The sequence below is a fragment of the Anolis sagrei genome, chromosome 4, assembly GCF_037176765.1.
Source record: "Anolis sagrei isolate rAnoSag1 chromosome 4, rAnoSag1.mat, whole genome shotgun sequence".
In the NCBI taxonomy this organism is placed as follows: Eukaryota; Metazoa; Chordata; class Lepidosauria; order Squamata; family Dactyloidae; genus Anolis; species Anolis sagrei.
This window is the reverse complement of record NC_090024.1, coordinates 130,480,316-130,765,447: the sequence shown is the minus strand read 5'-3', so window position 1 is coordinate 130,765,447 and position 285,132 is coordinate 130,480,316. Positions and strand designations below refer to the sequence as shown.

The following is a 285,132-nucleotide window of genomic DNA, read 5'->3' as shown; positions in this document are numbered from 1 at the left end:
AAAGACCCAGCAGAACGGACTTAAAACCCCACCAAAAGAAACTATATATACAAGGGGTATTTTTTTAAGCAAGATCCGTTGGAACATAAGTACACAACAAAAGTTTATTTCAAAAAAGTACATTTATTTTCAGAAAGTACATACTTCACTCTATTTTTCAACATAGTTGCCAAATTTGTTCAAACACTTATCATACCTCTGAACCAATTTTAAAATACCCTCTTCATAAAAACTTGCCGCCACCAAAAGCCACCAAAACGTCTGTAATCAAAGAAGGGCGACCGGAGCGTTCCTCATCATGGACGTTGTCACGGCCATCTTTGAATTGTCGTACCTACTTACGCACTTTGCTTTCACTCATAACAGTATCACCGTACACTTCACAAATCTGTCGATGAATTTCTGCAGCAGGCAGGTTCCTTGCTAACAAAAACAATGCGGAGGGTGAGTTGATAGTCTTAAACATTTTTAAAGCACAGAACAGAACCGTACAGGTGGGCTACAGAGCAGAAACTGAGCACAGTTGTTCCCGAGGCATGCCGGTACACGACGCACATGCGCGCGAACTACTACTGTCTACAACAAAACGGGCCTTACTTAAAAAATACCCCTCGTACATATACACATACACTCATATACATATACACATGCACGCATATATACATACACACACACACAAATATACACATATAAACATGCACACATACATATTTACATATACATATGCACATAGACATATATATACACAAGCGCACACATACACAATATACATATACACATATAAACACAGAAATACACAAATATATACACACATGCACACACATATACATCTATCCATATATATCTATATATATGCAAACACACATATACACATATACACAAATATATGCACACACACAAACACATATATACATGCACACAAAACATATACACAGACTGGGCCACAGCAACGCATGGCAGGGGACGGCTAATAATAATAATAATAATAATAATCTTTATATCCTTCCACCATGTCCCCAAAGGGGACTCGGGGCAGCGAACATGAGGCCAAGCCCAAAAATAATAGAACAAAGTTAGATACAAAACAACAGAAAAATTACATCACAACAAAATACATAAAGTAATGATATAAACAGTGCAAAATAACGTAATAAAAATAAAACACAAAGGGTGTGCCAGATGCATAAGAAAGAATGTTAAAACCCTGGGTGAGATAGGAATAGAAAAAGTGTATCTGTGAGGGAGGAGCCCAAGAAACATAAGCACTGTTTCCATGACTACTGTCCCCATCTGCACTGGCTACTGAATGCAGCTTCAAACTGGTCTTGAAGAAAGTTGTTTTGCTTTGCAGAAGAAATCCTGGAAGTACTTTGAGCCAACTGGTAATAATTATTATTTATTTATTTATAACCTGCCCTATCTTCCAGAGGGGACTCGGCAGTTTCCACCGAAAGTAACAAAATGGCAAACATTCAGTGCCAAAAACAAACAAACAAATCAAAACAGTGGATAAAACAATCTCTATATAAAGTTATAAATCTAACCTAAAATTAAACTTAAATACAGTAGTCTTGCTTATCCAACCTTTGCTTATCCGACATTCTGCCTTATCCGACGCCCCCCTTTTCCTCCCGCATTTCCCCTTCCATTAAAGGAGTGCTCCCCAACACTCTCTTCCATTCTCAAAAAAGAGGAAGAGAAGGGAGGAAAGCGGGAAAAGAGGTAGGACTGGAAGTAGAAGTGTCCTTCCTCCTTCTTTCTGATTTCCATGCTCCTCTTCTGCATCTGGGTACTCCTGCTGGGCCACTCTAACAATAATAAATAATAAACTTTATTTATATCCCGCCACCATCTCCCCAAAGGAGACTCAGGGCGGCTTACATGAGACCGAGACCGGAAATACATTACAGCATAATACATAATAAAACCAAAACAACGGGAATACAATGAAACCAAGCAAAGTAAAACAAACAAAATAATGCAATGAGAAATCAATCACAATTAGTGGGCCACATGTACAACATAAAATGATAACAACTCTGAATGAGAAAATGAAAAAGAAATGTTTGTAAGGGAGAAAACTCGTAGGATACAGAGTAGTGAAGACAGGCTTTCACACAAACGGAAGGAAATACAGTAAGAGGACAGCATTGTGGGAGGAACGACAGAACGAGCTACATGGTCACTCACCGAAAGTGCAACAGAAAAGCCAGGTTTTGAGATCCTTCTTGAAGGCTACTAAGGTAGGGGCTTACCTAATCTCACCAGGCAGTGAGTTCCAGAGTCTGGGAGCCACCGCCTTAACCTTTTGAGACCCTGTTGTTAGTATTCTAGGTGTCTAGTGCCGCTTCAGATGGATAACAGTAGGAGACTCCTTATTATCCAACATTTTTGTTTATCCGACGTTCTGCCAGCCCATTTATGTTGGACAAGCAATACTCTGCTGTAAACATAACATAACACATCACTCCCATTTACCACATGATAAACTCTTTAAAATTAGACTAAAAGGGGATTACACCAACCACACAGTACTAGTTTCACATGCTTTTCTGTGAGTTTGTTGTCTGGCTGCCACAGTTTGAAACTGCATTAAATAGTCAGTGTAGATCAGGCATGGGCAAACATAATGGGAATGCAAAGTGTGAAATTTCGATGTCAAACCTGACGGTTTGGAATGAAAGGGACGGCTCTTTTTTGTGCTCCTACACTCTCTAGTTCACTCTATGCCCTCTTTCTCCTCTCTATGAGGGGGTCCAATTTGCTCCCAAAGAATTCTGGGAAACGTAGTTCAGGACATGGCATTTGGAATTCCCAGCTAAAGAGGTCCTTGCTTCCCTAAACTACAACCTTACATCTGGAGAAATTTTCCAGTTTTAGGAGTCTTCAGCCTCTTTTCAAACACAGAGAGGCACTGAGCTCATCACATGACTTAAACTACTTCTGGTTGTCATGCAAAGCACTTTGTGATTGAAAAGAGGAAGGCGTCCTGAAAGGAGGGAACTCCAGCAATCAACTTCATCACATTGAGAAAGTTTCCTGTGCTGTTTCATTACCCAACTGTCATCAGTCTCTTGTATCCTCTGGAGTTTGATGCAAAACGATAGGATCCCATGGAAAGAAGTGCTTTTAAACTGATGCCAGTCTCCTTTAATCTAAGGGGCTTCGGGCAGGGCAAGGGATCTCTTGGTTTTTGGATATTGTTTCTCCTCATTAAAAACAAAAAGTAATACTGACCTTGTGATGAATGTAAGATGAATGTATTACCAGCTCTCAAGTTTCCACATGTGGGCTGATGGGGAGGTAGAACTCAAAATGGGACTGCTGACAATAGAAGAGGGCAATTCTCTACTCTTGAAGGGATGGTCACCCATGCTTTCTCCTCTGAATGTAATGAGGTTATGCATTTCCTAGAATTCTGCATGAGCAAATTAGCCAAAAGACAAAAGCCTTTATTCTATAATGCTAATGTGATCTCAGTTAGTTGAAGTGCTATCCTAGTTAAGCGCTGGGATTGTTTTGTTTTACTGCTAATATTCATTTTTCTCTCTCTTCATCTTTTTGATCCATCTACACCAGGCATGGGCAAACTTTGGCCCTCTAGGTATTTTGGACTCCAACTCCCACAATTGTGGGAGTTGAAGTCCGAAACACTTGGAGGGCTGAAGTTCGCCCATTCTTGACTTAGGTGATACCAATACATTGAAGTTTATTTTATGGATTTTATGGATAATTTACATTTTATTCCTGTGAATGATTGTGTAGGCAGGGCCTTATGTTGGAATATCATAATGTTGTTAAGATGGCCCTGGGGAAAAGGACAGAAAAGAGGTGGAAAAATAGCATATTTCCAGCAAGGACTAGATGCAAATCCATGCATATGCAATCACAATCAAAATGGAAAAAAAAGTTTGATATTTTGAGGCAGTTGTATTGTTTTTTATGTGAGATAAAAGGGTAGAGTCTTGGTGAGGGGTCCATTGGTGACTGTAGAGGCCTGTTCTTGATCTACATGTACATTTTGCAATAGAGGACATCGATTTCCAGGTAGAAGGTGGTCCCAACAAGGGTTGTAGATGGTCCATGTTTCACAGGCATAGAGTTGGAAGAACAATAGCTTTATAAACAAGCATCTTGCTAGCCCTACAAATTACTACCATTACTGAGGCCACTTTTTTAAAAAATTAGTAGTGCAGCAAATCACCTTTATCCTGGCTACAATCTTTTCAGCTGCTATCTTGAAGTGGCTGATAAAAAAAACATTAAAAGAATGTCGGCAACCAAGTGTCAACTTCTGAACTAAAGAGTTGCTTAGCTGATCTTCCAAGTTCAGAGGTTAAAGGACCATGTTCTGCCTGTGCAAAGTGGAGCAGGCACTACAGGGTTCTGAAATCATTTGCAAACTGTTTTGGTTCCTTGCACAATCCCAGTCAATGGCTGCACGGAATATTTTTATGCTTGAAGGTGAGAACAAGGTATGAGCCATCCCTTTCTCTAGAAGCCAGGAACTCTCTCCTCTAATAAAATGCGTCATTTCTGGCCTTGAAAGCAACAAGCTAAGGAAAAGAGCTAATGGAGAAAGTATCCACCAATTTAAAGAACAAAAGGCACAAAGGAAGTGTAAGATATGGATGGCATTCATGATGCAAATTCACCTTTTGCGCTTTTGACCAATTATGCTAGAAAATAATCCAGAAATTCCTCAAAGGCCATCTTGGCATTATTTTACCTATAAAAGTAATTGTAACTGCGTCATTAATTGTTCCAGCATTCCTGGCACCCACTGGCCCGTGACTTTCTTCCCCATTCTTTTTTCTTCTTTGTATTTTATTTAATTTTTTGAAAATAAACCTTTTCTCCTGAGATCAAAAACAGCTGACCATTACCTGTTTGGATTCAAAAGCTGCACCTTTGAGAGGCTGATGTGACAAAGATGATCTCTTTTGCCCCATTTAGGACCAATACTTGTTGCACCATTCAGACAGTTGCTAGAATCATATTAGTGATGATACTCACCGGTTTGTTCTAAGATGTTCCATAAGGAAGACCCAGCAGCTCTCCTTTGGGTGCTTATAATCAAAACCAACAAAATACTTTCTTACCGTATATACTCGAGTATAAGCCGACCTAAATATAAGCTGAGGCACCTAATTTTACCACAAATACATGGAAAAACTTATTGACTCAAGTATAAGCCAAGGGTGGGAAATGCAGCTGCTACTAGTAAATTTCAAAATAAAAATAAATACCAATAAAATTACATTAATTGAGGCATCAATAGGTTAAATTGATTTTTGAATAATTTAAGATAATTTAAGTAATTTAAGATAAGACTGTCCAACTCTGATTAAATAATTATTCTAATCTTCTTTGGTGTAAATATGCTTACATATCCTTCCAATAATAATAGAGTATAATAATAATAATAATAATAATAATAATGAAATCCAGCATATATACCTCGTTTGCTGTGCCATACTGCGCTTTTGTGTCCGTATAATAATAGAATAAAATAATGGAAATGTAATAATATTAATAACTGAGTAAAATAATAAATGCAGTAACAATAACAATAAAGTAAAATAATAAATGTAATAATAATAAAGAATAAAATAATAATACTAATAATAAATAGAGTAAAATAATAAATGTAATAAAAGTAATAACAGAGTAAAATAATGCAAATGTAATAATAATAATAATAATAATAATAATAATAGGAAAATCATAAATAAGCTTGACTTGAGTATAAGCTGAGGGGAATTTTTTCAGCCTAAAAAAGGGGCTGAAAAACTAGGCTTATATTTGAGTATATTGCTTTCTACATTTTTGCCTGTCGTTGACTGAAGAAAGCAATGTTACATATGAACTGCATTCTACAGAACAGTAATGGATGTAATCCTAACCTTGACTCTAATGCTGACTCTTATACTAACTCTAGTAATCTCAACATTATCTTACCATCTGCTATTCATTTGTAAGGGCTCTAGATTTCTTCTCTTTTGGTTTGAAAACAAAACTATCACACTGTGTAAATCTAATTCATGCCTGGTTCTTTGTTGCGATGTAAGCTTTCAGTCTTCAGGAAAGTTTTACTGGCTCAATTTGCAAGCATACACTTAATGACTTCAAAGTACTGGATCGCACCCATTTTATCTATAGCTTTCAGATCCCTGTGTGGGCAGAGTTTGGAGAACCAGATGTGGAAGTTCTGAAACAATTTTCAGTTGATATGGAACAAAACATCAAAATACAAATATTTTCGATATATCTTATTCTATAGAACCCAGTTAACAAACCCTAGTTGTAACCCAAACTCTATCCTGGCCTTAACCTAATCCTAACCCCAGTTCTAATCCTAATCTAAGCCCCAAACCCAACCCTGTCCCTAAATTGACCCCTAACCCTAAACCCAACCCTACACTTACCCCTAAACTCAACCCAAATTGATATGCAATGGATAATATTTGATATCCTAGATTTTGCTAACGATAAATCAAGATTTCTGTCTCTATCCCAAGTGTTGCTGGCCTGAGACAGTTGAGACATTAAGGTTCTAAGATTCCTCACTTTGGGTTAAAATTGAAGACAGCCAGTCTGCATTTCATTCATATCACTCTACTGTCATTACCTGATTTCCTAAAATGTATGTTTGGTGCCTGAAGTGAGCATATTCATCATGTTAGTTGTACTTACAATGATTTTTGTACTAATCCGCTGAATCCACATATGAAAACAGAAACTCTTTGCCACACTGTTTGAGCATAACAGGATATGTTTGATGCGGCATTTCCTATTAATAGGTGTCAAACCTATGTCAGAAACCACAGGGCTCCCTTCTATTCTGCTGCAAAGTCCTTGACGTAATTGTTCTGGGTGTGAGACATTTTTTCTACAACATGATACTTTAGGCATAAATTATTTAGCTCAATTCGTCATAGTGGCAGCAGATGAATCTACTGTGGTAAATCTGTCTTTTATAAGCAAAGAGACAGGTGCTTGGTATCTTGCTTGTCTGGAAGTGGGTTGGACCTGAATTTGTATTTCTTGCTTACTCTATCAAATGAGAGCTGTTAAGTTAAAGGGTCTCCTCACCATCGGACTAGAGCAGGCCTGCACAACTCATGACTCTCCAGATGTTTGGGACTCCAACTCCCAGAAGCCCTAGCCCACTGGTCCAATGGTCAGGAATTCTGGGAGCTGGCATCCAAAATATCTGGTGGGCCACAGGTTGTGCAGGCCTGCTCTAGAATATTGTGTCACGTGCCTTGCCGTGTGCCAACTATGTTCTTACCAGGGACTTGAGAGCCCTGCTAACTAAAACACAAAGATGTAGGAAATGCATTGCAGCAGTGCCTTTTCATGTAGACATGCTGTGTGGTCCCCTCTGCTTCCATACCTTGGAGCTTCCTATCAAGAGCAAACAGCCATGGTATGCAATTAATTTTTTAAAATTTGACAATATACGCTGTATGTCAAGGAGAGTGCACTCCATATTGGAGATCCTGCTCGTGCCTCCATGCCAGCAATGTATTGCTAAAAAGCAATTTGCTCAGGTGACAAGTGTGTGTATGAAATTTTGTCTTCAAGCCTGGTTTACAAGGCATTATAAGGCAGCATGATGAAGCAACTAAGAAAACAAAGGTTGTTGATACCAGATCAGAGTTTTTAGTCCACAGCGCTCTTCAGCGTGCTCATTTTCTCCTTGGAATGAGATATAATTTGTAAAACAAAGGGCAATAGGTGCATGACAACACATTAACGCTAAAGTTATGCAATTTTATACATCAAAAGATGCCACATCAGAAAGCACGTTAGGAGTTTTCAGTCATAGTGGTATTTCCCCTATGAAAAAAGCATTAAATGGTTGAACTGAGATTAGATTATATTCACCACACCACCACCAAAGTTTACATATTAATAAACCAACAAGCTTGAATGTTTAATGCACATAACCTTCCAAGTTCAGAGATTTTTACCAGGGTTAAGGCCAGAATTCAGCTCTCAAAGTTATTTCAAGGGCCCTTTTATACTGCCATATAAAATTTAGATTATCTGATTTGAACTGTATTATATGGCAGTGCAGGCTCATATAATCCAGTTCAAAGCAGATAATGTGGATTATCTGCTTTGATAATCTAGATTGTATGGCAGTGTATAAGGTTCCTAAATCTGTTCTGGATTGCAAGAGAAGGCACTCTTGATTTCTGTGAAGAAAGCACAAATTTTCCACATCGATCCCTATATTCTAGTTCATATAACAGGGCAACAATTCTTCATGGTTTTGCAGCATTTCAAAATAGAGTTCTGCGACTGAAGATTGACCAAGAAGCTTGTCTTCTGAGAAAACCAAACCTATATTTTCCGCTCCCAAGCGAGAGCACAGCAAGAGAAATGTCATGTTGTGGTCACAAAGTGGCCGATCTCTGATACTTTTCAAAGAAATGACATACATTACTTTAAACAAGCACGATTTTGGTTACTGCCAATTGGAGTGTGCAGAACCTCATGGGCCATAATTTAAGTAGTCCTCAGTTAATATGTCAGCCTCACAAAGGTATTCTTTAGATAGACCACATCAATCTTTCTTCTTCAATTTCAGAATATACACATTGAATCTTTATCAATGGCTTCGGTTCTCATAGACATGTTTTACTGGAAATCTTTCATCATTTTAAGCTCGTGTAAGTTTTTACTCTGGAGAAAGTATTACAGATACCATCACAAATTGGGTGTGATAAGACACCCATATAATATTAATTTGACCTTACTTTCACTTTTAACCCCACAGTTCCAGTCATTTACTAGAGCCTTCCCAATTCCAAATCGTCTTCCGACTTTCACAAGCAGTTACCATCTTAAAACACACAAACACACAACACATGAACACACAAAGATATTCTTTTACACAGGCACACTTTCGCATTTGTGTATTGAATTTAGGAAGGTCTGAAATGATAATTTAAAAAGACCGAATAGTTTTTTGTAGGGGTGTGAGAAATGGCATAGAATCCATTCTTTTTTTCATTCTGCTTTAGTTTCGAATTTCAGGTGCCCCTCCCCTTGCTCTGTTTTTGGGAAGATTCTTCCCAAAACGGAAACATAACTTGGCGTTCTGAATTACGAATCCAAACCGCCTCCTCCTAATCTCCTGGAATCTTCCCGAAAACAGAATGGGATAACACGGGGACACACACAAAAACAAAACAGATTCACACACACCTCGTTTTTGTGTGCACAATATATCCATATTAACAAAAACTGTAATGCACAGTATTATCTATCCCTATTCCTAAATCTATTGAACTTGCATGTGTAATTAAGTAAAGACTTAAAAACTCCATTCCAGGGAGACTTGCTGTTGAACCACTTTCCTTTAAAAGCTTTTTTAAATTCCCCTTTTTAATTGGTATGTTTTCAGCTTAATTGCTATTGATGCTCCTTCACAAAAGTGAAGTTTTTCTGTAGTTGGGCGTGGTGTTATCAGCAAAGGCAGTACGGGTATTCATTGTAAAATCTTTGGGAACCTGCTTTTATTATCTCAGTAAATTATAAACGGATGGCTGCCACAGAAGCAACACATGTGATGTATAACTTTCCAAGGTCAGCTGTCTTGCATAGTACTCATGTCCTTCATGTTTCTCACATTGATAAATATTTGTTTTTCTAAATCATATATAAGCCAAAGAAAGTTTTTGATTCTTCAGAATTGACCAGCAGGACATCAGAGACATTAACATGCAAGCTGTCCTGCCGGGAGAGGTTGAACAGGGCACCTAGGTAGCTACTTTTGCCCCACATGCGTGTTGCTAAACAGTAGTTCATCTTTCTGTCTTCCATCAACAGTTGTGTGCCAGGATAAGATGGGTTTCTCTTAAACACGACATGGTAAAGAGGCTTGGTGGTGCAGGTTTGGCCCCGGAAGAACACTTTGGAGTACACAAAGTAAACACCAGCTTCAGCAATCATTAGCCCTCTGTTTTCATAGCGGACTCCAGAGATAAAGGCATGCCCATAGGTTCTTTCCCACTCCAGTGGAAGGGAATCCTGGTTAGCTTTGCCTAGAAACATTAAATGACATTGTTAAAAAAAAAAATAGCAAAAAGGAGAACATTTCACCCAGTTGCAAGATGCCCTGAACTTTCCAGTTTAGTTACTGATATCTAATCCACAACAACCATCAAATTGTTGTCAATTGTAAGCCGCCTTGAGTCCCCCCACCTCCTCAGGGGCATTGAGAAAGTTTGAAATAAATCAAATGTTTGAAATAAATCAATAAATAAACCAGAGCTTGGAAAAATAATTCAAAGAGACTATAACCCCTAGAATCCCACAGCCACCAGCCATTCTGGTGGCAATTCTGGGAATTATAGGACATATACTTAATTCCAAATTCTGATCAGCCTTCAAATTGCTCTTTGAAAAATCTACGTTTGGATAGTCAGTGTGGGTCAAGCTAAAGTTTTGTTAGATCTTCTAATCTCTGGAGTGGGTGTCAAATCTACAAGACACACATGGATTCTGGTCCATATGCAAATCCACGCATCTTCTCACTTTTCCTGGTGTGCGTGGAGAGTAATAATTGCCAAACAGACTTTGTGAATGGCATGAGAAATAGCAGCCCCATGTTCTCTATCCTGAATAAATGGGAGCTTGCAGTAGTCTCCTCATTCAGCACAATAGTGAGAATCACAAAATCAAGGAGGAGACCAGAAGGGCCCTCTCCAACCATTTAAAACAGTGGTTCTCAACCTGAAGTCCCCGGATGTTTTTGGCCTACAACTCTGAGAAATCCCAGCCAGTTTACCAGCTGTTAGGATTTCTGGGAGTTGAAGGCCAAAAACATCTGGGGACCCCAGGTTGAGAACCACTGATTTAAAACATCAGTCTAGCCAGCAGTTTTGTCTGCAGAATTATTATTTTTCTACCCACCTGTTAAGTGTGCTCTGCTCTTGAATTTCAGGTCTGCTGTTCCATTCGAAACTATATTGCAGTAGAGAGGAAAGAAAGTAATTTAAGACTGTATTGTGTGATACTAGCTGCTATAGTTCAGGGTGATAAACGAAACGGAAAACGAAATGTGAATCATATTTGTTCTTCACAGATGCAGTCCAGCCTTTTGGTGTTAAGAAAAACTTTATCTGAGGCAAAAGATAAATTAATTGGCAAGACTAATCAGAGGAAACAGATATGAATATAACATTATAGCTAAACAGTACTAACCCTCTAAGTTATGTGTTGGGTGCCTTCAATCCTTCCCAGCCGTATTATATATTATATATAGTATGCAGCCTATGAAGTAGAGCAGTGAAATCTGTATCTTTAAAGTGACGCAGGAGAATCTTTACAATGTGTTTTTCTAATCACTGGTTCCCAACCTTTGGACATCCAGATGTTTTGGACTTCAGCGCTACAATTCCTAAGAGCTGATACGCTAGCTGGGACTTCTGGGAGTTAAAGTCCAAAACACCTGGAGGTTCAAAGGTTGGGAACTACTGTTAGATGCTGGAAGAGATCCCAGATAACACTGTTTTCAGAAGTAACTGCTTCCTTACCCTTTGTCTTTGCTCTCCCAATATCATTTCTGTGGCTGGGTGTCCCCCTGCATCCATTTAATGGCCAGGAGAAGATGCAGGTAACTAGGAAATGTGTTCCTGAAGCTGGATCTAGTGTATGCATCCATGTACAGCAGTGATTCCCAACCTTTGGGCCTCCAGGTGTTTTGGACTTCAACTCCCAGAAATCCCAGCCAACTTATCAGCTCTTAGGAACTGTGGCAGCTGAAATCCAAAACACTTGGAGGCCCAAAGGTTGGGAATCACTGATATACAGGAACACAACTGGGCTTTGCAAGGTCAATTATGATTTTTCCAGTGAGAATTCTAATGCTTAAATAATTAAAGACTGCTAAAGCACTAACTTTAACTTCTGAATGATAATTAACCGTTTGGATAAGCCCTGAGAAATGGCATAACTTGCGAAATACAGGTGCTACGAAGAGGATTCCAGCCACCGTGTTCCTCACAACCACCCTTGAATTACCACGGAACACATGCCGCAAATTTTGGGCAATTGCCTACTCATGTTAACATCAGCTGGTGGTGGATGCTGTTCACATCCACCAACTTACATGTTTTACAAGTGAACATAGAGAAAACAACATATTGAATAGCAGATTTGATGAAATCAGGAAGCAACCCTGTTATACACAAAAGCAATCTACCAAATATAGTGCAGATGTCCTTACAGATGGCATTTAACCCAGTTTAGCTGGTTGGAACATGAAACATTTCTTTCTTGTGATGTACCTCTCTGAAAACTAGTAGTCTGTCCTGTCCATGAGGAGACTATTTAGTTGTTTCCAATTTAAAAATTAAAATACATATAAAAACCATTATGTGCCATACAGCAAAACTCAAGACAAAAAATATGTGATCAAGCATTTCCTTTCACACAATGGGCTGTAGCCAGATACTGAAAATGGTACAAGATTTCTTTTTGCAGAATGAAGACCAACATGCCCGGGAAATATACTTAGTACTCTGGGCAAAATCATGTGGTGCGAATACATGGGACGGAGCTCAGGCACATTGTCACCATCATAGGATCTTTTTTGAACTGCTGTCATCTCTCACAGTCCAGAACAAGAAGGTCTTACCTTTTACCCTTTTGGGAGACTGAAGCACCTCTCCAGAGATGGGAAGCTGCCAAGGCAAGAGACAGACATTCAGATGGGGTAACAAAAACACCCCCATGCCACTTTAAATTAGAAGCATGGTGCTCACAAGATTCAAATCCAGGCAGACCTCAGTAATACTGGATGCCAGCCTTTACTTCTCCAAGGAAGCATTCCAGGCACTACTTCCTGGCTTCCTTTGCTTTTACTAAATAGATAAGTTACCTCTTTCAGTGTTTTTAGTTCCTGTTGCAGGTGGGAGATTTGAAATATTGCCAGCCCAACTCCACTGAGGGCCAGAAGAGTCATTAGAAACATTACCAGAAGACAGAGGCATGTACCATCTCTGGTGTTCTGCCTATGCCTTTTCTTCTCTGGCACAGGGGCCGAAGGGAAAATGTCCTGGCGAGGCAGGATCCCATTGAGGAACAGTCCCGGTGGGGCATATTCCGAACTAGAAACTGCACTGCTGCTTGTCCAGAAAACCTGAGGATACATGCATTGCTGGTCCTGTTGCATGGCAGGAAGACTTTTAAATTAGAGGGGCTTGTTTCTGGATGCTACTCTCTCCTGGTGGGATAAGCTCAGATGCTGCATCAGAGAATGCCCGTCTTCCTGTGCTGCACCCCACACAGCACCTGCACCCACTGCACTGAAAAGCCTTTGGCTTGACACAAAAAACCTCAGAGTTTCCACCCACTGCTCTGATGCAAAATGATTGAGCTGTACTTGCAGAGAGCAAGTACTGTGAGTAAGCTCCACAACTAGCGTGCAAAACATACCCAAGTAAGTTGCACACATGTGGAGACCCATGCCGTAAAGCTATGAATGCATTGGGGAAGACCCTAAAATTAAGATCTAAGACTCTCTCTCTTCCCACTCAAGAAAAACAAGAATGTGCCTATCTGTCTACAGAATATGATAGTGTCAGAATGTGCCCTAGTAGTTTGATCTTGCTGCTATCCTCGTATTGAATCTTGCTTTCATTTTCTTCTGTTTTATGAACTAATTCTTTCTCAATCGTTGCATATCTCATAGGGGTGTGCATGGCTTAAAAAAAACCTGCTTTGTTTGTCTTAACTAAATTTGTGTGACCTGTTTTGATTCTAAAGTGTTTCCGAAAAAGTTGTAAGTGGTCCATGTTGAATCAATTAGAGTTTTGTTAGTTTTTCGTTACGTTATTTGCCCATTCACGCCATCTAGGACATTAATGAGGCTCCTCCCTTCCTCAGTTTTAGGGTTATTGGGATGAAACTTGCTACAATTGTGTTGTGACTCAGCTGGAATCACAGAGTGATGGTATCAATGATTCTGGGGATGATGAGATTCAGATTCACAGTCAGATGCAAAGCAAGGATGTTCCTGTGTTAGACGAGGAAGACCAGGGAGCAGGAGTTCAGTTGTTTCCCGCAGCAAGGATTGACGCTGGGGAAAGTGAAATTACTGAGAGTGAGAACCAGGTGCCTGATGAAGAAAGGGAGGATGCAAGAAGGGAAGATAGTTTTAGCCAGCTAACGAGGGATTTGACCTTGATGGGGCCAGTGGTTTAGATCAAGCGGATCGCTTGGAATTGAAAGTGCAAAGGAGTGTCAGGATTGCCGGGAGACGAGAGAGAGAGGCCCGAGGCCATAGGAATGCCTTCATGTTGGACAAGAGTATTAAACAGCCTGTTTGAGTGTACCTCAGTGTCAGAGCAACTTCCCGCTTCAACCAAGAGACTTTGGTTTTATCTTGCAGCTTCTCGTGCTCATGTTTCAGGACTTTGTCATGTTCTCGTGGGACTTTGCCTTGCCTATGCCTTCATGGATCTTGTTTGCGTATGTTGCCTTGGATTGATCTTTTGAAATATACTTTTGCTTTTTGAACTTTTTATCTTTTATAAAGACTACTGCTGGTGTGTTCTTTGGTGTCACAAGCAGGTGATTCTACTCTGAGGTGCGACAAATTGTAGCACACATTTACCACTCTAAGCCCCCCAAGTTTCAGAATGTTTTGCTGATTCACTGATTTTAAGGATATTTTTCAAGTTTTTATAAACAACATTTTATTTTTAAAAACTACAAGACCAATCCCTTCAGATTTTTCTACAATGGCACAACATAACCAGGGAAGACTTCCCCCCAAGTTTCAGAAAGATGCACATATCCACTGTTTTTAGGGATTTTTTTTAAAAAAATTGCCCAATAAAAATAACACAAAAAGAGGTACCCTATGGAATTTTCCCTTAGTGACAGAAGAGGAGCAGGGCATCATTCCTGCCATCTTTCAAAAGATCCACTCATCCAGTGATTTTAAATATTTTTTATAAAAGCTTTACAAATAAAAACCAATTAAATAAAATAATAGAACGATAAAAAAGGAAAATTCCCAAAATGAATTCTAGATGGACCCCCCCCCCCCCCCAAACACACACACACACGCGTGCGTAAAGAATATGAACCTAAAAGAATCCTAAGCCTGGCTGTGTCAATCTTAAAAGCAATGTCTTGCAACAAAAGCCTTCCTGAACATTCAAATTAAGGTATTTGTTTGCTGTTGCCTACCTGCCGGCTACCCTCTCTTCTACTTCACATTCACAATGGTGACCAAGCCCTCGTGGTTGCTGTATTTCTTGGGATTTGCTTGCATTGGCTGACTCACTGGGACTTACAAGAGTCACACATTTCTTACAAAACTCGACATTTTCACTCATTTGTATGGGACGGCAACACTATGCTGACTTCATAAGGCAGGTCATAAGTACGGATTTAATGAAACTCTTACAGCTTACACCACACGTCCAGGTTTTTGCACAGCCCTAATATTTAGTTACTGGACTCTGCCCTCCCATAATAATTGTGAAGAGTGTGATCAGCTTAAAGTAGTGGTTCTCAACCAGTGGATCTCCAGATGTTTTGGCCTTCTACTCCCAGAAATCCTAACAGCTGGTAAACTGGTTGGGATTTCTGGGAGTTGTAGGCCAAAACACCTGGGGACCCACAGATTGAGAACCACTGGCCTAAAGTCTTTAAAGCCTGTCAGGAATTTGAAACCTGGTCTCCAAGTGCCAGCACAACACTCGAGCCATAACACTATTGGGGTCCCTGAAACGGAGTGGTGGTGTTTTAAAATCTGTTGAGTTTTTAGGGTTCCTGCCTTTTTATTCTTCTGCATGAACTCTGGGTGAACCTTGCAGTGAAATCCTCCTTCCCCAGGAAACCCACAAGACTGCTTGCATTTTGGTTCCTGCTCCATCACAGGGGGTTATACAAGGATAATGGTGGTGCATCTTGTAGTGCCAATGCTCTCCTTAAGGAACCTGCCTAGTCACCTAGCCCCTTCCAGTTGGAATAATTGAGACCTCAAAATTACACGATATAATCACCCTTTACTCATCTAATCATTTACTAAAGATAGAAATAGCTTTAAGAGTTGAAGGTGGTTGTGGGGGAAACAAGTTTACCATGATGTAGTAAAGGTAAAGGTTTATTTTTGACATTAAGTCCATCTCTGGGGAGGGGGGTGCTCATCTCCATTTCTAAGCCGAAGAGCCGACATTGTCCATAGACGCCTCCTAGGCCATGTGGCCGGCATGATCACATGAAGCGCCATTATCTTCCTGCCAAAGCAGTACCTATTGATCTACTCACAGTTGCATGTTTTCAAACTGCTAGATAGGCAAAAGCTGGGACTAACAACCGGAGCTCACACTGTCCCACAGCTTCAAACCACTGTGCCTTATAGCCAGCAAGTTCTGCAGCTTAGCAGTTTGACCCGCTGCACCACCATGGCCCCATTTATTATGAGGTCCAAACCACTAATAAATCTATCACTATTTGATTGAGGTGGGTTTGTCAATGAGATTAGCATTTACTAAGCCTGTTCTAGCTGAGGTAGAAGGAGGATAAGCAGAAACTTCCAAACCATTTCCCTCTAATTAAAATCAGTATCTCTCAGACCTAATGTGACACTAATACATCTTCAAAATAAGACAAAATTACACCCACCAGTGAACATGTCATCAACACCTAGTTGGTGTCCCCTGATCTGGAAACAGTGAGCTTCTTCTGCCTACAAGTTTGTGGTCTCGCTGTTATGCTTCAAGAGTTCCTCAAGTTAGAGCATTTGTGCTGATTAAATTATTCCATACCATTCTGATCTGTATCTTCTGTCTACAGCCAAAATGCATTTGTATTGTATAACAAACAGGGAAAATCTTTCTCAGTAGATTAAAAAAAAGTCAGGAAATTTGGGTTGGTAATGACAGCTCCCCATTCCTTCCTCTCTGCCTACTCACCATGTCTCCTTTGGGTCCTCCTGTCTCACCGATTTGTTTCTTGTGTCCTTCACAGCAGCTTCCCTGTTGTCTCATTCCGTCTCAAACCTATGCAGGCCAACATCCTTCCATTTCTCTCTATTGAAGGAAGGAATAGCCTGAGTGCTACTCATGGAAATACAGGCCAAGGATGTTCACAACCCATATATAATGTTAACAAGGTTAACTAAGTTGAAGGAATTAATTGCATATTCAGACTAAGTAAAACCATTTGACCACTCGTACGTATGCATTAATTTCTTCCATTATTGGAGATAAAAGGTCACCCCATCTCCATTATTTATTTATATTTATATTTAAGTTAAACATGAGCCAACAATGTGTTTTGCAATGGCAAAAAGCCAATGGGATTTTGGCCTGCATCAATAGGAGTATAGTGTCTAGATCCAGGGAGTCATACTACCCCTCTATTCTGCCTTGGTCAGACCACACCTGGAAAACTGTGTCCAATTCTGGGCACCACAATTGAAGGGAGATGTTGACAAGCTGGAAGGTGTCCAGAGGAGGGCAACTAAAAGTAATAGGGAGGAGGGAGTAAGCTTGTTTTCTGGAGACTAGGACACGGAACAATGGCTTCAAACTACAAGAAAGGAGATTCCATCTGAATATTAGGAAGAACTTCCTGACTGTGAGAGTTGTTCAGCAGTGGAACTCTCTGCCCTCCACCGTGTGGTGGAGGCTCCTTCTTTGGAGGTTTTTAAACAGAGGCTGGATGGCCATCTGTCGGGGTGCTTTGAATGTGATTTTCCTGCTTCTTTACAGGGGGTTGGACTGGATGGCCCACAAGGTCTCTTCCAACTCTATGATTCTCTATCCTGCCTTTCTCCCCAGGAGTCTTAACACAATTTACAATATGGATTAAAACAGATTAAGGCAAATTATGGGAGCAGTGACTTTGAAACACATTGAAAGCAATTAAAACATAATGGATATAGGAGGAAAAAAACATACAGCACTCCTTTTGCAGCAATGAAATAGGAGAGGTAGAAAGTTCAATAAACTGAGAGCCACCAGCAAGAAGGCCCTCTCATATTTTCTCTTTGTGAAAGGGTAGGATCTCAAAGCTTTGGCAGGTTAATATGGGGGGGGGGGGGGGTGCCATCTATAGAGTAATGAAAATAATACAAAGCAGTCATTAAATATGTTTAGCAAAACATTTAATCAAGAAGAATCAGATATGACATCTTTCCAGAGATTTAAGTGGTGGGCCAGTGGTACTAGTTCTGGGTGTCTAATTCATGTATTCTACGGTGGGAAGCTATTTTTCAGCGAAGGAATCCAAATTTTGTTTTACGGGCTGGTGTGAAGCTTGTGAATAGTCTGATAATGTTTCCTCTAGTAAAGCACCCAATACCCTGAACCACCAGTCATCTAGCGACTGTTTTCCAATTTATTTATTTTGCCATTTCTACCCAGGTGGCTGCAGTCAGAAAGCGTATCAGTATTTCTGTTGCAAGATTTAATTCCTACCCAGAAATATTGATAATAGAAGGGCAAGGCAAAATATAGGGGCTGACCAAGGGCAAGATGGATGGATGGCATCCTTGAAGTGACTAGCTTGACCTTGAAGGAGCTGGGGGTGTTGATGGCTGACAGAGAGCTCTGGCATGGGCTGGTTCATGAGATGACGAAGAGTCGGAAGCGACTGAACAAATGAACAACAAAGCAATAATAGAAATTATTTTCATCCACCATGCTTCCACCTTCATACAGGAAAACCCCATATGGATGTAAGTGCCTTGTGTGTCAGACATTTAGCAGATGATTCTGTGATCCTTTCTATCTGGATCAGTGCAAGATGCCATTTGCAGATTACATTTAGAAAACTCTCTTATGATTTTAAGGAAGAAATTACAATATTTTCTGCCATGCAAAGACTGGGGTTTCCACATTCAGATCCAGTTCCCAGCAACTCTTGTGGGAAAGCAATTATCCATAGGGACTCTTCAGCCATGCATATAGTTTGGTTGAGGTAGCTTTGGCCTATTATTGTGTTTGGGAGACATAAGTGTAAAAATATTATTAATGAACATGATCTGGTAAGATGGGAGATGATGAAATCTGGATACAGTTGGGTTGGATAGTAGAAAGTTTGGTGAGAAGTTCCTCTTTTGTTGTAGGTTTACTTTTAGAAAATGTTTCTTGTGCCATGTATAGCTCATTGTCCCTCCAGTATTTACATTGGGAGAATTTGTCCTCATTTATAAAGTATAACTGATCGAATGGGAGAAGGTTCTGGCGCCATCAGATACTTCCATGTTTTCCAGGTGAGAGGAGATATATGGAGAAAAGGGGGTTCGATTTTACTAATTGCCTTGGAAGTAATCTTGGAAAACTGTAAGTTTCTGTGATTGTTTTCGTCTTAGGTTTCTAAACAAGCCTATTCTTTAGTGTTGTCTCTTATTAAATGTATTATCTGCAATAGTTAAAAAGCAGCAAAATAAAGTTCAAAATTTTGGGAATGGCTGTACAACAAGATATAGACCGCCTTATAACTCCCTCCGCAGTCTGTGTCATATTTTATAATAGAAGATAATTGTAGAAGATGTGGCACACTAGAATGGATAAGTGAAGCAAATTTACACGTAGGATGGCTGAAACCAATAGTTGAGTCACAATTATCTACTGGAAAAGCTGACTTCAGAATTGCTTGCAGAAAACAAAACGCATAATGCCTGTTAAAGACAAGTATTCAGATTTATTTGGAAATTCACAGTTTCTACTGGCACTATGAATTTGTAGTTCTTTACAAATTCTAGTGCCACAATGTTGCAGAATCCACACAAATATTATATCCATTCTGGTTTCCATTCTGGTTTAGGCCCCCTTTTCAATCCATGTTCTTTAAAAACAAACAAACCAGCATGCTTTTGACTAGCTAGCTGTGCATTGCTGTAAAAAGGTACTCAAACTAAACGTGAAAGTTGCAAAAGACTTTAAATAAGTCACATTATGACATTCAGGAAAGTCATCGGAAAAAAACAAAGACGGGGTACTAAAAGTGCTCAATAAGTTAACTCATACAATGTAACCTCGAAACAACTAAAAAGGACCTCCTATCACATTCATTCGGATGTACTCATGTTCATGTAGCTATGCATTAACTCATATAAACACATACACTCTCACACACATCGCACAAGTGTTATTCAAAACAAAAGCAAACATTATGGACAAAATGTAGAACGGAATATAGATTGTGTCAGCCATTAAATTAACAGATGGATTTCTACATGGTGAATGTTTTAGAGAACTGGGCAATTTATATGTGCAATTTTGCAGCACAGATTAGCATATGCAATCATATTGCTGATTATATATGTTAATCTAGTCAATTTGGCACAAGGCAAGCTTGTCAGTGCCACAACCCAAAGGGGAATCAATATGACAGTAGGTACTACAGCAGATGTATGTAATAATGGTCACAAAATCAGCTTGCAAAACAAAGATCTAAAACGGGTCGATAATGTAGCCCTCCAGATACTGCAACTCCCATCAGCTGTATCATAGCCAATGGTGAGGGATTACGAGATCTGTAACCAACAACAGAGCCATAAATTGCTCACTCCTGATGTAAAGGAAGAGTCAATCTAACAATATTTCCACAGTGTCCAAGTTATTACTCAATTTCATTGAAGGCTGATGCATCGTTCCACAGCATGGTAGTGCTGTAATTTCAGAAGAGTTAAAAAGTACAAATAAAACTGTTCCTTTCCAACAGTATTATAAATAGACAAAAGGCACATAAATATGGGAAGGTGCTAGAAACAGGACCACAGCAAAATGGAAAACAGTTACGCCTCAATCCTGTTCCACCAAAGTTAGGTTTCTCAGACTTCAACAACTGTAAAACCCGGTCTATAAAATGAGTCCCTGCCCCACAATCCTCACTCATTCCAAAATTGTCCATACAGAAAGTCAGCTCTGAAAACGCTGAAGCTTATTAACCAAAGGTGGTTATTGACACAATCCTATCTAGTTTTTAAAAGAATCCCCGTAATCTCTAGATGCTTCCCAATAAACCAAATGATTTCCGTGTCACCAGATTTGTCATACAAATAAAAAAACTCCTATTGTGAAGATTTACATTAGTTTTAAAGATGCCCAGAAACAGTTGTGACACCCAGTGTTCCCACAGTTAAATCCTTGTTTCCTTTGATGATATCATGCAGGCTTGGCAAGGATCCGGTCTTAGTCTGTATTAAAGTTTTTATAAGTTTCGCCTGTTCTGGAGCTTTAGATCGTCTTCGTTTGATGGCCCTCTTCTCCGTTTTTGCCTTTTGCACCTGTCCATTGCACAAACCCGTGCATGCTGAAATGCCACAGAAGTAGGACTCTTCCGACTGGGATGAGGTTTCAGAGCTTCCTTCTGATGGGGGACCTTTGTATGAAGAGTGATATACATCGCCAATATTGGAGAAGTCTCTCTGATTTGTAAAAGGTTTCCTGCTTTTGATTTCTCCATTGGGTACCTGATGCACTGGCTCAGCTACAGGCTTGACCGTTTCGATTTTTTCACTTTTGTATTTACAGCGTTTTTTCTAAAAAAAGAGGGAGAAAAGATGTAAGTTAGGGTGCTTCCAAGGTCATCCCGTCCTGATCACCTTGTACAAATTACCTTTAAAAACTCAGAAATGAGCTGGATCACTTTTCTCTATTTTAAGACATACACACGTAGCCCAAGCAAGCTTAGGTATAAAAAACAACCTACGAGTGTCTTTGGTACACTTTCTATAAAACAACATACCTTTTTTTCTGGGGAAAACTTCAACGGCTCTACAATATAGAAGTCATCTGGGCCCACTGAAAGAAAGAAACAGAATGAATACACACATGATAGATTACACTATGCAATATGATTTGTGTTTCTGGGTCATAAATGTCATTTTCTAATTGGTTCTATCATAAAAACATGGACAAAGTTTACTAAACTGCAAAACTTTTTATGGGACATCCTGCAGCACATTTTGCTGTAGTTTTTCTATAATGATCTCATAGAGTCTCAACCAATTCAACATAGTTTGTGGCAGCCACAAAAATGAGTATAACAACTACTTTCAAAATAAGTACCGCACAATTAAACAGGAAAGAACTTTCAAACCAGGAATAAAAGATTACACCATAGTATAGGACTCTGAACAAATGTGCTATTTTGCTTTAAATTTTACATAAATAAGGGCCTTTCGAATTCTCTGCCATAGGGATCCTCGCCTTCCCAAACTATATTTCCCAGAATTCTGTCCTTTTTCAGTCTCTTTCCCAGCAAACTCTGCTTTTTCCCAGCTGCTTTCCTCTCCTAATGGTGAGAGGCCATTAATTTAAAAAGGAAATACAGCCTTTTTGGCTTTGCTTTCTTGCGCTGAAAATGAAACTGACTTTGGGAGGCTTCCGAGATTTATAAAATTCAAACAAAAAAGTATTTGGTAAGTTTTGATTTTTTTAGTTTTTGGCACGGGCCACACCCACGTGTCAGATATCACAGCATAAGTATAAATTTAACAAATTTGACATGACTTATGACAACTAATGAAAAAATTGCACACTCCTAATGGCCAGACTTTCCAAGGTAGCATGATTTGGACAACAGACCAGGAACAGAACAGCCTTTCCCCATTCATTCATTCACCTATTTTCACCAGAAGCTATTGCTATAAACAGTTGTATTTGATTCTGAAATCTGATGCTGAGAAAACCCCAAGCAGGATAGGGGAAAGATTTGTCCCTTTGTAGCAAACAGAGTTCCAATAAATTGTTGAATCTGGAAGGAGGACTGACTGATGCTTCTAGTATGTAAATATTGTGCTGGGCTGGGAGGAAATCCCTAAATGAAAGTTCTATTGGTTAATATGAGAGAAGTTCAATGAGATAGCTGTTGTGGGTTTAAAAAAATATTTTTGTCAAAACTTTAAAAAAATCCCCAAAATCAGTAGATGTATGCATATTTCTGAAATTTGGGGGGAATTATTCACTGCTATCTTGTGTCATTGCATAGAAAATTCAAGAAGATAGGACTTGAAGGTTTTTTTAAATTGTTTCTAAAAACTTGAAAATTTCCCAAAAATCTGTAGATAAGTAAAACATTCTGAAACTAGATGGGCTAAGAGTGGTCAACATGCTCTACCATTGTAGCAAGTTTCATCCCAATAGCTGTAAAAATGAGGGCAGAAGAAGCCCCTAAAGTTTCCCCTACTTGTGCAATTACTATAACAAAAAAAGTAATGAGATTTCGTTACACTTGTTATAGTAACTAAATTTTCACTAACAACACTTTAGAAACATTTTAGAAACTAAACGCCGGGACCCTCTAATTTTGTAATGAGTTTTGAAACATTTTTTAATCAATCTCACAGCACTACTGACCATGTAGCACAGTGGTTCTCAACCTGTGGGTCCTCAGATGTTTTGGCCTTCAACTTCCATAAATCCTAACAGCTGGTAAACTGGCTGGGATTTCTGGGAGTTGTAGGCCAAAACACCTGGGGACCCACAGGTTGAAAACCACTGGTGTAGTGGATGCATTTAATAGCTCAGACTTTCCCTAAGTCAATTCAGAACCAGATACAACTTTATGCTACTCTGTACCCAAAGACAGCACATATTAAATCCTCTAGAAAAAAGTAACCGAATTACCTTCTTTGTTGTTAAGTTGAAAAGACTGAGATCTAGTGAGTGGGAATGAAGTTCGTCTTTTCAAATTCATATCATCATAGGAAGAAACACACCTATGCATGAAAAAAAAGTTTCATTTCAAATGGATGACAATTTATAAAGAAATAGATATTCTCCTAATTATCATTCCCTAGGAATCCTATGCCTTAAAACAAACACCAAGCCTTCCATACAGGAAAAATTCTCAAAAATCTGTAATTATTATGTTTTGAGTTTCCAACACCATCAGGTGCCTAGTGCCAAAGTATTTTACTACTGGCCGAAACTTAAGTCGTGTATTTATGTAAGTTCATGAAAATAGTATAAATTTTATGCCAAATGGACCAGGTAAGTTGATGTATCAGTGACAAATTGACTTATTTCATAATGGCATTATATTCACAGGCCTTTTATGTGAATGTCCCTTCCCAATGTCAACTCTCCCCCCTCCCCCTCCCCCCCCCCCCAAACACACACACACACACACACAATGTGTCCTCAAGAATGCATGATATAAATGCATGGGATAAATGTGTGAATTTCATAAAAGCGAGAAATCAATTATGTCTTAGCTAAAACCAAGAGAGAAGTTCTTAAATTGCTCGTGGATCAGTTCTCAAGAAGCGGCTGTAAATCAGGAAGTTTCCTTAAATTTGGAAAAATTTAAGGAAAGAACATAAATTACAAAGTAACAATTAAGACTAGAAAATAAAATTACCTTTTTGGACTGGGATAGTAATTACTTTTGGGAATGTTAGAGAAGCAATTATTGTTGAATTCTGGTTTGTTTTTCCAACGCTGCAGAAAAAGCATCAAACCCAGGATGGCGCAGAGTATCAAAGAAATCACAAGATAGCTTTGACGATCCGAAACCTAAAAACATACAAGGGATATTTATACTGAAATATGAAATTATGCAAACATGTGACTGAGTAGTTGCAACATGACACACAATCCTCACCACAGCGTTAATGAAAGAGTAAGCAAACAAATATATTATTTCAATGTACAACACTCAATTCAAATGAATTATTAGGGTAGCTTACAACAAAATATCAAACATCCCATAATACAAGAACAATTCAGCTGCCAAGCCAGAGATAGGAATTTCTTTCTTGAAAGGACAGCATTTGGCCCCTGAAGTGCAAGGCGTCAAAGAGAACTTTAAATACTTTATCATTCCTCAAAAATATTATGATCAAGAAATCAATTAGGCTGTCACGGTTGAATGACAAAGTACAAACAGATTCCGAAATAATCAGCAGTATCATGTAGTATTTTTAACAGAAGACTTAAGTTAGTTTTGAAGGTTAGAAACGTGAAAGCATTTCCAAAACTATCACTTTTGTTCAGAAAAAATACTACCAAATCTGTTTTCTATGGTCTTAAACATAGTTTACATACAGTTCAAATTTTTACCTCTCTTTTCAGTTCGGTCACAGATGCGGACAGATTTGAGACTAGTTGTGTCATGTTGGCCAGCTGTGCTTGTAGAAGCTGGATGGCCTCCGTCTGCTTCAAATCCTTGATACAGTAAAGAAAAACAAAACAAAAAAAAAACCTTTCTCATTCATAGTGAAACTTGTAAGATGTATTTTCTTTTTCGTGAGAGTGTGTGATTTGCTCAAGGTCACTCCGTGTGGTTCAGTGATCTGGACCCAGGTCTCCAGAATCATAGTCAAATACTCAAACCATTGCAACATGCTGGTTCTTCCATTTCTTGTACACGTCCCTTTCAAATCTTAGCTCAATTGAAAATTCCTTAAACATGCATTCTGGTTTCTTTAGACACTTCCAATTTTTTTTCCTCGCTGGAACAGTTTGAAACTTTGCCTCCATATCTTGCTTTTCAGAAACTCCCTTCCTTTCTGTTTTAATATTCCTGACTATGGGAACATACTCATTTTCCCCTAAGTTTACTGAACTTGTAAGGAATGAATGTCTGTATGCATGTAGAAGAGCAGAAGAAACAGGCCTGAACAATATGGAGTCCCCGCAAAGCATTATGTGGGACGGCCTTGGCAGCTGAAGCGAGGACACAGCAAGGCATAACTGGAGGACAATGGACAATAAGATGTGCGACCGAGCATGTAAGGAGAACATGATCATACAGGAGGTACCCCATAAATCATGAGGCCTGGAGTCTTAATGTCCCGAACTTTGGACAGAACAAAGATTTGGGAGGACTTGAAGGAGAACGGGACAACTTGACTCTTGAAATGAAGAAAAATGGATTTTGGCCTATAAATGTAGGGGGCTTCTGACAATCTGCACATCTCCTGATCCGCGGCACCGGGAACGTCCATTCCTCTTCGGAAAGACTGATCACCTTCACCGGAAGAGGCCTGTGTGTGTGAGTATGAATGAGTGTGTGCGTGCAAGAGAGCTCTCCTTGATGTGATTATATGATGATTGTATTTCAATAAATGTTACATGAATAGTGGCAAAACCAAATTTGGTCTCCAAAGTGTCTCATTGATCTAAGCTACCTTACTATTCCTTATACACTCTGCACAAAAAGAACAGGAACCTCTTTGGGTTCATAACAAACTCAGCTTTCTTGAAGTCTAGAATGCATAATTTTCCCTTTCTGCTGTATAACAAACCCTAGAACAGTTGTTCTCAACTTGTGGGTCCTCAGGTGTTTGGGTCTACAACTCCCAGAAATCCCAGCCAGTTTACCAACTGTTAGGATTTCTGGGAGTTGAAGGCCAAAACATTTGGGGACCCACAGGTTGAGAACCACTGCTGTAAAAGAACATGGTCATTCTCACCAAAGGAATCCCCCGTTTAACAGACTGGATAAACTAAGATGCAATCTAATATCTTTTGAATAAGAAGAAGTCTGTTAAGTGGGAAGAGGAAAGCAGTAACCATTACAACAATGGTTCTCAACCTTTGGATCCCCAGGTGTTTTGGCCTTCAGCTCCCAGAAATCCTAACAGCTGGTGAACTGGCTGGAATTTCTGGGAGTTGTAAGCCAACAACATCTGGGGACCCCAGGTTGAGAACCACTGCATTACAATTATATAGCAGAAACTCCCTTAAAAGCAAAATAGAATCCCAAGAAAATTATTACATTTACAACACAAATATAACGGAAAAGAAATAATGGCAAACCAAGTTACACACATAATCAGGGTAGACAACTGTTATCATTTAAGACTGAAACACCCTAATTCCTCATTACTGATTGTGGCTGAGGCTGCTGGGAGTTCTAGGACCAGCATAATTTTGGCTACACAGCTTGATTCCCAGTAAATGTACCTGTTTTTCTGCAATGCGTGAAGTATTCTGGAGTTTTATTATAGTTTTATTAAAAGTCTTCTGCATTTCTTCCATTTGCTTTCGATATCTACAAAACAATATAGACAAATTCTTAAGAGAACATCAACTTTTCATCTTCACCCATCTCCTTTTCCCACCCCACTGCAATGTGCCAAAAAGGACAAGAAAGGTCAGAAATCTGGTCTTTTTAATGCTACCCTGAGAAAAAAAGGACGTTTTCCCGAGGCATGATCTCATTTATTTTTCTGACCGTCATTATTGTCATTATTGTTTACTTTATTTGTATCTTGTCTTTCCCCCCATGAGGACTCAGCAATCCCAAACTTTGGTAATATTTTTAAAAGTGTAATACAAACATTAAAAAACAAGAAATAAAGCAGTGTGCATTAAGGTAAAATACACTTAAAAGAAAACGATTAAAATACATTTTAAACATACAACCTCCCCAAGATGGTGCTTCCTAATTCTTCCCCAAATGCCTGCTGGCAGAGGAAGGTCTTGACCTTCTTGCAGTCTTGATCTCTCTCGTGTTGCTGTCCTGAATATTGCACTGTGAAATAACATCCAAGTACATACAAACCCTTTCCTGCTGAAGTAAGGCTGAGCTTCCGCATCGTCATATTTCTCTAAGAACTTCTTCAGTGTACAAACTCAGGTTCTACAACACTGAACATATTCTGCTGAAGTTTTTATAGACTTCCATTTATGGACACTCCTGCTTCTTTGATCCTCTCTGCACATACTAATGATTCATTATTTTCATTAGCACTTTTCAGAATCTATAATAGAACCTGCACTTTTGTGGATGTTAGGGGTGCAAGATCACACATATTTTTACCTGAGAAAACACCTCCCTTAGGATCTCCAAATCCTCTAGGGAAAGTATGGGCAAACTTTGGCCCTCCAGGTGTTTTGGACTTCAGCTCCCAGAAATCCCAACCATCTTATGGTCTGTTAGGAATTGTAGGAGCCCAAAACAACTGGAGGGCCAAGTGCCTGCATTAGAGCAACTCTATGGTCAACTTCCACAAAAAAGGATCGGCATTTTTATACCTGTCTAACCTATTATTCATCTCCTTTCAACTCCATGCCAGGGGTAAGAAGATATTTATCTCCACCCTTAGCAGATCTTGCATTATGGCCCAGATCTTGCATTATGACTTGCTATGAGCCTTTGGAGGTTCCACCACCTGCAAACATTTTCAATCTTGTACAATATACAGCTCGACCCCCACTTTTGCAGGTTCTAGTGGAAACACCCTGGAGGAATGTCCTAGAGACTCAGAGAAAGAACGTATTATCAAATCTGCAAATTTGGAGGACCAACTATGCAGTCCACACACGTTCAGTCTCGCACAGATAATTTTCTCACATTGAAAGTGAATCTGAAAATAACGATAGCATACCTTTGACTGAGTTCTTCTAAGTAACGACTGCTGAGAGACATATTTACTTCCAGGGCTTTAATACGGTTGTTCAGTCTCATAAAAACTGACTCTTTTTGGTTTGATCCATGAATAAGATTTCCGTTCCCGTAAACCGAGTCTGTGGAATTCTGCAGTTCCGCGTAAAAGTCTGTAGCAGTTCGTGGCAAACCAGAAACGGGAATCGAAAGGAAAGTCTCCTCCACTGCCTGCTCATCATCTCTAATTTCCAAAGAAGGCGACTCTACAAGAGGCACCTCTTGTTTTTCCATTTCAGAAGAACTATCTTTTGTTTCCACATTGTAGTTTTCTGTGGCAATTGTACATTCCGGACGTGGAACGGTCTCAGTTAATTTTGAAATAATTTCAGCAGAGGTTTTTTCTTCTATGCTCATTTCTTGAAATTCAGTTGCAGTAGTGGTTGCAGATGGCTTTTCTGTAACAGACCCTACAACTCCATCTTCTTTGGCAGGGATCTCCTCTGGGGAAGGCATCTCTGAGCTTTCAGATGCAATTTTGTGTTCTCCAGGTTCTGAGGACACCTCTGTGGTAGAAAGTGACTTGACCCCTGTTGCAACATCCAAGAGAACGGACTGAGATACAGTCTGTGGATGACTTGGCTCCAGTTCAAAAGTACCCTCAGTCTGATTAATAATGCCCTTATCCAGCAAACTGCTTGAGACATCGGTAACAATTTCAGACGGCTCTGCATTTAAGGTGTCTAGTTTATCCGGGGCATACTCATGTATCAAAATATCCAGTGATTTGGTTGGAACTAGCTGGTCTTGCCAAGTAGCAGCATAATCATGTTTGCCCCAAGTGCTGTCAATTTTGCTGTGGCGGCGACGAAGCATTGCTATTGCTGAACACCACTTGTATACATATTCTGAAAAGCTAGAAATACAACAAACGGTCACCAGATCATAGCAATACATCTGTGTTTCAGATTCAAACCATGGTATTTCTTCTTCTTGTTCATCACTTGGCATCAGTGTCACTGTTGATGGACTTGTTTCCTCTTCATCTTCATGGACGAGCTGAACAATTGGGCTCTCTCTTGTTCTATCCAAGACTAATAGGTCCTTTTCCGTCTGTGGTATTTCTGAAGTATCAGGTCTATAAGTATAAATAGAGTTTGAAAATCAGATAGCAAGATGTGGCACACATTCTTTTAAAAAGGCTGTACGAATGATCACTGATGTCAAGGTATCTTAAGTTTTGGTCATTGAAAATCATTTGTATACTTGATGCCTTTTGTTTACAATTTCTATTGTAAAGGTGTTCATTACTGCTCTGCAAAAAGGGTTGACTAGGCAAACCCAGAATTATATAATAATAATAATAATAATAATAATTATTATTATTATTATTATTATTATTATTATTACTACTTATAGACTGCTCTATCTCCCTGAGGGTGGTTTCCAACATATATGACAAACATTCAATGTCCATGAAAAAACATGTAAACGAAATACATCAAAATAGAATACATGAAACAATATAAAACAGGCTAAATTTTTAAACGTAACGTCTTTCATGTCCACAGTAAGAGAAACAAAATAAGATGGGGATTACAACATCTCTAATTTTTAGAATTGTAATGTTGGGCCCTGCAGGGAAGACATAGCTGGAATTAATGAACTATATCTGGGATGGAAATAGGGATGGGTGATAAAGCTAGGAAGACAAGATGAGGGGGAAAATGGGATTTCTGTGTTTTACTGTCTAATCTTGATAGCATTTTTTCTATGTTTAAACATTTATTGGAAACTTCTAAGTCCAGCAATCCACTTACTCTAGCGAAGGAATTACGGTTGGCTGTGGCAATTCGGGTGTCATCATGGAAGTGGCAGTTGCATTTTCAGAGATGCTCTTATTTCCTATCAAAATACACATACATTTAATGATGCCGAGTTCATATAACAGGATTATATTTGGTCACAAAAGGATAATACCTGGAATTAATAGCCTATAAAGCACCTCATTATATTTTTAAAACCCTCTATTTAATGATAATGTTTTAATGTATTATTCTAACCTACTCTCAGAGGCCCTGGAAATTAACAAGAGAAAGGAAGAGAGTCCTCAGCTAGCAAACTTAGTCCTAAATCTGAAAGCTAAATCCTTCATTCCAAATGTAACATAATAAATATGTCTCAGCCCAAAACACCACAAACTACTGACTATCTCCAGTAAAACAGAAAATATGGAACGAAGACAAGACAGCTGTCCAGATCTTGTATACACATAATAAAAGTGAAAATATGTATGTGTGTATGTGGCATTTACACAGACATGCTCCTGCCTTCACAAACAGCTAGAGGAAGGGACTCCAAAGGCCCTCCCTCCAATTACATTGCAAGTTATAATGAGTTCCATGAACATGTACAGGAGCCCTGCCAATGTCCTCCACAAACACAATATTGCCACCACCGAAGGGAAGGCTTTCATACAAGGACATTTTCATACTAGATTTTCTGTTTTTCCTCCACCACAGACATCCCAGTGTTTCTAATTCTCTCAATTGGTGTGGAATTTGCAATGCCAACAACTCCTCCCCAAACTTCTCTAGTATGTTCAGTTGCTGATCAATTCCTCTGTTTGCTGTGTGCCATAGAAAAGAATAGGAAAGGGTTAAGGGAGAGGCAGTGGGTGCCTCTCCCTTAACCCTTTCCTATTCTTTTCTATGGCACACAAATAACCCAGGTAATGCCAGGTACCCAAGCTAGTCTGAAATAAATGTTGGTCTTAACTGTGATATGTTTGTTTGCAGCAGAAAAGGAATGAACATCCTCTAACTGGGTTGCTCTTCCCATGCACTCTCACAGGCAGAAAAAAGAAAGACATTCTGGTGTCCCCACCAGGGGAAGCAACTCCTATTTAAAATCCAACAGAATTGCAATCCTTTCAGCCTAAAAAACAAAATTCTATTTGTATATTTCAGGCTTAACAACTACATCCCAAGGGAAGCTCATCTCACTCTCTTCTCTAATGATTTTCCATAGGAAGTTGAAAACATGCCTTTTAAAGAAAACTTTTAAATGGTAAATTACTATCTTTTTCACCTGGTTTTAATCACTATGGCTAAGTTATTATGTGGCTGTTTGTTTTTATTGCCTTTTAAAAGAAAACTGGTTGCTTTCATAAAACAAAACAAAAATAGTCTCAAATTAACAAGTTACTTGACTTAGGCTAATAGTTTAAGTAAGTGAATATATATTTAAAACGATATTTTTACAGCACTTATTATACAGATAAGAAAGCTCAACATGAATTGTAACCCTCAAATCTAAATAAAAATCATTTACTCCCCAAATGTCATTAATTTACCTTGCTCAACAGAATCTTCTCCTGTTTTCGCTCCAAGGATATTAGCAGCAATATTTACCATATTTAAAATGGCATCTGAAAACATCAGAGAATACACATTGAATTTTTTGCAGACATTCCCAAAGTTGTTATTACACATGTATTCCTGGTTCACTCTTTTGTAAGTAGCTTCCCAGTTTCCCAGCCGTAAGTAGAGCAGACATCAAGCAGGAATACAAACCCAAATAAGGATTTTGATACAGAATGTGATCAAGATACAATTCCAATTATTCTATAAGCAGTATAACCCCCCCCCCCCCAATTCATGAGTTTCTCTTTCATGGATTTGATTATTGGCCAGTCTGCAGTTGTTGCATAACTATGAGGGTTGAATGAAAAGTAATGCCTCCACCTTCATAACTCCTCAACAGATGGCAGTACTGGTATGCGGCAGATACTGGCTTGTTCAGTAGACTCTCCTCTACAGTTCCATTTTGGCGGGAAGCCTTAGCATTGAACGGTTGTGTTGTTAAAGTGTGAAGGTTGGAACCTTGCGCAGACGGTCGGACAATGCAACTTAAGCAACATGCAGTCATTGAATTCTTGACAGCAGAAGGTGTCACCTCTGGGATGACACCTTCTGCTGTCAAGAATTCAATGACTATCATGAGAACTATATCTGGGATGCATTTACATTTCACTCCTTTCCAGTGTACATGGTGTAAGAAGGTGAAAGGCAGTTTAAGCCTACAGCAACTTACTTGTGGCAGAACCAAGAAGATTTTTTGAAGATTTTTCTTCCCCCACAGAAGGATAATCCAGAGGATAATCTGTTTGAAATTTAAGGGAAAAAACATTCTTACAAATCTTAAATTGAATAGGAAAGTTGGTGAAGAATCAAAATCTTTTATTGTATTCTGTAAATGTCTCCTCTATGAAAACATGAAAAAGACAAAACAAAGCTATACAGAAACACTTAAATCAGGCTAGAAGTTGAAGGAGATGTATGGAAAGCAACTAGGTTACAGCTCTGATAGGGGAAGGTTGGGACATTTCTTTCTTTACTCTAGTATTGCCCCAGTAGAAGTTATGCCTCCAAAACACCAGTGTCACTGTCAAACCCTGGATTTGTCTCATTTCCCACATTACCCAGATACAATACAATAAATCATCCCCTAACCCTTGAATTCTTTAGGTTTCACCGTACCCGTTAAGTTACAAGACCTGTACGGAAAAAAAATTGTAATAGCTATGACTTTGGCCTTTGTGCTATGATAAGAAATACCAGAGAGAACCGCTTCTCCCAAGCAACTTGAAAACAGGACTATAATAAAGGAGCCTCGGGTTCCAAAAGTAATATTCTAAGTCCCTTCCCCAAATGTATGTTTTTAGTGGGGTTTCTTCTTGTGGTAGAAGGAAAAATATACAGGAAATATTCTTCAAAGCCAATCTTTAAAGTATCCCTATATGGCACAGCTCAAAGACACTGTAATATTTGGCAAATATTATCACTGCTTCCAAAGCTTTGTAACATTTGAGTAATATTTAGTGTAATTTAGTATAATTTGAAACAACATGTCAGTCTACCTGCATTTTTAGAATTAGTATCGTAGGCATCCTGGTTATAGTTTTACATTTGCTTAAAATAATGATTCTGAAAAAGAAAACTAATGCCCAAGACTGGGAATTAAAATACATGATTTCCAAGTCAAGGAAAGCTACACCCTCTACGTCAGTGGTTCTCAACCTGTGGGTCCCCAGATGTTTTGGCCTTCAACTCCCAGAAATCCTAACAGCTGGTTGACTGGCTGAGTTTTCTGAGAGTTGTAGGCCAAAACACCTGGGAACCCACAGATTGAGAACCACTAGTGGAAGAATTTCACTCATTTTCTACTCATCTTACAGAAAACTTTATAGGGCAATGTAGCTTTGTATTCTGACTGTTAGAAGTCTTAGTCCATCCTGTCTTAGACTAACATTTTGCCAGATATGGTACATTTTCCAGGTTTAAGGGCTGCAAACATTTTGTTTATCTGAACACCACATAAAAATAAAGACCCAGATTGCTTAATTTGATTAAAAAACATATTAATAGCGTAATATCTATGAGCTTTTTTTCATGTCAGGAGCAACTTGAGAAACTTCTTGTATGGGTGAACTGGCCATCTGCAAGAACGTTGCCCAGGGGACACCCTGAAGTTTTACCATCCTGTGGGAGGTTTCTCTCATGTCCCCACATGAGAAGCTGGAGCTGACAGACGTGAGCTGACCCCGCTCCCCGGATTCAAACCGCTGACCTTTTGGTCAGTAGTCCTGCCAGCACAAAGGTTTAATCCATTGTGCCACCAGAGGCTCCACCTATGAGCTGAACTACAACATCCAGAAAGATTCATACATACATACATACAGTTTTCTAATCTAGCACCATTTCTGACCTCACCTTTTCCCCTCATTTTTCTTTATTTCTTTTTTCTGGTCAACATCTACAATAACAGTGTATTGTTTAGCCACTTCACCTCCCCTGTACTCAGCACTCGATTTTAAATAAAAATAAATGAATCCCATCAAGGAATTTATAGCTTTTTTGCTGAGAATAATTGAGGACAATTTGTGAGATAATGACTTGCTTACCATAATCTTCATCAAAGAGTTCCTGTCGTTCGGACTGGTACTGTGAGTCTGCTATTTCCTCATACTCTTCAACCATGCTGGTTCCAAATACCCTGTGAACCACATTTTCATTAAATTTAATGAAGATATAAGAAATCAAAGCTATTTCCATATCTTCTTAGAATGCCTATCCAACTAGTATTTTGCACAAAATTAAGAAATGTGCCTTTCCATTCCTTACTATTTCAAGATATCCATGTGCTTGACTAGTTTACAATCTTCCATATTGCCCTTTCAAAGGAATAGTTTTCTCTATAGAGCCTCTTAGATTCTCTAGTTCAGGGGTTCTCAAACTTTTTCAGTCGCAGAGCCCTTTTTGAAGCAAAAGTTTATTGTGGCATTCCAAGAAATGTTCATATATTATATTATATATTACTAGAAGTCCCCTGCCACGCGTTGCTGTGACCCAGTCTGTGTATATGTGTTTGGTGTGTATATATATGTGTGTTCGCATATATATGTGTGGTTTTGTGCATGCATTGTAATGTAATTTTTTTTTTGCTTTTTAAGTCCCTTCTGCTGTGTTTTTCAGTGTTTTTATGAGTGATGGTCACTCATTGGCCTGATAGGTGTCTTGTGTCCAAATTTGATGTCATTCCGCCCAGTGGTTTTTGAGTTATATTAATCCCACAAATGAACATTACATTTTTATTTATATAGATGTTAAATATAATGTATATAGACCAGGAATGGGCAAACTTTTTGCCGCATTGTGTTTTAAAATTTGACAGATGGGCCAGGACAGTGGCAGATGGAGAGTGTTTGTGTGAACTTATTGAAAAAAACATGAACAAATTCATATGCATACTGCACATACCTTGTTTGTAGTGCAAAAAAAGTTTAAAAAGAAAGGAAAAGAAAAAATACAATATTTAAAATGTGCAATCATTTTGAGCAACATAAACTTAACAGTATTTCAGGGGAGGACGAGGAGGGAACCAGGCAGCCCCTCAATATGCTTCACGGAGTCCCAAGTGTTCCATGGAGCACACTTTGAGAACCACTGCTCTAGTTGTTTGCAAATATTGAAAAAACAATATCTTTCAGGCTAGACAGAATCCTAATTGTTTCAATGGCTGCCAAAACCACCAGCCTCAAATCCAGAGCAGAATTAATAATGTTGGCCCATCTTATCCTGCAAAGTTATATATTTTGGTACAAAGTTTTACTCCAAGACACTGCAGAAGCCTCCCTTCCAGCATCTGAAGTTTCCCTTCCCTTTAGAAGCGAAGACCTCCATCTAATGACAGACCATTCCTCTCAATCTCAGCAAGGGCATCCCATCCCCATCCTCCCAATGTAAATCTCTTGAGATGGGGGGACAGGGGGACCAACACCATCAGGGATCTTAGCTAGGGTAAATAATTATCACTAATTATTTTAAATGTGTCCCCCTTTCCCCTCCAAATAACAACATACTCAGCTGAACAGAGAACGCTTAGTAGCTCAAGTACAAGTAAAATGACAAGGAGGATCCCAATCCAACTATACAAAAGGAGAAAATTACCTTATAAGGCTTAAAGGACAAAAGTGTTCTGATCCAAAATGTGATACCAACTCCACCTAAGTAAAACAAAACAAAAAATAACAACACTTAAGAACAGAAACCATAAGAATGTATCAGTGGACAGTAGAAAAGAAAGACTAAATTCATATTAGCCATATTATAATCTTGCCAGATTTTATTCTTGCATGCAATCATGTTGTGAGCCACAGTGTGTATCCATGCCCTAGACATTCAACATTATGAAGACGTTGCTAACCTTTAAGTACTTGATGAACATCTGAAGCAGAGAAAAGAAGAAAAAAAAGAAAGAAAGAAATGTCAGTAGGCTGTATGCATGCCACAGGCAACAATAACCTATTTACAGAAGCAAAAAACAGGAATTCTACCAATTCCTCTTCCTGCCCTCTCCAGCCCCTCCAAAACAAAGCTACAAGAGATTATTTTACAGGAAAGGTAAGATTAATATATTAAGGACTAGAACATGCCCAGTCAAATTATACTAGCTTCTAATTGTTATATGGCCAGAGTTTCTGCCATGCTTTTAATTAGAGAGCAGTAAGAAAAAACCTATCTCACAGGGAAGACAGTGACATTCAAGAGCTTAGTTGTTGAATTGCTTGTATTTCACATGCCTATCAATTTTTAATTTCATCTACACACCACAGTACAAAGGGAAATATTTTGAGCGATAATTGTAAAAGAATTTAACAAAATTGAAGTGTTTAAGAATACTCATAAACATTTTAAAATTTGTTTTATTGTCATGATGCTTTACAAACATTATCTTTCCCTGGGTATAGAATCATAGAGTTGGAAGAGACCCCATAGGCCATCCAGTCCAACCCCCTGCAAAGAAGCAGGAGAATTGCGTTTATAATATCTCCACTCTCTAAATTGCACACTTGCTGGACTGCTTGCAATACTGTCATTGCAGGTTCTTTTTGCATGCATGTGCACATTGTTTATTTGCATTTTCACTTGTCACTCTTCTATCATGGCTTTTTGGAAGTTGCCGCAAGCCTCCAATAATTCTGATCTCAGATTTCTTATTACGTATACAAAATTCCTAACAATTGTGAACTCCTAGTTGCCAAATTGCAATTTCCTCAATATTTTAAATTATTCTCTGAATTCCCAGCAATATTTTTCTTTTTGCATATACATTTTTTCTTTTACTACATCATCATACTGTATCTCTCTTTATACACAACACATGGAATCTAATCATACATCCTGAAAAAACCCATAAAAGCTAGCTGATGAACAGCAAGGCAAAGGACCTGCCTATAGGTATAGCCCAGTGGTTCTCAACCTGGGGTCCCCAGGTGTTTTTGGCCTACAACTCCCAGAAATCATAGCCAGTTTACTAGCTGTTAGGATTTCTGGGAGTTGAAGGCCCCCAGGTTGAGAACCACTGGTATAGCCGAACACTTGTTGTAGGTGGACTGAGGTGAAGGCAAAAGAAAGGGTTTGGCTGTTTAAATAAAATTAAATAAAAAACCTACATTCACTGATTCATTGTTGTAGCCAACTTAAAGTCACTAAATATTAAATGAAAGGATTGGTTTGAAGATTAAGGGGCAAGGTCTATGTTAGTATCTCAAGGACAGAGTAGCCTGGTAGAAATAAGCTGTCACCAGTGATTGTGGGCAGTGATGTTGCTCACAATTTGCTCTCCCATCCCTCCGGGAGACACTGACATTCCTCTTGCATTCTATTCAATTCAACTTATTTTTACCACCTGGATCCAGTCACAACTGCCCTCAGTTATCCTGGGAAATCTCTAACTGCACAACAGCAGTTGGAATTTTGCCCACATTTTAGTACTCTTCCTTTCTAACCCCCGTTCACATGAAAATCTCTAGGATCCTATTATCATCTGGAAATCTTGTCCTTCTCAATTGACATTGTGTATATGCAACAAACGAGGTGGTTTATAGGTTTTGGTATTAGATACTGGTTTTGCTACAACATTTTCAGGTGACAAATTAAATTAATCCACAAATTAAAATAGGGGTTGGAATGTACCTAAAATTGTATACAGATCAACCTATTGCCAATGTAGGAAACTTGCTGTGGCTACACCATCCATAACAGGTGGCCAACCAACCATCAAGTATATTTGTGACATGTGAAGTAACCACCCTGAGTCCCCTTGAGGGCAGTCTATACATAAAGTATTATTATTCTTTCACTGACACAAAAACACAGTATGTCACAGCAAATAAGATCTATATGCTGGATTTCATATCAAAAAATCACAAGTCGAACACTTCCCTTGCGTCTAGGACTGTGTGATGTATTTTCGAATGATGCATGCAGATCCAAGTAAGGGTGCCTTTTGCAGTTGACAGACTGTGGATTTTGTCAATGTTTATTGTTTCCAAATGCCGGCTGAGATCTTTTGGCACAACACCCAGTGTGCCAATGACCACTGGGACCACCTGTACTGGTTTATGCCAGAGCCTTTGTATTATTATTATTATTATTATTATTATTATTATCATCATCATCATCATCATCTCAGGAAGTTGTGTAACAACATGGTAGGCTTTCAAATCAATCTCCCCAAGCAATGGATACTTGCTATACAGTTCAGTATATTTACATAGAAATCTTTACAATATATTCCTCTTCAAAATGAAGTGTTGGCAGTGCCGAGATATACAAAGCTGACATAAAGAAATAAATAAAAAGTCTCTCATGTATGTGTGTGTGTGTGTGTAAGAGATAATGCTGGGGCTGAAATTAATATAAATATATTAAAAACTAAACCTTACCACTTAAAATAATCACACCTAGCTTTTAGCCTGTTAGACCTTCTTTCATTTTTAAATGTGTGGGCAATATCAGAAGATTCAGGGGAGAGTTTCAGTTAAGACCTGCTAATGGTTGTAACTGGCAAAAAACAAAACAAAACACAGAATCATGGATTTGGAAGGGCCATCCGCCTTCTGCCATGCAGAAACACACAAACAAAGCACTCCCGACAGATAACTATCCAGCCTCTGCTCAAAAACCTCCAGAGAAGCAGACTCCCACCAAGCTCCGAGGCAGCATATTCCACTGCTGAACAGCTCTTACCATCTTTCCTTCTTTTCTTTAAAAAGTTGACATAGTCAGAAATTCATTTCAGATTATAACTGCATAGCCCCACTGCAAAGTGACAAGCTTTGCATTAGAGGAAATTGCTTTAGAGAATGACATTAATCTTTTTTTACTTGGGAAGAGTATGGAAATACTAACAAAAAACGGATAGGGAGTCAGTATGCAGCTCAGACTTATTTTAAAGGGACAATGGATTAAAACACGTAAAAGTAACAGAATTGAAGTTGCCCAATTATTCTAATAGTGATAAACACTATTTTAACTATTTTAAAACATGAAAAAACAGGACTGAACACAAGAAATGGAATTATAATCTCAGTGAATAAATTAAGGCCACTTAGTGCAAGTGTCTCATAAGTGTTTTTAATGGCACATAATTAGGATTGTAGTTGGAAAAGAGCAGAGAATAGATGACAATGCCAAAGAGAAGTAAGAAAACAGGGCAGTATTTCAATTGTTCTCTTTAGCAACCACAAAAAACCAAGGAAACAGCAGGAACTGTTCTTTTGCCAATAGCATAAGGTGTGAGGACTGAAAGGAGTCAATGGTACCGGCAACAACTGTCAATAGCTTCACGAGTATTTCGTAGAAATACTTGTGAAAATGCATAAAACTTACTAAGACAGAGAGTCCAGGCAGGCAAGTGTGAGGATTTGGCTTATGATAATCCACTTTAAATTATTAATCAGAGACAGATACTTGCAATCACTGTAGATAAGTTACCTTTACATATTTGGCATACATCTGCTCATCCAGAGGAAAACTCTGGACATTCCTCTCATCTCTAGCATGAAACGTGCCTAGCTTGATCCACTTATTTGTTGGATACCTGAAACAGAACAAACACAATTAGTATCTGAACTAATCCTACTTCAGTTTTAAGTAGTTCTTTTTCAATGAAAGCATACCAATTAGTAGAACTATTAAAAGTACCAGTTATTTGTACTTTAAAAGTAGTGCTCACACATATAAAGCATTGTCATTGAAATGGCTGCATTCTAAATCACCTGGCATAGTGGTTGTCAGAGTGGTCCAGAATTTCTATATTTATTTATTTATTGTATTTGTATACCGCCTTTCTCAGCCCGTAGGCAACTCAAGGCAATTAACAGGGCAAAATTCAATGCTTACAATGTCATAAATACAATTAAAAACATAACATATAATAAAAACTAAACAAATCAATAAAATATAAATTCATAGACCTCACTACCTCTGAGGATGCTTGCCATAGATGCAGGTGAAACGTCAGGAGAAAATGCCTCTAGAACATGGCCATATAGCCCGAAAAAACCTACAACAACCCAGTGATTCTGGCCATGAAAGCCTTCGACAATATATTAAATTCATAGTGTCTCCTTGTTGAAAATGTTGTCCGGACTCATTGTCTAGTCATTCCATTTTCCTATGTCAGTTACTCTGCATTTGCAAACGCTTGTTCAAAAAGCCACGTCTTGATTTTTTTCTGGAATGTTAAAAAGGAGGTGGGTGATCTAATATCTATAGGGAGGGTGTTCCACAGCCAAGGGGCCACCACCAAGAAGGCCCTGTCTCTCATCTCCGCCAAACGTACTTATGACAAAGGCGGTAACGAGAGCAGGGCCTCCCCAGACGATCTTAAGGTCTTACATGGTTCATAAGGGAGATGCATTCGGACATGTAAGTTGAGCCAGAACCGTTTAGGGCTGCTATTGCTATGTGCTATTGCTGAACACATGATAAACCAAGCTAGGCACAGCATATTATTTGAGAACACAGAAATTCTGGACCACTCTGACAACTACTATGTCAAACTATACAGAGAACCCATTGAAATCCAAAAGCATATAGACAATTTCAACAGAAAGGAAGAAACCATACAATTGAACAAAATTTGGCTACCAATATTTAAAAACACAAGAAACGAAACAATAACTAATGAACACTACCCAGACACAGGAGGTCTCCAGGCAGTAAGTGCTAGTGAACACCACCCAGACAAAGGATGTCTATGCAGCAAACAATTCAAAAGGGCATTGAGATCAGCCTATTTCCATGCACATGCGAATGGGTGGATCCTACTCAACACATAAAAATCTAGCTTGCCAATTGCACCCTTTACACTTGTTTAACAAACAATGGTTATTTCCTCCTACCCTGGACATCCCACAGGTATATCAATTCTACTTGCTTGACTACTATCAGATCCCCTGAAGATACCAGCCACAAATGCAGGCAAAACATCAAGAGAAAATGCTGCTAGAACATGGCCACACAGCCCAGAAACCACACCACACCCCATTGATTCCAGCCGTGAAAGCCTTCAACAATACATCTTTCTAATTCATATTAGTATTATGAGTCATACCTGTCACTGATAGATACCAGGAAGTCCTTGGGAGTAGATGAAAATAACTCATGATTTGCGATATCCAGCTGCCTTACTTGAATTGGTTCACAAAGTTCAACAACAAACCTTTAAAACAAAAATAAATAACATGAATAGTGCTCTGATTTAGGTATTCTTGTACAGCAAGGGACTGGATGTCCATTGTGGTCTCTTCCAACTCTATTATTTTATGTATCATTACTAAGAAACAGCATAATCAGTGACTAATATGAAGCTCATCCAGGATATAAGAATTTCAATGTCTTTCCCTGTTTTGATGAATAATGAAGATGTCTAAGCAGGCTTTAAGGAACATGTAACTCTCCAAATGTTGTTGGACAGAAACTCCCAACATTTCTCACTATTAGATATATTGGTTAGGGCTAAGGGAAGGTGCAGGGAAACAAGGCTAGAGAATTGAATGTTTACAAAAATGGTGAAGTTTTTTGTGTATGTGCCAGCTGTGGTTCTCACTGCTCCATATTGACTGGGGGTAACCTTGGTTTCCCCCACTGCTACAGAAACAATACTTACCAGATTTTTGTACTGCATGGATTAAGCATATAAAGGTCCATATTCTCCATTAATATTGCTGACGTACTCTGTGAAGAATAAAAAAAAATAAAGACTATAGTTTCCTATTCTATTCAATAACTAATTATGCTTTAAAATGTGCAAAAGAAAAACAAGCAATTTTTTGCATTCGTTTTCAGTACTTGCACACATGGTTTCAGTATATCGGTATTAAAGAAACAGAAGGCAGTTTAACATGGGCAGCAAGGTTGCGATGTTTGCTTTTAAAACAAAAACAGTTTCAAAAGATATATTTATTATTATTATTTACAGTATTTATATACCACCTTTTGTTTGCTTTGTTCTGTTAGAAATGTAATATAATTGACTGGTTGCCCTGACACGACAAATAAATAAACCCCTGGGGGGGACTCAAAGCGGTTTACACATAAATAATGGCAAAATTCAATGCCTTACATTGGGCATCGATACGATACCAATACAAACAATTAAAATAGTAAAACCACAATTAAACATAAATCAAACTATACATCAACAAGCATTAAAACAATAAAACAGTCTCGTCAGTCGAATCGCCATTCCAGTCAATGTCCCTCTAAAATGGTACATACATCTACTGTCCGAAGGCCTGGTCCCAGAACTAAAGATTTCTGAGCTGATAATTTGATTTGAGCACCAAAAATGAATGAAGTTCACTGCCTTTTCACAAATGCTCTTAAGGCTACCCAATGTTTTCTTCACTCCAGCATTATAGTGTTAAACAACTGCCAATCTTCCTCATCATTCAGAGATCCAACAATCGATCCAGGATTATTTTCTACCTGCCTACATTGTAGAAGGTCAGAGCAAATATCTTCAACACTACAGTTTTACTGGTAATGTTATACACATCTAAAACATGGGCAACAACAAAGGTAGAGGAGGAAAAACTGGTTGTGACTCAGAGAACAATGGAAAGAAGGATGTGTGACGTAACAATAAGAGATAAAGCCAGCAATAAAGAGCTGCGTCAAAGAACCACGGTACGTGACGTGGTCAATGAAATCTATGAGGCAAAAAGAAGAAGGGCAGGACATATAGTACGAACAGAAGACAACCGATGGGCGTGTCAACTAACAAACTGAATATCAAGAGACCATAAATGGCCCTTGGGCAAACCTCATATGTGATGGGACAAACCAATGGCTAAGTTATTTGACTAGAAATTGAAAACAAAAACACAGGATCATATATTTTGGCAAATGGTAGATTTGCGTGAAGCCCAAAGGAGTGGATTAACAACAAATAGGACAGGATAGGATAGGATAGGACAGGACATTGTAAAAAAAAACCTGAGCTTGAAATTTGCAGTACATGTTCATGTACTGTATAAGTCAACATCATGTATAAATCAAAAGCAGGCTCTGAGGCTACAATTAAGGATTTTGATATGACCCCTGGATAAGTTGAGGGTCAATCCTCAGAGAAGGGAAAGTGTCAGCACCTTCACAAGGACCAGCCTTAGCTGGCTGCTGGAACTACTAATTTCCTTCCACGTATTCAAAACAGCCAGAAATATCCCCTGAGTTGGAGAAAATACATGGGATCGGCCACTTTTTTATGTTCTTAGGACAGACTAAACTCTTGCCTTTTGCCATTTTACTCAGAGATAGTTCCTTTTCCGATAAGAGTTAAAATATAGTGCAAAGAATGACTTGTAGATAAGTCAACCTTTTTTGGATAATGTTTTGACTAACATTTCTAGACTTATATATGGCTATATACACAACATCGCACAAATCTTATATCGCAATAAATACGGATCACAGGAAGAAAAATATCACAGCTTTATAAATCCCTGCTTTATGAATCCTTGGGAATTATATCATTGGTTTGTTAATTATATTAGTCCTCCGAACACAAGAGTAATTTTTCCAAATTTGCAATATCAGCTATTTACAAAAAAAAACTTTCCAAAGAGATACATGAAATTCTCTATTTGATATCCAGCTACACAACAGTGCTATAACATAATCACAAATTTCACAAAATTACTAAAAAAAATGGTGCATTTCAGGAAAAGTCTGCCTGAAGGGCAATTTCACAAAGCCAAGAAAAAATGAACACATGGGTTGTATGCAACACCCACAATTCCAACTTATCACTGTCAACATCAATGGTGCTGCCACTTTCATAAAACTGGTTTGTGCCACAACTTATTTAGTCTTCCCTTCAGTATTTCCTTTCCTCCCAAAAGGAATTAGAATCTGTCGTTTATTTAAAATTTGAAAAAGAGTTTCTGTTGAAATTAACTTCATGCCAAATATCCATACTTGGACAGTTGTTAATACCACAATCCATGTGTTCAAACACCCCAACTGTTTTTATTGTACATATTAGTACACGATTTATTTATTTACTATATTTATATACCGCCCCTTTCAGCACAGAGGCGACTCAGAGCAGTTCACAAATTGGCAACAATTCGATGCCTCAACAGTTATAACAAGATCTATATTTATTATGTGGTCTTTGGATTTGTGGTTCTGAATCTATTTCCTGATGTTCCTAAATTTATTACCAAAGGGCCATATAAAGTAAAGTGTCTCAAGACTAAACTAATTTAGAAAGCCAATATTTGCTTAATAGAAATGTTCATGAACATTTAGAACAAGGGAAAGTAAAATTCAATTTATATCATGTCCTTGTATGAAGAAAAAGATAAGTTAACATTTTTTGGTATCGCTTTGCCAACATATACTTCAATTAAAAATTTGTAATTTCCACTTTGGGGGGGGGGTGAAAACAAAACTCTGGGGTATCTTAAAGATGAATAGTTTTATTCTGGCAAAATCCTGTGGGCAAGAGCTGTTTCAGATGGTCCTTACAAGTTTTTTTTTATGGTTTGCATCGTGTGATTTGTTATGTCTTATATTTTGTACTTCTCACTGACTGGTGCTGTTGCTTTCTTGCTTTCAATTTTTTTCCCCTTCAAGGGAGTACTTGATCTCAGAATTACCACACACTCTACAGAAGCTAACAGCAGTTGGAGATCTTTTGCAGTATCTTGAAGAGTCTGCTCCTCTGTAAACAAATCTTGCTAAGAAAGTCCTATGATTGCCTCATCTTAGGTTTGCCATAAGTGGAAAACAATCTGAAAAGACACAAGTATAGTTACCTTTGCTTCTGGATTAGCTGCTAGTATCTTAGCACCACACTCAACTGAAGCATAATTATTCCTATTTTTTTGGACCTTTTTGGTGGGATGCTGACCTCCATTGGAAGATGGGTGCATGGACTGACCTGCATACAAGACAAAGAATACAAGGTAAAAGTTCCTCCTTGTTTTCTTCCCCAAATTTCATATTACACTTTTTTGTAAATTGGGAAGACAACCATCTGTTTTCAACGAAGTGGAGAAAGTTTACAAAAGGAAATAGGAAATCTCTTAACAAGTATTACAGAAAAGCATCCTAGTATTAGCCAAAGGCCCATGATGATCCAAGAATGCAGAACCAAGGTGGTTCTTCTACTACCTTAAACTACACATGGGATGAAAGTTTAGCAGTTCCTTAGTATTATCAATGGTGGAGCCCCCGGTGGCACAGTGGGCTAAACCCCACTGATCTGTTGGACTGAAGACCAACAGGTCACAGGTTCGAATCCGGAGGAGAGTGCAGATGAGTTCCCTCTATCAGCTCCAGCTCCTCATGCAGGGACATGAGAGAAGCCTCCCACAAGGATAGTAACACATCAAAAACATCCGGGCGTCCCCTGGGCAATGCCCTTGCAGACAGTCAATTCTCTCACACCAGAAGCGACTTGCAGTTTCTCAAGTCGCTCCTGACACGACAAAAAAAAGTACTATCAATATTCATTGGTGCTTTACAGCAGTGTGTTCTGAAACTGTGATCCTTCAAGTGTTTTGGACTTCAGTTCCCAGAAATCTCAGCCAGCTTACCAGCTGTTCGGAATTGTGGGATCCAAAGTCCAAAACGTGTGGAGGAGCACAGTTTGAGAAACTCTGCTTTACAGCATACTAAAAGTAACTACACTGATGAGTTTATAGTTGAAAAATGCTACACAAGGGGGAAAATAGGTGAGAAGTCAAATTCAGATAAGCTGAGGAATATTATATCAATTTGGTTACATATACCTACAGGCATAAAGCATAAATATACATAGTTGAGGAAGTGAGATAGAATGTAACAGGATCCAGAAAGATGCAAATCATGACCCTTGTTCTAAATTTTCAAAGGGCTGCATAAGTTAATACACATGTTTTCAGATCTTTACAGTGATGTTAGTGTTTATATCTAAAAATAATAAGTATGCTAATCAAACGTCAGTTTGCCAGGGTTTAAAACACTCTTTTGTTATAAGTTCCATAACAAAGAGTCTTGCATTAATATATTTAGTGTGCCATGAAGTCTTTGTCTTTATTCACACTTCTTCTGTGAATATAATTCAACTTAGTAATTTAGGGTGAGGATGATGAGACCATAAGGGAGATTCAATCCAAATCCTGCTATGAAAGAACTTATGGTCAGAGCACTACCAACAGATGGCTTCAGCTTAAAACCTCCAGAAGAGAATCCACCATACTCTGAATCAGCATATTCCACTCGCAAACACCTCTTACCATCAGGAAATTATTCCTAATTATTCCTCTCTTTTCCTGCAATTTGAATCTATTGCTCTATGCCCTAGTCTCTACTTTAGCAGAAAACAAGTCTGCTCCCTCCTCAATACAACATCCTAGCTATCATGTCTCCTCTTTCAGCTTTCCTTTCTCCCTAAGCTGGTCTTCATAGGACACTGTTTCCAAACCTTGTATCATTTTGCTCATCATCCATTTTTTACCATTTCAGTCACACGTTCCACCTTATAAATATCCTTCTTGAACTGTAGTATCCAGAACTGGATTCGGTATTCTATACGAGACCTGACCAAAGCATTACAGAGTGAGACTATGACTTCCCTCAATATAGACACTATTCTCCTACTGATGCAGTCTAGAATCGCACTGACTTTTTTAGCTGCCTCATCACACTGTTGACTCGCGTTCAGCTTATGTTTTACCAAGACACCTAGAACCCTTTCACATGTACTGTTTTCAAGCCTGGCGTCTCCCATCATTTTTATTGCCTGAGTGTAGGACCATACATTTTTCCCTGCTGAAATTCATTTTGTTACTTTTGGCCCAGGTCTCCAATATGTTAAGATCATTTTGGATTCTGATCTTGTCCTCTGGGGTACAGCTATCCCTCCCAATTTGTTGTCATCTGTAAACTTGGTAAGCATGCCTTCTATTCCATCATTTCAGTAATTGATAAAGATGTTGAACACCTTTGGGCCCTGGATAGAATTCTGTGGCACCCCACTGATCACTTCTCTCCATGAGAACCCTTTGGGTTTGGCCAGTCAATGCACTCCCACCTATTAGTAACATTGTCTGGACCACATTTTATTAACTTCTTTGTGAGAATATCATGGGAAACCTCATTAAAGGCCATACTGAAATAAAGATATGTTATATTCATAGCATTCCATTCATCTACACAGGCTGTAACTCTATAAACAAAAAGACATAAGATTCATTTGATGACCTGCTCCAGAATACTTACTTCATTTATTTATTTATTTATTTATTTGCCATATTTATATACCGCCCCTCTCAACCCGGAGGTGACTCGAGGCGGTTTACAGTCGGTAGTCAATGCCCCCAAACAACATACAGTTAAAAACATTACATATAATATAAATCATATAAAAGCAATAAAACAATAAAAACCATAAAACACAAGTCCTCAGCATCTCATCACGAATATCATTTTTCCATTGCATTGTCCAATTGTTCTGTGGATCTCAATTAGTCTGTTACACTGCGCCTGCAAAAGTCTGCTAAAACAGCCAGGTTTTGACTCTCTTTCAAAATGTTAGGAGGGAGGGGCTGATCTAATATCCTTAGGGAAGGCATTCCATAGCCAAGGGGCCACCATTGAGAAGGCCCTGTCTCTCGTTCTTGTCAATCGCATCTGCGAAGAGGGCGGGACCGAGAGCAGGGCCTCACCAGACGATCTTAAGCGCCTAGATGGTTCATAGGGAAAGATGCATTCGGACAGGTAATCGTTTAGGGCTTTAAAGGCTAAAGCCAGCACTTTGAATTGTGCCCAGTGGCAAACTGGCAACCAGTGGAGCTGGCGCAACAGAGGAGTTGTGGGCTCCCTGAGCGCTGCTGTTAACAATCTGGCTGTTGCCCATTGGACCATTTGAAGCTTCCAAACAGTCTTCAAAGGCAGCCCCACGTACAGTGCATTGCAGTAGTCTATATGGGATGTAACCCGAGGGTGGACTACCATGGCCAAGTCAGACTTCCCAAGGTACGGGCGCAGCTGGTGCACAAGTTTTAACACAAGTTTTAACTGTGCAAATGCTCGCCTTCTCACCGCCGAAACCTGGGGTTCCAGGCTCAGCGATGAGTCCAGGATCACACCCAAGCTGCGAACCTGCGTCTTCCAGGTATTGATGTCAAGATGACTGCGCTGTAATATCTTGGGTCCTCTTTTTTTCCCTTTTTGTCCTACTTCCTCTATGCAGATGTACCTCCCTCCTCAGACCAGAGTTTCAGATAGATGACCTGAACCTATTCACACCAGAACAATAGAACCCTAATGAGCAAGCAAGATCGCCTCCACCCAACACACACAAACAAACAGCCTTCCCTGCCCTGCAAAAGGTCACAACCTAAGCTCAACAAACTCACCAAACTGACTATGACTGGAGAGGTCTGCCCCTAGAAACACAAGCTCACTTTATGCCATTTCTTCCTCCACACCCACACAAACACCCATTTGTCTCACCTGTTCATCTTGCCCTGTGCACCAGGCTCCTGTACACTGAACTCCTGTATGATAAGCTCCCAGAACCTGTACTGTAACTGTATATTTTGGATCCTATTAAATTCTATCCCACTCCCACAATTGTAAAAATGTGCTTTATACCAGAGGCCATATGTCCATTCGGTGCTGCATCCAAAGAAATGGGTTTATATCCATGAAAGTTCACATGAAAATAAAAACTAGTTATGGCTAGCCTATCATACCCATGGAGTCTGCATCCATGGAGTCAACTATCCATGCTGGGAAATATTTTTTAAAACTTTCAAAAAGCAAGCCTTGATTTTGCCATTTTAAATAAGTGACACCATTTTATTATTTATTTATTTACCTTACTTATATACCGCTGTTCTCAGCCCGAAGGCGACTCACAGCGGTTCACAACAAATACGAACAGCAAAAATTCAGTGCTACAGTATAGAAACAGTTTACAACCTAACACATTACACAATTAATAAACAGTTACTACAATACCCATTCACTGTCGTCTCGTCATCAAAAACATGTTCCAGATTCGTCATCCATTGTTCCATTCCAGTGTTCATTAACCAATCTTTGCACTAATTATTCGAATTTATCATGCCATTGTAAGTTATTATAATGGAAGCAAGTAAAGCTGGACACTGGACTAATCTTCCAAAGGAAGCTATGGTTGCTTGAATTTCAAAACCATTCACAATACCTTCAGTTTGCTTCCTGAAGGAAATCTGTATTCTACATTTTAAGCGAAGGCCAGACTCAGCTCTTCTGATTTAGGATCAAATTTATGCTGTAAATAAAACTCCTTTATATAGAAACTTACAGAATCCTTCATAAAGTCAGAAAGCATAGCCATTTATTAATACTGGATTTTCAAGGGAGAATTCTGTTAAAGGTTTAACTGAAAAAAAATAAACTCACTCTTTTCTTTTTCCACTTCCATAACCTGCTTCTTCCATTCATCAAATGTGGGGATATCTCCTGGGTCCTTTGGAGCTATTACAGAAGTTGGATCGATTTCTCCCATTTTTCTCTGCACAAGCCAACAAAATTATATCAGATTTTTAGCTATTAAGAAGGTTGAGATTATAAACTGACAATACAGAAAAATATATAAGGCTTATCATGAAATAAACAATGAAAGAGAAGTACAGCATAATACCAATACTGGCAGGTTGAGAGGTCTGTTGAATTGCAGAATTTTATGAAAAAGCCAGAAGCACAGCTTACATTTGAAAACAGTTATTGTTGTTGTTAGAGACAAGAAATTCAATATCTTCCCAGATGCAGACATAGTCTTGCATTAGTGAGAATGACACTACTTAATGTACTAAGTACATAATGTACTACGACGGGGACCAACTTGACACAATTACAGATATCAAAATTGAATGATGTAGTAAATGAGAAACAAACATTTATACTATTTGTAGTATTTGACTTTTCTGTTAGGTTTCTAAAGGTCAAGTCATATTCTCTATTACCTTAGATACTTTCCTAATTGTTCTACTGTCTGTTGGAAAATAGCTGGTAATAAAAGGGTGGCCTTTTCCAGATACAGATGCTTAAGCAAGTTCAGATCATTTTACTCCAACAGGAATTTTGAAATAGGGTTTAGGATAATATTTTACTTGCCAGTTTGCTGATTTGATGATATTTTATTGCTATATCTAAGTTTTTATTGTTTTAATCTCCTTGCATTATTTATTGTTAGATACTTTTTCACAAAAATGTAGAAAACAAATGCAAAATACTGTATAAATAAAATCAACAGCTACAGTCAGTGTTATCACATATGAAATTTAGCATCATTTCCTAGTAGCTGAAAGAGCTATAAAAAGGGACAATATTAGGCATCTATCTGTAGATGCAATGGACAACTTGTAGGTCTCCAGAGACTGCTGGACTATAACACCCATCAGCATGACCAAAGGAGTTGCAATCCAAGAGCAGCTAGAGAGACCCAACTTGCTCGGCCTTGACCTAAATCCAAGCTGTAAGAACACATTACTAGAAAGAAAGAGCTGGGAAGCTACCAAGTATCTTTAAAACATCATAGGTTTGTCATCTATTGCGAAATACAAAATTTTCTCTTACACAGTTCACATTAATTAGGGTATTTTGAGTTATACCACATACCTCCCCTCTTAGGTTACCCGAAGTATTAAGTGCTGATTTCGGATCTGTCTTTTGCTCAGGTGCAGCAACTTGAGGGTCAAATTCTGATTTAGTCGTCTTTCCCTTTCTGTGTGAAGAGATATTTTCTATGTGTTGACCTACAAGGCTAAAAAACTGTCAACATTAGAAACTCATCAAGAAATACTTTTAAATTTCAGGTTGCGAGTGGTCACATCTACATAAATAAAAGTCAAAATGTAAGTATATACGTTTATATGTATGGTTAATCCACAAAGGTTCCTACATGGTTTCATGGATCTGGACTGAACTTGGTACATATACCCTTCATGATCCAACAAAAAATGTGGATGGGATTTGGGGAGACGGGTATAAAATGATGGGAGTTGAAGTACAGCCATATCCAGAGAGCCATGTGAATATCGCCAACAATGGATCTGGACCAAATCTGGCACATATACCCGTATCAACCTAAAGTGGCAAGGTTTGGGATGACAAAAATGATTAGAGTTGTACTCCACCCATATCTAGAGAGTTGCATCAAAGCCACTGACAATGGATCTGGACCAAATGTGGCATGCATACTTTTCCTGGCCTGCTTAAAATACTGGTGTAATTTGGGGTGGGGAGCTGATAGAGGATAATGGAAATTGTAGTGCACTCACATCTGGAGTCACGTCATGGCCACCTTCAATAAATCTGAACCAAACTTGGCACACATACCCATCTGGACTACTTTAAAATACTGGCAGGGTTTGGGGAGGGATGACAGAAGATGATGGGAATTGCAGTCCACCCACATCTAGGGAGTCGCATCATGGTTCTGGGTCTAGTGTCATGGTTTACTCCAGATGATGGATCTGAACCAAACGTAGCACACATACCTTTTATGATCCAACTTAAACTACTGATGGATTTGGGGAGGAGGAATGATAGAGATGGTGGATGTTGTAATTCACCCACATCTGGAGAGCTGTATAATGGCCACCTGCAATAGATCTGAACCAAACTTGGTACACACACTCCTCAGGATCCAACTTAAAATATTGGCGAAGTTAAGGGAGCATGATAGAGGATAATGGGAACTGAAATCCAGCCACATCTGGAGAGCTCTGTGTGTCTCACCCACAACCAAAGGCATTCTCCTCTTAACCAATCAGACAGTTGACCCTACTTTCTAGCCTACAACTCCCAACATCATTACCTTACTACACAGCTTAGGGATGATGGGAGTTGCACCTCAACAAAAAGGTGGACCCATCTGACTAGTAAGGAGCAGACACTTGAGTTCCACCCACCCAGATCTAAGGCTAATGGAAGTTTGTCACCAGACAAAACTAGGGCTGATGGGAATTGCACCCTGCCAGACCTGGGGATAAAGGGAATTATAGCTACCCAGATCTGGACCCAATTCGAGTTACAACCAAATATTTATTATTAGTAGTAGTAGTAGTAGCAGTAGTAGTAGAAGAAGAAGAAGTAAAGAGTATCTTGCGTTTTAGCTTTTTAATATACCTCTGTATTTTAGCTTTTGGCCTAGATTTTAATGATTGTAATGTATTATGCTAAGACCAAAGAAGGACTATTCTAATAAATAGCATTACCAAGTACCTAACCCAGGCAACACTGAGTTCATAAGCTAATGGAGACCCATAATGGGGAGCCCAAAGCAGCAAAATAATGACAACACTAAGCTTATTCCAAAACTCACCTGTCTGGTGAAGGAACAAGAGGGGAAGCTTCACTCTGGGAATCAGTTTCAAGTATCCCACCAAGATTGCAGTCAGGTTCTGACTGTTCAGTTTCAGCAGGAGTGATTACAGGAATGTCAAAACTGGAATTTTCTATCACACTGAAGGGGAAAAAAAGATGAACATAGGCTTTATATCACTGGATTTCTCAGTACCCCGTTAGTCAAAGAACTGCACCAAACAGCAAACTAGAATGAGGTTAGAACTTTGCAAAGAAGTCTTCCAACTAACTGTAAAGATTTAAGTACTTTATAATGGTCACATTTCATGGCTTTTACCTAATAATTCTGAGCATGGACAAATTAAAGATAAACAAAATCATAAAATGGAAAGACTTACCTGGACTGAGAAACTGATGAGCTCTCTGAGGTAGGTATACTGAAAGTACTTTCAGAAACACCTGCTATAGTAAAAGATGTTTCACTCAAATCAACTGAAGGTGATTCTTCTTCTGTCTGTAATTTCCCCATATCCAAAACCTTAAAAAATTGAAAACTGTAGAATTATTTCTGGCACTGGAAGATTTTGCATAAGGCACGGCAATGCATAATTAAGTCTACAACTATTTCATAAAACAATTTTAGAAAATGGGATTAAGAAAAACACTTGCTAACAAAATCTCATTAGCTAGACCAGTGGTTCTCAACCTGTGGGTCCCCAGATGTTTTGGCCTTCAACTCCCAGAAATCCTAACAGCTGGTAAACCGCCTGGGATTTCTGGGAGTTGTAGGCCAAAACACCTGGGGACCCACAGGCTGAGAACCACTGAGCTAGACCATAAATGTTAGTTAGTTCAATATTACTTGTCTTTTAATTTGAAAATAATAATATGAACAATCTGCTGTATTTATATTAATAATGATTTAGCAAATAAAATATCTGGCATAAGAGACTTTTTAGACGTCATTGGAACAGAAGTCAAAAATGAGATGTCCATCAACTCTGTGAGTGGGATTGCACTGGATCCCTTTCAATTCAATACTATGGATGTGGACAAGTTGCTGGGGCAAGTAAAGAGGGCAACCTGCTTTCTTGATCCCTGTACCACTTGGCTGATCGTCCAGAAAGAAGATGCAATTTGATCTCAAATACAGCAAATTTCGTACCTCTCAGGCAGGTTCCAGATGATGCTGCTTGGGGATAGCTGCTCCTCAAAAAAGGAGCTGTCACATGGCATCCCACAAGGTGCTATTCTATCCCCAATGCTTTTTAACATTCACATGAAACCACTGAGAGAGATCATCAGGAGAAATAGGGCGGGGTGCTATCAGTATGTTGATGACACCCAAATTTATTTTTCCATACCTTCCAAAAACAGTGTTAGCCATGGATTATGTGTCTCCTTTGAATGAATGTCTGAAGAAAATAATGGGCTAGATGAGGAAAAACAAATTGAAATGGAAGTGTGTCAACCAGTTCTGGATGGGGTTACACTCCCCATGAAAGACTGTGTTTGCTGCTTGAGAGTGCTTCTGGATCCATCTCTCTAAATTTCAGCCAGGTAGATGCAATGATCAGGAATGCTTACTATCAGCTTTGGTTGATACGCCAGTTATGCTCCTTCCTACAATCCAGGGACCTAAAGATGGTAGTGCATGTGCTGGTAACGTCAATGTTGGACTTCTACAATGCAAACTAAAGTATTTTTAAAAAATAAAAGCTTATTGACAACACTTGCCTCCGTTTGCTTTGTGTAGTCATCAGAGTATTCCTCGGGATAATTATTTATGATTGTATTAATGGGCTCTAAAGACAGTGTTCCAACAGATCTGTCGGTCTCCTCCTAGTTGAAAAACACAAAAATATATTTAAATAGTGTCTCTACTTAGAAACCCCACCTTTGAAATAGTACATTTAGAAATCCAACAAGTTCACATTCCAATTTAATGAAGTAGATGGGTTCCTGGGTTAATGTTTTAAAATAAAATTTACTACCAGAGGCAGAAACAGTATCAATAGAATAGGAATAGGCTCCTACACTAGAAAAAAAAAGAAGAGCAGTTCAAAATGTTTCAATATTTTGTTTAATGAAAATTAACAAAATGAGCTTGTGAAATGAAACAACCAGGTGTTGTGAATCTTCTAAAGGCCAAAATTGATCCAGGCATGATTTTGTGTTCTTTTATCAGCCTCTATTCTTTTTTATGCTTTTGGTTGTGAAATTCATAGGCTGTTCTAATGTTACTGCCATACAGGAACACACAATCAAAGCACTCCCAATAGATGGCCATCCAGCCTCAGCTGAAAAATCTCCAGAGAAGGTGACTCCACTACACTCCAAAGCAACATGTTCCACTGTCAACAGCTCTGTCAGAAAGTTTTTCTGAATGTTTAGGTGAAATCTTTTTTCCTGCCTCTGAATCCATTTCTCTCTGTCCTAGTTTCTAGAGCAGCAGAAAACAAGCTTTTCCTCTTCTCAATATGACATCCTTTCAAATATATAAACCTTCAATCTTCTCTTCTCCAAGTCGAATATGCTCAATAATGGATGTTCAGTAAGGATTTCTGGAGGCAGCTACTGTTTACTTTGGAAGACTAGAGTAGAATCTCACTCTTTTCCAGTGAAGCTTAGTTAATTGCGCTGTTTACTGCAGCCACAATGCTGCAACTGAACACTGAAAGTCTTATGTCTCCAGCCCTCCGTCACAACCCTCCCAATGCAAATGCTACTAAAAATATCCAACTGAGCAGATGTAACAAAAAGGGAGAACTGGGCAAGTCTAAAAAGGTATTGTAAAAAGCTTTGTTATCAGAGTGACTTGGCCTATATAAAATTATATTTCAATTTCAAACTTACAAACAAGTTAAGTGAACATTGTGTGTGTGTGAGAGAGAGAGAGATAAAATGCTCTGTGCGTAATGAGTACCTTAAAAACAAAAGAATCAATGAACGAAATCACACCAAATTTGGCAACAAAACGTCTCACAACACTAGGAGTGACCATCACTCAAAACATTATGATTTTGTCATTTGGGAGTTGTAGCTCCTGGTATTCATAGTTCACCTATAATCAAAGGGCATTCTGAACTCCACCAATGATGGAATTGAACCAAACTTGGCACACAGGACTCCCCTGACCAACAGAAAACACTAGAAAGGTTCGGTGGGCATTGACCTTGAGTTTTGGAGTTGTAGTTCACCTACATCTAGAGAGCACCGTGGACTCAAACAATGATGGATCTGGATCAAACTTGGCACGAATATTCCATATGCCCAAATATGAACACAGATGGAGTTTGGGGAAAATAGACCTTGACATTTGGGAGTTGTAGTTACTGGGATTTATAGTTCACCTACAATCAAGGAACATTCTGAACCCCACCAACGACAGAATTGGGGCAAACTTCCCACACAGAACCCCCATGACTTCCCAGGTTGAGAAATGCTGCCTTAAGGCCATCCAGTCCAACTGCCTTCACTAGGGCAAGAAAACATAATCAAAGCCCTCCGGACAAAGGGCCATCCAGCCATTCACACACACACATATATGTATATGACAGATGCAGTATCACAGATTTCAAAGGGACCTCTAAAGAAGGACAATTATATGTTGCATGTTCCAAAGCAGGCAAACCAGACAATTTCCACATCAACACTGACAAAGAAACAGCAAGAAATACTGTTTCCCCACAAGCATAAAGACATTACATATATTAGAAACCAATACTTTCTCATTACTTTATTTTCCAGATCACCAGACTGGGCCACAGCAACGTGTGGCAGGGGACCACTAGATATAGATATATATAGATATATATATATAGATATATATATATAGCCTCTATTAAAATTACAAATGTATATATACATTTGCTCAATTCAGTAGAGTCTTGCTTATCCAACAAACGGCCCGGCAGAACATTGCGAAAATGTTGGATAATAAGGAGGGATTAAGGAAAAGCCTATTAAACGTTGAATTACATTATGATTACGTTATGATTTTACAGATTAAGCACCAAAACATCATGTTTTACAACAAATCAACATAAAAAACAGTTCAATACATGGTAATGTTATGTAGTAATTACTGTATTTACGAATTTAGCACCAAAACAGCCACGGGTTCTTTCTTTCTCCCACCCTGGACTGTGTTGGATAATACAGAATGCTGGATAAGAGAAGGTTGGATAAGCGACTCTACTGTATTGACAATTAATATAATACTCTTGTATTTTTAATAACCTAAACATTTGCACAGCTTTTTCATTTCGGCAATTTTCAGGGAGACTGAAAGACAGGAGTGATTGGGGAGTTTATTGTCTGTTGTTTATATTTCAATAATAATTTTAGCACCTTTAACTTTAAATATAGCCTTGAATATACACCAGTGTTTAGAAAACAATCTGAGTCAATTATTTATTTACATAATGTCCTGGGTTAGGACTATAGAGCTGCCCCCAATTCTACAAGAAAGCCAAGCCACGGGTCTTTATGTACTTACCTTTTCCTGGATGTTCTCATCCATGTTTGCCAAGGGAGAGTTCTCATTTTGTGAAAACAAAATTGCAGATGAAGGACCTTCTTTACAAGTGACATGCCAGCTGGGAAAAAATATAAGAGCCACACTTAATACAAATTGACTAAAAGATATATTTACATCTCATACATTTTTTTTGACACAGCATATCATCAAAAGTAGATGTCTTAATTATCTAATCCATTCCTACTGTACAATTCCATGTTAGAAGCCAAAAGGTGAGTAGTTAAGACATGCAGTGTTTATAAACTATCTTAAATTACTTCAAGTATTCCGGGACAGATAAACTGTATCCTTGGGTATTACAGAACTTGCCGTCTCAAAATTTCATGGTTTTTTAGAAATACTGGAGAACACGAGAAGGAATACAGGAGTAATAATAATCATTATCGTCATCATCATCATCTTTATTTATACCCCCCCTCCCCCCAATCTCTCATAGGGACTCAGGGCAACTTACAAAATAGCACACAAAGATGCCATATATAAAATACATAATACATAAAATACATCAACATGAAAACAACAATACATTACATAAACCAGGTATATAAATTGGATAAAAAAACCTCTATTAAAATAGAATCAGATAAAAGATCCATGTAAATAATAAAGCAGTCCAACTGAATGCACAGAATTTAGATATAAAGTGCTAAGTTATTGGCAATCTGTTCTGGTTACTGTCTAAACATTATCAAGAGATGAGATTAGAGACAAGGAAATATTTAAAAAGAAGAAGAAGAAGAGGACAGCTGGAAAAGAAGAATCTTCAATACTGGGGGAGGGGCACTTAAATAGATTATAAAATAGTGACCCTGTAAGCAAAATAACACAGTACTTTAACAGCACAAAAGTGAACAAACGCTGTTCAATCTGTCAAAGCATTCCCTCTCCATTATTGCTTCCTGTTGCAAATAACAAACTGTTTTCTAACAGTAACAATGCTTCACATTGTATCTTCCTAAATTTTATTTATAATCTTGAATTTACCTTCATACTATGGGCAGTTCCAGAGTTATGAACAGCCAAATGACTCATAGTTACGAACAAGCATGAGGCAACAGGAAGTGTGAGAAACTACCTCTAGGAAGTGAAATCCACCCCTGAAAGAGTTATCATGGGGAAAAGGTGTATCCACTGAAGCTTTATCACCAACCCTTGTTTCCACCATAAGCCACATTTTTCAAAATCCAATTCTCACAGGGACAGAAAGTGAAGTGAAATCTTCTGAACAAGGGCACTGACAGAGAAACAAATGCCACAGGGGTGTAAACCCTTCCCTATGCTATACAAAGCTAAAGAATATATAATTTTGGCTGGGGTTACACTTTAAAAAGTTAACTGTTTTTACTTACATAAAAATTCAACTTAAGAACTAATAATAACAATTATTATTATTATTATTATTATTATTATTATTATTATTATTTATACCCCACCACCATCTCCCCAACAAGGTATCGGGGCGGCTACCATGAGGCCAAGCCCAAACAATTACAAAAAATCAAAATAAAATACATACAGCAATTAATAACATCAAATGAAATATAAACAAAACAATACAAAATAAAAAATGAAATAAGAAAACAAAAATGAACACAGAAGGCTAGGCCAAGTTACAGAGAGTAGAATAAAATGTAAAATATAAAAATCCTGGGTGAGATGGATGAATAAACTAGTGGGGGTTTTCAGATGAGACAAACCTACAGCACCTATTTTGTTTATAACTTGGGTATTGACTGTACTCATATTTTCCTGGGATTATTCTGAATCCTCATTAATGAAAAAAAAGTCAGAGCCATTTGTAAATGTAACAGTTTGAGGTAATTAGCCAAAGTTTAATATAAACATGAAAACTTGCAGAGGCTTCCACTTGCACAAAGGGGGTAAAAAATAGCTAGTCCTACTCAAAAGAGAAGGGCTGGCAGAACATAGACCCTCTTTCATCTATCAGAGGTAAAACGACAAAAGAAATTGGGGAGAGAGAGCTGACTCAACTGGAACACTGTTCGGCACTGAATGTATGTATCACGTGAATCTGGCCTGCCCAAGAAGCAGCCGATATGCAGCCTTTATAACTGAGGCATTATGTTCTGGGTAGATATTCCCAAATTGTATCTCACACAGTTTCAGGAACACAGAAGAAAACAGAAAGATATATAAAGAGCAGAGTTGTCTTAAGCAGAATTCTGTTTAAAATACTTTGTATTTAAACATAATGCATGAAAAAAATTATATTTATGTATAAGTCAACCTCTTGTATAGATCAAGGACAGCTTTAGAGGCCAAAATTATAGATTTTGTTAGGGCCAGTAGATATATTGACTATAAAAACTATGGACATGTAGCCAAGAAAACTCATTTTTAAAAAATACATAGAGGAAGAGCTAAAAAGGAGAGGATCCGTTTACCCGAGGCATCCAATCCAGTGGTGGGAGTAAATTGCATTGCTGAACCTTAACTTTCTATACCAGTGGTCCTCAACCTGGGGTCCCCAGATGTTTTTGGCCTACAACTCCCAGAAATCCCAGCCAGTTTACCAACTGTTAGGATTTCTGGGAGTTGAAGGCCAAAAACATCTGGGGATCCCAGGTTGAGAACCACTGGTCTATACACTAATGCAGGTCCAGACAGGGAAAGGACTATACATGAAATAAAAGAATGAGAGTGTGCATGAAAAGAAGGGGACGGCACTTTGCAGGCCCGGGCCCAAAGAGGGAAAAGGGACAATAAAAACCCTATGTGGCCCAAGGATCCCATCAGTTTCACCACATTGAACAATTCATCCCTGTTGATTAGCATCAAATCCAAGATAGCCGATTCCATTGTTGCCTCCTCCTTATTGTCTTTTTATATCTCTACTAGCTGTGGCCTGCCACGCGTTGCTGTGGCCTATAGTAAAACTTATCAAAGTTGAGGTAGATATCTGGACTATTATGAAAGAGAGGTCCCTACCTATTCCTTCCCCCTTTTCCTCCCCCTTTCTCTCCTTTCTTCCTTCTCTACCTCTTTCTTTCTTTCTTTCCTTCTTTCACTACTTGGTTTCATCCTTCTCTCTTTCCTTCATTCCTTCCCCCTTTCTTCCTTTGCCTTTCTTCCCTCCCTGTTTGCTTCCTTCTTTCTCTTTTTATTTCCTTTTATTTCACCACCATCATAACAATAACAATAATGCAATGCATTGCCTCTGGGACCTGACACCTCTCCCATTCCCCCTAAAAGGGTCTCAGAGGAACAATAGCATAATAATAATAATAATAATAATAATAATAATAATAATAGAAATAACAACCTTTACCCGCCACGTGTTGCTGTGGCCAATCTTCCCTCTTTCTCTCCTTCTTTCCCTCCCTCCCTTCTTCCCATCTTTCCTTCTCCTCTTCTTTCTCTATCTCTTTCCTTCCTTCCCCCTTTTTCTTTCTCTTCTGCTGTCTCTCTTTTCTTTCCTTCCATCTTTCCTTTTCTTTCCTTTTCTTCTTCCTCTAATTTTCCTTCCTTCCCCCTTTTTCTTTACCTCCCTTTCTCTTTCTTCCTTCTTTCCTTCCTTCCTGTCTTTCCTAGATTATGACAGGGCGGGAAGGGGCGGGGTGGGGTTTGGAGGTGGCCTGAAGTAAAAGGAGGTAAGATTGGGGCAGGGGAATGATGGAGCGTGGGGTTGCGTGTGTGTGTGCGGCAGCGGGGGGAGTGATGGAGCGTGGGGTTGCGTGTGTGTGTGCGGCGGCGGGGGGAGTGGGGTTGCGTTTGTGTGCGGCGGTGGGGGGAGTGACGGAGCGTGGGGTTGCGTGTGTGTGTGCGGCAGGGGGTGTGTGTGTGCGGGAAGTGGCGCGGCGGGGCTTGGAGTGGGCATGGTTTCCGCAGAGGGAACGTTGGCTGGAAGGCCATGTGCGCGCGCCAGGGAACTTGCGGCTGGGCGCCAATGCGCATGCTCAGTTATTTTGCCGTTTTGTGAGTGTGTTGTTGTGTTGTTTTTCATTTTGAGTAGATATGTTTGTACCTTGTGGGTTGTATTATGGGCACGGGGATTTTAGTTAAGTTTCGTTGGGGGATTTTTGAGTTTGGTTGTTTTGCCGTTTTGTGAGTGTGTTGTTTTTCATTTTGAGTAGATATGTTTGTACCTTGTGGGTTGTGTTATGGGCATGGGAATTTTGGTTAAGTTTCGTTGGGGTTTTTTTGAGTTTTGTTTCCTCGTTGGATGCCCCTAACAAATTTATATATATAGATTTAAGTCTATGTATGCAAGCATCCATCTCAAAGCTGTTGCAAGGTGAAGTGGCTTTCTGTGATGTCACTGGGAAAGAAAGGTGACATGTGTATAAAGGGAAGGAATGAAAGAGCCACAAAGAGAACCACGTTGCTATGTAGACATTGTGAAGTAGACCCTCTCAGAACTGGAGATGTAAAATGAGAAGGGAGGGAGGGAGGAAAGAAATGAATGAAAGAAAGAAAGAAAGGAAAGAAGGAAGGAAAGCGATGAGGGGAAGAAAGAAAAAGTGATGAAAGTGAGGTCAGAATCTCTCCAACACCTGGCATCACCATGTATATACATTAGTCACAAAACTGAGGAATTTGTTGGACTCTACACTCTTGGTAGAGAGCAATTTGTATCAGATATCAGGTGTTTGAAGTCTCCTATTACTATTGTTACCACTTTGAATATTTTATAATTTTGTTTTACATAATTCAAATCTTCGGTCTGATGGGGGGCCTAAAACAGATGTCCATAATAAGGTAATTGTTGTTTTGTAGCCCTCTGTGATGTCACTAGATTGGTTATTGCTAGGGGAATTAGCCCTCTGTTATATCACTGGGAAAGAAAGGTGATGTGTATGAGGTAAAGAGAGGCACAAAGGAAAGGGGGAAGAAAGAAAAAGGAAGGAAGGGATGGGAAAGGCATGAGGGAAAGAGAAATAAGGAAAGCGCGGGGGGGGGGGGCAGACATCCAATATCCAGCCAATGTCAGATATATACGGTAGTATTTTGTGCATGAAACAAAGTTTTGTACAATAAACTAACAGACAGGAAAGTGTCACAATTTCAAACACCTGTGTGCATAATTTCAGACTGTAGAGTATTTTGGAATTCTGGATAAGGGATGCTCAAAATGAACCCGTATTTACAAATACACACTACATTGAAGGATGGTGGGAGAAGCGGCTAGTTAAACATTCGGCTCCCACTGAGTTTATCTCAAGGGGTTGCTGCTCAATCACAATCTGAAATTTGACAGGGAAAAGGGTAAAGGAGGACTACCACAAATCTCCTGTAAAAGGCACCTGTCAGAGGAGGGGGAAGTCCAAATGCCAAAGCTTTGCTGAGCTTCTATGGGCTCAGCAAAGCTTTGGCTGCCCGATCCATGCCACAATCAAGCTAGAATGATCCAGGGGAGGTAGTAGCCTGGGGTGTGTTGATCAAAAATAGAAGGGCAATAGAAATGTAAAGAAAGAAGAAAATTTTGAAAAACCGCTCATACATCTTTCATCTGTTGTGTAACATAGCACTAAAGTCACAGTGATTGCTTTATTTTTCAAATGAATACACAAAATGCAAGATATAACCAATGAGTGGCCAAGTGTACTGACAAGCCTTAACAAGCAAGTGCTGGCAGGCAAGTCTGCCATACATTTTCAGCAAGTCCAACATGCATCAGCAGAAATATGTGCATGTAATGACTTGTTCACAATACAATACTATAAATGTGCATCATGTATGAAATCTAATTTAGATTGCTTTTGAATTGTTTGACAAGCAGCTAACAATACTGCAAATGCAATACATATTTTAAAAAATTAAGTCGTGTTGTTGACAAAAATAGAGCTGAACATTAATACATGGATAGCGGTGCACCAGGTTCATCCTTCTCATTAGAGATGATTTTTAACATTAAATAATAATGATTATGGTGATATCCTTTATTATCTTAATGTTTTGTGTGTAACGCAAACATTGTTATGGTTCAATATATTGTCAAAGGCTTTCATGACCAGAATCACTGGGTTGTTGTAGGTTTTTTCGGGCTATATGGCCATGTTCTAGAGGCATTTTCTCCTGACATTTTGCCTGCATCTATGGCAAGCATCTTCTGAGGATGCTTGCCACAGATGCAGGCGAAACGTCAGGAGAGAATGCCTCTAGAACATGGCCATATAGCCCAAAAAAATCTACAACAATCCATTGTTATGGTTGATTTAAAGAAATAAGTTTTATAATTTCAAGCTTCAAGATGTCTTATTCACAACAATCATGTTTTAGGATATAGGTAGAAATACAGGAATGCAAACTTGTCATGGCATTTTTCTGTTTGTTCACTTAAAGAAAGTAGACTTCCAGTGGGGCATTGAGTAATTTATTTTATTAGAAAATGGGACAGTGGGTCAATTAAGTTTGGGAACCTCTAGGCCAGACAAAAGAAAAAACAGACATGGATTGGCCAGAGGGCTAAACCTTTGAAACATTTCTGGAGCCTGCCGCAGCTGGATACATTTGGACTTTCCTCTTTCCTGTTGGAATTTCTGGAAACTCAACAACATGACCAATAACACAATGTAACAAAATTTGAAAAAAGTGCTGTTTCTGGTTTAAAAGTGTTATTTCCTGTTTAACTGTGTGTTACTTATATTGAAAGCAGCTGTTATAGACCAGAAACATAATTTTTGAGGCTGCCACAAACTATGTTGAATTGGTTGAGAACTGATGAGATATTCATTGAAAAAGTATAGCAAAATATGCTGCAGGATGTCCCACAAAAACCAAGTTTTTCCATGCTTTTATGATAGTAGCAATTAGGAAATGACACGGATAACCCAGGAACAAAAATCATGCTACATAGAGACAGAAATTGAGGTGGAATCTTCTGAACAGGGGCACTGAGAGCAAAACAAACACCATGGGGGTGGGTGTCAACCCTTCCCTATGCTATCCAAAGCATGCATACATGCACATATATATACTGTGCACGTGTGTGTATGTGTGTCAGAATTTGTATGTAAGTCGGAACAGGTACATTTTTAAGTGTAACTCCAGCCATCTATTTTCTTTGTAATTTGGAGACTGCCTGTATGGTATTTAGACCAGACATGGGCAAACTTTGTTCCTCCAGGTGTTTTGAACTTCAACTGCCATGATTCCTAACAGCTAGTAAGCTGGCTGGAATTTCTGGGAATCAAAGTCCAAAACATCTGGAGGTCTGGAGTTTGCTCATGCCTGGTTTAGACTGAGGAAAGAAACTGTGCCCTTCTATTATGGTTTGGACAGACCTCTCCTGTAAATCGTGTGTTGAATTCTGGGCACTGCGATTCACAACGGATATTGACAAGCTAATATGTGTCCAGGGAAAGGCAACCAAAATGGTAAACAGTCTTGAAAACATGTCCTATGAGGAGTAGAAAACAAGCTCCCCCCCCCCAGTGACATCTTAAAAAGAGACCAAAATTGTGACATCCCTAAATGTGACATCCTTTCAAACATTTAAACATGGCTATCATGTCTCCTCTCAACTTCCCCTTTCAAATTTCAAACTGTTGTGCAGTGACAGCACCTTCAGAAAAACTCAGTGGAGGGGAGCTGAGCGTGCTGCCCTGTTTTCTCAATGGCAGAGGGCAGGAAAAAATGGCTTTTGGAGTTATTCAGATTTTTGGGAAAAGATGTCTCAACCTGTACAGAGATCAGCCCTTTTCTTTTGCTCCCTTTTGGCTTATGGGAAGACTGGACTTACGGTAAGACGCCAAAGACTTGAATTTAACCACCTTATCATATTGAGAAATTTCCCAGTCTTAGGAAACTTCAGCCTCTTTTCTAGCACGGAGCTCACCACATGAGTTAAACTACTGGCTGTCATGCATAGCCCTCCATGATAGAAAACAGGCAGAAGTGTCCTGAAAGGAGGGAACTCCAGCAATCAACCTCATCACATTGAGAAATTTTCCCCTGGTGGGACACTTTGGACTCCTTTCAAGTATGGAGAGGCATACGCGCATCACATGTTCCAAGTTGAAAAGAAATGTCCTGAAAGGAGGGAACTCTGAACACAGGTCAGCAATTATGTTCAGACCTCCTACCTCTTTATCACACTTTACTCCCATCTTCCCCACCACATGCACAATGGAGGATCTTCTTACAGGACACCAGAGGCATTCAAAGCGGCCAGCTTCTGGTCAAAGGAAATTTAGTATAATGCCAAGTTTTTAACTTTGTGGTTTCTTATACATTGTAATTGTATTCTCAATTAGCTTCTGACACAATACATAAATAATGCCAAGGGTCTGGAGAACAAGCTGGGCATTTTTAGTCTGCAGAAGAGGAGGTTGAGAGGAGACGTGATGGCCATGTATGAATATGTGAGGGGAAGTCATAGGAAGGAGGGAGCAAGCTTGTTTTCTGTTGCCCTGGAGACTAGAACATGTAACAATGGCTTGGAACACAGAACAGGAAAGGAGATTCCACCTGTACATGAGGAAGAACTTCCTGTGAGAACTGTTCAGCAGTGTAACTCTCTGCCCCGGAGTGTGGTGGAGGCTCCTTCTTTGGAAGCTTTTAAGCAGAGCCTGGATGGCCATCTGTCAGGGGTGCCTTGAATACAATTTTTCTGCTTCTTGGCAGGGAGTTGGACTGGATGGCCCACGAGGTCTCTTCCAACTCTATTTTTATGTGTGTATGTGTGTGTCAGGAGTGACTTGAGAAACTGCAAGTCACTTCTGGTGTGAGAGAACTGACTGTCTGCAAGGATGTTGCTCAGGAGATGCCCGGATGTTTTACCATCCCATGGGAGGCTTCAGTCATGTCCCTACATGAGAAGCTGGAGCTGACAGACAGGAGCTCACTCCACTCTCAGGATTCAAACAGCTAACATTTCAGTCAGCAGTCCTGCCAGCGCAAGAGTTTAACCCACTGTGACACCGGGGGCTGCTATGAGTCTATGATTCTTACAACTGAAAAATAGATGGGAGGTATCAAAATTTCCCATCTTGTTTCACTGCCCAACTGTTAGCAGTCTCTTGTATCCTATGAGCTTTGATGCAGAACTATAGGATCCCATTAAAAGAAATGGTTCTAACCTGGACACTGCCTCTTGTATCTTATGGGCTTTGATGCAGAACCATAGGATCCCAATAAAAGAAACGGTTCTAACCTGGATCACTGCTTCTTGTATTCTATGGGCTTTGATGCAGAACCATTGGATCACATAGCAAGCAATTTTTTATGCAGGACCATAGAATCCCATGGAAAGCACTGGTTCTAACCTGAATCACTGCCTCTTGTATCCTATGGGATTTGGGGCAGAACAATAGGATCCCATGGAAAGAAGTGGTTTTAAACTGGTGCCAGTCTCATTTAATGTAAGGGGCTTTGGGCAGGGCAAGGGATCCCTTGATTTTCGGATATTGCTCTTTCTCCTGATTTAAAAAAGGAATGTGATTAATGTACAGTAAGATGAATATATTGCCAGCTCCTAGGTTTCCACATGTGAGTCTGAAAGGGAAGCAGAACTGGAAAGGGAGCGATTCTCTCACTTAATTCTCTCACTGTGTCGGACTGGATGAGGGCTAACAAATTGAAATTGAATCCAGACAAGACAGAGGTCCTCCTGGTCAGTCGGAAGGCCGAACAGAGCATATGGTTACAGCCTGTATTGGATGGGGTAACATTCCCACTGAAGACACAGGTTCGCAGCTTGGGTGTGATCCTGGATTCATCTCTGAGCCTGGAACCCCAGGTTTCTGTGGTGGCCAGGGGAGCTTTTACACAATTAAAGCTTGTGCCCCAGCTGCGCCCATACCTTGGGAAGTCTGATCTGGCAACAGTGGTCCATGCTCTTGTTACATCCCGAATAGATTACTGCAAAGCACTCTACGTGGGGCTACCTTTGAAGGCTGTTTGGATACTTCAATTAGTCCAACAGGCTGCAGCCAGATTACTAACTGAAGCGACATACAGAGAGCACACCACCCACTTGTTGTGTCAGCTCCATTGACTGCCAATCCACTTCCAAACTCAATTCAAAGTGCTGGTTTTGACCTATAAAGTTCTATACGGTTCTGGCCCAGCTTACTTGTCAGAACGCATCTCCCTCTACATCCCACCTTGCAGTTTAAGATCATCCGGGGAGACCCTGCTGTCGCTCCCGCCAGAATCGCAACTACGTCTGGCAGGGACAAGAAACAGGGCCTTCTCGGCTGTAGCCCCCCACCTATGGAACTTGCTTCCCAACAAGGTAAAATCGGCTTCATCCCTCCCGTCTTTTAGGAGGAAACTGAAGTCGTGGTTCTGCGACCAGGCATAAATAGTGCTTTGGATATGGAATTTGACTGGAATGGTGATACGGCGGTTAGTACTGTTTTTACTGTTTTAATTAATGTTCTATTTACTGTTTTAATTGTTATATTGCTTTGTTATATTTAATGGCATCAAATTATGCCTACCACAAATCTGCGCGATCTCTTTGATCCGCTGAAGAGGCCCTTATCTCGCCCCTTCCTCTATCACAGACTCGTCTTATGGGAACAAGGGGGGGAGGGCCTTTTCTGCTGTGTCCCCCGCTTTTGGAATTTGCTGCCTAGGGAGATCAGGCAAGCCCCTACCCTAGCTGGTTTTAAGAAAGACCTAAAAACCTGGCTTTTGGAGAATGACCATTCACCCAATCTGGTTGTCTTAGTCTACAGCTGCCCTCAGAATAAAGCATCTCTCCCCCCACCCCTAGAATGGCTAAATCCCATGGTTCCTCCCTGTTGGGTTCCTTTCATACAAATGCACTTTGATCCCTATCTCACCCTGGGTTTTAACTTTTTAACCTTTTACCTCATACATTTGGCCCGCCCTCCGTGTCTGGTTTTAATATGCTGTTCTATATTGTTGATTTTGTTATTTTATATTTTGTTATCATGTATTTTTTACTGTGTGTTTATTATGTTGTATTATTTTGGGCTTGGCCTCATGTTAGCCGCACCGAGTCCCCTTTGGGGAGATGGTAAATAAAGTGTATTATTATTATTATTATTATTATTATTAAAAGTAAGCCGTTCTGAGTCCCCCTTCGGGGGTTGAGAAGGACGGGGTAGAAATGCTGGGAATAAATAAAATTAATAAGTTAAAGGAACAGTCACCCATGCTTTCCTTTCCCAATGTGTTGAGGTAATTATAGACAGGATATTGGGAAAGGTTCTGGTGCCTGCTCTTCTTGGTTCACCCTGACGTCGGTCCTCTAGGAGTTTTGGACTTCAACTCCCAGAAATTCCACCTGTAAGGAATTGTGGAAGTCCAAAAGACCTGGAGGGCCTAAGTTTGCCCATGCCCGCGCTACAGGCCCTGAACAAAAACAGCTTTGGGGGAAACACAACGCTGGGTGAGTATGTACCTAGGCCCCGGAGCTGAGGCCGGCCCAAAGGGGGCTCTCCTCCTCTCCTCTCCTCTCCTCTCCTCTCCTCACCTGAGTAAGCTGCCGAGAAGGAAGCAGGAAGCCAGGAAGAGGAGCCGACGGGGCAGCTCCCTCATCGTCTCCGGCGTCCGCCTCTTCGAGCCTGGGGGGGGCGGCGGCGCATCCTCCCGGCGGGGGCCGCAAGAGAGAGACCCGGGCAAGAGGCTGGCCCTCCGCCCGCTCCTCTCTTCCCCTCTCCGCTCCTCGCTCGGAGCCCTGACGCGGCGAGGAGGAATGTGACGCGTCAGCCACGGCGGGCCCCAAGCGAGCCAAGGAAGAGGACGGGCCGCGCCTGCGCACGGGAGCTCTCCCCTCGCGCTCCGCCTCGCGACCTCAACCGCAAAGGACCCAACGGCAGCCAATCGCCGCGCCGTTAGCCTACAGGGCGCTCGCTGATTGGGCCGTTTTGCTTCCCTCCTCGCCCTGCGTCTCCAGCTGCGCGAAAGGAACGTCCGTGGAAGGTGTTTACAGCACTGCCGGGAATTCTCTCTATTTGCTTTCGGACCAAAGGCCAGTAACCATCCACAGAGCTGTATAAAATCCACCTTGAACTGGATTATATGGATAACACAGGTCCCTTCCAGACAGCCATATAGAATCATAGAATCAAAGAGATGGAAGAGACCTCATGGGCCATCCAGTCCAACCCCCTGCCAAGAAGCAGGAATATTGCATTCAAATCACCCCTGACAGATGGCCATCCAGCGTCTGTTTAAATATAACCCAGAAAATCCCACGATACCTGCTTTGAACTAGGTTATCAGTCCACACTGCCATATATTCCAATTCAAAGCAGATATTGTGCGTTATCTGCTTTGATATTCTGGGATATATGGCTATGGGTAGGGACCAAAGAAGGTCGTTTTGTAAGAAGGGAAATCGGGCATTCTCTTCTCTGCCCCCGAAGCTGGAAGGCACCTTTGAGGAAATCAGGCAATGTCTTAGCCAGCCCGAGAAAAACGCGAGGGAGTTTTGTAAGTTTTCAAACTTTTCGGACTCACGCGAAGTGCCGCGGTTTTGTTTTTTCTCCTGCCCCTTCCACACAGCTGAATCAAATCTCAAATTATCTGCTTTGTACTGGGACATATGGCAGTGTGGACTCAGATAACTCATTTCAGAGCAGATACTGTGGGTTATTCTGTCTTGGGGCCCTGCCACACAGCCCTATCAAGGCAGAAATATCACAATATTTTCTTTGAACTGGGTTATCAGAGTCCACACTGTCATATATTCCAGGGCCCATCCAAACAGGCCTATATATCCTGTGATCTGATCCCAGGTTTTCTGCTTTAAACCGGATTATATGAGTCTGCACTGCCAGATAATGTGGGAAAAACAGAAAACCTGAGATCGGATCATGGGGTTTAGGGCATGTCCACTGGCTGCCGTTTATTTTCCGAGCCCAATTTAAGGTGCAGATGCTTACCTACAAAGCCCTGAACGGTTTGGGACCATCCTACCTGCGGGACCGCATTTCCATCTACGAACCCACACGCTCACTCCGATCATCTGGAGAGGCCCTGCTCGTGATCCCGCCTGCGTCGCAAGCACGTTTGGTGGGGACTCAAGACAGGGCCTTTTCTGTGGCGGCCCCCCGACTCTGGAACACCCTCCCCAAAGACCTTAGACAGGCCCCTACATTGGCAGTCTTCAGAAAGAACTTGAAGACCTGGCTGTTCCGATGTGCCTTCCCAGAATAGGAAATCCCTATCACCAAGTCCTTAAGCACCTTACTAGAATTAAGATTGCTGTACACCGCACACTGCACTTGCCCTATAATGCCTTGTATACCACCTGTTCACACCAGCACTTTTAATCCTGTACCCATTACTTTGGCCCGGCCCAAATTTATTATGTCTTTGTTATTGTTTATTGCTTGTTGTTTCTATTGCTGAATTGTTTTTAATTTGCTTTGGTTCTGTATTGTTATATTGTGTGTTGAAGCCTTGGCCTTTGTAAGCCGCATCGAGTCCTTCGGGAGATGCTAGCGGGGTACAAATAAAGTTTAATAATAATAATAATAATAATAATAATAATAGAAGGACCCTCAGGGCCCTTCCACACAGCCCTATATCCCAGAATATCAAGGCAGAAAATCCCACATTATCTGCTTTGTACTGGGACTTATGGCAGTGTGGACTCAGATAACTAATTTCAGAGCAGATATTGTGGGTTACTGGGTTGTTGTAGGTTTTTTCGGGCTATATGGCCATGTTCTAGAGGCATTCTCTCCTGACGTTTCGCCTGCATCTATGGCAAGCATCCTCAGAGGTAGTGAGGTCTCACGTCAGGAGAGAATGCCTCTAGACCATGGCCATATAGCCCGAAAAAACCTACAACAACCCAGTGATTCCGGCCATGAAAGCCTTCGACAATATATCGTGGGTTATTCTGTCTGGGGGCCCTTCCACACAGCCCTATAATCCAGAATATCAGTGCAGAAAATCTCACAATATTTTCTTTGAACTGAGTCTACATTGCCATATATTCCAGACAGGCCCTATATCCCATTATCTGATCCCAGATTTTCTGCTTTAAAGTGGATTATATGAGTCTGCACTGCCAGATTATCTGGGCTAAACAGAAAACCTGGGATCGAATCATGAGATATAAGGCCTGTCCGGAAGGGCCCTTACACACAGCCCTATATCCCAGAATATCAAGGCAGAAAATCCCACATTATCTGAGTGTGGACTCAGATAACCTAGTTCAAATCAGATATTGTGGGATTTTCTGCCTTGATTTTATTTACATTTATATGCCACCCTTCTCACCCCGAAGGGGACTCGGAGCGGCATACAAGTCATATGTACATAAAACAAACTATATTATTAGCATAGTTCTAATACATCATTTATAATATTAGTATTGTATAATATTATATTGTTGCTGGGGGAGAGGCTCTGATGTCACAGGAGACAAAATGGAACTGTCTTCTCGGCTCCCTTCTTTACTCAGGCCCCATATTCTGGGATACGGGGCTGTATGGAAGAGCCCCTTGATATTCTGGGTTATATGGCTGTGTGGAAGGGCCCTCCTGTGGATCTTCCCAAGTACAAAGCAGCCTAAACGAACTGGCGTGTCCTGATCATCTCGACTTCTTTCGAGAAAGAAAACCCCCACACTTTTTTTAATGTTCAGAGGCCCCTTCTTACACTGTCCTATATCCCAGATAATCTTCTTTAAACTGGATTATATGAGTCAAATCAAATCAAATCATTTATTTCGGTCATTGACCAGCATGGATTATATGAGTTTTTACTGCCAGGTAATCTGGGATAAGCAGATAATCTGGGATCAGATCCTGGGATATAATCATATTAATAGGTTCTTGTGGGTTTTTTCGGGCTATATGGCCATGTTCTAGAGGCATTTCTCCTGACGTTTCACCTGCATCTATGGCAAGCATCCTATTAATAGTTTTATTTCTTGCCCACCTCTCCTCAAGGCGGGTTACAGCATTACTAAAACATCAACAAACACAATAGTTTAAATAGTTGCAGCAGATGATCATTAAAAAACTAAAAAGTTTATTTCTCAGAAACTTTGTTAACTGAGGTGGGTCTGTTATCAAAATGGTTGATGATTTCCTCCAACTTCACTTTTTTAACTCCCTCATGCCTTTGTTGTGGGCCTTTCCCTCAGGCTGTAATACTTGTAAAGCAGCTCTATGTAAAATTGGTGTTGGAGGAAAATTCTTGAACCACAAGACGACCCAACCAGTCCATACTCCAAGAAATAAAGCCTGACTGCTCATTGGAGGGAAGGATATTAGGTAAAAATGAAGTACTTTGGCCACATCATGAGAAGTCAGGAAAGCTTAGAGAAGACAATGATGTAGCAGAAAATGGAAGGGAAAAAGAAGAGGGGCCAACCAAGGGCAAGATGGATGGACGGCATCCTTGAAGTGACTGGCTTGTCCTTGAGGGAGCTGGGGGTGGTGACAGCTGACAGGGAACTCTGGCGTGGGCTGGTCCATGAGGTCACGAAGAGTCGGAAGCAACTGAACGAATCAACAACAACATGTAAAATTGGATTTCAGTGTGATTTCACGTGGTGCTAACAATCTGGCAGGGCTGCCTAGAAGAGTTGCTCACTATTTTGTGGGTCATGTTATCCAAAGTCCTTAAAGATTGGTGCTCAGACCAGGGCTCAGACAGATGATCTCTCAATACCCCACTTGGCTTCAGAGGCAGGAAACACCCCCTGCTAAGAAGTCCTACCCAACTCTTCTTCCCACCAAACGCAATCGGCACAACTTTCCAACAAACTGGAACTTCCTCTCATAAGCCAAGCCACCTGGCTCAATAATAATCACTTGCAGATTTTATTACACTGTGTAACACATTGTTTGTTCCTAAGTCATAAATGTCATTTTCTAATTGGTTTTATCATAAAACATGAGAAAAGTCTATTAAACTGCAAAAACTTGGTGTTGCAGGACATCCTGTGGCACATTTTGCTCTAGTTTTTCGATGGTGGCACAGCTGGTTAAACTGCTGAGCTGCTGAACTTGCTGACCCTAAAGTTAGCAGTTCAAATCCAGGGAGAGGGGTGAGCTCCCGCTTTTAGGCCCAGCTTCTGCCAACCTAGTAGTTCAAAAACATACAAATGTGAATAGATCAATAGGTACTACTCTGGTGGGAAGGTAATGATGCTCCATGCAGTCATGCTGACCACATGACCTTGGAGGAGTCTACGGACAACAGCAGCTCTTCAACTTAGAAATTGAGATGAGCACCACTCCCAGAGTTGGACACAACTACATTTAATGTCAAAAACTTTACCTGTATCTCATAGAATTTCAACCAATTCAATCTAGTTTGTGACAGCCACAAAAACAAAGTTTCTGGAGTATAACAACTACTTTCAAAGTAAGTCCTGCACAACTAAACAGGAAATAACACTTTTAAACCAGGAAAATGGAGATGACCCCCAGTGGCACAATGGGTTAAACCCTTGTGCCTGCAGGACTCAAGACAGGTTGGAGGTTTGAATCTGTGTCATTTTCTAATTGGTTTTATCATAAAACATGAGAAAAGTCTCCCACAAGGATGATAAAACATCAAAAATTCAGATTTAGTTACATAGTGCAATAAGATAGAATTGCCGATATTCAATCAGCTGATAGCAGACCATCTGGGAACACAATGAATTTCTCCCAAAGTAACCCTAAAGCACATCACTGCTGCTATGCTCCCCATTGTTTCGTCAATGGAATTAGGAAATCCCATCACCTAAGGGCCATTCCACTCTGATAGTAATCAATGCCACCATTGTGCCCAAAGTAGTGCCCAGGAAGTGCCTGTAAGTGGGGAGGGAACAGACTCAAACACAGAAACAGACAGGATTTTCTCAATAAAAGCTTAGTTCCTGCTATACACACCCCACCAATCACAAGCTGTAAAACATGACAACAATTAATTACATCAAGACAATAAGGCAACCAATTGTAATTTGTATCAGGCAGATCAATGTCTATAAATTATTCATGTCAGTAAATGGGTGGCATATCAGATCTGGGATTCTCTCCTGACATGCTTCTTTGGCCACTGAAGCAATACAGTGATCTCTGACTCTGCTCTCATCTCTGCATGGCTTGATTGGAACTCATGCCGGGAATGGACGTCTGGGATTCCAGGCAACACTCAGGATGAAACAGGGTGGGCAGGCTGCCCCCACCTGATGAAATCAGAGATTGGTGCAGCCAAAGCTCTGCACACCAGTTTATGCAGAAATGCACTGATTTCACCCCACACCCAATGCAATGGAGTCTTCACCAGACCCATGTGACATCTGTAGATAGTCCACATCTCACAGGTGTATAGCAGGGTTCGGAGGGCAATAGCTTTATAAACAAGCACCTTGGTATCCCTATGGATTCTGATTTTACTGTTGAGGCGCTAACGATTGTTATACTGATGTTAATGATTTATGTGATAATTGTTTTTAATTGCCCTATACTTGTTTTGTGATATTTTGTACTGATTTTGTTCACCGCTTTGAGTCGCCTGAGGGCTGAGAAAAGCGGTATAGAAATAAAGTAAATAAATAAATAATAAATATGGATGTCCCGGTCCTCAAACACTCTCTGCTTCATTCGGAAAAATGGTGCACTCGCAGAGCTCAGGCAGTGTTGTATTTCAGTGTCAATGTTGACTTTGGTGGAGAGGTGGCTGCCAAGTTAACGGAAATGGTCAACATTTTCTAATGTTACACCATTTAAGCTGTATTTCTGGCATTGGAGAGGGATTGGCTGGTGACTGCTGGAACATCACTTTGGTTTTCTCGATGTTCAATGATAGGCCAAGCTTCTTGCATGCTTCTGTGAAGGTGTTTAGAGTGGCTTGTAGGTCTTCTTCTGAACGTGCATAGACAACATTGTCATCAGCATATTGGAGTTCTATAACAGATGTTGTTGTAACCTTGGTTTTGGCTTTCGGTCTGATGAGGTTAAATAGCTTGCCATCTTTCCGATACATGATGCAGGCGAAACGTCAGGAGAATGCCTCTAGATTGGCCATATAGCCCGAAAAAACCCACAAGAACTTTCCGATACATGGTTTCCACTCAACAAGATGAAATGTCATAGCGATGAAGATGCAAAATAAGGTTGGGATAATAACACATCCCTGTTTGACACCTGATTCCACCTTAAATGGGTCACTTTGGGAGCCATTGCTGTCAAAGACTGTTGCCATCATGTCATCATGGAGGAGCCACAGGATGAACAAATTAAATTATATTTGAATAAATTAAATTGTGGATCATAATGTATACCAATTGCAGCAAATGTCTAGTTTTTTCAATGTCTATAAAATGCCCATCTCTGTAACACTGGGTTATGTCAGATTTGGAGATTGTTCCTCGGGCATCCTTTATTAGATATTGAAGTAATAAACATCTAATCTTGCCCTCAATGTTTCTATTTGGAACTGATTGGAGGCAGCATGCTGATAAACAAGCGAGGGCATGTCTAACTGTAAGACAGAATCCTACAAAAATCTGAGATGTGAACGTCGACAAGTTAAAAAGTAAAACAAGAGTGGAAAGTTTAACACCATTTTTGATTAAATATTAATAGACCTAGCACCTTTGGCATTCTCTGCATAGAGGATCTGACCTATTTTAGTTATGCATGCTTAGAGAAGAAGGCCTTTTAATCAATCTGAAAGTGTAGATACATTAGGAAGGCATAAATATACCCCATATATCTGCAAAGTTGATGTTTTTCTATCATTTAGTGCTTTTAAATATGTATTTTTTCAAATATGTTAGTCATCTTTAAACCTGACCCCCCCTCCAAGGTGGGATATATATTAAACAAATAAACAAACATGCACAAAGCTGTTATTAGTAAGAAGGTGATTATTTTATTAATTTATAAACATTGTTGTTTCATAATATGACAGACCAAGCATGTTGCAATACATTTACCCAGTGAGGTAAGCTGCTGTACAAATGGACTTTGGCATTTCTGTCATCAGTTGGCCTGTGTCCCTTTGAGCTCTCATCTACCGTGTCACTTTCGGCAATAAAACATTTTATCCTTAAAAATAATATGTCTTTTTCACTACTTAAACACAGTCTCTAATCAGAGTTTGCCAGTAAGTGTTTTCAGTATGATTAGACTAAATTCAAGGCAGGTCTGATCTACAAAACAAAATCAGAAAAATCTCTTAGAAGTTGCTGTTACTGAAATAAGATAATAGAGTCAGGAGAAGATGAAAAATTACCATATTCTATGTTCGGCAACATACTGAGAAGCATTGCCCTAGATTCTCTCCTAGATACCTTATATACTCGAGTATAAGCTGACCCGAATATAAACGGAGGCACCTAATTTTACCATAAAAACCTGGGAAAACTTATTGACTCGAGTATAAAATGAGGATGGGAAATGCAGCAGCAGCTGGTAAATTTTAAAAGAAAAATAGATACCAATAAAATTAGTTGTGGCATCAGTAGGTTAATTTTTTTAAAATATTTACGTAACACTGTAATTTAAGGTAAGACTGTCCAACTCTGATTAAATCACTATTTTAACTTTCTTCAATGTAAAAGTGCTTAGATATCCTTCCAATAATCCCCATAGTTTATTTTAACTATATATTTTAGGGAAAAGGCTGTGTGTGTATAAGGAAAAATGGGAAAGACTGGCACCAAGAGAGGAGAGGAGGAAGGAAGACATGCGCTGCACTGAGAGAGGAGAGGAAGGTGTGCACTACCCGAAAAAGGAGAGAAAGGTATGCTGTGTGAGAGAGGAAGGAGAGCTGGGTTGCTGTGCGGAAGGGTGGGGATCGTGGCAGGACCCCACTCGAGTATAAGCAAAGGGGACTTTTTCAGCCTAAAAAAAGGCAGAAAAACTAGGCTTATACTCGAGTATATCCAGTATGTTGTGTTGGTGAGTGTAACGAAATAGCTTATTATAATGTATGTTTTAAAAATGTTTATTAATGTTATGATATAAGTGCAGCCCAGCTTATGTGTCGCCTGAGCTGAGGCGTTGCCATAGTGACGGAATCGGCTGTTAGAATGTATCCAAGTTAGAGGCCAAAGGGGCGGAGCTAACTGCCACCTGAAAGAGGCAGGCATTTAAAAAAGTCAGTTTTGTCAGGGGACAAAAGTGGAAGTTGGGTTCTGGTATGTGGAGAAACCGAACCCAGGGGTTTAGGTCTTCAGCTTGTGTGATTAGAGAGTCAGTTGGACCTGTTTAAATTAGTAATTAGTTCGTGAGCTAAGGGAGAAAGAAACCCCAGTAGAAATCCATAACTTCAGTAGGGATAGCTGAAGGGAGAAAAAGACAAGCCAGTGCCTTGAATTGTCAGTTAAGAAACGAAAGATATTTTGCAGTGAAATAAGTTTAAAACCAGTCTGGTGGAAGTAAAAGCCATGCTGAGAGTTATATTGGAAACTGTTGAACTAAAGTCAACTTTAACAACATTTAAAGGAATACAGAATAACCTTCAAACGTTGTACATGTTGTAGTTCAGCGTGTTGATAACGTTACTACTACTGGTAGAAGGGAGAAGAGGTCTGCACAGGAGGTGGAGTAGGAACAACAGCAAAAGCGCATTAGGGAGATAATTAAGACCCCCAAGTGATTCGGAGACGTTTGAGGGCTTCTCCGATTGCGAGATGGGGGATGGGGAGGAGAGCAGAGGAGTAAAGAGGGTTACTCGCGATCCAGAGTCCGATGAAGAGCTTCAGAGGAAGCGCATCCGGGAAATACTTACTGCTCCGACAGAGGACGAGGATTTCATGGGGTTTGAAAGGAGTGATAGGTCTGGGAGTGATATGGGAGAGAAGGATGGGCTGGATTGGACCTGTGTTCAACAGATTAGAGACATTTGTAACCAACCCACTTCCAGTGATGAATTTGAGGGGTTCACAGGGGATTGGCAACCAGGGAGTTCTTGGCAAGATTTAAGTCTTAGCAGACGCTGGCAGAGGTGGAGAGATGGGCACTCGGGTTCAGCTGCGGGGATGGAGGCAGCTGAGAGCGATGGGGAAAGGGAGAGGAGCTCCTCATCCTCTAATGAGGAACTGTAGGATAAAAGTGGGTTTGAAATGTATGGCTCTTTGCAGAAGGCAAAGTGTCTTTATAGGATATAAATCTTTGTTGCTGCCAACTCTTGAGATTGGGTCCTTGGGCCCCAGATTCCTGTGTTCCCTGCGTTCCAGTGTTTACATTACTCGGCTTGACCACGGACTGGTTTGACCAACTTTTTGGGTTTTTGGACTTTAAACATTGCTAATTTTTTGTGTGAACTTTGCATCACCTTGAGACTTTGTTTTCCTTTTTCTGTGACTGCATTTTTGAACTGTGTGTATTTTGAAGCAGATCGCTGAACTTTGTGTTTAACCCAGATTAAACAGCGTTATAATCCGGGTTATACTGGTATCGCTTTGTTTTTGATGCCAAATTGCTGCTCTAACTCTCTGCACTGAAGTTAAAAGTGCTTTAAAAGACTATTTTTGTATAATAAAGCTGTGTTTGAACTCTTTATCTTGTGTTTGGCTCTACTTAAGGCTTCTGGGTCACGACAGTACACCTGTGAATCCTTAAATAAATATTTCCTTGAGCAGTTCCTTATAATTAAGAGTCATGTCCATTTATTGAGAAAAAGATTTACCTCCGAAAAAGGCAGCTGAAGATATTGGAAGAAAGGATTCTGGTTGGGGTAATGAGTTACTCCTTTTAAAAAGTGCCTCAAGTTAAAAAAAAAATTAAAAGTCAAGCCACAGCAACACGCACCACCACTACTTTAGTCTTCTCATCACCCTGGTTTTATATATATATACTAGCTGTGCCCTGCCACGCGTTGCTGTGGCCTTTAGTAAGAGTTTTGAATTCTCTGCCTGGCCTCTCTTCCTTCCTTCCCTCGCTCTCTTTCCCTCTCTCTCTCTCACACACTCCTTCCTTTCCCCTCTTTCTCTCTTTCCCCCTTTTTCTCTCTCACACTCCTTCCTTTCTCCTCTTTCTCTCTCTCTCTCCCTCTTTCTCTCTCTCTCACTCCTTCCTTTCCCCTCTTTCTCTCTCTTTCCCTCTTTCTCTCTCTCTCACTCCTTCCTTTCCCCTCTTTCTCTCTCTCTTTCCCTCTTTCTCTCTCACACTCCTTCCTTTCCCCTCTTTCTCTCTCTTTCCCTCTTTCTCTCTCTCACACTCCTTCCTTTCCCCTCTTTCTCTCTCTCTCTCCCTCTTTCTCTCTCTCACACTCCTTCCTTTCCCCTCTTTCTCTCTCTCTTTCCCTCTTTCTCTCTCTCTCACACTCCTTCCTTTCCCCTCTTTCTCTCTCTCTTTCCCTCTTTCTCTCTCTCTCACACTCCTTCCTTTCCCCTCTTTCCCTCTCTCTTTCTGTCTCTGGCATCCCTCCTTCCTCCCCCTTCTTTATGCTTGGCCATAGGGGTTCAGTGTGGCATGTTTGCCCTAATTCTGTCATTGGTGGGGTTCACGATGCTCTTTGAGTGTTGGTGAACTGTGAATTCCAGTGACTACAACTCCCAAATGTCAAGGTCTATTTTCCCCAAACTTCATCTGTGTTCATATTTGGGCGTATTGAATGCTTATGCTAAGTTTGGTCCGGATCCATCATTGTTTGAGTCCACAGTGCTGTCTGGATGTAGGTGAACTACAACTCCCAAACTCAAGGTCAATGCCCTCCAATCTTTTCCAGTGCTTTCTGTTGGTCATGGGAGTTCTGTGTGCCAAGTTTGGTTCATTTCCATCATTGGTGGAGTCCAGAATGCTCTTTGATTGTAGGTGAACTGTAAATCCCAGGAACTACATCTCGCAAATGACAAAATCATAATTGTTTGAGTGATGGTCACTCCTTCTGTTGTGAGATGTTGTGTTGTGTTGTGGAGCCTCCCCTTCCTTTCCCCCCCCCCCCCCCCCCGCCTTTCCCTTCCCTTCCTTTCCCTTCCCTTCCCAGCACTCGCCTCTTTTGCTGTTCTTCCGTCGTCCCTCCCTCTGGCCGGATCGCGATCTAGGCAAGAGAGGCTTCATGCAAGGCTAGGCCCTACACAGAACCTCCCTCGCCTAGAGGGGAGGGGAGGAAGAAGGAGGGGGAGGAGGTGAGATTGGGGAAGAAGAAGGAGGAGGTAAGAAGGAGAAGGGAGGGGTGGTGAGTTAGCGGCGTGTGTGTTTGTGTGGAAGGCAGGGGGGTTTGTTACCGGCGTTTGGTTGTGTTGCGGAGAAGGGAGGGGGTGTGCGTTAGCGGCGTGTGTGTTTGTGTGTTGCAGGGAAGGCAGGGGTGGTGAGTTAGCAGCATGTGTGATTGTGTGGAAGGCAGGGGGGTTTGTTACCGGCGTTTGGTTGTGTTGCGGAGAAGGGAGGGGGTGTGCGTTAGCGGCGTGTGTGTTTGTGTGTTGCAGGGAAGGCAGGGGTGGTGAGTTAGCTGCATGTGTGATTGTGTGGAAGGCAGGGGGGTTTGTTACCGGCGTTTGGTTGTGTTGCGGGGAAGGGATGGTGTGTGTGTTAGCGGCGTGTGTGTTTGTGTGTTGCAGGGAAGGCAGGGGGGCTTGTTACCGCCGTTTGGTTGTGTTGCGGGGAAGGGAGGGGGTGTGTGTTAGGGGCGTGTGTGTTTGTGTGTTGCAGGGAAGGGAGGGGTGGTGAGTTAGCGGCGTGTGTGTTTGTGTAGAAGGCAGGGGGGTTTGTTACCGGCGTTTGGTTGTGTTGCGGGGAAGGGAGGAGGTGTGCGTTAGCGGCGTGTGTGTTTTTGTGTTGCGGGGAAGGGAGGTGTGGTGAGTTAGCGGGGGGAGGGGTTGTTACCGGCATTTGGTTGTGTTGCGGGGAAGGGAGGGGGCGTGTTTTACCAGAGCTGCGTTGGAGGAGGGAAGGAGTGTTTCAGGGCCGGAAGGGGTGGGAGGAAGTTGCGATGCGTGTGTGTGTGTTTGTGGCGGCGACGTGTTCGTGCTGGGCGAGGGAGGGAGGGAAGTGCCGTTCGGCCGTTCGGCCATGTGTGCGCGCGCGCTGGGGTCTTTGCGGCAGTGCGCATGCTCAGTTGTTTTGCCACTTTGTGAGTGTGTTGTTGTGTTGTTTGTAATTGTGAGTGGATTAGTTTGTACCGAGTGGGTTGTCCTAGGGCCATGGCAATTTTGGTGCAGTTTCGTTGGGGGGGTTTAGAGTTTACCTGTCCGGTATAACCAACCTAACAGATTTATATATATAGATGTGTGTGTGTGTGTGTGTGTCATTAATTCGTTGTATTTTACAGTGAGCAGCCACCTAAAATGTTTGTGGGCAGGACTGCCCCCCTCCCACAAACAAACTGGAAAAAGTTCATAATGTATTTAAAAAAGGGTGGTTCCAGGTTATATCACTGGGGCTTAGTAGGTTTTTAGGAGTATACATTGAGGATACTGGTTTTTTCCCAGTTAATAGAAACATTGGGTATAAACTGAGTATTCAAGTTCCTTCAGAATTAAATCAGCTGTCCCCTCTCTCCATACCATTTTCAAATAGGCAGCCATGTTATTGTGTTTCAATATCAAATCTAACAGAATGTATTTCACTGTAAAATACCATGGATTATGGAATACTATCATGCAACTGGTGGCTATATTGCCTGAAAGCTTGTGGTTAGCTAGAGTTAATTGTGACTCAGTTTCTAGAAGTAAGCCTGCTAAAGATTGTAGGACAGATATTTGTGCAAAGGTCATCCTGGTGATAATGAAAGCATATTCAGCAAAGTAGTCTTGATTGACACTCAGGTAATGTCTACCCTTGACCTTTGCTTTTGTGGTGGGGTGTTCTCCAGCAAGAAATCTGTTCTCTTTTGAAGATATGGCCAGAATTTGCACTTCAGTACTACTCTGTTAAACATATGGGATGTTTCAAAATGATGGATCCAATTTCAAAGCAGCATGTTTCGCGATGGCAGAATATTATGACTGCACAAAAAGGTACAAATGGTTTAATGACTTATCAAGTTGTCACTAATCATTTGGAGCCAGAAACAAATCTAAAAAATAATTCCACAAACAGAGACTAATTTTGCTTTATGCTGTTGGGTCACCATCTTGCGAATACTGAGGCCAGGCTATTTGTGCACTGGGAGAGGCATCTAGTGGTAATCCTTTTAGATTAATTGTCCCGCTTTTTTAAATGGTAGGAGTTTTGTTTATGTATTCATGTACTCTTCATGGTTGCAGAGATATAGTAATTTAAAATCAGCTCCATCATTTTGAAACACCCTGTATTTTCCACTGTTCTCAGCTTCACATGATCTCCTTGTAGAAAATAGGAAGCCTGTATAAATGAAGGTAATTGTTTTGCAGATACTGTAATCCACATTCTTTTTATTTATAGAACACCACTTGTATGCACACCACATATGAGACAAGTGGGCCACCCGTTGTTGTAGTTCAGCGTGTTAGTAGCGTTGCTACACCTGGTAGCAGGGAGAAAAGGTCTGCTCAGGAGTCGGAGGGAGAACGCATTAGGGAAATCATTATGGCCCCAAGTGATACTGACACGTTTCAAGGCTTCTCGGATTGTGAAATGGGGGATGGGGAGGAGACCAGAGGGATAAAGAGGGCTGCTCGCGATCCGGAGTCCGAAGAGGAATTGCAGAGGAAGCGCATCCGGGAAATACCTAGTGCACCAACAGAGGATGAGGACTTCCTGGGGTTTGAAAGGAGTTCTGGGTCTGGAAGTGATATGGGAGAGGAGGAATTGGATTGGACCCGTGTGCAACAAATAAGGGACATTTGTAACCAACCCACCTCCAGCGAGGAATTTGAGGGGTTCACTGAGGATTGGCAGCCAGGGACCTCTTGGCAGGATCTAAGTCTTAGCAGACGCTGGCAGAGGTAGAGGGATGGGCACTCGGATTCAGTTGCGGGGTTGGGGGTAGCTGAGAGTGATGAGGAAAGGGTGGAGAGCTCATCAAGCTCTGATGAGGAACTTTGAGATAAAAGTGGGCTTTATTTGCATTATACTTTGCAGAAGGCAAAGCGTCTTTATTGGACATAACTCTTTGTATTGCCAACTCTTGAATTTGGGTCCCTGGGCTACAGCTTCGTGTGTTCCTGTTTTCCTGTTCCTCGGTGATTCCTGCATTCCAGTGTTTGTTTACCAACGGCTTGACTACGGAACAGTTTGACCATCGTTTTTGGCTTTCTGGACTTTGATCTCTAATAACACTGTGCTTAAACAATTCCTCGTTTTGGGACTTCGTTTTTCCATCTTCTGTGACTGTGTTTTTGTGCTATACCAACTTTCAAGCGAATTGCTTAACTTTGAGTTTAATACGGATTATAAGGCAGCGCTATAATCCGGGTTATATTTTTGTTACTGGTATTGCTTTATTTTTGATGCCAAATTACTCCTGGGACTCTTTGCACTGAAGTTAAGTGCTTTGAAAGACTATTTTTGTACAATAAAGCTGTGTTTGAACTCTTATCTTGTGTTTGGCTCTAATTAAGGCTTCTGGGTCCTGACACCCATGGCCAGTGGATATTATGTGCCCCATTGCTCACTTATGTTTCAACATCTGATAGTGCCTAAAATGCTTAAATGATTATGGCAATCACCCGTCTTCCATCTCTGAATAGGATTTCCACTCATTATTTAACCCATCTATTCCTTTTTCTTCTAAACTTCACTGAACTAAGCTGGGGGTGATGGCTATATTTACCATAGGTTTTAAGTTTGTGTAATTGAAACAGTCACAGTCTTGCCCTATGTATCCTTGCCTCCACGTACATGCACACTCGTGTTGTTTATAGAAGTAGAATTATAGGTTGCTTACCTGTAATCATAGTTTCCTGAGTAGTCACCTGTGAATTCGCACATTTGGTATCTCTGCGCCTGCGCAGTACAGCTTTCGGGACCTTCTAGAATAGAAAGAAAAAACATTATACTCCTGGCTGGCCAAGTGAGGAGCAGGCACAGCATGAGGAAGTCCTCTCCCAGGTCCTGCCAGTTGTGGAATCAGTAGGTTATTTTTTTTTAATATTTACATGACACTGTAATTTACGATAAGACTGTCCAACTCTGATTAGGCTTATACTCGAGTATATTCTATAACAGAGATACCAAATGTGCGATTCACAGGGACTACGACAGGAAACATATTTTAGATTATAAGTCCCTCTGAGAAGAGAGCTGCTGTGCTGGTCTTTTGTTAGCTCATTCTCTCAACTGCATAGGAAAGTAAAGCTAAACCTCCTCTAAACAAAATCTCAGGAAAGGTTTGTTGCGAGGAACCATGAGTTAGAAATTACTTAAAGGCGTACAACAGCAACAAAAGAGGTATAATCAAAAATATTCTTGCAGGCTATTCCATGCAAAACAAGAACTGTGGTATCACTTCTGTGTGCTGAGCAACTGAGAACACTGAAGTTGGATAAGTGATGGTCACACAGGCAGGATATCTGGAAATTATTATTTTAGTTATATATAAATCCTGAGACCACCCAGGTTAGCTCAGGAAGGAAGAATGTTCAACAGTGTAGTGTGTGCTACACCAACAGAATTCCTTCCCCCCCCCCCCCCAAGCCAACCACCTTTCAGTATACACAACAGTATTCAGAGATCCTCTGAAGATGCCAGCCATGTTGTTGTTTATCCATTCAGTCGCTTCCGACTCTTCATGACCTCATGGACCAGCCCACGCCAGAGCTCCCTGTCTGCCGTCACCATCCCCAGCACCTTCAAGGTCAAGCCAGTTACTTCAAGGATACCATCCATCCATCTTACCCTTGGTTGGCCCCTCTTCCTTTTTCCTTCCATTTTCACTTGCATCATTGTCTTCTCTAAGCTTTCCTGTCTTCTCATGATGTGGCCAAAGTATTTAATGTTTGCCTCTAATATCCTTCCCTCCAATGAGCAGTCAGGCTTTATTTCCTGAAGTATGGACTGGTTGGATCTTCTGGCAGTCCAAGGCACTCTCAGAATTTTCCTCCCACACCACAGTCCAAAAGCATCTATCTTCCTTCGCTTAGCCTTCCCTATGGTCAAGCTCTCACATCCATAGGTGACTACGGGGAATACCATTGCTTTGACTATGCGGATCTTGGTTGACAGTGTGTTGTCTCTACTCTTCACTATTTTATCGAGATTGGTCATTGCTCTCCTCCCAAGAAGTAAATGTCTGCTGATTTCCTGGCTGCAGTCTGCATCTAAAGTAATCTTTGCACCTAGAAATACAAAGTCTATCACTGCCTCCACATTTTCTCCCTCTATTTCCCAGTTGTCAATCATTCTTGTTGACATAATCTTGGTTTTTTTGATGTTTAGCTGCAACCCAGCTTTTGTGCTTTCTTCTTTCACCTTGATTAGAAGGCTCCTCGGCTCCTCCTTCCTTTCGGCCATCAGAGTGGTATCATCTGCATATCTTAAGGTTGTTGATGTTTCTTCCAGCAATTTTAACCCCAGTCTTGCATTCATCAAGCCTCACACATCACATTATGTGTCCTGCATACAACTTGAATAGGTTGGGGGAGAGTATACTACCCTGCCGTACACCTTTCCCAATCTTAAACCAGTCTGTTTTCCATGGTCAGTTCTTACTGTTGCTACTTGGTTAGTATACAGATTCCTCAGGAGAGAGACAAGGTGGCTTGGTATCCCCATCCCACCAAGAACTTACAACAATTTATTATGATCCATACAGTCAAAGGCTTTAGAATAGCCAATAAAACAGAAATAGTTGTTTTTTTCTGAAATTCCCCGCCTTTCTCCATTATCCAGCAGATACTGGCAATTTGGTCTCTGGTTCCTCTGCCTTTTCTAAACCCAGCTTGAACATCTGGCAACTCTCGCTCCATGTTTTGCTGGAGTCTTCCTTGCAGGATCTTGAGCATTACCTTACTAGTATGTGAAATAAGGGCCACTGTACGGAAGTTTGAGCAGTCTTTAGCATTTCCCTTTTTTGGTATGAGGATATAAGTTGATTTTTTTCCAGTCTGATGGCAAAACATCGCAAGAAAATTCTACCAGAAGACGGTCATACAAACTAGAAACTGCACAACACCCTATGAATATCTTTACTGTGCTATTGTAATGTTTTTTATGTATCGTCTAATGATCTATTGGCCATAATAAACACAATTGTTTTCAGTGTTTATGAAAGCAATAAATCTATCAAAAGTCAGTTTCCTTGTGTTCGGAACTAATACAGCTACCCCTTTGAAAGTTCAAGCAGGATATTGCACAGACTAAAGGAAATCTGTACATCTACAGACCTTTTGTTCCTCATGAACTAATAGCAGGTTTACCTTCTGGCATCAGTTGATTTCCCATGGGCTGTTATGGCAAAGAGCCTGCAAATTCTGTACTAGAAGAAAGAAAAAGAGGCAAATACTTGCCCTTTTAAAATCACTTTGTCACTCTGTTGATTCTGTTTAGCTTGTAGTCTACTATCATTAAGGAGACTGATAATTTGTTAACCACCTAAACCCAAAGGGTGCCTGCCAACAGTTCATCTTCATCCTGGAGGAAAGTGACCAGTGGGGTTCTGTACTGGACCCAGTGCTATTCAACACCTTTAGGGCTGACTTGAACAATGGAACAGAGGTGAACATGAATTACCAGTGTGATGTGGCAGCAAAAAGTGCAGTATGATTGTAGGCTGCATCAATAGAAGGGAGTTAGTAGTCCCACTCTATTTTGCTTTGGTCAGACCTCACCTGGAATACTGTGTCCAGTTCGGGGCATCATAGTTTAAAAAAAGTATTGACATCTTATAGAATGTGTCCAGAGAAGGGGAACTAGAATGATCTAAGGTTTGGAAGCTGAACCCTCATTGATGTTCACCTTGTACTCTGCTAAGGCTCATAAATCCCTTTCTTGTGCTCTGTTTTCAAACCAGGTGTCACCCATCCTATATCTGTGCATTTCATTTTTTTTCTGTCTAAGTGCAGTGCTTTAAATTTATACCTGTTAAAATTAATTTTAAGCTTAATGTTGTATGTGTTTAAGGCATTTAATAATTGCCATATGTAAGCCGCCTTGAGTCCCGCTTGGGATAGAGCAGTGGTTCTCAACCTTCCTAATGCCGCGACCCCTTAATACAGTTCCTTATGTTGTGGTGACCCCCCCCCCCCAACCATAACATTATTTTCTTTGCTACTTCACAACTGTAATTTTACTGCTGTTATGAATCATCTTGTAAATATCCAATATGCACGATGTATTTTCATTCATGTGGAACAAATACTCGCTACACCTAAATCTGAATACTGATGGGGTTGAGGGGAGGATTGATTTTGTCATTTGAGAGTTGTAGTTGCTGGGATTTCTAGTTCACCTATAATAATTCTGAACTCCACCAAGGATGAAACTGAACCAAACTTGGGACACAGAGCTCCCAGGACCAACAGAAAATACTAGAAGGGTTTGGTGGTCATTGACCTTGGGTTTTGGAGTTGTGGAGCCCCCGGTGGCGCAGTGGGTTAAAGCACTGAGCTGCTGAGCTTGTTGATCGAAAGGTCGCAGGTTCGATTCCGGGGAGCGGCGTGAGCTTCCGCTGTCAGCCCTAGCTTCTGCCAACCTAGCAGCTCGAAAACATGCAAATGTGAGTAGATCAATAGGTACCGCTCCGGTGGGAAGGTAACAGCGCTCCATGCAGTCATGCCGGCCACATGACCTTGGAGGTGTCTACGGACAACGCTGGCTCTTCGGCTTAGAAATGGAGATGAGCACCACACCCCAGAGTCAGACATGACTGGACTTAATGTCAGGGGACTACCTTTACCTTTACCTTTGGAGTTGTAGTTCACCTACATGCAGAGAGCACAGATGCATCTGGACCAAACTTGGTACGAATACTCAATATGCTTGAATGTGGACACTGGTAGGGTTTGGGGAAGATAGACCTTGACATTTGGGAGTTGTAGTTGCTGGGATTTATAGTTCACCTATAATCAAAGAGCATTCTAGACCTTGACATTTGGGAGTTGCACTTGCAGGGATTTATAGTTCACCTAAAAATCAAAGAGCATTCTGAATTCCACCAATGACAAAATTGGGCCAAGCCTCCCACACGGAACCCCCACAGCTATCAGAAAATACTGTGTTTTCTAATTGTCTTTGGCAAACCCCCTGACACCCCCTTGTGACAACCCCCCCCCCAGGGGTCCTGACCCCAAGGTTGAGAAACACTGGAATAGAGAAAGGTGGGGAATAAATAGGGCAAATAAATAAATAATTTTGCTAGTTTTGCCCTAATTTTCTAATCTGGTGGAGTCTCCTTCTCTTGAGTTTTTTAAACAGCCTTGAGAGCCATCTGTCAAGAATGCTTTGACTGTGCGTTCTTGCATGGCAGGGGATTGGACTGATTGGCCCTTATGGTCTCTTCATATCTAATTCTGTTGTTTGAAAACTTGGATTTTTATGCCACGCTAAAGCTCCAGTGAACCTAATAAAGAGACGCATTATGAAGGCAAGAACTGAAATTGTTAAATTGCCAAAGTGGATGTCAGGAAACATAGTGTTATTGTTTTGTTTATATGTATTTTTGCTCTATTGTAATTCGTTTGTGCTTGGCCTCATGTTAACCGCCCCTAATTCCATTAGAGTAGAAACAAAGGACTTTTATGACATGGAGGTGGCAAATCAGTACAGAAGTGCTGATATCCATTTCCAGTCTGTCACCTCCCTGTGACAAAACCCTTCTTAACAGTTGATGGGGAAAATGCATCAATAGCTCTGATTGTACTATGATCCTGGAACTTACCTGGTGCAATGACATCCAAGTACTTATTTATTAATTTATTTATTTAGACTTATTTATTTTATTTTACTACTTTATGTATTTTATAATGATGCCATTTTTGTTGTCTGCATTCCGTATTTTATTTTGTGGTATTGCATCTTTGGGCTTGGCCTCATGTTAGCTGCCCTGAGTCCCCTTCGGAGAGATGGTGGTGGGGTATAAATAAAGATTATTATTATTATTATTATTATTATTATTATTATTATTTTACTGACACAAAACCACACTCTGTCACAGCAAACGAGATCTCTATGCTGGCTTTCGTATCACAAAATCACAAGTCAAACACTTCCCAAGCGTCTAGGACTGTGTGATGTATTTTCGAATGATGCGCACAGATTCAAGTAAGGTGGCCCATTTGCACTTGACAGCACATGATGCTGTCAATATTGTTTCCAAATGCCGGCTGAGATCTTTTGGCACGGCACCCAGTGTGCCGATGACCACTGGGACCACCTGTACTGGTTTATGCCAGAGCCTTTGCAGTTCGATTTGAGGTCCTGATAACGGCTGAGTTTTTCCTGTTGTTTTTCCTCCATGCGACTGTCACACAGTATGGCAACATCAATAATCCAAACGTTTTTCTTTTCTACAATCGTGATGTCTGGCGTATTGTGTTCCAAAACTTTGTCAGTCTGGATTCAAAAGTCCCACAGTATATTTACGTGTTTAATTTCCACTACCTTTCCAGGTTTATGATCCCACCAATTTTGCAATGCTAGTAGGTGGTACTTGTGACAAAAGTTCCAGTTAATAATTTGGGCCACAGAGTTGTGCCTCTATTTGTAGTCCATTTGTGCAATTTTCTTGTAGTCCATTTGTGCAATTTTCTTGCAACAGCTGAGGATATGATCAATGGTTTCATCAGCATTATTATTATTATTATTATTATTATTATTATTATTATTATTTGCATCCTGGCAAAGAAGTGGCATCAAGGGATGTGATAGTCTAGCACTACAATTGAAGAGAGATATTGACTAGCTGGAATGTGTCCAGAGGAGGGCGACTAAAATGATCAAAGATCTGGAAAACAATCCCTATGAGGAGTGGCTTAAAGAGCTGGGCATGTTTAGCCTGAAGAAGAAAAGGCTGACAGGAGACATTTATTTATTTACTTTACTTTACTTTATTTATATACCGCTTTTCTCAGCCCTCAGGCGACTCAAAGCGGTGAACAACATCAATACAAAACATCATGAGACAAGTATAGGACAATTAAAAACCATTATAACATAAATCATTAAACATCCGTATAACATGATAGCCGTGTATAAGTATGTGAGAGGAAGTCATAGGGAGGAGGGAGCAAGCTTCTTTTCTGCTGCCCTGGAGACTAGGACATGGAGCAATGACTTAAAACTACAAGAAAGGAGATTCCATCTGAACATTAGGAAGAGCTTCTTGACTGTAAGAACTGTTCAGCAGTGGAGCTCTCTGCCCCAGAGTGTGGTGGAGGCTCCTTCCTTGTGATGGCGGATGGCCATCTGTCGAGGGTGCTTTGAATGCGATTTTTCTGCTTCTTGGCAGAGAGTTGCACGGGATGGCCCATGAGGTCTCTTCTAACTCTATGATTCTATGCTCCCTCTCGCAGTACTCAAAGGTTTAAAATTAAAATAAATTTCTTTTACTAAACTTCATGATACAACAAAGTTCCTTAAAAATAAATGTAAAAACACAACTTTGATATAGAACTGCAGAAGGGTGGAGTTCCCTCTCCAACAGGAAGTCTGGCAATGGGATCCTGGAGTGGCAAAATGGCATGGTTGCAGCATCTTGGAGAGATGCAGCCACAAAGGTAAGTTCTTGGGATCATTGGTTGAACAAATGTGGCAGAATGGCAGCTTTATGTGAAAACATTTACAGACAACATGTAGCCACCCTTATGAGAAAAAAAGGTAGAGAGGAAGAAGGGTAACTCTTCCAAACAACATTCACTGTTCATTCAGTGAACGTACAGGTAAAAAATGTCCATGAGAAAAGTTCATATCATCCACTCTCAGGCAATATTAAGTTTGTGTAAGGGAGGTGGGATGGGATAACTTTGGGGAAACAATGTTTGTTGATTGGTATCGGCTAGCAGAAGGGTTGGCTTCTTTGATTGAACAATAGATGGTTATTCCAGATGATGGTTCTGCTGAAGAGTTCATTGTGTTGGCTGTGGAACTGGGGCACTCCCAGCACATATCTACATAATCAGTTGCCAGGGGTTTTTGACTTGACCTTTCTGTGAATTCATAAGATGGTGAGAAAACTAGGATGGCTTGTTGGTTTTACTCAGCTGGGGGGTCTTTTTCCCCATCCTCAAAGCGGAGCAGGGTGAATTTAGGAGATAATTCCTGAACCTCCACACTTTTTGGGGTCCCAACTTCAGACAATATAATCACCACCTTATGTATTTTCCCCAGCACAGACTTTTCCACTGCACTGGTTTGCTATCTCTAGCAAAGTAATGACAGCACCTCCATAGTCTACATTACCTATGAAGTCCATTTATTTATTTAACTATTTTGGGGGATACCTGGAAGGACCGTGAAGCAAAGTTCCAGCTGCTTATAAAAAGCAGGGGACGCCTGGCTTGAGAGCAGTACATGTGAAAAAGATATTGGAGTCCTCATGGACAACAAGTTAAACATGAGCCAACAATGACATGTGGCGGCAAAAAAAGCCAATGGGATTTTGGCCTGCATCAATAGGAGCATAGTGTCTAGATCTAGGGAAGTAATGCTACCCCTCTATTCTGCCTTGGTTAGCCCACACCTGGAATATTGTGTCCAATTGAAGAGAAATATTGACAAGCTGGAATGTGTCCAGAGGAGGGAGACTAAAATGATCAAGGGCCTGGAGAACAAGCCCTATGAGGAGCAGCTTAAAGAGCTGGACATGTTTAGACTGAAAAAGAGAAGGCTGAGAGGAGATATGATAGCCATGTATAAATATGTGAGAGGAAGTCACAGGAGGAGGGAGCAAGCTTGTTTTCTGCTGCCCTGGCTTCAAACTACAAGAAAGGAGATTCCATCTGAACATGAGGAAGAACTGGGTCATTGTAGGTGTTTCCGGGCTATATGGCCATGTTCTAGAGGCATTCTCTCCTGACGTTTCGCCTGAATCTATGGCAAGCATCCTCAGAGGTAGTGAGGTCTGTTGGAAGTAGGAAAATGGGTTTATATATCTGTGGAATGACCAGGGTGGGACAAAGAACTCTTGTCTGCTGGAGCGGGTGTGAGTGTTTCAACTGACCACCTTGATTAGCATTTGATGGCCTGGCAGTGCCTGGGGCAATCTTTTGTTGAGAGGTGATTAGATGTCCCTGATTGTTTCCTCTCTGTTGTTTTGCTGTTGTAATTTTAGAGTTTTTTAATATTCGTAGCCAGATTTTGTTCATTTTCATGGTTTCCTCCTTTCTGTTGAAATTGTTCACTTGTTTGTGGATTTCAGTGGCTTCTCTGTGTAGTCTGACATGGTGGTTGTTGGTGTGGTCCAGCATTTCTGTGTTATCAAATAATAGGCTGTGCCCAGGTTGGTTCATCAGGTGTTCTGCTATGGCTGACTTCTCTGGTTGAAGTAGTCTGTAGTGCCTTTCATGTTCCGTGATTCGTGTTTGGGCAATGCTGCGTTTGGTGGTCCCTATGTAGACTTGTCCACAGCTGCATGGTATATGGTAGACTCCTGCAGAAGTGAGAGGATCCCTTCTCCTTCCTGATTGTGAGAGCTGTTCAGCAGTGGAACTCTCTACCCTGAAGTGTGGTGGAGGCTTCTTCTTTGGAAGGTTTTAAACAGAGGCTGGATGGCCATCTGTCAGGGGTGCTCTGAATGCAATATTCCTGCTTCTTGGCAGGGGGTTGGACTGGATGTCCCATGAGGTCTCTTCCAACTCTATGATTCTATGATTCTCAACTGTAACTTCAGCAGCAGCAACACAACCTTTTCTTCCTAGGATACCTAAGTTACTGATAACTGGTTGCTGGGGAACACAATCAAAAGGATCCTAGGTGTGCCTATATCCGGCTTCTGAGCTTTCCATAGATATATAGGTATACTAGGGGACAAACAGGATACTAGATTAGAAAGGCTTTTGGTGTGAGCAAACAGAAATTTTCTTATATTCTTATAACATTTTCTCATCCCCCCAATAGGCAGTTGTGGGTAGCTGAGTTGCTCCTAATCAGAAGACAATGTATATTATCTTGTTAAATGGGATTTAAAATACAATCCTGTTTTACAATAATGAACCAGCATGTGTCCATCTTGGTTCAGTAATCAGCTCAACAGCCTGCTCCCCTCTTCAGTTTACCTAAGATGAAAGGAATACAATTAGGTTTGAAACAAAGACCCAGAAAGAGGCTAGACATTCTCAGTGTAATCACTAAGAACAAATAGATTTTCTCCAGATTGCAATTGTAGTTCTCTCTGCTTTTAAATAATGTTATCAACATACGTATTTTAATTACAGAAGAAAAGAAGAAAATATAAAGGATGTCACAACTACAAAATAATTACACATACATACTCTAGAAATAACAAATCACATCTCCATAACACTATGTAAAAATATTTGGGGGGGGGGAAATATGTTCCTGGTTTAAAAGTGTTATTTCTTTCTTAATAGTGTGGTACTTACTTTGAAAGTATTATTATGCTCCAGATTCTTCGTTTTTATGGCTGCCACAAACTATGTTGAATTCGGTGAGCCTCAATGTGGTATTAATTGAAAAACTATAGTAACTTTTTTTTCAGTTTAATAAAAATTTTTCCATGTTTTTATGATAGAACCAATTTGGAAATTACATTTATCACTCAAGAACAAAAAATGTGTTACATAGTGTAATTACAAAACTAAAGAAAAAAGGTCGCATGTCACTTTCAATTGACAGATTACAATTATAGATATTATACTCTTTCTCCTCTACAAATTAATAAAAAATTAAGCATTAGGACATATTTCTACTTTAAAGTATTGTGGACATCTACATATAAGCACAGTTGTTTATTTTAACCAAGGCCTAAGCTAATTCCCCATTTTTTCTTTATGCACTCAGTCACTATACTACATTCTTCTCTTAAAAACATATTTATTCATGTATGTGTCGTCTTGAAGTGTCATCATCCATTCCATCTGCACTGGTGTCTCAAGTTCTTTCCATTTCTGTGCAAAAAAAATTCTATCTGCAATTATAATATACTTTCCATATTGATGAAAGTGAATCTTCCATCAATCAAAGAATAAAAAGTCTGGTTCAAATAAAATGTTAGTTCTTAATATCTGTTTCAAATAACAATGTATTACAATAAAATATTTTCTTGCTTTTTCACATGTTCACCATATTTTGCAAAAAGTTCCTTCTTTTTCTTTAGACTTCCAACATGTACTTTAAGAACCTTCAAATATTTTTGGTAATTTTCATAGTGTTGAATATTATCTAAATATCATTGTATAAATTTTAAAATATAGTTTTCCTAACTGAACTTTTCTTCAATGTTTGCTGTTTGAACTTTACTGTAACAACGGGCAGCGGCCAGATTCCTCATCAGGACGGCATGGAGGGAGCATACAACGCGCCTGTTACGCTAGCTCCACTGGCTGCCAATTTGATACTGAACACAATTCAAAGTGCTGGCTTTAGCCTATAAAGCCCTAAAAGTTTCCAGCCCAGCTTACCTGTCCTAATGTATCTCCTTCAATTAACCACCTCAGAGATTAAGATCTTCTGGAGAGGCCCTGCTCTCGTTCCTGCCCCCCACACCCACCCCTCGCATGTGTGACTGGTGGGGATGAAAGACAGAGCCTTCCCAGTGGTGGCCCCTCAGTTGTAGAACTCCCTCCCCAGTGAAATTAGATCAGCTCCCTCCCTCCTGACCTTATAGGAGTTCAACTGGTTGCCATTCATTTTCTGGACCCGATTCAAGGTGCAGGTTCTTACCTAAAAAGCCCTGAATGGTTTGGGACCTGCCTACTTGCGTGACCGCATCTCTGTATATGAACCCACACGATCTCTTCTGGAGAGGCCCTGCTCTCGATCCCACCTGCATCGCAGGCGCGATTGGTGGGGACGAGAGAGAGGGCCTTTTCGGTGGTGGCCCCTCGACTCTGGAACTCACTCCCTAAGGACATCAGGTAGGCCCCAACTCTGGCAGTCTTTAGGAGGAGTTTGAAGACGTGGTTCTTCCAGTGTGCCTTCCCAGAATAATGATCCCATAGCACTTTGTCCTCCAAAGCACTTTACATATTAGGTCTGCTTGTACGTTTTCCACAAACGCCACTTTCACCTTTTCGCCCATGTCCCGGCATCATTTCCAATTTTAACTTTAAATTTGGCCTTCCCACAGTTTTTAATTGTGTGTTGTCTTATTGTTAATTGTTGCATATTTTATTGCCTATGTTTTTTATTTTAATTGCTTGTATTGTTATTATTGCTTGTGTTGTTGTATTTGGGCTTGGCCTCATGTAAGCCGCACCGAGTCCCTTGGGGAGATGGTAGCGGGGTACAAATAAAGTGTTATTATTATTATTATTATTATTATTATTATTATGGAACCAAGCTTTTGGACAATAATCTTTCAGTGCAATAAGTAAATATGGAATAGTACAATGAGAACTGGAACGGCTTCAAGTTATGATTTTGGACAGTATGGTTTTAATAATTGTTTTTAATGTTGACATGTTTTTAACTCTTTGGTTTTTAATGCATATGTTTATTTTATTCTATGCATGTTATGCAGCATCAAATTGTTGCCTAATTGTAAGGTTGCTCCGAGTCCTCTTTGGGGTGAGAAGGTCAGGATATAAATTCAGTAAATAAATAAATAAATTTACCATGAGAACCTAAATCATCATTAGACACTATTATTGCTGGTAGCTTACTGCAATGCAAGCTTGTACTTTTACTGAAATAAATCAATGAAATGTTCCTTTTGACTCTTGGCCAAAGTGGCTTGGCTGAATAGGACGTGAGATGAGAAGGAACTGTTTGATCAAAGATAGAAAAGGATAAGCTTTTTCTCCTCTGGCTCAGGGCTCTCTGGCAGACTGCATGCCTAAATTGAGAGGCACATCGCATTCCAGCATCTGCTTTCTCCTTTTCTTGAGCTCATCAGTTTTGTTTTTTTACAATAGCCTTCTTCAGTGGTACAGATGCATCTGATTCTTAGAGCCAAGCTGTAGATATTTCTTTTAACGTTCCTGGGGTTGCGGGATTTGGTCTGTGGAATGATTTATACTTGCCAAGTCATAGCCTTCCTGAACTGCTGCAAGCTGGATGGCAAGTGCTCCAGAAGCAAGCGAAATACAACAAAATACTTTCACAGCAAAACCATGCTTCAACTCGAGTCCTCCTGGTTGCTTCTGGAGCATTGCAGCACACCAAAATATCTGGGAGTCACCCTGGACCGTGCTCTGACCTACAAGAAGCACTGCCAGAATATCAAGCAAAAAGTGGGTGCTAGAAACAATATCATATGAAAGCTGACTGGCACAACCTGGGGATCACAACCAGACACAGTGAAGACATCTGCCCTTGCGCTATGCTACTCTGCTGCTGAGTACGCATGCCCAGTGTGGAACACATAACACCACGCTAAAACAGTGGATGTGGCTCTTAATGAGACATGCCGCATTATCACGGGGTGTCTGCGCCCTACACCACTGGAGAAATCACACTGTTTAGCTGGTATTGCACCACTTGACATCCGCCGGGAAGTAGCAACCAATAGTGAAAGGACCAAGGCAGTAACATCTCCAGCTCATCCCTTGTTTAGGTATCAGCCAGCACGTCAACGACTTAAATCAAGACAGTTGTTTTCTAAGATCTACAGAGACACTCACTGGAACACCCCAGCAAGCGAGAGTCCAAAAGTGGCAGGCTCAAACCCAGAACCTCAACCAATGGCTGATACCAAATGAGAAACTCCCCCCTGGGCACACAGAAGACTGGGCGACTTGGAAGGCGCTGAACAGACTGCGCTCTGGCACCACGAGATGCAGAGCCAACCTTAAGAAATGGGGCTACAAAGTGGAATCCACGACATGAGAGTGTGGAGAAGAGCAAACCACTGACCACCTGCTGCAATGCAACCTGAGCCCTGCTACATGCACAATGGAGGACCTGATTGCGACAACAGCAGAGGCACTCCAAGTGGCCAGATACTGCTCAAAGGACATTTAATCAACTACCAAGCTTGCAAACTTTGTGTTTTGTCTGTTTGTTGGTTTGTTTTGTTCTGTTAGAAATGTAATACAAATCTCTGGTTGCCCCTGACACGATAAATAAATAACTCGAGTCCAACTGTTAGCATCTTATCTACACACTGTTTAGTAGACTCACGGATTCAGGTTTTCATCCAAAATATCCAGAGGCATTCATCTTCATTGCTGCAGTATATACAAATATAGAATCAGGATTCACAAGTCTGCATTCCTTATACTTACAAACAATCAGAATAGTCAAATACAACATAGGCAGATACTCACACCGAGTCACACAGGAGAGAAAAAGATGGAGTCTTACATCCTCCTTATATAGCCAGCTGTGATAGGTGATCAGTAAGAATCACTGGTTGATGCAATCCTTTTGAAATAACCATCACATGGTTATGACTCAGCCATTACCAAACCTCCTTAGGTATCACATCATGAAACTCACAGTCATACCTAGCTGCTATCAATATGTTGTTAATTCGTTCAGTTGTTTCCGACTCTTCGTGATCTCATGGACCAGTCCACGCCAGAGACCCCTGTCGGTTGTCACGACCCCCAGCTCCTTCAAGGTCAAGCCAGTCACTTCAAGGATACCATCCATCCATCTTGCCCTTGGTCGGCCCCTCTTCCTTTTTTCTTCCATTTTCCCCAGCATCATTGTCTTCTCTAAGCTTTCCTGTCTTCTCACGATGTGGCCAAAGTACTTCATATTTGCCTCTACTATCCTTCCTTCCAATGAGCAGTCGGGCTTTTTTTCCCTGAAGTATGGACTGGTTGGATCTTCTCGTGGTCCAAAACACTCTCAGAACTTTCCTCCAACACCACAATTCAAAAACATTTATCTTCCTCAGCCTTCCCTATGGTCCCGCTCTCACATCCATAGGTGACTATGGGGAATACCATTGCTTTAACTATGCGGATCTTCGTTGCCAGTGTGATGTCTCTACTTTTCACTATTTTATTGTGATTGGCCATTGCTCTCCTCCCAAGAAGTAAGCGTCTCCTGATTTCCTGGCTGCAGTCTGTGTCTGCAGTAATCTTTACACCTAGAAATACAAAGTCTGTCACTGCCTCCATGTTTTCTCCCTCTATTTCCTAGTTGTCAACCATTCTTGTTGCCATAATCCTGGTTCTTTTGATGTTTAGCTGCAACCCAGATTTTTGCCCTTTCTTCTTTCACCTTGATTAGAATGTTCCTTAGCTCCTTCTCGCTTTCTACCATCAAAGTGGTATCATCTGCATATCTAAGGTTGTTAATTTTTCTTCCAGCAATTTTTACCCCAGCCTTGCATTCGTCAAGCCCCACACAGGCGGGGACCCGAACCCTAGTCTTGAGTCACAATCCAATCTTCAAACCACTATACCATGCCCTCTCTCTCTCTCTCTCCACACACACACACACACACACACACACACAGAGAGAAAGATGTTAACTAAAGCAATAATTCTAACCCACTCCAGTCCTCCCTTTTCTTCCTGGCTGGAAGTCCTTTAGCAGCAGCATCTTTGATAGGGTGGTAAAGGAGGGCTGGAGAAACACAGACCTTTAATATCAGGTTGCAGTAGTAAATAGCAAACAATGCAATTAATTTCTAACAGGAGAATGGGATACTAGAGCGGCTGCCTCCAGAATTCATTACTGAGCATGCATGAACAACAAAACAGTGGAAAAAAGGAGAATGACAAACCTTCTCAACAGTGCCCCCAGCATATTAAAAAGGGTATTTTAAGTTTGGCCAGCAAAATAAACATCAAAAGAAAAGTAGAGGCTGGATGCATTTTGCTTTTAATTCACTCTTTAATCATATATGTGTTAAATATTATTTTACTTCCACCATGAGCTGCCTACAATCCACACGGTGCTAATGCCAGACTATTTATGCCCTAGACAAAGATAAGTGCTTGTTCTCCCCACCACCACCCCGCCCCCAAATTATTAACTACCATTTTTAAAAATAAATGTCTTGTAGAAAAAAGGGAAAGCACACAACTTTACATTACGACATTGATTTTATATTGCAATAATGTACCATCTTCTATGATCTTTCTCAAATGTTTTATCACATAAGTAATTTTGTGAATTGAAATGATAAATTGTTTACATTTTAAGTATAACAAAATGTTACTTTTTATCACCAGGTCCTTCAGATCAAGTGCTAAAGCCTGGCCATGTGCACTTGCCATGCAAATTAGTCTATTTGCAGCATTATTATTATTATTTGACTGCATTACCGCTTACCACTACCCTAGAAATGCAATCTAGATAGAACAACAGAATCATAAGGCACAATATTTACGATTTTCTGTTCTAGTACAAAGATAAATACTCCTTTTTGTGGCATAGACATCTGAAGTCTTCAAGCTAACAATGTGATGCGGCAGTTAAAAAAGCCAATGGGATTTTGGCCTGCATAAATAGGAGTAGTTGATCCAGGGATGGCATGCTACTCCTCTATTCTGCCTTGGTCAGACTACATCTGGAATACTGTGTCCAATTCTGGTACCGCAATTTAAGGGAGTTGTGTCCAGAAGAGGAAGACTAAAATGATCAAGGATCTGGAGAACAAGCCCTATGAGGAGCGGTTTAAAGAGCTGGGCATGTTTAGCCTGCAGAAGAGAAGGCTGAGAGTACATTTTCCGAGAGTACAACTTCCAGGCACCAAATTGGAGGTGAGATACCCTTAGTGCCTGGAATGACTACATCTAGTACTTCATAAAGAGTAGAGGGATTCCTCTTTCTCCCAGCCTTCTCCTGGCATGCTGGATATTTTCATTCTGGGTATATAATTTTGGTGCCTAGTGGGCACCGCTAAGGTAAATTAGAGAGAGGCAAGGCATGGATGGCAAGCAAAAGGCCAACTTTTTTTTTTGGTGGCCACTCATGGTTTTTTAATTTTTTTTATTTATCGTGTCTGTGCAACCAGTCGATTATATTACATTTCTAACAGAACAAAGCAAAAAACCCAAAAAAAACAAAAAACAGACAAAATACGAAAATTGTGAGTTTGGTAGCTGATTAAATGTCCTTTGACCAGTATCTGGCCACTTGGAGTGCTTCTGGTGTTGCTGCAAGAAGGTCCTCCATGGTGCATGTAGCAGGGCTCAGGTTGCATCGCAGCAGGTGGTCAGTGGTTTGCTCTTCTCCACACTCGCATGTCGAGGATTCCACTTTGTAGCACCATTTCTGAAGGTTGGCTCTGCATCTTGTGGTGCCAGAGAGCAGTCTGTTCAGCGCCTTCCAAGTCACCCAGTCTTCTGTGTGCCCAGGGGGGAGTTTCTCATTTGGTATCAGCCATTGGTTGAGGTTCTGGGTTTGAGCCTTCCACTTTTGGACTCTCGCTTGCTGAGGTGTTCCAGCGAGTGTCTCTATACATCTTAGAAAACTATTTTTAGATTTAAGTCGTTGACGTGCTGGCTGATACCCAAACGGGATGAGCTGGAGATGTCTCTGCCTTGGTCCTTTCACTATTGGCTGCTACTTCCCGGCGGATATCAGGTGGTGCAATACCGGCTAAGCAGTGTCATTTCTCCAGTGGTATAGGGTGCAGGCACCCCGTGATAATGCGGCATGTCTCATTCAGAGCCACATCCACTGTTTTAGTGTGGTGAGATGTGTTCCACACTGGGCATGCATACTCAGCAGCAGAATAGCACAGCGCAAGGGCAGATGTCTTCACTGTATCTAGTTGTGATCCCCAGGTTGTGCCAGTCAGCTTTCGTATGATATTGTTTCTAGCACCCACTTTTTGCTTGATGTTCAGGCAGTGCTTCTTGTAGGTATGAGCACGGTCCAGAGTGACTCCCAGGTATTTGGGTGTGCTGCAATGCTCCAGTGGATTCCTTCCCAGGTGATCCTCAGAGCTCGGGATGCTTGTCTGTTCTTGAGATGAAAGGCACATGTCTGTGTTTTAGATGGGTTGGGGATCAGCTGGTTTTCCCTGTAATAGGCAGTGAGAGCAAGTTCTCAACCTGTGAGTCCCCAGATGTTTTGGCCTTCAACTCCCAGAAAGCCCAACAGCTGCTAAACTGGCTGGGATTTCTGGGAGTTGTAGGCCAAAACACCTGGGGATCCACAGGTTGAGAACTACTGTCCTAGAGCTTCGGAAAGCTTCTGTTCTACCATGTCAAAGCTCCATGCTTGAGCAGTAATGGCACGATTATCAGCATAGATGAAACTCTCTGTCCCTTCTGCCAGTGGCTGGTCATTTGTGTAGATGTTGAACATGGATGGAGCAAGCACACTCCCCTGAGGCAGGCCGCTCTTCTGTTTCCGCCATCTGCTTCTCTGGCCCTGGACCTCAACAAAAAAGCTCCTGTTTTGTAGCAGGTTTCCTATGAGGCGGGTGAGGTGGTAGTCCTTTGTGATATTATACATTTTTCTCAGGAGGAGGCGGTGGTTCACAGTATCATAGGTTCACAGTATCATATTAACTAATGGGTTAAACCATAATGAAGTCGCCAGCTAGTTTAGAGCAGTGGTTCTCAACCTGTGGGTCCCCAGGTGTTTTGGCTTACAATTCCCAGAAATCCTAACAGCTGGTAAACTGGCTGGGATTTCTGGGACTTGTAGGCCAAAACACCTGGGGACCCACAGGTTGAGAACCACTGGTTTAGAGGCTGACAATGTGGTCTCTATCAGCTCTCAATCCAGCTGACAGTTTGAGCCACTCTTTCCCTTTGCAGCCACCCTCCCTACAACTAAAAGCTGTTTGGGCCTCCAATTCCCAGAATTCCTGACCATTGTACAAGCTGGCTAGGGCTTCTGGGAGTTGGAGGCCTGAACAGCTGGAGGGCCGCAATTGAAGGAAGTCCGCTGCAAGGCCGCTATGTTCTCCCCCCGCCCACTTCCTCTAGAACGTAGCGGTAGTCCCGGTCACGTGGTGCACGGCGCCTGCGTGCGTGTTGACGTCAGACGGCAGTAGGTGCCGCCGGCTTGGCTATCCGCCCGCCATCTTGGCCCGCTCGGTGTGGAAGGTCTCGGTTCCTTTGGCCTGGGTGAGTGTATTCTGGAGGCGGCGTTCCACAGGGACCACGGCAAGGGGGGTGCTAGGGAAGGCCTACGACAGGACCCGGCTTGGGTAGGCCTTACGCCTCCCGGTTGTGAAGGCCGCACCACAGGCTGTCGGGCGGCCTTAGGTGGGGGCCTGGCCGGGGTTGGGAACGTGGTGGTGGGGAAGGAAAGAAGGATGGGCAGCCGGGAGGGGGTCCTGGCTTCCCCCTCCTCGGCTTTCAAGGGCCTCTCTCGCCCGCTCCGACGACTAATAAACGGGCTTTCCCGTTCTCGGCTATAACGGCTTTGTTGGGCAGTAGGCCGGGGCAAAAAAGAATAGGATGAGTGAGGCCGAAAGTTTGCAAAAGCAATTACAGAAGAAAACAATACCTGGCGCTTTCTCTGAGCATCCATGCACCGTTTTTTGTCTCCCAGCTTCTGCCATTACTATATATTCCTTTATTGCTTTCGACTCCTCCATTTTCTTAACTTCCGGCATTTTTCCCTCCAGGTTCCTTGAATCTGGGTGCCTTTCCACACAGCCCTATATGCCATAATATCAAGGCAGAAAATCCCACAATATATCCTTTGAACTGGGTTATCTGAGTCCACACTCAGGGCCCATCCACACAGCCCGATATGCCAGAATATCAAGGCAGAAAATCCCACAATATATCCTTTGAACTGGGTTATCTGAGTCCACACTCAGGGCCCATCCACACAGCCCTATATCAAGATAGAAAATCCCACATTATCTGAGTATGGCCTCAGATAACCCAGTTGGAATATAGGGCTGTGTGGAAGGGCCCATAGGCATATAACCCAGAATATCAAGGTAGATAATCCACAGTGGGCCCTTCCACACAACTCTGTCTGAGTATGGACTCAGATGACCCAGTTGGGATATAGTACTGTGTGGAAGGGCCCATTGGCATATAATCCAGAATATCAAAGTAGATAATCCACGGTGGGCCTTTCCTCATAGCCCAATATCCTAAAATATCAAGGCAGAAAATCCCACATTATCTGAGTATCGCCTCAGATAACCCAGTTGGGATATCAAGGCAGAAAATCCGACATCTGAGTATGGACTCAGATAACCCAGTTGGAATATAGTGCTGTGTGGAAGGGCCCATAGGCATATAACCCAGAATATCAAAGTAGAAAATCCACAGTGGGCTCTTCCACACAACCCTATATCTCAGAATATCAAGATAGAAAATCCCACATTAGCTCAGAATATCAAGATAGAAAATCCCACATTAGCTGAGTATGGACTCAGATGACCCAGTTGGGATGTAGGGCTGTGTGGAAGGGCCCATAGGCATATAACCCAGAATATCAAGGTAGATAATTCACAGTGGGCCCTTCCACACAACCCTATATCTGAGAATATCAAGGCAAAAAATCCCACATTATTTGAGTATGGCCTCAGATGACCCAGTTGGGATGTAGGGCTGTGTGGAAGGGCCCATAGGTATATAACCCAGAATATCAAGGTAGATAATCCACAGTGGGCCCTATAGCTCAGAATATCAAGACAGAAAATCCCACAATTCCTTTGAACTGGGTTAACACTCGGGGGGGGGGGGGGGGCATCCGCACAGCCCTATATCCCAGAATATCAAGGCAGAAAATCCCATATTATCTGAATATGGACTCAGATGACCCAGTTGGGATGTAGGGCTGTGTGGAAGGGCCCATAGGCATATAACCCAGAATATCAAGGTAGATAATTCACAGTGGGCCCTTTCACACAGCCCTATATCTCAGAATATAAAGGCAGAAAATCCCACATCATCTGAGTATGGACTCAGATGACCCAGTTGGGTTATAGGGCTGTGTGGAAGGGCCCATAGGCATATAATTTAGAATATCAAAGTAGATAATCCACAGTGGGCCCTATATCTCAGAATATCAAGAAAGAAAATCCCACAATATCTCCTTTGAACTGGGTTATTTGGGTCTACACTTGGGGCCCATCCACGCATCCCTATATCCCAGAATATCAAGGTAGATAATCCCACATTATCTGAGTGTGGACTCAGATAACCCAGTTGGTATATAGGGCTGTGTGGAAGGGCCCATAGTCATATAACCCAGAATATCAAGATAGATAATCCACAGTGGCCCTTATATCTCAGAATATCAAGACAGAAAATCCCACAATATCTCCTTTGAACTGGGTTATCTGAGTCCACACTCAGGGCCCATCCACACAGCCCTATATCCCAGAATATCAAGGTAGATAATCCCACATTATCTGAGTGTGGACTCAGATAACCCAGTTGGTATATAGGACTGTGTGGAAGGGCCCATAGTCATATATCCCAGAATATCAAGGTAGATAATATACAGTGAGCTCTTCCACACAGCCCTATATCCCAGAATATAAAGACAGAGCATCTCACAACATCTGCTTTGAACTGGGTTATCTGAGTCCATTTTATTTATTTATTCAGATAATGTGGGAATTTCTGCTTTGATATTCTGGGATATAGAGCTGTGTGGAGGGGTCCAAAGGGCCCTCAGATAATGTGGGATTTTCTCTCTTGATATTCTGGGATATACTGCTGGATGGATGGGCCCAGTATCTGCTTTGGACTGGGTTATCTGAGTCCACACTGCCATATAATCCAGAATTTCAAGGCAGGTCATCCACGTTATCTGGTTTGAACTAAATTATCTGAGGCCAGATCTACACTGCCATATAATCCAGGCCCCTTCCACACAGCTGTATAAAATCCATATTGAACTGGGTTATATGGCAGTGTGGACTCAGATAACTCAGTTCAAAGCAGATATTGTGGGTTATCTGCCTTGATATTCTTAATTATATGGCTGTGTGGAAGGGTCCTGACTGAGACAGGGCAGGGCACTCAAGGTAAGAGCTCACTTCAAGGTGTATGAAGATTTACCCATAGATTGTAAGTACCTATGTGCCTGTTGTGGGGAGAAAGCTGCCTGCCATCTAAAGGAAAAGTTTAGGCCCCTTCTACAATGACATGTAATCTAGGTTATCAATACAGATAATTCACATCTGCTTTGAACTGGATTATATGAGTCTACACTTCCATATAAAATAAAAAATAAAATAAAATAAGATAAAATAGTCAAGAGTAGAGACATCAGACTGGCAACAAAGATCCGCCTAGTCAAAGCCATGGTATTCCCTGTAGTAACCTACGGATGTGAGAGCTGGACCTTAGGGAAGGCTGAGCGAAGGAAGATCGATGCTTTTGAGCTGTGGTGCTGGAGGAAAGTGCTGAGAGTGCCTTGGACTGCGAGAAGATCCAACCAGTCCATCCTCCAGGAAATAAAGCCCGACTGCTCACTGGAGGGAACGATACTAGAGACAAAGTTGAAGTACTTTGGCCACATCATGAGGAGACAGGAAAGCCTAGAGAAGACAATGATGCTGGGGAAAGTGGAAGGCAAAAGGAAGAGGGGCCGACCAAGGGCAAGATGGATGGATGGCATCCTTGAAGTGACTGGACTGACCTTGAGGGAGCTGGGGGTGGTAACGGCCGACAGGGAGCTCTGGCGTGGGCTGGTCCATGAGGTCACGAAGAGTCGGAGACGACTGAACGAATGAACAACAACAAACACTTCCATATAATCTAGTACAGAGCAGATGATCTGGATTTTATACAACTGTGTAGAAGGGGCCAGAGAAAAACCAGCTTCTCTGAGGCCCCCTCCACCTAGATGAATAAAATCCCACATTATCTGCTTTGAATTGGAATATATGGCCGTGTGGACTCAGATAACCTTGTTCAAAGGAGATATTTTGGGATTTTCTGCCTTGATATTCTGAGTTATATGACTGTGTGGAAGGGCCCCGACTAAACAAGGATTGCTCAAGTGTGCACACATTATTTTGGAATAAGCAATCCTTAACACCTAGCGCCCTTCTACACAGCCCTGTTTTGAACTGGGTTATCTGAATCTACACTCAGATAATGTGGGATTTTCTGCCTGTGTGGAAGGGCCCTCGGATATATGGCTGTGTGGAAGGGCCCTCGGATGATCTAGGGCCCTTCCACACAGCCTTATATCCCAGAATGTCAAGGCAGAAAATCCCACAATACCTGCTTTGAACTGGGTTATCCGAAGGCCCTTCCACACAGCCCTATATCCCAGAATAGCAAGGCAGGAAATGCCACATTATCTGAGTGAGTACTCATATAACCTAGTTCACAGCAGGTATTGTGGGATTTTCTGTCTTGGTATTCTGAGATAAAGGGCTGTGTGGAAGGGGCCCCAATTCAAAGCAGGTATTGTGGGATTTTCTGCCTTGATATTCCGGGATATAGGGCTGTTTGGAAGGGCCCCCAGAATATCAAGAGTGAAAATCCCACATTATCTGAGTGTGGACTCAGATAACCCAGTTCAAAGCAGATATTGTGGGATTTTCTGCCCTGATATTCTGGGATATAGGGCTGTGTGGAAGGGCCCCCACACAGCTGAATAAAATCCCACATTTTCTGCTTTGAACTGGAATATATGGCAGGGTGGATTCAGATAACCCAATTCAAAGCAGATATTGTGGAATTTTCTGCCTTGATATTCTGGGTTATATGACTGTATGGAAGGGCCCTGAATGTGTACTCAGATAACCCACTTCAAAGCAGGGATTTTCTGCCTTGATATTCTGGGATATAGGGCTGCATGGGCCCTGGGTTATCTGAGTCCACACTCAGATAATGTGGGGTTTCTTACCTTGATATTCTGGGATATAGGGCTGTGTGGGCCCTGGGTTATCTGAGTCCACACTCAGATAATATGAGGTTTCCTGCCTTGATATTCTGGGATATAGGGCTGTGTGGAAGGTCTCTAAATGTTCTCCCTTGCATGATCTGTTTTAATTGATTAATTTCCCCTTTTAAAAATGTAGATTTTATTGTTAAATTTGAAACAGGAAATTGGTATGGTTGGAAATTATCTGATTTGAGAACTGCAGTACACATTTAGAAAGATAGCATGTATTCTTGTGGACTGTAAAACAGAGAATATGGGAATGGGTGCAGTGAACTTATAAAGGTGAGACTCATTTGTGTAATACTAAGCCATAGGTTAACAAAATTCAGTATCGTTGATAACTGAGTGAATGACATAGCTGAGATCAGTCATTTGTATCTAGAGGTTGCTCCAATATTTTCTCAAGATAGAGGATTTTGTAACTGTTTTGTTGATTACTTTTTAATATATTTTACTGTATACTTAAGTAAAATATTTTTATAATATATATTTCTAGAATCCTGTATGTATAACTGAAAAAAATGGGCTTTTATGTGGCAGTTTTTATGTTCTGCAATCCTTGGGTACAATTCAAAGAAAGTGAGCTATGCTTTATATTTTAAGATTATGGTTTGGGGCTTAGAAGCTCATATTTTTGTGGCTTGCACTTCTTCTTAATGCCCAGTGCATACTCTTTGGGTTGCTTTCTCAACTTGTTTATTAATTCAGCTGTTTCCAACTCTTTGTGATCTCATGGACCAACCCAAGCCAGAGCTCCCTATTGGTCATCGCCACCCCAGCTCCCCTTTAAGGTCAAGCCAGTCACTTCAAGGATAACATCCATTTATTTTGCCTTTAGTCGGCTCCTCTTCCTTTTTCCTTCCATTTTCGCCAGCATCATTATCTTCTCCAAGCTTTCCTGTCTTCTCATTATATGGCCAAAGTATTTCATCTTTGCCTCTGATATCCTTCCCTCCAGTGAGCAGCTGGGCATTATTTCCTGGAGTATGAACTGGCTTGATCTTCTCATGGTCCAAGTCTCTCAGAATTTTCCTCCAACACCATAGTTTAAAAGTGTCTATCTTCCTTTCCTCAGCCTTCCTTATGGCCCAGTTTCTTGTATCCATAGGTCACTACAGGAAATACCATTGCTTTAACTATGCGGCCCTTCATTGGCAGTGTGATGTATCTACTTTTAACTATTTTATTGAGATTGGTCGTTGCTCTCCTCCCAAGAAGTAAACGTCTTTGGATTTCCTGGCTGCAGTCTGCGTCTGCAATGCTTCTTAAGGCCCATTCAACCTCGCTTCTCAGGATGTCTGGTTCTAATTAACTCACCACACTGTCAAAGCTATCCTTGATATTATTATCCTTTCTATACAGATCTTTTGTATAGTCTTGCCACCTTATCTTAGATAACCGTTAAGCAGCTTTGCTTTATTTTTACACAGAATGGAGGGAAACTATTGTTTTCTGGGGGGAGAGGTAGTGAAGGTTTTAGGAAATGAATTAAAAATGGATCATTATTACCATTTACAGATGAAATGTCAATTTATTGGTTTTGGAACATATTTTATATGCAGTATTTATACTGTGTGTGTATTTATGTGTATACACACATACACTATATGTATTCATGCAGAAGTCTAGAAATTTTAGTTACAAATATAAAAGGAACCATTTTTGGATGAAGTGGCAAAAAATGAGAGCTTAATCCATCCCAAGGGAACCTATAAAAATATTAGATTGCCCCTACTTTTTAAATTGTAAACAAGGGAAGAAATAATCCAACAATTCAATACGTTTACTTGGTTTCAACACATACAATTTGAAAAGTATTACAATAAAGACAAACAATGTAGTTTTATGGAAAAGGACTATTTCTGGGATCGAATAATACAAAAAGACAGAAAAAAATATAACATTTATTTATGAAAAATTAATTGAATGGGCTACAGAGACTGAATTAGTGAAGGAATGCATGGTTAAATGGGCAACCAACATAGGAAGATCAATATTGAGAGAATGGGAACAAATATGGACCAAAAATTAAGTATACATACACCACAGACATGAAAATTGGTTCAAGATGTTCTATAGATGGCATCTGTCACCACAAAAAATTAGAATAACGTATAAGAATGCAAATAATAAATGTTGGAAGTGTGAAATACAGGTAGGGACCTTCTATCGTGCACGGTGGTCATGCCCAAAGATAAAAACTTATTGGAAGATAATACAAGAAGCATGCCAAAAAATAATAAAACGAAAAATTTGAATGAAGTCAGAATATTTTTTTTGTTGGGATTAACAGATGAAGATATTGAATTAGACCAAAATAAAGACATGTATTTAACCACTGCGGCCAGAACAATACATGCAAAGAAATGGAAACAAAATGACTTGGCAACAAAAGGATGATTGAACAAGGTAAAAGAAATAAGAGATATGGACAAATTGACATTCTATCTGAAAGAAACCAATGGAAGACCGATCAAGAAAATTGACTGGAAATTATTTGACGAATATTTGAAGGAACAAGAAGGAAAGTCCAACCAGAGGGAAGAAGAATAGAGGGAGAAGCCAGAATTACAGAAATACAATTGAAAAAGAAAATTAAATGGACCCTTGAAGAAGGAGACTGGAAAGCCAAAACTAACCCCCCCCTCCCCACAATTTCCCAACTCCCGAATTTTTTTCTTTTTTTTATTTCCAACCTTTTCTCTTATTCCCCGGTAGATAACCTATTTCAGCTTTTCTCCCTTAGTAATGTTTTCCTTCACTCCAACCTTCCCAACTTATCTCTTGCCTTTCCTTACCCATTCCCGCCCCTGATTTTATGACTGTAGTTAGATAAAAGCATTCAATAAAAATCTATTAAAATGCTATATATGTAGAAAATAATTTAAAATTGAGATCCCAAGTGAGCAGAAGAAGACTATGTAAAAAGGAGTTTCTTTGTACGAGGCTTTGTTCGCTAAGGTATACCTGTATAAATGCTGTGAACTGGACCATCTTTACATTTGTTTAATTTATTAGAATATAATGACAGAGACTTCAAAATAATATAGTGTGTTTTTGGTTGTCCAATTGCAATGCTCAGTTTGAAACCAAAATTCTAAATTAAAGGAGGAGGACTCACTGGAAGCAATAAAGTGGTGTCTGTGGTAACTCATCATAAAATCATAGATAAGCGTAGAATGAGTTTGGTTGTTGCCCAAGTTTTAAATGGAGAGTTCCTAAAAAGTAGAAGGTAAGCTGCAATAATTGATCATAATTTACTAGAAAACAGAAGAGAGCTCTTTTGAGGCACCACTGCTAAGATTCCTTAAGTGGGAAAAGGAGAGATGATGGGACACTGGTCCTAGAGCAAGAGAATGGAAGAAGTAACCTGATGTTAAGATTCCTTGGGTATCAAGTGTGGAGGTGGGGAAAAGGTACCTTAACTCTTCTTTAAAAAAAGAAAGAAAAGAAATAGGCATTCAAAAAGGCCAAAAAGCCTTATTTCAACCCTCTAAAAGCCAATCATTCTTTAAAACTGTATCTTATATCCAGGTGTTGTTAATTTAAGTTGCAGCCTGGGTTATGTAAATTACATTAGATTTAAGCAAGAAATAGTAAAGTTTTTGCTTACATGCACATTTGATTCATTTTAAAAACTCCAATACTAGTTCATGGGTAACAAGTACTGCCTGAGCTTGGAACTACCATATATACTCTTTTGTAAATCAACCTTGTATAAGTCAAGGGCAGTTTTTTGTGCCAAAATTATTGATTTTGATATACCTGTGGATAAATTGAGGGTTGTTCTTGTGGAGGGGAAAGAGACAGAGCTATCTTAGGGAGACGTGCCATTTTTCTACAAAGAGAAAGGGTTGCTTCCTTTTGTAATAAAAGTGAAGGTACAAAAAGAACTTGGACCATTCCAGAAAGATTGGCCCTCTATTCCTTTGGTGCTTTTTTGAGGAGAAGTGACAAGTGCTCCAGGCATTTTCCATTTTCTGTACTTATTCTGATTGCCATAGATACGTAGAAGTAGAAAAGAGTCTTAGTACTTCCACAACTCTCCATGAGATCAGAAAGAAACACATTCACATGAAGCACTAGGCAAGCAACTTTTCCTACCTTTCTAGAGTAGCAAGTCTTCATAAATGAGAGTGTGTCCCCTTTTGGGAAAATGGTTGGTGTTGGGATCTTGCTTCCCCCAAATGAGAACTCAAAAGGGTTGTTGACAAATATGCATTAGGCTGACTAGGAAGAATAACCAAAGCTATTGAATGCTTATATTTACCTAGTCACCTGGGATAAGTAATAGAAACACATAAACATGTGCCCACATATTCTGTCTCCTCTCTCAGATAGTGAAACAGAAATCTGAATTTTCTTAGCTATAAATTACAATGTGGCTGCTAGACACTTTCCATTTCCTTTGCAAGAAGAACCAAATCCATCTGCAGCCACCATACCTAGCAATATATTAAAGTTAACTGGTTTCTAACTCTTCTTATTGATTTCTGAATTAACTGGAAGATTAGTATAGATCACTATCTCTAATCCACTGGACATTTCTCAGAATTAAAAGTTTTAATGTATTAAAATAGTGCTGATTCCCCCATGGACGGGGGAAAAGTAAGTGCTTTTGGTTTCTGTATTGAAGTCACATATACTAATGAACACACATTGCAAATTATTTCCTTCCTGTTTGCTAAGCTTTGGCCAGAAGAATGACTCAGCTGTTACTGACAAAAGCATTCTGAAAATCTTATGTTAATTTTGCAGCTGTATACATATCTGAATACTTTCTAAGGACCAGAAGTAATAGAACAGAAATACCACATTTTGCAATTTTTCTCATTTTAGATACTCTAAAAATAGGGTGTGTATTACATTTGCTGCTGCCTTACATTTGCTGTTTTTTTGTGGTTTAAAAAAACTCTTACCTCCAAGGGGGGAGGAGGAGGGGACCCAGCCCCATATGGCTCTGTTTTTTTTTATTTTTTTAAAAACTTATCCCTGAAAAGAAGAGGAAGGATCCCAGCCACATATTGCTCTGGTTGCATGGGGGGGGGGGGGGCGGTATCCCTCAGAGAGGAGGAAGAGCTTGACTGAGCTAAATGCCGCTTCCTGCTTCTGCTGCCTCCTCAATGGGCTCATAGACTTAGTTAAAAAGACCAATGCAGACAAGATGACTTCTGGATTTCTTCACACTCAGAAGTCATCTTGTCTATATGAGTCTCCTTTTTTTCTAAGTCTATGGGCCTATTGTGCACGCAGAGGAAATTCTAAAAGGTATTATGCATATTTAAATTATTTAAATTAAAATATTCTAAGAATTTTAAGAATTCCTTTTTTCAAAATTGAAGCTTCAAAAAGAGGGATGCACCTTAGGGCCTTTCTACGCAGCCCTATATCCCAGAATATCAAGGCAGAAAATCACGCAATATCTGCTTAGAACTGGGTTATCTGAGTCCATACTCAGATCATGTGGGATTTTCTGCCTTGATATTCTGGGATATAAGGATGTGTTGAAGGGCCCTTAGATATGGTGACATACAGCACTAAGAGGATAAAGTGTATTATGCAAAACACCACTTTTTAGATATCCAAAGCAGAATATTTTCGAGTGTTGGCTAAGACTTATAATGCAAAACATCAAGGAAAATCAACACATACTACCTGGGTTTTCTCTATCCCCAGCTCTTTGTCTGGAAATCTGTGCTTTCTGTATGTGAATGACACTTTGGCAGAGACCACATTCAGAATACATAATACATTTTTTTTAGTTTTACTGAGGGCTTATGGTTTCCTCAATAACTTTTATCTGGCTACATAAAACTTGGAAAAACCAAGAAAATGACTGGTAGTTCTGCCTCCAGGCAAGTCCATGACTCAACAGAAGCCCCTCTCCCATGTGATCAGGAAGAGCAAATATAAGTCTTAAAGAAACGCAGTGAAAGAGTCATGGTTGATTCCAAAACACAACTCACCTTCTGCTCTCACTTCACCCTTCTGCTCTCACCTCATGAGGAAGCAGTCATGGGAATTGCTATTGGCATTCCCTTTACATTGAAGCAATTGCTTTGGCTAAATTATTTTTTTCCTCTGGTGGTAGTGGAGGAAAGTTCTGTGGATGTTTTAGCAGGCACTGTGTAGCCAAGCCAAGATTTACATTATTAATTATAATTTACCAGAGTAGACATGTAACTACAACTCGCCTTAGTTGACTAGTACAGATGCTCTTTCCTGCAGATGCTCCTGTTCTCATATTACAGGTGTATTCTCTAAATGGTTTTCCAGAGGTACTATAGTTTTTGTTTTTTGCTAGATTCTTTAAAGACTAACTGGTTTCCTTTTCCTTTCCTTTTAGGAGTGAGAAGGCAATTTTGGATTCAATGAACTGAAATGTCGGAAAAGTCAGGGCAGAGTACAAAGGCAAAGGACGGAAAAACAAAATATGCAACACTTAGTCTATTCAACACTTATAAAGGGAAAACTCTGGAAACACAGAAAGCTGCAGGTATGTACTACTTTGAACCACAGTTGTGTTTTAAGATATCCATATGATAACAGGCTTGATTGAAAGAAGTTTTTTAAACATTTTTTTTCACTAGCCACTATTATGTTGTATGCAGGGATAAAAAATTGTTACTAATTTTGTTTTACTAGCTGCTTATCTTTCCTATTACCTGCACAGACATACATTTCTCTTAAAGAGCTATTTTCTCCATATAGACCCTCATTAATTAAAATCTTCTTGAGAGCCTTACTTGATTTGGGGATGCAGGAAAGAGTAATCTTAGAATCATAGTTAGAAGAGATCACAAGTATTATCTAGTCCAAACCTGTGCCATGCAGGAAATCACAAAAGCGTCCCATACAGATAGCCATCCAACATTGTACCAACATCATACCTGGAATAATTAAAATCTCTGATGTCTTTAGATACATTCAGTTGGCATCTGGGAAGACCAATTCAATTTTAGCCACTTTTGATTATTTTTGCATAGCAGATTACTGACTAGTTTTGAATATAAACTGCATATGAGACATTTTTCTATTATATCTTGTTGAAGTCAGAAGCCTGGTTGATCATCATCTAAATAATTAGTGTTATAGCACTATACTTATTAATCTGAAATGGGTACAGAATTAAAATTTCCAATTAAATATTGGTCTATTTATTAGGAATAGGGTCTATGCTTTCAGTACTGTGTTCTAATTATGAGACTCATACCATCAGGATTCAATAGTGCATTAAATTGAATGCATCTTTATTTGATCCACGTCTTTCTTGTTACTGCATTAAATGTCAACAAAAGCAATAGATTGCTTAAGTTTCTTGGAAAATCAAGGAGTCCAGAAAACAGACGGAGAAGTTGTTACATAGTTCTGCCTTTTTTTCTGACCCATTAAGCATTTTGCCATCACCTGTATGCCAGTGATTCTACCAATTCCTCCTCATTCCTTTTCCTTCCTTTTATTGTTATAATCTCCCCTTTAAGTCTAAGCCCATACATACTGTGCTTAGATTTTGCTAACTTGATTCCTACACAAGCTGACTATTTGGTGATTTCTCTGCTTTTCCATTTCTTGTACATGTTCCTTTTAAATTTTAGCTCAGTTGAAAGTTCCTTAGGCACCCATTCCGGTTTCTTTAGACATCTCCTATTTTTCTTCCTCATTGTGTCTCCAATGTCTCACTTTTCAAAAATTCCCATCCACCACTAACTACTTTCCTTTTTTAGTATTGCTGACCATGGGATTACTTTTAGTTTTCCCCTAAGTTTACTGAAGCTTTCTTAAAGCCTAGTATGCATGTCTGGCTGTGCTTAACTTCCCCTTTCTATTGTATAACATATTCTAGTAGAACATGGTCACTTTCATCTAAGGAACCCACCACTTCTACTCTATTTACTAGGTTGTCACTGTTGGTTAGGAGCAGATATAAAAAAATCTGATCCCCTTGTTGCTTCTGCCACCTTCTGAAGTATGAAATCATCTGCAAGGCAAATGAAGAATTGGTTAGTTCTGATATTCTTGGCAGAGAATGTCTTCCAACAGATATTTCTCCTTTCTGAATGTGTGACCATCCATTGTAGGAAGGCATTATCCAAGTCATTAATCTGGTTGAAGGTTTGTAGCCCGCACAATGACACCCCTGTCATTTCTTTCCTCCTTAATTTTTACCCTGATGTTCCTCTACCCGACTTCCAGGAGATATGTCATGGATCTTCTCACAAGTGTAAACATGTTTATCATACAGTGTTGATCCTGCTTTCCTCTTTAGCGTATTTCTCAGAAATAGGTTATACCCCTCTATTACTAAATTCTAATGATAAGACGTGTTCTGCCAGGTTTTAGTGATGCTGATTGTAACATATTTATTTATTTTTATTTATTTACTGTATTTATACCCCACCCTTTTCAACCTGAAGGGGACTCAGAGCAGCCTTACAATAGGCAACAATTCGATGCCGTATCAGACAAACATATAATAAAATAATATACACTGAAACATTAAATTGAAAGCAATGTAAACATTAAAACTAATTATTAAAACCACACACTCCGAATTCATAGTCAAGGCCATTTCAGTCGTGATTACACATATTCCATCTTCACTTATTTTACTCCATTATTATCCACAGCCATATTTTTAGGAGAGAGGGCTGACCTGATATGTTTTGCATTAATAGTTCAAGTTTTTATGGTTAATTTCCTATGCTCTGTGCGGTAGTGCAGAGACACAAAAGACCATGTGCTGTCCCCCTAGATGCTTTCTTTTCCCCTTTTCACTGTTGAGTTCTTGTTCTGTTTGTTCTATAATAGCTGGTGTGATCTGTCTCAAACTCCTGCCTTCAAGTATATTGTTTCCTTCCCTGAGATAATTCACTCTAAAAGCCCTCCTGATCAGGTTTGTGAGACTCTTGGCAGATATGTTCCTGCCAACATCTTTGAGATGCCAGAAGCCCAACTTTATTAAATCTCAGACCTTGGTCCAGGAAGCGGAGTTGATCCTGATGACACCATCTGCAAATCTAGTTATTTGCTTCTATTACCCTTCTCTTCCTTCCTGGGCTGCATCCTTGGACTGGGAAGGCAGACAAAATGAACTGGGTGTCACGACACTTCATCTTCCTATGTAATCCTGTGTGGTCTTCTAAAGCAGTGGGTCTCCAGATCTTTTGGTCCTCAGCTGGTAAACTGGCTGGGATTTCTGGGAGTTGTAGGCCAAAACACCTGGAGACCCACAGTTTGAGAACCACTGTTCTAAAGCTTACACCATGTGGCAAACATGCTAGTCCCCACATGGACCAAAAGGAAAGGGGTATTGGTCTGTGGCCTTGTCAACCTCTTCATTACATCATGGATTTTTGCTCTAATGAGACAGCACACCTCTCCAGTCATCCTGTCAGATCTTCAAACCACTGATTTCTCTCAGCAGGGAGTCCCTTATTACCAACACTATAGACAAGACGGATCTTTCTACCGTTGAACAGCTTATAGTTAGAAAGTTCTTCCAAATATGCAGGTGGAATCCTTTTTTTTTTTTTGCAGTTTGAATTCATTTGTTTGTATTGTTAGAGCAACCTAACTATGTCAGCTCTTTAAATACCTCTATTCAGTTGTCCTACTAAGAAATAGATGTTACTTTCCTATGCCTCACTTACAGACCAGTTGGGTGATATCAACATAGCTCCTTCTTAAAGCTTTTCAGTAGTAGTGGCATAAAAAGCATTTTAATCCCAAAAGACATAGATGGTTTGTTTTTAAATAAAGTTTTTCTTTGGCATTAAAGTAAAATATCCTTCCTTGGTGTTTAGTTACAGCTCGCCATGGGCTCCAGAGTCTTGGGAAAGTTGCCATTTCAAGGAGGATGCCACCTCCTGCTAACCTTCCCAGTCTTAAAGCAGAGAACAAAGGCAACGATCCTAACATAAACATTGTGCCTAAGGATGGCACAGGATGGGCTTCTAAACCAGAGCAGCAAGAAGAAGAAAAGTAAGTTAAGTAGAATGGTACTAAAAGTGGTAATGGTAGTACAGTTATGCTGTAGAACCACATCTTATATAAACTTCAGCTGATATGCAATACCTAAATTCTGAGAGCCTGAGTAATTGTGTTATGGTAATATCCTGTTTGGATTATTGCATCATGCTGTGCATGGGCCTCATTGTCACATTTTATGAAGATTATAGGTGAACAAATTTGTATCCTAATTATGAGTAGAAGAATCTGTCCTTTTTTTGCCCAGCTAGATTACACAAATCATAACATCCAGTCTCTCCGTTTTTTTCCTTCTCTGCATTAAAACAGTTAGTTAGCAAAAGTTAATTGGCTAATGATTCTACTGGCATAAGAATGTAAAAAATGTATTGGCACATTAGCTGCCTTTTTTTTTAATTAAAAGAAAGCATATTAAATGTAACGAAAATATATTACCATAATAACTATTTAAGAAAGTAAGCACAGCTGAAGAGTTTTAAAATTCCTTTTCAGCACTGCAGATGCTTTCTTTAATGATCTGAGAAATATTGTGATTATAAGTAGCATGGGCTTTTTAAAATCCCCTATTTACAGTATTGTCGGGTATATTTCTTCGAATTTCTCTTGCTTTCAGACCACCAGAAGTGCCACAAACTGAGCCAAAGCCTCCAGTTCCTGCTCCTCCAGAAGCCCCTCCTGTTGCCAAATCATGGGCCAATACCAAGCAAGGTGGGCAAGGTGATGGTAAGTGGAGAAGTCCTGTGTAGTACACATGATATCACCTCTTTCCTTTTGAGGCAAGCACTCAACGTTAATTGATGAAACACTTCCAAGTCTGTAACAGTTTGATAAGTACTTTTAGAATAATGTATTTTGTTGGAACACAACAAAGTATATTTGTAACAATATCATTGTGAACCATAACATATTTGGGGTTGGGTTTGAGGATGGGTTTAGAGAGAATCAGAGCTACAGAGGGCCTGTTTCCCCCTGCTATAGATCTATTTATACAACATATAGTGCCTCCATTTTTCAAAATACATTTTAGCCTGCATCACAGTTTGTAATAGGCAAGTTGCAAGAGACCCATTTGAATTGGATGCCGATATTTAGTATTTTAAACATTGTAGTGCTGTTTTTTTATAAACACATGAACTCAGTTTGTGTTTCATGAGTATCTTAATTGTTTCTAATTTATGTTGTTAATTCCTTTGTCACATTGGCTATTTTTCTGTTTAATTATATTATCCCTTCAACTCCCTTGCTTCCCTTCCTTACTTGACCTTGAGAGAGCTGAAGCATTCCTCCATCAAATATGTAAAATCGGTTGAAACAAAATGGCAGCAGCCTTTTTTCATGAGACTCTGCAGAGAGATTCTGATGGTCATTTTGAATAAGGTTTGACAGTCTTTTTGCAGAAAGCCAGTATTAAAAATGGCTGCTGTCATTCTAATGTGGTACTCCAAGTCAATTAGGATTGTTGTTGTTGTGTGCCTTCATATTCTAAAATGTAGGTTGGGGGCTGGGTAAATGGCCTGGGGGGGGGCAGTATCCGGCCCATGAGCCTCGGTTTGGGCAACTCCTGCTATAGATACTAAGAGAGCTAGAAAGATGGTGGTGTGATCAGCCATCTAGCTGCCAGTGCTGGTTATCATTCAGAAGAAAGAAAAGAAAGAAAATTTCTCAGTTTACCTTCTGGATTCATTTCTTAAAGCAGGCTCCTTTATTCACACAAACCACTGAGGGTGCCAGCTGCCACGGCTGTAATGCTGGATTCTTTTTCTTATGTCAGAAAAATATTAGATTTTACAATACTATTCAGTTTGGCTTCATCAGGAAAACAGCTGGAGTAGTAATCCTTCCTGAAGCAACCAAATCCATTATAGGAAAGATGGTTGTTATTTGCAATAATTTATATTGTTTTAAAGATTATAAGTTTTCCTCATTATAGATTTAGGTTTTCTGAGGTACAATGCAGTTACTTGGGTTTTTTTTTTAACACAACTGTCTCAGGTCCTGGAGTTCCGATAAACAGCTATTTTCAGCAAGAGTTTCCTAGTCTGCAGGCAGCTGGAGACCAAGAAAAAACAAATAAAGAGAAGGATGCAGCTGAAGAGCCTTATGGTCCTGGACCCAGTTTACGACCACAAAGTAAGTATTCATAAAATACTGGAATGTCTTTTAAGATACTGAATTTCTCTTTAAAAAAAGAAGTTGTTTTCATTTGCCTTTTGGTTCATATTAAAAATAAACAATCTCCAAACGAAATTCTGATCTAGGTTTGACCTCTGTGGTTACAAGATTCTATGTGGTGATGAATTTCAAAGACATTGCTGTGTTAGTCTGAAATATCAGAGTGCAAGAAGATTTTGTAGTGCTGTAGAGACTAATTGCAAGAAAGAAGTGGCTAAATCTAAGAAGTTGCTTAATCCAGACTCTGCATCTGAGGGAGTAGACTTAGATTAATCAGTATGGTAGTATAACAGCAAGGAAAGATTTGGATGGTGATCAAGCTGCTTTCTGTCTCAAGATATAGAGGCAGTCCCCAAGTTACAAACAAGATAGGTTCTGTATGTTTGTTCTTAAGTTGAATTTGTAGGTCAAACAGGAACCTTTTCTAAATGTAACTCCAGCCAATGTGTGTATGTACAGTATGTGTACACACACACACACAAGCTTTGGGTAGCATAGGGAAGGATTAACACCCCTATGAAGTTTGTTTTACTGTCTGTGTCTCTGTTCAGAAGATTTTACCTCACTTTCTTTCCTTGTGACAATTGGATTTTGAAAAAATTGACTTGTGGAAACAAGGTGATGAAGCTTCAGTGGAGACACTTTTCCCCCATGATAACTTTTTCAGGAGTGAATTTTTCTTCTGAAGGGTAGATTTCTCTCACTGCCACTAGAAATAAATACTATTAGTTTCAGTGAGTCACAGTTATAATAGCCAATTTCCCCCCTCATCTAGACCAGGATGTATGTTTGTGTGTGTGCAGCTGTCATTCAGTGACTTTTAGAACCCTCTTACAGGAAATGAGGTCAGTGGATTCTTTTGCTATACCAAAGCAAATAATAACTGTTCAGATATTTCATTCCCATGAAACCAAAGAACTAGAATCAGGGAAGTAGTAGTCCAAGTGCCGTTTTTTTAGAACAGTAAGAGTTCTGATTTCCAGTTTGGTAGCAACAAAAAATAATCACAGAAGCTGGTGACTACTGTAGAGACTAGGGATTAGTCAAAACCTGAGTTAGCGGTGCTGGATTTTTATTTGTTCCTGAAATTATTTTAATAGTCACCGTATTTTTATTTTTATTTTTTTTGCATTGGCCTATGTAGCATTCTAGTGAAAACAAAACACAGATCAGTATATTGGACGCCTGTCAACTCCTGCATAAGTTATATACTTAGCAAGCCATAATTAGTACTCATGATCTATTTTTCTGACTTACTTATCTTGGTTGGTTAAGACAATCATTTTAATTATCTTAAATATCATCTGATATCTGCATTTCACAATTGCTGTAAGTGAACCTAATATTGTATTTTTTATAAAATTTCCTGAATTTCTCAGTTGCAAAGGACTCAATTTAACCAGGTTAAACAGTGATTCTGTTTACTCATACTAGTCTCTTCTGAATTATTGATATTGTAATAGCTCATGGAAGTTTATGAGTATTTTATATATTTATGAGCATTACTTAATATCCTTGATAGAAGATTATCTGGTTACTTCCTTATTTGTCACCAAAGAAGTATTTAAGGTCATGTTGTGGCCTCCCATTTCTCAAGAATGTCAGAGTTCCTTTGATCTTGATTTGACTTCTCTGTCCAGTTTATCAAGACTTCTCCCCCTTTCTTTCTTGCCTTCACCCTGCACACAACTTCTGCTTTCTATTTTTGCAAAGCTATTTCTATTTTTCTTTAGACAAACCATTTCATTAGGAAATGAACCGGTTTGCCTTTCAACATTACTTGCATGTAGGCATTATTTACTGTCTTTTTTGAGGGAAATTCTCATTAGTTTCATCTCTTACAATATTGATATTGAAGAAAATAAGCATTTTGCAATAATTTATATTTTCCTATCGACCAGTGATGGGGAGCCATATTGGAAAATAACATAGGAGTACATATTAGCAGATACTGAGTTTGTAATATGTGTGAATATAGTGTCCCTTAGGTGTTCTAACAGAAATTCTCCTGGTCTTGAAGTTGGGTTGAGCACCGACTGAGCTCACATTAATTCAAAACAACTGAAGGAAGAGCAGAGCTAAATTCCAGAGTGCATATGCCACCATTGTGGCAGTAGATTCATTGTGGGAGAAACTGAATGCAAGAATGCAGCCCTACAAAATCTGTAATATTTAATTCTGCCTTTGAGTGTGACCTCATCGCTAAAGCAGTGTAGCTGACCTGCAGGAGAGATGTTGATCTGCTTCATGAGTGATCATCTAGCATTTCTCGATCTTTTTACCCTGGAGGAACTTGTGAAATAATATTCAGGTCTCAGGGAACCTCTGCATTATTATTATTATTATTATTATTATTATTATTATTATTACAGTATTTTAATCACAATCTCTCACAGAACCTCTAACAATCTCTCATGGAACTCTGATGAATCCTGGTTGATAAACCTATAGACAAGTAGTTCTCAACCTGTGGGTCCCCAGATGTTTTAGCCTACAACTCCCAGAAATCCCAGCCATTTTACCAGCTGTTCGAATTTCTGGGAGTTGAAGGCCAAAACATCTGGAGACCCACAGGTTGAGAACCACTGCTATAGACATTCAAATGACAAGCCAGATAAAAAATGTGTGCATCTTCAACGTCATTTAATGTTCTGTGTTGTTTCCTCTGAAGTTTTTCTTTTTGGTCAGGAGCGACTTGAGAAACTGCAAGTCACTTCTGGTGTGAGTGAATTGGCTGTCTGCAAGGACATTGCCCAGGGGACGCCTGGATGTTTTAATGTTTTACCATCCTTGTGGGAGGCTTCCCTCATGTCCCCGCATGGGGAGCCGGAGCTGAGAGAAGGAGCTCATCTGTGCTCTCCCCAGATTCGAACCTGTGACCTGTTGGTCTTTGGTCCTGCCAGCACAAGGGTTTAACCCATTGTGCCACTTGGAGCTCTGAAGTGAAGATTAAGCAATAGGAAGTACATCAAGAGCACCGCACTATTTCAAATATTATTTAACTGTTTTTTTCCAATGCAGATGTTGCTAGTTGGAGAGAAGGTGGAGGCAAGAGTTTGAACTCTCCAAATGCTCCAACTGATGAAGACGCAAAACCTACTACTCAAGAAGATGGCAATGTGGTTGCACCAGTAGAACAGACCGATAGTCCTAAGATACCAGAAAAGAGAGAAGTGAGGGTAATACAGCCTCCTCAGCCAAAGTTGAATGGACAACAGCCTGGGCTTATCTCTCAGTACAGGGCAATAATACCTCCCTATGTAAGTTGTCTGTATTACTATCACGTAGAGTTGATTGTTAAGAGAAGATATATGGGAAACAGAAATGTAGAGGAAGATTTCATGGACAAAGCATGTAGGCATGTGAATTCTTCACTTGTCATCTTTGGGGTGTCTCTATTGTTGTGTACAATACTTTCTGGAGTGGTGTTTTTTGCAAGAAAATGCAAGAAAAGGGACAGGATAATTACATATAAAATGTAGCTCCTGTAAGATCCATGTCTGTCTATAAAGTGCATTCTAGACTTTAAGATGTACTGTATATGTTATCTCCTTGTGTGGTCTTACTTTCCATAGTCAGAAAGCTTTCAAATACCTGGACAGTAACTATTACTTTTTTCAGTTCTGAAATAACAGTTTGTGGTTGTTTAATAATGTATTACTTATAGTTAACTCACACAGTGGAAAACAATGTTTTTGTGGGGTTATACAGGGTGAGGCAGCATAACTTCCTTTTTTCAAAACTTAATAAAACCCATTGTATGAATCAGATTTTTTTTTTATAATATAGGCACATACCTAAAGTTTTGTTTTACGTAATTTTGAAGATCAAATTAGGTAGGTGGCGTCCCCCATTCTCCATACACTGAGTAAACCGATTTCTGGCGTTTGTCATGACTCTTGCCAGCATAGCAGGCGTTATGTTGGCAATTTCTTCCTGGATGTTGGTCTTCAAATCTTGTAGGGTCCTTGGATGGTTCACATGAACATGAGATTTCAAAAAAACCCATTGAAAAAAATCACAAGGGGTCAAATCTGGAGACCGGGCTGGCCACTCCAAATCCTCTTGAAAAGTAGGCCTCAACGGCAAAAGCACGCTCCTCACTTTCCAACTGATGATGGCAACTGAACTGTGTCAGGACAAAACTTTATACTCCCCCCTCTCGAATGAGACCATTAGCGCTCCGCTACGTCTTCAACCGACTGAATGACGCGCATTTTTAAAAAGGAAGTTAACCTGCCTCACCCTGTATAAGAAGCCCCCGGTGGCGCAGTGTGTTAAAGCGCTGAGCTGCTGAATTTGCTGACTGAAAGGCCAGCTGTTAGCCCTGGCTTCTTCCAACCTAGCAGTTCGAAAACATGCAAATGTGAGTAGATCAATAGATACCACTTCTTTGGGAAGGTAACGGTGCTCCATGCAGTCATGCCGGCCACATGACCTTAGAGGTGTTTACGGACAACGCCAGCTCTTCATCTTAGAAATGATGATGAGCACCAACCTCCAGATTTGGATACGACTTGAGTTAATGTCAGGAGAAAACCTTTACCTGTATGAAAATTAATCTCAAGAAAAGGGAGTGCTGTAATCGGATTCAGGTATAATCTGATATTGGAATGAAGCAGAAGGAATGAAGTGGACCAAGACTTGATTTCCTCAGAATCGTATTTAATAAGGGCAGATACATTTATTTTTTTCTCAAAGTCATGGGGTTATGGGCAGAATAGCATAAAAAGGGAGAAAATCTAAAATAGTTTATATAGACATATTTGTGGCGTGCCACAAATTGTGGTGTGCCACAAATTGCCTATGCTATTAATGTTTTAATTGTTTGTTATTATAAGACTTATTCATTAAATGTGTCTCAAGGTCTTATTTATATGCTTATTTTTTTTAGTTGTTTATAAGTACACCTTGATGTTGTTTATTTTATTGTTTATGATTTAATCTGTCTGGGTATGTTATGCTGGCATTTAATGTTTGCCAATTTTTTGATGTAAACCGCTCTGTGTCCCCCTGGGGAGATAGGGCGGGATAAAAATAAAGTATTATTATTAGGTCTCACCAAAAGTCAGATATAATATATTTTGATTTCTAGAGTAGATCTATGAATACCATGCTTGCATTATATGTTGTAAAAGGAGGGTCTTTGGTGTAGGAATTACAGTTGCAGGGAACTTTATGGAAATTCATAATTTATTTTTAAGAGTAAAAAGTTGTCTCTTAATCCATTGGATGACCGGAGAAGCAGTCTTTTGTATCATGTTGGGCCAAAACATGGCAGAATTTCTCCCTTCCTCCAGTGATTTGAGGCATTGGGGGGGGGGGGGCAATTAGAAGAAAGATGGGGGACCTGGAGGCAACTCTTTCTCCATCCTGGGCTAAACATAGATTTTACTTAAAATTTTACCTCTGAATGCTGAAATGTTATTTCATTTTAAAAGTTATATCTATATACATTTCAGATTGATGCCCCATCCTTGACCTAGTTGATGAAACCATTTAAAAGTTTGTTAATTTACTACAATATTTATATCTTAACCTTTATCATGAAATTCCAGGATAGCATACTGTTAAAAGTAATAGATATTTCTCAACATGACACAGATTTGCATTTAACTGGAAGGACTATAAATCTGACCTTTGCTAATTTTCAGTTTTGGCTTTTTAAAGACTTTATAAGTCCTTCAACTTTCATAAATTATAATTTTAGCTTCCCATGTGATTTGTTTATGTATATTTCTTACTTGCATGGACTTTTTACACATCTGCCTTCTTTCCTTAGATGTTTAATCAGTACCCTAAACTAGCATATCCTCAAATGCCGGGCCCTGGCAGGTTCCCTACTCCATCTGAGCCCAGCAGGTAAGAAACTAAATTGTTTTACTTGAATTGTTGGGAAGTTGACTTTGGTTTCTGTGATAATAGAATTACTGGTGCATAGTGAACTTATGGGAGCCCCCAGTGGCACAGTGAGTTAAACCACTTAGCTGCTGAAGTTGCTGACCGAAAGGTCGGTGGTTCAAATCTGGGGAGCAGGGTGAGCTCTCGCTGTTAGCTCCAGCTTCTAGCAATCTAGCAGTTTGAAAATGTGCAAATGTGAGTAGATCAATAGGTACTGCTCTGGCGGGAAGGTAATGACACTCCATGCAGTCATGCCGGCCACATGACCTTGGAGGCATCTTGGACAACGCCGGCTCTCCGGCTTAGAAATGGTGATGAGCATCACCCCCCAGACTTGGACACGACTAGACTTAATGTCAAGGGGAAACCCTTAACTTTAGTGAACATATGAATTTTTTACATAGCTAAATTATATATTTATATTACCTGCTCCTAATTTGCATAGTTAGGAAATGTCATATGTATAGCTGAATTTATCTTTTTATATTTAGCAGGGTTGAGAAAATGCCAGATGCAGAATTTTGACAATTTGTATTCTATGAAATCTGCTTCTTGCACATAGCAGTTAAATGACACAGTCTACACTTAATAACAAAATACCTATATGTAAACTTAAATATGATTCATTTTACTTGTTTTTCTAGAGGACCAAGGGGAAGAGGACCCTCTTCATGGAATTCAGAGGCTGTAGAACGTCCATCCATCTTAAGTGCCAATGAACTGAAAGAACTTGACAAGTTTGATAATTTGGATGCTGAAGCTGATGAGGGCTGGGCTGGTAAGCTTGCTTATCCCTTGAACTGGCTGCACATGGGGAAAGTCTTTGCCATTCTAACCTCCTATTCTTCTTTCTCCAGGAGCCCAAAGTGAGGTAGATTACAGTGAACAGTTGAATTTCAGTGATGATGATGAACAAGGAAGTAATCAGAAAGAACATCATAGCAGGTTGATATCCTGAATATATTTGTATGTTTGGGAAACATACAAATTGTCAGTTAAATGTTGTGTTGTGTCTACACTGTGCATGTCAGAGAACAAGAATGATACCGTGACTAGGTTAAGTACTGGATTTGTATGCAAAAAAAAATGAAGTACTTGAGTTCTAGTTAACTGAGAGTCTACTGTATATTCCTGTTTCTGGATCAAACATACTTACTAGCATTTTTCTTTTCCATTTTGCTGTTTTTGCTGTGCATGTCTCAAATTATAAACATAGGATGAATAACTAGCAAAAAGAATGACATTTTTAGGAAATAATACATGTTTAAAATGTTTTAAGTATCTAAAAGAGAAACCTCTTCTATTTTCATGAATGTCTTTATCCAGTAATGAACCTGCAAAAGATTTGGAGGAGAAAAATGGAGAACATAAATCGTCACTCACTTTGCAATCAATTGGTCCAAAAGGCCCTTGTAATCAAAGTTCTCAGCCAGACCAGGTATATATTGTATTATCAGTTTCTATACATGCAATACGCCCAGAAATATAAATTGTCTGTTAACCTTTTCTGTTGTTTTGTGAGACAAATATGCAAGCAATATAGTATTTTCAAAAGTCTTGCTGAAACATGGCAGTTTACGCAGTATTGCAACTTAAATTGCTGCTGTTAACTCCAAATTGTTTCTGACTTACAGTGAGCTTAAGGTGATCCTAATCACAGGGAGCGGACGATGCCTCTATTGAAGCAGCTCCAATGGTTGCTGATAAGTTTCCGGTTCCAATTCAAAGTGCAGGTTATTACCTATAAAGCCCTAAACAGCTCAGGTCTGGGTTTATCTTTGTGATCGTATCTCCCCCTTTGAACCAGCACGAGCTCTAAGACCTGATGGGAAGGCCCTCTTCTTGGTCCTGCTTTCATCACAAGCATGTTTGGTTGGGACAAGAGAGAGGGCCTTCTTGGTGGTGGCCCCTCAGCGCTGGAATTCTGTCTCCAGGGAGATTAGATTAACCCCCACTCTGTCCACCTTCCATAAAGACTTGAAAACTTGGATGCTCCAATGTGCCTTTGAATGACGATTAGCTCCCGATCAAGCCCACCCAACACTAACATATTGTTTCCGTTTACTCCCAGCTCCGGCCCTATAGTCTGCGTTTTGCACAGCCCTTGCCCTGCCCGCTTAAATCAGAATATGCCCACTTTTTTCAGCTACTAGTTGTATATATTTTATGTTTTTACTTTTCTAGTTTTAAGTGTTTTAATGATATTGTTTATTGTCACATGTTTTTAATTTCTGTTTTACCTTGTAATTCTTGTTTTATGCTGGGCTTAGTCCCCATGTAAGCCCTCCTGAGTCCCTTTAGGGGAGATGGTGATGGATATAAGAATAAAGTCATCATCATCATCATCATCATAGGTTTTCAGGGGCTCAGAGTATGTGATTCGCCTAAGATAATCCAGTGGGGTTTCATGACTGAACTGGAAGTCAGTCCCTGTTCTCAAGAGTTGTTGTTCAATGCTCAAAACACAACATCACGTTAGCTTAAATCTACAATTCCCTTAAAATGAGCGAAGCAAGGATTGCTCATACCATAGCAGTCCTTGACTGTTTAGCTATTTCCCACTTTGACTTATATATGTTGTCTAAATAATCTAGCTTGTTTTATTATTTTATTTTCGATGCTTGGTCTTTTCAGACATAACAAAACCTATTCTGCTTTAGTTGATTTGGGAGAGCCCTGTTTCATAGCAAATAATCATTACCATATCTTTCCTGATTGAACTGCACCTTTATATTTTACATGACACGAAGTCTTATATTTTCTTATACTAATTTCTGATTATGTTTACTTTTGTTTTCCGTTTCACCATTGTTGATAGATAATACGATGGTATCACATTAGAGTTCTCAAGCACAGGCCTGCATTTCCCTATTGCACAGTTGCCCCTGAAGAATTCTGGGAAATGTAGTTTAGAGAAACTTTGAGAATTCCTTAACTACACTTTCCAAAACTGTGCAGGAGCAAATTGGGCAATAGGGAAACAAGGACCTATTCTTTAGAACGCTAATGTGTTACTGTCATTAGTCATTACTGGTACTATATAAAGAGTAAATATATGAACGGTTTTACTAAAGTGGCCAAAGATGTTTCTCATTAGTAAGGCCTTAAATCAATTATTGTTACTTCTAATACAACTCAAGTCCTCCTAGTTAAAAAGTGGTTAATAATTTTATATAATTGTTGAGATTTGGGAGGCATCTTTACTTTTATTTCTTCATTGTTCTCTTAAGCTTCTCTGATTCCATGCAGAATTTATCTTTCACAGTTTAAAATGATTAAATCAACTTCATTCCATTTCTTGTGATTGAAAAAAAAGATTTATAGGGATTTTTCCCTTAATTCAGCAGGGGCAAGGACCATCTTCAGTGCTTGAGAGGGGTACTGCTGGGCTTCATGCAAAATCTGTCCTTCAGGTATGAAACAAAGATATGGTCACCTGAAATTGCCACTGAGTCAAATATCAATATTTACATTATTTTCTAGTAAAATATACACTGTGCTCAGCAAGAATGGCATGTTAGGCATGTGGTGCATATTGTGGGATACACAATACATACATCATTATGAGTTTTTTTCATTCATTTGCTGGTTCTGTTGTCTTTTTTTGTCTTTTTTCCAGTAGCTTGGTAGTAAACATAGGCTAGAATCCCCTAAAACCCCTGAATGTGTAAAAAGTTCTTTAGCATGCTAATAGGAGTATTTCTCTTTTGTTTACAGTTCATAACAACATAGTAAAAGTAGCTCTATGGATCCTTGTTCTGTAGTGGTATCTGACACAGGGGAGAGAGTGGACTGTGGGTGGAAATTAAAAGTTCCTAGTATGGCTATTGAATACCTGTTTAATTACCTGAACATTACCAGTAAATTATTCTTAACCTAGAATGAGATATTAGAACCTGCTGCAGTCTCCATATCTTAAAGCCTACAATCCATTCATTCTTTAAACTGCTTGTATTGTTGTTATTGCTTGTATTGTTGTATTTTAGGCTTGGCCTCATGTAAGCCGCACCGAGTCCCTTGGGGAGATGGTAGCGGGGTATAAATAAAGTGTTATTATTTATTATTATTTAAGGTGTATTTTAAGTCCCATAAGTTAATGTGCATGTTTGGAAATAGAAATAAATTTTATAACAACTATTTCCCCCCTTTTCTTCAACACTTCAGTTGTGTTCCAGTTTATAAAGTAAGAAGGTATTCATAAGATGCCTTAGCTCTACATTTCTTCATGATAAAGTTACTTTATTTTAAATTTAATCCTGTTCTGGGCATTTCTGAGTGAAAATAGGGACTCTTAGTAATATTCCCTTTATTATGCCTGACCCAAGAGTACATGAGAAACTTTTTGAGAGTTTACATATTTGAGTTCTTTTCCATTGCTTTTTGTTACTAGAAGCAGAAAGCAGTTTAGTCACATGAAATGTTTCTGCTTTTCTTTATTTCATAAAACATTATAGCACCCAGTTGCAGATCGATTGACAGGACCAGGAAGACAAGGTCCCTTTCCACCTAGATCAGCAGCAGATGAAGATGAAATTTGGAAGCAGAGGCGAAGGCAGCAAGCAGAAATATCTTCAGCAGTAGAACGAGCTCGAAAAAGGCGAGAAGAAGAGGAACGAAGAATGGAAGAGCAAAGAAAAGCAGCATGTGCGGAGAAGCTAAAAAAATTAAATGAAAAATTTGGATGTGTACCAAAACCAGTCCGGGAAGATCCATTTAAGGAAAAAGAAAAGGTCAAGGAGAAGGAAATTGAAGAGGAGTGGAGAAAACCAAATGAAAAGGAGACACGGGAAGTGGTACCAATCGAGAGAAAGGAAGAAGAAAGCCAAGAGAAGGAAAAAGAACCTGAGAGGGAGTTGGAAAAGGAGAAAGAACCTGAGAGGGAAACTGGGGTGGAGACTGAGGCAGAGACTGAGGCAGAGAAAGAAAGCGAAAGGGAAGAGAAAGAAAAACCTGAAGAGAAACCTATCCCTGAAGTATCTGAGCCTCAAGAACCAATCGCCCCACCTTTGAAAGTAGAGGAACCACAAGAAAGTGAAACCAGCACTGATGAGGGGAAAGGTCTGTAATCATTATTTTGTTTAAAATGGATTGGACAGCTGTGGCCCTCCAGATATTGGACTGCAACACTATGTAACAAAATTTGAAAAGAAATCTGTTCCTAGTTTGAAAGTGTTATTTCCTGTTTAATTGTGTGGTACTTGCTTTGAAAGTAGTTTTTCTACTTCAGAAACTTTGTTTTTGTGGCTGCCACAAAATTACGTTGAATTGGTTGAGATTCTGTAAGATATTCATTAAAAATCTAGAATGAAATGTGCTGTAGGATGTCCTGCAAAACAAAAGTTTTTGCACTTTAATAAACTTTTTCAATGTGTTTATGATAGAACCAATTAGAAAATTACATTTATGGCCCAGGAACAAAAATCATGTTCCATAGTGTAATCCGAGTTGCAGTCTCACAGCATCTGGATGGCTCACAGTGACCCACAGACCACCATTTAAAATAAGCAGCACAGTAGCCTATAGCAGATATTTAAAAATATAGAAATGCCATAATACTCTCAGATTTAGACATTCAGAAAGCAATTTCTGTGGTTGCTTGAGGTTAGATTAGAAACAAATATTTGAGATAACTATCTCAGAAAATCCTCTAATACTGTAAAGGTCAGAAGAATTAATTGAGTGTATTACTTAGCTCGTACTAGATTAGACCTACTGAGTCAACATATAGATGACTCCCACTAATACAGTGGAGCTGGCAGGATTCAGGCTTTTTTGAATTGTATGGACATCAGTGAATACCTATATAAATAAAAATGTCATGTTAGTTTGTGGGATTAACAGAACGCAAAAACCACTGGACGAATTGACACCAAATTTGGACACAAGATACCTAACAACCCAATGTATGTCCTTCACTCAAAAAAATTGATTTTGTCATTTGGGAGTTGTAGTTGCTGGGATTTATAGTTCACCTACAATCAAAGAGCCTTCTGAACCCCACCAACGATGGAATCAAACCAAATTTGGCACACAGAACTCCCATGACCAACAGAAAATACTGGAAGGGTTTGGTGGGCATTCACCTTAAGTTTTGGCGTTGTAGTTCACCTACATCCAGAGATCACTGTGGATTAAAACAATGATAGATCTGGACCGAACTCCACACGAACCCCACCAATGAGAAAATTGGGCCAAACTTCCCACACAGTTCTCCCATGACCAACAGAAAATACTGGAAAGGTTTGGTGGGCAGTGTCCTTTGGTTTTGGAGTTGTAGTTCACCTACATCCAGAGATCACTGTGGATTAAAACAATGATGGATCTGGACCGAACTCCACACGAATACTCAATATGCTCAAATGTAAACACTGGTAGAGTTTGGAAAAAATAGAATCTTGACATTTGGGAGTTGTAGTTGCTGGGATTTATAGTTCACCTACAATCACAGAGCATTCTGAACCCCACCAACGATAGAATTGGGCCAAACCTCCCACACAGAACCCCCATGTGGGCCACAGCAACGCGTGGCAGGGGACGGCTAGTATGTATATATTAAAAGCACAGCTATGGTCCTGCAAACAATGAAGCAATTGTGATTTAAGTAGACTAATAATTTCTTGGTTTGTGCTGAGTGTTTACTGTAAGACTTTTCTTAAATTTTAATGAGCCATATCCCAAGAGGCAAGATGTTGGTGAAATTGAGGTGTTTTCGGTTCTAAATTCTCCAGAAATTCTTTAAATGAAGTCTTAATGTGTGTTCATACATGCCTGCTTTAAATCCTGGCCATAGGTTAACAGTTTATGGAGACTGCACTTCACATCATGGGACTTCTTTTTTAATGGTCATCCAATAGAGTAATGTCAATGCTCCTGATGCCTTGCAAGGCCTATTAAATTCAGTTCTGATATATTCTTTTTTACATTACTGTTTCACTGCAGTCAGATTTAAAGATGTTTTCTGCCTGTGCCATGTTTGTAAGGGTTTTCCCCCTCCAGCTTCTTCCCAGTTTGAACAATTTCATAGCATTATGTTAGTAAGTCTAAACATAATAGTGGATTTTTTTTTTCAAATGATGAACTGCGTTGCTTGAGCTATGTCATATAAAGTTCCAGACATGCCTTTTTTTCCTTTCTTGGACAGAATGTCAGGCTGTTTCCGCTCCACAGGAGAGCAGTCATAATGAGAGAGAAAGTTTTCATGAAAGCGAGACTGATTCTGGTGCGCACACTCGTCCTGCTCTTTCTTCCGGCTATTCAAAACAGTTTCAGAAATCATTACCACCAAGATTTCAAAGGCAGCAGGTAAAATACTAATATTTATACCATTAAATAACTATTAAATAATAGTGCAGGCATGAAGCCTTAGACAGCATAATATGTAGATCGGTGCTGTTTGCATCTTCCCAAGAAATGATACCAAATAATTTGCTATAGGCATTCATTGTTCTTAGTAAAGTTTGACTAATCCTGCTTGAAAATTTTAGTAGACGTTTGCCAATAATCCGCCCAGTCCTGGTGTTTGATCAATCTTTAATTTAGTAATAGTTTCACAATGTCTTCTCTTGTAATTGGTTTGTTCAGTAATTCTTTGAAGCTAGGGATCGAACAGAAAATATGCTTGTAATGCACATGATCCCTTACCTCTTCTAGGCTCTAAAATTGCTGTTTCTTTTTGGCTAAAATGGAGCTTCTCAATAAATTCTCCAATGTGACATTCTCATCGCATCAAAAGTAATATTAATCTTTGTTTTGTGTTTTAGGAGCAGATGAAACAGCAGCAGTGGCAGCAGCAACAAGGAGTAATGCCACAGTCTACACCACAGCCTTCTGGTAGCCCTGTTCCACCCCCAGCACACAGACCACTATATCAGCCCATTCAGCCACATCCACCACATTTGGCTTCTGTGGGCTTTGATCCACGATGGCTAATGATGCAGTCATACGTTGATCCGCGAATCATGTCAGGAAGACCTGCTATGGAAATGCCACCCATGCACCCAGGTATAATTGACACCTCAATTAAAGAGACTTCATTGGCTCCCACCTTTTCTGGCACAAAGCAAACTGTTTGCTTTGGCTTCTTAAGCACTAAGTGTTCAGAAACCAAGCTGCATAAATATTGTCTGTTTGTGCATTAACTAGTACAGTAACCCCTATGTTCAGAGCTTTTCTTAGGGTACCCTACATGAAGTTAGGCAAGAATCAAAGGGGAAATCTCTTTTGTAAGTGCACCATTGTTATGGTATCTATGTGGGTTAATTATTGTTGTTGATTAAATATCACACAGCTTCATATGGGCTTTTAGTAGTTTTATTTTGGTTTTTTTTGCTTCATTGTGCTTATCTACTTAGGTTTTCGTAGTGGGAAACAAATACAGAAACTTGAAGTTGTAATGATTTCTTGTGTCTTAGTCTTAGGGCCCTTCCACACAGGCATATAACCCAGAATATCAAGGCGGAAAATCCCACAATATCTGCTTTGATTGTGCTTTGCTTTCATGGCAGGGGGGTTGGACTTGATAGCCCATATATCTCTTCCAACTCTATTATTCTATGGTTCAATGTCTAGTGTAGAAAATTAATAAATCAATAACCATATTATTTTATTGTGTTATCCGGTCACTTATGTGTTTCTTTATGGTTTCCTCATACTTACAAGACTTATGAGAATGAATAATTAGTAGATTGAGAAAAAACTGAACAGTAGTGTTGCATCACAGATTACACAGTATCATAGAATCATAGAATCAAAGAGTTGGAAGAGACCTCATGGGCCATCCAGTCCAACCCCCTGCTAAGAAGCAGGAATATTGCATTGAAATCACCCCTGACAGATGGCCATCCAGCCTCTGTTTAAAAGCTTCCAAAGAAGAAGCCTCCACCACACTCCGGGGCAGAGAGTTCCACTGCTGAACGGCTCTCACAGTCAGGAAGTTCTTCCTCATGTTCAGATGGAATATCCTCTCTTGTAGTTTGAATATGGAACAGTATCAATGATGATACTGTATCAATAATGATACTGTTTCATATCTGAAGGTGGAACAGTTCCATATCTGAAGGTGCTTTCTTCAGACAGTCAGACAACTGATCTTGCTCAAAAGTGGGTTTTTCACCTATTCTCATAAATTATAGAGGTGAATCCTAACAGTGATGCTTCTTGTGAGTTTAATTGTGGTGGTGGAGCACAAACATATCAAGGCTGGTGATCTCTAGCACAGTTGGAATAGCACAGGGACAATAGCACAGGTACTATACAAACATTTTTTAAAAAAAGTATCCGTTTTTAAAATTACTGATACTAAGATATTAGGTTTAATATTTGAATATTTTCATTACAGGAATTATAACTCCTAAGCCACTTCTGAGAAGGGATCAGGTAGAAGGAGCAGGAACTGGTTCAGATTCTTTTGATCATGTCACTCGACCAGCAAGAGAAAATACTATACCACAGTCAGAGCCACACATGATGTGGGGATCAGATTCCTATCCTCACACAGAGCCTCCAGAGACTCCTACGCTTCCAAACCTCCTTGAAGAATCTGAAGATGCAAGGTAAACTACCGGATTAGCTTGTCATAAGCACTTAGTTTTTCTGCACAGTCCATTTGCATCCTGGGTGTTTCAATCATAGCTGTCATTTCCATATTGTAAAAAAGTAATAAATTTATTTTTATTACAGAATTGTATATGGTTTCTTAGAAAGAAGTGCATGAGCCTGCACATTTGTTTGTCTTCATCTGCTAACTGGCAAATAGGAACTCAAAAAATGATCCATTCAACCATGACTGATGTAATACATAATTAAACTCTCCCTGGATCCCTTGGACCATTATAACTACAAACCAGTGTCTAATTTTCCCTTTTTTGGACAAGATGATTTTTCCCTTCCTACACTGTCATATAGAATCCAGATTATCTGATTTGAACTGGATTATATGGCAGTCTAGATTCATATAATCCAGTTCAAAGATGATAATGTGGATTATCTACTTTGATAATCTGAATTATATGATAGTGTAGAAGGGGTTTGAGAAGGCAATTACCCTCCAACTCCAGACAATCTTCAATGATGCAAACTTCCTTGACCCATTTCAAACCAGCTTCAGGCACATTACGATGTTGAGACTGCTATGGTCACCTTATTGGTCAATCTCCATCTTAATACTTATGGGGAGGGTGTCCCTGTTGGTGCTTCTATACCTCTCAGCTGCTTTTGATACCATCAACCATGGTGTCCTTCTGGAACACCTGATCAGAGGTATTGTGTTGCAGTAGTTCATATCTCTCATGCGGGTTCCAGATGATGGTGCTTTGGGATAGTTACTCCTCAAAAAATGGAGCTGTTATGTGGCATCTCACAAGGAGCCATTTTATCCCCAATGCTTTTTAACATTTACATGAAAACACTTAGTCTAATGTACAAGAACCTCAATAATAAATGCTGGAAATGTGAAGTACATACTGGAACCTATTATCATACTTACTTACTTACTTACTTAGGCGATCCCTCGTTGGACGAGTAAGATGGTCTTCCATCATGGGTTTCCTTGTGGGTCCGTATGTGGCTGTGGAGCCCTATTCTTGCTCTGCATCTTCTTCCGCAGTGAGGGCATTGGTTTCCAGGTGGAAGGCGGTCCCGGTCGGGGTTGGCTTGACGCGCCTTCCTCCTGGCACGTTTCTCTCTTTCACCCTCCACTCGTGCCTCCTCGAATTCTGCAGCACTGTTGGTCACAGCTGACCTCCAGCTGGAGCGCTCAAGGGCGAGGGCCTCCCAGTTCTCAGTGTCTATGCCAGAGTTTTTAAGGTTGGCTTTGAGCCCATCTTTAAATCTCTTTTCCTGTCCACCAACATTCCGTTTTCCGTTCTTGAGTTCGGAGTAGAGCAACTGCTTTGGGAGACGGTGGTCAGGCATCCGGACAACGTGGCCTGTCCAGCGGAGTTGATGTTGGAGGACCATTGCTTCAATGCTGGTGGTCTTTGCTTCCTCCAGCACGCTGACGTTTGTCCGCTTGTCTTCCCAGGAGATTTGCAGGATTTTCCGGAGGCAGCGCTGATGGAATCGTTCCAGGAGCTGCATGTGACGTCTGTAGACAGTCCACGTCTCACAGGCATATAGCAGGGTTGGGAGGACAATAGCTTTATAGACAAGCACCTTAGTATCCCTACGGATGTCCCGGTCCTCAAACACTCTCTGCTTCATTCGGGAAAATGCTGCACTTGCAGAGCTCAGGCGGTGTTGTATTTCGGCGTCGATGTTGACTTTGGTGGAGAGGTGGCTGCCAAGGTAGCGGAAATGGTCGACATTTTCTAATGTTACACCATTAAGCTGTATCTCTGGCATTGGAGAGGGGGCGGCTGGTGACTGCTGGAACAGCACTTTGGTTTTCTCGATGTTCAGTGACAGGCCAAGCTTTGTGTATGCTTCTGCAAAGGTGTTGAGAGTGGCTTGTAGATCTTCTTCTGTATGCGCACAGACGACATTGTCATCAGCATACTGGAGTTCTATAACAGATGTTGTTGTGACCTTGGTTTTGGCTTTCAGTCTACTGAGGTTAAATAGCTTGCCGTCTGTCCGATAGATGATTTCCACTCCGGTGGGAAGCTTCCCATCAACAAGGTGTAGTATCATGGCGATGAAGATGGAGAATAAAGTTGGGGCAATAACACATCCCTGTTTGACACCCGATTCCACCTTAAATGGGTCACTTTGGGAGCCATTGCTGTCCAAGACTGTTGCCATCATGTCATCGTGGAGGAGCCGCAGGATGTTCACAAATTTGCTTGGGCACCCGATTTTGTGGAGGATGGTCCAGAGAGCGCTGCGATTCACTGTGTCGAATGCCTTTGCAAGGTCGATGAATGCCATGTACAGAGGTTGGTTTTGTTCCCTGCATTTTTCTTGGAGCTGTCGTGCAGTGAAGATCATGTCCACGGTTCCTCTGGAGGGGCGGAAGCCGTTCTGGGATTCTGGGAGGGTGTCTTCTGAGAGGGGCAGAAGGCGGTTTGCAAGGATTCTTGCGAGGATTTTTCCAGCAGAGGTTAGAAGGGAGATACCTCGATAGTTTCCGCAGTCTGTTCTTTCCCCTTTTTTGAAGAGGGTGATGATGGTGGCATCCTTGAAGTCTGCTGGGATTTTCTCGGTCACCCACACTTTTACTATGAGCTGGTGGAGTTGGTGTGTCAGCGCAGGTCCTCCCTCTTTAAAGATTTCAGCAGGGATCCCATCCGGTCCGCTGGCTTTGTTGTTCTTTTGTTGGCTGATGGCATTGCTGACTTCTTCCAAACTAGGCAATGCTGCAAGCTCATCCCTGGTTTGTTGTTGCGGGATTTGTGAGAGGACCTCTTCGGCCACACTGGAGCTGCGGTTTAGGAGGCTTTGGTAGTGTTCTTTCCAACGTAGTGCAATTGACTTTTGGTCCTTCAGGAGTTTGGTTCCGTCTGATGAGCGTAGAGGCTGTATGCCATGGTTTCTTGGCCCATAGATGACCTTTGTGGCTTTGAAAAATCCTTGAGCATTATGGGTATCTGCCAGGTGTTGGATTTCTTCAGCCTTCTTTGTCCACCAGATGTTCTTGAGTTCTCTTGTCCTTCTTTGGACCTCAGCTTTTGCACTGGCGTAGATCTTTTTCTTAGCAGCACAGTTGATGTCTCTCTGCCATGTTTGGAAGGCTTTCCTTTTCTTGTCGATTAGCTGTTGGATCTCGATGTCATTTTCGTCAAACCAGTCTTGATGTTTCTTGGCTTGGTATCCAATAGTTTCTTCGCAGGCTTGGATGATGGAGGTCTTCAGTTTGTTCCAATGTTCCTCAACATTTTCGGGGTGTACTGTGGGTAGATGGTCCTTGAGTGCTGTTTGGAGATGGGCTCGCCTGGAGGGCTCCTGAAGGGCTTGGGTGTTCATTTTGCGCCTTGTCTTTCTTCCTTGGAGTCTGCGCTTGGGGGCGATCTTGATAGCCATCGTGGATCGGATTAGCCTGTGGTCGGTCCAGCAGTCGTCAGCACCTGTCATGGCTCTTGTGAGGAGCACGTCACGGCGGTCTCTGGCACGTGTGATTACATAGTCTAAGAGGTGCCAGTGCTTTGACCGGGGGTGCTTCCATGATGTCTTGAACTTGTTTTTCTGGCGGAAGAGCGTGTTGGTGATGACGAGGTTGTGCTCCGCACATTTGGTGAGAAGCAGGATGCCATTCGAGTTGCTGTTTCCAACCCCGTCTTTTCCTATGGTGCCTGGCCACAGGTCGAAGTCTCGCCCGACTCTTGCATTGAAGTCCCCCAGGAGGATGATTTTGTCCTCCTTAGGAACCCCCGATAGGACGGTATCCAGCTGACAGTAGAATTTCTCCTTGATGTCTTCATCAGCGTCTAGTGTTGGTGCATAGGCACTTATGATGGTTGCCCGTTGGTTTTTGGCAAGATCAATTCGGAGGGTGGAGAGTCGTTCGTTGATGCCAGTGGGTGCTTCGGACAGATGTTTCATCAGATCATTTCTTATAGCGAAGCCAACTCCGTGCATTCTTTGGTCTTCTTCGGGCAGTCCCTTCCAGAAGAAGGTGTAGCCTCCTTTTTCTTCCTTCAGCTGTCCCTCTCCTGCTCTCCGGGTCTCCTGAAGGGCTGCTATGTCGATGTTGAAGCGTCCCAGCTCCCTTGCAATGATGGCAGTTCTGCGTTCGGGGCGTTCACTGTCACTGTTGTCCATCAGAGTCCGTACGTTCCACGTACCGAAGTTCATTTTCCTTTTTTGGCCGCAGGGTGGTGACCCCACTGGACGCGGCAGTCCAGTCAGGGATAAGTGAGGCAGACTATGTTTAGGGCACCTTTTCTAGCCCCCTCCCCGTGTGGGGTGAGCAGAGTGGGTCCTAAAAAGGGCTGCTCAGTCGCGGATACAGCTGCCGAACTACTCAACTGCCTCGGACCTTGAGGTAGAACGACTGAGTCCGTACCCACCGCCCATGTGCCAGTCTGTGACTAGGGGCTTCCAGATTTCACAGTCCTGCCCCCGTCGCCACTCGCTGATCGCCATGGGTCTTTGGTTGCTTGGTTTTTATTTTCTTTGGAAGACGCCTGTGCGTGGGTTTTTTTAATGTGTGGAGGTCAGTGCACAACTGAACAACACACAGTCTTCACAGATGAGGTTCCACTGGTGATGTAGTTTAACACAATGACCGTGGCTTCTCAGTCTGTTGCAGCCTTCTTCCGCCTTCGCAGCCGTTGTAACATGTACCATGTTATCCTCCGCCTGCTCCGCCGTTGAGGTCTTTGGGTCTTCGGACTGTGCTTGGTCTGGGACCTCCCCCGCGGCCACTCCTGGGAGCGCACGACTCCAGTTGTTGTGCCCACAGGTTCATCGGAACACGCAAGCCCCCTCACCACGACAAGGTGACAGTCCATCGAGGGGGATTATCATACATAGTGGTTCTGTCCTAAAGCCAGAAGTTATTGGAAAATGATACAATAAATAAGTCAAAAAATTCTAAAGGTCAAAATACAGATGAAGCCAGAATACTTCTTCTTAGGAATTACTGATGAGGACATAAAGCTTGAAGAAAATGAAGATATCCTGTTTACATATCTGACGACAGCAGCCAGAATAATATATGCAAGAAAATAGAAATCAAAGGATGTGGCGACCGAAGAAGAATGGCTAAAAAAAAGTTTGAGAAATAAAAGATATGGATAAATTGACCTTCTACCAGAAAGACTAGACAGGAAGACCCATTAAGAAAACTATTTGGCAAAGATTTGAGGAGTTTATGAAAAACTGGACACCAATTACATGCTAGAGATACAGGCGGGAGAAGAAGAAAAAACCAAAAATCACAAATTTAAGCCGTTTGGACTAAATGAAGAAAGTAGTTTGTTCAACACAGAAGATCATGTGGAGAAGAAGTTTGGGAAGCCAGGATTACCCCCCCCCCCCCCCCCAAAAAAAAAACCCTGGCCTTTCCCTAATCTTTTCACATCCTGTTTCCCTCCCCCGCTCCTCTCTTTCTTCTTCTTTTCTCATTCTTTCTTTCAGTTTATTCATCTCTCTCCCCTCTCCCCATATATTTTCCCTATTTTCCTTCTCCCCCCCCCTCCCCAAAGGTCCCTTTTCGCTTTCTATTTTATGTACATTCAATTTGAAAAATCTTTAATTAAAAAAAACACTGGATGAGATAATTCATAAGCATGCGGTGGTGTGTTATCAGTATGCTGATGACACCCAAATATATTTCTCCATGCCTTCAAAAACAGCCTTAACTTAGGGTAGCAGGTTTCCTCTAATGAATGTGTGAAGGAGGTAATGAACTGGATGAGGAAAAACAAATTGAAACTGCATCCAGGCAAGATGGGGGTGCTTGCTGCCAGGGGTCCTAACCTAGGGATGGAGGTGTGTCAACCAATTCTGGATGAGGTTACACTCCCCTGAAAGATTGTGTTCGCAGCTTGGGAGTTCTCTTGGATCTGTCTCTCCAAATTTCAGCCCAGATAGATGTGACACTCAGGAGTGCTTTCTGTCAGCTTTGGCTGATAGGCCAGCTGTGCCCCTTCCTAGATTTGGAGGACCTGAAGATGGTGCTGCATGCACTCGTCACCTCAAGGTTGGACTTCTGCAATGTGCTTTACATTGGGCTACCTTTGTAGCAAGTTCAGAAACTCCAGTTGGTTCAAAATGCAGCTGTCAGATTGGTTACAGGAGCATCCAGAAGTGAGCATATTACACCGTTACTAAGGTCACTCCACTGGTTACAATTTAGTTTCTGGGCAAATTACAAAGTGTTGGTTTTGACCTTTGAAGCCCTACATGGTTTGGGCCTAGGTTACCTACAGGATCACCTTTTTCCTGTAAAATTCACCCCAAACGCTTAGATCTTCTGGTGAAACGGCTACTCTGGCCTGGCAGAACCCAACTGTCAACCGTTACCTAGAGAACCTTTTCATATGCTGCCCCAAGACTGTGGAACAACCTACCAGAAGAGCTCTGACAGCTAAATGATTAGATATTCAGTCACAATTTAAGATCTCTTCAAGCAGGCATACTCAGTCAATTGTAACTTGTGGATTTTAACCTCCATTTTACCTGTGTGTATCTTGTTATATGTATTTAATAGTGCTGTGTTTTATCACTCTGTTTTAATCCTGTTGTAGCCCGCCTCAAGCCACAAGGAGAGGCGGGTAATAAATTTATATTATTATTATTATTATCATTATTATTATCATTATTATTATCATTATTAAACTAATAGATGAATTAGTAGATAATCCGCACACAAATCTGCCATTCAAATGTGCGAACTAAATTATTTTTTCAATTTCATATCTTACTTGTCATGACTAATTTGAACCTGAACGTTTGCTAAGTTCTCTATTAGCCGTGAATGTCACGGCCATCTATAATCAGATGGATTCTGTAAAGATGGAACAAAATGATATTCTAACAGTATTTGTATATTAAAATTACTGAATTGGTAACTTTAACGATCATCCCAGTACTTTCTGAATATCTATCTGCTGAGCTAATTGCCATTGAATTTGGAAGTTTTGATGGTACTTGATTCCACAGTTATTTATTTCATTGTACTGAAGTTAAATGTTGCAATAAATGTTTTAGTGTCTGTTTTGTAAGCCCTTATCAATATCTTAGTTTTTGGAAGTTTCTGACCCTATGTGCTAAATATATTCTATAATTGCTCTTCAAACTGAGTTCAGAATAGCTGTCACCCAAACATATTGTAACTAACCCTAATTGTATTTTAATATATTCTAAAATGTGGATGGATGGGATCCTTGAAGTGACTGGATTGACCTTGAAGGAGCTTGGGGTGGTGACGGCTGACAGGGAGCTCTAGCATGGGCTGGTCCATGAGGTTACGAAGATTCAGAAATGACTGAATAAATGAATAACAACAAAATGTGGACGTATTGATAAGGTTTTCACTAACTGTGGCTTGCTTGCTTCTAGGCCAAGAGCACTTCTGGATCAAGAACAAATGCCTATTCAAGTAGTTTACTCAGAACCAAGTCAGGTGGACTCCCACACAAAAACAGATTGTTTCAAAGAGCCTGGTAAAGTAAATGTACCAAAGTCCACAGAAGAACCTTCTTGCCAAACCGACACACTCACTCCGTCAATCGACTTTGAAGCAACTGTCGAAAATGTCTTGCAGATCTCCCAGGAGGAGCAAGTGTCTAAAGAAGAGAATAATTCTTTCCCAAGGAAGAGCTTTTCATATGAATCTAGCCATTCTTTGAAGTCAGAAGAGCAAGGGATTGATGTACTAGCAAATGTTATGAAAGCAAACAGCAGGCACATTGAGCCCAAAGAAGCAATAGTCGAAAGAGTGGAGAACAAACTGAAAAAAGAAGGATTTACCAGTAATAGATTGTCAGAAGGTCCGAAACCGGAAAAACCTTTCAAACCTAAATCTGAAACTCGGTGGGGTCCAAGACCAGGTTATGGCAGAAGAGAAGATGGTAGTGATAGGCCAGTAAGAAGATCTGGTCCTATTAAAAAGCCCATCCTTCGAGATATGAAAGAAGAGCGTGAACAACGAGAAGAACGTGAGCAGAAAAAAGAAAGAGGAGGGGGGAAACTGACAAATGAGAGATTTAGCAAGAATGAGAAAAGGGAACAACCTCTGGTGCCATCTCTTAGGCCAGAACCAGAAAAGATTATTACAGGTGACAAAAAGGCATTGCAAGGCACACCTCAAACTTCAGAACCTGCAAAGAGTTCCATGGAATCTGGAACTACAGTTGCACCTTCTGGGCAGCCGTCCCCTGTTGTCCAGGAATCAACAGTGATAGCACCTGTGGTGCAACATCCCACTACAGCCCAAGCACCCCCACCTGCCGTTCCACAACCACCTAGCCCACAAATTGCAATTGAACCCCCATCTCTTACTGTCCAACAGTTACCTGTTCATCAGCCTGTCAATACAGTGAAGGAAGAAAAACAGCCAGAGAAAGTAATCAACAAAGAAAAACCTGTCGAGAGACCTCATATAGAAACCAGGCCTGTGAAAAGAGAATCTGGCTTGCCTCCCAGAACATACTGGAAAGAGGCTAGAGATAGAGACTGGTTCCCAGACCAGGGATACAGAGGTAGAGGACGTGGCGAATATTATTCTAGGGGACGCAGCTATAGAGGTTCTTATGGAGGCAGAGGTAGAGGTGGTAGAGGACACAACAGAGACTATCCACATTACAGAGACCCCAAGCCCAGAGTGGAGCATGTGTCTTCTGGTCCTCTCAGACAGAGAGAAGAGAGTGAAACTCGTAGTGAGAGCTCTGATTTTGAAGTAGTTCCTAAACGGCGAAGGCAGAGAGGCTCAGAAACTGATTCTGACAGTGAAGTACATGAAAGTGCCAGTGACACCCTTCTTTCAGACAAAGACAGTTTAAGCAAAAGTAAACATCCCAAAAGAGATGAAAAGGCTGACGTCAAAAGGCCTCCAAAAACCTTGCTCTCTTTCAAACCTGAAAATAATATCCAAGAGGAAAGTAGAATTCTAGATAAAACTTACGGGAAGGACGACGAGAATAAGCCCAAACCAGGTTTTCTTCCTAAAGGAGAACCTTCTCGATTTGGAAGAGGAGGAATGTTTAGACGTGGGAGTAGAGAGCCAGTTAGCCGTCCATCTCGGGCATCTACTCTTAGGAAACCAGGATACAGAGAGAATCAGTGGAATTCAAGACAAACAGAAACCACCAAAGCTGAAGATATAGACTCACAAGGAAGGCATGGACATTGTGGTTCGATACCACTAGATAAAAGACAACCTCCAAAGTTTGAAAGGAAATTTGATCCTGCTAGAGAAAGGCCTCGAAGGCAAAGGCCTGCGAGACCTCCCAGACAAGATAAACCACCACGCTTTCGACGTCTAAAAGAAAGAGAGGCAGCATCAAAAATAAGTGAAGTCACAACTAGTTCATCATCAAGTGCTGTGGTGAGCAATGCCCTTAATGAACAGCCAAGCACTACATTAGATGTTTCAGGAATCAAGACACCAGACTTATCCAATCAGAATTCTTCAGATCAGGCAAATGAAGAATGGGAAACTGCTTCAGAAAGTAGTGATTTCAATGAGAGGCGTGAGAGAGATGAGAAGAAATTAGCAGATGTCATGGCACAGGTAACTGTTAAGGCTGGAGAAAGTACACTAACTCCCAAAAGAGAAATTGCCAAGAGAAGTTTTTCCAGTCAACGACCAGGGATAGATCGGCAGAACCGTCGTGGCAATAGTGGACCACCCAAATCTGGACGGAACTTTTCAGGACCAAGAAATGAAAGGAGAAGTGGTCCTCCACCAAGAAGTGGGAAAAAAGGGTAAGTCTGTTTCTTATCAGAAAGCTATCAGAAAAAAAACAACATCAAAAAACCAACCTCCTATTATCTGCTTAGATCACTGATTTTAAGAGATGTGGTTAATCAGGGTTCTTTGACTCAAGAAAGCAGAATATGACTATGGTCTGTCTGTTGAGGACTTAAAAGAAAATCTTTATGGTGGGAGGCCAATTTTGGGAACCACGTTAACATAAGTGGGCCAAAAACTACCATTACTATTATAAAGTCTTCTGGAAAACAATTACAAGGGAAATATGTACCCAATATATATGCTATGCTTTCTTTTGTTATTTCAAAGTTTGGATTTGTAAGACACGTCTTTGCATCCTTTTTCTTTTAAAAAATAACACTCTGACATAATTATCTCAGACTATTATCTACTCCATTATTGAATAACCTGTTTTAAGACTCTTCTGCAAGTTCAGATTTCCTGTATGTTAGGAGGGAGGGGTGACACTGAGAGAGAAGGGGAAAGAAACCGACTGAAAAGAGGTGCTGTATCTTTAGACACCTTCGTTTTTAACAAATCTGATGGGTTTTGGCTTGCACAAGTAGTTCAGTATAGCTAGGTTATAAGCTTTTTTCTAACATATAGCATTCTGATGCATGCCTTAAATAGTGGCATTTTTTTTAAAAAAATGAGATTTCCAAATATCTATATAAATAAAAATGTAATTTTCGTTTGTGGGATTAACTGCATTCAAAAACCACTGGACAAATTGACACAAAATTTGGACTCTGCACCCCTAACAGACCAACAAGTGACCATCACTCATACCCCCCCCCCAAAAAAAAAGCAGTGGAAAGGACTTTAAAACCCCCTAAAGTTAAATGATGATACAGCACATTTGTGAAAACAACTCCCTCCACCTGCTTGAGGGAAAAGAAAACAAACAGCTGCCCCGACTCTCCTTTGCCCATGCCTGTGCTACATCGGAATGCTGCAGCTCTCAGTGGGTCGTCTTGGCCCACAACAGTTCAAGTTGTAACCCCTAAGACGGCGGTAGTTGGGAGGAGCGACAAGCAGACCTGAGGGTGACGTAAGAGCATAAGGAAAGTGTGTGTGCGTCTGGGGGTGGGGGGTAGTCACTCACCTTGAACATGAGCAACCAGGGAAACTTCGCAAGCGGCTCAGACCACGCCTCAAGCCCAGGCCACTGTCTACAGGCACCACGGTAGCCGCCTGGTTGGCTGACCATCTGGCCACAGGCCCCACAATCCATTACTATGCTGCTAGTAAAGTTTTATTCCTTGACTTATCTTTCTGGTACAGACCATTTGAAGAACAGACACCAGTTATGATTAACGCTGAGCTAGTCAGCAACAGTTTGCATCAAGAAGAAGGTACTAATGCATTAAAAGGTTCTAAAGATGCCAACAAGAAGCGAGAAGAGCCCAAAGCTGGTCCAAAGAAGCCCAAGGAGAAAGTGGATGCAATCTCGCAGTTTGACCTTAATAACTATGCAAGTAAGTGCTGACATTCTTAGGATTTTTGAAGTAGAATAGTAGCAGTTGCCTAAAACAATTTTATGAGTATGACATTATTGATTTATATAAGAGTTAACTTTAGATCCAACTAAAATTTTTTGTCTTTTTTGTCTAGGTGTTGTCATTATTGATGACCATCCTGAAGTAACAGTAGTTGAGGATTCCCAGTCCAATTTGAATAATGACGGTTTTACTGAAGTAGTATCAAAAAAGCAACAAAAACGCTTGCAAGATGAGGAACGAAGAAAGAAAGAGGAACAAACAGTTCAGGTTTAACTTTCATGCATATTATCACTTTATAAAGATTTTCTTTTTGTACAGAGAATCATAGATTTTAGTCATTTTTCAGGCTGCAAACAAGTAGCCATCCATGTGTAACTTAATTCCTCTGAGTGGCAAGATAGGCTGGGCCTCGTGATTTAAGCTTTTTTTGCTTTCAGAATAGTTTTATTCCTCCCCAGCATTTCTTTCCTCCTGCTTTAGCTCAGAGGAGATGTGCTTCACTTTTCTGCCTGGCCAACCTTTAGCTTACTCTTTCCCCTCTTCTCACATCTGATTTCATTTGTCTTATGCTCTCCTGTGTTTCATAATCCTTCTATTGGCTATGTATTTTTTTACTTCTGTTTTTGTTTTAACATTGTACACTATAATCTCACACCGAGGAAGAACTTTAGGCCCCTCTTGTAGATGTATCTGTCACTGCTTTCATATCAATCAAGGCGACATTGGGCTGCAATAGCAAGAAGATCCATATTAGATGTAGTTGTATCTTGCAGACTAGTTACTTCCTTGTTCTGAGAGCTTTTGACAAGGAATCATTATAGTCTATTTTGAGTGAAGCAGAGTATTCCAAAGTCTGTATAGGTTTTCATAAGAAGAATGGGAAACAAACTTGAGAATGCAACAAATAGTCAGCAGACTTGATTTACCGTATATACTCGAGTATAAGCCGACCCGACTATAAGCCGAGGCACCTAATTTAATGATAAAAAATTGGGAAAACATATTGACTCAAGTATAAGCCGAGGGTGGGAAATGCAGCCACTACTGGTAAATTTCAAAATAAAAATATATACCAAGACTGCCCAACTCTGATTAAATCATTATTCTAACCTTCTTCAAGGTGAATGTACTTACGTATCCTTCCAACAATAATAGAGTAAAATAATCAATGTAATATAATAATAATAATAATAATAATAATAAAGTAAAATAATGGAAATGCAATAATAACAGTAATAATAGAATAAAATAATAAATGTAATAATAGAGTAAAGTAATAAATGTAAGAATAAAGTCAAATAATAAATGTAATAATAATAATAATAAATAGTGTAAAATATTAATAATAATGTAAAATACTGTAAATGTAATAATAATAAAGATGGTAAAATATCTGGCCACGGTGGTCCACGCTCTTGTTACATCCCGATTAGATTACTGCAACGCACTCTATGTGGGGTTGCCTTTGAAGACTGTTCGGAAACTCCAACTAGTCCAGCGGGAGGCAGCCAGAATACTTACAGGAGCATCATACAGGGAGCATACCACCCCCGTGCTGTGTCAGCTCCACTGGCTGCCGATCCAATTCCGAGCTCAATTCAAAGTGCTGGTTTTGACCTACAAAACCCTATACGGTTCCGGCCCAGCGTATATGTCCGAACAGATCTCCCTCTACGTCCCACCTCGGAATCTAAGATCTTCTGGGGAGGCCCTGCTCTCGACCCCGCCTCTATCACAAGTGAGATTGGCAGGGATGAGGAGCAGGGCCTTCTCGGTGGTGGCCCCTCACCTGTGGAATTCACTCCCTGGGGAAATTAGATCAGCAACATCCCTCCTTTCCTTTAGGAAAAAAATTGAAAACATGGATTTGGGACCAGGCATTCGGACAATCTGGCAGATAAAGAAAGGACTTTGACGATGGACAGGAATTGACTAAGTGGAATGGAATTATGGAACTCTGAAAGACGAACGCTGAGCATGAGATTAGTTTTATTGATTGTGTGATATACCGACTGTTTTAACTGTGATAATTGTTTTAACTCCTGTTTTGTACGTATGTGTATTTTGTATTTTGTATAGGCATCGAATTGTGCCTTTTTGTAATCTGCCCTGAGTCCCCCCTCGGGGGTTGAGAAGGGCGGGTAGAAGCACTCGAAATAAATAAACAATACATGAAATAAAAATAATACTAACAACAGAGTAAAATAATAAATAACCTTGACTCGAGTGTAAGCCGAGGGGAGTTTTTTCAGCTTAAAAAAGGGGCTGAAAATCTAGGCTTATACTTGAGTATATACAGTAATTCAAACATGCGTAGTGGGGTATGCTTCCATTCCAGAACAAGATTGCCGTTTTAAGCTCTTCTTCTTTTGGCTTTAGTACATCTGAAGCATTCTCTGATCCAGGCTTACAGGTTCAGACAAATACACCTCAGGGATCTGGCCAGGGAACGCCTCATAAGCATGTTTCTTTCTTATCTTTAGGTTTGGACAAAAAAGGGTTCAAATGAAAAAGGAAGATGCTCTAATTCCAAGCTGCCACCCAGGTTTGCCAAAAAACAACAGCAAGCAGCGGCAGCTGCAGCTGCTGCTGCTCAACAGGTTCAAGCACCGCCTCAGCCACAGATACCATTACAGTGTGTATCTCAGGTTCCAAGTCCACAGGCTACAGTTCAGCCACAAACACAGGCAACCTGTCCAGTGAACAACAGCACAGAATATACTGTGATAAGCAAAAGTCTGCAGGATACATCTTCCCATGTAGGAGCTGAACTGTGGGATAATAAAGTTCCAGCTACAACAGTTCTTGGTGATATCTCTAAAAAATGTAAGACTTCTTTTCTTACTCATGCAGGCATGTAAGAAAATGTAATATAAATGTGAACATCATTGTAAAATGCCTAAAGTCTTGGAGAGCTTAAATATTTTTTCTGTATTCCTCAGTTAAACTTGGCTTTAGATTTTGGAATTACGGCATAGAGAACCAGTTGTGATGTAAATTGATTGTTTGTCAAAGACTGAAGAGGTATAAACATCCCCCAAATGGCAACTAATATCACTTCTACCTTCCTGGGCATTTTATGTACTTAACCATAGGAATGCTTCTTGTTAGTTAGTATTCTACTTGCTTTTTTCTTAAGAAATCTCAAAATACAATGAGATTTATTTGCTGCTTTGATATAGACCATCTGTATTACTTCCTGAGTAATCCTGGTTTTAATTCCATGCTTTTCTAGGCTAATTCAGGGAAACTTGTTCAGATTGTAGGTTCCATTCTTAACTATAGTAAGATGTTTACAGTCAGCGCTCCACATTGGCAGAGGACCCACATAAAAGGGAAAACCACAAATAAAGAATTTTTATGTGAGATAATGCTTCTATATTGTTAGGTTTTCCAGCATGACACTATGGTTAGCTTCCTCTGGAAGCTGAATAGTCACATTGGAGGACCTAGAGATTTCCAGAGAAGTGTTCTCTCTGGAAATCTCTAGGTCCTCCAGCATGATTAGAGGAAGTTGACCTCTACTGGACTCACACTGGAGGATTTCTTAGAGATTCCTAAAGAGAACATTTTTAATCAACTCTAAGAATAATCTTCAAAAGTCACAACTACAAACGTGGTGGAATGATTGTATTTGCTTTTTCCATAAGTGCTAAGCTCCTCAGAGTCTGGCTTATTTGTATTGCACCATTGGTGGGATATGGAAAGATGAAGATGCTCAGCTCTTGACATATTTATCGTTTTTTTGTAATTTCTCCTCCCTATGCAGATAATTAGTTCGCTTTCCCTGTTATACAAAATAATTGGAGATCTATATCTAGTTAGGGAACTCTGTGTTGTTTCTGTAAGTGAAAGTTGCAGTTGGCTAATGTTTTTCTGACGTAATTTCATTTTCTGCACTTTCAGTGGGACCCATTAGTCCTCCACAGCCTCCTTCAGTAAGTGCATGGAACAAACCTTTGACATCATTTGGATCACCTACATCTTCAGAAGTAAGTAACATATGGAAAGGAAACAGGATAAAGCATATTCTCATTGATAACAATATGTAGCATGATTTTTTGTTCCTGGGTTATAAATGGCATTTTCTAATTGGTGCTATCATAAAAATATGGAAACAGTTTATTAAACTGCAAAAACTTTGTTTTTGCGGGACATCCTACATCACATTTTGCTATAATGTTTTATCACCAGTGACATACCATCATAGCTGTTACAGTTCCCAGTAAGAAAATAGATAGGAATCTTCAATTTTCATGATCATAACTTAACTTGATAGTATAATTTGAGCTCCCAGAAAGTATTTTAAGTACAGCACTCCAAAATGAAATCATGCTTGAAGTTCAAATTTTGAATTTTTTGAATCTTCAATAGGGAACAGCAGCTGGCCAGGAGAGTGGAAATGATTTGGGAATAGAAACTATTCAGTTTGGAGCTCCAGCGTCTAGTGGAAGTGATAATGAGGTTGGTCCAGTTTCAGAGAAACCTTCTGAGAAGCTTCTTGAACCAAAAGAGCAAAGGCAAAAGCAGCCTCGGGCAGGCCCAATAAAGGCACAGAAGGTAAGCGAAACCTCTATCTTTGATACCCTGAGGGCTAAGAGTGGCATTGGGAGAGCGGGAGGAACCTTCACTTGATTATATGGAGAAAAAAACAATGATTGATGTCATATTTATGAAAAAAGGGAGGAAAATTTTGGTTCCTGTGTAGCATGTGCATATATCAAAGTCCTACCTTTGGTTCTGAAATTTTCAAAGTGTTGTAATTGTTCCTGAATGTATTTAAGAAACATTAAATGCAAAAGCTTACCTGTACAGTAGAGTCTCGCTTATCCAACCTTTGCTCATCCAATGTTCTGTATTATCCAACACAGTCTGCCTCCCCCCTGGATCCATAGCTTTTTCAAAACATTGTGATGTTTTGGTGCTACATTCGTAAATACAGTAATTACTACATAACATTGCCATATATTGAACTTATTTTTCTGTTGATTTGTTGCAAAACATGTTTTGTTGCTTAGTTTGTAAAATCATAATGTAATTCGACATTTCATAGGCTTTTCCTTACTCACTTCTTATTATCCAACATTTTCCAAAATTCTGCCGGCCCATTTATGTTGGATAAGGAAGACTCTACTGTATATGGAAATAGAAATGGCCTTATAGTTAGTGGCTTTAAATAAGTTATATTATCATTATCTTTTCCCTTTAGTTTTGTTCTTTCAGATAAAATAAAGGATGAATAGTCATCAGGCATTTAAGTGTTTGAAATTCTGTATTTTTTACAAAATCGAGATTCTTAATACAAATTGTGTTGGTCAGGTGAAAACAGGAATCCAAATATTGAATCTTTTGTGTACTTCTAAAAAATGGTTTCATTCAAGCTTTTTTACTTCATTACAATACTTATATTTGACTAGCTGTGCCCTGCCACGCGTTGCTGTGGCCTATAGTAAAACTTATCAAAGTTGAGGTAGATATCTGGACTATTATGAAAGAGAGGTACCTACCTATTCCTTCCCCCTTTTCCTCCCCCTTTCTCTCCTTTCTTCCTTCTCTACCTCTTTCTTTCTTTCACTACTTGGTTTCATCCTTCTCTCTTTCCTTCATTCCCTCCCCCTTTCTTCCTTTGCTTTTCTTCCCTCCCTGTTTGCTTCCTTCTTTCACTTTTTATTTCCTTTTATTTTACCACCATCATAACAATAACAATAATGCAATGCATTGCCTCTGGGACCTGACACCTCTCCCATTCCTCCAGGGTCTCATAGGAACAATAGCATAATAATAATAATAATAATAATAATAATAATAATAATAATAATAGAAATAACAACCTTTACCCGCCACGTGTTGCTGTGGCCAATCTTCCCTCTTTCTCTCCTTCTTTCCCTCCTTCCTTCCTTCCTTCCCTCCCATCTTTCCTTCTCCTCGTCTTTCTCTATCTTTTTCCTTCCTTCCCCCTTTTTCTTTCTTTTCTGCTGTCTCTCTTTTCTTTCCTTTTCTTCTTCCTTCTTTCTCTAACTTTTCTTCCTTCCCTCTTTTTCTTTACCTCCCTTTCTGTTTCTTCCTTCTTTCCTTCCTTCCTGTCTTTCCTAGATTTTGACAGGGCGGGAAGGGGCGGGGTGGGGTTTGGAGGGGGCGTGAAGTAAAAGGAGGTAAGATTGGGGTGGGGGAGTGATGGAGCGTGGGGTTGCGTGTGTGTGTGCAGCGGCGGGGGGAGTGATGGAGCGTGGGGTTGCGTGTGTGTGTGCGGCGGCGGGGGGGAGTGATGGAGCGTGGGGTTTGTGTGTGTGCGGCGGCGGGGGGAGTGGGGTTGCGTGTGTGTGTGCGGCGGCGGGGGGAGTGATGGAGCGTGGGGTTGCGTGTGTGTGTGCGGCGGCGGGGGGAGTGGGGTTGCGTGTGTGCATGCGGCAGCGGGGGAAGTGATGGAGTGTGGGGTTGCGTGTGTGTGTGCGGCGGCGGGGGGAGTGGGGTTGCGTGTGTGTGTGCGGCGGCGGGGGGAGTGATGGAGTGTGGGGTTGTGTGTGTGTGTGCGGCAGGGGTGTGTGTGTGTGCGGGAAGCGGCGCGGCGGGGCTTGGAGTGGGCATGGTTTCCGCAGAGGGAACGTTGGCCGGAAGGGCATGTGCGCGCGCCAGGGAACTTGCGGCTGGGCGCCAATGCGCATGCTCAGTTGTTTTGCCGTTTTGTGAGTGTGTTGTTGTGTTGTTTTTCATTTTGAGTAGATACGTTTGTACCTTGTGGGTTGTGTTATGGGCATGGGAATTTTGGTTAAGTTTCGTTGGGGTTTTTTTTTTAGTTTTGTTTTTTTGCCGTTTTGAGTGTGTTGTTGTGTTGTTTTTCATTTTGAGTAATATGTTTGTACCTTGTGGGTTGTGTTATGAGCATGGGAATTTTGGTTAAGTTTCGTTGTTTTTTTTTAGAGTTTTATCCTTTTGCCGTTTTGTGAGTGTGTTGTTGTGTTGTTTTTCATTTTGAGTAGATATGTTTGTACCTTGTGGGTTGTGTTATGGGCATGGGAATTTTGGTTAAGTTTCGTTGGGGAATTGTTGAATTTTGTTGTTTTGCCGTTTTGTGAGTGTGTTGTTGTGTTGTTTTTCATTTTGAGTAGATATGTTTGTACCTTGTGGGTTGTGTTATGGGCATGGGAAATTTGGTTAAGTTTCGTTGGGGGATTTTTGAGTTTTGTTGTTTTGCCGTTTTGTGAGTGTGTTGTTGTGTTGTTTTTCATTTTGAGTAGATATGTTTGTACCTTGTGGGTTGTGTTATGGGCATGGGAATTTTGGTTAAGTTTCGTTGGGGGATTTTTGAGTTTTGTTGTTTTGTCGTTTTGTGAGTGTGTTGTTGTGTTGTTTTTCATTTTGAGTAGATATGTTTGTACCTTGTGGGTTGTGTTATGGGCATGGGAATTTTGGTTAAGTTTCGTTGGGGGGTTTTTGAGTTTTGTTTCCTCGTTGGATGCCCCTAACAAATTTATATATATAGATTAAATACTTCCGTGGCCTGTGGTTCTAGAGATAGTTGTAACTGCCATTTCATTGAGGTGTACTGAGCTTTACATTCCACATATTGAATAATTTTGGATTTAAATATATATGTTTAAATTTAATTTGAAACTGTAATTGAACAACTAACTTCATTAAGTATAATCTACTTGTTACTTCTATTCTCATCCAATGGAGAAGTAGCCTTCTAAGCATGGAATAATTCATGTTGCCACCCCGGTGAGGCAAGGGATCACATTAGAGTTTGTTTGTTTGTTTGTTTGAAGCCAGGTCCTTTTTTTGTAGGATCCCTGGCTGCTCCTTCATCTTTTTCGTCTTGTCTCACCTAGAAAAGGTTGTATTTGTACTCCACATTTTCTCTGGTCTGTTTTTTCCCTTATTTTCACTTTTATCTATTTCCTGCTCCTGTGCAGTCAGTTTTGGAATCTTCTAGAAAGCTCTTTGATACAGAAAGGCAGTAGCTCTGCCCACACTTCCCATATAGTATATAGCCAGTGGGAGGGGCTACTGCCTCAGTTCCTTTTGTCTGCCGCTGTTGCAGCCCTGTACCTTCCCATAATGCTTATTGACATTAGGATTTTTTTTCATTCCCTCATATTTTTCCATCCTTCTACACTGCCACTCCTTACTCCTGCATTTCCTCTTTGTATTTTCCACGTGTTCCTGGGGACAGGAAAAATCAAAACTAAATTGTCTTAAGGGCAGCTTTGCCTTCCAGTCTGAAATTACCCTGAAGTACATCTGGATTATCCAGAACTACTAGTTCTCTCCCTTGAGAAACATAAAAATGTGCACCTGTCAGCCATCTCAATTCTCTCCTCCGGAACCTCTGGCATTATTCATGAGAAGGACTTGACAAAGATAGATTTTATGCCCCTGGAAGCAAATCTTAGTCCAACCAACAATATTGACCAGGCAAAGGCTGCTGAGATCTCTTCAACCCTCCATCACAGGAACTTGGAAGTAACTACCTCCAAGTGTGGACTTTGTTTAAGGGGGCAGTTGAGGGAACTGAACCAAGCACAGTGGCCACCTCCACCTTCCTTAGTGCAACTCCCAACAATTCAAGCATAGGTTGTTCTATTTATTTATTTATTTACAACATATCTACCCCGCCTTGAGGGAACTCAAGGTGACTTGATGCCTCCCTAGAAGCTGCAAAAGGCACCAGGTCCAAAATGCAGAGACCTGAAGTGTATTTTCATTCCCCTTTGTGACCAGGAATTATGGTTACATTTTCCCACATTGGTAGCCAAACAAATTCACCCATTAAAAAAATATGCTAAAAGACCTAGAATTTATTCCACATATATGAAAGATGTAGTAAGAATTTGTTCTATTTGAGATCGAATTGCATCTCTTTCCTGGATGACTAGCCAAGATGGGCAAGAGATCAAGAGATTACTTGCTCCAGCATCTAGTCCGCATCAACAGTACTTACCAGTTGATACAGATCCAGTGTAATCCCACTTACAGAGTTGCTGGACACCTCATTATTGACTTCTGCTCCAATGACATCTAAGTCGAGATATTTTATCTGTAAAAGGGATACAACTGAAGGTTCTAATAATGGATACATTGAATTACAACCAAAGAATACAGGAACAAATAAACAATCAAAAGCAAAAAAAAAAAAAGAAGAGATAAACAAGACATTGATACAATAACACTTACACCAGTCATTGGGTGTGTTTCCAGTCAATCAAGCAAAATAGTTGGCTAGTCTGACAGCATCCTGACTGTACAACTGTGGTTCTTTGTGTGGTCATCTGTTAATTCACCTATCCTCCTCCCTACTTATGCTGTTGATCTTCTAGCAGATTTTCCATGCCTCCGTCGTGATGCACTCTGGCATATGGGAACTGAGGAATAGATCAGGAATGCTGATGCTCACAATTAGAAGATGGGGATAGAGGCCATTCAAAATCACTTGGTTTAGCTATATTTTTTCTGAGCAAATCTGAACTGTCACAGATCAGATCCTTCTATTAGAGTTCACAGATTGCCACTTCAAGAACCATAGTTACATGTAAGCAACATGTTCTTTCCCCTCCACCCTAATGAGATGGATTAAGGTATATATTTTTGTGGCCAGTGAGTCTCAAGCTCCCCAAATCATAAAATGTAACACCACATTCAACCAGATCAGCAGTTACATCAGCAGCTTTCTTGACCAATGCTCCATTTAAGAAAATCTGCAGAGCCTTAACCTTGGCTGTGCCCTCTACTTTAACAAAACACTATAAACTAGATAAATTTGCTTCATCTAGGGCCTCCTTTGTCCATAGGGTTCTACAGCAGGCCCTGCCAGCATGATTTCTATGCCTGATTCCTGTTTTTATGATTTGGTAACATACTAGGATGGCTTCTTCTCCACCAGCTGAGGATGGCACATTGGAGAAATTACCATGAATACCCAAGAGCCATCCATATCCAATCTAGGGAGGCAGCTCCCACTGTCCTATTCTTCTTCTGAGGACTCTTCTCTATCTTTCCTGTACTCTTGGTTAGGGAATGAACTGAAGGAGAGACCATGGATCCTACAGAAAATGACTTTGCCTAAAGAAATAATGTGACCCTTGCCTGGGCAGCAACAGGAGTTAACCCATACTTGGGTGACTCTTTCTTCTTGGCTAGAGTGGACACTCACCGTAAGTCCTCCATTGTGCCATTTCATCCTGTGACATTTAGCATGCCATACATGTAATACTGATTTTATCTATTTATTTATTTTTAGCTTCCAGATATGAGCCCAGTAGAAAATAAAGAATATAAGCCATGCCCCATTGGGAAGGAGCGGTCACTAAAGAACAAAAAAGTAAAAGAGGCTCAGCAAGGCAACTGTGAGGTACAAGAGAAATCCAGTCCTCCTACAGTCCAAAGTCCAGAACCCATTCCTTCAAAAGAAACCAATGCAGCTTCTGAGCTTGGTACTGACATGGGAACAATTATGTCTGTATCTGCTCCAGAATTTGAAGCAGCCCAGAAGGTAAGCACCAGTGCCAAGTAAAAATAGTTGTAACTGAATATAGCTCAGTATCATCCACCAATATAACTGTTGCGGTCAGCAGAACCTCTGTATGTCTGTTCATATGTGTGTATGAATCCCACTTGCATCTCAAGCACACCGCACCTCGCCATCTGCTTCCATCCTCTACTAGTATGGCAAACATCTTTAAATGATTTGCAAGCAATGAAAGAATGGAAAGTTCTGTTGTGCTAACAAGTTGGTTAGTAGCACAACATTAAATTTGGCTCCAAGATGATAGGTTAAAGAAAGAATGGAATTATCTGTTGATGGCACATCTTCTTAGTTAAATAATATAAAGCAAGATTCTTGCATTCATATAGACTATAGAATTTGAGATGAAATATTACGAACATATGTGATATTATTAATCTGTGTGGTTAAAATGTCATTTACTTTAATTTTAAATCAGTTTCTTCCTATTCTTTGGTTCTATTATGTAAGGTTAATTGTGAGAGTGCTGCTAATGTCCAGGAATAAGACAACATGAATATTGGGTTTCTTCTTGTAGTTGTTTTTTTAGGAACAATTAGTGAGCTTCTGTAATGAACTGCAAATTGTTCATGCAAAGTTGTAACCAAACTTGAGTAATATCAAGCAGAATGCTATTTTCATAATATATATTTTGGTGTGTGAAAGGAGACTCTGTATTTGAAAGCTGTTTTCATTTCTTTATGGTTGCCTGACATTTGAGCAAAGGGAAGCAGAGTTTCCTCTTCTTGGTGTTCTGTGAAAATCGCAAATATGGAATATTCCTACACATGCACAGCATTTCGGATCCTTCTAGAAAACATTTCATGACCATGTCATGTATCATATTTCCCTCCTTATTCTATGAAAGCAACAATTTGAAACGCTTAAGCCTGAAATGCTATCTAGTTCAGGAATGTTGTCTGAACTTTACTTTTGATTGGACTTTTGTGATAGAGTAAGCTAGAATATAATGTGTGTTGTCTGCCCTTCAGAGCTGTTAAACTGTCGACCGAATTATCTTAATCCTCCCCTCTTTATTCCACTATCAATGAAGCAACTCACTCTTATTATCAGAGTCATAGTTGTTATTTTTCTTCCCATAGAAAAAAGTTGCTTATAGACAAATGGTTGCAGAGAATTTTCTGAGATGGGTGTGTTAGAGGAGGATTTATAGTATTAAATTTTTGGATAGAAAATAAAAAAGTATAACTATAATAAAGTGACCAAACACATACATTTTTTAAAAAATCATACTAATTTACTTTCTAACTAGTACAAAAAAATGTACACCTGATAACAGAAAAAACTCTATAAATACAAAAAATAAAGCACACCAACATCCTCAGTTAATATTTATAGGTACTTTTCATTTCGTTTATTAATGCCTAGACTAGGAGTCCTCCTTTTAAGCAGAGGGCCAGTTCATGGTTTCTCAGACTGTTTGCAAGGGGGGGGGGGGACACACTATATCTGTCCACCATTATAAATTCATTTTAGGGGGGTGGGTTCCAAAGGAGGTTACAGGGAGAAAGAGAGTTCTTTATACACTTGATGTCATAGTTTAAGGTGGTTGATGACTAAAGTTACCGCCCCCTAGGTCTGTTGGAAAGTTACTGCCACAAGGTCTGTTGGAAACAAGGCAAGTGAGATTTATATATCTGTGGAGTGGAAGCAGCCAAGCTTTGAATTTGCAAGGCTATTCAATGCTAATCAAGGTGGCCAATTGCAACAGTTACACTTGCCTCCAGCAGACAGACGAGTTCTTTTTCCCAAATTGGACAATCCACAGATATATAAACCTCACTTGCCTAATTTCCAACAGACCTCCCAACCTCTGAGGATGCCTGTCAGATGTGGGTGAAACATCAGGAGAGAATGCTTCTGGAACATGGCCATACAGCCTTGAAATCTCACAGAAACCCGGTGAAAAATAGTGCTATTTTTAAAAGTTTAAACTTTGGAACAGAAAAAAATCTGCTCAATAGATTGTGTCATTAGAACATTTTAATGTATGAAGTTAATAGCCAAGTTACATTTCTAATAGATGTTCTTGAGGAACTGATTTTTAAATAAAAAATAAATTGTGATACTGAACATTTCCATTTGATTTTAATTGTTATTGTGTCTTCTCTCTTATTCTGTTTTAGAAGCATTGAACTGTTTCAATATTGAATGTTTTTACTGCACTTTATTTTCCCTGGGAGCTCAAGTAGAAGAGTATAGGTAGTCTCTAGTATTACTTTATATGAACATATGACAGCTCGCAAATTAGATCTATTAATAGCCATCTCAGAATAAAGTAATTCCTCTTTTTGAACAGATGGAATCTGCTCGCAAAGCATGGGAGAATTCACCAAATGTGACGGAGAAGAATTCACCAGTGACTTCAGCAGCTTCTCCTGTTACTGGTGGCAATAGTAGTGGAAGTGGAGGTGGGAACAGCAATAGTAGCAGTGGACCAACCAGTGGTACATATAGCTCTTTCTCAAGTGCATCCATGCCTCCCATTCCTGTGGCTTCAGTTACACCTACAACATCATTGTCAGGTAAACACCTTTTGACTGTCCTAAAAGTTACTTGGTCCTTTGCTATGCTATCAAGCTTTCCTTGTTCCCTCTTGAGTATGAACCCGTGTATAAGTCAGCTTCATTGGATAGTTCTTGAGCTCCCTTCCCATCTATATAAATAAAAATGTAATGTTTATTTGTGGGATTAACAGAACTCAAAAACCACTGGACAAATTGACACCAAATTTTGACACAAGACACCTAACAACCCAATGTATGTCCTTCACTCAAAAAAATTGATTTTGTCATTTGGGAGTTGTAGTTGCTGGGATTTATAGTTCACCTAGAATCAAAGAGTATTCTGAACCCCACCAACGATGGAATCAAACCAAACTTGGTACACAGAACTCCCATGACCAACAGAAAATACTGGAAGGGTTTGGTGGGCATTCACCTTGAGTTTTGGAGTTGTAGTTCACCTACATCCAGAGATCACTGTAGACTCAAACAATGATGGATCTGGACCAAACTCTACACAAATACTCAATATGCCCAAATGTGAACACTGGTGGAGTTTTGGGAAAATAGAATCTTGACATTTGGGAGTTGTAGTTACTGGGATTTATAGTTCACCAACAATCACAGAGCATTCTGAACCCCACCAACGATAGAAATGGGCCAAACCTCCCACACAGAACCCCCACGTGGGCCACAGCAACGCATGGCAGGGGACAGCTAGTCTATATATATGAGGAATTTGATCATTCACATTTTTCAGTATTCATGCAAGGTTCCTGTGGATCCTGAGTGCCCATTGTACTGAGACAACCAGCATTGTGTTTTTCTCAATTAAAATTGGAGGGATACTTTAAAGTACTTCAGATTTTTGTCTGTATTGACAAAACAGAGGTTGTTTTCCTGCAAAAAGAAGAACCTCTTCTTCCAAGTAGTATAGAATGATGATTTGCTCTTTCAAGGCTACTATGAATCTTTCTCACTCCTCAGTCTACCATTTTGAAGTAATAGCTCTAAAAAGCTTGATAATCCTTAAAAAGAAACCAAGCTGTAGTCTCTTTTGTGGATAACTGACCCAAAGTTTTTGCCATAATTTTACCTGGATACCTCTAGACTTTTGGTCTGATTGTATTGTAAGCTGCACAAACTAGTGCATATTTCATCCAATGTTAGTTTAGTTTTGTTTTCCATCTTTGAATCCCAGTAAGCTTTGGAAATCTTGAAAAGAGCTATCTCATGGGAAAGAAAAGGGCAAATATTCTAAAGTTCAGTCAAGCCAAATGGCATTTTCCTGTGTGTAGGGAAATAAGTAAACTGGATGGGGTACATGTGATTCTGGATGGAATTGCATTTCCTTGGAAGGACCACATTCACAACACTTGCGACCTTTAACACTGTCTGCAGAAGGCATAAGTAGTAGTGATAGTCAGAAACACCAGGATAGAATATCACTCATGATCCCACATCATGAAAGCTGACCTAAGATTTGATGAAATATGCACTGGTTTGATTCAGACTGCGTTGTGATGAATTGCCTTTACAGGTGACTTTTAATATTTAAGCATAAAATACACCACACAGTCATTCAAAGTTCCACAGTATTCTTCATCAGGCAAAGATGTTAAAATTCATATCAAACGAAAATGACAATGTTAGAGTTACAAGTCTAGATTTTGCCTTGCTTTTGTGTCCGTTAAAATAGTTTGGAGGGATGCAGGCAGAGGCTTCACTTTTCTTTGGTAATCAAGCAATATAATTTCAACTGAATTAGCAACAATAATATTGCAATATAATGGTATAGTGCAATATAGTAATATATAACACTGATATTGTACTATGCTAATAATATAATATATTGTATGAAAATATATCTTGTAAACTGCTCTGAGTCCCCTTTGGGGTGAGAAGGGCAGCATATAAATGCCGCAAATAAATAAATAAATAAACAGAAACAGTGGCTTCTGCCCTATAGGCTATCATAAGTGAGAGAAATAAGCTGGCAGTACAAGCTTCAGTAGACTAACTCTAATTTATCAGGTGTTAAATAATTGCTTTTCTATTTGTAATTTTAGGAGCTGGAACGTACACCACCTCTTCACTCAGCACGAAAACCACTACCACTTCTGACCCACCCAATATCTGCAAAGTGAAGCCACAGCAGTTACAGACAAGTAATTTGACATCCGCCAGTCACTTTTCCCAGCTGAATTGTATGCCATCGCTAATTGCCCAGCAACAGCAGAGTCAACAGGTCTATGTACCTCAGTCAGCAGCAGGTAATGCTACGTGATATTCATCACAATATATTTGAGGGTTATATGCTTGTTCCCCCCCCCCTCTTTAGGCAGGGTTAATTAAGTTCTCAACTAGTAGAGGAGTAGTCCACACAGCAGAGGGTTAGCTCCTCCTACTGAACATAGTTTCCAAAGTAGGGAGGAGGAAGCCTTCTCTATTCTTGACTTTGGCTATTTGGGACAAATTCGTGGAAGTTTTGGACTTATTCAGCAAGCTTCCTTCTGTGGCCCAAAGTGGGGTAGAAAATGCAAACATAATTGTGCCTCTTCCACACTCTGAGGCAGAGAGATCCACTGTTGAACATCTCTTATGGTCAGGATGTTCTTCCAAATGTTTCCCTGCAAATTGAATCCATTACTCTGATGCTCATGTGAGGCCGCGCTGAGTCCCCCTTGTGGAGAGAAGGGCGGGATATAAATATATGAAATAAATAAATAAATATGATTTCCTTGATCTCTAAACTCTATATGCCTAAGGATGCAGCCTAGAACTGCATCAGCTTTTTAGCTACCGCATCACAAGTGACTCTTATTCAGTATGTTGTCTACCACAATTCTTAAAGCCCCTTCACATGTGCTGTTTTCACAGCAGGTGTCACCCATCCGCTATCTGTTCATTTTATTTTTATTGCCAGTGTGTAGTACCTTATATTTCTCCCTGTTGAAATTCATTTTGTTAGTTTTAGCCTAGCTTTCTAATCTGTTCAGGTCATTCTGTATTCTGATCCTGTTCTCTGGGGTATTACAGATTCTCCCCAATTTAATGCCACCTGCGAATTCAATAACCATGCCCTATATTCCTCTGGTGAGTACCCTTTGGTTTGGCCAATTAACCAATTCCCAATCCACCTAAGAATAGCATTGCCTAGCCCACCCTTTACTAGCTGCTTTGTGGGAATCCCATGGGGGCCCTTGTCAAATGCCTTACTGAAATCAAGATATGCTACACCCACAGCATACCCTTCTTCTACCAAGCTTGTAACTCAATATTAAAAAAAGAGATAAGGTTTGCGTGTCATTCCTTGTTTTTGAGAAATCTGTGTTGACTATTTGTGAGTATAGCATTCCTTTCTAAGTGCTTACAGATTGTCTTTTTAATGATATCAGGTTGACTGGGAAATCATTTGAAAGATTATAGGGGAGCTTTTTTGCCTTTGAACTTCCTGTTCCCTCATACTTAGACAAACTAATATACTTCTTATGCTAGTTAACTTACACTTATTTACTGTTTCCCCCTGTTGTTCTATAGCTCAAATTCCAGCTTTTTATATGGATACAAGCCATATTTTCAACACCCAGCATGCACGCCTGGCTCCACCTTCACTGGCTCAACAACAAGGATTTCAACCAGGACTTTCACAGGTATTTTTGACAGGATGGTAAATTCCTAGACTGCAAAATTTATGCAGGCTTATATGAAGCTCTAGCCCAGGCATGAGCAAACTTCACCCCTCAGGTGTTTTGGATTTCAATTCCTAGAAATCCCAGCTATCTTACCAGATATGAGGAATTGTGGGAATTTAAGTCCAAAACACTTGGGAGGCTGAAGTTTGCCAATGCCTAGTCTATTGCCCCCTCCTCAGCCACACCCTTTTCCTTGACACTCTCACAGTCATGTAGGCCTAGAAAAAAGATCTTTTTGCTGCTAATAGGAACCTTTAATCCAGGGGTCCTCAAACTAAGGCCTGGGGGCCAGATGCGGCCCTCCAAGGTCATTTACCCGGCCCTTGCTCAGGGTCAACCTAAGTCTGAAACGACTTGAAAGCACACAACAACAACAACAATCCTATCTCATCAGCCAAAAGCAGGCCCACTCTTCCCATTGAAATACTAATAAGTTTATATTGGGTAAAAATTGTTCTTCATTTTAATTATTGTATTGTTTTAAAGTGATTTTTGCACTACAAATAAAATATGTACAGTTTGCATAGGAATTCATTCATTTTTTTCAAATTATAATCTGGCCCTCCAACAGTTTGAGGGACTGTGACCTGGCCCTCTATTTAAAAAGTTTGTGGACCCCTGCTTTAATCAAATTATAGAAATACATGAATACTGAGAGTTTTTTATAGGATATGTGGAAGGATAATAGTTATCACTATTAAAAGTGAGACATATTGCAAGTGAGGGTTCAGCTATCTATTGTGGATGCCACTGTCCAGTTAAACTGAGTTGTAGCAACAACCAGTCATCATAGTAGGGCATTTATTTATATTCACAAAGGAGGCATACTATTACGAAGGTTATACTTATCAGTTGGAGTGCCTGCTCTACTCTGCAGTTTCTGTAAGTCGAGATGGGCAACAGACAGAGTGGATATTAACACAGAGATAAATAGTTAAGGTACTTACGTTCAGTTTTTATTATTAACAAATTCAAATACCCCCAAATAGACCACTCAAACTTTAGTTTAATGAAATTAAAGGAACAGAGATAATCAATTACATTTTGTATCTATAAATTTGTGAGCCAAGATGGTATAGTGGTTTGAATGTGTGACTACAACTCTGGAGACCAGGGTTCAAATTTCTGCTTAATCATAGAAGCACATCTGGTAACCTTGGACAAGTTGTATTCACTCAGGCCCCTTCCACACTGTGCAATATCCCAGGATCTGTTCCCAGATTATCTGATTTAAAATGGATTATATGAGTCCCCACTGCCAGTGTGGAAAGGGTCTCAGCCCCAGGAAAGCAAAAAATAAATAAAAAACAAAAACCACCTCCTTCTGAATATTACAAAGTTTTCCTTAAGGTGGCCATAAGTGGGAAACTACTTAAAGGCAAACAGCAACAACAACAAATCACTATTTTTATTGTTTAAGTTAATTAAATTAATTCTAAATGAATTTATAGTACCTCATGGTAGAAAGAGATGGGTAGAAACTGCTAGAACTCTGGTTGCTGATAGCAGGTACTATCAGATAAGGTTTTACCTTCTGGCATTTGAGGAAGGCTAGGAAAGATGTGTCTCACTTGTTTGCTAAGGAAATATAGATTCTATACTGTTCACTGGATTGTATTTTGTAAAATCTGCTGTTTCTTTCTATGCCGTTAAACTTTGGCTTTCATTTTAGCATTGCTGTGATGGATTGCTTGCTTATTAGCTAAAGTGACTGTGTTAACAATTAATTGATTGAAAGCACTTTGAAATAATTTAAGACAGTCACCTCATTCACTTCTGATTTAGGGAAAAGGCCACCTCCGTCTAAAACAGATACGGAGGATGTGGTGAAATTGCCTTCCACCGTGCCTATTGGGCATGAGGAAAGTTTTTTAGAAAAAGTATTTTTATAGGGGAAAAATATGGCAGCTTGGGTGTTTCAATGTGTCCACCCTGCTTTGAGCCCAAAATCACATACAAAAGCTGCAGGACTTTGTGTTCCTTTGTTCTTTCTGACAGTGTGTGATGTGCCTGTACAGTTATTAAAGAAAGCTGTAGGCCAGTACTGTAGAGTGCTTGGTTTGCATGAAAAACATGTGAATGCCTTTGATGAAAATATCACAAATAATAGGACTGGAAAAACCCAAAGAATCCACCATAAAAATAGACAGGCTCATTGGAGTTATAATAAAATTACTTTGTATATCTTGGATATTTTTAGCTTACCTATCCAAATAATATTTCTTTGTTCCAGCCTACTTCAGTACAGCAAATCCCAATCCCAATATATGCACCACTGCAAGGCCAGCATCAAGCTCAGTTGAGTTTAGGAGCAGCTCCTGCTGTGTCCCAAACTCAGGAATTATTTAACTCTTCATTGCAACCCTATAGGTAAGTATTATAGAGAATAGAACACAAAATAGGTATTCGGAAACTGTAATTTGTTCTCTTAAATGTGTCTGCATCCTTGCTTATTCTATTTGTGCTTATTAGCACAGCCAAGTTTTTAAAACTGCATTGAATTACTCAGAATTAAACAATATCATTATGACCCCGGTAGGAAATGCATCTAGAATGTCACATCCAGTAAAAATACAGCTTTGCCTGCTGGAGAGGTTTCACCATCTTACGTGTGTTTGTTTTTTTGTTTGTTTGTTTGTAGCAGCTATTTGGATAATGTTGGTCAATAGGCTTGCTTGATCCCAAAAAATGGTTAAAAACTCGTTTCGGATGTAGGGGGCGCCGGTGGTTCGATTCTAAAGTCAATTCTGATTTTCACAGAAAAAAATGTTCAAAACTTTCCGAAACTTCCGAATCCTTTCGTTAATGGTTTGAAAGTGTTATTTCCTGTTTCATTGGGTGGTCTTTACTTTGAAAGTAGTTGTTTTACTCCAGGAGCGGGGAAGAGCAAGCGGAGAAAATTCCTTCCTTCTCCAGTTTAAAACTGGCTTCTCTGGCTTGAGCCAGAAGCAGGGAAAGCAAAGGGAGGAAATTCAGCCTTCTCCGGTTTAAAACTGGCTTCTTTGGCTTGCGCTGAGGCCAGGGACCAGAATAATTTCCGACTCACTTCCTGAGTCAGAAGTAAAATGGCAAGAAGGGCAAAGGGACTTCTGATTTTCTAAAACAGTTCAAAATCGCTTCAAAATGGTAATTTTTCAGAATTTATTCCGAATTACGAAGATTCCGACTGGACCTAACCATGCCTATTGGTTAAGGTCATTTGCACAAGTTTGTGTCTTCCAGAAGCCATATGAGGGTCCAATGGAGAGGTCTTTCCTCCAATGGCACCTACTTTGATTTCAGTGAAATTGGTTGTAGTTGTGAACAACCTGTGTATTTGGTATGGAAAATTTTCACTTATCAGTGTAAAAATCCATTTGTGCACATCCTTTCTTTTTACTGCTGAAAGGATGGTTTGTTCAGCAGTCATCAGAGTAACTAGGAAGTAAATTAGATAATACTAAGGAAAAGGGTGTTCTGCTATAGTTATCCTCTCTCATTACACAAATTATGTTTTCACATCTTACCAAACCATACAGCTCTGGTAGTGTTCACAGCCTCCTGGAAATAGTGATTTGGAAATGTAGTTCTCCGTTTTATTTTGCTGAACAATTGATTTGTCAAGAAGGAGGAGAGTTATCTTATTCTGCACAGCGAGATGAGTCTGCCAGACACAAAATTTTATTCCTCCCTAAGACTATTGCAGGTGCTAGTTTCCAAAACAGGCACGAATGGAGTTTGTGGATTGTTTGCGTTTGTTTGCTTGGGGATGGACTAAGCTCTCATTTTCGCCACTCTACCCAGAGATGGTTCGTTTTTGGATAAGAGTTAAATTGATCAGTGATTCATCCAACCCATTTTTTTGATGTTAATTTATTGACTAAAAGTTTAGACTTGTACATTAGCATATACAGTAAATGTGTTTTAGCAAATGTACAACAAGTTGAGCTGCTACTCTGCAGTTAATAGCCACATGGCTTTCAGATGTGTTTTCCAGATCTTTTATTGGAGTACTGTAAGCAGTATGAAAAACAAAATCTGCTATTAACATAATTCTGTTATCTGAGTTGGTGAGAAGAGGAATCAACACCATTTTGGTTTCTCCATTTACCACCCAGAGATATGAAGGAAAAACAACTGAAGACTTGTGATAGCTAAAAACAAAGAGACTTTGCTGACTGGTTCCTAGAACCATTTTCTTCTCCATTTTCTTTTTCTGTGAATGTCATTTTTAATCTTGACTAGTAAGAGAATGATCAAATTGTAGGAGTCATCAAAGTAGTTGTTTTTGGCTGTTATGAGATCAAAGTTATTCTTCCTGCCTGTCTCTGGGTGAGGATGAATTAACTCAAGTTATATGGATTCCTTCTCTCGACAACACAGAATGCACCTTCATTGCCATACTTACATGACAAAACCATACAGGTATGTTTTATTGATTAGCCCATCAGCCATATCAAAAGATTTGACAAACACATTTAACACATACACATACAGCATACAACCCACAGTACAACAAAAGCCATACTTAAGTGGATTTTTCCTCTAATTATTTTTCTGTAATAAGATGGGGCAAATAATATACTTACCTTGTGGCATTGTCTGTTCTAATTCAGTTCATCTTTCATTTCAGAGAGAGATTTTAATTATATTTGAATGACTAATTCAATCTACCTTTGTTCCATAGATCACAACAGGCATTTATGCAAAGTGGCTTATCTCAACCCTCACCAGTTGTTCTTTCTGGTACAACCTTGCACAACTTCCCAACAGTGCAACATCAAGATCTTGCTAAGGCACAAACAACCCTTGCATTTCAGCAGACATCTAATACTCAGCCTATTCCTATCCTGTATGAACATCAGTTGGGTCAACCTTCAGCACTGGGAGGCTCTCAACTTATTGATACGCATCTACTCCAGGTCAGAGAGACAGGCCTCCTCAGGAAGGTTACTGAAAAGTTGAAATTTCTTGGTGCATATAGTGTAGTGTGATATTGGGTATATCTGTAATTCTCCTGGTTGTAAATTGTGATTATGTTACATGTTATATCAGGGGTATCAAGATTTTTAATCATGCAAAATGAATTTTCAATGTGTGATTTTTCCTTTTAATTACCGTATATACTCGAGTATAAGCTGACCCGAATATAAGCCGAGTCACCCAATATTACCACAAAAAAAGTGGGAAAACTGATTGACTCAAGTATAAGCCGAGGGTGGGAAATGCAGTAGCTATGGGTAAATTTCAAAATAAAAATAGTATTTCTGTCCTATCCACACTTATGTAATATTCTCATAGTATTTTAATATTTGGCACATTGCTTGCTTGAACCCTTAATAAATTATCCCACTCCAGGACTGATTTTAGCAGCTGCCAGGGCACCTCATTTCTGCAGTTGTAAGATGTTATTGATTGTAAAATGCACCCTAAATTCAGTATCAACACCACAAACATACAAAAATATATAAGATACAACTGCAATTCTAGTTTTAGAGATGTTTATATAGGGGGAAAAGAGTGTCTTAGAAAAGAAGAAATACAGTAATTTGCAATGGTCTGGCATAACATCACTTTGAGATCCACTGTCTCCTCAGATCAAAAACTATTTGGTAGCATTGTTGAGGGATTTAAAATAGTGAACAGCTCATTTCCATCTGGGTACAGATCGCAGTACTGCAGATAAACTATCATCGTTATTGGAGAAGTTCTGCCAGGAGACACTTTGTCAAGGGCCCCAAACAGAGCAGCACCCAGTCCTTGCCAAATTTTGAACCTGTATGTGAATGTTGACACCTACGGTTTCGTCAAACAAAAGCTATTTGGTGGCATTGTTGATAAATGGGTGTAGATCACAGCACTGTAGAACAACTGTTAGTCATTATTGGAGGAGTTCTGCCAGAGAGCAATTTGTCAGGACCCATCCTGGCCTCCTCCAGTGCCCCAGCAAAGACAGGAAGTAGATGACACAAAGCTCATGGAGGTCCCAGTTAAATTTAATTTCATATCCTGAAAGGTTCTGGTGTTTGATTGATTCACCCATTGAAGTGGTTATACTTTCATATAAGAACTTACCTCTATTAGGTAGCTGTACCATGCTTGTATTACTCCTCTTGGCAAGATATACTTGAAATAGTTTCATTTATCTGTGATTTAAATCATCCAAGTAGGTGTATGTGTCTGTCTGTACCAGAGGCTGTTGCTAGTTGACAACAACAACAACAACTTTATTATTGTACCCCACTTCCATCTCCCCGAAGGGTCTCAGGGTGGCTTACATACGGCACAAAGTACCTAAGACAAAGCATTAAACAAACATAATATAATACAATTAAATAAAAACTATAGCATATAAAAACAACAATTTAAAACAATCTAGGGGCCCGTTATCATGTCACTAGATTGGCTGTTGCAAGGTGAAGAATTGGCTTTTGCTAGGCAAATTGGCCCTCTGTGATGTAACTGTGAAAGGTGATATGTTAATGAGGGGAAGGGAGGGAGGAAGGAAGGAAAGAGTGAGCCACAAAGAGAGCCATGTTGCCAAGGAGACATAGTGAGCTCGCCCCCCCTCAGAGCTGGGGAAGGGGGACAGTGGTGGGGAGAAAGAGAAAAGGAAAGGAAAGAAAGAGAAAAGAGGGAAGAAAGAAAAAGAAGGCAAGGAAGGAAGAGAAAGCAAGTGGGAAAAGGTATGGGTGGAGGGAAAGTGTACCAGTGTGTGTTTAACATACAGCATATATTTTCTTCACATTTACTTTTCCAAATGATTAATGCCAAAATGAATTGTCCATACATTTATTCTTCAGATTAAAATACCTTTGCCTACCAAGTCAAAATGTCAACCTCTCTTTATTCTCAGGCCAGAGCTACTCTTACACAGGCCTCAAATTTATATTCTGGACAAGTTCAACAACCTGGTCAAACCAGCTTTTACAACACTGCTCAGTCTCCCAGTGCTCTCCAGCAGGTAAACTATGGCACGGTAAATGGATTTCAATTATATTTTATTTGTATGTGTGGTATGTGTTATAAGCTTCACTGTCTTTTATGGGGAGTGATAGCAAGTTTGGTGTTCCTTTTATGATGAGGGGGTTAGTTACCACATTGGGTGGCAACAATCTAAAATAGTCATTTTATGTAAGAAGAGCCTAATGCGAATTATCTGAATAGTACAAGCAAGCAATCCACAGTCACAAGCAGGAGTCATGTGATCTTGTTCTTTGGACCATTGATTCCTCTCCCCTCTTGCACATAATATCCTGCCTTGCTAGCTTAGTAGAGTCTTCAGATTTCTCCTTTTCTTTCTCTATCCTCACTTCCTCTTAAACATCCTCCTTAAATTTAAAGCAATCTTCTTTATTTTACATTTTTTTCCTATTGAAAAACACCCTGGTTTTTCTCAATCTCCCTTATCTTTTTTTTTTAAAAAAAAACCTTTTGCTTCTTATAATGTATGTGTATGTACTAACAGTAGTGGCTATGGAAAAAGAGACGAGAGCTCGAGATTCAGTGTGACAAAGTAAAAAAAAGTCCAGAGAAGCGCCGGTCACCCACCTCATCAAAAGGCTCAATTGATTGCACCTCAGCAAGTCTCTGAATATACTGTAGTACCATCACTAAGAAAAAAAAATCATCTATATAAATAAAAATGTACTGTTCGTTTGTGGGATTACATAACTCAGAAACCCCTGGATGAATTGACACCAAATTTGGACACAATATACCTATCCGGCCAATGAGTGATCATCACTCATAAAAACACAGTGGAAGAGACTTACAAACCCAAAAAACAAAGATACATTAGAGAAGCATACACAAAACTACGTATACACACAAACACACACATATATGCACACATATATACAGACTGGACCACAGCAACGTGTGGCAGGGGACAGCTAGTTCCTTTAATGAGATTGCAGAAAAATCTCCACAGCAGCTGCAAAAAAGCAAATACCATAATGGAGACAAAAAAGCAGGGAAAAGTCTTCAAATAAAGATTTGGGAGGAAACAAAAGCAGTAGGGCAACTAGGGAGACAAAAATAGTGGAGAAAGGGCAAGGAGAACTTGCTTGATTCAGTGACATGCAGCAACGTTATAGTCTTTTTGTGTTCCATCTTTACCATAATAATGTTAAGCAGCCGCAACACACACCTTTGTAATGGCATCCTTCGGCTTCTTCCTCGTTAGGAACAGGATAGCAGACTTTAGAGTTACTTAAATGCAGTTAGTTTTCTCTGTCTTCTATGCGGGTTTATTGGGTGCTAAACTATATTTTGGCAAGGCTGTGTAGTCAAACCGAGGAAATTGGGGATGAGTTAAAAGAACAAGATTACATAAGTTCTGCCTCTGAGGTGACACGTGGGGATTCAATGCTTCCCATTGTCATTCAACTACTGCTTTCAGAAACATGGATTATCTAAATCTCTTATTTAAAACTAATGGAATTTAACTAGAAACACCTGTTGTCAGTTCTCCCACAGAGCTAATGGACATTTAAAAAAAGTATTTTAAGAAATGTCAAGGCTAATACATTTTGTCTGGTGGATTGATCATAACACCTAAAAGTATTCATACCCATTCAGGAGTTAAAGTTTTTCTTTTCCTCGAAATCATAACAAAGGAATTTTCTCAGAACTAAGAAACAAGTAGATAACTGAACTATAACACTTCTACTTTTGGGGGATAAACTAGTAGCATAGTGACAGCAGCAGCAATAACAAAACTAAAAAAGGAAGAAAATGTATTTTACTGTCACCTTGTGTTCACCTTTAAGGTGTCCAGGGAAGGCAGATTGGCTGATTATTTGGAACTAGTTGGATTTGTGGAATTGAGAATTTTAAGAAAAGAAGTAACCATGGAATTGAAAGAAATACATAATTCTCTGATAAAACTCACTGGCGAGCCAATTCAGACAAGTCAAAATTTAGTGAAATTGGAATCAAAAAAGAAAATTCTCCTGGAAATTGTAAATGAAACCTTCAGCAAAGAGATTAATAAGAGCTGTCCACAGGCCTAGCTTGAGGCCAAACAGAAAAATCAACACAGAGAGGCAATGGCTAACTTCATGAGATGGGAGATTTGTGAATGGACTATGCTGTGGGACCATTGTCATGGGAACTTCTATATATGAAATGAAGAAGAAGAAGAGGATACCCTATATGGACCATTTCTGAATGTACAACAAACTAGAAAAGAAACACCTCAGCACCTTTTTTTGTATTCTGTAAAAATATTCAGAATATTTTACTTTTTGAAAACAAGCTCGACAAATATGTAGAGTCCCGATCAAGGGGAGAAGGAGTATAACTCTATTCTGCTTTGGTTAAACCTCACCTGGAATATTGTGTTCGGAGAGAGAACAATTTATTTTTGATGTATGTGAGGCATTTATACAGTGTGTCTATAATATGCATATATTTTTCTGCAGGTGACAGTACCTATACCTGGATCACAACTTTCTTTGCCCAACTTCGCATCAGCAGGGCAGCCTTTAATTGCTCTTCCACAATCCCTTCAACCTCCCTTGCAGCATACAGCACCACAGCCTCAGCCACAGAGTCTGGGTCGGCCATCCCAAGTAGGCCAACCTTTCAGAGGGCTAATTCCTGCTGGAACTCAGCATAATATTATGACTGGAAAGGTAAATTTATTTGTCGATCGTAGCACTTAGATCAGGGGTCCTCAAACTTTTTAAACAGAGGGCCAGGTCACAGTCCCTCAAATTGTTGGAGGGCCGGATTATAATTTGAAAAAATCATGAATGAATTCCTATACACACTGCACATAACTTATTTGTAGTGCAAAAACACTTAAAAACAATACAATAATTAAAACGAAGAACAATTTTAACAAATATAAATTTATTAGTATTTCAGTGGGAAGTGTGGGCCTGCTTTTGGCTGATGAGATAGGATTGTTGTTGTTGTTGTGTGCTTTCAAGTCGTTTCAGTTTTAGGTGGACCTTGAGCGAGGGCCGGGTAAATGACCTTGAAGGGTCGTATCCAGCCCCTGAGCCTTAGTTTGAGGACCCCTGACTTAGATAGTAGGAACTGAAGGGTCTATGAACAGTAATAGATGTTGTTGTTGTTGTTGTTGATGATGATGATGATGATGATGATGATGATGATGATGATGATGGTGTATGAACCGAAGCACATCGCATGCAAGGGTATCTATAGTATGGTGACCATTCCAAAATGTTTATTGACCACAAACTGGATTGCAAATGCAAAATGTTGAACAATTATGGAATTCTGTTCCATCTGTAATGCACAAAATCTATGATTTTGTGAATTAATTTGAAATTAATAACACTGGTAAAGCATACCTTGTAATTGACAGTCAATCACTAATTCACAAATGAGCTATACTTCTTGATATGGCTAGGATAGATCAAGGAGTGGATGAGTATTAAAAGGTGACAAGTGTTGGGTTGTATACAAGTAGCATTCAAGAGCACTTGATAATAGAACACTATGTTACTACTGGGCTCATTTGCATTACCTAGCAAAAAAAACTTGCTTCACATTTCCATGTGAAGCAACTGAACTGGTTTTTAATTTTCTCACTGAAACGAACAGTACTAGACCATGGACATTTTTGTATCAATAGAATGAATGGGTGACACCAGGGTTTGATGTGGGAATAATCCTGTTCCATAAAGTCGATATAAAGGATGATTGGGAGTTCCAGAAAACACCCTGGGCATGCTCAGATTGAATTGTTCAATTAATTTTGTCAAGAAGTTATGTGACCATATTTTGAATGTGTGTGTGTGTGTTATAGCCATTTGTTTCTATCAGCTTTCATGCAGGTCTAATTAAACTCAAGTCTCTGTTCTACCTGTATGTATATAAAAGATTAGTTGTTATTCTATATCTGGAGGGCGTGAAGAGGCATGTGTAGTTGCCTATATAGAAACATGTAATATATATATAAAGAAAGGAAAGCTCAAATTTGAGAGCAAAGTCAGTTGCCTCGTTCATTGACTGAATGTATCTGTTGATCGCTTATAGTCAATCAGTTAAAACTAACATCTTCTACATCTGGTGTTAACCTGATATGTTCTCTGGTGAAATCAATATGATTGAGTCCTCAGACAGTATACTAGTGTTTAATTTTGTTTTTATGGATTTAAAAAATATTGCTGGTTTTCTTCAGATGTCAGAAATGGATCTAAAGGCCTATGGAAGTGTCATTGATAAGCCAGGCACGCCTCCAGTTTCTGGACGAAGCACTACTCCAACATCCAGCCCATTCCGGTAAATAAATATTTTAAGACTAGTTACCAATATAGACTTGCATTAGAATCCAGTTAGAAAACAATGATAATATGAAATTAAGCATTAGTGTAATGCTGCCATTTTGACAACAGAAAAGCAATACAGAAATGCTCAATAAATCACAGACTGAAGATTTGTAATTGTTCAAAATAGATATTTGTACAAAGCATAGATAAGAGTGTGTTGAAATGGAACTGATTGTTTATGAAAAATAACACATAAATACATAGATAGATGAAGTTGGCTGGTTTGGTGCATATGTGTTTTAGGAATATTAATAAAACACCAAAATGAAATCTAAAGGGACTTGTTTTGCCATCAGTTACTGCAGAGTGCATTTAGGTGTTTTCCTTTCTAGTCAGGCAAATGTGTCAGTCATTTAACAGGTGGACGGTTCAGGCAACTGAGCTACTCAGACTTGGATGAAAAAGGAGGACATATTTAGAAACAGGGCAATTTATTTTGCAGGAAATATGAAGACAGAATGGCTGCACACTTGACCAATTTCCATTTATTTCAGCAGAACTTGCACAGGTGTGTTTCCACAGGATTGTTCCTCAGATATGTGTGAATGACAGCAATCAATTTGACTACAAATCAATTATTACAATCTGCCATTATATTTTTTGGTTTTGGAGAAGATAATGGTGATCACTGAAAGGGCTTGCACTCTGTTTTGTTTTGTTTTTTTCTTTGAACTGCTGGCCCTTATACTCTATAGCAGATGGTTCTTTTACATTTCCTAAATTTCAAAGGCTGCTTGCCAGGTAGCACAGGAAATGGGTGTATTGTTTGGGTAACAACTCTCCCCCCCCCCCCCAAATCTCTTACAAGGACAAGCACACATTCTCCATGCAACTCACTTAAGAACTTTCTTCAGAGATCATTAGTTTCTAATGAGTCTCCCTAGGGGTGAGAAAAGCGGTATATAAACATGGTAAATAAATAAATAAATAAATAATAGTTTCTCACCATTGCTCCAGTGAGCCCCAGTTTGGACAAAGATGGGGTATAAGTAAGTGGTTGGTTGGTAGACAGAGAGACAGACCATTGTTAGAAAATACTGATTTTAAATATTTAGAAATATAGAAATCCAGACACCAGGCTGTATGGTAATAATAATAATAATAATAATAATAATAATAATAATAATAATAATAATAATAATCTTTATTTATACCCCGCCACCATCTCCCCAAAGGGGACTCGGAGCGGCTTACATGAGGCCAAGCCCAGCGATACATTACAGAAAAATAAAATACAAACAACAAAAATAACATTACAATAAAATAAATAAGCCAATCAAGTAAAATAAAACAGTGCAAAATAACATAATGGAAAATCAAACACAATGGGTGGGCCAAATGCACGACATAGAATGATAAACTCTGGATGAGATAGCAATGAAAAAGGTATATTTGTGGGAGAGGAGCTCATAGGGGACGGAACAGTTAGACTTTCAAAAAGGTGATTTTGGACTCCCCAGAGCTCAAAATGTTAAGCATGGCTAAATATAGAAAATGTCAAGTTGGCTTAACAAATCCAACTACCAATACTGTACAGGAGGTGTCTGTTGGATGATATCAAACAATTAGCTGAAAAGTATAGGAGCCCCCGGTGGCACAATGGGTTAAACCCATGTGCTGGCAGGAATGCTAACCAAAATGTCGTCAGTTCGAATCCGGGGAGCAGGGTGAGCTCTCATCTATCAGCTCCAGCTTCCCATGTGGGGACACGAGAGAAGCCTCCCACAGGATGGTAAAACATCAGGGCATGCTCTGGGCAATGTCCTTGCAGATGGCCAGTTCTCCCACAGCAGAAGCGACAGTTTCTCAAGTCATTCCTGACACAAAAAAGCTGAAAAGTATGTTCTTTTTCAATAGGTACAGCTCTACAACTATTTCTTTATTATGGGATTGCTACAAAAATAATGGATTTCAGGATACCTTTAACCCCGATTCAAGTTTTTGTGCTTATAAGAGGAGAAAAAAAATCCTCTGTGCCTAATATAGAAGGCCTTTCCCCAAACAGGAAGTGACATCCAGTTTGGGGGAAGGGATAAAAGGGATAAAACAACAGCTGGTGTAGTTGGTTCTCAATAACCTGATTCTCACTCCTGATTCTCAGAAGCCCCCAGTGGCGCAGTGGGTTAAACCCTTGTGCCGGCAGGACTGAAGACCAACAGGTTGGAGGTTTGAATCTGGGGAGAGCGCAGATGAGCTCCCTCTGTCAGCTCCAGCTTCCCATGTGGGGACATGAGAGAAGCCTCCCATAAGGATGATAAAACATCCGGGCGCCCCTGGGCAACGTCCTTGCAGACAGCCAATTCTCTCACACCAGAAGTGACTTGCAGTTTCGCAAGTTGCTCCTGACACAAAAAAAAAACCTTGCCTTAAAAGGAGAGGATACACAGGTCTTTCTGAGAAAAAAGTTATATTTAGCTACATTTTTTATACCCTTGATTTATTGGAAGTGACATGTCTCTTCCTTTATGAAAATTCAGGGAGGGAAATAAGGCTTTCACGTGTAAGCATTATTGATGATCAAATAGCACTTGAGTCAATATAATGCTTAACGCATACTTCCCTGTCCTCTAATATGACACCTGTACATCTTTTTTGCTAAGCAAAATTTTGTATTTGTTAAATAATCCTGATTCGTGTACAGGACGTATGTCTGCATGTTCATTTGAATCCAGAAGAGATTACCAAATCATTAATAAAGTGTCTGTAATTAAACTTGAGTATGTTTCAATTGTGTGAGTGGTGATAGGAAATTCCAACTTAATTTAAAACACGTGTTTCAACCATAATGGCACAAAATAAACTGTTTTCTTGTTTCCCTCTGTTGTCTTTAAACAGGCACTACTAAGTAATTCCCAAATACTGCTTCTAGATACCATAAGAAATTGTAATAGAAATTGTCTCTGATGATACCCAGTATGTAAACTAATGAGGAATGTTTTCTCCCTAAGGGCTGCTTCAACAAGTCCGAACAATCAGTCCAATAAAATGAATACCATCATCTACCAAAAGCAATTTCAATCAGCGGCTGTGAGAATGGCCCAGCCCTTTCCTCCTCAGTTCACACCACAGGTGGGCAGCAAAAAGTTCTCTACCAGGAGGCTGGGATATGTCGTGTGTGATTGTGTAGTTTGACCTTGTTTCAATGAAGAAACCTTACATAAAGCAAGATCTGTCATATTGAGTTTTATATGAATTCCATGATATTAAATCTAATAGATATCAATGTTCTGGTGTAACATCTGTGCTCCTGAAATTGGAGACGGATAACCTCGGACTTCTCCAACACAGCTCTTTATTGCAATTGAGTGTTTTAGTGTTTGCATAGAGGGAAAACCTTGTGTCTAAGAGAAGGGTCCCAATGTGTGTTTCAAGTCTCCGGCAGACATTTAGGGAACACTTCACCAGGATTACCTCAACTGAGAAAATTGGAAAGTTGTGCAAAATAATCTTCATAATAATAATAATAATAATAATAATATAATAATAATAATAATAATCTTTATGTATACCCCGCCACCATCTCCCCAAAGGGGACTCGGGGCAGCTAACATGAGGCCAAGCCCAGAGATACAAAACAGCAAAATAAAAATACAGAATGTAGACAACAAAATTTACATGAAAATGAAATACATACAGTAGCAAAATAAATAAATTTGTCCCCTTGCACAATCTCTGATTCGTTGCGTCCTGTGTAGACATTTCTGGTGAATAGTGCACCTTGGCCACTTAATCTGAAACGTAGTTCCGAATCACACTTCCACAATATAGAATAGTACTCCTTAAAAGGGGAAGTTTTTACACAGTGCAACTACTAGAAAATACCTAAAAAGGAGAGGTGAGATGTGTACTTGTAACTTCTCGAATTGTTTTTTTTTCTCCAAATATTGGACATCGAATGAGTGTTGGATTTGGATTGGAAGCATAAACATGCATTTGTTGACTCTTGCGTTTTGAACTCTATTTGATATCATGCTCTGGTCTTCCCACGGCCTCTTCCCCCTGCTTTTTCAGTCACAGAGGCAGTTTTTCAACACAATACTCACTCCCACACAGAATTCCCCAAACATTACCCATCTGAACTGGGATAGCCCACCCACAACTTGACACTGATAGCACAGCGAAGCCACCATGTGGTCAGGTTGGCAATTTGCTTACAGCTAAATGTGTCTCTTTTTGTTGTTGTTGTTTTTTCCACCACTTAGATCCTCTCTCAGCCTAACCTGGTCCCTCCATTGGTCAGAGCCCCACATACTAACACCTTCCCAGCGCCTGTTCAGAGGCCGCCAGTGGCACTTGTTAGTCAGATGCCACATCAGATGACCACAGGCCTTTTGAGCCACCCTCGATTGCCACATATGGCCAGGGGTCCTTGTGGATCGCTCTCTGGAGTCAGAGGCAATCAGGCCCAGGCTGCGATGAAGGCTGAACAAGACATGAAGGTTAGTAATTTTTGTAATGGCCATGCTGTGTTAACCACAGTTCAGTCTGAAAAAGTTGTAAGGCACAATGCTAATCTTTGTGTAAAATGCAGATAACCCTTTCTGCAGTGGCCAAGTATTTTTTTAAAATTCAAACATTGAGACTAGTTGCAGCAAAGTATCAAAATACACAAGAACACGAATCAACGCTAGGACTCCAAAACTTTGAAGAGTGGATTAAATTCCATGTGAGCCTTTCATTCCCTCTCCCTGCAACCCTTCTCAGTGCTGCACGACTGCTCTGGATGGTTTCTCAGGCTTCCTGAACTAGTTGTTATGGTTTTCAGCAGTGGTTCTCAACCAGATGTTTTGGCTTCAACTCCCAGAGCAGCTGGTAAACTGACTGGGATTTCTGGGAGTTGTAGGTCAAAACACCTGGGGACCCACAGGTTGAGAACCACTGGTGTTCAGGAAGCTGCAGGAGGCCATCTTTCTTCTGACAGCAGAAGTATATCGTTGGTTTCTATCCATTCATTCATTGCAGTCCGTTCGCCTAATCTTTATTCATTTGTCTCTTTTCCGACTGTAGAAACCACCCAAATATAGCAGGATTTCATGACATTATCACAAAGCACTTGGAGACCCTTCAAGATAAAATAAGACACTTTTTCCTTTAGATGTGAGCTGTGATGCAGAGTCTGCATGGATGACATAAAATCAGGGGCAATCTGAAATCACTAAACTCAGCCAGTTGTTAAGATGATCAGAACTTCCTTAATGTTTTCTGTTTTATTTACAAAAAAGTGAGACATGAGTCAATGTATACAAAGAAATCTCGTAGTACCTTTGAGACTGTGTGTGTGTGTTTTCCCACCTCTTGTCAATACAATAGCCAGTGCCTCAACTAAATGAGCTCTATTATTTGTCCAAGTCAGAGGGGTAGACGGTATACGGATCTCATTTAGCTGCCTATCTCTTTTGTTGTCAATCAAATTGCACCTTGCTGCTTGAGTTCCTCAACAATTCTCCCTCAGAGGCCTATGCTCCTGATATTGGAAGTAATGTGTAACTGTCATCATTAGTTACCATTGAAGTGTTTCCTCCATTAAATTGAAAGAGTGCATAGATTTAATTTTTTTATTTCACGCTCTTATACATTGTCTTTTGGGTTACAAACTCCAGTTGCTTATAACAAAGCTCATCAAGTGCACATAAATCTGCATATTAAATTTTGAAGAATTGGAACATTCCTGAAAGATAATGGAAACCGAATAATCCAAATGACATAGAAAAAATAAATCTATATCAGGCTAGAATTAAATTAAAATCATTCCATGTTCTTATTTTAAGCCAGCGTGTGAAATACTGGATAGTTAGAGCAGATAAAAGACCTTTCTCTACTTGCCACCGGCCAAAATGCAAAGAGCTTCTGGGGGATGAACACAAAGTTCAAACCTTGCCAAACATCCATAAGTTGTCTTTTGTATAGTATAGTCCAGGGATCTTCAAAGAGAGGGCCAGGTCACAGTCCCTCAAACTATTGGCGGGCCGGATTACAATTTGGAAAAAAAATGAACGAATTCCTATGCACACTGCACATATCATATTTGTAGTGCAAAAGACACTTAAAAACAATACTTAAAATGAAGAACAATTTTAAGAAATATAAACTTATTAGTATTTCAATGGGAAGTGTGGGTCTGCTTTTGGCTGATGAGATAGGATTGTTGTTGTGTGCTTTCAAGTAGTTTCCGACTTGGAGGGCTGTATTCGGCCCTCGGGCCATAGTTTGAGGTCTCGTGGTATAGTCCTTTGTCTACCTGCAAAGCAAAAGACATATTGCTGATATATTTGAAAAGCTTCACATAACATTTTGGTGGTTGTCTCTGCTTGACGGAGGTTTACAGTAACTAAGCATGGTAACAACATTGCTGTCTGTGCTAATGTGCATGCCATTTTGTCAAATAGAATTGCTACGTTTATATTGTATAGTAAGCTCACTATTGCACTCTGGCCTGAATTCACATTTGCACCCAGCACCACCCAAGAGTCCACAAGTACTAACTAAACCGTTTATTGAAGAAAACAAATATAAAAAGACAAAATGTAAAAAAAACAATGTCCAAAAAGCAATAGGAAAATAAGCCTTTCAAAAAGCAATAGTCCATGCATCAAAGTTCTGTTCAAAAGTGACAAGGTACATGAAAAAACCAGGAATCAAAACGTAGGCATAAATCCATAACCAGGAACTTCTTTCCAAAACATGAATCGATGAACATGAGCACAAGACGTTCCCAAAGATCTTAAACATGAACGTGGAACAAGAACAAAATCCAAGGTATACACAGTAGCACAACATTGTCTGCTCTAAACCTTTCAGTAAACAACGCTTTATTTTAAGGTCTACAAGCCTTTGACGTCTAGTCTGTTTCAAGGATTTATCACGGAGTCTTTGTGACCTCCATAATTTGACTCTCTCCTCCCGGAGATTGAATCTCATACACCTACTAACCCTAGGTGTTTTTCCAGGGGAAAGGTTGTTCCCTTCCAGCTCTTATCTTCCATTACTAAGGAACGGCCAGGGGAAAGGTCTTCCCTATCTTCCAAAGCCAAAGCATCTCCATCTCCTCCCTGCTCTGAAGCTGTTTCTTTCTAACCAGACGCAGACCTATTCTCCCAGACAGAATCATGATGCAAAATGTCCCCATTTCCCACACTGGAAAGCCCATCATCCCTGACAACCTCAGACTGGACAATCCCCTCATCTTCAGCCTCTGGCTGAACCACAATACTCGCACTGTATTGTGCATTGTATGTTTTTACCCTGTTTCCCCTTCCGCTCCCTCAACCTTATTGTGCTTCAGTATTTATATTTATATTTTTAATGTACTAAACGTACCAAGTTTGTATGAAAGTGTGACTTCTATTTCCTGTGCTGGTCTATGACCGAAATAAATGATTTGGTTTGATTTGACTCGCACTGTATTATAAATATAGTTTAAGTTGCAGCTCTGGCAATCTGGTTATGGATTTCTAATGACAGCATTTAAAATCATGACTAAACCAAATGCCACTGAAAAAGAGATTTGTCTTGGGGTTCTTAGATGTCAAGATCTTGGGTTTTTTTGTTTTTTTTTAAACTATTCAATCCTGAGGAAAGCATAATTGCATTGCAAAGAGGGAAGTACTTCATTGATAGCAAGCCTTTTTTCCTTTATTACCCCATCTTACGTTCCCTTTTACTAAAATATAAAATAGATTGATGCTTGTTTCACATGAACAGAATTCATGTTGTAATTTAGTCACAGATCAAGTTATTTTCTGTGTGTGTGTGAGTCTGTCAAGTTCTACATGGTGATTGTAACATCTTAAACTACACAATGTGTATAATGTTGACTATAAAGAAGACTAGTAGAAGCTGAATGGCCTTCTTTTGTTGAAACAGTTCAGCAAAAGTAGATATGCAGCTAAAGCTCTAGAGCAGTGGTTCTCAACCTGTGGGTCCCCAGATGTTTTGGCCTTCAGCTCCCAGAAATCCTAAACTGGCTGCGATTTTTGGGAGTTGTAGGCCAAAACGCCCGGGGACCCAGAAGTTGAGAACCACTGCTCTAAAGATACATCAGATATATATGTATTTTTTCAGGTTTCGACTGTTTAATAATCTGCCTTTCTTTTTGATTAAGGCAAAACAGAGAGCAGAGGTCCTTCAGTCCACACAGCGATTTTTCTCGGAGCAGCAACAGAGCAAGCCGACAGGAGGCAAAATACAGAAAGTACTCGACGATGGGAATAAAGGTCCTGAAGGAGCGCCAGACTCCTCCACAGCATGTCAGGACAAGGTGGACGAGAAGCCGAGTCCTGCGCCGGCAGCCACCTCCAAGCCTGTTAGAACTGGACCAATCAAACCTCAGGCCATCAAGACAGAAGAAACAAAGTCTTAAGAATGTTGTCCATTACACCGATATGGGGAGTGAAGTGACAGCCGGCAAAACCTGTCATGCCCAAGGGCAAGGCATGTCCCTTCAAGGCTGCAAGTGGCATAAAAAAGTGCAGATGAGAGCAGCTACACACTCTAATAAGGATGTTGGAGCATGTAGTTTTTATGCCACTGCATGAAAGAGCGTTATCTTTTTGAATAGAGGCACCTCTCTGCTTTTTTAATGAGAAATAATGCTCCCGAGGCGGCATCTTAGATGAAGGGAAACACTTTGCTGTTGGTTTGCTGCTGTTTCGTTTTGGGAAGAGCAACAAATGTAAGAGAAGGCCTTGTTGGACACAACCAGGTTTGGCTTTACGTTACTGGGGGCCCTAACAGGATGTTGATCTTTAAATAATGAACCAAGAGAAATTGCAGCAATTGGTAAGTCACATAGAGCAACTTAATTACACACACACTTTTCTTCCATACAGACATGCCGTTTTGTTCTGTGTGTGTTCTGTACCAGACTTCCCCAAAAGGCTGCTACTATAGTTTGATATGGTGCTGAACTCAATGTAAAAAGAATCAAAATCCTAATTGACCCCCCCCCCCACCCCAAATATATTACTCTTATACCAGAAGTGCAGACTAAGAAGGCTCTTTCTAGGAGTTACATTGGCAGTCATATTGAGGTATGGCGAAATAGTAGGGGGAGCGGGTGGTGAACGCTTTTTGCCTTCAAACAGTATTCCGCTTATGTCTGTATAGAGCAACAAGCATTTGACCTTGTGCCGTAAGAAGAGCATCCTCTCTCTCTCTCGTGGCACATTCTAATAGCAAAGCTGCATCACACTTCCTTCTTGCTCACTGTGTGCTGGGAAATAGAATCAAGTCAAATAATGCCTTCTTAATTGTATCCTTCTAGTAGTATAGGTGTAGGAGAGTACTGTATGATAACTTCTGTGAATGTAAAATACCCCATACCTGCTTATGATATGTAGTTGTGACTGTGCTATCGCAGAGCTGTTTAATGATGTTACTCTAGACTTTTCAAGCCACGACCGGTTGTTATCAAGAGCGCCAGTGCCACAAAACCAGGGGCAGAACGTTTTCCTTTGAGAATTCCATGTTCCGTCTCTTTCCCGGAATAAAGAGTAAGATAAAAGTCTAATCTGTATAATTTTGCTCAGATGATGGCAGAAGCTAGAAAGGTCTGTTGCTGCTATTGATACCTAGTGAAATGCTGTTGGTTATTTTTTTTATATAAATATTATAATTTGACTTTTTGGAAATTTAGCTGTGATGTCAGCTTTGGGGAAGAGGTATCCACTTGTACTGTGAGTTGGCATTGTACAGAAATTAACAGCCATATTGGTCTAGAAATGTTTAAACCTTTTCATTTGTACAGGGATAATGCACTGTATTAAATATGTATGGTCTTATTTACATGGGTTTGATTACAGAAACTAATAAAATATTCTCTACATAAAGTACCTACGAATTGTATGCTTTGTTGTCTGTACTTAAATTCCTACCTAGTCATGGGTTTCTCAGTAGCTTTAGAAAGCCATATTACCAGTATTGATCAAGAATGATAGTATCATAAAGTTGGAAGAGATCACAAAACCCAATCAGTCAAAGCACCCCTAACAGATGCCCATCCAGCCACCACTTAAAAACCCACAGAGAAGGAGACTTCACTGGACTCCCAGACAACAATGTATTCTGCAGGCAAAAAACTCTTGCAATTTTTCCTAAAGTTGAGGTGGAATCTTTTCCTGCAGCTTGAATTAATTGCTCCATGCTAGTGGTTCCCTACCTTTTTTTTGACCAGGCACCACTTTTACTAGGGACCACTCTCCAACATTAGTACCAAAATCAGTTTTTGGTCAATTTTAGATTTGGTTTGGTTATTGGAGGTGCTGATTCAGAAAATTGCATTGAATAGACCACATCGGCTCTACTTTCTGATACAGAACATACGCCATCCAGTAGTCGCCATCTGCTTGCCCACAGAAAACCATATTTAATAATCTAGAGCTGATGTGTAGTAGTAATCTTTTGTGGGTAGTCTGCCTCTCCCCTCCCAACATCTCTGTTGCCTTGACACTATAAGAGGATTTCACGAGACCACTTACTCTTGTTGCCATGTGGTTTCAAGGCAGCGGTGTCGTAATGGTGAGGGCACGGACCATATTTTCGTTTTTGTGGACCACTGATTGGGAACCGCTGCTCCATGCCTTAGTCTCCTTAAAATGTGGTTTGTCATATCATAAAAAGGCATGCCAGCCAAGTCTCATTGTGCCCCTCAAAATTTAACTAGTTTTAATCTCTCGACGTTATTCATGTCAGATAGCAAGCTGCAAAACATGTTTCAAAATCTGGCATTACTAAGCCCCCTCTCTTTCTGTCTTGTAGTACGTTGAATCTTCTTGGTTTCTTTCCCTGCTATATTAATTTTATTAATTTTTGCAAACTCTTCAATGGATTGTCCCTTAATAAATTGCCCAACTTACTGGGTAAGGTCCGTGGCGGCAGGGGGTGTCCTCTGGCCGGCCATGCTGGTGGCTGGGGGCTTCTTCCCAGAAGCCCCCTGCGTGGCGGGAAGTTTCCTGCCAGGACGGGGAGGGAACATCCAGTGGTTCCAAGGGGTGCCATGTTTTATTGCCCGGTATTGTGCAGGTGACACCGTCGGGTTTTGCGGTATCGGTCAGCAGTGGGCTGAGCGATCTTGATTCAGAATCCATGCCGCAATCCTGAGTTCCTGTAATCAATAAATAAGTTGTGACAACTTTTCATCCCAACGCTTGGTTCCAGTTGTCTTTTTGTTATGGCAGTGGGAGAGGGGGTCGCCCATCCACACACAACTATTATTGGGATAGTTTGGAATAGAAATGTTTTTGGTCGAGTGTTCATTTTCATTTATGCTCTTAAGTCCTCGTAAGGATAGAGGGCAGCTTCTGATTCCCCCCACCCTGCCAAATGCGGATGTACATATACTGATCAAGGTTTGCATTCTACTAATACCTTGGATCTCAATCATTAAATCTTTAAACTGAATAAGTTCACAATTATCCCAATGCTCTATAATTTTAGTTACAAATGGGAGAATGAAACATTACAAGGACTATCTTGCTCCATATCTTTATTCCAAACAAGGGCATGACTAGCAGAGGACATTTTCCAGACATCAGTTAAATCTTGCAAAGCAACAGGTCCAAAGGAGAAGCATGAAGACTGACAAACTTGCATAACGTGCCAGGGGGAAAGTAGAACATGACAAATCAACTAACCATATATTTGTGGTTTGCAAGGGAAGCTGTTTGTGTACCCAGTACTGATTCTAATACCCAGAAAAGGACAAATAGCTATCCTGAATGTAGGGCGTTGGGGTTCGGTCAATTTGTGCTAGTTGTTCCACATGAGGCACGGAACCTGGTTTGTGCGGATAAACAACAACAAGAACTGGTGGCACATTATTTGAGAATTTGTGACCACCTTCATACCCCTGGGAAACTGGTGATGAATAGACAGCATAGTGCATTGGCATAGAAGACTGGCAAAATCCATGGCCTATGTGATCCAGGCCTCTGTTACTGAGAGAGTAAACAGTGCAGTCCCCTTCCGTAGGTTGACACTTGGCTAGTTCAATTGACTCTTGCACAGGACCTCTGGAGAGTGCAGGACAGCTGTCTAAAATATGCCTGTCTTCTATCTGAGCTGGGGACCACCATGGATGAGAATGGAGACATCTTCCAAGGCAGGTAGTGCTTTGGATTCTTTGGACTTGAGCTGGAGAGTTCTGTTTGATGAAGCATGGATCGAGCCCTTCGTTGGTGGAAAGGTCCTGCCTTCCTGAGAGACACTGCATGCAGGCTTGATTCGGATGGCATGAGTAACCTTTGTGAAACCTTGCAGAGTGATCAGGAGGGGATAGGTTGCAGACAACAATAGAGGAAACAGGACAGGCATCTCTAAAGGGAAGATTTAAGAGAGGCGTGCAAAAACATTTTACATCCATTTGTCTCTGCTCCTGCGCAGGTCATAATCATCTGGTGCCTAACCTGTTGAGGGGAAATGGGAGTTAGTCAAATGGCTGGAGTTAGTCAAATGGCTACTTCTAAAATAAGCATTATTGGGGTTTGGTTATTTATTTATTTATTTACAGCTTTTATATTCCACCCTTTTCACCCTGCAGGGGACTCAGGGCAGATTAGTGTACACATATATATGGCAAACATTCAATGTCAATTTTAACATACAACATATACAGACATACACAGAGGCTATTTAACTTTTTCTGGCCGCCAGGGAAGCTGTTGCTTTAATCGTCCATCTGCGATGCTGATGAAGCACTTCCGCATTCCCACATGCTTCCCCGCTGGAATGCTTTGCTGGAGTCTTCTTCATGGCCTCATAAACCAGTTAATTTAGCCTCCCCACACTTTTAAGGTGGTACCTTATTTTCCTACTTGACAGATGCAACTGTCTTTCGGGTTGCAAAGGTCGAAAACAGGCTACACACAATTTGTTGGAAACCCACTCCAATCCGGTCTGGCTTCGAACTCATGACCTTTTGGTCAGAGTGATCTTAATGCAGCTGACACTCAGCCAGCTGCGCCACAATCCTGGTTACTGCAATGGTTCACAAATCTGCTGCCTTGACTTCAAAAATTGTGTTGTAAGTGCTGTGTCACTCAATAGGGGAAACACAACTCCTGATTATGTTAGGTAACAACATTTGAAAAAAAATCTGTTCCTGGTTTGAAAGTGTTGGTTCCTGATCTATTTTGCGTACTTACTTACTTACACACACACACACACACACACACATATATATATATACACACACACACATACACACACACACACACACACACACACACACTGTCCCTCTCGACCCGCAGGTGACACGGGGCTGTTTACAGTTGGTACCAAGACCATAAATGAATTTATTGTTATACTCCAGAAACTTCATTTTTGTGAGTGCCACAAACTATGTTGAGACTCTATGAGATATTAATTGAAAAACTATAGCAAAATGTGCTGCAGGATGTCCCACAAAAAATAACATTTTTGCAGTTTAATAAACTTTTTCCATGTTTTTATGATGGAACCAATTGGGAAATGACATTTGTAACCCAGGAACACAACTCTCGTTACATAGTGTTAATTGATCTCCTTCTCCCCTCCCAATACTTTTCTGTGTGATTCTTTAGAAGGCTACCAAAAATGAAAGAAAAGAAAAAGAGGTAGCGTGCAGAGCTGGAGAGAAAAGAAAGCCCAATCTGGGAGAACTTTGCCTGAGCATCTGAACAGTGGAGCTGGTTCAAGGATACATAAGAAACATTAAGGAAATGTCAGTTAGAGGTCTGACCAGATAATAATTTCTAAACCCTCACTACCTCTGAGGATGCTTACCATAGATGCAAGTGAAACGTCAGGAGATAATGCCTCTAGAACATGGCCATACATCCCCAAAAAAATCTACAACAACCCAGTTATTCCAGCCATGAAAGCCTTCGACAATACATTTCAGTCAGAGTCCTTGGAAGTAAATAATTACCAGACACCATGCTTGGGACACAGCTCTTTGGCAAATCTGATAAACCAAGATTGTGCCAACTAATGTATGAATTAGTATTTCGGCAAATTAAGAATAATTCTAAACCAAACTTCTTATAACAAATTGAAACATCTTTTGGAGCAAACTACTTTTGTAGACTCATTCTATCTTCATCACTATAATTGATATAGGTCAAGTGGATGCAACTCTGGATGCCATGTGCCCAGTGATAACAGATACTCTTTAATTTGTGGAACCTGAGGATGGGACCGCCAGCCCTTCCTTGAAAGACTATTTATTTATTATATTTATACCCCGCCCTTCTCACCTCGAGGGGGGACTCAGGGCAGCCTCACAAAAGCACCATGAGGTGCCAACATCATAAAACCATCTGCAGTGCTTTAAAATATTAAAATAGCAATTAAAACACACTTCTATCAAAATCAGAATCCAAAATACAGTCCAGGTCAGTTCATTACCATAAGTTGCTAAGACTTCTTCCACTTGCTGCTCACTGATTGAACGCTTGGTCCCATAACAAGGTCTTGATTTCCCTTCAAAAGACAGGAGGGAGGTGGCCGATCTTATGTCTCTAGGGAGGGCGTTCCACAGGCGGGGGGCTACTGCTGAAAAGGTCCTGTCCCTCATCCCCACTAGTTGCGTTTGCGATGGCAGTGGGATCAAGAGCAGGGCCTCCTCAGATAAGTTTCGTGATGGTTTGTACCAGAAGATACGTTCGGACAGGAAGTCTGGGCCGGAGCCATTTAGGGTTTTAAAGGTTAAAACTAGCACTTTGAATTGTACTCGGAAACTAATCGGCAGCCAGAGGAGCTGACGTAACAGGAGTTGTGTGCTCCCTGCATGCCGCTCCAGTGAGCAACCTGGCTGCTGACCATTGGACTAGTCTAAGTTTCCGTGCAGTCTAATTGTTATATTCCAGAAACTTCATTTAATATTCAATTTTGGGGCAAGGTGCTGAAATGTGTGGTAGTCTCCAGGAGTTGCTAGATGAACGAGGTCATATAAATCCAGTTCTTTCTGACTTTAGACCTGGTTATAGAATGGAAAGGGCTTTGGTTATCTTGACTGCACTTGGAACTGCACAGAGGGAATGTATCCATACTGTTTCTGCTAGAACTTTCCATATAGTTAATCATGATATCCCTCTGGGATAGGACTCACGAGGCATTCTGTCTGTTATCCCAGTTGTTCCTGGTGAGATGAACTCAGAAGGTGGTGCTGAATTATTCATTAGCCAATGAGGTCCTTTGTGGGTTTTTTCTACCCCATATTCTTTACCATATACTCCAGTTCTTCTAACTGATGATCTGGACTGACAATGTTTTCCTCTCCGTGTGCCAGACTTTCACTAAATGGCTATACTTCTCTTAGGGACATCTGTATGTGTAAGTGTCCCTTACATGTGAGAATATCCTTTTTTGGTTGGCACTTTCTTTCTCCTTCCACATGTAAACACCCCCAACATACTGTGAAGCCCTTGAAGCTGCCCCACGTGGCTATTCTATACTTTGCAACTAATAGGCAGGATTGGAGAAGCATCTGGCTATATTGCCCCATAGACAGAGTCACCATGATGCCATCAGCACTGACATCTTCCAGGACTCTCAATATTTCGGTTTATTTCCAGAAAGCTTTAATAACTGGCACCAATCACTACTGAGTAGCATATACATGAAACTGCACTTTTCTGAAATTTGGGGATCAGATGTCACCTGAATGCCGATGACACCCACCTTTATATCTCCTTCCAATATAATTCCAAGAAAAATACGTCATCCATCTACCAGAAATAGACTGGATGAGGGAAACTAAATTGAAACTTAATGTAAACCGGAAACAGTTAACTGATTACAAGGTTATCTTGAAAGAATTTGTTCAGAGAGGGGTTGTTGTTGCCTTCCTTTAATGCTGAGCAAGTGTGACTTGTCCAGGTTCACCCAGTGGATTTCCATGGCCAAGCAGGGATTCAAAACCTTATTCTCCCAGTGTATCCAACACTCAAGCCACTACATTACACTGGTGGGGTTACACTCCCCTTAAGACATAAGTTTGCATCTTTTTTGTACTTCTGCATTCACCCACTAAGCCTGGATACCCAAGCTTCAGTAATGACCAAAAGTGCATTTGAACAGTTATGCCTATTCCTAGATATGTCAAATCTGGCTGTAATAATGGTTAACTTTAAATTACCTTTGTATCAAATTTAAAGGAACAGTCATATGCACTAGGTGGGCTGGCTTCGAAGAGGGTTCTTCAGATACCTCAGCTAGTACAAAAAACTGCAGCAAGAGAACTACAACTGGCTAGAGGGAGAACATAATTCCACTGTTGCTACAAATCAACTAACTTCTGATGTGCTTCTGGGCACAATTCAAAGTGCCGGTGAAAACCTATAAAACCCTTTTTGTCTGGGGCCCAGTAAATATTAAAAATCATATCTCTTTATCTGAGCCTGCCTGAGCTCTAAAAGAATCAGAGGAAGTACTTGTTTCAGTCCCACCATCTTCCCATTTCATTCAACAAGAGATAGTGGCTGTTCCCAGCCTTTGGGATTCCCTTCCTAGGAAAGTAGGATGGTTTCCTTCTTGGGGTTTTTTTCTGCCAACAAATGAACATTTTCCTCTTCCAACAGGATTTCAGGAACTGATGGCAATAGACTCTCAATAGTGTGTTGTTTGTTGTCTTAGGTATTTTATCTTTTGACAATTTTAAAATGATTGTAATTATATAAATTGATTGTATAACAACAACAAACAAACAAACAAAGACACAACTCTGTGGCCCAGATGATTCACTGGAACTTATGTCACAAGTACCACCTACCACCAGTAAAGAACTGAGAGGATCATAAACCCGCAAAGGTCGTGGAAAATGAACATGCAAAAATACTGTGGGACTTTCAAATCCAGACCGACAAAGTTTTGGAACACAATACACCAGACATCACGATGGTGGAAAAGAAAAAAGTCTGGATTATTGATGTCGCCATACCAGGTGACAGCCGCATTGAGGAAAAACATCAGGAAAAACTCAGCCGCTATCAAGACCTCAAAATCGAACTGCAAAGACTCTGGCATAAACCAGTACAGGTGGTAATTGACACACTGGGTGCCGTGCCAAAAGATCTCAGCCGGCATTTGGAAACAATAAACATTGACAAAATCACTATCTGTCAACTGCAAAAGGCCACCTTACTTGGATCTGCATACATCATTCGAAAATACATCACACAGTCTTAAACGCTTGAGAAGTGTTTGACTTGTGATTTTTTGATATGAAATCCAGCATATAGATCTCGTTTGCTGTGACATACTGCTTTTGTGTCAGTAAAATAATAATTGTTTTGGATATAATAATAATAATAATAATAATAATAATACTTGATAACAGTAATAATAAAAGGAGGAAGAGAGGAGGAGGAAAAGGAGGACAAAAAGAAAAAGAAGCAGCAGAATGACAAATTCTTTGTAAGAGACTCACGGCACTGTGTCAAAAAGTTTTGCTGTTGAATTATTGCAGCTGCTTTGTTGCATTCCAGTTTGGTTCTCAGATCTTTATGGTTTTATTCCCCCACACACACGACACTGAGACTTTTGCTGAGAGTGGCAGAAAACCTTAATGCCTCCACATTGCACTCCCTCATATTCCCATGGAGTAGTTGTTAAACTTCATTAACTTCAACTAAGATTCTTCAGTTTGGTGCCCATCCTGGTCAATGGAAGGAGGGGAGATTTGTCATCAGTGGTTCATTCTGATTGGTTAGGTAGGAGTCTTTGATGATGTCACACTAGTGCACCAGGTCATCACAGTTTTGTAAAAGGAGTTGCCATATTAATTTCATACAGTACCTATTGACTTCTGAGCACATGCCACAACTTGTCCTCACAATGTGTTATAGGTTTAAATTATGCCAAAAAGGGTTGTATGCTGAACAGAAGCAGGCGACAACTGGAATCTATCATGTTTTTGAAAAGTCAATAGACCACAAAAAACCTTACTCCAAAATTGTTATTGAAGAGATCTGGGAATGAAGTAACTGCTTAACTGATTTTACCAAGAAAATAAATATAAACACGTTAATCCTGTATTTCATTTCAGCCTTCTAAAACCAGCCATTGCGTTGAATTCTTGGCACCGGGGGAAAAAGCCCACCACTGCCTGTTATAATCTGTATAAATAAAAATGTAATGTTAGTTTGTGGGATTAACAGGACTCAAAAACCACAGAACGAATTGACACCAAATTTGGACACAAGACACGTATCAGGCCAACAAGTGACCATCACTCATAAAAACACTGAAAAACACAGCAGAAGGGACTTAAAAGCAAAAAAAAAAAAGAAAAAGAAAAAAGAAAAACCAGAGATGCTACAGCGCATGGCAACCAAAACACACAATAGCATATCCACACTCTCTTCCGGATTACAGCTCCCAGCATCCCCTAGACCAGGCCCTTTAGGAGAGGAGGATGATCCAAATACACTGCTTCCAAGCTGCAAGCTTTCTTCTCCTTGGATTTGAGAGCATCCCAATCCCTGTGTATTTCCAATTCCCTATTCCTGGACTGCAACTCCTAGCAATTCTCCAGATAGATAGGTTAGATCAGTTTCTCAACCTGTGGGTCCCCAGATATTTTGGCCTTCAACTCCCACAAATCCTAACAGCTGGAAAACTGGCTAGGATTTCTGGGAGTTTTAGGCCAAAACACCTGGGGACCCACTGGTTGAGAACCACTGGATTAGATAGAGGTAGGTAGGTAGATCAGAAGGACTGCTGGGAGTCACAGTCCAAAAATAGGTAGAGAAGGAAGAAAGAAAAGGGAAAGAAAAAGGGGGGAAGGGAAGAGAAAGAGAAGTAAGGAAGGAGAGAATGAAAGAAAAAAAAGAAAAGGAAGGAAGGAGAGAAAGAAAGAAAGAAGGAGGGAAGGCTGGCCACAGTAACGTGTGGCGGGTACAACTAGTAATAATAATAATAATAATAATAATAATAATAATAATAATAATATATTATTTTTGTATCCTGCCATCATCTACCCAAATGAACTCAGGGCAGCTTACATGGGGACAAGCCCAGTCAAACATAGATTTAAAACATATTTTGATTGATGCCGATGCTTCCCATTTTTCCTCCTCCATCATGAATGCCCTTCACTTTTAGTATCCCAGGCATGGAATGCCCAAACCCCCAAATTCTAAAACTAAAAGCCAGAAACCTTTATATATTATTTTAGAAAGGACATTATTTGATGTTTAGGTAGGACCAGGAGGGACTGTAACCCATTTACTCCTGGATCCATTTCTCCAAATGTCAGCTCAGGTAGATGTGGCTATCAGGACTGCTTACACCAGCTTCAGCTTACTTTTTTTATCTTGTCAGCAACAACCTGAGAAACTGCAAGTCACTTCTGGTATGAGATAATTGGCCGTCTGCAAGGACGTTGCCCAGGGGATGCCCGAATGATTTGATGTTTTGATGTGGGAGGCTTCTCTCATGTCCCCGCATGAAGAACGGGAGCTGATAGGGGGAGCTCATCCGCCTCTCCCCAGATTCGAACCTGCGACCTGTCAGTCTTCAGTCCTGCCAGCACAGGGGTTTAACCCACTGCGCCACCGGGGGCTCCACCAGCTTCAGCTAATATGCCAGCTGTACCCCTTTCTAGAGAAGGTGGACCGAAAGATGGTGGTGCACATCCTGGTAAATAAAACTTTTTCCCTTCATCCATAGAACCAAAGCTCGCAAGACTTCCAAGTGTCTTCATTAAAATTCATGGTTCTTTTACCTCAAAAATTTACTCAGAACTGCATACAGTCAAAAATAGTATTTTACTGGAATGTTTTTATGTCACATTCATAAGCAATAATACCAAGAACATGGAGTTTCTGGGTCCTGTAACAAGCACATACGGTTTACAAAATCATGTTTGTTTTTTACAATGAGAAAGTGACATCAGCACAGTTGTTCAACTGAATAGGATTTTTTAAACAATTATATATATAGATATATACACACTGAATCCCTCCCATAGTCTTCCTCCACAGTCAGCAATGAAGAGGAAATAGTTTAAATTATAAATAACATAATTAGCATCTCTCTCTCTCGCTATATATACTGTATATATATACATATACACACACAATGTCCCAAAATGTATGTATCCTTTAACAGTTAATAGTAGTCTAAGTAAACACAATAAATGTTATAATACTGATTCAATCAGAGCTACGTCTTCTATCTTAAATTAGTTTTATGTAAGATGTTCAAGTTGTCATCCCTGCACAGCACTGCACTTCTTGCACTAGTTGAAGCACTGTTGCAAACCTCACTTAAAAGTTTCTCTTGTAATTTCGTGACATTTCTCTGTTATTGCAATCTTTAATCCTCTTAAGGGTGGTTCCTTTTATATAAAACCTTCCATCATTATAAACAGTTACGAGTATACACAATTTTTGGACATTCCACATGTGTGTCTGTGTATGCTTAAAAAGGGAAAAAAAAATGTCAGAGGGGCTTCCTCTGAGAAGACAACAGGTTTTGAATTTGCTATTGACATTTGAATTGGCTAAAGAAGTATGATTTCTCAGGTCTTCTGCATTTTGTTAGCACAGAGCACTTGCCTTCTTGGGGTGGGATGGGAGAACATGTCAAAGCTATATACACTTTTTGTTGCACTGTATCACACAGCTGCTTGCTTTGCTGCCACCCTGAAGCCATATCTGCAATGATGTCCATCAGCAAGTCAAGTGTGGTATTTGAGGATGATGGGAACTGGATCAAGACAGAAAAGAGATATAAAAGCACATGTAAAGGGCATATCAACTAACTAGCTTGAGATGTACATTCCTAAGAATACTGTTTTTCTTGGTAAACCAGTACCAAAATCAGTCCCGAACAGCATTTTAAGCATATTACTTTTGCATCAACATCAAACAAGAGGGTATATCATATTTCACATAATAATAGTCACACTTTTCATCCCCTTTTTTGGCCAAAAAAGGGGGGTGCAACTATTATGCAGTGAAAAAAATAGTACCTCCTTCCAGCTACGGCATTTCACTCAACTGAGTCCAAAAGCACCGGGTTGAGGTGAGCCAGTATTGCCACTCTCCTCAACCCGGTGCTTTCAGACTCAGCTGACTAAAGCGTCATAGGTGGAGGTGAGCAGGCCAAACTATTGTTTGCATAGTGCAGCAAGACACATAGAGAGGGCAGTCTGGAATCTTCCCTATGTTAGCTACACTGTTTACAGTAGGGAAACTGTCTTTCCTCTGCGTGGTCCTGTGAAATGCACACATATGGGTTTACTGCGCCTGCGCAGACAGTTTCGGAACTCTCTAGAATTTTAAAAAGGATACTTTTTGGCGGACGCCCCGCCCATGCCCCCCCGATAGTACATATAGCCAGTAGGAGGGGCGGCCGCTCCAGTTCTTTCTTCCGCCGCAAGAAGCAGCAGTTAAGGAATCTCTCTCTCTCTCTCTGTTTTGACTAGCAATAGAAGTCCATTTTTATTTCATTTTTATTTCATTTTTATTTTCTTTACCTCCAATTTACCAGTCTCTGACAACGTCTTGTGAGTTGCAATTTACTGTTCAGCCTCGTGAGCGGGCTCCCCTCCTCTGGCTTCCCTTGGAGGTCGGCTTCAGAGCCACCCGCTCCCTGGAAATGGCGCTTTTGTGGAGGGCCCCTTACCTTAGTCGGGAGTCTTATCTCCTAGACGTTTTCCCTGAGAAAATCCAGGGCGGGGAAGCTTGAGATCAAATCTCTCTTTAGACAGGCCCGGCAAAGCCCCGGAGCACGCCAAGAGGCGGGAAAACGCCATGAAAAGGAGGCTTTAAGATCGCCGTCCTCAAGGGCGCCTCACCACCGCCCCTAGTGGCTGCAATGCCTCCGTCGCAGCGTCAGCCCCTGCTTCCCTTGCTGCTGCTGCTGGGAGAGGGACGTGCTCCGTTTTTCGCCTGCCTCCCGCCCTGTGCCTGGGGCCCTGGCAGTAGCAGCGTCTTTCTCTCCCTGCCTGTTTGCCGCCAATAAAGAAGGAGAGCATTTTGGCTGCTGCTGCCTCTCTCTCGCTGCCTGTGGGCCCTAACGGCACACTTCCTGCCTCCTTGGGAGAAGCGTGGTTCCTCGGTGGGTGCAGCAGCTGCCCCTTTCCCCCGAGTGCGTGCCTGCCGCTAGCAAGACAAGGGCGCCCTATGAGATCTGCTACCTCCACCCTCCTCCCCCAAGAGGAGTGCACGCCGTCTGTGGAAGATTGTGCTACGACAGCAGTCTCTATCCCTCCTGCGCTCGCCACCGCCAGGAGAGTGATGCGAGTTGCCATCGGCTATCCCCTATTGCCTGGAGGACCAGGCGCCACGGAGCCGACTGCCTTCGCTAAGGCCAGCCCCCGCCGAAAGCGGTGGAGCTTGTGCCCTCCACGCCCGTTATGCCGGTCTCGGCTAGGGCAGTGCACTGGAGTTTGGGCTCTCCGAAGGCCCCGATGCACTCAGGCACCACAGAGCCGATTACCCTCGCTGAGGGCAGCCCCCGCTGGAGGCAGCGGAGTTGGTGGCGTCCATGCCCATTATGCCAGTCTTGGCTAGGGCACTGCTCTGTACTTCGGGCTCGCCAGCAATCCTGATGTTCTCAGGTACCATGGAACCGAGTGCTGAGGCCAGCTCCGACTGAGGCATTGGAGCTTATGCCCTCCATGCCTGTTATGCCGATCTCGGCTGACACAGCGTCCTGAAGCTTGGGCTTCTAATGACACCAACGCCTTCCACCTGGCTGAACCCTGGTGTTCTGGCCCATAGTGGCCCTGGTGCCTCTTTCATTGCAGAGCAGCCCTCATGCCTCCCTTATGGTGGAACCCAAGAGCTCGGGCTCGACAGCGGCCACCATGCTCTTCTCATTGCTGAGCCCAGGAATTCGGAGTCAGCAATCAGTGGCCCCGTGAGCGCCCCCCTCTGGATTCGGAGGCCTTTGCCATGTCCCTGACTACTGGGCTACTGCCACCACTCACATCGAGATGGTGTGTACAACTTTGGGCCATAGTTGAGATGGTATTACCGCTCCATACCAACTGCTATGAATTCAGCTTTCTGAGAAATTGTGCTGAATTCGACTCTGCAGGCAGCCTGGCCCCTTATATGGTTGGCTGCTGCACCACGTCCACTCATACACCAGCTATTAAGCTGACAGTGTTTCTGATCAATCTGACAGTTATTTGGACAGTGCCCAAATAATAGTAATAAGAATAATAATTAAAGACCTTGCCCTGCACTTAACCACAATTAGCGCTGGCGAAATTACCACCTGTCAGCTACAGAAGACCACCTTACTGGGGTCTGCACGCATAATTTGCCTATATACCACAAGGTCCTAAGGCACTTGGGGAGTGTCTGATGTGTGATCCAATACAACAGCCAGCGGAGTGCCTTCTGTGGAAAACTTTTGGCCATAACTGAAACAGAGCTACCTTCGAATGATGAATTCTATTACTTCACAGCTTTAGTGCTGGACTCAACCATTTTACATAATTTATGATGGTGTATTCAACACTTTTACAGCATTTGTGCTGATTTTGACAGTTTTTCAAACATATTTGGTGTTGGATTCAACAAGTTTACGGCACTTGTGTTGGCTTGGATAAGATGAAAATAAGTCAACAACCTTTCTAGCACTTATGGTGCACCTAGCACATGCCTTAATATTTATTTTACTACATTCGCCTTCTCCGGTTAAGACTCAGAACAGCAGCATACCCTACTGCTATGCGCTCTTACCCTGCCCTACTCTCTACAGTTAATCAGATCACCGGGCCCTGCACCAAGTTTTGTCCCGGCGATATCAAAGGATCTAATATTATGTACTGCATCAGCCTGCCTTCAATGGATTGAGTGGGAAACTAACTTGACTCCATCATGGTGGACACATCACAACCATACATGGTTCACAACCCTCATATGTCTACACGTGGTTACAAGAAAACTGCCATGATCAAGACTGATCATTCCTGCGGGCATCTACACACGGCCTACTATGGGGCCCGCTGCTCTGCTCCGAAATTGCTTCTTACCTGATCACCTCCCCTTACAGGAACAAGGGTTTGCCCAGTGTTCCAACGAGGAATTCTAGCTATGGCAAACCAACAAGAGTTGGCAAGACATTCAGATAACTCTATAGGGAAGTTCCTTGCAGCACCTTCTTCAATTCGCACACATGCTGCCTATAAACATGCTGACAGGCCTTTTAAAGCTGGGGTTCGTGCACAGAATACACCAGACAACTCACAAACTAGGATTCCCCACTTGTTCTTTTTACTATTCGGGACTAACGTGATTGCCGACTAACCCCTTCTACGGAAGGCCATCTAATCTAACAGCAAGTAGATTCCATCCTACTGCACAAATCAGAACACCTTCCACAAGGAAACAGAGCTGTCCCCTGGAGGGAACTCGACAGAGTAAAGGAAGGCACAATGGTGCCCTTGCCACCCATAGACTGCCCGCCGTGGGGCATCTAACATTACGCCAGAATGCCCCTGGCGTAATATGTTTCTATGTAGTGTTTGGAGTTTCACCGCCTAAAGCTCCCCACCGGCATTTGGGTCCTAACTATTTTTAGTGCAGATATGCCCTTAAATTCAGAGGATAATTATGTGTGGGCCGATCCTGCTGGACGCCGGCCTCTCCTGGTGAAGGAGGAGGTTTGAAACCTTACTAGGGGATGGGACGTTAGAAGTCTTGCCCCTTCACCCCATTACAATGGTCGCTCTCCCAATGCGTTGTGCTCCACAGGAAAATGTTAACTTCTGTCCCATCTTACATTGCCACAGCAAGTTTAGGATGGTAATACCCTCCATCATTCTTCCTCTGTGGAAAAGAGGCGAGATGTTTGCCACGGTTGATCTATGGATGCTTACTTCACCCCCAATCAAACCTAGATAGTATATATTCTGGACAACTGTGATAGGGAACCTTACCTCTGTCTGAGATAGTTAGAGATATATATGTGTTTGTGTATGTATGTGTGTACACACACACACACACACACATATATGTGTGTGTGTGTGTGTATGTGTATATATATATATATATATTCCCTTCTAGCTGTCAACCGCCCATTAACTTTCACTGGGAAAGTTGTTGCAGCTTGCTCTTGCTTCAAAGGAAAACTAGTTTATCCACTCAACAGAATCAGAGGTCGTAGGGGCCTCTTGGATTAGGAAGACTTCAGTGCCGACCAAACATATCGAATTCCTTCTGGATCATGTGACCCTTACAACCAGTGTCACTCCTCACAAGCCTGAAGCCCTATCCTTCCCCTACAAGCATGCTCCTTCGGAGAGCTGGTCCTTTGTGGAAGAACCTCCATGCTATCCTCCTTGTCCCACTCGCCACCCCCTATGTTGGTGGTCAAAGTGGGGGAATGGATGTGGGGGAGGGCTATTCTGCTTGCTGATCCCATGAAGGGCTCTAACAAGGAACTTCAGCCTTAAGAGGCCCCCTCTCTCTCCTGATGTTGGGGGCAGTCTACAACTCAATAATTTACCCAGTTGGTCACCATGCATTGTCCCCACAACTACCACCGCAAGCAACATACGATTGCTACGGACATCATTTCCTTTATATGGCATCCATCCTTCCTTTACACATCCCTGTCAATCTCCCTCTTGACAAACTTATCAAGATTCAGACAAACGATATGAGTTACATCCTGGTTGCTCCCTGGTGGCCTTGGCACACATGCTTTCTCCCCTTTTCGGATCATTACAGGCGAGTCTGTCCGTCTTCGACTTGAGCCAAACATTCTGACGTCCAGTTACATTAGCCTGTAAAGGCCGTCATCGCTCCTCTGTTTATAGACTGAATAGTTTGACTACATCCCACAAGTTAAGGGGCTGAGCCCCCAGCTGTCACCACTACGTTGACCCTTGGTTTCTTAGCCTTCTGGTTAGATGCTATCCTCTCCTTTTCCTCTTTAAAAGGTTACCCGGCAGACATCTCATGGTACAGAGGGAAAGTTGACCATCACTCCTACTTTTCTGATTTGGGGTTCAGCCTATCCCAAAGGGCTACAGGAGTACATGGCTTCCCGTGACTCCTCCAGCACAGGGCGCTTGCCCAAGCTTCCATTCAAGCCACCCTCTAGTGGACATATCTCACCTGTCTTCAAGGTCAGGTGAGTGAGCTCTGTGCCCTCTGCATAGATGGCCTATATCTAACTGGTATAAATAAATAAATAAAATAGGTTTTTCTTTGTACAAATAGAACCTTTTTACCCGGGGCTTCTCTGGGTTTGTTATGTCACGTTATATAATGCTGTGAGCCTTTCTCCAGATCCAGTCCTCTCCGCTGAACACTTCCTCATCTATTTGTTTATTTACTATACTTATATATCGCTTTTCTCAGCTTTATCAGCGACTTTGCCTGCTGGGTGCACAGAGAGTTTTGGTCTACTACGCTAATAGGACGTCTGGGCAGGAAAAGTTCCCCAGACCTTCCTTAACTACTTGAAGGTTGCCAGTGACCTTCCGTTCTCCTCACAGTGGTTGCCTTCATAGATTGCCCCCACTGTCGTTTTGGCCTATCGACTGTTTGGCCATAACTTGCCTTTGTGAGTCAGACCCCACTTCGCAGGGGCTTGGGCTACATGAGTCTCTTTGACGGACATATTGTTAGAGAACATTTGCAAGGCAGCTGCCTACTCTACACCTTTGGTGGACATTTGCCGTGCGGCTACCTGGCTATCTTTCTCCACCTTCGTCACACACTACAAGGTGGATGCTCTGTCCAGAAGAGATGCCGCCTTCTGAAGAGCGGTGCTGTTTTGTGTGTGGCATGACGCCCACCTTCCAAGGCTGATAGCTTGCTAGTCACCCATATGTGTGCATTTCACAGGACCACGCAGAGGAAAGATAGGTTGCTTACCTGTAACCGTGTTTCCTCTAGTGGTACCTGTGAAATCCACACATCCCCGCCCATCCTCCCCGCTGGACGTCATGCTCCGGTGTCCTGTGCTGCAATCATGCGGCTAAAGAACTGGAGCGGCCGCCCCTCCTACTGGCTATATGTACTATCGGGGGGGCATGGGCGGGGCGTCCGCCAAAAAGTATCCTTTTTAAAATTCTAGAGAGTTCCGAAACTGTCTGCGCAGGCGCAGTAAACCCATATGTGTGGATTTCACAGGTACCACTAGAGGAAACACGGTTACAGGTAAGCAACCTATCTTCCTCTGCTGACTACCTGTATGCTGGTTGTCTGCCAGAGGCATGCTGAGGCAATGAATCAAGGCTGCGACTATTATGTGATGAAAAATGGTAAATGAAGACAAATCCATAGGTGCTCTTCAGATTTGAAAGGTACATTTGTGACAGGCCTGACAAACTTTAGTTAGCAACTTTTCAGTCTGCACATATCATAAAAATTATTGCTGTATTTACTAGAGTATAAGCCTAGTTTTTCAACCCCATTTTTAGGCTGAAAAAGCTCCCCTCGGCTTATACTCGAGTCAAGGTTGTTTATTATTTCACTGTTATTAATATTATTTTTATTTCATGTATTATTTTACTCTATTATTATTACATTTACAGTATTTTACCCTATTATTATTACATTTATTATTTTTACACTATTTATGATTATTATTACATTTATTATTTTACTTTATTATTATTGCATTAATTGTTTTACTTTATTATTACATTTATTATTCTACTCTATTATTACTGTTATTATTGCATTTCCATTATTTTACTTTATTATTATTATTATTATATTTATTATTTTACTCTATTATTGTTGGAAGGATATGTAAATACATTTACAGTGAAGATATGCAATGATTTAATCAGAGTTGGGAGTCTTATCTCAAATTACAGTTTTATGTAAATATTAAAGAACATTTCATCTCCTGATGCCTCAATTAATGTAATTTTATTGGTATCTATTTTTATTTTGAAATTTACCTGTAGTAGCTGCATTTCCCACCCTCGGCTTATACTCAAGTCAATATGTTTTCCCAGTTTTTTTGTGTGTGAAATTAGGTACCTCGGCTTATATTCGGGTCGGCTTATACTCGAGTATATACGGTATATATCACTAAATGAGGATATATAACCTAATTATTATGTGCAGCTGCTTATTTAGGTCAGCTAGTAAGTTTGAGCCACACTCAGTGGAGTATAATTCTATGTGTTTTAGAATACAGTTCAGCTTTTGCTCAGAGCTTTTGCCCAGGGTTTTTTTGCTCAGCTTTATTGCTCTGCTCTCTCATTTGAAGGAAGATGAAGAAGCCATGCTCTTTGCATTCTGTAATACTTACAAGGACTATGTAAGTTTGTTGCATTATTTATTTTGTATGCAACACTGCAAGTTTATGATTTGACTCTGCTGATAAGAGTAAAGTTTTCTGTTTTTTCCTCTTGCCTTTGTGCAAAGTTATTGTGTCTTTTGTTTGTACCAGACTAAATTCCACTTGAACATAAGAAAGCTTGCTTGAACAGTATACATTAAAACTGTAGTCTTAACACTGTCCGGAAAGAAAATGTTATTACACAACCCTATAGGATTATGTTTCAAGCAGCTTTTCCTACCGGAACAGTTTGATCTAATTTAGACTGCTATCCTATACATATTTTGCTGGAAAAAAGTAATCACTGAACACAGTGGACTTTCTTTCTGAATACATACGTACACCTGACATTGTACACCTTCTGTTCACCTTGGGGAGGAGCAAAAATCAATGAATGACACGCAATCCTTGGTCACTTGAAATAGTTTCTTGATATATACATTACGTACCCTAAGGTTCAAATTGGCCTTCCATTCTGATTACTGTTCAGGTCTATGCCTAGTTAGTTTTGGCTAGGAGTGGGCAACCACCCCTTAACTTCAAACTGGGAGGGGGAATTCATTATCAACTGAACTACTTACCAATAATCACTAGCAGGACAACAACAGCAACTAGAGCCACAATAGCCTTCATCTGGAGATAGAAACGTATAAGCAAGCTATTACTTCCCAATACTGCACATAGAAGTATTACATTTAATTCCAGTTCACAAGAGACAATAACAGTACAATGCTTGAAGAACCAGTCAAATAACTCAAAATGTCTTATGTAATTTGTCCACATTTTTTTAAAAAAACATAATATTTGGCTGCTGTAGCATGGCAGTCCAGGAACAAGCAAGCCAGGTTTATTTCAGCTCCTGTTTAAATTTTCAAACATTTATGAATCTCACTGGGTTTCTTTGGGTCCGTAACACAGCAAAATTTTATTTCAATACTTGGCTATAGCACGATTATTCGGGATGTGTGTGCATATGAATTTATACAACTTTGATTACATTGCAAAAGGCAGGAACAGATCTTCTGTGTCAAAATATAGACCAGGCATCCTCAAACTAAGGCCCAAGGGCCAGATACGGCCCTCCAAGATCATTTACCCGGCCCTCGCTCAGGGTCAACCTAAGTCTGAAATGACTTGAATGCCCACAACAACAACAATAATCCTATCTCATCAGCCAAAAGCAGGCCCACACTTCCCATTGAAATACAGGGTTAGTCAAAATGCATAGGCCAATAAGCCATTCAATTGAATGGCTTATTGGCCTATGCATTTTGACTAACCCTGTACTAACACGTTTATATTTGTTAAAACTGTTCTTCGTTTTATTTATTCTATTGTTTTAAATATTTTTGAACTACAAATAAGATCTGTGCAGTATGCATAGGAATTCATTGGGTTTTTTTTTCAAAGTATAATCTGGCCCTCCAAAGGTTTGACGGACTCTGACTGGCCCTCTGTTTTAAACGTTTTAGGACCCCTGTTATAGACACTCGGGTGATTAGAGGCATCATATTGCTGGGTCTGGTCTTCTGGTCATGAAATGCATAGATATAGGATGGGTGACACTTGGCTTAAGAACAGTATATGTGAAAGGGATCTTGGAATCTTAGTAGACCACAAGTTGAGCATGAGTCAACAATGTAATGCAGTCTCTAGATTGAGGGAATTCATAGTCCCACTCTATTCTGCTTTGTTCAGAGCTCACATGGAGTATTGTGTCTAGTTCTAGGCACCACAGTTCAAGAAGAGTATTGACAAGCTGGAATATGTCCAGAGGACAGTGATCAAAATGATCAAAGAGACCAAGCCCTATGAGGAGCGGCTTAAAGAGCTGGGTATGTTTAGTTTGGAGAAGAGAAGTCTGAGAGAGAACATGATAGTCATAGCCATGTTGAAATATTTACATTTAGAGAGGGCAACATTTTTTCTGCTGCCCCGGAGACTAAGGCATAATGCAGTGAAATATGGTAATCATCTCCCATCCGCACCTCTTTAGCACAGTGGACAGGGCTTCCAGAAGAGTGAGAATGGGCCTCTTTAATCAAGACCTCAGTGGGTCAAATGAGGTTGTCTGCTAGGATGAAGCTTTCCAAGGCATGGTCTAGATACTTTTGTGAATATGCGTGTGTGTGCCTTCAACTTGCCAATTAACTTATGAAAACTGCATGAACTTTAGGAGTTTTTAAAGGTAAGGAATATGGATATGGTTTTCCAATTCTCGTCTATCTCACATTCAGTAGCAGTCTTCCATCCAAGTACTAATCAAATTGACCCTGCTTGCACCCACCTTATAGAAAGTCCAGCACTATATGATTTCAGGCAGGAACTAAACCTTTCCTTTTAAGGTGTTGGGTCAAAGTTTTAGTGGCCCTGGGGATTTCTAAAAGTCCTACTGATTAGATGTTCCTACAAAGTGTAATTGTTCAACTCAGAATATAACAAAATATGAATAATGTATAAATATTAGAAATGATTGTGTTGGTTCATGCATATATACATGTATATAATTTGTTTCACTGTTTTTTTTATGAATATGTAAATTGAAAATAAAAAATACTAATCTCAAATGACAAAAAAGATGGCTATAAATATTCCTTGAGTTTGATATTGGGGAACCAAATAGCTTTGAAAATAAAAATTTAATAAGAAAGCAAGCATTCATTCTATTCTTAAGCAGACAGTCACCATTACAATATGAATCCATTACAATCTAAGGAAGCAAAATACATCCCTCTCTGGGGCCTCACCTTGCAGCCTCGCCACCACATTTGTCTTCGGAGCTGTTTGGATCGGTTGCTAAAAGCTGTTGCATTGTCTGATAAGCTTTCTGTGACAGATAAAAGAACAACAAACAAAACATAAAGCAATACAGCAGAGCATGTAAATCTATTTTTTAAAATAGAGAAAATAATTTTTGTTGAAATTCTACATATATTAAAATTAAAATTCGGGCTGATATGAGCGGGGTAGAAATAATGCAAATAAATAAATAAAATACCCGACAACAACTCAAAATACACAAAAACCAAGATACTGCTGAAAATATATATTATAAAATGGTACTATTACATAATCTCATAAAAAATTAGTCTCCAGTAACCTTTCTATGGTTATACTGTTCCCTAAGATACTACTTCACTCTCTAATAAGTGATATACTTACTTCATCTATCTATTCAACTCACAGTAATTTTTATAAAATACCTATTTATCCTATCCTCATCATTCCTCAAATTTCAACTACAGTAAAAACTGAAGATAATCCATGCCAGAAGAATCTGGGATGATGACAATTTCCCATGAACATCATTTTTCTTCATCCTAGTCATTCTATCCATTTTCAGTTCAATCTCATGGACAGACTAACGCCAGTCTCTACTCTTCATATTTTTGTGATTTTTCCGACCTCTATCTCTTCTCCTCTGTAAATATCTTTATTTTCGGCAAGTTTTCTCATTATCATACCCTTCCTTTTGATATTAATTCCTTCAATCCTGATTGGTTTTTCCACCCCCCCTTTTTTTTAGCTACTGAGTCAGAATAATTTTCCATAGAGTTAATGCCTACGATTTTTCTAATGTCTCCCACACACACTCATCCAAGCAAACTGCAGCCACCAGAGTGTCACATAGTCAGATTATAAACCCTTTCCCACTCCACTGACCTCTTTGGCCCTTTCCTCGTCCTTCCAATGCACCTCCCCTCAATTTCCGATGCTTCCATCAACTATACTGCTTCATTAATTTCAAGTTTCCTCAGCAACAAGGTGACATCAATTAGATCTTTATCATATCCCATGTTCCAAAACAACAATAACAACCAACAGTTTCTCATGGCAAGAAAATTCTTTATTTTTTAATATTTTTTGTTCTTTTTAAAAAAACAAACCTCTCCTTTGATGTCCCATGTCAAGCTTTTATATTTTCTGGCTTAAAACGTTGACTTTTTTGCTTCCCTATTTCTTTCATTTTCTTGTAGTGAATCCCATGTGATCTGTTTCCTTAAGGTGGAACATTAGGGAGGCAGCCAAATCATGTTTACCTCCGTATTTATTATTTATTTATTATTTACTGTATTTGTATACAGCCTTTCTCAGCTTGAAGGTGACTCAAGGCGGTTTACAGGGCGGTTTACATATACCATTTAATCTCCTCCTGAGATTAAACAATTTGGAAGTCTTATGGCTACAGATCTAGAAAAAAAACTATTTAAATTTAGAGAAGAGTTTCAGATTTAAAATAAATCCCTATGTAATAGGAAAAAAACAAACAAACTCCAAAGGTGATCATATGCCTGGGATTTTGCTAGCCCAGCATACAGATCTCACAACGTACTATGTGTAGTGTTTCCTAGGATTAAATTTTGAAGCTGCAAGCAAAAGTTAAAAGAATCATTAACTGTTTTTACCTGACTTATCCTGCAAATCATCCAGCCGTTCTCCCCTTTCTATCACCTTGGTGATGTTCTCTTGCATGACATCAATAACTTCATCAACCTGGTTTTGAACACTGGATAAAACAAATACAACTCTGAATCCCATGACCCAAAAATACTTATCAATGTCAGCATATGTTTATAGCTATTGGGTTAAAACATAAGGTAAATTACTCTATAACATTGTTAGGGACGTAATGAGAAGGTGCTTACCAATAGTACAGATATAGAAAGCCTGACACTTTGCATCAAAACAGTGCATTTGAACAGGATTTAGGAGTTTTAGTAGACTACAAACTGAACATGGTGTGATGCGCTAGCTTAAAAGCCAATGTAATTCAAGGATGCATCAAGAGGAGTATAGTGTCTATATCAGTGGTTGCCAACCTTTTTTTGGCCAAGGACCACTTGACCACGGACCACTCTCCAACATTAATACTAAAAGAGTTACAAATCAGTTTTTGGTCAACTTTAGATTCGATTTGGTAATTTGGGGCGCTGATTGAGAAAATTGCATTGGATAGACCACATCAGCTCTAGGTTCTGATACAGAAAATATGCCATCCAGTAGTCGCCAGCTGCTTGCCCACAGAAAACCACAGAAAATAATCTAAAGCTGATATGGTCTATCCAACGCAATTTTTTGAATCAGCACCCCAAATAACCCCAGGAACAAACCTAAAAACGAAGACATAAAAAAATTGGTTGGGCTGTTTTATTATCTGCATGTCTCGCTGAGCTGATTTTAGGTTTTGCAGCCCATGGGTTGGGAAGCACTGGTCTATATCGAGGGAAGTCAGTCCTACTCTATTCTGCTTTGGTCAGACATCACCTGGAAAACTGGGTTATGTTGATTGTTGTTCCTGCATAGCAGAGGGTTGGACTCAATCTCTCCCAACTCTATGATTCTATAGGTTGTGGGAACAGTAGCATTAGAAATAGTTTATGCTAATACTGCTTATGCAAATGTTCTATGCAAATGCTGTACAATTTGCTTATGGTCAAATTCTTTACCGTCCATATTTCCTTTTGTAGACATAACAAGGGCATATGGCACATACAGTATTTGGCCAGGAAGGACATGGCAGGATAGCAAGGACACTACTATTTGGTCCATACTTAATTATCCAATCTATACTCTCCCTACCTAATAAGTTTTGGGATGGAAGACTGCCCCACAAATGCCTAAGCATGATAGAATTGTTCTCTGAAAAAAATCTTATAGGATTCATATGCCAACACCCTTATGGATGTTAGTCTAGTCAAAACTGGAGAAGCACATGGAACTGAATGAGACCAACAAAGGACCAGCTCAGAAGTGCAATATAAAACCCAATGACCTAGTTTCCATTCCAGAACATCAACTATTATGATGACAAATCCAGAGAAAAGAATCCTGTACAATACGATAATTTATAGTATATGCATAATTATCTTTTTAAAAAATAAATAAATAACCAACTAGTATTTGGGCACAGAAAAGGAACTGATCATTCTTCCTCCACAAAAGAAATGGTGGGCAAAAGAGTTCAGCAACACTCTTAGAAAAAAATATTTTCATAGAAAGTGTTCACATTATTTTGACTTCTACTCATTGGTTTAGTTCAGGTGATTACTGGTCAATTTTTAATTCCTTCCAAATTGTTCCATTGTTTTGAAACAGATAATGCCTACTTTCCATAAGACCCCATGAATTATTAGCTTGCTGAAGCCTTAAATACAGCACATCAATGGGAGAGGGAGTATTTAGCAGAAAAATACACTTGCTGAATATTAACATACAGTTTTAAATATGAATTCTTGGGGGTCTACATTACCCAACTTATTTTGTTGTTAACAAGCCATGGAAATTGCAAAATTCTAAACTCAATCCAGTTGTGGCAGAAATAATAATTGAGGCTAGAAGTTTTATATACACTGTTAATACAAAACAAATTTTTCAAATGTCATTAAATACTTACTGCCTGATCTTTTCATTCTTTGGCCCAAACTTTGGGCCCGATGGCCCTCTCCTGGAAAGAGATGATACAAATGACTGGACAGATAAGATCAAACATGTGGACAACAGCTACTTATCTATGCTAATGGACAAGCAGCAAGCCACATAGCTAGGTAAGAAGCAGGCTCTTGAAATCCTGGTGCCTGATTAAGAGAGGGACTATTAAAGGACATCACATTGGTACCTTATATAGGGCAGCATAACAAACATTTCTCTTGAGGCTACAGTAAGGAGAATAAAATGTGGAATCTTTAAACTTTAATGTTCACAATAGATGCTGGAAAGAGCTCCAAGTGAATCATTCAGTGCTCCACATAATTATGGAGACAAAATCCTGATATTAAATAATGTTAACTGGGCAGTAACAACACCAAATAATCCCCAGGATTCAATGCCAGGTTCAGAAAATCTAATCGCCATTCCAATGAACAGGTTGTTCGGTTGACCCTTCTCCAGCCCTGGGAGATTCAGATTGAGGCTCTGTATCCAGAAATCCACAAATCTCTAAAAGTGAAAACTTTTTGCTACCAGCCCCATGTTTTTGCCTTTGGGACAACAGCTGCAGCTCTTCTGCTTGTTCATATCTCAGATCCTTAGTCTATCTCTCTCTCTCTACAATGAGATGAGAGACTGATTTGTAAAATGAAAGAAGGCACGTATTTGTGAAAGGTCATGCCCCCATTTTCCCCTACTCCCTTCCTACTCGTTATTATTGGCAGGGACAGGCAAGGCAGGTGGCAAGAGGGGTGGTGGTGGTGAGTGTTCCAGTGAGGTGAGGTGGAGCTCTCTTTTTATTCCCATTTCTTCTTTCTCTCATGTTGGGAAGTGAGAAACATCATGTTGGCCTGTTTTTCTTTCTCTCTTCAAACCTCTCTCTTACTCTTACCCTCCTCTCTCTTTCCTTTCTGTCTTCCTCCCTTCTTCTTCTTCTCTCCCTCTACTGCAACCCTATAGGCAGCCTCTGCCATGTTGATCATGTGGCATTCCCTGCAATGATCCCTCACAGCAGCCCCCTTCTCAGAGACAACACAAGCAAATAAACAAGATGCAAGGCTGGACAGAGATGGGTGATATATTAAATGGCGGAAGGAATATGGGTATTTTGGAAAACAGGCATTCCAGCCCTCCCCACCCTAATATAAAATTATGAAACACTTCTCGCCCCAAGCATGCCAGAACCTATACTTACAAAAAAAAGTCCTCCTCTTCATCAGAATCTTCCTCAAGGAGGTTTCTCTGTAAAATACACAAAATTGGTAGATCTCAAACAACAAATAAATGTCTACTTTCTCCCACTTTTTACAGAAAAATAAATCTATGGTTCCCTGACATATATTTCATCTTAAAACTTTCAAGAAACTGAGCATAATGTCACTAACAGATCTATACCCTCAAACTGTTTCTTTCTGTTTATGCAGACTATAAACCACTGTAGCAGTTTACCTTGATTACTGAAATTCATGATTCAAATAGACATAGTAAAATTATTTTATTAGTTTCTGCTGTTTCCTTAAGAAATACATGTCAATTTAAATAGCAATACTAGACAGTCTCCTGGGGCTCCAGATACTAAGTAGACCATGACTAAGTAGACCATAACCTAATCAACAAGACAGGATGACTGTGGACCATTCTTTAGAGCAGAGCTTTCCAAACTGTGTACTGCAACATGTAAAGTGTGCCAGCTGCAATGTGTAGGTGTGTTGCATGAAAGTAAGGAAAAATGACAAAAATCTTGGAAATGTATGTGATTAGCTTACAAATCTGATATTTTAAAAATGGAAATGAAAGGTTTTTGTGAGATATGTTGTGTCCCCATATATTTCATTATTACAATTTATTTTTGTGTCTACATCTCCTATAAGGGGTTGGTTTAACCTCCAGTTTGCAAGTAAAACATAATTACTGTGTCATGAAAATATGTGTGTCTAACCAGTGTGACATCACCATGAAATGTTTGGAAAGCTCTGCTTTATTCTTGGGGTGTGATTGATAATTTATGGAGGCCCTTCAAATGGGCTAGTTCTGTAATTCCTGGACACTGATATGTCTACATTTTAAATGTGAATGTAAAAAGAATCCTATTACCCTTATGTACTCACCCTCTCACTTTTTACTGACCCAGTAACATCATCATCATTGAGGTGCCGCTTGAATTTTGGAGGCATGTTTTTATACAAGTGTTGCTCTTAGCTGCCCAAAACGAGAAATGGAAAACTGCCTAGGAAAAGAAGGAGAAAAGCAAAATTACAGTACTCATTTAGTTAGGGTTCAATTCTCAGCCAAACTGTAAAACTTACAATGTGGTCACAGTTTTCCTATATAAAGTGATTAACTAAGCATGGAATCTTACATGCTTTTTAAAACAGCATCAATAGAATATGATCTTTCGTGTTTAAGTATAATGGATCAATAATGTTCAAGACAAATAATATCTTTTAAGGAGATTATTCTCTTCGAGACATATGATAAAGATGATTTAATGTTTTCTTTTTAAATCCTGTCAACATCTTTAAGCTTACCACTTGTATGCAAAAAGCTTCTAACCAAAGGGCAAACTTTTAAATATCTTACTAATATAACTACTGGGTATATGACAAGCAGAGGGAGTTTTTAAAAGATTTCTTAAAGATTCTTTTTCACAAGCAAGATAATGGATAGTAATTCCTTTTTAATCAGGGCCATTCTGACATGGAGGTGGAAAAGGTCATTTTAATACTACTCTAGTTTCTCCTGTTCTTCCACACTACCAGAAAATTCAAAACTCTACTGAAGGCAGCAAGTCCAGTTTTTTGGATCAGATCAGCCAACTCATATGTTCAATTATCTCAGATGCTGCTCAAGAACAGATATTCAAAAACATACAGACTTTACTCATAAGAATTTTTACATGTTTTCTCTGACATTCACATTTTAAATGATTTCTCATAGCAAAGATTTCACAGACCAGCATAATAGTACTCTTTGGAGACAAACAATGGGATAAGCAGTTTAGATGGTTCTGGTCCAGGCTAGTTAATTAATCACATTCCTACATACAGGGTGAGGCAGTATAACTTCCTTTTTTTTAAAATGCGAGCCATTCACGTAGCGGAGCACTAGTGATCTCGTTCGAGAGACGGGAGTATAAAGTTTTGTCCTGACACAGTTCAGTCGCCATCATGCGTTGGAACAGTGAGGAGCGTGCTTTTGTTGTTGAGGCCTACTTTTCAAGTGGATCTGGAGTGGCTGGCCCGCTCTCCAGATTTGGCCCCTTGTGATTTTTTTTTCTATGGGGTGTTTTGAAATCCCGTGTTTATGTGAACCATCCAAGGACCCTACTAGATTTGAAGACCAACATCCAGGAAGAAATTGCCAACATAACGCCTGCTATGCTGGCAAGAGTCAAGACAAATGCCAGAAATCGGTTTACTCAGTGTATGGAGAATGGGGGATGTCACCTACCTAATTTGATCTTCAAAATTTATTTATTATTTATTTACAGTTTTTATATTCCGCCCTTCTCACCCTGCAGGGGACTCAGGGCGGATTACAGTATACACATATATGGCAAACATTCAAACTACATAAAACAAAACATTAGGTATGCACCTATATTATAATTTTTTTCTGATTCATACAATTGGTTTTATTAAGTTTTGAAAAAAGGAAGTTATGCTGCCTCACCCTGTACCTAAACAATGGGATGAACCTCTTGACAGAATGAACTGCTCAGCTGTGGGATAAACAGTTTAGATGGTTCTGGTCCAGGCTAGTTAATTAATCGCATTCCTACATATAAACCAACATGGACACTGTGGTCATTGGAGGGGGCCCTACTCTCAGTCCCACCCTGTCTCAAGTGTGGTTGGTGGGAACATGAGAGGGCCTTCTTTGTGCTCGTTCCTCCCGCTGGAACTCCATCCCTATGGAAATCAGAACCTCTTCACTCCTCTCCTTCAATAATCACTTTAAAACATACATTTGCACATTAGCCTTTGGAGAGGAAGATTATTAGCTCTTTTTTGTTTGTATCTTGTCTGACGATGATGATCATATTTCCTTAACATACTGGATAGCCAAGTTATTGTATACAGATGTGCCTTCCCAGAATAAGGAAAACTCTCAGTAATATGCCCTCAAAATGCACTTTACCACTGATTTAGGACTGACGTGTTCCCTCATTTCTCTCTGAAAATCCTATCCCAGTTATATCCTACCTTGTTCACATCAGTATTATTTTTTAATTTTAATTTATTACATTTGGTCTGTCCATTGGCCCTTGCACTGTGCTACTCTGCTGCTGAGTACGCATGCCCAATGTGGAACACATCTCACCACACTAAAACAGTAGATGTGGCTCTTAATGAGACATGCTGCATTATCACAGGGTGTCTGCGCCCTACACCACTGGAGAAATTACACTGCCTAGCTGGTATTGCACCACCTGACATCCGCCGGGAAGTAGCAGCCAATAGTGAAAGGACCAAGGCAGAGACATCTCCAGCTCATCCCCTGTTTGAGTATCAGCCAGCATGTCAACGACTTAAATCTAGAAATAGTTTTCTAAGATCTACAGAGACACTCGCTGGAGCACCTCAGCAAGCGAGAGTCCAAAAGTGGCAGGCTCAAACCCAGAACCTCAACCAATGGCTGATACCAAATGAGGACTGGGCGACTTGGAAGGCGCTGAACGGACTGCGCTCTGGCACCACGAGATGCAGAGCCAACCTTCAGAAATGGGGCTACAAAGTGGAATCCTTGACATGCGAGTGCGGAGAGGAGCAAACTACTGACCACCTGCTGCAATGCAACCTGAGCCCTGCCACATGCACAATGGAGGACCTTCTTGCGGCAACACCAGAAGCACTCCCAGTGGCCAGATACTGGTCAAAGGACATTTAACCAACTACCAAACTCACAAATTTTGTATTTTGACTGTTTCTTTGCTTTGTACTGTTAGAAATGTAATGTAAATGTAAACTCCAGGCATTCTTGGTAGACACTGATTATCTAGATCCGGCACAGTCTGGTTTCAGGCCGGGACATGGTACCGAGACAGCCTTGGTCGCCTTGGTGGATGATCTGCGCAGGGAGCTAGACAGGGGGAGTGTGTCCCTGTTAGTTCTGCTGGACCTCTCAGCGGCCTTCGATACCGTCGACCACGGTATCCTTCTGAGACGCCTTGCGGGAATGGGCCTTGGTGGCACTGCTCTGCAGTGGCTCAGGTCCTTCCTAGAGGATCGTACTCAGAAGGTGTTGCTGGGGGACAATTGCTCTACCCCACAACCATTGACTTGTGGGGTTCCGCAGGGCTCAATATTGTCCCCCATGTTATTTAACATCTACATGAAGCCGTTGGGAGAGATCATCCGGAGTTTCGGAGTGCGGTGTTATCTGTACGCAGATGACGTCCAACTCTGTCACTCCTTCCCACCTACTACTAAGGAGGCTGTTCAGGTCCTGAACCGTTGCTTGGCCGCTGTATCGGACTGGATGAGGGTGAACAAATTGAAATTGAATCCAGATAAGACAGAGGCACTCCTGGTCAGTCGGAAGGCCGAACAGGGTATAGGGTTACAGCCTGTGTTGGACGGGGTTACACTCCCCCTGAAGACGCAGGTTCGCAGCTTGGGTGTGATCCTGGACTCCTCGCTAAGCTTGGAACCCCAGGTCTCGGGTCCAGGGGAGCATTTGCACAACTCAAACTTGTGCGCCAGCTGCGCCCGTACCTTGGGAAGTCGGACTTGGCCATGGTGGTCCACGCTCTGGTCACATCCCGGATTGATTACTGCAACGCGCTCTACGTGGGGTTGCCCTTGAAAACGGCCCGGAAGCTTCAGATGGTCCAGCGCTCGGCAGCCAGGTTGCTAACAGGAGCGGCACTCAGGGAGCACACCACTCCTCTGCTGAGCCAGCTCCACTGGCTGCCAATCCGCTACCGGGCTCAATTCAAGGTGCTGGCCTTGGCCTATAAAGCCCTAAACGGTTCTGGCCCCGCTTACCTCTCCGAACGCATTTCCGCCTACGAACCGACTAGAACATTGAGATCGTCTGGGGAGGCCCTGCTCTCGATCCCGCCTGCGTCACAGGCGCGCTTGGCGGGGACGAGAGACAGGGCCTTCTCAGTGGTGGCCCCTCGGCTATGGAATGCCTTACCAACAGACATCAGACAGGCACCTTCGTTGCTGGCGTTTCGGAGAATGGTCAAGACCTGGCTTTACGAACAAGCGTTTGGCTAGGCAATGCAACTAACTAAGGAAGACGGTAACTGAACATAGGAACGGCACAATGACTATGAGAATGGATCTGACTTTAACGGAGGCGCTATATATGTTGTTTGTAGATTTGTCTGTCTGATGTTAATTGTTGTGGAGCAACATTGTCGTCCCGGTTGTTGTATTGCTGTGTTTTTAAGTGCACTGTAAACCGCATTGAGTCGCCCGTCAAGGGCTGAAATATGCGGTATAAAAGTGAAGCAAATAAATAAATAAATAAATAAATAAATAATAATTGACTGGTTGCCCTGACACGACAAATAAAAAATATGAATTGTTTTGATTGTTTTATTGATGTTTTGTTTATTGATGTATCGTGGGCTTGGCCGCACCAAGTCCCTTGGGGAGATGATACAAATAAAGTTTTATTATTATTATTATTATTATCATCATCATCAGCCTGTGGTGTTATTTACGGGGTCGCTCGATTACATGGTTTATTGTTTTTTATTTGTAACTGTGCGTTTTAACTGCTTGTTTGTCTCTTTTGTTCCTATGGCTGCCTTTGGAAACCGCCCTGAGCCTCCCTCGCCCTTCCAAAGGGCCAGCCCTCCATTGGCCAAGGGTCCCACAGTCGCTTGCAGTATGTCTGTGTGGGAGGGCTTCCTCTCACCCGACGCCCCCTTCCCACAGGCCCGCCTTCGGGGGGAGCTCTCCCTCGTTGGCCACCCCGGCCTTCTGCCTCCCTCTCCCTCACCCTTGTTCCTCACCTTATCCGACGACTTCCATCCCCTCACACATACGACGGAGCCAGGCCTCTCAGGAGCGCATAGGCTTCTTCCCAGAAAACCCCGCTCTTCTTCACTGACTTCCTGTTCCGGACCGGCACGGAAATGACTGAGGAGACGGGGTGACGTCAGCGGCTCTCTCAGTTGCCGAAAGCGTCCCTAGAAGCCCTGCTCGCGCGACTTCCGGTTCCTCGCGCTTTGCCTGGAGGGGGGCGCGCGCGACGGAGTCTTTCCTTTCCCAAGAAAGGCGGGAAAGCGTTGGGAGCTTTAAAGGGCGTTTCTGTGACCCCGCGGCCTCTCTGCGAGGCCTCGTGCCGGAGAAGCCTGGGGCAAGCGCTTGGAGTCGCCCCAAAGCAGGCCACGGTGGGCCCTCTCGCTCCACCTCTGACTCTCCGCCTGGGAGTATCGTCCTGCGAAGGCTTTTCGCCCTGAAGCAAAGTAAGGACTTCATCACATTGAGCTGGAGAAAACGAGGGAAACCATGCAAACCTTTGGGCTGTTCTAAAACAAATGGGAGTACCACAACATTTGATTACTTTGATGTGTAAATCAGGCTCTGAACAAAGTAGCCACTATCAGGGCATAGTATGGCAAAACAGAATAGGCTCCAATCAACAGGATGTTCATTCAGATAAAGGCTGGATATTATCACCTTATATTTTTAGTTTATGCACAGGACGTATCATAACAATAGTAAACTTTGGGTTGTTGTAGGTTATTTCGGGCTATATGGCCATGGTCTAGAGGCATTCTCTCCTGACGTTTCGCCTGCATCTATGGCAAGCATCCTCAGAGGTAGTGAGGTCTGTTGGACCTAGGAAAAAGGGTTTATATATCTGTGGAGTGACCAAGGTGGGACAAAGGACTCTTGTTAGTTGGAGCTAGGTGTGAATGTTTCAACTCACCACCTTGATTAGCATTTATTTATTTCTCAATTCTTGTGGATTTTTTCGGGCTATATGGCCATGTTCTAGAGGCATTTCTCCTAACATTTCGCCTGCATCTATGGCAGGCATCCTCAGAGGTGAGGTCTGCTGGAGCTGGGAAAAAGGGGTTTATATTTATTTATTTATTTACCTACCTTACTTATATACCGCTGTTCTCAGCCCAAAGGCGACTCACAGCGGTTCACAACAAATACGAACAGCAAAAATTCAGTGCTACAGTATAAAAACAGTTAACAATCTAACACATTACACAATTAATAAACAGTTACTACAATACCCATTCACTGTCGTCTCATAATCAAAAACATGTTCCAGATTCGTCATCCATTGTTCCATTCCAGTGTTCATTAACCAATCATTGCACTAATTATTCGAACGCCTGCTCAAACAGCCAGGTCTTCACTTTTTTGCGGAATACCATTAGAGATGGTGCTAGTCTAATGTCCGTAGGAAGGGCGTTCCATAGCCGAGGAGCCACTACCGAGAAGGCCCTATCTCTCGTCCCCGCCAGCCGTGATTGAGAAGCAGGCGGGATCGAGAGCAGGGCCTCCCCGGAAGATCTCAAAGTCCTGGTGGGTTCATAGGCAGAGATGCGGTCGGATAGGTAGCTTCACTTTTGATGGTCTGGCAGTTGTTTGGTGTGGCTTGTTAGTGCCTGGGGTAATCTTTTGTTGAGAGGTGATTAGGTGTGCCTGATTGTTTCCTCTCTGTTGTTTTGCTGTTGTAATTTTAGAGTTTTTTTAATACTGCCAGGCCATCAAATTCTAATCAAGGTAGTCAGTTGAAACATTCACACCAAGCTCCAACAGACAAGAGTTCTTTGTCCCACCCTGGTCATTCCTCAGATATATAAACCTATTTTCCTACTTCCAACAGACTTCACTATCTCTGAAGATGCTTGCCATAGATGCAGGCGAAATATCAGGAGAGAATGCCTCTAGAACATGGCCATATAGCCCGAAAAAACCTACAACAATCCAGTGATTCTGGCCATGAAAGCCTTCGACTTTATTTATATCCCGCTGTAATGAAATGTCTAATTAAAAATGGAGGTTTTACATATGTTTATTGATATTATGATATAGGTGCAGCTGATGGGTAGCCTGAGCTAAGGCATTGCCATAGCGACATAGTCCTCAAGGCAGAAGAGAAAGCGGCGGAGCTAACTGCCACTGTTTGAAAGAACACAACTTGAAAAGAGTCAGTTGGTGCCCAGATGAACCAAAGGATGGTTGGTTGTAGTTGTGTGGAGCTAGACCAAGTAGTTTAAGTCTCTGACAGGTAGTCAGAAGGAATAGGTGGCTACAGGTAGTGAGCCAAGTGTTTAATCTTCAGTGTTGAGTAAGTAAGGGTAGAAATATTTAAGTCTGTAGTATAATCTAGCTGGGTTGCTAGAAGAAAGGGATTCCAGGTAGTTTTATTTATGACTTCAGTGTCAAGCCTGAAGCAATAAAAGTGGGACTGAGAAAAGAAACTAAGTTTCAAAGAAAAGAAATAACAAACATTAAGGAGAGAGAAGATAAGCCATTGTTAAAAATTTAATAGTAACAGTTTCATGTTCTCCGAAGAACCAACAGTTAAAAAACAGTTTTTTAAAAAACCGTCAAGCTTATGTGAACCTGAGAAACCTTTAAATAAATGTTGTTTCTGATCAGTTCAAAATACTGAGTGTTTGTGACTACTTATTAAAGAGAAGTTTCTCCAGGAAAGAGAAGATGAGATCTTGTGGAACCGAAGACAGTTTTATGGCACTGGGATACACATATTAAAGTGACACAAACAGGTGTCCTAGAAGTCATCTCTCTCATATAAACCCCACTTTTTATTTATTTATATATATATATATATATATATATATATATATATATATATATATAAACAAAGTCTCAGCAACACGCATCATCTCTATCTTGGGCTCCTCATATTATTATTATAAGTTTATAATTGGAGGCAGAGGTGAGATAAGAAAAACAAGATCCATCCTGCCTCGCGACAGAAGTGTTTGCCCTACTTTTGTTTACACCCGCCCTATCTCAGACTCGGGGGGGGGGGGGTTTCCAACAAATAACAGCAAAGATGCAATGCTGTAATAATAAAGACATTGCTATAAAATTTGAATAATGACATTACAAAAATTACATTACACATCTAACAATTGAAAGACAAGACGTAGGATTAAAGGTAGTGGCAATATAAAATTGAACATGGAGTCCATTCAGATCTGCCTTTCATAATAAGAATAATAATTGTTATGCCATGACTTGGAAACTCCAAATGGGATGAAATGGTACGTTAGTGAGGAATTGCCAGCATTTTTATTATGGAGGTGGAACATTCAGGTACAGTAATTACTTTGGATGCCTGAATATATGTCTATGTGATTCATGGCCTGTTTCAAAATTGAGAAGGGGACATTTCAGGATTTTTAAGGAAGATTAAAATGCCATCAACATACAGAGCTGTTTTATGACAGCAGCAATAAACTTGGGTCACATGACATTAGCCATAGAGAAAGTAACTATAATCAGAGATTGTAACATTATTTTTAAAGGAATTGGTAACTTTCCATGGAACTCTCAGTTCCGGGACTGTGGCGCAGCTGGCTGAGTGTCAGCTGCATTAAGATCACTTCTGACCAAAAGGTCATAAGTTCGAAGCCAGCCTGGGTCGGAGTGAGTTTCCAACCAATTATGTACCTTGTTGTCGACCTTTGCAACCCAAAAGACAGTTGCATCTGTCAAGTAGGAAAATTAGGTACCACCTTTGTGTGGGGAGGCTAATTTAACTAATTTATGAGGCCATAAAAAGACTCCAGCAAGCATGCGGGGAATATGGAAGTACTTCATCAGTGTCGCAGATGGAAGATGAAAGCGACAGTTCCCCTGGCGGCCAGAAAAAGTTAAATAGCCTCTGACTGTCTGTCTATATCTGTTGTGTGTCTTTGGCATTGAATGTTTGCCATATATGCATACATTGTAATCGGCTCTGAGCCCCCTGCGTGGTGAGAAGGGCGGAATATAAATACAGCTAATTAATTAATTAATTAATTTCTGCTGAGTAGCGTTAACAAAACACTCATTGCTAAATCATCACTCTTGTTCTTACTATTGTAGCAATCATATGAAAAGCAGGATTAAAATTGGACAAAGGAGGTCTGGCAACTAGAGGATCTTTGTCTTTTACTTTACTGGGCTTTGATACTTCTTTGGGCATATCTACACTAACGACTTAGGTCAGTTTGAGGTGCAATCAACCCCATGGTGGATAAATGCCACACAGGGCTGTTCTGGGTTAACCCAGGTTAAACTCACTTGGGGATCAACAGGAATCCTCAACAGCCATTCCACACCCTTTGGGCTCAAAATGCAAACTTTTGTGTTTATTTTAGAATCATAAGAGACAAGAGCTTGTAATTCATCTTCCTCACCTTTCGTTTCTCCCCCCCCCCCCCCCCCCGGCGCAATGAAATTTGTCTTATTACATGTATGCTCCTCTGCTATTCTCAGGTCAGGAATTCACTCCCAGTTGAAAAGAGCGCCTCCATTTTGAAATACAGGGTGAGGCAACATAACTTCCTTTTTTAAAATGCGCGCCATTCAGTCGGTTGAAGACGTAGCGGAGCGCTAGTGGTCTCGTTTGAGAGGCAGGAGTATAAAGTTTTGTCCTGACAGTTCAGTCGCCATAATGCATTGGAACAGTGATGATTGTGCTTTTGCTGTTGAGGCCAATTTTTCGAGCAGATTTGGAGTGGCCGGCCCACTCTCCAGATTTGGCCCCTTGTGATTTTTTTCTATGGGATATTTTGAAATGCCCTGTTTATGTGAACCGTCCAAGAACCCTACAAGATTTGGAGACCAACATCCAGGAAGAAATGGCCAACATAATGCCTGCTATGCTGACAAGAGTCATGACAAACACCAGGAATTTGTTTTGAGGAGAGGGAATATTTTGAAGCCATGGATGACTGGATCTATGTATACAGAATCTGTGGATAAGTCGGGCTAACAGTACTAATGTATCTTGAAACCCTTTGAAATCTTTATTTGTTTGGAGAACTTTCCTTCAGGAACTGTGAGGATATGCCAAGAGATCTTTAAGAAAAGTAGTTTTATTGTATATGATCTATGCAAACAAGCAAATCATGATATCATTTTCCAATCCCAATTTTTGTACAACACAGCATCCTAGACTATAGCAGACTAACTGAAGCCAGATGTGGCCTCTGTTGAATTGTTCTGTTCAGCAAAATATGTAGACAACTCTTTCAGTGCTTTGTAACGATGAGAGATAGTGTTTTTCACAGACTTAGGTAATTCAGCATACCTGGGAAGGATAAGAAGAGAACACATTTATCAGAAACTGGGGCAGTCCGGTAATTCTATAGCAGAATTATGATGTGTTTAAAGCTGCAAACCACAATAGCCTTCCAAATGTTCAATGTTGGTGTCACACTTTTTAGACAAGTGTCATTTTGTGACACATTATTTCAGTTTTACTTGTAAACCAGAAAGGTGTGTTCTTCCTCAAACTTGGCACTTGCTTGAAATTCACCCCCCCCCCCCCTCCAATATGCCTGCTGCAAGCCCCCTCTGTACAAGTTTCTTGGGTGGCAAAAGGCCCAGTGGTGAAAAGGAGAACCACAAGGAGTGGGTTCAAATTTTGCCAGACGATGATGCTCACTTCCAGCTTGCCGGACTTGGTCATCCCTCCTCAGCAAACCCGACAGCGGGGTAGGTAGGGAGGGAGGGTAAGCACGCAATCCATACTATAGAGTGAAGCACTGCTTTTGCTGAATCTATCCCATTGTGAAAACTCTGTGTTGTGTATCCCTTGAAGGAAAGGCAGCACACGTGGTGGGCAAAACCACAGCTGTTGGAGGGAAAGGGTAGGACTGGGAGAGATGGCGAGAAGAAATGCTGAGTTGAGTTGAATTGAATGGGAAGACGCAAATGGAAATACCCAGGAACGAGGGAGGGATGTCTCACAGCCTGAAGGGCTCAGCAGATCAATGCACCACAGCCCTGGGTCCCTGCCGTTCCTCACACCAGGTGTGAGCCCTATGGAACACACTCCCAAATGAGGTAAGATCTGCTCCCTCCCTCCTGGCTTTCAGAAAGAAATTAAAATCATGGCTTTGAGACCAGGCCTTCGGACAGTAGATGTTTGTAGAGTTTAAAGGACATGGACTAGAATGACAATACAACTGGTGAGACTGTTTTTATTATTTATTGTTTTAATGATTGCTTATGTACTGTCTAATTATTATTTATGTTTAATTGTGGTTTTATTATTGTGGTTGTTATGGATTGGCATCGCGTCAGTGTCCAATGTATGGCATTGAAGTTTTGCCAGTTATGTGTAAACCGCTTTGAGTCCCCCTAGGGGTGAGAAAAGTGGTATAGAAATACTGTAAATAGAATAAATAATAAATGACACATCTAAACATTGCAGCTGACACACAAATGCAACACACCATTTGGAAAGTTCTGGCCTAAACAGTGAGTTCTCCACAAGTGTTACAGTGCTATGGAATATATCTACATGAAAACTTCACTGCTATCAATATACATATGCACACTTAACATAACCCCGTTAGCATCTTATTTAAATCTATAGCACACAAACTAGCCAGGATATTCTTACTAGCCAATTCTGTCTGTTGAAAGCAGTGAGTAGGCAAACAGTCACTTACGTCTTGTCATAACCCTCTGGCTGGAAGCATGGATCCCATCCAAAGTCTCTAGGTCCTCTTGGATCAACTATATGTCCCTGTAAATTGATACATATGGTAAGGAATGTTGTATGTTCTGTGTTAACATGTGGTACCTGGCACCAAGTCAAAAATAACTATATTTGATTGCTGAAAATTTATGAGGTGCAGATAAGCAGAGAAAACAGGATAGTTTTTCATATATCAGCATCCTTCAAAGTCACCTACAAAATTCAAACCAGAGTGTGCTCAAGAAGAAAGTGGATACATAAGGACACTTGAAATATAAGAAGAGCAGATTATGAACCAAATGTCATGGTACAGAGAAGCCTAGAACAACAATCCTCTTCAGTAGATAACCGTGTTTAGCTGGGCCTCTCTGTTCTTTCTTGCCAGCGTCATGAAAACCTGGCAATGAGAACATGACTGAACCACATACATTTCGCCTAGACACAGGAGGCACTTACTGTATCAATATCAGGCATTTTGCCTTCACAATCCACACATTTCTTTAACAATGTAGTGGAAGACATGGCAGGAAACAGTGGCAATAGAAACAGACAGATCAGGTGAAGCCAAAAACCGTAAGAAACAAAAACCAAATTAAATAACCATAGGAGAAAGCTCCCCCCCAAAAAAAACCCCAAGAAAAAGTGGAATATAGCAAAACAAAGCAAAAGCAAGTATAAGGTTCCCAATGGAGCTACTGTAGTGGGGGACAAAATGCACTGGGGATTTTGAGAGCAAGCAACTATTTATGGGTGCAGTTACTGTCAAAAACATATCTTTAAATTCTAGAATGTTCCAAAGGAGCTCAGTGCAGGTGCAGATTAATCCATTGTGTGATTCACAGACCACGAAGCAGCAGCCTTGATATATGTCTGGATCTGCTGTGCTCAAATTCTTACCCTTTATATGGCAGGGTTATCATTTTGGTTCCTCTGTAACAGGTCCCACCACCACCACCACTATCACCACCACCACTAAGTCCCACAGGGCAGATGCAGTCATTTGCTCTAAGTCTGAAACAACTGGAAGGCACACAACAACAATCCTAACTAACTTGACTATCACATCAGCCAAAAGCAGACCAACACTTCCCACTGTAGTACTGGTAAGTCTATGTTAGTTAAAAATGTTCTTCATTTTAAATATTCTCTCATGATTTTGTTGCACTACAAATAAGATATGTGCAGAGTGCATAGGAATTCATTGGGTTTTTTTTTTCAAACTATAGCCCCTCAACAGTCTGTCAAACAAATATGTCAAAACTCTTCTTTCCCAAGCTGGCAGAGATTCTCCCACGAATGAACAGGGTAGCTGAATGTAGCATAGTGCTTAAGAGGAGCTACAAGTATTATTTTCATATCTGCCATAAACTTGGAAGGTGGCTTTAAGGAATTGCCTACATCTGCCCAAGAAGATACTGGTAGTAGTCTATTGCAGTGCATTATTGAAAAAAAATACTGAGATTCCATAAGTGAAAGACATTTTAAAAGATCATATTTTACAGTTTGGCTGAAAACTGGGAACAGCACCAGCAATGCAACTCACTGAACTAGTTGTCCGCCATACTATTTGTTTTGTGATCTCCTGTGTCAAACTAATAATTTTATTTGCCCACTATGGGCCTTCTTTGCTTTACCATTTACAATTTAGCTGTATTAAAACATGTACGCACATGAGTCTGGCCTTTGAATAGCTTCACTTTGTCCTTTGGATTTCCAGTGCTGAAAGCAAAGGTGCAGAGAGCATACGCAGACTTGTCTTCAAATCCAGCTAATAGTTTGTAGAGACCTAAACCATAGAAAAGGAGATGTCATATATATATATGCTAATACAAAACAGATAATATACAGAACCTAACAGGGAAATATAGAGATTTGGGAATTGGAACAGGATGTCACTTGTAGGCCTAGTTTGGCTCTCAATAACAGCCTCACTTTCAAACAAACAAAAGCAGAGCTACACACCATGTGTTGTCAGGATTATGTGATTAACCCCAGTTTCACTATTTTATAAAGACTATATTCAAAATTTTACATGCCAATATGTTCATTGGTTAATATCTATACTATTACATTTGCCTGCCTGTACAGCAATTGGTTCTTTAATCAAAACATGACATTATGGATATTTGCATTGCTTCTGGTACTAACCAACCTTGGTACCCTCTCTCTTCAACTCCCTACTCCCAAATTCCTATTGCTTAGTCCTGGTGTATGACAAGCTTTTAGCTTTCTCACCTGCCATTCAAGTACAATTTTCATATGTCACAAAGGTCACAAGCTGTAGAATGTTCTGAATTAGGCCTTTGCACAATCATAAAACCTTTTTGTGATGCACAGAGACCACAAAGATGAATTCAGTATTCTGTCTCCCAACATATACTTATGTGCCCTTAAAGGGCAGAGAAGCCAATCTCAATGCATGTGTGTTCTAACAGTATGGTGAAGCAGTTTGGGTGTTTGACTATTTCAACCAAAGTCTTCAGAAAAATCAGAACAATCTATACCTGAGAGACCCAATCAAATGAGCCGGAAATACATAAAAGGAAAGGCTGAATTACCTTCTGGATGTAATTTCTCTAGGAACCATTTGCTGAAACAAAAAGCCATATACAAATAATTATCTTTATGCTGAGAAATATAAAAAAGTCAAATATCAAAAAACATGTGACAAGTTGGAAAACCCAAGTAATACCCACTAAATAAATCTAACATTCATCAACTATTTATATAATGCACATACGAGTTGCCTTTTAGATATTCCAAGGCAGTATATAGTCTGAAATAAAAAGATAATTAGTAAACCTACAGAAAGAAACAGCTGAGAATTTGCAATACAAAAAATTATTAGAATGCAGCAGAGGCATGAAAACATGAAAATCAAAGGTCCCATCCAGGTGTCCCTTGGGCAATGACCTTGCAGACGGTCAATTCTTTCACACCAGAAATGATTTGCAGTTTCTCAAGTTGCTCCTGACACACAAAATGGTCTCATGATACAGAAAGCCCTCTTTCAGTACCCCTCAGGTGGTGGGGGATCCACAAATGGGCCTTCAGAATAATAAACTATTTAGTCAGGCTCATACTATCAAGTAGCCAGGTTCAAGTTGTCTGAATCTTTATATCTACTGCCTAGAAATTTGAATTGTGCACAAAGGCAGACTACCAGTGAATGCAGATGAAGGCTGAAGCCTCATATATGCGTAGACATTGCAGTTATCATTCAGCAGCTGTATTTTGTAACACTTTCTAAGAATTTCAAAGACAAACTAATGTATCACACAGTACAAAAGCTCAGTCAAGAGGTTAGCAGGAATTATTGCAGACTCACTGGCATAATCCTCCCAAAGTCTTCTGAACTACATTAATGAATGGAAATTGGATACAAATGCATACTTGAATTCCTCGTGGCTTCTATTCATTTCACAGAAATTTTAAGGCTAGCACTAAATGGACTTAGTTACATTGATTCCTTACATATACTGCAATCAATGATTGCAGTAAGTACAAAGTATGCGTTTTGACCTTTAAAGCCCTACATGGTTTGTGTCCAGGTTACTTACAGGATCATCTTCTCCTGTATAATCCACCTCTTAGGACACTGAGGTCCTCTGCGAGGCAACTGCCCAAACAGCCAGAACCTGACTGGCAACCATTACCCAGAGGATCTTTTCATCAGCTACCCCAAGACTGTGGAATGACCTGCCGGAAGAGCTCCAACAGCTAAATCAGCCATAAGAATTCAAAACTCAACTGAAGATCTATCTCTTCTGGTAGATCTACCTAATCAATTTAAACTATGAATTTTAAGGTCATGTCTTGTATCTGTTATATTTTAATCTTTGTTATATGTATTTTAATATGCAGATATTGTATATTTTAATATATGTATTGTTATGATGTGTTTTAACTATACTGTGCCCTGCCTTGAGCTGTAAGGAGAGGTGGGCAACAAATAATAATTATATTCATAACTATAAATTAATATTAATTAATACTCACTGTGAATGGTAATTCTAGTGAGGCTGTGCACATAGTTAATCCCTCAAGACAGGATCTTTAGAATTCTGAAATGTTATTTCTATTGTGCCCTATTCCCCCTCTTCTGTTTTGTTATATAGCCTTGCAGACTCCTTATGTAGCTCAGAGAAGATTGCACTTCCTGTATATTTTCAGACAATAACAGCAAATGCTAAGAGCTTACAGATTACAAAGAATTGTGGGATTTAAAAAATATGCATGCTTTCAGCTAACCGTTTATGCATACTTACATATATGGCCCTGGGAGTCCTCCAAGAGCATTAAAACACAAGCAAGTATCTTCTACTATAACTGGTCCCTGAATCTGTAAAAAGATAATACAGTGAAGAAGATATCAGAACTGTAAATTGGATCCACGAATAAAGAACAAGACTACTACTAGTTATGAACTATAGCAAGCTAAAATAAACACTCACCAAGGACTGAGAAAAAACACAAATCCCACTTTATTTGTCAACATCACATGGCCAGACATGAAATTAAAATTAAACCAAAAGATTAATGGTGCCTTAGATATTTATCTGAAATATTGTGTCCCACTCTTAAGCAACTAAAGGCCTACAAAATAATTATTTCTATCATGTAGATTGCATGCAATAGTCACATGTATTTTTTGTCACTCCTGATTATTTAGGTTTTTTTTAACCACAGATCATTTCTATTACATCCTTGCTCAATAAGTACAGAATTTAACGTTAAGAGAGTCAATAACGCCTGTAACAATAATGATAACTTGCAGCTCTCAGCTGAATATGTATCTTATTTTATACATTATGATGAGGTAGTACAACTCTCAAAAGGCTTAAGGATAGCAGTGTATTTTTTAAAGGAAAGGAGATTTTTAATGGCTGTTGGATTTGGGATTCCTACTATTGCTAAGGAATGTCAAAGTTCAGAGAGAAGGACCTGTTTAGCTGCTTCTTGGCACTTCTGGATAGAAATGTCATCAGGCTCCCCTTGGTACTCAGGCACTAGAAAAGGAAAAGTCATGGTTACCACAGAGTAAGAGCTATACAGAATGTAACAAAATAAGGTAGAGACTCACAGTCTATTTTTTTTGCAACCAGTTTGCCGGGAAAGGAATCACCTAGGATCTGAATCACCTGCAAGATAAAGGACCAAATAATCAGTTGGTTTCCACCAGCTTCATGGTCACATCCCCCCTGCAAAGAACAACATCACCTTGTGCCTTTCAAATCTCTGGCAGTAACATTTAACTCTAATGTAGGGGTCCTCAAACTAAGGCCTGAGGGCTGGATACGGCCCTCCAAGGTCATTTACCCGGCCCTCACTCAGGCTCAACCCAAGTCTGAAACTACTTGAAAGCACACAACAACAACAACAACCCTATCTCAACCAAAAGCAGGCCCACACTTCCCATTTAAATACTAATAAATTTATATTTGTTAAAATTGTTCTTCATTTTAATTATTGTATTGCTTTTAAGTGGTTTTTGCATTACAAATAAGATATGTGCAGTGTGCATAGGAATTAATCCATGTTTTTTTCAAATTATAATCCGGCCCTCCAACAGTTTGAGGGACAGTGACCTGGCCCTCTGTTTAAATGTTTGAGGACCCCGATCTAGTACAATGTTTCTAAGGATGAAAAAAAAAGTTTCCCGTAACACTATGTAACAAAATTTGAAAAAAATGTGTATATTCCTGACTTGAAAGTGTTATTTCCTGTTTAATTGTAAAGTGCTTACTTTGGAAGTGGTTGTTATACTCCGTATGGCTGCCACAAACTATGTTGAGTTGGTTGAAACTCTTAGGGAGATATTTATTGAAAAACTATGACGAAATGTGTTGAAGGATGTCCCGCTAAAACAAAACTTTTATATATTGTCGAAGGCTTTCATGGCTGGAATCACTAGGTTCTTGTGGGTTTTTTCGGGCTATAGAGCCATGTTCTAGAGGCATTTCTCCTGACGTTTCACCTGCATCTATGGCAAGCATCCTCAGAGGTAGCAAGCATCCTCAAGCATCCTCTACCTCTGAGGATGCTTGCCATAGATGCAGGCGAAACGTCAGGAGAAATGCCTCTAGAACATGGCTCTATAGCCCGAAAAAACCCACAAGAACCTAGTAAAACTTTTATAGTTGGATAAACTTTTTCCATGTTTTTATAATAAAACCAATGAGGAAATGACATTTATAACCCAGGAACAAACAATTGTGTTGCACAGTATAATTTGTACTTTGTTGCCAGGTGTTTAAAGACAGTAGTAGACAGTGAACATTCATGATATGCAAGGTTGTGGAAGCTTGTGCTCTATCTAAACACCAAACTAGGTTGACTTAGGTTAGTTCTGTAAAATTAACATATTTTAACACAGACTACACAGAGATGCCATTGCAATCCACAAGCATGTGGACAATTTTCAACAAAAGGGAGGAAACCATGAAAATGAGTAAACTCTGGCTGCCAGTATTTAAAAAAAGAACAGAATCAAGACAGCAAATAAAGAATACTAATCAGCAATGGGAATTCCAGACAGACAACAATCAAGTGCCAGTTAACAACACTTCCCAAACAGAGGATGCCTCCAGGTAACAACAGACAGGCTTTGAAGCTGTAAGGCTACTCAATGCTAACCAAGCTTGCCAACTGCAACATTCACACTTGCTTCAACAGACAAGAGTTCTTTCTCCCAGCCTGGACACATTTATATACACTCCACTTGCCTCGTTTCCAAGAGACCTCACAAACTGTTGAAGATGCCTGTCAGGAGAGAATGCTACTAAGGCATTGCCATACTGCCTGAAAACCTCACAGCAACCTAGTGATTTTGGCCATGAACGCCTTCGACAATACATTAGATTTTTACTCACAACTAAAATATTGGGGGGGGGGGGGGGTGACCACTCATCTCACCTCATCCAGTCTATATATCAGAAAAAGCTTTCCAATCTATATAAATAAAAATGTAATGTTCGTTTGGGGGATTACCATAACTCAAAAACCACTGGATGAATTGCTGCCAAATTTGGCCACAAGACATCTACTAACCCAAGGCGTGACCATCACTCAAAAAAAATGATTTTGTCATTTGGGAGTTGTAGTTGCTGGGATTTATAGTTCACCTACAATCAAGGAACATTCTGAACCCTGCCAATGATGGAATTTAACCATACCTAGCACACAGGACTCCCATGACCAACAGAAAATACTGGAAGGGTTTGGTGGGCATTGACCTTGAGTTTGGGAGTTGTAGTTCACCTACATCCAGAGAGCACTGAGGACTCAAACAATGATGGATCTGGACCAATCACAACACAAATACTCAATATGCCCAAATGTGAACACTGGTGGAGTTCGGGGAAAATAGAATCTTGACATATGGGAGTTGTAGTTGCTGGGATTTGTAGTTCACCTATAATCACAAAGCATTCTGAGCCCCACCAACAATAGAATTGGGCCAAACCTCCCACGCAGAACCCCCATGACTACCAGTGGGCCACAGCAACACATGAAATTTAACCATACTTTGCACAAAGTTGTCCCATGACCAACAGAAAACACCAGAAGGGTTTAGTTGGCACTGACCTTGAGTTTGGGAGTTGTAGTTCACCTACATCCAGAGAGCACTGTGGACTCAAACAATGATGGATTTGGACCAAACTTGGCAGAAGCACTCAATATGCCCAAATATGAACACAGATGGAGTTTGGGGAAAATAGACCCTGACATTTGGGAGTTATAGTTACTGGGATTTATAGTTCACCTACAATCAAAGAGCATGCTGAACCCCACCAATGACACAACTGGGCCAAACTTCTCACAAAGAACCCCCACACTTAAGGCCATCCAGTCCAACTCCCTTCACCAGGGCGAGAAAACGTAATCAAAGCCCTCCTCACAAAGACCCATCCAGCCATAGATATAGATAGATATGATTCACACACAGAGAGATATAGTATCATAGATTTGAAAGGGACCCCTGAAGAAGGACAATGATATGTTACATGTTCCAAAGTAGGCAGAGCAGACACTCTCCACATCAACACTGGGAAAGAAACAGCAAGAAGTACTGCTTATCCACAAGCATGAAGACATTACATATATTAGAAACCAACACTTTCTCGTTACTTTATTTTCCAGATCACCAGACTGGGCCACAGCAACGCCTGGCAGGGGCCGGCTAGTCCTTAAATAAATAGCGAGCAAGATTGCCAAGACTAAAATAATTCCTATCTTATCAAAGTGGATAAGGAGTGGAGAGAGAGGTGGGCCCTGCTTCTTCTCACCTCCTCCAGTTTCTTTGCGTTGCCGGTGACAAGCACCACTGTCCTCCCCGCAGACGCCATGACCGCCCATGCGCATGCGCGCGTAGCCGCAGTAGGCACGTGCCCCGCGCTTCGGCCCCGCTACCCGGAAGCACTCGGCCTCTTCCCTCAGTTGGAACTGGGAAGTGAGCATGGCGGAGCTCCGGCTGTTGCCGCGCCGCGCGAAGGACTTTGCCTCGGCCGACTTCTGGGAGCGCTTCTTCCGGGAGCGCGGCGGGAGGGCCTTCGAGTGGTACGGGGCCTGGAAAAGCCTCCGGGCGCCGCTGGGACGGTACTTGCGCCCTCAGGACTCGGTGAGAGCGGCTATAGCAGGCCATAGCGGGCATGGGCACACTTGGACCCACCAGGTGTTTTGGATTCCAATTCCCAACAGCCTCAGGCCCCTTCCTTTCCCCCCTCAGTCGCTTAAGCGGCTGAGGGGGGAAAGGAAGGGGCCTGAGGCTGTTAGGAATGGTGGGAGTTGGAGTCCAAAACGCCTGGAGGGCCCAAGTTTTCTATGCCTTAGCAATAGGAACAGTAGAGGAAATATTGTCGAAGGCTTTCATGGCTGGAATCACTAGGTTCTTGTGGGTTTTTTCGGGCTATAGGGCCATGTTCTAGAGGCATTTCTCCTGACGTTTCGCCTGCATCTATGGCAAGCATAGATGCAGAGGTTGTGAGGTCTGTTGGAAATAGGACAATGGGTTTATATATCTGTGGAATGGCTGGGATGGGGCAAAGAGCTCTTCTCTGCTAGAGCTAGGTGTGAATGTTTCAACTGACCACCTTCATTAGCATTTGAAGGCCTGCCTGAGCCTGGGAAAATCTTTTGTTGAGAGGTGTTAAGATGTGCCTGATTGTTTCCTCTCTGCTGTTTTGCTGGTAGCCAGATTTTGTTCATTTTCATGGTCTCAATTTCAACAGAAAGGAAGAGACCATGAAAATGAACAAAATCTGGCTACCAGTATTAAAAAACTCTAAAATTACAACAGCACAACAGCAGAGAGGAAACAACATTAGTTGGAATGTAAATTTGAATTATAATTGTATTGCTGTGCTTTCCCCAAATTCTGGTTAATATGATTCAGTTAGACTTTGCATTATACACTTTGAGCGTTTTTACTACACTTTGATTTGAGGTGATTAACTCACTCTGTTGGTGTCCAGCAAGCCAGCTCCTTATTTTAAAGGCTGGTTTAGGTGTTAGAATCCCCTTTGCCTAGAAACTTTGGGTCAGATAAAAATAAATAATACTTCACTGCGTACATGAGGGTTTGTGATTTGGAAGGATCAGACATTAATTTTTAGTTACAGAATATCTTTTCTTTATCTACGGTAGTTCTGATAAGTTTTATATTTGGTTTTCAGAAATGGTTTGGTAGAATGGCATGTTTTTTTTACATGGAGTAGTTTTCTGACTATTGTAATACACCATGTGTTTGACAGCTGAAGTTGGCATATAGGGACATTTAAACCTCATGTCTTTATTTATCTACATAACTCGACAATATCAAGCTTCATGGGAATACGAAACTAGAAATAAGAAACGAGCTTTGTCTCATATTGAGTGTGTTTTTACTTTTAAATAAGAAGAGTGTTATTGTATCAGTAAGAATACTCAATATTCTCCTAAGCTGCTTTGTGCTTGTAGCAGGCATTTTTTTTAAAAAAAAATCAGGAAACATGAAAATATCCTTCACCTTCACAGTTACATTTTTGATCCTGTGCAACTTTTGAAAAAATGTTTGTGAGAATATGGGATCGCAAAAGCAAAGCATATCAGTGGAGTTGGTTAGAAAGACCTTGGTGTGTTACGCACTAACTCTTGGGATCTCTGTAGCAGCTACATTTTTGTGTGTGTACTATATAAAGGAAAGCATCGGAAATGTGGAGGTGATATTCTGGTCAATATTTCTTTTCAAGCTTTTTGTCTGATTCTTCTGGAAATTGTTCTGTAAAGCAACCTTTTTGGTTTCCTCAAAATATTCTCTTTTCTTTCCCTCTAGATTCTTGTTGTAGGTTGTGGAAACTCAGAACTGAGCGAGGAACTCTATGATGAGGGTTATCAAGATATCACTAATGTGGACATAAGTGAATTGGTCATCAAACAGATGCAGGAACGCAGTGTTCATCTAAGACCCAAGATGACCTACATGGTTATGGATGTGCTGCAGATGGATTTCCCTGATGGGCACTTTCAAGTGGTGCTGGACAAAGGCACTCTTGATGCTCTGCTGACTGATGCAGAAGAAATCAGCCTGAGAAGGGCTGAAAGAATGTTTGCTGAAATTGGCCGGGTCCTGCGATTTGGGGGCCGTTATCTTTGTGTCTCCTTGGCACAAGCACATGTGTTGAAAGCAGCTGTGGAACATTTCTACCAGCAAGGATGGATGGTTCGAATACATCAAGTCTCCAGCAATGAAACAGACACTTCAGAAGGAGAGTTTGCCCTTCCTGTCTTTGTCTATATTATGACAAAGATAAAGCCTGTCCCAGGCTCAACTCTGTGCATCCTAGAGCTGTGTACTGAAGAACAGCACAAACCTGTCCGATTCAGCAGCACTCAGCATCTGATTGAGGCAGTAGAAGAGAGACAACAGTACTGTTTGTTACGGAGTCAGCTCAGAAGAAATCCCAATGCAGGGACCATCTGTCTTGATCTCTGCAGCAAAGATACTGATACCGGCCAAGTCCGCTATAGTTTACATGTTGTACACAACCCAACCGTGAAAGTGTCCTGTGACAATCAATTTGCCATCTTCATCAGTAAGTTTGTGTGCTCAGGAGCTTGCGTTAAATCCAAACAACCCAAGAAAACATCTTATAGCCTTTTGCCCCCATATACTGCTAATAATGACTAAGGGAATTGGGTATTTCAATTATACTAAAAACAGTTGGGTAGCAATGCTATTGGGTAGCAGTAGTGCAGTTAAGGCTATCTGTTCTAAGACTATATCTGTCTTTGGTAAATTTTCCAAGTACTGGGAAGCAAACTAGCTCTGATATGTCCATCCTTCAGCAGAGATATACATTTACTTTCTTTCTTCTAAATCAGTGATTCCCAACTAGTGGTCCGCAAGAACTAAAATATGGCCTCACTTACTACACAGTTTCAACAAGAGTAAAACCCTCTCATAGTGCCGAGGCTTATTAAATATGGTTCTCTGTGGGCAAACATATGGCGACTAGTGGATGACATATGTTCTGTATCAGAAAGTAGAGCTGATGTAGTCTATCCAATGCAGTTTTCTGAATCAGGACCCCAAATAACCGAACCAAATCTAAAGTTGATCAAAAACTGATTCGTAACCCTTTTGGTACTCAAGTTGGGAAGTGGTCCCTAGTCAAGGAGTCCTTGGACAAAAAAGGTTGGGAACCACTGTTCTAAATGAAACCAGTAGTATATTGCAGTGAAAGAAGAAAGGATTGTAAATACTTAGAAAAGAATGCCATAACCACTAAAAGTCAGTATGGGTTTCTCTAAAACAAGTAATGCCTTTTTTATTATTATTTTTATTATTATTTTTATTAGAGTTATAGCCTTGGTAGACGAAGAGAATGCTGTGAATATAGCATATCTCAATTTCAGTAAGGTCTATGACATTTTCACAAAGAAGCATAATAAAATGTGGGCTAGACAATGCTACCATTAGGTGGTTTGGGAATTGGTTGACTGGCTGAGCCCAAAAGGTGCTTTCCAATGGCTCCTCCTCGTCCTAGAGAGAAGTGATCAGTGGGGTGTTACAGGGTTCTGTCCTGGACCTGCTGCTATACCACATCTTTATTAATGACTTGATTGATGGAATAAAGGGCATGATTATCACATTTTCAGATGGCACCACATTGGTAGGGACAGTCAGTATTGCAGAGAATAGGATCAGAATCCAAAATGATCTTAACAGATTAGAGAGCTGGGCCAAAACAGAAAAAAAGATGAATTTATGTACGATACTACACTTTGGCAATAAACATGAAATGTGGATATAGAGGATGAAACAGTGCATGTGAAAGGGATTTTGGAGTCTTAGTAGACCACAAGCTGAACAGGATCAACAATCACCAACACATTTGTCTGTCCCCAGTACCACAGGGCAGAGAAAATGAATGGCTGTTTGGGACAGAAGAAGGACGAAAACAATTGGCTGCAAGTGCTGGGTATTGGCGTCTAGTAACTGTGGCCTTACACAGAGATCAGCAGTATGAAGACATGGGAACCATCCAGGCTGAACTGTCAGAAAAGGTGATGGAGTTGGCCCCACCTGGACTTCCAGCCCACCAGCAGGTAATTTAGTCTTGTTATTTTCTCCTTGCTCTGTAGAATTCTATAGCAGTTTCTGGACTTAAAGTCTACATTTCTGTACATGTCTATGTGGGAACTGTCAGATTTACAATTTGACAGCTGCTCTAGGAGGCTCTTTTGGTCAAAGGGCAGAATATTAATGCCCTAAATAAATGAAATAAAATTAATTTTTGCAAGGGCTTCAGAAAACAAAATGATGCAGCATCCAATCTTGCTTGATGTTCTCATGATGCTAGGAATGATTGCATGGGAACCACTTTTGGCAGTACTCTAGGCCAGTTCTGGATACCCTTAAATATCAAACAGGAAAATTTCTTACTCCATGTCTTTTTCCAGAATAGGACTTTTGTAGCCCTAGCTACAAGTGGGTAAGGGAGGAACCACACTCACATAACCACATTGTGACTTGGCTACCAGCACCTGTTAAAAATTGTAGATACTACCCTCAAATTATTTGAATTCTATTCAGTGATTGATTATTGATTACCATGTGTGTTTGTAAAGTGTACACCAAATATACTTTAGTGAGGTCATGTGGATCTTCAGTATAAAAATAGCATTGCCCTCTTCTTCTAGAAAAACCTATTGCTCTATGTTAGAGATTTGGGTTCAGTTTCTTCTAGCTCAAGCAGAAGAGCTGGGAGATAATAATCGAATTATGATTCTAGCCCATGTGAGCAGAAAATAGGATAGATAGAGCAATGATTTAACCTGCTGAAAGGTTACCCAATCAATTGATTGCTTAATGTGTCTGTTTTGATACTGTTTTCTGGTGCTGTCTCTAAGATGATATATTGCTTTCTTGAGGTACCCTTTCTGTCAGTTGATGGAGACATTGGGACGCGCACCATCCGACATCGTGCTACTAGCTCCTGTAGTGGGGAATATATTATTGAAGATGTGAAAGGAGATGGTGCCCACTACTTCCGCCACCTCATCTTCCTCAGCAACAGGAATGTGGTGCAGTCAGAAGCAAGGCTGTCATCCAGGACATCTCATAAAGGTAAAATGAGAGATGTGGCATGAGGGCTATGGGATTACAGTAGAAGAATTAATTTTCATCAAGCAATGGCAGACTTTGTATATACCATATATACTCAAAATATAAGGTTTTTTTCAGTCCTTTTTTGGGGCTACAAAAGCTTCCCTCGGCTTATAATGGAGTCAAGGCTCCAAGCTCTTTCCAGCCATTGCTTGCAGTATGATATATTTCTCTCCCCCCCTCCCTTAAAAGTTCGCTTTCTTTTCCTCCCTCACTTTGTTTCTCCTCCCAGGAGGGAATTCCCCTTTTTGCAAACTCGAATTTTTTTAACAGAGAGAAGAAGGGAATGTTTTGAAAAAGGAAAAGGAGGGGGAGAGAAGCCCTTGCAAGTCAAGAAGAAGAAAAAGATTGTATAGGTGGAAGGGGAAGAAAAAGAGGGAAAGGCTCTTGCAAATCTGCAAGATCTGTATTATTATTATTATTATTATTATTATTATTATTATTTAAAAAGAGAGACGGACATGTTTTGAAAAGCAAAATGAGGTGAAGAAAAGCCCTTGCCATTTTTATTTCGACTATAGCTTTGAAATGTTACTTTTTTTTTTTTACTACATGTTACACCACTACCAACATTTCAATGTTCTGGTCTGAGGCTCAGGTGTGAGAAGCAAGATTATGATCCTCCAGCTACCTCTGCTTGACAGAGAGCTCAAAGAAATGATAACATGAAAAACAAATCAAAGTTTGGCTGGTAAGCTAAGATGATACTTCAAAATTTGGGAGAATGTGCATATCCTTTCTGTATCACATTCTCTCTGTGCATCAAGATGACATGAAGTCAGTCCTGCCTTTCTCACACATGGACCATGATTATCAAACCTCTGAACAGAGCTAAAGAAATCTATTTTATATATTATTGTGCACAAATAATAGTGGAAAGACTGAAATTTCTCACTTCAGGATTCTGAATCTGCACAAATTGTACTGACAAAATAAGATTGGGCTGAAGCTGAAAATCTCCAGTTAAAATACCAGTTACTCAAGCTTAACTCAACTGTCCTTAAAATCCAAGTTAATCAAGCCTAACTCACTCCAGTATGCCAGGTCAAAAGGGGTCTATTGTGGTTCCCTCTATTAAGAGCAAAGATAGAAAAGGGGGTTGTAATAAACTCTGTACACTATATTAGGGATGGAAAAACTCTTACTGAAAGGTATTGGTTCTTTGGTGCTTCACTGATGTCAGAACAAGCTAGTTGGGAGGGGAAAGGCTATTTAAAGTTCTGCTTCTCACATGATGTCATACTTCTTCCTCCTCTCTTTTTCATGGTAATACATTTGCTTTAGGGATGTTTTATTTGCCATTGGACAGGGAATAAGAAGCACAAAAAGAAGAAAAGCACATCCTCCAGTAGCCAAGTTGAACCCACTGGTGTATCGGCCAATCCGTCTATTGACAAAACCTACCTGTGTTGTGCTCACCACAGAGCCATGATTGCTGGACTCTGTCTTCTGAAAAATCCTGAATGCCTCCCAGGTAGGTAGCACAATCAGTCCCATTTCCATTGTAAGCCAGCACTGGAGTGAAAAGTGGTGCTTATGTTTTCTCAGACTCACTTGATTGTAGGGTCTGATCAAGATGTCAAAGAAAATCCTCTTGCTCCTCCCAAATGTCAAGGTCTATTTCCCTCAAACTCCATCTGTGTTCATATTTGGCCGTATTGAGTGCTTGTGCCAAGTTTGGTCCAGATCAATCATTGTTTGAGTCCACAGTGCTCTCTGGATGTAGGTGAACTACAACTCCAAAACTCAAGGTCAATGCCCACCAAACCCTTCCAGTATTTTCTGTTGGTCATGGAAGTTCTGTGTGCCAAGTTTGGTTCAATTCCATGTTGATGGAGTTCAGAATGCTCTTTGATTGTTGGTGAACTATAAATCCCAGCAACTACAACTCCCAAATGACAAAATCATAATTTTTTGAGTGATGGTCACTCTTTGTGTTGTGAGACGTTTTGTTGCCAAATTTGGCGTGATTTCGTTTATTAGTTCTTTTGTATTTAAGGTACTCATTATGCACAGAGCATTTTGATAGATAGATAGATAGATAGATAGATAGATGGATGGATGGATGGATGGATGGATGGATGGATGGATGGATGGATAGATAGATAGATAGATAGATAGATAGATAGATAGATAGATAGATGGGAGAAGGGGAATGGTAGCAGACTGAAGATTTGGATGATGCCTTTGTAAAAGAAACTACCAAATACTAAAAAAAAATACAATACTAATGGGAGAATTCAACGACTCTGATATTTATTAAGAATATAAAATCCAATGAATTCTTCACTTGCCTTGCACAGAAGACAGAGGAAGCAACAAGGAGATCAGCTATTTTTTGATTTCATCCTAAGCAGTAATCATAGTGGCTGAGTATAATTGTCTTCCAAGGGAAGTGTCTTGGTGGTGGGTCTGTCAGTGACCATAGAGACATATTCTGGATTCACATGCTCTCTCACAATGAGGACATAGATTTTCAAATGGAAGCCAGCGCTCTTGAGGGTTGGCTTGACGCTCTTTCCTCTTGGCAAAGTCCTAGATTGTAGAACTGTGGGCATTTAAAAGTTTATTTCCATGTTCAAAAGTAATGGACTGTACAGTAATGGATTTAAAAATAATTGCTACTGTGGTTATAATTCCAGAGACAGGGAGAAATGGTACAGTTGGGATTCATATCCTCATTACTGAACACAGTTGTAATTGAGTTGAAAGAGCCATAGTTTTGGTGTGCCCATATATAGAAGAGTTTGGATTGACATTTAAAGGGATGATATGCAAAGTTTGTGGATAGATTTTTCTGTTGGCAGGTACACCCTGACAGCACAGCACTGCACATGTTGATTTATAGCTCTTATGTGTGTTCTCTGTAGAAACCCGGATCCGTGTGTTAGTGATTGGCCTGGGTGGTGGCAGCCTGCCTCTCTTCATCCATGACTACTTCTTGCAGTGCTGTATTGATGTGGTGGAGATTGACCCAGCCATGCTGGAAGTTGCTACACACTGGTTCGGCTTCTCTCAAGATGACAGACTCAAAGTTCACATTGCAGATGGCTTAGCCTATGTTGCCAGCCTTGCAACAAAAGGTAAGAACTTCTCAGATGCTTTCCTAAGTGTTAAGCGAAAACTGCTTTGTAGTTCTGCACTGCCATTCTATTGAGAATTTCTGTTATTGCATATTATTGAAGTAGAGAGGATTTAAACATTAAAATGGTACAAGAGGGAAAGACTCAAACATTTTTATCCTTGTGTTCTGCTTCAAGAGATATAGTTTTATCCGCATTTTATAGATCTCTCCTAGCTCAGAAGTGGTGTCTAAAGGAGACCCCACTAATTGAAAATTGGTTTAGCAAATTAAGAGACTATATGGAGTTGGATTACTTAACATTCCTACTTCAAGACCAGTCGGAGACTCACAAGACTGACTGGTCACTCTTAAGAGAATACTTGAAGAAGCAGAAGTGTAAATAGTTTGAGTTAAATGAAATAAAATAAAGAGAAAAGAAATTTGAACCTCACAGAAGAAGAGAGAGCACAAAAGAGAAGAAGATAAAGATTATCAAGTCCACGAGAATATGACTATTAGAGTCAGCCCCTCACGGTCACCCTCCCAGCAAGACTCATTCTTCTCACCCTGCATCCCCCCCTTTTCACCCCCTCCTTCTCTCCCTTTTACTTCTTTCCCCCTCGCTCACCACTTCCTACTTTTCTATACACCCGATTGTTCCCCCTCTTTTATTGTATGTTATATAAAAAATCCTAATAATAATAAAAAAAGAGATATAGTTTTATAAAAGCAGTTTTAAAAAAAGAAAGTGTGTACATCTTATGTTCTTCTGGCCTATGAGTCCATGGAACCTGGCACATTTTTTTCAAGTTACATAAAGACATGCAGGTTCTGCTATTTTCATAAGCTAGTTAATTCAAAAGTCTTATATATGAGACTATATGAATTCTTTCTTTGTCCTGAATTGACTGCAGTTCTCCACATTTGTGTGGCAAATCCGAAATAAAACCTTTACATTTGCTATTCATGAGTAACAAAAAATACTTCTTTTGGACATAGTTGCGGCCTCCTTAGGTTACTTTAGAAAAGAGTGACAGTTAGTTTATGTATTTCAGTTAGTTTATGTATGTATGTGTGTGTGTGTGTGTGTGTATATATATATATATATATATATATATATATATAAATAAATAAATAAAAATAAAAAATCAGGTATTGAGGGCAAACGGTCTGTAAGAGCTTCTGCCATTTTTATCCCAAAATGTTAATGGCTTTTACAAATAGGATGCTGGACTTATTCAGCCCTAGCTGTGGAATAATAAAACAAATCTGATTTTTAATTTACTAGGTGTTTTGGAAAATGTGAATCTCCATAACCATTTGGGAAATGGGATTCATAACCTTTTGGAAAACCACTGGTCACAGGAAAGGCATGACCTTGTTAGAAATCATAACCTTCTGGAAAGTTTGGAGTGTCTTCTGAGAAGAGTTAAAAACTCGCTTGAGTCAATCTTCTCCTTAGTGGTAAACCTAATTTATAAAAACATAGCTATTATTATTCATTCTTTTCACCAGGACTGGGATGCATGTCTATTGCTCTGGAGTTTGAGAGCTCTAAATTCAGGGCTAGGCTGCAACTGTGTCTCAACAAGAAGGCATTGCGTATCAAGTTGCCAAATAATGTTTGCATCAAAAAGAAATGCCTTACCAAATAGAGCACAACAATCACCACAGAACACTTTGTTTAAAATGACTTTTTTCCATTATAAGAAAAAATAGTATTTTCAATTTGTTACTCGGTGGAAATAAGAAATCTGACCTAATACACTCTTCAATGGCAGATATTAATTCAATACCGAATGGGAAAGAAACAACAAAAGGCTAAACTAGGTATGATAGGGCAGATACATATAATTACAAGTGTGCCATTTTCATTCATAGAGGAATTTTAACATCAGCAGCATGGAAAAAGGGAGTTCAACGCTGCTTCTCACCTCCAGACAGCCAGCCATCTGGACTCCTTTCCCTCAAGTTTTTAATGCTAGAATCAATCCAGGCCAAGAATATTTGAAGGTGATAGCCTAAGTGGAGCTTATGTGGGAAATTATTCTTAAAAACTTTTTGCTAAATGATTTCCAACTCTTAAATTCCAACAACCTTTTCCAAAATGGTTTTAGAGTCTGGCCAGGAATTGAGGGACAGCATGGGTGGGTGAAACATAACTTCACCAGATGTAATCTCTCCATCTTTGTTTTATGAAAACCTGTATGAAAAGCTAGCCAGTAGTCATTATATCTAGTTACATCTTGTTGGAAATAGCAACCATCTATAAGCCTCCTATACTAGTTGTTTGTTATGAATATAATTGAGATTTCTTACAGTATTGTATATGTATGCAGCTTTCCCTTTATGTTTCTTGAGGTTGTGGGAGGGGCTGCAGACCACACGACCAGATCTGGGGATTGTTTAGACTCAGACTCCATTTTTAGAAGTGTGTATGTGTGTTTGTATCAGAAGCAGTACAGTACAGTTCATATGTCTGTAGAAACAGAATGGTCTCTATTAGACTCTCAGACCAGAAAGATGCTATGGACTATTGATTATGAGAAAGATGCCTGTGTTCTCAACACAGAAAAATTACTTCAAATCCTATCTGTAACTGGATTGATAAGCAAAGTGCCTGTATGCCAAATATATAATGTTTGTGAGTAAACCAACTATGTTACTTTTAAAGAAGTCTACTTATTTTTGTCTCTTGAGAGCATGATTTAAACCAAGATGTTTTAAGGGTGAGTATATGGATATTGCTCAACTGTCTTCAGTTCTGTCAGGGAGCATCTTGCTGCAGTATCTGACATGATGGGGGATGAATGATATTGGAGTGGGTGAATTTTTGCCTCAGGGTGCCCAGTTTTTAAGACCAGCCCTATTTGGCAGAAAATTTACTGTACTGGAAAGCAAAAGATGGATGGTGATTCTTTCTCTCTCTCTCTCTCTCTCTCTGTCTTTATGTGACACTGTAGCTATAGCAAGGCCATGCTTATTTATTTATTTACTATATTTCTATACCGCCCTTCTCAACCCGAGGGCAACTCAGGGTGGTTTACAAAATGGCACAATTCAATGCTACAATAATATAAACAGTTAAAAGCATATAACATCCATAAAATTCCATGAACAATAGAATCAATAAAACATAAATCCTCCGCATCTCATTTCCAGAATCATTATCCCATTGCAATTGTCTAGCCATTCTGAGGTCAAGTCATTACCTGCTACACTGTAATCTGTATTGGATTAACATATTGGACACTGTACTGATTCACTCCCTTTCTGTTAATTTCACATCAAGACATTACTTCTCTTTTCATATTCTTCTCCCCAGCTTTATCTTCCTATGATGTTATCATGTTTGATGTGGACAGCAAAGACTCTACCTTAGGAATGAGCTGCCCACCACCAGCTTTTGTGGAGAAGTCCTTTCTTCAGAAAACAAGGTCCCTTTTGAAAATGGAAGGTAAGAGCTTATCAGATATATTTTGACCAAGGCCTGTTTTTACTGTAGATTTAGTTTTTTGCTGATGCGCTCTGTTTTGATTTGTCTTTGATATGAAGAGTTCCAAGTGTGGAAGAATATGTGAAACTCCAAAATATCTTGTTTTTTTTTTAAAAAAATTGTGGATTAAATAAAGCAAATCAATCCATCAATTAATGTGTTCACTTATTCAGATTGTTTTCTAGATCTCATGGTTTTGGAAGCAAATGGAAGAAAGGCTGGGGTGGCCTCATTAAAGGTTCTTAAACCAGACTAGGATTAAATAATGATTTCTTGTCCCAACATTGAATGTTTGCCGTGTATATGCTGTGCCCTTCGGGGTGAGAAGGGCAGAATATAAACATTTTTAATTAATTAATTAATTAAATTTAGTGAAAGGAGATTGATTGTTAGTCAGTCACAAATAATAAACTCAGCTTTTTACCTTTCTTATCTACAGGCATTTTTATTCTCAATTTGGTGTGTCGAGACTCTGTGCTTCGAGAGGCTGCCTTAGCTACTCTTAAAGAGACTTTCCCTTTCCTCTATGCCTGTAAGATTGAAGGGGAAGTCAATGAGATCCTGTTCTGCCAGCAACAGACAAAGCACAAACTGTCTCTAATGGAGGTCCAAGAGACAGCTCAGATTCTGGAGAAGGCATTGCGGCAACCTGGTTGGGCATGGGATAGCACTTACGTCTTGGCTGATGTGCTGGAAACAGTGAGACTGGTGTGAAGAAGCAATACTTTGATTTCATATAGTGTCTTTTGGAGAGACATAACAATGTGCTGTGGGCTAGGGATTATGCTGTCCATTCGTTCCACATTCACATCTCTTGCAAATATGGAGACACTTTCATTCAGATCATTGGAGGAAGAGGAACTACCTCTATACTGGAAAGCCGCCTCTAGAGACTGAGATAATCAGGGAAGATTGTCAGTACCATGCAGCACTTGTCAGGAAAAGTTCCTAGTTCTGGGCGTGCGCAGCCGCTGAACTGAAAATATGGTGCCTCACTCTTATTCTGTGCGGCCGTTAATGGTTGATTTAATATCTGACACCAGTGTTAAACAATGACTGTAAATAAAATGGTTACCAACAGCCCTAACATTTTGAATATTCAAGATGGCCTGTTGTAGAGATCTATTAAAAAAGTGACCTACAATGTAGGCCATTGTATCTATTTTAACAAAGAAACAAATAATGCCATGGTCTCTTTAAGATAAGGATGAGCAACTGCAGGAGGTCCAGGAGCCAATTTTCAGCCCATGGGATTTTCAGTCAGCCATACAAACTGATCAAAACACTCACAAAACAATCTCTTGTACATGGCTAGAAATCCATTTTTATTTTGAAAAAACTAGCTGTACCCGCCACACATTGCTGTGGCCAACCTTCTCTCCCTCTTTCTCTCCTCCTTATTTTCTCCTTCCTTCCCTTTTTTCCTTTCATTCTCTCCTTCCTTCCTTGTCTTCCTCTTCCCTTCCTTCCCCCTATTTCTTTCCCTTCCTCCCCTTTCTTCCTTCTTTACCTATTCTTGGACTGCAACTCCCAGCACTCCTCCTGATCAATCTATGTATGTACCTATCTTATCTTTTTGGAGGATTGCTGGGAGTTGCAGTCCAGGAATAGGAAATTGGAAATATGCAGGATTGGGGTGTTCTCAAGAAATCCGAGGAGAAGAAAGCTTGAAGCTTGGAAGTAATGCATTTGGATCATCCTCCTCTCATAAAGGACCGGGTCTAGGCGATACTGGGAGCTGTAGTGGATATGCTATTGTGTGTTTTGTTTGCCAGGGGGAGTTGTTTTGCACATGTGCTATAGCATCTTTTTGCTTTTTTTAGCTTTTTAAGTCCCGTTGTGTTTTTCAGTGTTTTCATGAGTGATGGTCACCTGTTGGCCTGATAGGTGTGTTGCGTCCAGATTTGGTGTCAGTTCGTCCAGTGGGTTTTGAGTTATGTTAATCCCAAAAATGACCATTACATTTTTATTTATATAGATGAGTATTTGTTTTTGTTTGAGCTCATACTATAGCTATACTTGATGGGTAACTGAATAGCACTGGAGGAAATTATGGTAATAATTCCAGTTATGGAATATGAATAACATTAGCAGACAGGAATTAAAACTCTCTTGGCTTTTTTTCTTCCCCCAAGGAATTAGTGTTGTGCAGCCCCACCCAAAACTGGGTCACTGAATAAAACTGGAGGAAATTAATAACTCCTGTTACGAAATATGAATAATGTCAACAGACAGGAATTAAAACTCACTCAGCTTTTTTCTTCCCCCAAGGAATTAGTGTTGTGCCACTCCACCCAAGACTGAGATCACTGTTTTAAGTCATTATGAATCAGTATCTCCACATGTTGCAATGGGACATCCTGTGTGCGTCTTTTCAGTGAGCAACTGGTAATGTGGGGTGGGAGCCAAAAGTTCAGATGCATGTTGAAAACTTTAACTTTCTTGTTCGTAAAATCTGGTGCAGCTTAGTTCAAAACAACAGCCAGGAGCCTGTAGAGTGCAACACCATCTACTACCTACTGATCAGCTTTGGGGATTATTTTGGTTCAGGGAAGAAGGGTCAGTCTTGTGCTGGGGACAGACGCGATTGGTTTCCCACTCTGAAAATCAGATGAAGCAAGCCCACACAAATCCACACAACCAAATCAGTGGTACTTGCGGCAGTGCCCACACTCTAGGCTGGGATCCCTAAGCAGTCAGGGAGAAAGGATTAACCTCCACTGCATCATATAAATATAGTGGTGGAGACTATCACTACATTAGATAGGTGTAGTCCCAGCTTTACATCAAGCCCTGGGATCCCAACGCGCCAGTGCTTAAACAAGTACTCCAGTCCCAGTTCATTTTCAGTCATGGTTCAAAGTGTAGGTACTTACTTACTTTCTTAGGCGATCCCTTGTTGTCCGAGTAGGATTGTCTTCCAAGATCGGTGTACTGGAGGTGGGTCCGTAGGTGACTGTGGAGCCCTATTCCTGACCTGCATGTTCTCCCGCAGTGAGGGCATTGGTTTCCAGGTGGAAGGCGGTCCCGGTCAGGGTTAGCTTGACGTGCCTTCCTCTTGGCACATTTCTCTCTTTCGCCCTCCATTCATGCCTCTTCAAATTCTACAACACTGCTGGTCACAGCTGACCTCCAGCTGGAGCGCTCAAGGGCCAGGGCTTCCCACTTCTCAGTGTCTATGTCAGAGTTTTTAAGTTGGCTTTGAGCCCATCTTTAAATCTCTTTTCCTGCCCACCAACATTCCATTTTCCGTTTTTGAGTTCGGAATAGAGCAACTGCTTTGGGAGACGGTGGTCAGGCATCTGGATAACATGGCCGGTCCAGTGGAGTTGATGGCGGAGGACCATCACTTCAGTGCTGGTAGTCTTTGCTTCTTCCAGCATGCTGACATTTGTTGTTAAGTCCCGTTGTGTTTTTCAGTGTTTTCATGAATGATGGTCACTTGCTGGCCTGATAGATGTGTTGTGTCCGAATTTGGTGTCAGTTCGTCCAGTGGGTTTTGAGTTATGTTAATCCCACAAATGAACATTACATTTTTATTTATATAGATTAGCTATCCTAGTCTATATAAATGAATCTATATAAATAAATCCTTATTTCCAAAAAGTTCCCAGAATTTTATCCTGCTTTTTCCTCTGTCAGTAAAAAAAGCCTCTGTTTAAGAAGGAAGGAGGTGTTTGTTTCATTTCACTAGGCAGGTCAATGCTGCTTTGTAGTAACCACAACAAAAAGAAATTACTGTGTGAGAAGCTATATACAATGTATGCAGTTCACATTATGTTCTTTCTTCCACAATGAATCATGGTTAACAAATACACCCAAGGCTCAAACATCTTTTGGAGTAAGAGAAGATTAATACAAGCTAATTTATTAAAGCTTGATGTTATTTCAATAACCTGTTTTTAACAGTTAAGATAACAAGAGCTTGAATCCTGTTAGAATCCGAAGACTTCATAATGTTAATCTGAGTTTGAATACAAAGGGATATAGTAGCACCTTTGAGGCTGGATCTACAATGCCATATATCCCAAGATCTGAGCCTTGATTATCTACTTTGAAATGGATTATATGAGTCTACATTCCCATATAATACAGATTATATGAGCCCTCCTTCTACACTGCTATATAAAATCCAGATTGTCTGCTTTGAACTGGATTAAATGGCAGTGTAGACTCATATGATCCAGTTCAAACATATGAAGTGGGGCACAGGGAGTGCACAATTCCTTTGTTACGCCAACTCCACTGGCTGCCAATTGGCTTTCGAGCACAATTCAAAGTGCTGGTTTTAACCTTTGCTGTTGTTCATTCATTCAGTCATTTCCAACTCTTCGTGACTTTATGGACCAGCCCTAGAAAACCCTATACAGTTCCAGCCCAGTTTACCTGTCCGAATGTATTCTCCCCTATGAACCATCAAGACAATTAAGATCTTCTGGGTGGGGGGCTGCTCTCAGTCCTGCCACTTTTGCAATTGCGTCTGGCAGGAAGGAGAGACAGGGCCTTTTCTGTGGTGGCCCCTCGGCTATGGCATTCTCTCCCGATTGAGATCAGATCTGCCCCCTCCCTCCTGTCCTTCAGGAGGCTGGTGAAATCCTGGCTATGGAAGGAAGCATTCCCAGAGTAATGGTTGAGACCGGCTACAGAACAAAGTTATCGACCACACATACGATTTGGCTTATTTGTAATTTTAATGTATATGTATTTTAACTTGTTATTATATGATGTTTTTAGATTGTACTATTAGCATTGAATCCTTGCTGTAAGCCAGTCTGAGTCCCTCTACGGAGGTTAGAGAAGATCGGGATATAAAAGTTTTAAATAAAATTAAATAATTATGTGGATTGTCTGTTTTGACAATCTGTGTAGAAGGGACCTGAGAAAGGAGATTCCATCTGAATATTAGGAAGAACTTCCTGACTGTGAGAGCTGTTCAGCAGAGGAACTTTCTGCCCCGGAGTGTGGTAGAGGCTCCTTCTTTGGAGGCTTTTAAATAGAGGCTGGATGGCCATCTGTTGGGGGTGCTTTGAATGCAATTTTCCTGCTTCTTGACAGGGGGTTGGACTGGATGGCCCATGAGGTCTCTTCCAACTTTATTTATTTATTTATTTATTTATTTTATTTACAGCTTTTATATTCCGCCCTTCTCACCCCGCAGGGGACTCAGGGCGGATTACAATGTACACATATATGGCAAACATTCAATGCCAATTTTGACATACAACATATACAGACAGAAGCTATTTAACTTTTTCTGGCCACCAGGGGAGCTGTCGCTTTCATCGTCCATCTGCAACGCTGATGAAGCACTTCCGCATTCCCCGCATGCTTCCTTGCTGGAGTGCTTTGCTGGAGTCTTTTTTATGGCCTCATAAATTAGTTAATTTAGCCTCCCCACACTTTAAGGTGGTACCTAATTTTCCTACTTGACAGATGCAACTGTCTTTCGGGTTGCAAAGGTCGACAACAGGCTACACACAATTGGTTGGAAACCTACTCCAACCCGGGCTGGCTTCGAACTCATGACCTTTTGGTCAGAGTGATCTTAATGCGGCTGACACTCAGCCAGCTGCGCCACAATCTCTATGATTCTGTGTGTCTATACTGCCATATAATCCGGTTCAAAGCAGTTAAATCTGGATTTTATATGGCAGTGTAGAAGGGGCCTCTATGTTCTCACCTGCAGGATTTTCCACCTCTCCCTCCTGTTTATATTATGAGGTCCTCAGAACTATCAAAAAATCGAATATTTATTTATTTATCGTGTCATCAGCAACCATACCATTGTATTACACTTCTAACAGAACAAAACCAACACACAAATTAAAACAAAAACAAAAAACACAGATTTTGCAAACTTGGTAGTCGGTTAAATGTCCTTTGACCAGTATCTGGCCACTTGGAGTGCCTCTGGTGTTGCCGCAAGAAGGTCCTCCATTGTGCATGTGGCAGGGCTCAGGGTGCATTGCAGCAGGTGGTCAGTGGTTTGCTCTTCTCCACACTCGCATGTCGTGGGTTCCACTTTGTAACCCCATTTCTTAAGATTGGCTCTGCATCTCGTGGTGCCAGAGCGCAGTCTGTTCAGCGCCTTCCAAGTTGCCCAGTCTTCTGTGTGCCCAGGGGGGAATCTCTCATCTGGTATCACCCATGGATTGAGATGCTGGGTTTGGGCCTGCCACTTTTGGACTCTCGCTTGCTGAGGTGTTCCAGCGAGTGTCTCTGTAGATCTAAAAAAAACCTATGTCTTGATTTAAGTCGTTGGCGTGCTGGCTGATACCCAAACAGGGGATGAACTGGAGATATCTCTGCCTTGGTCCTTTCATTATTGGCTGCTACTTCCCGGCGGATGTCAGGTGGTGCAATACTCGGTAAGCAGTGTAATTTCTCCAGTGGTGTAGGGCGCAGACACCCCGTGATAATGTGGCATGTCTCATTAAGAGCCACACCCACTGTTTTAGTGTGGTGAGATGTGTTCCACACTGGGCATGCGTACTCAGCAGCAGAGTAGCATAGCGCAAGGGCAGATGTCTTCACTGTACCTGGTTGTGATCCCCAGGTTGTGCCAGTCAGCTTTCGTATGATATTGTTTCTGGCACCCACTTTTTGTTTGATGTTCAGGCAGTGGTTCTTCTAGGTCAGAGCACGGTCCAGAGTGACTCCCAGGTATTTGGGTGCGCTGCAATGCTCCAGTGGGATTCCTTCCCAGGAGATCCTCAGAGCTCAGGATGCTTCTCTGTTCTTAAGGTGAAAGGCACATGTCTGTGTTTTAGATGGATTAAGGATCAGCTGGTTTCCCTGTAATAGGCAGCAAAAGCACCTAGAGCTTAGCAGAGCTTCTTTTCAACCATCTCAAAGCTCCCTGCTTGAGTGGTAATGGCACGATCATCTGCATAGATGAAGCTCTCTGTCCCTTGATGGGCATGTGCCATTTCCCCTCTTTTTTTTTTTTTGCAGATCCGATAAAAAAGGCGATGACGTGTCAGGGAGAGTGACGTCACTGGCGAGGACGCGTCAGTGCCGTTGCCACGGCAGCAACGCCCGCCCTCCTCCTCGCGCAAGAAGCGCTGCGTGACGTGGCAGCCGTCCAAGCCGCGCTTGCGTGGAAGAGGACGGCGTTGGGGATCCGCCCCCTGTCGCCATTGGCCAGCGTGCATGGGAGGGGCGGGGCGTCGAAGCAGCTCTCATCTGGGTTGGCGGGAGGAGGAGGAGGGAGATCTCCGCGCGTGCTCCTGCTGAGAGGCTGAAGAGAAGTGATCGCTGTCTTCCCAAAGCCAGTCTCTTGATGGTGAGCGGATCCTTCCCAAAATATAGAGGGAGGGCAAAGGGGGGTTGTAAAATAGATGTAAAATAGTAACAGCACTTGTGCTAAGATGAGCTGTTTATAGAGTAGCTTTTAAACAGAGGCTGGATGGCCATCTGTCAGGGGTGATTTGAATGCAATATTCCTGCTTCTTGGCAGGGGGTTGGACTGGATGGCCCATGACGTCTCTTCCAACTCTTTGATTCTATGATTCTTACTGCTTCGTTCTTGATATAGTGCCTGATGGCATCTAGTCCTATCTCAGTTGGGTCCAAATCCGAAGGTTGGGGGGGTCACAGGGCTCCCTGGAAGTGGGAGCCAATAGGAAATTGCCTACAAACATCCACTACCCACATACATTCATTCACTTTTATTATATACGATAAAAATAGAGATATAATATGATATTATAATTATATATTTATATTACACTAGCGATCCCCTGCCACGCGTTGCTGTGGCCCAGTCTGGTGATCTGGAAAATAAAGTAATGAGAAAGTGTTGGTTTCTAATATATGTAATGTCTTGATGGGTTAAAAGTATTTCTTGTTGTTTCTTTGTCAGTGTTGATGTGGAGATTATCTAGTTTGTCTACTCTGGAACATGAAACATATCATTGTCCTTCTTTAGGGGTCCCTTTCAAATCTATGATACTATATCTCTGTGTGTGTGTCAATTATATATATATATATATATATATATATATATATATATCTCATATATATATATATATATATATATATATGTATTGTAATTTTGATGATGTTGTTTCTTTATGTTTTGGTTTTATTTTGCTGTAATATGTTGTCCGGGCTTGGCCCCATGTAAGCCTCTCCGAGTCCCGTTGGGGAGATGGTGGCGGGGTATAAATAAAGTTTATTATTATTATTATTATTATTATCATCATCATCATATCTATCTATCTCTGTCTATGGCTGGATGGCTCTTTGTCAGGAGGGCTTTGATTATGTTTTCTTGCCCTGGTGAAGGGAGTTGGACCAGATAGCCTTAAGTATTTTCTAGTTGGTTGTGGGGGTTCTGTGTGGGAAGTTTGCCCCAATTCTGCCATTTGTGGGGTTCAAAATGCTCTTTGATTGTAGGTGAACTATAAATCCCTGTAACTACAACTCTCAAATGGCAAGATCTATTTTCCCCAAACTCCATCAGTGTTCACATTTTGGCATATTGTGAATTTGGGGAAAGTTTGGTCCAGATCCATCATTGTTTGAGTCCACAGTGCTCTCTGGGTGTAGGTGAACTACAACTCCCAAACTCAAGGTCAATGCCCACCAAACTCTTTGAGTGTTTTCTGTTGGTCATGGGAGTTCTGTGTGCCACATTTGGTTCAATTCCATCACTGGTGGAGTTCAGAATGCTCTTTGATTATAGGTGAACTATAAATCCCAGCAACGACAACTTCCAAAATCAATTTTTTTTGAGTGATGTCACTCCTTGGGTTAGTAGGTGTCTTGTGGCCAAATTTGGCGGCAATTCGTCCAGTGGTTTTTGAGTTATGTTAATCCCACAAATGAACATTACATTTTTATTTATTTAGACGATAAAAAAATAAATAGAGATATTGGAAGCACTGTGAAGGATGGATGGATGGGGGAAGCATAGACTTCCATTGTCAGTTTGCCCTAACTTATCTGCAGAAAACAATACAACTATACTTGAACTAGGAACGATTGGGGGAAGTTTGTTCAATGGCATCAAACTTGTGGATCTCTAGGTGTTCTGGACTTCAGCTCCCAGAATTCCTGGCCTTTGGACAAGCTAGCTAGGGTTTCTGGGAGTTGGAGGCCCAAACATCTGGAGAGGCATAAGTTTGACCCCTCTGCTTGATCCTGCTGTAGCCATGTGTGCCTGCCTTCAAGAGGCAAAGTAGACAACAGCTCCTTCGGGATCCCTGAGTACAGGCAGTCCCCAAGTTATGAACAAGATAGCTTCTTAAGTTGAGAATGTGTGTAAGTCAAAACATATACATTTTAAAGTGTAATTCCAGCAAAATAGATTGATCGATAGATAGCATAGGAAAGGGTTAACACCCCTGTGGGTTTGTTTTGTTGTCTGTGCCCTGTTCGGAAGATTTCCCCTCAGTTTCTGTTCCAGTGATAATTGGATTTTGAAAAAAAATTGCCTTGTTGTGGAAACAATTTGGTGAGAAAGCTTCAGCGGAGACACCTTTTCCCCATGATAATAAATCTTTCAGGAGTGAATTTCTCTTTTGAGGGGTAGATTTCTCTCACTCCCTGTTGCCTCACCTCTGTTCTTAACCAGGAGTCATTTGTAAGTTGGATGTTTGTAACTTGAGGACTGTCTATACAGCAAAACAGAGAAAACAGGAGAGCCTGGCTCAGAGCCCTCACTCACCTCCATATTAAAAACATGGTCTCAAAAGTAGAAACTATACGGGAAGCAGAAGCTGATGAAAAGTAAACATAATATTACCTATATTTACATGATGGTTTTATTTCATACTAGCCATCCCCTGCCACACGTTGCTGTGGCCCAGTCTGTGTATATGTGCTTAGAGTGTGTATATGTGTGTATATTTGTGTATATACATGTGTTTGCATATATATATGTGGTTTTGCGCATGCGTTGTAATGTAATTTTGTATTTTTTCGCCTTTTAAGTCTCTTCTGCTGTGTTTTTCAGCGTTTTTATGAGTGATGGTCACTCATTGGCCTGATACATGTATTGTGTCCAAATTTGGTGTCAATTTGTCCAGTGGTTTTTTAGTTATGTTAAACCCACAAATGAACATTACATTTTTATTTATATAGATTGTTCGTTCTGGATGAAAAGCTTACCAAAACAAGTTGAATATATATATCTATAGTGGGTTGTTGTAGCTTTTTCAGGCTATATGGCCACGTTCTAGTGGCATTGTCTCCTGACATTTCTCCTGCATCTATGGCAAGCATCCTCAGAGGTTGTATATAGCTAGATAGATAGATAGATAGATAGATAGATAGGAACCTATTCTCTTCAATCCATGTTATTTTTATCCTTGGGTTTTTTGTTTGTTTGTTTGTTTTTCATGTCAGGAGCAACTTGAGAAACTGCAAGTCACTTCTGGTGCGAGAGAATTGGCCGTCTGCAAGGATGTTTCCCAGGGAACGCTGGGATGTTTTTTGGTGTCTTACCATCCTTATGTGAGGCTTCTCACGTGTATTTACATAGGGAGCTGGAGCTGACAGAGGGAGCTCAACCCGCTCTCCCTGGATTCAAACCTCTGACCTGTCAGTCAGCAGTCCTGCCCGGGTCTCCTCTGTCCTTGGTATCAAAGCTCTTGCTATAAAAGTGATGCCTAGCATACATATTTAGCTATTTGGGTTTTTCGACTGTAATAATGCTTCTTGTTGTTGTTGGTTGACTGAGCTCTAATTGTAGCTCTCTATGTCTGTTGCCATTTTTAGATGTAAGGGGATGACTAGCTCCCTACAAGAGTATTGTGAGCCAGTTGTTTTTGTGTTGTGGTCCACAGACCCCTGCTGGTCTTCAATTATCTACCAGAGAAGCTGTGAAGGCTTAGAAGTTGCTCAGCCCAGATCCCCCTTGGTGCAGGGCGGCTGCGTGACAGGAGCCAAGACAAAGGCTGGCCGGCTTTGCACATTGTCTATCACGATGCCATTCCTGAGCAGCTGAGTACCCCTGCGGGTGCTGGTGAGGGGTGGGTACTGCCGCCAGTCGGCATGCATGCAACTCTCGCCAAGCATTGTGGATCTTTTTCAAATTGACTTTACAGTTCTGAAAAGGATATCAACATCACCACCCCTACTGAGAAATAAATAGACACGTTTTGCCAGAAAGGTGGCCGTGGGATTCTTTTCATTCCATCAGCCCATCCCTATCCTAGCAGTGTCTTCCAGCAGCATCCAAGGTAATACTCACAATAGATGAGAAATGGGGCAGGGAGTGGTCTACCATACAGGGTAAGCTAGGAAACTGTTAACAAGAAACCCAATCACCTCTCATTTTTTCCTTTTCACTTTTCCAGGGCTGTAATCCTCGGTAATATTGGTGTTATTCTTCCCTTCCATTCTTGCCTTTGCTTTGGGCCTGGGGAGAGGCAACCAAGACTAGGTCCCTCCATCCTCAGGTAGCTCCCACTCTGTAGGGTAGTTGTTCTCAACCTGTGAGTCCCCAGATGTTTTGGCCTTCAACTCCCAAAAATCCTAGCAGCTGATAAACTGACTGGGATTTCTGGGAGTTTATTTATTATTTATTTATTTACTAGCTGTCCCCTGCCACGCGTTGCTGTGGCCCAGTCTGGTGATCTGGAAAATAAAGTAACAAGAAAGCGTTGGTTTCTAATATATGTAATTTTTTATGCTTGTGTGTAAAAAGTATTTCTTGTTTCTTTGTCAGTGTTGATGTGGAGAGTGTCTGATTGCCTACTCTGGAAAATACAACATATCATTGTCCTTCTTTAGGGGTCCCGTTCAAATCTATGATACTATATTTCTCTGTGTGTGAATCATATATATCTATATTTATGGCTAGATGGCTCTTTGTTGGGAGGGCTTTGATTACGTTTTTTTGCCCTGATGAAGGGAGTTGGACTGCATGGCTTTGAGTATTTTCTGTTGGTCATGGGGGTTCTGTGTGGGAAGTTTGCCCCAATTCTGTCATTGGTGGGGTTCAGAATGCTCTTTGATTGTAGATGAACTATAAATCCCAGCAACTACAACTCCCAAATGTCAAGGTCTACTCCCCCCAAACTCCATCTGTGTTCATATTTGGGCACATGGAATATTCGTGCCAAGTTTGGTCCAGATCCATCATTGTTTGAGTCCATTGTGCTCTCTGGATATAGGTGAACTGCAAGTCCCAAACTCAAGGTCAATGCTCACCAAACCCTTCTGGTGTTTTTTGTTGGTCATGGGAGTCCTGTGTGCCCCGTTTGGTTCAATTCTATCATGCTCTATCCGGTCTCATTGTCGCCGTTCCGTTTTCCTATGTTAGTTACTCTGCATTTGGAAATGCTTGTTCAAAAAGCCACGTCTTGACTTTTTTCTGGAATGTTATAAGGGAGGTGGCCAATCTAGTATCTATAGGGAGAGCATTCCACAGCTGAGGGGCCACTGCCGAAAAGGCTCTGTCTCTCGTCTTCACCAAACATACTTGTGAGGAAGGCGGTAACGAGAACAGGGCCTCACCAGATGATGTTAAGGTCCTAGGTGGTTCAGAAGGGAAGATGTGTTCGGACATGTAAGTTGGGCCAGAACCGTTTAGGGCTTTATAGGCTAAAGCCAGCACTTTGAATTGGGCCCGGTAGTAAATTGGCAGCCAATGGAGCTGGCGCAACAGAGGAGTTGTACGCTCCCTGAGCGCCACTCCTGTTAGCTGGACCATTTAAAGCTTCCGGGCAGTCTTCAAAGGCAACCCCACGTAGAGCGCATAGCAGTAGTCTATACGGGATGAAACCAGAGTTGTAGGCCAAAACATCTGATGACCCAGAGGTTGAGAACCATTGCTGTAGGGTGTGTATTATGTGTGTGTGTGACACAATGAGTTACTGCATGGGATGTAGCACCAACCCTAGTTACACCACTGACTCTTATGTAAAGAGGATTGGTGTTGGGTGATTTACCAACGGAGCAACAATTAAAGACATAAAGCATAGATTTTTTAAACTGCTTATGTGCTGACCTAGCCTACCTTTGCCTTGACTCCTTTCACAGTCTTCCCTGTTGATGTTAATGTTATTTTAGATTTGTATGGAGTAACTCCCATAAAAATGTTATAATAGAACAGAAGTGTGTCCATGTCTCCCTTCTTTCTAAATCTGCAAAACCTTGATGAGCTAAAGTTGCACTCTTGCATTGAAAGGGGGTTCCTGATAAAGCAAAGATTAAAAACCACTCCTTTAAGCAATGCTTATGTTAGTTATTACTTTGGTGCTCAGATTGAGCAGATGTTTATAGAAATGTAGTATGGGTAGTTGACTAAACTGCGGCTCTGTATACCCTGTGAATGAATAGCTCTAGGAATTATTACAGAATCAACATAAATAGGATGACCTGTCTCACAAGATCTCAGGTGCTTTCCAGTGTTTGTCTACGGGTCTTGCAAGTAAGTCTGTTTTTCAGTGTCAGCTTAGAATACATAAACAATATTTTCATTGTTTAACATAGGCGTTTTCCACACAGCTATATAAAATCCACATTGAACTGGATTATATGTCAGATAGCTCAGTTCAAAGCTGATATTGTGGATTATCTGCCTTGATATTCTGGATTATATGGCTGTGTGGAAGAGTCCATAGTCAGAAACAATGTTAAAGCCCCATTCCGCTCCGTTATTATGTGTTTTCCATTGGAAATGTGAGTGCCTTTTTGCTGGTTTACATATCAAATATTTCAGTCGTGCAACACTGTACCTCCCAGGGTCCTTCCACACAGCCATATAACCCAGAATATCAAGGCAGATAATCCACAATATTAGCTTTGATCTAACCAGTCCACACTGCCATATAATTCAGTTCAATGTGGATTTTATACAGCTGTGTGGAAGGGACCTCAGTTTAAGGCCCGCAAGAACTCCATTGACTGTATGAAGCTTTAGTTCAGCAACATCTGGATGGCCATATGTTACTACTCTTGTTTTAAGAGCAGAAGTATATTCAGTCAAATCAGACAATAAAATAAAATAAAAAAGTGGGAATGCATGGCAACTTGCCTTAAATGTATGTGTGCTTTACATCAGTTTTACCTTATACAAAATAAACATGTATGTACATGTTAGTGAGTGGTCAGGGTCAGTATTGGCGGAAATGCCTTATAAGCCTAGGCAAAGTTTCTCTCTGTGAATCTTATAAATCATAATTCTTTTAATTTCTACAGAAATGAATGGAGACAACAGCATACAAGTGCTCCAGCACCGGCTGGCTGCAGCAGGGCAAAGCCACTTACTTCAGTTTTGGGATGAGCTGAGTGCAGCAGAACAGCAAGACCTATATGTGGAGCTGAATGCTATGGACTTTGAGGAGCTGGGCCACGCTTTCCAAAAGGCCATGATGGGCGGCAGCCATTTACCAAAGGAGGAGAACATGGACGACAAGATGGAACCTGTGCCTCAGGAGGTGCTAGGAAGCACAACTCGAGACCAAGTTCATCTGCCAGCATGGGAAGAGGAAGGTACTCAATATGACTATACTTGACTCATAGGATACTTTTATGGAAACAGTCCTGATCCCCAAAGTAATATAATTTCTACAAACAGAGAACCCAGTTCTCAGTTCTAGAACATGGCCATATAGCCCGAAAAACCTACAACAACCCAGTGATTCCAGCCATGAAAGCATTCGACAATACAGAGAACCCAGTAATTGGCTTACTTCTTTATTTATATTGGCTTCATAGACTCTGAAGAATGAAAAAATCTGATTTGGGAGGTATAGGCTGATGCATTAGGAAACTTATCCACGATTACTTCAAGCCCACTTCTTCATGGCCACTTTTCTAATCTACTTTTTGCATGTATTGTACCAAAAATAGTTTATGACTAATCAAGTGTTTCATTCAGGCATGGAGAAATTTAACTGCCGTGCAGATATATAGGCATGTTTTAAAAACTATTTTTTCCATTACTGAAGAAAGCATAGCACTTGTGGGCCCTTTCATTTTGACCACTTTTCTATATACCACAAATTAAAACATGTAAATAAGCATATTAAAAACATATTCTACATTATTTATTTTTCTGATTCTAGGGCCACAGTTGATGTTATATGTCACAGCCTGGGCATACATCACAAACTCATGCATGGCTCTTTTGTCAGCTTGGATAACATGCAAACTGAGGACCAGCCAAACTCAAAAATCTGAACACATTTTGGGGGATTTGTCTTATTGATGACCTAGACTCCCAAAGTTCTAAAACTCAGTTCTATGTAATAGTCACCATTAGTATTCCCCTTTGGTATTTTCAATCTTTGATCTATCCGGAAATTAAATAACAAGTTATAGCTTTATAACACCAGTAATATTTATTCTTTACTGATAGCATAGATAAACCCATTGTCTTCAGCAGCGCAGCTTACACAAGCCTTGCATTGGTCTAGGCATTCTTATAATTCTTTTAGAATTATATGGCAAAACATTACAGTTCTTTTCCTAGTGTGTCTGTTTACAACGGTTTCTATATGGGAATTATTATTATTATTATTATTATTATTATTTGGTATTACATAACTAGCTTCATCAAGGAAAGGTCAAAAGATATTTAGCTGCTTGTCCTCCTTCTATTTGTATCAGTTTTATACTGATTTATGCAATGCTTTTGATATGAAATAAATAAATATAATTAAGGAAAGAATGCATTTTACCACTCAAAGAAGTTCAGGTTATCAGCCACTGCTGGAGCCCCCGGTGGCGCAGTAGGTTAAACCCCTGTGCCAGCAGGACTGAAGACCGACAGGTTGCAGGTTCGAATCTGGGGAGAGGCGGATGAGCTCCCTCTGTCAGCTCCAGCTCCCCAAGCGGGGACACGAGAGAAGCCTCCCACAAGGATGATAAAAACATCAAATCATCCGGGCATCCCCTGGGAAACGTCCTTGCAGATGGCCAATTCTCTCACTCCTGACACAACAACAACAACAACAACAACAACAACAACAACAACAACAAAAAGCTACTGCTTTGTACAGCAGCAGGCTAGAAGTGGATCAGCTTTGCCGAGAAAAAGATTGGATGCATTGTTGCTCAAAAGGCTTCTGTTTTATACTATCACAAGCCTTGGTTTAGCCAACCAACTAAAAGTTCTCAGTGCTAGCCCATTTAGCTCATTCAATCAAAACAAAAATTTTAAATAAGATATCAGTTCAAATACGATTGAAGTATTTAGCTGCCTTCCAGCCTGATTGCATCAGCCAGTAACCCTATATTGTAAAATTTGTTAAAAGTCAGGCATTTACTTGTCTTATATTTTTAAAATTATCTCTATCTAATATATGCCTACCTAACATACAAGCTCAAGAATCAGAAAGTTACATTAGGCAAACATAGCCCCCCAAATTAGACAGAATATGCAGTCCTATCGTGCTATATATTGAAACTAGGCATGTGCAATCCATGGTTCTAAATGGTTCTAAAGTATTTTCAAAACTAAAGTTCTGGTTGTGGAAACTAGGGGGCGCTGGTTCTTTGCTTCTACAGTGTTGCTAAAGTTCTGATGGTGAAAATTTCAGAATTCTAACAAAACTTTCAAAATTTCATTATTATTTCATTATTGGTGATTTTTATGACAGAACCTATTAGGAACGGCCATTTATAATGAAAAATAAAAAATATATTGAGAAATGGGTTATAGGTGGCAGCACATTGTTGACTAGAAGTACGATGTTATGTATAGATCAATACTATCACAGTGTTATAATGAACATTAAAATAGAAAGGAGTGCTAGTATACCTTTATTATCATTATGTAATAATAAACAATTGAAAAAAGAGAATAAAGATGCGATAACAAACTTATTAACAATAGAAAGACTGCTTATAGCAAGGCATTGGAAAAGAGAAATAAATATACAAATTGAGGTGTGGGATAAGGAAGCATGGAAATTGGCAATCAATGATAAGCTGACGTGTGGAAACAAAGTGATTTTGATCATGTATGGAGAAAATTTATTGGAAAAGGATTTTTAAAAAAGCAGGAAAGTTACCTCCACAAGAAGAATTGAAATTTTGGACAGATGATATGTAAAAGCTGTGGCTTGGGAGGGGGGAGGGGAGCACAGTGGTGAGAGATCGATAATATGTATAAGCAGAAAAATAACAGTAGATGCCAACAGTTAAAGTATGGTAGGATGTATTGAATAATATGTATCTGCTGTAAAATAAACAATGTATAAAAAATGGGAAAAATACTATCACAGTGTTTCAAATCACTATAGGGCTTGGAAAATTGCATTTTATAGCAAAATGATACATTATTTATTTATTTACGGTATTTCTATACCACTCTTCTCAGCCCACAGGGGACTCAGGGTGGATTACAATGTACATATACATGGCAAACATTCAATGCCATAGACACACAACATATATAGAGAGACACAGAGGCAATTTAACATTCCAGCTTTTCTTGAGGGTATTCTGGCCATCGGGGAGCTGTCCCTTCACCGACTATTTGTGACACTGATGAAGTACTTCCTCATTCTTTGCATGCTTGCTGGAGATTTTTATGGCCTCATAAATTAGTTAAATTAGCCTCCCTGCGTAAGCGGTACCTAAATTTCCAACTTGATGATGCAACTGTCTTTCATGCTACAAAGGTCAACAGCAAGCTACACATATTCCTAGCAACTTTTTTTTAATTCTGTAAGATTTGTTCAGATGGATTTAGTTGCTTTTGGAAACAAGATCCATAATTATACAATGGATAAAAGTTGAAAAAAGGCTCCAAGCAAGCACTGCGTAGTCAGCCTTTACTCTTTGTTGTCTAATTACCTAAGAAATCTAAACATATAGATAATGTAAGTTATATAGGATTTAGAACAAAATCTCTTGTCTTACTGTAAGACTTTCAAGATGTTTTCTCAGATAGTATTTTATGTTCACGAAATGGAATGTTCTGTAGACTCTAGGGACGAACTGTTTCCTGGATTACTTCCTCCTTGGAAACATGCCTGAAACTATTTAACTATTAGGTTACATATTTACTTATAGGTCAATAGGCAGAAGAACAATTTACACGGCATAAAAAGATAAAGTTAAACCTTAGAAAAATGGCTTATTCCTCAATACCAGCCACCACAGACAAGCAACTCCCATAATAGCCCATAGACAATGCTATCAACAATTGCACTATGTAACAACATTTGAAAAAAAATCTGTTCCTGGTTTGAAAATGTTATTCCGGTTTAATTGTGTGGTACTTACTTTGAAAGTAGTTGTTCTACTCCAGAAACTTCATTTTTGTGGTTGCCACAAACTATGCAGAATCATATAGAAAACACAAGAATGGCCATCAGACTGGAAAAAATCAACTTATATCCCCATAACAAAAAAGGGAAATGCTAAAGACTGCTCAAACGTTCGTATAGTGGCCCTTATTTCACATACCAGTAAGGTAATGCTCAATCCTGCAAGGAAGACTCCAGCAATACATGGAGCGAAAGTTGCCAGATGTACAAGCTGGGTTTAGAAAAGGCAAGAGACCAAATTGCCAATATTCGCTGGATAATGGAGTTTCAGAAAAGCATCTATTTCTGTTTTATTGACTATTCTAAAGCCTTTGACTGTGTGGATCATAATAAATTGTGGCAAATTCTTAGTGGGATGGGCATGCCAAATCACCTTTTCTCTCTCCTGAGGAATCTGTATAAGGACCAAGTAGCAACAGTAAGAACTGACCATGGAACAATAGACTGGTTCAAGATTGGGAGAGGCGTACGGCAGGGTTGTATACTCTCACCCAACCTATTCAACTTGTATGCAGAACACATCATGCAATGTGCGGGGCTTGAGGAATGCAAGGTTGGGGTGAACATTGCTGGAAGAAACATTAACAACCTTAGATATGCAGATGACACCACTTTGATGGCTGAAAGCGAGGAGGAGCTGAGGAGCCTTCTAATCAAGATGAAAGAAGAAAGCACAAAAGCTGGGTTGCAGCTAAACATAAAAAAACCAAGATTATGGCAACAAGAATGATTGACAACTGGGAAATAGAGGGAGAAAACGTGGAGACAGTGACAGACTGTATTTCTAGGTGCAAAGACGCAGACGCCAGGAAATCAGTAGACGTTTACTTCTTGGGAGGAGAGCAATGTCCAATCTCGATAAAATAGTGAAGAGTAGAGGCATCTCACTGGCAATGAAGATCCGCCTAGTCAAAGCCATGGTATTCCCTGTAGTAACCTACGGATGTGAGAGCTGGACCAGAGGGAAGACTGAGCAAAGGAAGATAGATGCTTTTGAATTGTGGTGCTGGAGGAAAGTTCTGAGAGTGCCTTGGACTGCAAGAAGATCCAACCAGTCCATACTTCAGGAAATAAAACCCAACTGCTCATTGGAGGGAAGGATATTAGAGGCCAAGATGAAGTACTTTGGCCACATAATGAGAAAACAGGAAAGTTTGGAGAAGACTGAGGAAAATGGAAGGAAAAAGGAAGAGGGGCCGACCAAGGGCAAGATGGATGGATGGGATCCTTGAAGTGACTGGATTGACCTTGAAGGAGCTGGGGGTGGTGACGGCCGACAGGGAGCTCTGGCGTAGGCTGGTCCATTTGTTCAGTCCGAAACGACTGAACAAATGAACAACAACAACAGTGAGATATTCATTGAAAAACTATAGTAAAATGAGCTGCAAGAACAAAGTTTTTGTTGAGTTTAACAACGTTTTTCCATTTTTAAATGACAGAACCAATTATTTATAACCCAGGAACAATTTTGCTACAAATAACAGGCAGATTTGGCATCCGTCTGTAATTCAGTACCACTTTATCTATGACTGTTAAACAGACATACTGCAGCATAAATTAAGACATAGATACAGTTTGGTAATATGAATTTCCATATTGGTTGGTAAGGATATGGTAGTCTGCCAATTCATGGTAATTAATAAGCTTTCTCAGAAATCCAACTAGACTTTAGATGTATAATTCCATTTATGTAAAGCATTGTTAATGTGGAAATGAAAACAATCATGAGGGAGTGAGCTAAAAAGGGAATTTAATAAGGATAAAGATATAATTTCATATTTCAAAAGCAGAGGTTATTTTTAGTATTTTCTCAGGCACTTGAAAAACAATTGTGTGTAACTCAATAGTTTGCCACTTTAATGACTGGGTTCATTCAAACTATTTTTGGAGTCACTGTCAGAATTCACTTTCACCTTTTTCATTTGGTTTAGGTCTCCGGCAGATTTCTCAGAGCAAAGTTGCTGTTCTTCTCTTAGCTGGCGGACAAGGCACAAGGCTAGGTGTTTCATATCCCAAAGGAATGTATGATGTAGGCCTGCCGTCACATAAAACCCTCTTTCAGATTCAAGCAGAGCGGATTTTAAAACTACAACAGTTGGCTGAAAAGCGGCATGGTCTCAAATGTGTCATTCCATGGTAAGAATCTTGGATATGCTTTTAATCAGTGCCATTTATTAGTGTGTATATAAGAATATCTGATCACAGTTTTGTCTTTGTTGGTTCAGAGTTTCACTAGCCTTTATAGTTCGGAATTTAACTGCGGAGATTCACAGGAAATCAGAAAATGAAATTGGTGCAGAATTCAGCCATTTAACCATCTGTGTTTTCCTTTTGTTGTTCAGAAACATTAAAAAGAAAAAGTCATATTTGTACACATATGCTTAAAAGTATACAGATGTGTGTGTGTATAGATAACACCCAAGATGACATCCCAAGGAAACCATGCAAGATAATAAAATAATATGGAAGAAATAATATCTGTCTTGTACAGGTGTGTGTATATATGTGTGTGTATATGTGTGTGTGTGTGTGTGTGTGTGTATATGCATACACACATACACATATACAAAGGTGGGTCAAAATGTTTTGCCTCCTGTGTCATAAAAATGTTATGAATGAACATATAACAGCAGACGTTGCTAGAGATCATAGGCTGAACTATCCTCTACACAAAACTACCGTTTAACATAGTCACCATCAATTTCTACACAATTGCGCTATCTTTTAACCCAGACATCAAAACCATTTTGGAAAAATTCAGAGTTTTGCTTCATGATCAATGATTTTAAAACTGTTTTAATGTCATTCATGTCATTGAATGTGAAACCACCTAGGTTGTCTTTCAGAGGTCCAAACAGGTAAAAGTCAGAAGGGGTCACATCAGGGCTGTAGGGTGGGTGAGGCACTACTGACCAGCCCATTTTTGCAGTCACCACGGTTATGAAAAAATGACATTTGTGTGGACATGCATTAACCGTGATGAAGCTTGATGAAGCAAATGTCTTTTAGTGGTCTTTTCTTTCTTATTGCCTCCTTAAGCGGACTGGCAGGGTTAAACAATCAAAACTTACTCCCGATTAGACAGAATGGCTCCTAGTCAGCCAAAAGGCAGATCAGGAGATGAAGGCTTGGAGTTTGGTGGAGCTCAGCTTTAAATCTGGAAGCTCACATTTGTGCAATGGTGGGGCTGCCTTTGAAGACTGCCCGGAAGCTTCAACTAGTTGAACGGTCAGCAGCCAGGGTGCTTACTGGAGCGACGTACAGGGAACATACAACTCCTTTGTTACAGCAACTCCACTGGCTACCGATCAGCTTCTGAGCACAATTCAAAGTGCTGATTTTAACCTTTAAAGCCCTAAACGGTTCTGGCCCCGACTACCTGTCCGAACGTATCTCCTGCCACGAACCATCACAAAGTTTAAGATCTTCAGGAGAGGCCCTGCTCTTGATCCCACCACTATCGCAAACACAGTTGATGGGGACGAGAGACAGGGCCTTCTCAGCAGTGCCCCCCCCCCCCCACTATGGAAGGCCCTCCCTAGAGGTATCAGATTGGCCACCTCTGTCTTGTCTTTTAGAAGGAAAATCAAGACCTGGTTATGGGACCAAGCGTTTGATCAGTGAGCAGCAAGTGGAAGAAGATCACACAACTTATAGGAATGAATTGACCCAAACTGGTTTTTGGATTTCGAATTTAAAGGATGTGTCTTAATTAATTGTTTTAATTGTTGTTTTAATTTTTAATATTTTGATTGTACTGTCGTTTTTTATGATGCTAGCATCGCATGATGCTTTTGTTTGGCTGCCCTGAGTCCCCCTTTGGAGGGAGAAGGATGGGGTATAAATATAGGAAATAAATAAATAATTAAATAAGTATTTTGCTTATTCAGAACTTGTGCACCAATTGCACCCATAGTTGTGAGTGAGGGATGCATTGCCAAACCAGGTTATGAGGTTTTCAATTTCCCAAAGGCTTTATTTCTTGCATTAATGTGTGAATTTGACTTGCCTTGACATCTTGGATGTCAAGTCCTATGAAGTTCTTGGGCATCTACTTTTTCAGAGTCCATAAAACTGAAGTAAAGCATGTATTAATAGTTGTATGTCTCTTTCAGGACAGGCTCTTTTAGACATCTAGTTGTTGGGAAGGGTAACATGTCCTATAACATGTTGCATGCTGTGAACTGTCTTGCTCTCATGCTGAACAGGTACATCATGACAAGTGGCAGAACCATGGAACTGACCAAGGAGTTCTTCCAGAAGCACAAATATTTTGGTTTAAAGAAGGAGAATGTAGTATTTTTCCAGCAGGGAATGCTTCCTGCTATGGATTTCGATGGGAAAATTCTTTTGGAGGAAAAAGGCAAAGTTTCAATGGCACCAGGTACTACAGTCTATAATAGTCATTTTCAAAGACATCATGGCAATTGTCCCTTCTCTACTTCAGCAACTTTCTCTTTCTTAGCCAGCTATCAAGCTTGCTTTTAAATCTTGTAGTTGAATTTAAACAGAAACAAGTGTGACATAAAAAAATCTTGCCTTTAATTAATGGGGTTCCCAATGTTCACTAATTATTTAAGTTTTTTATTTTATTATTATTATTATTATTATTATTATTATTATTATTAATTTTAACTCATTTTTAAGTTAATTTATATCAAATCAAATCATTTATTTCGGTCATTGACCAGCATAGGAAATAGAGTCACATTTTCATACAAACTTGGTATGTTTGGTACATTAAGTAAATTTATAATATCAGTGGAAGGACATTTTGTCCTGAACTTTCTTCAGGTTTATAGCTGAGACCGATTTTGCAGTTGGGTTAAGATGGCCACCTGAGCCTCTTTTTTATCTGTCTAGACTCATATAATCCAGTTCAAAGCAGATAATCTGGGATCAGACCCTGGATTATATGGTTAGTGTCAATCCAGCCCAAGTCATTCAGAGTGAATTGAACTGAGGATAATGGACCTTTGGAGTAAATAGTGATTGCAAAAAGATACAGGGCAAAATGCAAGTTAGGCTTAATTTCCTTCTTTTTTAAAAAAAACTTGGTGCATTGAATAGGAAATAATACTCTGGAAAAGACAACTTAGCAATTGATTTCATTGCCAAACTGATTTTACTGTCTAGATGTTCCTTCAGTTTTTCATTTAGAATGTACTTTTCTGTAATTTCAGACAATTAGACCTAGTTCCAAAAAATGTTAGGCAGAAATAGATGTAACTAAATAAAAAAATCAGGTATTTTTCAATCAGGTATACATTGAAATATTTCCTCTTCTCAACCCTTCTTAAAGATGGCAATGGTGGGCTATATCGAGCCTTGGGAGCTCATCATATTGTGGAGGACATGGAACAGCGAGGCATTGGCAGCATTCATGTATACTGTGTAGACAATATTTTGGTGAAAGTGGCTGATCCTTCGTTTATTGGATTCTGCATACAGAAAGGAGCAGATTGTGGAGCAAAGGTAATTCATCTTTGTACAGACTGCAGAGAATAAGTTGTTTTCTCATCTCTTGTAGACATTATGTTTGGTCAACTGTGTGACCTTGGAGGTTAGCTATATAAAAATGGGAGTGCCCCAGAGTGCAGGAAATATTAAATAAACAGTGAATGTATACAGAAACTCAATAGTGAGCTGTGAAGTCCATACTTCAGATTTCATTCCAGTCACAAACTTGCTAGGAAACCTTAGGCACATTTTCTCTATGGCTCTATTTATTTATTTATTTATTTGCGACATTTATATGCCGCCCTTCTCACCCCGAAGGGGACTCAGAGCGGCTTACAAGGTATATATACATACAATATATTATTAACATAGTACAATATCAGTTTTAAATATAGCTATATTGCACTATATCAATTATACTGTAATATTATTAGTAATATTACATGTAATATAAATATATAATTGTAATATATTATTATTAGTAGTATTATATTGCATTACATTACAATATTATAAATATTATATGTATATACAATACATTATATATTATATTATAACATATTATTAGAATAGCCCAGGAGACAAGGTGGAACTGTCCCCTGGCCCCCCTCTCCTCGCTCTGGCCCAGAGCGGCAGCCGGTGCTGGGGGGAGGGATCCCCAATGGATGGCAAATGCAGGAGACAAGATGGCGTTGTCCCCCAGCCTCCTCTCTCCCCGCTCAGGCCCAGAGCGGCAGCTGGTGCCTGGGGGAGGGATCCCCAACGGATGGCAAATGCAGGAGACAAGATGGCACCGTCCCCTGGCCTCCCCTCTCCTCACTCCGGCCCAGAGCGGCAGCTGGCGCTGGGGGGAGGGGTCCCCAACGGATGGCAAATGCAGGAGACAAGATGGCGCCGTCCCCTGCCCTCCCCTCCCCCCTCCCCGGCCCAGAGCGGCAGCTGGCGCTGGGGTGAGGGGTCCCCAACAGATGGCAAATGCAGGAGACAAGACGGCGCGGTCCCCCGGCCTCCCCGCTCCGGCCCAGAGCGGCAGTAGGTGCCGGGGGGAGGGGTCCCCAACGGACGGCAAGTGCAGGAGACAAGATAGTGCCGTCCCCCGGCCTCCCCCCCCCCACTCCGGCCCAGAGCGGCAGCCGGCGCCGGGGGGAGGGATCCCCAACGGATGGCAAATGCAGGAGACATATTCCTGTAGTGAATAGATAGTAGTGATAATACTCCTCTTCCCATATATTGTGATAATATATGTGAAACATCTGGAAAACTAAGAAGTGCTATAAGTATGTTTCTGCTTTGAAAAATATCTAGGAATTCTCAACTGGTGGTGCAACGGGTTAACATTTACAGCTGGGAAACTGGACTAAAAGAGTTCTTTAACTGTTGTCTATTCAGATAAATGCCGTTCTTTAAACCAGGGGTCCACAAACTTTTTAAACAGAGGGCCAGGCCACAGTCCCTCAAACTGTTGGAGGACCAGATTATAATTGGAAAAAAACATGAATGAATTCCTATGCACACTGCACATATCTTATTTGTAGTGCAAAAACCACTTAAAACCAATACAATAATTAAAATGAAGAACAATTTTAACAAATATCATTAGTATTTCAATGGGAAGTATGGGCCTGCTTTTGGCTGATGAGATAGGATTGTTGTTGTGTGCTTTCAAGTTGTTTCAGACTTGGGTTGACCCTGAGCGAGGGCCAGGTAAATGATCTTGGAGGGCTGCATCCAGCCCCCGGGCCTTAGTTTGAGGGCCCCTGATGTAGTCCACGGGCAAAGTCATATTTCTCCCCAATCTCGCTCAATTCGGCGGGACGTCCCCTCAACATCCAGCCTTTTGCATACCTACCAAACTCCGAGGGAGAAGCTGAGGTGCCTCCCCAGCTTCATGCCACTCTTATGGAACAGTACGAGACTGAGGAAAAGGCTGGGGTCTGCCTTCAGGCTCCTCCAAGTTGTGCAGACCTGCTATAGACAACAAATTGGTTGATTTTGAAAATGCTTCAAAACTGTTTGTTGTTATCCTCTTAGGTAGTTGAAAAGACAAATCCCACGGAGCCAGTTGGTGTGGTATGCCAAGTTGGGGGGCTTTACAAAGTGGTGGAGTACAGTGAGATTTCTTTGGCCACAGCACAGAAAAGGAGTCATGATGGCCGGCTGCTTTTTAATGCTGGGAACATTGCCAACCACTACTTCACGATGGACTTTCTGAAGAACATTGTCAGGTATGAGCATTCTTTAATTGTGGATGTTTTATAAAATGTAGTCCTAAGGACACTTCTGATCACTCTATATCAGGCATGGGCAAACTTCAGCCCTCCAGGTGTTTTGGCCTTCAACTCCCACAATCGCTAACAGCCAGTAGGCTTTTAGGAATTGTGGAAGTCCAAAACACCTAGAGGGACAACGTTTGCCCATGCCTGCTCTATAGGATGCTGTAAAGAAGGATACTATCTGAAAGCAGCCACTTACAAATTTGGGAATGTTCTGAAGGGAGGCCTGTAGGGAAGAGATATATATATTTAAAAAAATGCAGTTTTGTCTCTGTGAAAGTGTTTAGATAGTGTTTAGATTTCAGTAAAATAGGAAAAAACTGACATAAGAATACGGAATAAATTATATAGAGACAGGAAAAGATTGACTATGATTTTAGATGGGTGAGCTTGAGTAGTTCAAGGGTTAATCTATTATTGAGTTGTGTCTTAGTAAAATTCCACTTGTTTGCTTGCTTTAAAATTGTCTCTGACTGCCTCTATCATAGAATCACAGAATCACAAAATTCAAAGAGTTGCACAGGGCCATCCAGTCCAACCCCCTGTCATGAAGGAATACACAATCAAAGCACTCCTGACAGATGACCATCCAGCCTCTGCTTTAAAAACCTTCAGAGAAGGAGAGTCCACCATACTCTGAGCGGCATATTCCACTGCTGAACAGCCCAAAATGTCACGAAGATATTCCATTAATGTGTAGATGGAATCTTTCCCCTACATTTTGAATCCATTGCTCTGTATCATAGGATCCTTCCACACAGCCATATAACCCAGAATATCAAGGCAGAAAATCCCACAATATGGGTTATCTGAGTCCACACTGCCACATAATAATAATAATAATAATAATAATAATAATAATAATAATAATAATAATAATAATGTCTAGATGTCATTGGGGTATGTGAAAATATTAGAAAGTTCATTGAAAATGCAATTAAACAATGGAAAACTGAGTTGTTCGTGGGCAAAGAAAGATATGAAACTGTTAAAATCAAGAGAGGAATTTTCCAAGGTGACTCATTGCCACCACTGCTGTTCATCATTGCAATTATCCCACTGTCAGTAATTCTACAGAAAACAAACCTAGGCTACCAAACAGCAAGAAATTCACCAAAAAAATCCCACTTACTGTACATGGATTATCTAAAGCTTTACGGAAAATCAGAAACTGAAATTGTGTCACTGACCAACACAGTCAGAATCTTCAGCACTGACATCAGTATGGAGTTTGGCCTAGACAAATGTGCCACAGTGGCAGTAAAGAAAGGGAAAATTACACACAGTGAGGGCATAGAGATGCCAAACGGACAAACCATAAAGTGCAATCAGCCTGAAGCATATAAATATCTGGGCATACTACAATATCAAGCATGGGCAAGTGAAAAAAGTGGACAGCAAAGAATATATCCAAAGAGTCAGAAAGGTTTTGAAGAGCAAATTAAATGGCAGAAATACGATCAAGGCTCTCAACACTTGGGCCATCCCCATCATTAGATACACTGCTGGGATTGTGAACTGGACACAAGTAGAGCTGGATGATCTGGACAGAAAAACAAGACATTCTGTGTTTTTGTTTCAGTAAAATAATAATAATAATCATCATCATCATCATCTTTATTTATACCCCACCACTATCTCCCCAAAGGGAACTCGGGCCGGCTAACATGAGGCCAAGAATACAATACAAACAGCAAATAATAACATCAAAATAAAATACATATAATAACAGAAAATGATATAAACAGATGCAAAATAACATGATGAAGAAATAAAACAAAAGCATGGTGGGCAGGCCAAATGCACAGAATAAGGTTGATAAAGCCTTGAGTTAGATAAGTAAATGGAGAAGTATGTGTCTGTGAGGGAGCTCAGAAGGGGCTCAAAGCGGATAACATTGGATTTTATTCAGCTGTGTTGAAGGGGCCTTAGTCTCCAGAGCAGGAGAAAACAAGTTGGGCCATCCTTGCCACAATGAGACTGTGAAGCAACACATCTTCAGATATACGTAGGGGGAACTCAGAAGCCCAAGGATCGAATCCAGGAAGGGATTAAGTGGGGATAAAAAGTGGGGTGAGTAACAGGAACACAAACATTGGAACTGTAGGGCCAGACTGGAAGGGAATTCGTCACAAACACCAAAATCACTCTTCATATGCTATCAATACTTATCACTCTTCATATGCTATCAATACTTACAGAAAGGTTGTTGTGATGACTCACAAAAAGCCCTATTAGAAATTAAGTTCAGATTAAAACAGTGAGGAGTCCCCGGTGGCACAGTGGGTTAAAGCACTGAGCTGCTGAGCTTGTTGATCGAAAGGTCGCAGGTTCGATTCCGGAGAGCGACGTGAGCTTCCACTGTCAGCCCTAGCTTCTGCCAACCTAGCAGTTCGAAAACATGCAAATGTGAGTAGATCAATAGGTACCACTCCGGCGGGAAGGTAACGGCGCTCCATGCAGTCATGCCGGCCACATGACCTTGGAGGTGTCTACGGACAACGCTGGCTCTTCGGCTTAGAAATGGAGATGAGCAACACACCCCAGAGTCAGACATGACTGGACTTAATGTCAGGGGACTACCTTTACCTTACCTAAAACAGTGAGAATACAATACAACATAACAAAGTAACCACACTTTCAAGCTTCAAAATAAAATTTAACATGCTAAGAAAGTAAGTTTTTCTGACATTCTTTCCTTCTTTGTAGTTACAATAGTAATCTGATGCCTAGCATTTTCAGTTACTGTAATATTTTTCCTGGACTATATCACTTCAGTCTGGAGGAAGGAGTGGAGAAGTATAGTTGAATGCTTTCTTGGGCTGAGTTGTGATGAAAAAAGTCAAATTTCAAGTAGAAAAATAACATGTTAAGGGATAAATTCTGTTATAGAATATGATATTTTTCTAGGTCGATTGATTTCCCCTCGGAGGGTAAATTCACTCCCGAAAGAGTTATCATGGGGAAAAGATGTTTCCACTGAAGTTTTCTCGCCAATCCTTGTTTCACAAGCTAAATTTTTCAAAATCCAGTTATCACAAGGACAGAAAATGTAGTAAAATCTTCTGAACAGGGGCACAGACAGTAAAACTTCCCTATGCTATCCAAAGCGCGCGCTCTCTCTCTCTCTCTCTCCCTCCCTCTCTCTCTCTCTATATATAGCACTTAAAAATGTACCTGTTCCAACTTATGTAAAACAAACCTGCAGAACCTTTCTTGCTCGTAACTTGGGGACTGCCTGTATGCGTTCCAACCAGCCAGATACCTCAAAAAGGTGATGGTCTTCCCCAGTAAATTCTAATGCATTTCAAACTTGTGTGTATTCTTGTATTAATATTTTAGCATTCACGAACCGCAGCTGCAACACCACATAGCTCAGAAGAAAATCCCATACATTGATGTGGCCACGGGGAAACTTCTGAAACCAGACAAACCAAATGGAATTAAGATGGAGAAGTTTGTTTTTGATATCTTCCAGTTTGCCAAGTAGGTCATTGGGTTTTCCCAGATTTATTTATTTATTTGTTTATTTATTTGTGTTGGAGCGACTTGAGAAACTGCAGGTCCCTGCAGGTCGCTTCTGGTGTGAAAGAATTGGCCATGTGTGAAGACGTTGCCCATGGGATGTCTGGATATTTGATGTTTTTACCATCCTGTGGGAGGCTTCTCTCATGTCCCCACATGGGAAGCTGGAGCTGACAGTGGGAGCTCAACCCACTCTCCCCAGATTCAAACTGCTGACCTGTCTTCAGCAGTTCTGCTGGCACATGGGTTTAACCAGGGCCTCCTGGCTTTCCTAGATGCCCTCATTCTGCTGCGATCTTCATTTGATATGTCATCTTTGCCTTCCATTTGTTTCAAAAGTAATTCTGTTTGTCATAATATATTTTTTTATTTTTTTACACATTTATATGCCACCCTTCTCACCCCGAAGGGGACTTAGACCGGTTTACAAGATATATATAGATATAGATATACATACAATATATTATGTTATTAGCATAGTACAATATCAGTACTATATATTGCTATATTTCACTATACCATTATATTGTAATATTATTAGTAATATTACATGTAATATGAAATATACAATTATAATATTGCATTATTATTATTAGAATTATACTGTATTACATTATAATATTATAAATATTATATGTATATACAATATATTATATTATATTATATTATTAGTAAAGGAGAAGACACAACATGGAACTGTCTTCTGCCCCCTTCTCTCTTCACTCTAGCCCAGAGAAGCCCATATTTCATATCCTATTGCTTCTTCTGAATGAATCTTGGCTTGCTGAAAGTCCCCTTTCATTCTGTTTGGTACTTAAGTTGATGTCTGATATCTATTTATAGGATTGTATAATTAAATGGCTTGATTTTCACAGTATAATCTAGAAGCTTTAGATTCTTCTAGCATGTTGGCTTAACCTTTCGCCTTTATCCTGTCACCAGAAATTTTGTGGTTTATGAAGTGCTGCGAGAAGACGAGTTCTCTCCTTTAAAGAACGCAGATAGCCACAACGGCAAGGACAACCCAACCACGGCACGGCACTCTCTGATGTCACTGCATCACCGCTGGGTTCTCAATTCTGGTGGTCATTTCGTGGATGAGAATAAGACACGCCTTCCTGCTATTCCCTGGTAAAATTAATTTGGCCTTTCTCTGTCTTTTACCTTCCGTCTTTAATGTGTAGTAAGCGTAAGCTCTATAAGTCTGAATATCATTGCTGTCGATTTACAACCAAAGTCAGTATTCAGAGATGCCGGATGCTCCACTGGATAGGATTTTCACCCTATCTGATGCAGGAGTCTTCTTAACTATGAGGGTTGAATGAAAAGTAATGCCTGCACCTTCGTTGCTTGGATTTGGATGGGAATATTTTAATAAATCAAACACAGAAATAATCCTTAGAATTGCTCTTCAACTACCATGATTCACTTTTCCACATAATAACCAGACAATTGGATACATTTCTGCCAACGATGAACAAGTTTTCTGAAGCCATCATAGAAGAAGTCAACACTCTGTTTCCGCAACCAGCATCTCATAGTTCATTCAACGTCTTAATTAGAAGCATAATGATGTCCCTGCAGAACTTCTTTCATTATCGGGAAAAGATGGAAGTCAGACAGTGCTAAATCTGGACTGTATGGAGGATGTCGTACGGTGGTGAGATCCAGTGTCTGAAGTTTCAAGTCTGTGTGCTTTCATTTCCAGCATCAGCATCCTGGGTACCCATCATGCACATATCTTCCGATAGCCAAGCAAAGCAATAATGTGACCCACACATTCTTGTGAAATGCTAATTATGCTTGAAATTTCTCTCTGAGTGATACGACAATCGTCCTGAATCAATCTGTCAAATTTTACTTGTGAAACTCATTGGTTGCTGACATCCAACTCTTTGTTTGCCACGCAACTCAGATGTTCCCACCTCAACATCTTTAAACTTACTGGCCCAACGACGCACAGTACTCACATCAGCACAATCATCATAAACAGCTTGCATTCTCTGATGAATCTCTTTTGAGGTGACACCTTCTGCTGTCAAGAATTAAATGACTGCACGTTGCTTAAGTCGCATTGACCGTCCGTCTGTGCAGGGTTCCATACTTTGCACTTTAACAACACAACCGTTCAATGCTAAGGCTTCCTGCCAAAATGGAACTGTAGAGGAGAGTCTACTGAACAAGCCAGTACCTGCCACTTACCAGTACTGCCATCTGTTGAGTAGTTACGAAGGTGGAGGCATTACTTTTCATTCAACCCTCGTACATAATAGCAGCGTTTGCAAATGTAAGATAATCATACTGTGGATGTAGTCCTGTTGGTGCAGATTTCTTTGGGCTCATGTAAGAAGAGGAGGTGACACCAGCAGGAGAAGGATGCTGATGTCAAGTTCCCATTTTCTCCCGCGGGTCTTCTCCAGATTGTCATCCATCAATCTTAACACGATATTAAGATATTTGGTGTGATATTAAGTTATTTGGTGGGGAAGGTGTTGTGAAGTTTATCTGACCATCATTCAGATCTCTCAGTCCTGCATCCCCGTAATAAAAAGGTTGTCTAAAACCGTTTCGCTTGGGTAAGAATCTGTGTTTCTGAAAATTGGCCAAGAAGCTTCTTCAATTCAGAACTAGAATTGAGAAGAAAGTTCAAATCAATTCATGATATGTGTGAAAGGGTCTATTTATTTATTTATTTATTTATTTATTTATTATTTCTGGTATTTCTATCCCGTTCCTTCTCAACCCCCGAAGGGGGACTCAGGACAGCTTACATTTGGCAGCAATTCGATGCCACTACATATAACACAGCAATATAATAACAGTTAAAACAATAAGTAAAACATTCATTAAAACAGTAAAAAAAAAAGTATTAATAGCCGTAACATCATTCCAGTCAATTCCATATCCAATTCCATGTCCAAAGTGCTATCTATGCCTGTTGTCCAAAAGCCTGGTCCCAGAACCACAACTTTAATTTCTTTCCAAATGACAGGAGGGATAGAGCCGATCTTACCTCAGTGGGATGAAGTTCCACAAGTAGGGGGCCACAGTCGAGAAGGCCCTGTCTCTCATCCCTACCAGACGTATTTGTGACGCTGGTGGGAGCGAGAGCAGGACCTCCCTGGATGATCTTAAGCTTAGAAGTAGAAGGATGAGTAGCAGGTCATTACCATTTTGCTTGGCATTGTGATAACTCAAGCTTATCTCTTGGATGGAATTATTGACTAAACAGACATACCGTAGCAGACATCATATAGTACTGTCAGGTAAATCTGATGATTTGATTTGGGATATCTCATAACTTAATTTCCCTTCTCAATAATCCCTTTTTCCCCACCTGACAGCTGCACTAATGGAAGTTCAGATGTGAATCAAGATGATGTCAATCACAAGTAAATATACTGGGTTGTTGGGGATGCATGGTGATGGGTCTGTGCTTGGGTACTGAGTGGGAGATCTTTCTGCAGCATGCAGGATCTTAGTGCTTAACCTGCTTTTTCAGGGAAAAGCATTGTTGCTATGATGTACTTACTTTGCAAGAACTCTTTGATCTAATACTAAACAAGGCTTACACTAGGAAGGCACTGCATGTCTGACTAGTAAATTCTGTAGCTTCTTGCCATGGTTAAAATTAAATATACCGGTAAGTGAGCAACATTCCTCTGGGAAATCTGTGAAGTATCTTCAGGGCTTAAATAAGAATTATTGTATATACTCGAGTATAAGCCTAGTTTTTCAGCCCCTTTTTTAGGCTGAAAAAGCTCCCTTCGGCTTATACTGGAGTCAAGGTTATTTATTATTTTTCTCTTGTTATTAGCATTATTTTTATTACATTTATTTTACACTATTTATTATTATTATTACATTTACAGTGTTTTACCCTATTATTATTACATTTATTATTTTACTCTATTTATTATTATCATTACATTTATTATCATTATTATTATCATTACATTATTATCATTACATTATGTTAACCGGAGCCCCCGGTGGCGCAGTGGGTTAAACCCGTGTGCCGGCAGGACTGAAGATCGACAGGTCGCAGGTTCAAATCCAGGGAGAGGTGGATGAGCTCCCTCTATCAGTTCCAGCTCCTCATGCGGGGACATGAGAGAAGCCTCCCACAAGGATGATAAAAAAAAAATCAAATCATCCAGGCGTCCCCTGGGCAATGTCCTTGCAGACGGCCAATTCTCTCACACCAGAAGCGACTTGCAGTTTCTCAAGTCGCTCCTGACACGACAAAAAAAATTACATTTATTAATTTACTTTATTATTATTGCATTTATTAATTCACTCTATTACTGTTATAATTGCATCTCCATTATTTTACTCTATTATTATTATTATATTTATTTTTTTACTCTCTTTATTGTTGGAAGGATATGTAAGTATGTTTACATTAAAGAAGGTTAGAATAATGATTTAATCAGAGTTGGGCAGTCTTATCTTACATTACAGTCTTATGTAAATATTCAAAAATATTTCACCTCTTCAGTTAATGTAATTTTATTGGTTATCTATTTTTATTTTGAACTTTACCCATAGCGCCTGCATTTCCCACCCTCGGCTTATTCTCGAGTCAATACGTTTTCCCAGTTTTTTGTGGTAATATTAGGTGCCTCGGCTTATATTCGGGTCGGCTTATACTCGAGTATATACAGTAATTTTTGTGCAATTTAGGGCTGCGCTATATTTGTTTAGTTTTTGTGTAACTCTGGTTTGGATCCTGTATTTAACTCAGCCTATTTTCCTGAAGTTTGAAGGTGCAGTAACACAAGATTTGTGCTGCTTTCCCATACAGGATCTTTGCCGTGATTGAGTATCTCACTTTAAACTACAATTCCCTGTGGGGAATCAATCTCTAGATCTCAATCTCTCACTTCATTTTTGTAGCAAGAGAAACATTATGGATGAAATGTTTTTATGCCATTTAGAAATGTTCTGCATATTCCAACCTATTTTCTCAAGACTGGAAAATGATTTTAAAGGGGTATTTATGGGAAGCTGGAGGGTTAAATCTTTACTTCCTTTTCTTTGTTGCAGCTATTGCACCTGTCTTGATATGCATTTAATATATTCATGTTGCACGCTTGACTAATATCTGGGGATACAGGTGATGCGCCTTCTGCCTGGACATCATTTTGGCTTCCACGTCTGCTGCTGAACTTTTTCTCTTGGCAGGAGCAGAGCAAAATGCTAATCTCATAGCAAAGGCCTTGAAAATTCAAAACCAATGAACTCTCTCTCCTACCTAACTTGTGCTTTTTTCTTCTTTAGTTTGAAAGATGCCAGTGACGTCCCTATTCAGTGTGAGATTTCTCCTCTTGTGTCCTATGGGGGTGAAGTAAGTCTTCTCTTGTTTACATTTACACATAATGTCTTTTGATGCACTTTATCTCACCCTTCAGTGAACTAAATCCTATTGTTTGTCCCATCCGAACCTCCCACCAGATATATCACCTTACTCATCCATCTCACCCAGGGTTTTAAAAATCCTGTTCATTGTATTTGGCCCTGCCCACTTGGTTATTGTTTTGTTATTTACATTTTACCTTGCATTTATTTTATATTATTTTTTATTTTATTGTATTATATTTGTTGTATTCATTATGATTTTATTTTGTATTCTTTTGCTTTACTGTAACTGTTGGGCTTGGCCTCATGTTAGCTGCCCTGAGTCCCCTTGGGGAGATGGAGGTGGGGTCTAAATAAAGGTTATTATTATTATTATTATTATTATTATTATTATTATTATTATCTTTAAGTACCACCTTGGAGAAGAACTGAAAGAGATTTCTAGCATCACCTTTCCTAGATACAGTCAACATTATTATTATTATTATTATTATTATTATTATTATTATTATTAGAAACACAACAAGATGAGTCCACAGCAGACCCTCTGCTGGCTGTTGTATTGGATCACACGTTGGATACTTCCCAAGTGTCTAGGACTTTGTGATGTATCGGTGAATAATGTGTGCAGATCCCAGTAAGGTGGCCTTCTGTAGCTGGCAGATGGTAATTTTGTCAGTGCCAGTTGTATTTAAGTGCAGGCCAAGGTCTTTAGGCACTGCACCCAGTGTGCCGATCACCACTGGGACCACCTTTTCTGGTTTGTGCCAGAGTCTTTGCAGTTCGATTTTTAAATCCTCCTATCGTGCCAGCTTTTCCAGTTGTTTCTCTGCAATCCTGCTGTCACCTGGGATTGTGACATCGGTGATCCATAGTTTGTTTTTAACACGATTGTGAGGTTTATTTATTTATTTATTTATTATTTACTTCATTTATATACCGCTTTTCTCAGCCCTTAGGTGACTCAAAGCGGTTAACAACAACGGTTTCAATACAAACATTACAAAATCATTGGGACATTTAAAAGCAATAGCAGGTCAGGAGTATTATGCTCCAAAACTCTGTCTGTCTGAATCCGGAAGTCCCCGAGGAGTTTGGCGTGTTCATTCTCTGTAACTTTTTCCAGCTTGTGATCCCACCAGTTAGTTGTTGCAGGCAGATGGCATTTGTGGCACAAGTTCCAATGAATCATCTGACCCACGGTGTTATGCCTCTGCTTGTAGTCTGTCTGCGCAATCTTCTTGCAGCAGCTTATTATTATTATTATTATTATTATTATTATTATTATTATTATTCTGTACTTAATCTTAATATAGGATGAAATCCTATATTGGAATATCCTGAGCATAAGCTCTGTGAAAATTAGATGCTGAATTTCCACTCTATTTGATGTAACTGAGAGGCAAACTAACTGAACAGGCCTACATTAGTGATTCCTAACTGACTCCTCGGTTGATCTGGCCAATGATCTGGGATTAATGGAGCTGAAGTCCAACATTCCTGGAAGATCAGAGATTTGAAAACTCTGGCATACAAGATAGTAAAAGGTCTGAACACCTAGTCCCTGTAAGTAACGGTTAAGTGCGCTGGATATGTCTAATGTGAAGAATAGTAAACTCAGATGTGATATGATCACCGTCTTTAAATAATTGGAGGGATGGAATTAATGCCTCTCTAGAGAATAGGATGCAGACCAATGGATTCAAAGTACAAGCAAAGAGATCCTAGCTAAACATTAAGAAGGACTGTCTGATGAAACAACAGGGATGTCACGTAGGAGTCTACTACAGACCTCCAAGCCAGACTGGGGACTTGGGTGATGCCTTCTTGAAACCAGATAATCTCACGTTCAGAAAGGAGGGGTATCATAATGGTGAGAGATTTCAGCTATCCTTTGATTTATTGGAAGACACACTCTGGGAAGAATATCAGAATCAAGAAATTCCTCACTTGTCTTCCAGACAATTTCCAAAACTTCCAGGAATTAAATTAAATTCATACCTGGCCGTGAAAGTGACTGAGCCAGTCCCTTCCTCTTCATTTAATCTACCTTTTGCAGAATTGTTGCCAGAAACTGGAGAAGGGGCCATATACAATATACAGTTTGGGGGAAAGCTGAGATATACATGTAACAAATAAAGTCTAGGTCTGTGCTTTAATTTTACTTGTTTTTTTAATTTAACTTTTAATATTACTACATTTGCTTCTTTTTCAGGGCCTGGAGGAGTTTGTGAAGGACAAAGAATTTCATGCCCCCCTGATTATTGATAGAAGTGGGGTTCATGAATGGGTGAAGAATGGGGTCTGAGTTCTCCACGAAGCCTCATTGTTTTGGTCCAGACTGAAAATGGAAACAAACATTTCAACAACACTCTTTAGATTTTCAATCAAATGATGTTTTCTCAAAATCCAGAATCTGACTGCACTTTGAAGGGATGCGGTACTTTTTCCTCTCTGCATCTTGGGAGTTATCTATTTATCTATTTTTATTTTTTACAGAGGTCACACATTAAACATATTAAACTACAAATATGTTGTCTTTCTTGCTGCAATGCTTGAACACACAGTCATTTTGTTTTAAAAATTGTAATGCATAATATGATCATATTATCATCTTATGTATTTTTATTTTTTGTCGTATCAGAAGCGACTTGAGAAACTGCAAGTCGCTTCTGGTGTGAGAGAATTGGCCGTCTGCAAGGATGTTGCCCAGGGGACACCCGGATGATTTGATGTTTTTATCATCCTTGTGGGAGGCTTCTCTCATGTCCCCGCATGGAGAGCTGCAGCTGATAGAGGGAGCTCATCCGCCTCTTCCCGGATTCGAACCTGCAACCTGTCGGTCTTCAGTCCTGCTGGCACAGGGGTTTAACCCACTGCGCCACCGGGGGCTGCCTATCTTATGAGAGTCTGATCTGAAATTCTAATTCTTCTGAAATATTCCTTGGTAGGGCTTTTAAAAAAGTTTTGTTACTCATATAAATATTTTAATTACTGCAAACTATTAAGAGCTGTAGAGGTTACATCACCAGAAGAGACAGAGAATTTCATCTATGCCGATGATCGTGCCATCACCACTCAAGCAGGGAGCTTTAAAATGGTTGAACAGAATTTCTCTGAAATTTTAGGTGCTCTTACTGCCTATTACAGGGTAAACCAGCTGATTCCTAATCCATCTAAAACGTAGATGTGGGCTTTTCACCTTAAGAAGAGACAAGCATGTCAAACTCTCAGAATTACCAGGGAAGAAATCCCACTGGAGCATTGCAACACACCTAAATACCTGGGAGTTACTCTGGACTGCGCTCTGACTTACAAGAAGCACTGCTTGAATATCAAACAAAAAGTGGGTGCTAGAAATAATATATGAAAGCTGACTGGCACAACCTAGGGATCGCAACTAGATACAGTGAAGACATCTGCCCTTGTGCTTTGGTACTCTGCTGCTGAATACACATGCCCAACGTGGAAAACATTTCACCATGTTAAAACAGTGGATGTGGCTCTTAATGAGACATGCCATATTATCACAGGATGTCTACGCCCCACACCAGTAGAGAAATTATACTGTTTAGTCAGTGTTGCACCACCTGACATCCGTCGGGAAGTAGCAGCCTGTAATGAAAGGACCAAGGCATTGATATCTCCGGCCCATCCTCTGTTTGGATATCAGCCAGGATGCCAATGACTTAAATCTAGAAACAGCTTCCTAAGATCTACAGAGACACTCACAGGAACACCTCAACAAGCAAGAGTCCAAAAGTGGCAGGCTAAAACCTGGAACTTCAATCCATGGCTACTCACGGGAGCGTCATACAGGGAGCATACTACTCCTCTGCTATGTCAGCTCCATTGGCTGTTGATCCAGTTCCGAGAACAATTCAAAGTGCTGGTCTTGCCCTATAAAACCCTATACGGGTCCAGCCCAGCGTACCTGTCCGAACGTATCTCCTTCTATGTTCCACCTAGGAATTTAAGATCTGGAGAGGCCCTGCTCTCAGCCCTGCCCAAATACAGTTGGCAGGGACGAGGGACAGGGCCTTCTCGGTGGTGGCCCCTCGCCTGTGGAATTCATTCCCCCAGAAACTTAGGTCATCTTCATCCCTCCTCTCCTTTAGAAGGAAATTTAAAAATGTGGATGTGGGACCAGACCTTTGGGTAATCTTGACGAGGACAATGACGACAATAACTATGGAAACGGATTATGGACAAGCTGAATGGAATCTCTAATTACAGAAATTGGTGAGACAACGGCCATCAGACTGATTTTCTTTTCTAGTAGATTTTATTGTATTAATTCAATGTTTTAAACTATTTACAATTACTGTTTTTGCTGTGTAATTTATTGTGTTTAATTGTAGGCATCGAATATGTGCCAGCTGGAACCCGCCCTGAGTCTCCCCCCAGGGGGTTGAGAAGGGCAGGGGTAAAAATACCCGAAATAAATAAATAAATGGCTGATACCAGATGATAGACCCTTTTCTGGGCACACAGAAGGCTGGGCAACCTGGAAGGTGTTGAACAGGCTGCCCTCTGGCACCACGAGATGCAGAACCAATCTTAAGAAATGGGGCTACAAAGTGGAGTCCATAACATGCAAATGTGGAGAAGACCAAACCACAGACCAACTACTATAATGCAACCTGAGCCCTGCCACATGCACAATGGAGGACCTTCTTGCAGCCACACCAGAGGCACTCCAAGTGACCAGCTACTGGTCAAAGGAAAATGAGCATAATGCCAAGTTTTTAACTTTGTGGTCTTTCTATACATTATAACTGTATTCTCAATTTGCTTCTGACACAATAAATAAAAATAAGTAGAGGTTGCACAGTTGAATCTGTACAAGGACCAAGTAGCAACAGTAAGAACTGACCACGGAACAACAGACTGGTTCAAGATTGGGAAAGGCGTAGGGCAAGGCTGCATCCTCTCACCCAACCTTTTTAACCTGTATGCAGAACACATCATGCGATGTGCGGGGCTGGATGAATGCAAAGCTTGGGTGAAAATTGCTGGAAGAAACATTAACAACCTCAGATATGCAGATGACACCACTCTGATGACCGAAAGCGAGGAGGAGCTGAGGAGCCTTCTAATCAAGGTGAAAGAAGAAAGCGCAAAAGCCGGGTTGCAGCTAAACGTCAAAAAACCAAGATCATGGCAACAAGAATGATTGACAACTGGAAAATAGAGGGAGAAACCGTGGAGGCCGTGACAGACTTTGTATTTCTAGGTGCAAAGATTACTGCAGATGCAGACTGTGGCCAGGAAATCAGAAGACGCTTACTTCTTGGGAGGAGAGCAATGTCCAATCTCGATAAAATAGTACAGGGTAGAGACATCAGACTGGCAACAAACATCCGCCTAGTCAAAGCCATGGTATTCCCTGTAGTAACCTACGGATGTGAGAGCTGGACCTCAGGGAAGGCTGAGCGAAGGAAGGTCGATGCTTTTGAGCTGTGGTGCTGGAGGAAAGTTCTGAGAGTGCCTTGGACTGCGAGAAGATCCAACCAGTCCATCCTCCAGGAAATAAAGCCCAACTGCTCCATGAAGGGAAGGATAGTAGAGACAAAGTTGAAGTACTTTGGCCACATCATGAGGAGACAGCAAAGCCTAGAGAAGACAATTATGCTGGGGAAAGTGGAAGGTAAAAAGAAGAGGGGCCGACCAAGGGCAAGATGGATGGATGGCATCCTTGAAGTGACTGGACTGACCCTGAAGGAGCTGGGGGTGGTGACGGCCGACAGGGAGCTCTGGCGTGGGCTGGTCCATGAGGTCACGAAGAGTCAGAGACGACTGAACGAATGAACAACAACAACAACACAGTTGAATTAATAGGGAATAAATGTAAGTGGATTAAATGGTTTTTCAACATAACACGGTGTTTAAATGGGTACAAATTAAAGAAAAGGAGATTCCACTGAACATTAAGAGCAGTGTGGCAGTGGAACTCACTCCCTTGGAGTCTGGTGGAGGCTCTTTCTCTGGAGGCTAGATGGCCATCAATCAGGAGTGCTTTGATTGTGTATTCTTGCACATCAGGGTGTTGTACTGGATGGCCCTTGTGGTCTCTTCCAACTTTTTGATTCCATGAAGACATTACTGTTTTGTAAAAAATCTCAACTTGCTCAGGAGACAATACTGGAGGCCAGAGTTAAAACACTATATCAAAGACTACACTATGTAACAAGACTTTGGTTCCTGGGTTATAAATGTCATTTTCTAATTCGATCTATCATAAAAACATGGAAAAAGTTTTTTAAATTGCAAAAACTTTGGTTTTGTAGGTCATCCTGCAGCACATTTTGCTATAGTTTTTCAATTAATATCTCATGGAGTCTCGACCAATTCAACTTAGTTTGTGGCAGCCACAAAAACAAAGTTTCTAGAGTATAACAGCTACTTTCAATGTAAGTCCCCACACAATTAAACAGAAAATAACATTTTCAAATTTGTTGCATAGTGTTTTGTTTCACAATGGCCAGTTTGTGCTGAAGTAGGAGTCAGACCACCTTTTTTTTCTCGAGTCAGGAGTGTCCTGTTGTGAGAGAATTGGCCGTCTGCAAGGACGTTGCCCAGGGGACGCCTGGATTATTTTGATGTTTTTATCTTCCTTGTGGGAGGCTTCTCTCATGTCCCTGCATGAGGAGCTGGAGCTGATAGAGGGAGCTCATCCGCCTCACCCCGGATTCGAACCTGCGACCCGTCAGTCTTCAGTCCTGCTGGCACAGGGGTTTAACCCACTGCGCCATCGGGGGCTCCGTCAGACCACCAGGGTTACTTTAACCACTACCGACTGCACTTGAGCCCTGGAAGCACATCAGTGTGGATATTATTGTAGATTTGCTTATCAGCCATGAAAAAAAAACCAACAAGAAAAAACATAATCTGGGTGATAATTAACGTGTTCTCTAAGAAGGTGTGTTTTATAGCATTCATCACACCAACAGCCCCCCAATTAGCTCAATTGTATATTAATCACATACTCAAATACTATGATATAACCCTCAAGGTGACACAGAGTAAGGCCCACAGTTCACCTCCCAATTCTGGAAATCAGTATTAAGACTGATCTGTAATTGGTTAAGCGGACGAACCCAGAGGTGCTCACCAATGCTTCCTCTTCATCCTGGAAAGAAGTGACGAGTGGAGTGCCGCAGGGTTCCGTCCTGGTCCTGGTCCTGTTCGACATCTTTATTAATGCCCACCAAACACTTCTAGTGTTTTCTGTTGGTCAGGGGAGTCCTGTGTGCCAAGTTTGGTTGAATTCCATAATTGGTGGAGTTCAGAATGCTCTTTGATTGTAGGTGAACTATAAATCCCAGCAACTACAACTCCCAAATGACAAAATCATAATTTTTTGAGTGATGGTCACTCCTTGTGTTGTGAGATGTTTTGTTGCCAAATTTGGTGTGATTTCGTTCATTGGTTCTTTTGTTTTTAAGGTACTCATTATGCACAGAGCATTTTTTTATATATAGATTATATCTATAAAGAATTTATATTTTTATTCTTCATATAAAGAAATTATAAATTCTCTTAAAGAGAGGTCTGGCAGGCTTCACCCAGCAGCTAGTGTGTTTGAGTGTGTTTAAGAAGTCAAGGGTCTAGAGAACAAGCCCTATGAGGAGCGGCTTAAGGAGCTTGGCATGTTTAGCCTGAAGAAGAGAAGGCTGAGAGGAGATATCATAGCCATGTGTAAATATGTGAGAGGAAGCCACAGGGAGGAGGGAGCAAGCTTGTTTTCTGCTTCCCTGGAGACTAAGATGCGAAACAATGGCTTCAAACTACAAGAAAGGAGATTCCACCTGAACATGAGGAAGAACTTCCTGACTGTGAGAGCCGTTCAGCAGTGGAACTCTCTGCCCTTCTGGTGGAGGCTCCTTCTTTGGAAGCTTTTAAACAGAGGCTGGATGGCCATCTGTCAGGGGTGATTTGAATGCAATATTCCTGCTTCTTGGCAGGGGGTTGGACTGGATGGCCCATGAGGTCTCTTCCAACTCTTTGATTCTATGATTCTTGCATCTTCCTGATACAGAAAGGAGATTCCACCTGAACATAAGGAAGAACTTCCTGACTGTGAGAGCCGTTCAGCAGTGGAACTCTCTGCCCGGAGTGTGGTGGAGGCTCCTTCTTTGGAGGCTTTTAAACAGAGGCTGGATGGCCATCTGTCGGGGGTGATTTGAATGCAATATTCC

At 40.5% G+C, this 285,132-nt stretch overlaps 7 protein-coding genes across 17 annotated transcripts; 3 read left to right on the top strand and 4 right to left on the bottom strand.

The window, feature by feature from the left end:
* Nucleotides 1-9,265: 9,265 nt before the first annotated feature.
* On the bottom strand, nucleotides 9,266-13,489 carry FASLG (Fas ligand). Its single transcript, XM_060771608.2, is given in 4 exon segments — nucleotides 9,266-10,061; nucleotides 10,933-10,983; nucleotides 12,659-12,704; nucleotides 12,902-13,489. Coding segments are annotated over 4 exon segments (1,080 nt in total). The 3' UTR covers nucleotides 9,266-9,666.
* Nucleotides 13,490-19,669: 6,180 nt separating this feature from the next.
* SUCO (SUN domain containing ossification factor) lies at nucleotides 19,670-68,788 on the bottom strand. 2 transcript variants are annotated; one of them, XM_060774355.2, is made up of 24 exons: nucleotides 68,489-68,788; nucleotides 57,037-57,136; nucleotides 54,273-54,377; nucleotides 52,934-53,073; nucleotides 52,555-52,695; nucleotides 50,847-50,991; nucleotides 49,629-49,740; nucleotides 45,008-45,132; nucleotides 41,851-41,918; nucleotides 41,296-41,403; nucleotides 39,672-39,777; nucleotides 36,097-36,117; nucleotides 35,841-35,896; nucleotides 34,295-34,386; nucleotides 32,425-32,493; nucleotides 31,685-31,759; nucleotides 30,150-30,234; nucleotides 28,334-29,467; nucleotides 26,907-26,994; nucleotides 25,059-25,163; nucleotides 24,358-24,512; nucleotides 23,622-23,713; nucleotides 21,739-21,794; nucleotides 19,670-21,532 (listed from the first exon to the last, which is right to left on the bottom strand). In XM_060774355.2, exons 1-24 carry the CDS (start codon nucleotides 68,551-68,553, stop codon nucleotides 21,086-21,088), a joined length of 3,690 nt encoding a protein of 1,229 aa, XP_060630338.2. In that variant the 5' UTR covers nucleotides 68,554-68,788; the 3' UTR covers nucleotides 19,670-21,085. The 2 variants fall into 2 exon arrangements, with proteins under 2 accessions (XP_060630338.2, XP_060630339.2); XM_060774356.2 differs by lacking the exon at nucleotides 36,097-36,117.
* A 33,001-nt stretch (nucleotides 68,789-101,789) lies between these two features.
* On the top strand, nucleotides 101,790-183,362 carry PRRC2C (proline rich coiled-coil 2C). Of its 9 annotated transcripts, none has more exons than XM_060774358.2 (35): nucleotides 101,790-101,890; nucleotides 112,993-113,142; nucleotides 116,450-116,627; nucleotides 117,247-117,356; nucleotides 118,626-118,763; nucleotides 121,827-122,065; nucleotides 124,588-124,667; nucleotides 125,351-125,484; nucleotides 125,564-125,651; nucleotides 126,033-126,144; nucleotides 128,051-128,119; nucleotides 129,161-129,764; nucleotides 131,848-132,008; nucleotides 132,467-132,707; nucleotides 134,044-134,257; nucleotides 141,648-144,014; nucleotides 145,306-145,499; nucleotides 145,636-145,790; nucleotides 148,007-148,349; nucleotides 149,430-149,515; nucleotides 149,898-150,083; nucleotides 155,761-156,012; nucleotides 158,345-158,570; nucleotides 160,619-160,822; nucleotides 161,589-161,645; nucleotides 162,090-162,202; nucleotides 164,478-164,614; nucleotides 166,911-167,145; nucleotides 169,080-169,187; nucleotides 171,652-171,864; nucleotides 173,385-173,485; nucleotides 173,975-174,040; nucleotides 176,481-176,601; nucleotides 177,735-177,971; nucleotides 181,634-183,362. In XM_060774358.2, the coding sequence occupies exons 2-35, from the start codon at nucleotides 113,028-113,030 to the stop codon at nucleotides 181,889-181,891; spliced, it is 8,142 nt and encodes a 2,713-aa protein (XP_060630341.2). In that variant the 5' UTR covers nucleotides 101,790-101,890; nucleotides 112,993-113,027; the 3' UTR covers nucleotides 181,892-183,362. The 9 variants fall into 9 exon arrangements, with proteins under 9 accessions (XP_060630341.2, XP_060630340.2, XP_060630344.2 ...); XM_060774357.2 differs by having other exon boundaries at nucleotides 169,080-169,202; XM_060774361.2 differs by lacking the exon at nucleotides 161,589-161,645.
* A 9,896-nt stretch (nucleotides 183,363-193,258) lies between these two features.
* VAMP4 (vesicle associated membrane protein 4) lies at nucleotides 193,259-215,306 on the bottom strand. The gene is made up of 8 exons (XM_060774367.2): nucleotides 215,183-215,306; nucleotides 210,318-210,436; nucleotides 209,405-209,451; nucleotides 208,178-208,228; nucleotides 206,190-206,290; nucleotides 204,531-204,610; nucleotides 202,365-202,416; nucleotides 193,259-194,220 (listed from the first exon to the last, which is right to left on the bottom strand). The coding sequence occupies exons 2-8, from the start codon at nucleotides 210,381-210,383 to the stop codon at nucleotides 194,192-194,194; spliced, it is 426 nt and encodes a 141-aa protein (XP_060630350.1). The 5' UTR covers nucleotides 210,384-210,436; nucleotides 215,183-215,306; the 3' UTR covers nucleotides 193,259-194,191.
* A 4,933-nt stretch (nucleotides 215,307-220,239) lies between these two features.
* Nucleotides 220,240-230,258, bottom strand: ITPA (inosine triphosphatase). The gene is made up of 8 exons (XM_060774369.2): nucleotides 230,157-230,258; nucleotides 226,952-227,009; nucleotides 226,813-226,877; nucleotides 226,137-226,210; nucleotides 224,427-224,458; nucleotides 223,539-223,654; nucleotides 221,840-221,916; nucleotides 220,240-220,470 (listed from the first exon to the last, which is right to left on the bottom strand). The coding sequence occupies exons 1-8, from the start codon at nucleotides 230,214-230,216 to the stop codon at nucleotides 220,347-220,349; spliced, it is 606 nt and encodes a 201-aa protein (XP_060630352.2). The 5' UTR covers nucleotides 230,217-230,258; the 3' UTR covers nucleotides 220,240-220,346.
* Nucleotides 230,259-230,288: 30 nt separating this feature from the next.
* METTL13 (methyltransferase 13, eEF1A N-terminus and K55) lies at nucleotides 230,289-243,179 on the top strand. Its single transcript, XM_060774368.2, has 8 exons — nucleotides 230,289-230,488; nucleotides 232,181-232,940; nucleotides 234,257-234,456; nucleotides 235,282-235,477; nucleotides 236,826-236,990; nucleotides 238,387-238,599; nucleotides 241,906-242,037; nucleotides 242,516-243,179. Exons 1-8 carry the CDS (start codon nucleotides 230,327-230,329, stop codon nucleotides 242,788-242,790), a joined length of 2,103 nt encoding a protein of 700 aa, XP_060630351.2. The 5' UTR covers nucleotides 230,289-230,326; the 3' UTR covers nucleotides 242,791-243,179.
* Nucleotides 243,180-249,251: 6,072 nt separating this feature from the next.
* UAP1 (UDP-N-acetylglucosamine pyrophosphorylase 1) lies at nucleotides 249,252-279,461 on the top strand. Of its 2 annotated transcripts, XM_060774370.2 has the most exons (11): nucleotides 249,252-249,361; nucleotides 256,231-256,524; nucleotides 262,244-262,448; nucleotides 264,521-264,696; nucleotides 265,615-265,787; nucleotides 267,804-267,997; nucleotides 271,388-271,531; nucleotides 272,513-272,701; nucleotides 274,915-274,962; nucleotides 276,854-276,920; nucleotides 279,147-279,461. In XM_060774370.2, the coding sequence occupies exons 2-11, from the start codon at nucleotides 256,233-256,235 to the stop codon at nucleotides 279,237-279,239; spliced, it is 1,581 nt and encodes a 526-aa protein (XP_060630353.2). In that variant the 5' UTR covers nucleotides 249,252-249,361; nucleotides 256,231-256,232; the 3' UTR covers nucleotides 279,240-279,461. The 2 variants fall into 2 exon arrangements, with proteins under 2 accessions (XP_060630353.2, XP_060630354.2); XM_060774371.2 differs by lacking the exon at nucleotides 274,915-274,962.
* The last annotated feature ends 5,671 nt before the right edge of the window (nucleotides 279,462-285,132 follow it).

Excerpts from the sequence above, each read along its gene's own strand:
- SUCO (XM_060774355.2), bottom strand. The coding sequence starts at position 68,553 with ATGAGGGAGCTGCCCCGTCGGCTCCTCTTCCTGGCTTCCTGCTTCCTT. Across the intron at positions 57,137-68,488 it reads CTTCTCGGCAGCTTACTCAG|CTGGCATGTCACTTGTAAAG; the intron begins GTGAGGAGAGGA and ends ATTTTTTCCCAG. Across the intron at positions 34,387-35,840 it reads TGTCCTTTAAGCCTTATAAG|GGTATTTGGAACCAGCATGG; the intron begins GTAATTTTCTCC and ends TGTGGTTCACAG.
- PRRC2C (XM_060774357.2), top strand. The coding sequence starts at position 113,028 with ATGTCGGAAAAGTCAGGGCAGAGTACAAAGGCAAAGGACGGAAAAACA. Across the intron at positions 113,143-116,449 it reads GGAAACACAGAAAGCTGCAG|TTACAGCTCGCCATGGGCTC; the intron begins GTATGTACTACT and ends CTTGGTGTTTAG. Across the intron at positions 158,571-160,618 it reads ACCTACAACATCATTGTCAG|GAGCTGGAACGTACACCACC; the intron begins GTAAACACCTTT and ends TTGTAATTTTAG.
- VAMP4 (XM_060774367.2), bottom strand. The coding sequence starts at position 210,383 with ATGCCTCCAAAATTCAAGCGGCACCTCAATGATGATGATGTTACTGGG. Across the intron at positions 206,291-208,177 it reads AAGAATGAAAAGATCAGGCA|TGTTCAAAACCAGGTTGATG; the intron begins GTAAGTATTTAA and ends TGTTTTATCCAG. Across the intron at positions 202,417-204,530 it reads TGTGGTGGCGAGGCTGCAAG|ATGAAGGCTATTGTGGCTCT; the intron begins GTGAGGCCCCAG and ends TTCTATCTCCAG.
- ITPA (XM_060774369.2), bottom strand. The coding sequence starts at position 230,216 with ATGGCGTCTGCGGGGAGGACAGTGGTGCTTGTCACCGGCAACGCAAAG. Across the intron at positions 227,010-230,156 it reads ACGCAAAGAAACTGGAGGAG|GTGATTCAGATCCTAGGTGA; the intron begins GTGAGAAGAAGC and ends TTTATCTTGCAG. Across the intron at positions 226,211-226,812 it reads GCCAAGAAGCAGCTAAACAG|ATTCAGGGACCAGTTATAGT; the intron begins GTCCTTCTCTCT and ends ATCTTTTTACAG.
- METTL13 (XM_060774368.2), top strand. The coding sequence starts at position 230,327 with ATGGCGGAGCTCCGGCTGTTGCCGCGCCGCGCGAAGGACTTTGCCTCG. Across the intron at positions 230,489-232,180 it reads ACTTGCGCCCTCAGGACTCG|ATTCTTGTTGTAGGTTGTGG; the intron begins GTGAGAGCGGCT and ends CTTTCCCTCTAG. Across the intron at positions 234,457-235,281 it reads GACTTCCAGCCCACCAGCAG|GTACCCTTTCTGTCAGTTGA; the intron begins GTAATTTAGTCT and ends TGCTTTCTTGAG.
- UAP1 (XM_060774370.2), top strand. The coding sequence starts at position 256,233 with ATGAATGGAGACAACAGCATACAAGTGCTCCAGCACCGGCTGGCTGCA. Across the intron at positions 265,788-267,803 it reads GAGCAGATTGTGGAGCAAAG|GTAGTTGAAAAGACAAATCC; the intron begins GTAATTCATCTT and ends TTATCCTCTTAG. Across the intron at positions 267,998-271,387 it reads TTTCTGAAGAACATTGTCAG|CATTCACGAACCGCAGCTGC; the intron begins GTATGAGCATTC and ends TTAATATTTTAG.